Raw genomic sequence first — 227,500 nt, 5'->3', positions numbered from 1 at the left:
CCCTACCCCTACCCCTAACCCTAACCCTTAACCCTAACCATAACCCTAACCCTAACCCTAACCCTAACCCTAACCCTAACCCTAACCTAGTACATAGCACCAGCCATAACATTAGCTATGGATTCTCCTAAAGCAGCCAGCCCCTGGTGCTAACCCATAGCGGAAGAAGATTGTGCGTACGGGTTGTTAGCAACAAATCAAGTTAAATTAGACCTTCACACGTGGGTACTGATCAAGGTCGGATTTTCCTATAGGCTAACTAGGCTTCAGCCTAGGGCCTCAAGATCAAGAGGGGCCTACATTCAAATTGTTAGCAAAATTAAAATTAGACTATTCTAAAAAACAGTGAACACTAAAACACTGAAGCGAAATAAGGAGAAATTCTACGCATATGACTAATAAACAACATAAAAATGTATTGGTTAAGATCGTTCCAGCGCCGCAGCAGTTGGGGAGCCCGGCCACATTCCTGACACCAGCAGTCGGGCGAGAGGCGTCGGCCGCTCCCAGTAGCCGCCCCGTTGACGGGGAGCCCACCAGCGGCCAGGCAGGTGGGGCGAGGGGGCCGAGCCAGGCAGCTGAGCGCAGCAGGGAGGCGGCTGGCCTGCTGCCTTTGCCGCAGAGCAGAGCCGCCCTCCTGTCAGGAGGCCAGCTATATATATATATATGATATATTGATATATATCACAGTAATGATGTATTTTATTGTCTCTCGTGTAATTTACAAACTTAAAATGGAGGTGAAAGGGCCTCATAAGTGGAATAGCCTTGGGCCTCTTTTCATCTAAATCCAGCCCTGGTACCGATAGACACGAGAAATGTCATGTCCCAATTAAAACCATGCCCCTTATATTGTGTTCTCCGAAAAGATTCCTTTTTAAAAACTTCCTGTGAATTAATGTCCCCCAGTCAGCATCGGTTCCCAATTTACAAATGTTCCATTCTCGGTCACATTATTTAGCTGGGAGTTGAAATGCCACACAACAGAATCACTCCTATATAAGGAAGAATGCTGGAGGGCAATTGTGAAGCCTGAATGAGTTAACACCGCGGACGTGATGCAGAAGGAACCAGGCAACTGAAAAACTGCCCCAGGTATTAGCTAAATCAATGAAATATTGTTTGGGTTTTTTTTCCCCCCGAAAGCAGTTAAGGCACCAGGGTCCTCTCGTATAAATTTAGGAAGGCCAACAGAGTAGAGATCTCTGCCCAGATGCCCTCAACCCACAACCACAATTGTGGCTTTTCAGAACAGGGGAGAAAGATGAATATGATCAATGGTGTCCTCAGCTGAACTCTAAGAGAACTCGATAATCTAATGGTAGTTTCTTTAAAATAATAAAAAGGAAGGATAAAATAAATTAAAAACACACATCAAAAGCCACGCTGGTTATAGCATTCTCTCTGACTCAAACTGGAATTGAGGAGAAGCGTCTTCACAGTGAGGACAATTAGCCAGTGGGAACAGCTTGCCACCAGAAGTTGTGGGTGCTCCATCACTGGAGGTTTTAAAGAAAAGACTGGACAGTCTCTTGTCTGAAATGGTATACGATCGCCTGCTTGAGCAGGGGGCTGGACTAGAAGACCTCCAAGGTCCCTTCCAGCCTCGATTCTGATTCAAATCATTTACTAGTAGAGTAAAACAAGAACTGCTTCACAAGACCATGTTACTAAGTTACTGAATGGCTTATTAAGCTTTTAAATTAACTTTTAAACTTTTTACTAAATTTTCCACGTTCTGACTCCAACAGAGATTTCACGTGGAAGAAAATCCGCCAGATGTTGTGACCTCGGCAGCAAGAAGCCAACTCCTTATCCCGATAAACCCCTGTTATTTAATTTACAGTGAATTCCTCACTAAAAAGTCTTCCTCTCCCACAGTCTTTCAAGATAGTTCACAATTACCGACCTTGATCAGGCTTGGAGAGTGGCCAGGCCGATATCTTTCAGACGGCACAATACTTGGCAAGAATCCAAGAATGAACTATTGTCTCCTGCAAACTCCACTCCCCTTTCGCTCCTCTTTTATTTCCCCTAGGAGGTGCTATTCATTGTCCACCTGTAGCCTTACTCCTATGTCGACCCTGTTCCTTAGCTGTTCCCTTCGTTTGGCAGCTCTGTGCATGCGCACACTGGGAACAGGCTCCAGCTGTTCTTCTGCCTCACTGAAGTCTGACTCCGAAGGCAGCTGATAATTGGCATATGGCTCTGGCCCCCTCTCTGCCTCTGACGCAGAGCCCTCATCAGAGCCTTCCCCAGACTCCAGGACTGGCCCATGTTCCTCTTTACTGCCTGAATCTGCTCCCAACTCTGCTGGCTGCTAGTGGGCCACTACACAGGATTAAATAAGGATTAGCCCTAAATTGGTGTCCCTGGTGGTCTCTGGCTCGTACTTTTAAGAATAACTTCCAAGTAAAGTAACCATTTATCCATCAGATGCTGGTGAGTGATTGTTAAGGAAGTTTAACCTAGCTGAAATATAATTAATTTCTACCGAACTTCAGTCACTCAAAATATGAGCATTTAATTGGCCCGGTTGGTAGTTTAACAGATTGCTTCACTTTATGTATTTCTACAAGCTGTGCCAAGCTTTGCCAAAATTCAGCATCCATTTGAAATGTTTTTCATGTTTAGATGCCTTCCAAGTTAATATGCTGGCTGGAATTGATTTATTAACTTTTTTTTAAAAAAAACAAAAAAACCCAGATGTCTGAACTGCTGATATAGAGTCTAGGTGATTTACAAAATAAGAAAGAAAAAGAAAAACTGACATAAAATTAAAATAAACTATGAACCATCCCTTCTCTTTCCCCCTCCCCCAATTAAATGACAGCAAAATCACTTTCTTCGTGAGACAGGCAGCTATAAAAAACACGATGAATGAATACAATTTTTTAAACACAGAAGCCAGGTTCACTTAACAACCACATCACTAAGTCAACAATTGCAGTGATTTACTTAAGGATGTAAATTAGGGACATAAAATTAGGAATGTGATGGCTCAGTGGCTGAGACACTGAACTTGTCCAACGGAAAGGTCGGCAGTTCGATGGTTTGAATCCCTAGCGCTGTGTAACAGAGTGAACTCCCTTTGCTTATCTCAACATCTGCCAACCTAGCAGTTCAAAAGCACGTAAAAAATGCAAGTACACATAATCATCAAGAGCCAAGGTGGCGCAGTGGTTAAATGCAGCACTGCAGGCTACTTCAGCGGACTGCAGTTCAGCAGTTCGGCTGTTCAAATCCCACCAGGCTCAAGGTTGACTCAGCCTTCCATCCTTCCGAGGTGGGTAAAATGAGGAGCTGGATTGTTGTTGGGGGCAATATGCTGACTCTGTAAACCGCTTAGAGAGGGCTGAAAGCCCTATGAAGCGGTATATAAGTCTAACTGCTACTGCTAACTAATTTTGGATTGAGGGAAAAGTCCTATAAATCTTATTAATAAATCATTGTTTAAAGACGGTTATAAAGTTACAATATTGTGTGGGCCTGGAGAGGAGAGGTGAGATAAACAGTAATAACTTTTAGTTAACTACAATAATAACAATGAAATGTTAATGGACAATATTTAATGATACTCCAATAACATGTGTGTTACGGTGGTGGTGGTGGGGAAATGCTTAGATATCTTACTTAACCGAATTAATTTTAGAATATGTTATAAAGGTGCAATGTTATTGGAGATCTATTGAAATTGCAAATGAATGCCAGTAGGTGGTTGTGTCTTTTAATATAAATGATTCTAGATAAAAAACATGTTTAAACAATGGTAACCAAATGAGAATTATGGTACAGGGATAGTAAAATACATAACTTTTCTTTCTTGACTTAAAATGTACAACCTGATTTGAATGAAGCACATGTAAGGATTGTGGAAGAAACGCACGGAATATATTTGTAACCAATCGATACGCTTTCAACAAGATGTAACGAAAGATGGTTTTTTTTTGTCTTTTTGTTTAACTAAAGCAATAAAAAAATTTCTCAAAAAAATGCAAGTAGAAAAATAGGAACCACCTTTGGTGGGAAGGTAACAGTATTCCGTGTCCCTTCGGCATTTAGTCATGCCAGCCACATGACCATGGAGACGTCTCCGGACAGCGCTGGCTCTTCAGCTTTGAAATGGAGATGAGCACCGCCCCCTAGAGTTGAGAACGACTAGCACGTACGTTCGAGGGGAACCTTTACCTTACTTAAGAAAGGTGACAAGAAATGTCATAAAAGGTCCAAACTCACTTAACAGCTTACGGTCATAAGCAGTGGTGGGTTTCAAAAATTTTTCGAACCTACTCTGTGGGTGTGGCCTCCTTTGTGGGAGTGGCTTGCTGGCCATGTGACCTGGTGGGAGTGGCTTACCGGCCATGTGTTCTCTCTCTCTCTCTCTCTCTCTCTCTCTCTCTCTCTCTCTTTTCCCTTCCTTTTGTCTCTCTGTCCCTTTTTCCTTTTTTCTTTCATCTCTCTCTCACACTTTTCTTTCTTTTTTCTTTTTTCTTTCTTTCTTCCTTTCTTTCTCTTTCTCTCTCTCTCTGTGAGTCTGTGTGTGTGTGTGTGTGTGTGTGTGTATGTGTCAGTAGTGGGTTTCGAAATTTTTTGGAACCTCTTCTGTAGATGTGGCCTGCTTTCCGGGTCCACTGGTGGAACCTCTTCTAACCGGTTCGGTAGATTTGACGAACCGGTTCTACCGAATAGGTGCGAACTGGTAGGAACCCACCTCTGGTCATAAGTCAAAGAACTACCTGTAACTTCAAAGAGCACAGGAGGTCCTGAAAGAACAAAGAGGCAATATTTCATACGTTTTTTTCTTTTTCTTTAGAGAGTTACTGTGATGAAGTGCATCGAATTGCGCTGGTTCTCATCCTGTTTTTTTCCTCCCCAGCCTATCAGCAGACCTTGGCCTTCTCAAGGTATTATGGTTGAGCTGACACATTCGTTTCCCTGGGAAAATGTATCTGGAGAAGGGATAATTGCCAGCTTGACATTATTACTTTGTTTTCCTTGGGAAGATGCATTTGGGGGCTTTCTGAGTTGACCTCCACCCCAATGCTTCTGCAACGAGGGAGGCTGTCTTCTGGTCCATCCCTTTCTTTTTTTCAAGAGGACTAGTATTTTGTCTCTGGATAAGCTCGATAAACTGTCCGACCCATCACAACCCCATGGACCAGGTTCCTCCAGGCCTTCCGGGTCCTCTACCATCTGGAGCTTCTCCTAGTATTGCATATCCATCGCTGAGGAGGCATCCATATCAGAATGCCATCCCTACCCAGTGTCGGATATCAGTCATGCTCTACACAACGACATATTTCATAAGTGCTGGAAGTCACGCTATAACATTTCACCCGTCAGTGCAATTCTATCCCTGCTGAGTGTTGCTAATGGACTCAAACCTTCCTGGGAAGGGCAGATCTGATCACCCAGAAGGAGATCTTTCCCACATAGCCAAGGCTTTCAAAACGTTTGATTGGGAATTCATTAACCTTGGAGAGGTCAGCCCACTCACAACGCAAGTCCGCCTCTTTCGGGAGAGTCATAATGCCTTTTCAGGATAATTGCGCTCCAGGCGTACCATGGACAGCGACTGATCCTTAGCACTTCTATCCCAAAAAGTTTTCTGATAAAGAAATACATACAAGTCCATGCACTTTGGGGCCTGGATTCTCAGATTTATATCTTTTTGTGTGGTGTGTGTGTGTGTTGGATTTCTCCAGGGGATTCTTTATTTTAGTAGTCAAGGCTGACACTTAACACTTTTGAAGGAAAAATGTAGATGGCAGCAGAAATTTAGATGGACAGGGCCTTGTTAGGTGTGTCAACAAAGCTGGATTGAGTCTCTGTCTTCTTCCCTTCCCCTTGCTCTCTCCCCGTCTCTCTTCCCTCTCTCTCCCCACCTCTCCCTGTCTCTTCTCCTCCCCTTCTCTTCCCCCCTCTCTCCCTTCCTCTCTCCCTGTCTCTCTTCCCCTCTTCTCTCTCTCTTCCCTCTCTCTCCCCCTGTCACTCTTGCCCCTCTCTCTTCCCCCTCTCACTCACTCTTCCTCTCTCCCTGCGTCTTTCCCCCCTTCTCTCTCTCTTCTCTCTCTTTACTCTCTCCTCTCCTCTCTCCTTGTATCACTTCCCCCCCTTTCTCTCTCTCTCTTCCCTCTCTCTCTGTCTCTCTGATTGTGAGGATAATAGGATCTGGGGGATTGTTAGGATGGGCTTGTTTCAAAGCATTGGTTGCTGTTTTCATGGGACAAGATGCAAAGATCTTTCTTTTCAGCAATCGCAATCAGAAGAAAATGTGGGAGTGGCAAACTGGAGGCCGAAGGCTTTGTGGTTTTTTTGAGCAGTTCCCCTTCTCCACCCCTCCACCAAATAAAGTCATGGCATCTCCAGGGTGCCCTTCCTTGGTCTGAATGGGGAAACAGGAAGTCGTGTTTATCTGGGAAGGAAACAGGAAGTGGATGAGAACCAGAAGGCCATCCCAAAGGTGCTTTCCCAAAAGGCAACTGGCCTTCCTTTGTTTCTCCTTTGAAGAGGTTTCGCTTCTCCCCCAAGAAGCTTCAGAACTTCTTGGGAAGCGAGATCTCTTCAAAAGGAAACACGAAGGAAGTCCAGTCGCCTTTGGAAAAAGCACCTTCGGGACAACCCCAAGCTGGATGACTGAGAATCTCCGCAGACAACCAGAGGGCCACAATTCAGATCCCGAGGCAGCCAGATATTGGTCCTGCTGCCAAGCCAAACCAACAGAAATGAATCAATGCAAAATGGCCAGTGAAAATCCCTTCCCTTTAGAGATTCACTACCGTTATCCTTTTCCATTTTTTTTTGTCAGCATTGGGAAAAAAATAGAAATCTGTGTCAGTTCTAATTCCAGAGTAAATGTTTTGCCTGACTCATCAAAGGTTTATATAAATGGAAGTGCTACAACGTTTGATGTGATGTTTCTGGAGCAGAAAGGGCTTCATAATAGTACTCCGGCCTCTTTTAATGTCCAAGGTAACAAAAGACTTCTCCATTATGGCCTGGCAGCTCATACTTGCTGTTAATGGAATCATATTTTACAATAAGATTTCTTAGGCCTAAGCGAACTACAAGTGCTTGGAAACAAGGACAAATAGACACTTTGGGGATAAAACAATCCTCAACACAGAATGCAAATTATTCTAGCATTATTTGCTGCCATTTTGCTGCAAAGTGTATTATATATTTTACTAACAGTATCTACTCATCTTTCAGGATGGAAGAGGAATTCAGGTTGCGCAGGGGTAGATGAGACCTACTGAAATTCAAGTCTTGGACAATTCACCGTGGAGTAACTTACCACGGTCAACTAGCCGCAGGACCAGAGTGAACACTAATATCAAAGAAATGGCAGAATAGAATCATTAAAGAATAGGGGTCAACAGAGGGGCGGAATGAAATGGGAATGACAAATTGAGTCAGCAACTTGCCCCCACAGTCCGGGTCCTCATTTCACCCACCTCAGAAGGATGGAAGGCTGAGTCGACCTTGAGCCGGTGAGATTTGAACCACTGAACTGAAGATCACAGTCAGCTAAAGTGGCCTGCAGTACTGCACCCTAACCACTGCGCCACCTCGGCTCTTTGTATGAAGATACAAAAGATAATTGGATCCAGGTGGTTGTAATTAGGCTCCTCTCAAGATAGTATTTAAGGAGAGACTCTGGGAGGAGTCTGGTTTGCAGGATTCAACTTAATTATCAATGCTGGAGAAGCTGTTATCTGTATCTGTCGAAGTCTGGGTTGCTGCCAAGGTTCTTTATCTGTTCATTGTGTTTGGGCTTGCAGTCACCAAGATTTATGTTTCCTGCTAATAAAGAGTTGTGGCATTCCAGCTAAGCTTGTTTTGTCATTCATTACTGGATGGAGGAGAGGGTCAGAACACTAGTTATCCAGTGATGAGTTGGCAGTGGCAAGTTGGCTACAGTAAGTTATCCCATTTGGCTAAAATTCAGTGCCATGTATGCATAGGTGAGACCAACTGAAGTCAATAGAAAGTGTTGTGTCCCACCTGCTGCCAGTGGACCTGGCAGTAGAGTCAGACAGTGAGGAGACTGGGGAGGAGCATGGGCCAGCCCTGGAGGCTGGGGAAGGCTCAGATGAGGGCTGCATTGGAGGAATAGAGGGGGCCAAGGTCATCTAGTAGTTATGTGCTGCCTCCGGAGCCTTGGGAGCCTGACATCAGTGAGGCAGAAGAACAATGGGAGCCTGTTCCCAGTGTCCACATGCGCAGAGCTGCCAGAAGGCAAGAACAATTAAGAAAAAAAGGGCAACTCGGGAGTAAGGCTTGGAGATGATTGTCCCCCTCCCATCAGACATAAAAGAGGAGCAAACAGATGTGAGCCTTTGCAGGAAGCAATTAGTTCAACTAATTGATTCAAATTCTGAGAAGTCCTGTTTGATTGTGTGGTATGTTTGGCCTTGCAAAACTAATTGGCAATTAGGTCTGTGGCAGCATTTCAAGGGAGATAAAGGTGCCTATCAACATTACCCTGAAAGACTGTGGCAGACATCTGCAGGACTCTTCACAGGCTGTTTGCGAATCTTTACGGGTTGTGAATGACCATCGTTCACAGCCATCTAAATAAAAGAGGGTTTTGGGGACTAAGATTGTGATTTATACTTTCTCAGGAAGCCTAGGTTCGAACAATTGCACAATCTCCTAAAGACATTGCCTCACCATCAGAAACTTCAACCAAACCTCACTCAGACAACCTATAGAGCCAGCTGTGACCCCTACATAACCCCTACATGGGAGTCCCCATGGGGGTCTGGCAACAGCCAATAGAAGACATGTTCTTGCACAGGAACAGGAAGCTCACGTCCAAAGCTCAAGAGAATTTATTTATTTATTTATTTATTTATTTGTTTGTTTGTTTGTTTGTTTGTCTTGTATGCCGCCCACTCCCGGAGGACTCCGGGTGGCTCACAAAAGACAAGGGAAAGGGGGAAAATGAGACAAAGACAACATATTTGACAAAGACAAAGACAATGCGACAACCGCTTTGGTCGCATTGACCGATGATCTCTGGAGAGCCAGGGACGGAGGCCATGCCTCCATCTTGGTTCTCCTCGACCTCTCGGCGGCTTTCGATACCATCGACCATGGTATCCTTCTGCGACGACTGCGGGAGGTGGGGGTGGGAGGCACTGTTTTGCAGTGGTTCTCCTCCTACCTCTCGGACAGGTCGCAGTCGGTGTTGGTCGGGGGTCAGAGATCGACCACGAGGCCCCTATCATATGGGGTGCCGCAGGGGTCGGTCCTGTCCCCCGTACTATTTAACATCTACATGAAACCGCTGGGCGAGATCATTCGGAGGCACGGGATAAGATACCACCAATATGCGGACGATACGCAGCTGTATCTGTCCGCCCCGTGCCAACTCAATGAAGCGGTGGACGTGATGAGCCTGGGTCTTGAAGCCGTTAGGGACTGGATGAGGGCTAACAAGCTTGTACTCAACCCAGAAAAGACCGAGTGGCTGTTGTGTTTCCCTCCCAAAAATTTGGTTAGTGTTCCAACGCTCAGGCTGGGGGGCCAAAATTTACACCCCTCAGACAGGGTTCGCAACTTGGGAGTCCTCCTGGATCCACAGCTGACCTTTGATCACCACCTGTCGGCTGTGACCAGGGGGGCATTTGCCCAGGTTCGCCTGGTGCGCCAGTTGCGACCCTACCTGAATCGGGAGGCTCTCACAACAGTCACTCGGGCCCTCGTGACCTCTAGGCTGGAATACTGCAACGTGCTCTACATGGGGCTGCCCTTGAAGAGCATCCGGCAGCTTCAGCTAGTCCAGAATGCGGCCGCGCGAGTGATTGTGGGTGCACCTCGGTTCGCCCACATAACACCTATCCTCCGCGAGCTGCACTGGCTACCTGTTGATCTCCGTGTGCGCTTCAAGGTGCTTCTTACTACCTATAAAGCCCTTCATGGTAGTGGATCTGCGTACTTGGGAGACCGCCTCCTGCCAATTACCTCCTCTCGACCCATAAGATCCCACAGATTAGGCCTCCTCCGAGTGCCATCTGCCAGCCAGTGCCGGCTGGCAACTACGCGGAGGAGAGCCTTTTCTGTAGCAGCTCCGACCCTCTGGAACGATCTCCCCGTGGAGATTCGTACCCTCACCACCCTTCAGACCTTCCGCACAGCCCTCAAGATCTGGCTATCCCGCCAGGCCTGGGGGTAAAGACCATAGTTTGCCCCCGCCCGAATGTTGAATGAATGTTGTTTGATTTTAACTATATACTGTGTTTTTATGTTATTGTACGTCTTCCCCTCCCATAAGTTGTTAGCCGCCCTGAGTCCCCTCAGGGAAAAGGGCGGCCTATAAATAAACGCAACTGAACTGAACTGAACTGATATTAAAAACAAAACCAACATTCACAATTTCCGTGGAGGTAAATGCTTCTCAGCCCCCCCCCCCCCAGCCTGCTGGGACAGCCAGGACTTGGTGGCTTTGCAGAAGGCCGGGAGGGTAGTAAGGGTCCAGATCTCAACAGGGAGCTCGTTCCATAGGGCCGGAGCTGCAACAGAGAAGGCTCTCCCCCGGGGAGTCGCCAGCCGACATTGGCTGGCAGATGGAATCCGGAGGGGACCTAACCTGTGCGATCTAATTGGTCTGAGAGAGGTAATCGGCAGGAGGCGGAGGAGGAGAGTTGTAAAAAACCCTCACTCTCAACTCCATGTGGTCAACTGCACCAGAGAACCATGGGCTTGGTGGTTCTGCTTCATTGTTTTTCTCCTGGGTTGGAACTGAACCAGAGGGATATTTTTCCCGACAAAGTGGAAGGCCCTGTGTTGATTTTATGGCGGTTTTTGGAACTGTGTGGAAAGTCAAGGGAAAGCTTTCTTTCTAGTGCTCTACAACCAGACGCAACGGAAGATGACCCTATTCATGTCATTGGGAGCCATTCTTGTGACGGTTGAATCCTGAAACCCTTTGGCATAGCAATAGCAATAGCAGTTAGACTTCTATACCGCTTCATAGGGCTTTCAGCCCTCTCTAAGCGGTTTACAGAGTCAGCATATTGCCCCCAACAATCTGGGTCCTCCTTTTACCCACCTCGGAAGGATGGAAGGCTGAGTCAACCCTGAGCCGCTGAGATTTGAACAGGCGAACTGCAGAACTGCAGTCAGCGGAAGTAGCCTGCAGTACTGCACTCTAACCACTGCGCCACCTCGGCTCTTGACATCTTGGCAAGCCCCTGGATGGAATCCTTTTCCTACCCCAGCTTTCTAACTTTCTGACAAAAATATCCTTTTCATCATCTCCTGCCCTAAGCTGGATGCAACGGCAGGGTTCGGGCATGCTCAGAATTTGTGCTATCGCTTCGTGCATGCTCAGAATTGTTCTTATCCAACTATGCTCCCCCCACCCCAATTGTTATGAGGTGTTAATTGTTTGGCTGCCACCGTTGTTTAAAGCTTGAGATTGAGAGATGTTTAACTCCGCAAGACAGCAGCCGCAAAATTAAATTTGCTCCTCTCCGCATGTCAGGCTTGCTATCTGCTGCCAAACCATTTTAACCCAAAACTACGTTTTACAGTACGGCAAGCCAACGTTTGTCCTTAATAATGAAGGAACCGTCCCCCCCCCTCTCTCTCAAATTATAGACAATTTTTTGAACCGTGCTTCCGAACGAGGCCACACGTTCTCAAGAACGTTCCTAATTAACTCCATCAGATGGACGGGAAAAATGATTTCTTTTAAAAACAACAACAACAAGAAGAAGAACAAAACGCACTGCCTTTCTGGAACAATAACCTTTCTATCAACAAACAGACTACTTAATTTAAACAAAAGCCCAAACCTCCTGTGCTGTGTGTTTACTCAGTAGCTGAAATAAAGGTCAGAGAAGTAACAATTGTAAATGTGGCATTTCGCCTTTCATATTTTGGAAAGCATTAATTAAATCTACATGCAAACACACACACACACACACACAAACAGACACACACACCTGCTTTGATTTGATCAGGAAGCATTTTATATGAGAAAGTGTGGAAAGTTATCACCCAGCCCTCTCCCCAGAAAAATGAAATATCCTAGGAAATATTGAAAAGGCAGAATATTATATTTCCCTGGAGGTGAAAAGCAGAAATGTTTTAAAGAGAAACTTCCTGCAGCTTCCTGCCTCCCTGCCTTTTGTCAATGAGCCATTAAGAAGGCCAAGCTAGTCCCTTTACATAGTAAAGAGTTCTCCACTTCGGCTCCAGGGGGATGGGATTAAGGCATGATAATATTGGCCCTTAACCCAACTCACCACATGGCATCTGAGAACTCAACCAAACCTGGATTCAAAACGCAGCCTAGAGAGTTGCCCCTGCATGGCCCCATGGGAGTCTGACAACCAATCAGAATACAAGCTCAAGATCAAAGGCCAGAGAGGGCATAAAACCAGGGACTCAGCATCTCAGTCCTTCCCTTCTCTTCTTCTCCACCAACATTGAAGCATGTGATCCCCTTTTCTGTTCAGGGCTCAAGCCATGTGGTCCTGTCCACCATTAAAACCATCTTTCCAAGCAGCCTCCATGTCTCCAGTGTCTTTTTCCCCACTTGGAGCCGAACCCAGAAGGACATTTCTTCCAACAAAAGCAGCAAAAATAAAAATAAAAAGACCTTTGGATCAAACCAACAGCACGGTTGGCTGGAAAATTTTGGCCGTTGAAGTCTACAAGTCTTAAAGTTGCTAAGGTTGAACATCCCTGGTGGCATCCAGAATTTTGCAATAACTTCCAGGTTGTCAATGGAGATTCTTGGTCATCCAGGACCTGGTTATCCCAAAGGTGCTTTTTTTCCCCCAAGAGGCAACTGGACTTTCTTGTTTTTTTTCTTTGAAGATGTTTCTCTTCTCATCCAAGAAGCTTCTTCAGCTCTGACTGGTTGGTGGGGAAATGGAAGGATTGATACTCCTTGCAGACAGCTGGTCATTTGCATCCTTTTGGAGGGTCCTTGAAGCCCTTGGAGGTTTATCTCTGTCCTCAGGGTCACCTGAGTGGTGCAAATGGTTCCTGTAGTCTGCAATTTTTCTTCTGCAAATCCATTCCACACCATTCCAAAGGTCTTCATCCCAAATTGTATAGCTAAAAGTCTGTAGAGATTCCCATTTATCCAAGTCAGGGTTGTCTCAAAGGTGCTTTTTCAAGAGGCAACTGGATTTTCTTTGAAGATGTTTCCCTTCTCATCCAAGAAGCTTCTTCAGCTCTGACCAGATGGTGGGGAATGGAAGGATTGATACTCCTTGCAAACAGCTGGTCATTTGCATCCTTTTAGAGGGTCCTTGAAGCCCTTGGAGGTTTATCTCTGTCCTCAGGGTCACCTGAGTGGCGCTCCTGGTTCTTTTGCTTGCAATTTTCCCACTGGAAATCCATTCCTACTCCCACACCATTCCAAGGATGTCCATCCCAAATTGTATAGCTAAAAATCTGTAGAGATTATCCGTCTTCCAGGCCCTGGTTGACTCTCTGGAATGAGCTGCCCCCGGAGCTTCGTATAATCCTGGACCTCCGGTCCTTCTGATGCACCCTAAAAAGTTGGCTTTTCCAGCAAGCCAGCCTGGCCTGAACAAAACAAAATAAATTATTGATTATTGTTAATTTTAATCGATTTCTTTTAAAATAAATGTTATGGTTAATCTTAATTGGGTTTGTTTTTTGGATATTCTATCTAATTTTTTTAAAAAACTTTTGTAATATGTGTTTTTTTTTTAATGTTGTACGCCGCCCTGAGTCCTTGGGAGAAGGGCGGCATATAAATAGCAATAGCAGTTAGACTTATATAACACTTCATAGGGCTTTCAGCCCTCTCTAAGCGGTTTACAGAGTCAGCATATCGCCCCCAACAATCCAGGTCCTCCTTTTACCCACCTCGGAAGGATGGAAGGCTGAGTCAACCTTGAGCCGTTGAGATTTGAACCGCTGAACTGCAGATAGCAGTCAGCTGAAGTGGCCAGCAGTACTGCACCCTAACCACTGCGCCACCTCTCCAATAAACCAAACCATAAACCAAGTGCTTTTTCAAGAGGCAATTGGACTTCCTTGGTTTTTCTTGGAAGACATTTCACTTCTTACCCAAGAAGCTTTTTCGGCTCTTCAAACAAAAATCCAGAAAGTCCCATGGCCCCCAACGTTCACAAGTATCGGATAGTCGTCTCGCACTCTCCTGAGCATTAGCTCACTTGGCACATCTTGGCACTATCAGCTCTTTGCAAGATTTCGTTTAATGTCACATCTTTCCAAGGTCAGCGTTGTCTTTGGTGAGTCAGGTGGGGTATTGGATGGAGAGTCATTGTTGCCCAAACTATTTTGCAGCCCGGAATAAACAATAATTCAGCCAACAGCTCCTCCCGACCTCCCTCTCTGCAAGCAGCCAACCAAGCATGGCTTTAGAAGGACAAAAAAAATCCAATAAAAAGCTTAAGTTTTTGTCACCCCATGATAACATTTCAGAGCAGTTTTGGGGAAGCGAGTGAGCGAGAAAGAAAGCGATAGAAAGTGCTTAATAGAATTAGCTGGGGAATTGGGATGCCCGAATATTTCAGTCAGATTAATGTTAATCATAGCATGGTTTACAGCATAAAGGGAGCTTAGAGAATAAACACAGCTGACTTAATACATCCCTGGAGTAACTTCATTAACTCCAGTGAAGCTACTTTGGGCATAAATCAAGCTTGGCCTTCCAAAGGAACTTTGAACACAAGTAATTCGAAAGAGATTATCTTTCCTGTTGTTCCCCTCTCTGATTCTCTTCTCTTTTCTCTTTTCTCTTTTCTCTTTTCTCCTTTCTCTTTTCTCTTCTCCCTCTCTCTTCTTCCTTCTTCCTTCTCCCTTCTCCTTCCTACCGCCACCCTCTCACCTCTTCCTTCCACCTCTCCTCTCCCTTCCCTTCCCCTCTCTTTGTCTCCTCCCCCTTCCCTTTCCTTTGTCCTCTCCCCTCTCTCCTCTCCCTTCCCTTCCCCTCCCCTCTCTTTGTCTCCTCTCCCTTCCCTTCCCTTTGTCCTCTCCCCTCTCTCCTCTCCCTTCCCTTCCCCTCCCCTCTCTTTGTCTGCTCTCCCTTAACTTCCCTTCCCTTTATCCTCTCCCTTCCCTTCCCTTCCCCTCCCCTCTCTTTGTTTCCTCTCCCTTCCCTTCCCTTTGTCCTCTCTCCTCTCCCTTCCCTTCCCCTCCCCTCTCTTTGTTTCCTCTCCCTTCCCTTTGTCCTCTCTCCTCTCCCTTCCCTCCCTTTCCTTTCCTTGCCCTCTCTTTCTTTTGTCTCCTCTCCCTTTCCTTTTTCTCCTCTCCTCTCTCCTCTCCCTTCCTTTTGTCCCCTCTCCTCTCCTCTCCTGTCCCTTCCCCTCCCTCCCCTCCCTTCCCCTCCCTTCCCTTTTTATCCTCTCCTCTCCCTTCTCTTTGTCCCCTCTTATTTATTTATTTATTTATTTATTTATTTATTTATTTATTTATTTATTTATTTATTTATTTATTATTAAAATTTATATGCCGCCCAATCCCGAAGGACTCCGGGCGGCTTACAAAAGAAGAAAAAGAGAAAGAAAAAATAAGAAAAAGGACAGTTTAAAATCACAAAACCACATGCATTCATTCTAACCGGTGCTGGACCTCAACAATGAGGTCAACAGCCCCAGGCCTGCCGGAACAGCCAGGTTTTTACAGCTTTCCTGAAGGCTCTTCTCTCCCCTCCCTTCCCATCCCTTCCCCTCCCCTCCCTTTTCTTTTTCTCCTCTCTTCTCCCTTCCCTTTGTCCCCTCTCCTCTCCTCTTCTTTCCCCTTCACCCCTTTTCTTTGCAGAAGCTGTTTTTAGGAAGGGTCATCATCTACCAGGACTGATTCCAACCCAGACATCACCCAGAGAAAGGTTAATGGATTCTGAAGGAGCACAAAAGAGAAACGAAACTCCTTGTAGAACTTGATCTGGGATCTTCTGCTGCACCTTTCCATATATGGATCAGAGGTGGGTTCCTACCAGTTCGCACCTATTCGGTAGAACCGGTTCATCAAATCTACCGAACCGGTTAGAAAAGGTTCCACCAGTGGACCCGGAAAGCAGGCCACACCTACAGAAGAGGTTCCAAACATTTTTGAAACCCACCACTGGTCCTTGGCTATTGATTATTCTACACTATCATGCTCCTATTTATAAAACTCAGTGCCTCTGTGAAAGGTAAGGATGACTACTGCGTTTGTGGTGCAATCAGAACATTGCGTGTGTTGAAGTTGTTTTAACACAAACCAAAGATGTCTTTTATAAAACAAGTTTACATCCTATTCTTATGCATGCCAGTGCTGTGTGTGAGGTAATTTAAGGTGGTTCTGACAAGTGTCGTCGGCATCTTCATATCCGGTCACATGGGTGGCAAGCCACTCCCATCCGGTCACATGGGTGGCAAGCCACTCCCACAAAGGAGGCCACACCCACGGAGTAGGTTCGAATAATTTTTGAAACCCACCACTGATATGGATCCTGAAAAACATGTCCTGGGGAGTAGAGGTTTCCTCCAGAAGAAGGTCCCGAACAGAGGAAGAGACTCCCAAAGGCCATCCAATCTCTTTGGCTATCCGAGCCGACAAAGCCTCCAACCCTGCCACTCTTGCATATGAGGCAGCTTTTATTTTGGCAGCCTTCGGGCTTCCGAACTCCCTGATCTTGTACCGCTTGAAATTCTGGGGCAAACTGCGGAATAGAAAGCACGATTACCTTCGCGGGGAAAAAAAAGATCTATGAAGCTGCATTAAACATCACTCAAGATCTTGGAGAGCGAGCAACGTCCTTAATGCTCTGCTTGGAGCTTATGTGCAGTTCTCAGCCAGGGAAAGAACATTTCCTGTTGCAAATCCAAATTTTAGGCATTGTTGTTTCCTGGCCTCCTTTATGCACGTAAAAGAGGACTGAATCCTCATTCTCTTTCAATGTTCATTTTACCGTATTTTTGGGAGTATCAGACGCACCTTCCCCCACCCCAAAAAAGAGGGTGCAAATCTGGGTGCGTCTTATACACTAAATACAGCAATAGCAATAGCAATAGCAGTTAGACTTATATACCGCTTCATAGGGCTTTCAGCCCTCTCTAAGCGGTTTACAGAGTCAGCATATCGCCCCCACAGTGTGGGTCCTCATTTTACCCACCTCGGAAGGATGGAAGGCTGAGTCAACCCTGAGCCGGTGAGATTTGAACCGCCGAACTGCATATAGCAGTCAGCTGAAGTGGCTGCAGTACAGCACTCTAACCACTGCACCACCACTCTTGCAGCATTTTTTTGCCTCCCCAAAACCCACTCCCTTCACAAAAATGGATGTGCAGAAGGTTTGGGAGGCCTGCAAAGTGCTCCTGGGAGTTGAGGAGGGTAAAAACAACTGAAAAACCGGCCGGTTTTTTGCTCATTTTTGCCTCCCCCCCCCCCCCCGGAGCACCCTACAAGCCTCCTAAAGGCTACACATGCCCGGTTTTTCATGAAAAAACCCACCACTGCTTCAGACACTGACGGTGCTCCATCACTGGAGGTTTTTAAGAAGTGATTCAACAACCTTTTGTTTGGAATGGGATAAGGTCTTCTGCCTGAGCAGGAGGGGTTGGACTAGAAGACCTCCAAGGTCCCTTCCAGCTCTGTGACTCCGTAAGCAGACTCCGATGGCCTCCTCCATCACTTTCAGTAGCTGGGGGGAAGCTTTTGCCTATGTTTATTTTGCTAAAGGCCTCCAAAATTGTGCAAAAGAGAATGGTGTGTTTTCTTTTTGTGCCTGGATAAGAACAATTAAACTTCCTCTGCAGTGCAGTGTATCTTGCTGAAGCAAAGGAAAGCCGGCATGTCCGAATATTTATATGAAAGCTTAACGTTTGACCTCTAGATTAGGATTTGCTAACCTCCGTGGGTCTCTTTTTTTTTTGTTCACACCACAAAGGTTGGCGTGTCACTGCCCTTCCCTGGCCCTTTTGGGTGACCTTGATGAGTTAAAGATAGGTGTTCTAAGAAAGCTGGATTTTGAAAAAAAAAATTGCTGGAAATAAAGAAAGCCACGCAACTGGGCCACATTCTGATGAGCCACAGTGGCATAGTGGTTAGAGTGGAGTACTGCAGGCTACTTCTGCTGACTGCCATCTGCCTGCAATTTGGCAGTTCGAATCTCATCAGGCTCAAGGTTGACTCAGCCTTCCATCCTTCCGAGGTGGGTAAAATGAGGGCCCAGATTGTTTGGGGGCAAGAGGCTGACTCTGTAAACCGCTTGGAGAGGGAAGTAAAAGCACTGTGAAGTGGTATATAAGTCTAAGGGCTATTGCTAGCTTCCTCCCTTCCTCCCTTCCTTCCTTCCTTCCTTCCTTCCCTCCCTCCCTCCCTCCCTCCTTCCTTCCTTCCTTTCCTTCCCTCCCTCCCTTCCCAGTGGTTAGAATGCAGTATTACAGACTTACTTCCCATTGCTAGGAATTTCATCCTGACCTGTTCAAGGTTGACTCAGCCTTCCATCCTTCCGAGGTGGGTAAAATGAGGACCCAGATTGTTTGGGGTCAACAGGCTGACTCTGTCAATCGCTTAGAGAGGGCTGTAAAGCACTATGAAGTGGTATATAAGTCTAAGTGCTATTGCTATCTTCCTTCCTTCCTTCCTTCCTTCCTTCCTTCCTTCCTTCCTTCCTTCCCAGTTGTTAGAATGCAGTATTGCACACTAACTCTGCTCACTGACAGCAGTTCGATTCTCACTGGCTCAAGGCTGAGTCAGCCTTCCATCCTTCCGAGGTGGGTAAAATGAGGACCCAGACTATTGGGGTCAACAGGCTGACTCTGTAAACCGCTTAGAGATGAAGCACTGTAAAGGAAGATGTTGGATAGCCATTTGTCTGAAACGGTATAGGGTTTTCTGCCTAGGCAGGGGGTTGGACTAGAAGACCTCCAAGGTCCCTTCCAACTCTGCTATTGTATTGTGCAAGTCTATAGAAGAAATTTTTTTAAAAAAGCGAAGGAAGGCACAAAATAGCAGTCCTCTCTCTTTGCAATGGGAAGCGAAACGTTATTCCACTACCCCAGCGAAGCCCAGAAGAAAAACACAAATTCAATCCTAGCTGCCGTGAGAATTTTTTTTTTTTTTTTAGGATCCAGGATTAACATATGGTTTATCCATTCTCCGGATGGGCTGTTGAAGCTCACCGCCACTGCAGTAAACCGGTTCCCTCCGGCAATGTAGAATGTCCATCCTTCTACCGCTGCTTGGATTTTCCAACAAGGGGCAATTTTTAAAATTGTACTTCCGGCTTTAACGAAAGCTTTATTGCTGTAATCCAGAAGCGTGCCTAATGAACGATTGCAGCCTTTCCCTGTCATTCGTGGCACCCCTGCCACGAATGACAAAGCTGCCCATTGGCTAAGCCAGAGACTCTCTCCCCCAAATTTGCAGCACCAAAAAACCCCCCCAAAACCCTCATCTAGCAATCTCATTATTTTCGTCCCTTCATTCTTTCCCGTGGACACATCATTGTGCTTGGAACAAAGATAGTTCTGGGTTTTTTTTTTTTCCTTGTCTAATTTAATAGGCCCGATTGCTTTGCTAAAACACCGCAGCAGATCAAAGGGAGTTAATTATTCTACAAGATTAAACAGCCAAGAAGGACTGGAAGTCGAAGGAGCAGGAGACCACAGGGAAAGCGAATTCCCAGGGTGGACTAAAATTGTCCCATTGCAAACAAACAAACAAGGGGATGATTGTTTGATTCGATTATAGGAAACTGAGGCTAAGATGTCGTGTCTATCATTATGGTATGTGAGAAAGACCTTGGGAGACAGAGTGAAGATTAGATTAGATTAGATGAACAGAATTGGAAAGGACTTGAAGGTCTTCTAGTCCAGCCCCGTGCTCAAGCAGGAAAACCTATAATATTTCAGATAAGTGGCCGTCTAGTTTCTTCTTAAAAACCTCCAGTGATGGAGCACCCACGATTTCTGGAGGCAACTGGTTAATTGTCCTGACTGTTAGGAAGTTTCTCTTTAATTTCAGGTTGCTTCTCTCCTTGGTTAGCTTCCATCCATTGTTTCTTGTCCTGCCCTCAGGTGCTTTGTAGAATAATTTGACACCTTCTTCTTTGTGGCAGCCCCCCCACAAATACTGGAAGACTGCTATCATGTCTCCCCTAATTCTTCTTTTCTTTAGACTAGCCAGACCCAAATCCTGTAGTCCTTCTTCATATGGTTTAGTCTCCAGAGCTTTGATCCTCTCAGTTGCGCTCTACATGGGGCAGCCCTTGAAGAGTATTCGGAGACTTCAACTCGTCCAAAACGCAGCCGCGCGAGCAATTGTGGGTGCACCTCGGTACACCCACGTTACACCTATCCTCCGCGAGCTGCACTGGTTACCGATCAGTCTCCGGATACGCTTCAAGGTGCTAGTCGTAACTTATAAAGCCCTTCATGGTATTGGATCTGGGTACTTGAGAGACCGCCTGCTGCCAATTACCTCCCATAGACCCCTTAGATCTCACAGGGTTGGCCTCCTCCGGGTGCCATCTACCAGCCAATGCCACCTGGCTACTACCCGGGGGAGGGCTTTCTCTGTGGCAGCTCCGGCCCTCTGGAATGAACTCCCCACAGGGATTCGGACCCTCACCTCTCTCCAGGCCTTCCGAAAAGCCGTCAAAACCTGGCTTTGCCGGCAGGCCTGGGGGTGATGAGTTCCCTCCCCTCTCGACATGTATGGTTGTGCGACTGTTGTTTACTTTTATTATTTGTATTTTGTTTTTTATGTTCCCCTTTTTCCCCCTTGAATTGTTCGCTGCCCTGAGTCCTCCCGGAGAAGGGCGGCATACAAATAATAAAATTCTATTCTATTCTATTCTATTCTAGTTGCTCTTCTCTAAACTTTTTCCAACGTCTCAACATCTTTTTTATAGTATATTAAGAGTACATAGCGAAATCAGCTGTGAGTTTCATTATTGTAGCGTTTCCATAAACCGTCCAAGTCTTTTGTTCACCTTTTGCTTCGGTTTTCCCATTAAGGAAAGAGGTGGGAACTATTCTCTTCTTTATGAAAAATAAATAAATGTAACAAGTTTTCGAATTAGTATCCATAAAATGCCAATTAAATGGGAAGACAGGTTAGAATTAATGTCACAGTTAATTAGTTAATATATGTGATTATACTAGCTCTAATTAAAACCATAATTGACTTTTCATCACTTATCCTATGTTGGCAGTTTGAACAATTAAACTCATAAATTTATACCTCATTTCTATTTGGGGGATTTTCATGCTTAGCTTAACCCCCAATTCTTTTCAGCATGTACTAAAATTATATTCTACATTTTACATAAATGTATCACATTCGGTATAACCACTATATATATTTGCAAGAGGTTTGTAAGAAGTATGAGTTAGCCTTACAGGTAATATTATTGGTGGAAATACATGAAGGTTTGGGTGTGTAAGCGAGGATTGGGATGGGAACCGGGTTCCCCCACACTGAATGCTCTGCAGGAGTGCTGGGGGGATCTGGGCCCATTCCAATCTCAGGATGACTGATTCGAAGGGCCTGTCGGGAAATGCGGGGGCTTTGGGGGTGGGTGGAGGGACTACGGACATGGGAGTGGGCCGGAGCATTACGGTCTTAACAGGGAGGGGCAGATATGGCGGGGACTTTAGGGCTGGCCATTACTGGGGAAGGAGAGCTCGCTTGACTTACGACCACAATTGAGTCCAAAATTGCTGTTGCTCAATGAGACATTTGTGAAGTGAGCTTTGCCCCAATTTACCATCATTCTTACAACAGTTGTTAAGTGGATCGTTGCAGCTGTTAAGATACCAATACGGTTGTTAAGTGAATCTAATATCTCCATTGACTGTGCTTGTCAGAAAGTCGCAAAAGTGAATCGCAGGACACCAGCACACGACAACCGTCATAAGTACATGCCAGTTCCCAAGCCTCTGAATTTTGATCACATGGCCCACAGGAAGCTGCAACGGTTGTAAGTGTGAAAACCAGTCACTAAATGAATTGTGGTAAGTTGAGGACTATCTGTATTGCAAAGAGAGTAAAGGATATCTCTTAGATGCTCATTGCCTACTTGTTTTCATGCCAGGCTCCAAAACCTAAGAAAGGCACATTGAAGTTCTTCTGTGCGGTTTCCTCTATTCCTCCTTATCTGTTCTGACCACCCCCTCCGTACGGTGAGTCACGCCGACACAAGATTGCTGCTAGACAATTTATTCACAGTAAATTAACACACCGACAAGACTTTGGCAGCAACCCAGACTTCCACAGATAAGAAATACACACCAGAGCTTCTCCAGCTTTAGTATAATAGATGAATCCTGCAAAGAGCCTCCTCCCAAAGTCTCTCCTTATATACTCTCTTGGGAGGAGCCTAATCACAACCATCTGGGTTCAATTATCTCCTTTGTCTCCGTAATTGTTGCCGGCGCTTATGTTATAAAGATATAAAGGTATGGCAGATTGATTGAGACTGGGGGAAGAAAAAAAATTGCCAGCAGGTAGTTGTGTTTTTGAAATCTTAAGTAAATGAAAATGGTATGGTGATAGTAAAATATATAAATTTTTAACATCTATAATTTAAACTGAATGGAATATATGTGACTGTGGAAGGAACGCACGAAATGTACTTGTGACCAATGGATACGCTTTCTACAAGATGTAATGAAAGATGATTCTTTTTTGTGTGTGTGCTTTTTATGTAATAAAACTAATTAAAAAAATCAAAAAAAGAAAAGAAAGAAAGTTAACAACCGGTTCTCCTGGATAGGTGCGAACTGGCTGAATCCTACCACTGGCTTCCCCCCTTCAGCTCCAGGGTGATGGGATTAAGGCATGATAGTATTAGCCCTTTACCCATCTCACCACAGGGCACCTGGGAAGAAGCAATGCTCAACCAAACTTGGTCTCAAGAAAGACAGCCTAGAGAGTTGCCCCTGCATGCCCCCCATGGGAGTCTGACAACCAATCAGAATACATTTCTTACACAGGAACAGGAAACAAAGAGGTGGGGCTGAACAGAGTATAAAAAAACCCAGCAAGCCCCTTCTTCGCCCTTTTTCTTCTTCACCCAACATCTAGAAACATGTGATCCACCTTTTCTGTTCAGGACCTCAAGCCATGTGGTCCTGTCCACCATTAAAACCATCTTTCCAAGCAGCCTCCATGTCTCCAGTGTCTTTTTCCCCACTTGGGACTGAACCCAGGAGGACATTTCTACCAACACTATGATTTTACTTGTTACCCGATATCGCAGGATTCTTTCTCTGGCTGTTTCAGTGATGTGAAACTATTTGGAGGTCACATTTGTCCATAGGTGTGCGAAGGGCAGGGACGTGCGGTGAGGATTACAGTTGGTGAGGCAAGAGCGCGGCAGCGGTGAGAAGCAATGTCCCCGCCGCTGTGTCCGACAGGCATCTCACATTTATGTCCACCATAGACGTGAGACACCTGTCGGACACAGCGGCGCGGATGGAGGAGGTGGGGGGGTGAGGCGGCAGCCAGTGAAGAAAGGGGAGAGGAGGAGGAGGAAAGGGAGAGGGGAGCAGGATGGGGCTCCCAGTGGGGAGGAGAGGAGAAGGGAAGGGGGCACAGAGGCAAAAGAAAGAAAGCGCCAGCCCGCCAGCAGAGGTGGGTAAAAGACCCGCTTCTGCTGGCGGGCTGCCCCTCTCTTCTCAAACAAGGCTGCCCTCCCTGCCTCTGCCCCTTCCCTCTCTTCTCAAACAAACTCTCTCTCAAATTGAGAGAGAGTTTGTTTGAGTGAAGTGAAGAAAGAAACACACGCGTGCACACACACACACAAATTACTCGCAATCAAAAATTACTTACAAATTAAATTACAATAATTTTGAATTCCTCCCCGCTCCCTCCGTCCGACCCACATACCTTTTCCAGCTGTGTCACAGAGGATTTCAACTCTCCTGTTGTCCGCCATGATGAAAATGTAAAAAATGTACAAAGAAAAAGGCAAGAGCTGCTGCTGCCAGAGCAGGAGGCGAGAGAACCACGTGCCTCCTTTGCATAAGGAATTTTTCACCTTTTAACCCTTGCTTAACTCTGCTCAAGTGATCATAACGATAGTCTAAAGGAGGCACATGGTTCTCTCGCCTCCCCCTGCAGTTAAGCAGTAAGCAGAGTCATCCACTGTGACTCTGGCAGCAACTACCTCTGCCTTTTTCCTTTTAATTTTCTTTTCTTTTCATCATGACAGTGGTGAGGCCCTGCCTCCCTTGCCTCCCCTGCACGTCCCTGGCGAAGGGTCATGAAAAGTTTGGCTTGAAAACAGGGTCCTCTGGCTGACTTCCTCCTTTATCTCTGCTCTTTTGCCACACTGCCCTTCTGAGGCTCTGGGGAGAAAAAAACTTTCTTTTGACTTCCCAAATGTTCCCCTGGACTTAATTCCCAGAATTCTTCAGCCCACACCGCTATGACTGAGAATTCTGGGAGTTGGTTCCTAGTCAGCCATATGCCTACACAGAGAAAACTATTCTCGACAAAGTCAAAAGAGGATTAGTTTGTGGAGGGGGAGGGTTGTTTCTCCAGTTTGATGCCAGGGAAACACGTTAAGGAGACCCCGAAGAAGCAATTCACTTAATGTCTGAATCTCTGCCAGTGAGTCAGCTCCAGTGCCAGCCTCAAAAGAATAATGGAAAGAGAGAGAGAGAAAGAGAGAGAGAGAGAGAGAGAGAGAGAGAGAGAGAGAGAGAGAGAGAGAGAGAGAGAGAGAGAAAACCTTTTTCTCTCACGCAACTTCCATTTCCAGGACATTTTGTCTTATCCCCCTCCCCTTGGTGTGTGTCTCCCCCACCCCAAAACATACAAACATAAAAACATACACATACTAACACACACAATCACAATGGGGGGAAGGAGGAGAAAGAGAGAGAGACCGAGAGAAAGAGGAAAGAAGGAAGAAGACAGAAAGAGAGGGGGGGAGAGAGGGGAGAGAGAGAGAGAGAGAGAGAGAGAGAGAGAGAGACTATAGATCTGTATGTTTATATGCCTTGGAGGCTAAAAGCCCATTCTAAACATCTTCCTAAATTCCATTCTCCTCTACCTTTCATGAGTAGCTTATAGGAAAAATCCAGTTGGAAAGGTTACAAAATCAAACTGCTTTTCTAGAAACATCTTCCAAAACATATAAAGACACTTACACACAAAGAAACACAAACACAATGGGGGGGAAGGGGGAGAGACAGAGAGAGAGAGAGAGAGAGAGAGAAAGAGGCAGAGAAAGAGTCATACACAGAGAAAGACACACACACACACAGAGAGAGAGAGAATGAGACACGCACATACAGAGAGAGAGAGAGAGAGAAAGAGAGAAAGAGAGAAAGAGAGACACAGAGAAAGAGAGAGAGGGAAAGACATACACAGAGAAAGAGAGAATGAGACACGCAGAGAGAAAGCGAGAGAATGAGACACACACACAAAAAGAGAGGGAGACAGAGAGAGAGAGACAGAAAGAGAGAGAGAAAGAGAGAAAGACATAAACAGAGAAAGAGAGACACAGAGAAAGAGAGAGAGTGAGACACACAGAGAGAGACAGAGAGAGACACAGAGAAAGAGAGAGAGGGAAAGACATACACAGAAAAAGAGAGAATGAGACACACACACAAAAAGAGAGAGAGACAGAAAGAGAAAGAGAAAGAGAGAGAGAAAGAGAGGGGGTAGGGAGGAGTAGGGAGGGAGGGAGGGAGATTGTGATCAGTAGTATGTTCTAAGCTGAATCCCTAAGTCAGATGAATGTTCCTTCTTCCTGTTAACTAATTTCGCTCCCTCCGTTCATATTGTTCTTTTTCCTTAACTCCCTTTCATCTTGCTTATTATCATTGCTCCCATCATGCCTGCTGCAAAGCGTAGCCTTCCTTGGAATTAATCAAGTTCTGGCTAATCAAACGGCTGGCATTAGCATAAAGTTCAGTTAATTGTCTCCCTTCCACTTTACGAGGAAATAACCTCATAAAGCGCATTTCTGATTAGATGAAGGGCTCTTTCAAATAATAATAATAATAATTTTAAAAGGCAGTAAGTTACATCAGCTGGCTGCGGATGGTTTTTAAGGAGAAATAAAGGAAAATGATGACTGTTGGATTCGCTATTAGCCCATCTCTGCTCGGTATCTTTCTTCTTCTATTGTTTTTCCTCTTCTATTGGCGCTTAAGCTTTTTCCTTTTAGTCCTTCCTTTTACCCTCTGTCTTACTCTGTTTTAGTTAATTTCTACCCTTGTTTTTAAAACTTTTAATAGCATTATATATATATATATATATATATATATATATATATATATATATATATATATATATATATATATATATATATATATATATATATATTTAAAAAACCACTAAAGCAAGTCTCAACCCACTCAAGAAGCGAAATTAGGAGAGGATATGCTGGATTGTTGAAATGGAAATCGAGAGATTGCATTTTAGCCTAGTTAATGTACTGCGGTGGTGGGGTTCAAATATTTTTACTGCCGGTTCTGTGGGCGTGGCTTTGTCGCCGTGGTAGGGGAAGGATACTGCAAAATCCCCATTCCCTCCATACCCCACTGTTGTGGCCCGGCAGGAGCCGTTGGAGCTGCCACCAGACTCTGACAGCGAGGGGCCTTATGAGTCGGCCCTGGAGGATGTGGAGGACCCTGGACAGGGTTCCGACTCCGAGCATGGTGGCGAGAGACTGGTTGGTCACCAAGTGGCGCCTGAGCCTTGGATCAGTGGGGAGGAGACAAGAGAGAATGATCCAGAAACCACCTGTGAGTTGTTCCGGGATGCACGCCGTCGAAGGGCTACTCGGCGTCAAGAACAACTACGTAATTACAGGAGGTAATTACGCTCAGCTGATGCTCATTAAGATCCTCTCCCGATTATAAAAGAGACTGCTTGTGCCATGCCCTTCTTGCAGAAGTCAACGTTAGGGACTAACGAGAAACAAACTTGGCAGGCTGGATTGCTGCCAGAGTTTGTTTGCATTGCTGCCAAGGTTTGTAGGACTTGCTGCCAGAGTGCTTATCTCTTTGTTTATTTGGCTTTCAGCCAATGAGAGTCTGGACTGATTAAAAAACATTCTCATTTATGTTTATCTCGGCTTTTGTTCCTGGACAGAGAAGGGGGGTCAGAACACCCCACTAACCTGCTTTCTAGCTCCGTTCCCCTGTTCAGGGCAACAAAAGAAGATCAGCTGGGAGGCTGGGAGGAAGCAGGGGCGAGGCCAGCCTATTTGCCGGTTCTCCGAACTATTCAAAATTTCAGCTACTGGTTCTCCAGAACCTGTCAGAACTGGCTGAATACCATCTCTGGTGTACTGGGTGTATTTAACCCGGAGAGTTGAATTCATGGTTCAGCATGTCATTTGCAAAACCCAGCGATCAAACAAGTTGTAAAAACAGAAATGTAAAGGTAGCAGACACCTGATGCGGATTTCAAGTTTCTTTCTCTTTCTTTGGGTCCTTTCCTATAGTAAAGAGAGAACAGCCTTGGCCTAATGTTGATTGTGAGAACGGTATGATGATGACAATCTCCAATTTTTGTCCCTGAAATGCTAGCGAGGATGTAAACATGGAGCAGAGAGCAAAGTCAAATTTTCTTTTCCAGAGAAGGAAGGAAGGAAGAAAGGGTGGGTGGGAGGGAGGGAATGAAGGAAGGAAAGAAGGAAGGATGGATGGATGGAAGGAGGGATGGAGAAAGGAGGGAGGAAGGAAGGAAGAAAGGATGGAGGAAGGAAGGAAGGGGGGAAGGAAGAAAGGATGGATGGATGGAAGGAGGGAAGGAAGGAAGGAAGGAAGGAAGGAAGGAAGGAAGGAAGGAAGGCAGGCAGGAAGGCAGGCATCAGCTATTCAGTAAAAGGCATTCTTCTGGAAAAGCCATGTTATACATGGACCTTCTAGAATCTAGATGCTCTCAAAATTTCAAAGGTGACTTTCTTTGCAACCAATTCTTTTTAGTAGCACCAAGCAATCTTTTTCCAATTAAAAGACTGATTTTTTTTTTTTGCATAACCCAAAGGCTGAATTTAACACAGCTTTGGGATTTATATGCAGTCTATTGAATCCATAATTAAACCGACCGGTTGGGTTCGCAAGACATGGCTGGCTGGGGAATTCTGGGAGTTGAAATCCACTCGTCATCAAGTTGCTCAGGTTGAAAAACACTATCCTGGATCCCTGGGAATTAAAAAAAAAATGGGTTCCTCCATTGAAATGGGAGGTTTTTGTTTTGGAATGATAGACAAACAGTTGGGGGGGGGGGGAACACATTGAAGCTTTGCTTCTATGCACAATAACTGCAGACGGGTTATTATACGTCCAAAGATGGAAGCATTTGGTTATTATTATGGAAGAAGGATTGATGCAGAGGATGGAAGTTGCTGAGATCTGTTTTATTACTGATTGGGAACCCCTTGTAGGCTTTTTACACGAAATAGAAACAAAATGAACTTATGATTTATGGTTTCCACGATTAGAAAGAACAGATAATGGGGGGGAAATAGAGTTATGGTGTCACCATGGAGCAAGAAGTACATTTATAATTGTACTTAAAACTGCGGTAGAGAAGAACAGAAGCGACTTCTTGGTATCTTTTCTCTTGCTTGTATCTTTTCACTTTGCATTTTTAACTCTTTCGGGGGGGAGTGGATAGCAATGATATTTGGAAGATCCTGGACAAAAAATCCCATCGAAGACATAAAAAACCAATAAAGGAGAATATTTGTAGCTCAGGGTTGAGATGAGGGGGGGGGTCCTTGGTGCTCTCTGAGCTTTGCTAGTTTTCTGGCAGATGTTTCATTACCCCAACTAAGTAACATCATCAGGGCTAGTAAGGAATAGAGTTTGCTACTGATGATCTTACCTAATTGGGTAATGAAACATCTGCAAGGGAAGAACCAAGCTCAGAGAGCACCAAGGGCCCTTTCACATCCAAAGCCCTCAGGTGAAATACCTGTCTGACTTTCATTCCTCTCCCCCAGTTTCAAAACAATAATGTTAAGCTCGAGTTGTAAAACTCAATTCCGCAGTAGGTAAGTAGGTGGTATATTATTATTATTATTTTTAATTACCCTGTTTATCCTGAAAATAAGACCTGAGATAGAGATAGAGAAATGGAAGGATAGATGGAGATAGAGATAGATAGATAGATAGATAGATAGATAGATAGATAGATAGATAGATAGATAGATGATAGACAGACAGACAGACAGACAGACAGACAGACAGACAGACAGACAGACAGACATACATACATACATACATACATATATATATATATATATAGAGAGAGAGAGAGAGAGAGAGAGAGAGAGAGATACATACCATATTTTTGGAGTATAAGACGCACCAAGATTTTGAAGAGGCAATTTTAAAAAAAGGTTTTTGCACTCTGCAGGCCTCCCAAAAACGGCCCATTTTTTACTAAAATGGGCCCATTTTTTGTCAAAAAAAGAGAGGCACGCATAGCCTTTTGGAGGCTTGTAGAGTGCTCCTCGGGGTGGGGCAAAAACAAGCAAAAAAAAACCAGCCTGTTTTCACTCATTTCCGCCCTCCCCAGCCCCCAGGAGCACTCTGGAAGCCTCCTAAAGGCTATGCGCGATCATTTGGGTGAAGTGGGGCAGAGTTTTGGGAGGCCAAAAATGTTGTATTCAGTGTATAAGACACACCCAGATTTTCACCCTCTTTTTTGAGAGGAAAAGGGTGAGCCTTATACTTCGAAAAATACGGTCGATCTATTTCTCCCAAAATAAGACCTCCCTGGATAATAAGCCCAATTGGCCTTTTGAGTACATACGCGATAAGCCCTCCCCTGAAAATAAGCCCTCCCTGAAAATATTGCAACACAATAGCAGCCATGAGGTGACCATGCTCACCACCTCCTGCACCTCAAAAATGATAAGACCTCCCTGAAAATAAGGCCAAGGGCTTATTTCGGGGGTTAAAAGAAAATAAACCCCTGCCTTAGGCCCAGGATACCTGCAAGACCACCGGTAGCCTCCCACCGTCCAGTGCGATCCCACAGAGTTGGCCTCCTCAGGGTGCCGTCGGCCAGACAGTGTCGGCTAGCGACCCCCAGGGGGAGAGCCTTCTCTGTGGGAGCACCTTCCCTCTGGAATGAGCTGCCCCCGGAGCTTCGTATAATCCCTGACCTCCGGTCCTTCCGACGCGCCCTAAAAAGTTGGCTTTTCCAGCAAGCCAGCCTGGCCTGAACAAAACAAAACAAATTATTTATCATTGTTAATTTTAATTTGATTTTTTTTTTGAGAAATGTCATTGTCAATTCTAATTGGATTTGTTTGGGATATTCTATTTAATTTTTTTAAAACTTTTGTATTGTGTGTTTCTTTTAATGTTGTACGCCGCCCTGAGTCTTTGGGAGAAGGGCAGCCAGAGGTGGGTTCCTACCAGTTCGCACCAGTTCGGTAGAACCGGTTCGTCAAATCTACTGAACCGGTTAGAAGAGGTTCCACCAGTGGACCCGGAAAGCAGGCCACACCTACAGAAGAGGTTCCAAAATGTTTTGAATCCCACCACTGACACACACAAACACACACACAGAGACTCACACAGAGAGAGAAAGAGAAAGAAAGGAAGAAATAAATAAAGAAAAAAGAAGAAAGAAAGAAAAAGTGAGAGAGAGATGAAAGAAAAAAAGGAAAAAGGGACAGAGAGACAAAAGGAAGGAAAGAGAGAGAGAGAGAAAGAGAGAAAGAAAGAAAGAAAGAAAGAAAGAAAAAATGAGAGAGAGATGAAAGAAAAAAAGGAAAAAGGGACAGAGAGACAAAAGGAAGGAAGGAAAGAGAGAGAGAGAGAGAACACATGACCGGCAAGCCACTCCCACCAGGTCACATGGCTGGCAAGCCACTCCCACAAAGGAGGCCACACCCACAGAGTAGGTTCAAACAATTTTTGAAACCCACCACTGAGGGCGGCATATAAATCTAATAAACCAAACCAAACTAAACCCCTGTCTTATTTTCGAGGAAACATGGTACCACAATTTGAAATTGATTTTGCTCCCTGTTGCTTTGGAAGATGCTTTTCCACACGGCAATCTAGCCCACAGATTGTTCCTGATGGGCTCCCTCCAAAGACGAAGCCCTCCAGGATCCTGCTTAGCTTCCTGATGGCAGGTGAAGAACTCTAGGTATGGTTGCCATCTTCCTAGGCTGAAATGCCCCGAGCCAAAAGGAACCCTTTCCAGGAAGCCATCGTGACTGGTCAGTTCTTTGCCTCCATTGCTTTCTCCAAGATGTCTCTGGGGATTCTCAGTCTCCATCCAGGTCATGGTTGTCCCAAAGGCGGCTTTTTCAAGAGGCAACTGGACGTTCTGGGTTTTTCTCTTCTCACAGCTGAAGAAGCTTTGGGCACAAGAAGTGAAACCTCTTCAAAGAAAAACCAGGAAGTCCAGTTGTCTCTTGAAAAAAAAAAGCACCATTGGGTTTTCTCCCAAGATGGTTTTTCACATTGGGTTTGCTTGGAGCCGCAACCTTCTCTTGGTGGTCTTCCATCCCGGTGCTTGCCAACCCCACCCAAGGTTGCTCAACTTGATTGGGAGCAGAGAAAGTTGGATCAGTGCTGCCATCTGCTGAAGGTCCCTCCCTGGGTAAAGCACGCAGGGGCTCTGGTTCCCCCATGGACTAACCTGCTTGGAAAATAATGCTCCATGAAGGATAAGGGCTAGGATGGCACCCCGAAAGACTGGGAAGCATGTCCTTCCCTCCTCCCTTCCTCCTCCCTACCTTCCTGCCTGACTCTCTGCCTCTTTTCCTGCCTTCCTTCCCTCCCTCCCTCCTTCCTGCCTCCCTCCCTCTTTTCCTTCCTTCCCTTGCTTCCTCCCTCCTTTCCTTCCTTCCCTCCTTCCCTCCCTCTTTTCTTTCCCTCTTTCCTTCCTCCTCCCTCCCTCCTGCCTCCCTCTGTCCCTCTTTTCCTTCCTTCCTTCCCTTCCTGCCTCCCTCTTTTCCTTCCTTCCTTCCCCCCTCCTTCCTTTCCTTCCTTCCTTCCCTCCCTCTTTTTTCCCTCTTTCCTTCCTCCTCCCTACCTTCCTGCCTGCCTCTTTTCCTTCCCTCCCTCCCTCCTGCCTCCCTCCCTCTTTTCCTTCCTTCTTTCCTTCCCTCCCTCCCTCCTTTCCTTCCTTCCTTCCCTCCCTCCCTCTTTTCTTTCCCTCTTTCCTTCCTCCTCCCTACCTTCCTGCCGGCCTCTCTGCCTCTTTTCCTTCCTTCCCTCCCTCCCTCCTGCATCCCTCCCTCTTTTCCTTCCTTCCTTCCCTCCCCCCTCCTTCCCTCCCTACCTCCTTTCCTTCCTTCCCTCCTTCCCTCCCTCTTTTCCTTCCTTCTTTCCTTCCTCCCCTCCCTCCCCTCTGCAGGATACCCACTGGAAGAAGCGACCCCCCTCCTCCCTCCCTCCCTCTCCCCGGCCCTGCTCGGCTTCACACAACCCGTTCTGCAAAGAGGTTTCGTGTGTCGTGGGAACCCAACCCAGCCATCTAAGTAAAGCCCAGCCGAGGGCGACGCGGGAATCCATCCAACCCTCTCCGTGCCGCCCCCGCTCATTCCTCCTCCTCCTCCTCCTCCTCCTTTCCCCTAGCAGGCTTTTAGGCGGCGGTGGCGCTGGGTGCCAGAAGCCATCGTTGGCGACCGCAGCTTTAAAGCGCGATCCACGTGAGCCACGCGGCTGGCTGCCTGGCTGCTTGCCCCCCCCCCCATTGCAGCTCTCCGCTCGGCTGCCTCCTCCGCCGCGGCGCCCCCCCCCCCCACCCCAGCCCGAGCCAGCCCCGCGGCTCCGCGCTGCAGTTCTGCGCCAAGGAGCGAAGCGGCGGCGGCGACGAATAGAAGTTTCAGCCCGACCCGGAGCTCCCCGCGTGACCCGATCCGCGGGTGGGCAGGGAACCAGGCGGAGGGCGGGAAGGAGGGAGGGGGGCGGGGAAGAGAGGGGGGGCGGTCCAGCGCACCTCCTCCTTCCTCCCTGCCTTCTTTCCTTCCTCCCTTCCTTCTCTGCCTTGCCTTCCATCCATCCATCCACGCGGGGAGGGCGAGTACCAGAGCCACCCTCGGATCCCTCCCGGGCTGGGGGGTCTGGCGAGCGAAAGGCGAAGGAGGGGCGAAAAGAAACGCGGAGTGGCGGAGGGGGGGGGGAGAGATCCCGGAGGCGCCCCCCACCTTCTTTCCAACAGCAGCAGCAGCAGTAGCACCCGCCCCGCGGTTGCGCGCCGATGCCGGCCCGGCTCTTTGGGTGGTGGTAGCAGTCAACGGGACTCGCACACCGACCGACGCACCATGGAGCAACCCGCGGCTCCGACGGTCGTCGTCCTCCTGCTGCTGAGGCTTCTGGACCCCTCGCTGGCCGGCTTCCCCAACACCATCAGCATAGGTGAGAAGCGGCCCTTTCTTTCTCTCCTCCCCTTCCCCCGTTCCCCCCATCTTCATCTCCCCCATCCTCATCCTCAACTTAAGTGTTGGGTGTTGTGGCTGCCCCTTAAAACTCCTCTTCCCGCTGTCTGTCCTCCCCACGCCGCCCTACTTCCCCCCCCCCCTAACTCGGCTGTCATAAATGAGTTTACTTGCTCGCGACTAGAATGGAGACCAGTCCGAATTAAGACTACTCCGAATCGATCCCACGAGGGAATCTCAACTGAATGATCAAATGAACCCAAAGGGGAGAGGAGGGTAGTTGGGAAAGCAGGAATGAGCTGGAGTTTAATGCGGGTTGGGGCGCCTGCGGGATCCCCCCCCCCCGGCTGAAGTTGGGCACTCCGTAAGCAAAGCTCCTTAAAGCCCGCTAGAATAGGAAAAAAAAAATAAACAAATAGAATATAGCATATTTTATTGTCGCTTTGAACGTCTCGCTAAAGCGCCAGGCATTAAAAATGACACCGCGTTGCATCCAGTCATGCTCGATTGCAAAGAAGCGCAAGAGAATTCCAGAACAAAACTTCCCTGGGATATATATTTTTTTTTTCCACGAGGGGCACTTCTGTTTGCAAGCCCACCCTATCACCCACTCCCCTTTTCCCTTGGAAACTTTTGGGGAGGTTGAACCGAACCGACGGGCGTCGGTTTGGAAGCCGGGGAGCTGTCCAGCTCCTGCAAATCAATTCTGTTTTTGAAGCTTTTTTCCCTCCCCTCCCCTCCTGGCCTTTTTATTTTATTTTATTTATGGCTGGGAGGGGGGAAAAAACCAGCTTTGCTCTCCGGGAGAGGGAGGGGGGGTAAGAGAACCCGATGTGCCAGGCAAATAAGATGAAGCATTCATGGGGTGCCCTTCACCACCATCCCCCCCCCCCCTGCCGCCTGCTCCCAGCCCCAAGCTGACATGGGGTGCCCAGCCAAAACCTTGAGGGGGGATGCAGGTGGAGGATGAAAATAATCCGTGCCTTGTCTGGTCTGCATCGAATCTGTGCTGCTGCAGGAGCAGCAAAATGCGTGTGTGTTTAAAAAACTGTTCTGTGTGTAGGAGTGCAACAAATTTCCTGCCCACTTGGGTTCTTCTGGGGCACTGGAAAATGCCAAGCTGTACTTAAAAATAGCAGTTTGTTCCTGGAGCATTTACCTCTAAGGGTTCTTCTCCCCCCTCCCTTCCTTTCCAGATCTATCTTATTTATTTATTTTTCATTCCCTCTCCCCCCCCCCTTCTACATGCGCCGCAGAAAGAACACACTGTGTGTGTGTGTGTGTGTGTGTGTGTGTGTGTTTGTGCGTGTGGGCAGCCTGGTGTTGGTTGCTGTTGCTACCACTGAAAAAGAGTTTGGGTGGGTGGGCTGCAGAAGGAAAATAGAAAAAGAAGTGAACCGTTATTATTATTCCCCCCCCCCCCGTGGTTGTAATCCATGCCGCCCACCTAAAAATGATCAGAGATCTGGTGGCTAAATCATACTGGTGTCTGTTTAGTCGAACAAAAGAGAAGGACTGGTGTGTGTGTGTGTGTGTGTGTGTGTGTGTGTGTGTGTGTGTGAGTGACAGCTGTCTCCCGGCACTTGAAGGGCTGTCACGGAGGAGAAAGGCATTGACTTACTCTCCCAAGCACCAGTGGGCAGGAGGAGAAGTTACGGGGTTCGAAGCTCCTTAAAAGAGAGACACCCCCCCCCCAAATCTAGAACGAAGCAGAGAAAATTTCCTAACCGTGGGAATGATTCATCCCTGGTGGAACAGCTTGCCTCCTGGGGTGGTGGGTGCGCCATCCCGGAATGGTCTCCGGGAAAAGATCTGATCAGCCATTTTCATCTTGTGGTGCACGGAAGTTCTCCTGCGTGAATGGGGGGGTTGGGCTAGACGACCTCCCGAGGTCCCTTCTGGCCTGAGGATTCAACATTTCTGGGATCTAAACCTCTTTGGAGCCGCTGCTTCCTTCCTTCTCTGCCCCCTTCAAGGCAGCTGCAATCTGCATTGTGCTTAGTAGAAAAAAAACTAGAGCCATCTAAACTTTGCTTGGAAATTCTTTACCTTTGTCTTATTATTTGGGATGCTTTGCGTGAGGGGAGGGGAGGCGAGGGAAGCCCCCCCCCCCATGCGTAATTGCACCTTTAAATCTGGCTACCTTTCCAGGTTACACCTGGAGATCAGAGAGTTAAAGTTTCTCAGATCTGGGATTCAGCGCAGAGTTTTAAATGATTTTTTCCCCCTCCCTAATAAGTCCATTCCTTTAGGCTGAGTGAGGCTGGCCTTTGAACAGGTTGGGGATGGAAGCGGATGTCTTTTCTTATTCCTGGGCTCCAGCTGAGTATGTTTAGGCTGCAGGGTCTTCTAGCTATTGAGCTCGAAGGATGCCTGTCTGTCTGAAGGCAGGAGGATTTATTTCTGATTGCAGGGACGGAGAGAAGGTGAAATTCTTGAGTTTTCCCTGCTTTGAAAAAAAAAAACCTCCTGGCTTCTCCCAGCTCGATTTTCTATCCGTTTTACAACGCGTCCCTCTGTGGGGACTCAAACCCAGGGAATAAAATCTCCTGGACCACCAAACCACATGTAACAATGCTCAGATCGGATAGTGTTTTAGATTTGGGGGGGGGGGAGTCCTGCCTAACTTGTTTGGGCTGGTTCTGGAGGGGGTTGCTTGTGGTTTTGACCTTCTTGTATCAAATGGATTAGAAGCCTCCCGCACCCCTCAGCCCTGTGACTCAGAAGAAATCACTGCACACCACAGGGCTTGGTTGAGTGTAAACCTAGGTAGAATCCCCCCCCCCCCGCCAATGCCTCTGAAGACTCTCTGCTTTTTTCAATGGGGCTGTGTTTCAGATTAGTAAGAATTGGAGCCTTGCAGAATTCAAAAGCCTGTGGGGGGGAGGAGATTGACAGGGAGAGAGAGAGAGAGAGAGAAGGAGAGGGAGGGAGAGGCAAGGAGAGAGGGAGAGGGAGAGAAATGGACAGAGTGGGAGGGGGATGGAAAGAGAGGAAGGGAGGGGGAGAGAGGGAGAGTGAAAGGGCTGGAGAGAAGGGGGAAAGAGAGAGAGAGAAAGGGAGGGAGAAGGAGAAAGAGGGAGAGGGAAAGAGCGGGAGAGAGAGGGCGGGAGAGAGGGGGAAAGGGAGAAGGAAAGAAAAGGGGAGAGGGAGAGAGAGGGAGAGGCAAGGAGAGAGGGAGAGAGAGAAAGGGGGAGAAAGAGGGAGGAGAGAGGGAGAGAGAGAGAAATGGACAGTGGGGCAGAGAGGGAGGGGGATGGAAAGAGTGGGGGGAGGGGGGAGAGGGAGCGAGGGAGGGAGAGGGAGGGAGAGTGAAAGGGATGGAGAGAAGGGGAAAGAGAGAGAGAGAAAGGGAGGGAGGGAGAAGGAGAGAGAAAGGGGGAGAGGGAGAGGGAAAGAGGGGGAGAGAGAAAGGGCGGGAGAGTGGGGGAAAGCAAGGGAGGGAGGGAGAAAGGGCTGGAGAGAAGGGAGAGGGAGAGAAAAGGGGAGAGGGAGAGAGAGGTAGAGATAGAAAGGGGTAAGGGAGAGAGAGAGAAAGGGTGGGAGGGAGAGGGAGGGAGGGAGAAAGGGGAGAGGGAGAAAGGGGCAGAGGGAGAGGGAGAGAGAAAGGGGGAGAGGGAAATAGGGGACAGAGAAAGGGCGGGAGAGAGGGGGAAAGGGAGAGAGAGCAAGGGAGTGAGGGAGGGAGAAAGGGCTGGAGAGAAGAGGGAAAGGGAGAAGGAGAGAAAGGGGAAGGGAGAGAGAGAAAGGGTGGGAGGGAGAGGGAGAGAGAAATGGGAGAGGGAGAAAGGGCTAAAGGGAGAGGGAGAGAAAGGGGGAGAGGGAGAGGGAGAGAGAGAGAACATCCTTCCTGCATTGAAGCTGTGGACACAGATCTACAGTATGTCTCGTGCTCCCTTTTGACATGAAATATCCTAATGTTGGCTAATGATAAACCGCCTTCTCCAGCCATTGAAAATCCTTCTGTTCTCCCCCAAATCCCCAGCTTAAAAAAAATACACACTCATACAGACACACATCTACATAAACATCTCCTCTGTCTTCTCCCTTACAGGAGGACTTTTCATGAGAAACACTGTCCAGGAACACAGCGCATTCCGATTTGCGGTGCAGTTGTACAACACCAACCAGAATTTCACCGAAAAGCCCTTCCATTTGAACTACCATGTGGATCACCTGGATTCTTCCAACAGTTTTTCGGTGACCAACGCATGTAAGTAGCCGGCTGTATTTTTCTTCACAATTCCACCTCCCTGCTTAAGTTTCCCACCCTCTTCCTCTCCCTCCATCTGGTCTCCTTCCCCCTCTTTCTGCCCCCCATACCCAAGGCTGCGGCACGCTCAATCGGAGGCTGTGTTGTTGTTGTTGTTGTTGTTGCAACAACAGACCAACTTAAGGAGAAATTCATTTATTTTGCAGGGCCTTCCTGTGTGGCCTTTATGACAAAATGGGTTGATTCTCACAGGCTGAACGTGGACCGTTTTCTCTTCCTTCCCCAGAAGCCGTTGAAAGACCGAGACAAATAGCAATAATATAAAAAAAGGGGACACATATGTTCATTGTTGGGGTTTATATAAATGGATGTGCCGCGTTGGCAGGGGGCATTATTTTACAAATAATACGTTTGGAGAAACCAATGTAAAGGCTGTTGTTTGAAGTGACCTTGGGATGACACAGGGAGAATGGATGTTTGCCCCTTTTCTGCTTTAAAATAGCTTTTCTACTCGCAGAGAATGTGTGTTTGTGTGTGTGTGTTGTGTGTACATTTGCTTGTGTGTGTGTGTGTGTGTGTGTGTGTGTGTGTGTGAGAGGGAGAGAGAGAGAGAGGGAGAGAGAGAGAGAGAGAGAGAAACAGTGAGAAGGCTGTGTAAACTGATGGATGCCCTAGAGACTGGAGGGCAGGGAGAGAAATGGTGTAGAAAGCTTGATGGGGTGGAAAGGAAGAAAAAAATTAGCACCGCAGATGTATACTCAGTTCCCCCCCCCCTTCTTTTTTTATGTCTTCTGTTTTGCATTCTTTCTGAGCAATAAGAAAAAAGAAGGGATACAGCAGGATTAAGGAAAAATGAGACATTTTCTTACTTGCAATCCTAAATTGCATTAACAGAGGGATACAATCCAGATCAAGGGAAGTGCTAATACCACTCTATAAAGCCTTAGTAAAACTACACCTACAGTACTGCATCCAGTTTTGGTCACCACGCTATAAACAAAAGATGTGGAGACTCTGGAAAGAGTGCAGAGAAGAACAACCAGGATGATTAGCGGGCTGGAGGCTAAAACATACAATGAATGGTTGCAGGAACTGGGCATGGCTAGTCTAGTGAAGAGAAGGACCAGGGGAGACATGATAGCAGTGTTCCAATATTTGAGGGGCTGCCACAGAGAGGAAGGAGTCAAGCTATTTTCCAAATCACCTGAAGGCCATACAAGAAATAATGGATGGAAACTGAACAAGGAGAGATTCAACCTAAAAATAAGGAGAAAATTTCTGACAGTGAGAACAATCAACCCATGGAAAAGAAGTTGCCTTCGGAAGTTGTGGGAGCTTCATCCCTGGAGGCTTTCAAGAAGAGATTGGAAGGCCATTGGTCAGAAATGGTGTAGTGTCTCCTGCTTGGGCAGGGGGTTGGACTAGATGGCCTACAAGGTCCCTTCCGATTCTGTTAATCTAATCCAAATGTAATCTAAATCTAAAAACAGATCCATTGACATTTTATATATACTGCAACGGATACTTCAAATCTGATCAGGAATGTCCCATCAGTGTTAGGATATGTTTTTATTGGGGAGCAGGAATATTGATACTGATATGGCTTGTATCTTAGGGCCAAAGGCTGGGGTCTCTTAGATGGGGCCCAGTCAACTTGAGAATGAGAGATGATGGATAAGCAGTAAATGAAGTCAGTTTACTCTGGAAAGAGTTCGAAGAAGAGCAACAAAGATGATTAGGGGACTGAAGGCCAAAACATACGAAGAACGGTTGCTGGAACTGGCTATGTCTAGTTTGATGAAAAGAAAGACTAGGGGTGACATGATAGCAGTCTTCCAAAATCTCAGGGGCTGCCCCAAAGAAGAAGGGGGTCAACCTATTCTCCAAAGCCCTTGAGGGCAGGACAAGAAGCAATGGATGGAAATTAATCAAGGAGAGAAGCAAACTAAGGAGAAATGTCCCGACAGTGAAAAAATCAGCGGGGACCGCGGGCATTCAGAGGTTGTCGGTGCTCCATCACTGGAGGCTTTTTAACAAGAGATAGGACAGCCGTTTGTCTGGAATGGTACCGGATCTCCTCCTTGAGCGAGGGGTTGGACTAGAAGACCTCCAAGGTCCCTTCCAACTCAGCACTGGGCTAAGGTGTCTATGTGCACTCATGCTGGTCAATGCAGCATCGTTCCCTCCAGTCATGTGAATGAACAGACACCCATCTTAGCAGATGGATAGACCTTAGCCTAGAGATGGTTGCAAATCCCAGTTCTTTTTTTTTTTTAATAAGATTTTATTGGTAAAACGAAAATACACCATCCATAACTTGTAAAAAACAATACAACTACATTTCGAGATATTCCCATACTATCAAATCATATAAACATCAAAGGTTAGGTACCTTATTCCTTCCCTCCCTCTTCTCTTCCCTCATTTCTTCTTTTCCATATCCTTTTCTTCCCTCCTCCCCTTACTTCCTTCTCCCCTGCCTTCCCTCCTTTCTTTTCTCCTTTCCTCCTTTCCTTCCCCCTCCTTTCCCTCCCTCGATCCCCCCTCCTTCTCACATACCTTCCCTCCTTCCCTTCCTCTTTCCCTCCTCCTTTCTTTTCTCTTAATCTCCCTCCTTTCCTCCCTCCTTCCTTCCTTCCTTTCAACACTCCTTCTCTCTTTCTTTCCCTCCCTCTTTCCCTCTTTACTACCCTCTCCTCTTCCCTCCCTCCTTCCTCCCCCAGTTTCTTCTCTTTCTTCTCTCCTTCTTTCTTCCCACCTTCTTTCCCTTCTCTTCTTTCTCTTCCTCCTCTTTATCCTTCCCCCCTTCTTCTGCCTTTCCTATTCCTCTCCTTTCTCCTCTCCATCCTGACTTCCCTACTGTCCTCCTTCCCTCCCCTCTAACCTTTGTTACATTTACATATTTTCCTCTGCTGAGGACAACCTGGTTCTCTTTTCCTAGTTCTATTGAATTGCTTCGCTTGTAAGGATTTACAGGCATGCACATAGTATATAAACATACACCTTCTTGCAAGTTACACCACTGTGTGGTTGACCAGTAGATCAGGCCGGCCCGTTTTCACAGCCTTGCTCCAAACAGCCAAACTTTGCTTCGGAAGCCAAGAATAGAAGATTCCCCGAAATCTTTGCCCTCTTGAAATAAATTTTAAATTTAAATTAAACAGGATGACACTTATATTTTTTTCCCCTTCTTCCCAGTAGCAATTGGGTTGTCCCCATGACACCAGTGTCCCACTCCAAGATAGGCTAAGGTTTAATACGACTTGTCTGAATATTGCTCAATATTGGGAATTTGAAAGTCAATCTCCAATCTCTCGTGGCGCCTCTATTGACTAAAGGTAGCCCTCAATCATTCACTTAATGTCCAAAGTTATGACTGTGTTGAAAAAAAGCGGCTTACACTTTGTGGCATCCCTGAAATCACATGGTCAAAATTCAAGAGTGAGAGGGGGGAGGTAAAGAAGGAGATAGAGAGAGAGAGAGAGAGAAGGGAGGTAAAGAAGGAGAGAGAAAGAGAGTGGAAGAGAGCGATAGAGGGGGAGGGGGAGAGAGAGGGAGAGAGATGAAAGAGAGGGGGAGGGAAAGGGGGAGAGAGATGAAGAGAGAGGGGGAGAGGGAGGGAGAGGGGGAGAGGGAGAGAGGGAGAGGGGGTAGAGAGAGAGGGAGGGAGAGATGGGGTAGAGAGGGAGAGATAGGAGGAGAGAGGGAGAGGGAGGGAGAGGGGGGGAGAGAGAGTTGGAGAGATGGGATAGAGAGGCAGAGATAGGAGGAAGGAGAGGGAGGGAGGGAGGGAGGGAAGGAGACCATTAAGATATTCAACACAAATTATATCTATATTTGGAGTTTGATGAGACCAGGCAAAGATTCAATCCAGAGATCCTTTTTAAATGAGATTTGGTTGGACAGCCAACTCAAATAGAACTTCTGGATTGCATTGGCTCAGATGAGATGTGACCAAATCACATCTGAACTTCAAAGGCTTTTGTCTCTAGGGACAAAAACCTTCCCCCTCTGGAATTTCTTTATAAGATGGAATCAACCTAATTTGAAGCCTGCAGTCAATTCGTTTTTCCAAATGCCTGTGGATTTACATCGTCCGGGCTTGCTTGGGAGTAAAAACATAATGAATAAAACTTCTTACAATCTAATGCCTCCTAGATATACACCCCAAGAAGACCTTCCAGAAGATTCTGGACCTCCTAACCCATCAGCCACTCTTTTGAATGACCTTTCTGAGTCATATATATATAGAATTGTGTTTCTCAGTTTGGAGATATATATATATATATATATATAGCTAAGCTCTCTCCAAACTGAGAAACACAATTCTTGAAACTAGCAAGGTTATTTTGGCCCCTCGAATCAAAGCATCTCATGAATTGTAGGGCAGTGGAAATACGACAATAATCAATAACCATTTGCGGCCTTTCCTTGATATTCTAAATTAAATTCTCTGCCATCTAATCCCAATCCAATCCTGGCAAATTTGTTATTAGCCAATCTTAGGGAGAAGCAATACTCTGAAGCTGCAATACTTTCAACAGCTACTCAGTTTGAAACCGAGAGATATTTATACAGGGTCAATCAAGCTGAAATTGAGCTGTATTATATTTATATACTCAGCAGTGTTTGGTGACTTACTGGGACAATGATTTCGCCTTCCTTGCTCTGTGTGGCCTCAGTAAAAATAATAATAATAATAATAACACAGATACACGAAATTGAAACTTGAACCTTGCTTGGCTTACAATCCCTGTGTGTTACATCTAAAGCCACAGCGCATTTACTCAGAGTGACTTAGAAGAGTGATGAGAAAGTTTGGCAAGGGTGAACATGCGGTGGGAACCTAGCCCATCTGATTTATTCGTGGTTAAGTGGATTGTGGGAATCCAGAAAATGGGTTCATCCGATCCCATTTGTCTTAAACAGAAAAACACAAAACAAAACAAAAAATAGAATAAAGTTGGAAAGGGACCTTGGAGGTCTTCTAGTCCAACCCCTGCTTAGGAAGGAAACCTTACACCACTTCAGACAAATGGTCATCCAATCTCTTCTTAAAAATTTCCAGTGTTGGAGCATATAAAACATCTGGAGGCAAGCTGTTCCGCTGATTCATTGTTCTAACTGTCAGGGAATTTCTCCTTAGTTCTAGGTTGCTTCTCTTCGTGATTAGTTTCCACCCATTGCTTCTTGTCCTGCCTTCAGGTGCTTTGGAGAACAGCTTGACTCCCTCTTCTTTGCGGCAACCCCTGAGATATTGGAACATTGCTATCAGGTCTCCCCTGGTCCTTGTTTTCATCAGACTAGACATACCCAGTTGAATGTATGTTTTAGCCTCAGGTCCCCTCCTCATCTTCATTTCTCCTCTCTGCACTCTTTCTAGAGTCTCCACATCTTTTTTACATCGTGGTGACCAAATGTGTGCGTTGTGAACACAGCTATTGGGTTTGAATTCAGAATTGTGTTAGTGTATGTGGATTGCGTGTCTTGGTCTTATTGTTATTTTGTTCACCTGAATACGCAGGCTGGGAATGGTCCCTCACTTATTTCTCTTGGGCTGATGTTGCAATGGCCACATCTGGAAACCTTTGAAGGCCACCGTAGACCTTCTCCTCCACCAGTGGAGCCTCATCTACTCGGCTGAGGGTTCTGCATCTAAGATCCTAACCTTACTCTTAAGGAAGAAGGAGAGGAAGGATATTTGCTTCTGTCCTTCCCTAAAATATTGGTGGGAATCAGGGGTGGGTTTCAAATTTTTTTGGAACCTACTCTGTGGGTGTGGCCTCCTTTGTGGGAGTGGCTTGCTGGCCATGTGACCTGGTGGGAGTGGCTTGCCAGCCATGTGTTCTCTCTCTCTCTCTCTCTCTCTCTCTCTCTCTCTCTCTCTTTCCTTCCTTTTGTCTCTCTGTCCCTTTTTCTTTTTTTCTTTCATCTCTCTCACTCTTTTTCTTTCTTTTTTCTTTTATTTATTTCTTCCTTTCTTTCTCTTTCTCTCTCTCTCTGTGTCAGTCTCTGTGTGTGTGTGTGTGTGTGTGTGTGTGTGTGTGTGTGTGTCAGTGGTGGGTTTCAAAATTTTTTGGAACCTCTTCTGTAGGTGTGGCCTGCTTTCTGGGTCCACTGGTGGAACCTCTTCTAACCGGTTCAGGGATTTGACGAACCGGTTCTACCGAACTGGTGCGAACTGGTAGGAACCCACCTCTGGTGGGAATTCACCCCAAATTCTTAGTTAGCTTTGATACTTGCATTACTTTTCAAAGGTTTATTTCTCTTGTTTGCATCATAGACATCTGGGGTGCAGTTTACCTTAAACTACACCTTATTCTTATCTTTTAAGCACTTAGCACAACCTCTTTGAGATGCAGCTTGTCTGGACCTACCTACAGTTATGTATTTGAAACTCAACTTTTCTTTCTCTGATTTGAAGACAGCAGCATAAACCCTGTAGGACAAATAGCTTTGATTTGAATAGCGAGTGGCAAATGCAATTTAAATTGGTGCCTATTAAAATACAGCATTCTGGTTCATCTCTAGCTGTAGGCTATGCCTCTTCTCTACGTTCTACTGGGATAATCTCTCCTTGAAGAGCTACACAGCTACATTTCCTTAATCGGAGGAATCCATAGATTATTATAATTTGCCGATAATCCAGGGTCCCGGAAACAGCAGTAATCACCAACCTTTAATGTGGTGTTTAATCATGGTGATGTATTAAAATGGGCATCTATTGTTATTATTAAGGAACCCGTGTCTGACAAATGTGGAATACAACATCATCATCTATGACTGTCATGGCGAACCTGTGGCACACCAGGTGGCACACAAAGCCCTCTCTGTGGACACATGCACTATCACCAGCTGCCCTTCCAGTGTCCAGTGCATGAATGCATGATGGCCAGCTGGTCTTTGCGTGTGCTGGAGTGCCGAAAAGGTTTTCCATCACTGATATATGACCCTTGGCATGCTGATGAGAGTTAGGAACACTAATCAAGCCACCTAAAAATAAGGACAACAGAACAATTCATCGGTGGAATGACTTGCCTCCAGAAGTTGTGGGTGCTCCATCCCTGGAGGTTTTCAAGAAGAGAGTGGACAACCATTTGCCCACATAGATATGGTGTCTCCTGCTTGAGTAGGGTGGTTGGATTAGAAGACCTCCAAGGTCCCTTCCAAGTCTGTTGTTCTGTTATTTAGAAGGTCACTAGTAGAAGACTCGTAGAAGTCTTCTGCTGGACGAGATCAGAGAGAAGCTATCCTATTATCCTCTTTTTCAGGCTGGGGCCAGATGAATTTCCCCAAGAAGGCTTAGCTCCAAGGCTTACGCCTTGCGAAGTGGCCCTGTTGTTTTATTTAAATGTTCTTTGTATTTGTAGGTCCAATGCTTTGACTAGGCAACTGTCAGGATTCCAAGTAATACACCCATAATGAACAAAGCTCCAAAGAAGGTAGATTCCTCAAAGAACAGTTTATCTGGATAAATCATATTGGCACAAGCTGGTGAAAACAGACTCTGAATGTTCCTGTTGTTTTCATCTAATTAAAAGTAACAGTTTTCTCCCTTCCCCAAACTATCAGTCACACGGTCCAATCAGGTTCCGTCTGGTTGCCTGGTAACATCACTCCTCCTCTCTCTTGCCACCTGTGGGAATGTCCTTGGTTCCCAGGAGAAAGTATTTTGTTTTGGCTACAAAACAACCCAGCTATCTCTATTCGGCCCTCCCTATCCCTCAGCTCCAATGTGACCACACTTGGAGCCTCAAAATGGCCTCGGTCAGGTCAGCTTCAGGGTTGACAGCAACTCCTCCTAGATCAATGTGATTGTTAGAACTGCCACCTGTTTTCCATGCTCAAATTAGTCAGCCTTGTATGGCAGTGAATGCCCTAATTCTTTGGGAGGAAGTTGACATTTTTATCCATTTGGCAATAACTCCTCGTCTGATGAATGGATTTAAAGCAGATGGGGCCCAGTTCTAACTTTTTGGGAGCAAGTAGAAAACAGCCACGAATTATCTCTGCCCCAATCCTTTCCCACCCTACAGTACTTGATGCCCTACAGCATCTGTTGGCCAAGGGCATAAAAGGAAGGTTGAGAACGGTGATCTTCTTGGGGTACAAACTTGCATGATGATATATACCGTATTGTTCGGAGTATAAGACGTACCAAGATTTTGAAGAGGCAAATTTAAAAAAATGTTTTGCACTCTGCAGACCTCCCGAAAACGGCCCATTTTTCATGAAGACGGGTCCATTTTTGTTGAAAAAAGGGCACGCAGAGCCTTTAGGAGGCTTGTAGAGTGCTCCTGGGACCTGGGAAGACAAAAATGAGCAAAAAATGGGACATTTTTCATTCATTTTTGCCTTCCCCAGGCCCCATGAGCACTCTCCAAGCCTCCTAAAGGCTTTGCACAGCCATTGTTGCAAAGGGGGTTTCGTCAGGCCAAAAATGCTGTATTCAGTGTATAAGACGCACCCAGATTTCCATCCTCTTTTTTGAGGGAAAAGGGTGCATCTTATACTCCGGAAAATACGGTATATTATAGATCTATGATGGCAAACCTATGGCACGTGTGCCAGAGGTGGCACGCAGATCCCTCTCGGTGGGCATGCCTGCCATCGCCAACTGCTCTTCTGGTTTCTGGCCAGCTGGTCTTCACGGGTGCTGGAGCATGGAAAACGCCGCAAAATGCCCCCCAAAACAGGTATGTGCATCGGTGAGCGGGTCTTCAGGTTTCCAGCATTCTGGTGCACGCACATGCATGTCCATGCGTGAGCATTCTGGATTGGGCACTTGGTACCCAAAAGGTTCACCATCACTGTTATTGATGGTGAGTGATGGTAGACACGTTATTTGTGGGCCTGGATATGGAATATTTCAGATTGTGCAGCTGCAGTTAAATGATCCGAATGGAAGCTACTTGTGCCAAGCCTGGCAGCAATTTTGAACCTTTAGGAGATGTATTTATAGTCATATGCCAAGGTTGATGCCCTACCTTTCTGCAAATGAGCCAGCAGTTGCCAATTCTGATGGGTTAATTCAACTTATGATTTTATGTATTTATTTGTATCTCTCCTGCCTGCATTATTTTTACAAATAAGGTGGTGTATATGTTCAACACACCTTCTTCTCCATGTCCCCCATAGGACCAACCCTTGATGTGAGTTGGGCTAGTTTTCATGCTTAAGGCAGGACTAGAATTCACCATCTCCTGGTGACTGGCCCAAGATTACCCAAACAACTTTCATAGGTAAAGGGGGACTAGAACTCACAGTCTCCTGGTGATTGGCCCAAAATCACCCAGCTGGCTTTCATGCCTAAGGTGGGACTAGAACTTAAAGTCTCCCAGTGATTGGACCAAGGCCACCCAGCTAGTTTTCATCCTTAAGGCAGGACTAGAATTCACCATCTCCTGGTGACTGAACTCAAGCAACTTTCCTACCTAAATGGGGACTAGAACTCACAGTCTCCTGGCGATTGGCCCAAAATCACTCAGCAGGCTAAGGTGGGATCAGAATTCACCATCTCCTAGTGATTGGACTAAGGTCACCCATCTAGTTTTCACCCTTAAGGCAGGACTAGAATTCACCGTCTCTTGGTGATTGGGCCAAAGTCACCCATCTAGGCTTTCATGACTAAGATGGGATTTGAACTCACGGTCTCTTGCTTTCTAGCCTGGCGCCTTAACCCCTAGATTGAACTGGCTCTCTACCGATGTTTTTTCTTCTCATGGTCAAGTAGCTTCTTATCATTCCTCAAGGATTGTTTCCAATGTGCCTGAGATTTGCAACCAATAGATGATTTAATAGTCGTTGCTTGTTGATACATGTTGACCTTAAACTTTCCTAGGGAACTCTGGGGCTTGTGTGTCAGAGTTTAGAAGGCCAAGAATCTCCTGTTGAACCATCCATTAACATCTGAGATGAACTTGCGTATCTTGGCCTTTCCTACATGTTCTACTGGGATAATCCTTCCTTGGACAACTAGGCAGCTACAGTATGTTCCCTTAATCTGAGCAATCCATAAATTATTACAATTTGCCAACAATCCGTTAACATCTTACCCATTAACATCTCGAGATGGGAAATGGGTGAATTACAAAAGCTGCATAGAATGAACCCAAGTTTTTATCGTTGTGAACAATCTGATAAATTTGCTGCTTGAGGTGCAGGTAGGTGGACCCAGCCTGATCCCAGGTAGAAAAAACTCAATAGATGACAGTTGAATCTTTCTTCCGCTCCGATGGTGGGATAGCAAGCAACTTCTGCTGAATCTAAGGGAGAAATTAATGTATTTTTCTGCGCCTTACCAATCCTCCTACTGCATAAATCAGTCTCTATCAGTTGACTATCCTTCAATATGGAAAGGTGCATGTTGCTGGCACAATGGGGTTGACCTCTTGAAGTGACTTTTATTGGTGCTTCAGTGGTGCTTTTCTAGCTTTAATCCTTGTTCAGTTGACCCCAATTGCATTGGGGTTCTATTCTTGGTTACCACCCAGAATTCCTTTAGTTGATGGACATCCTTATACATTTGTCAAATAAAAAAAACAGTTTCAACCGAGATTCAAGAAACACAGATCAATTCTGGAATCCGGAAGACAGAAAATGAAGGAGGTGTTGGTTTCAGGAAGGTTAAGCTAAAAAAAAAACAAATTAAAATTTTATCTTAAGAATGTTTTCTAAGATTGAATTCACCCACGATGTCAGCTCAAGGAAGGATGTTGGTTTTAGCCATGGCTGCGATGGTGCAAATCCAGCTTTTGTTCAACCGTGCCCTATGGAACCCACAGTGGTGGTTTAGTCCCCAACATTTGGCTTTGGATTTCGGGCGAACTGATCCTTGTTGTCTCGGAAAGAAAACTTCCCTCCAGTCTGTTGTAACCTGGGACACTTCTGAAGTAGGACCATTTTGACAAAGGCAGAGTAAGAAAACTTTGGAGGCTGGGAAAAACAACAACAACCCAACAGTGGCGCAGTGGTTAGAGTGCGGTACTGCAGGCTACTTCGGCTGACTCCTTGCAATTAGGCAGTTCAAATCTCACCAGGCTCAAGGTTGACTCAGCCTTCCCTCCTTCTGAGATGGGTAAAATGAGGAACCAAATTGTTGGGACAATATGTTGATTCTGTAAACTGCTTAGAGAGGGCTGTAAAGCCCTGTGAAGCAGTATATAAGTGCTCTTGCTCCTTCCTTTTTTCCTTCCTTCCTTCCTTCCTTCCTTCCTTCCTTCCTTCCTTCCTTCCTTCCTTCCTTTCCAGTGGTTAGAATGCAGTAATGCAGACTAATTCTGCCCACTGCCAGCAGTTCAATCCTGACCAACTCAAGGTTGACTCAGCCTTCCTTCCTTCTGAGGTGGGTAAAATGAGGACCCAAATTGTTGGGGGCAATATGTTGATTCTGTAAACTGCTTAGAGAGGGCTGTAAAGCCCTGTAAAGCGGTATATAAGTCTGAGTGCTATTATTATTATTATACTTGATTCATTAAACATGAAACTCAGTCAACTTAACATTCAAAATGCATCACAAATACCATTGACTGGTGCTAATGATTGATAAAGGTTGCTGCCAGCGTCCTAGGTATCAACCAAGGACCCTCTTAAAATATAAGTGCTCTTCCTCCTTCCTTCCTTCCTTCCTTCCTTCCTTCCTTCCTTCCTTTCCAGTGGTTAGAATGCAGTATTGCAGACTAATTCTGCCCACTGCCAGCAGTTCAATCCTGACCGGCTCAAGGTTGACTCAGCCTTCCCTCCTTCTGAGGTGGGTAAAATGAGGACCCAAATTGTTGGGGGCAATATGTTGATTCTGTAAACAGCTTAGAGAGGGCTGTAAAGCCCTGTAAAGCAGTATATAAGTCTAAGTGCTATTATTATACTTGATTCATTAAACATGAAACTCGGTCAACTGAACATTCAAAAACGCATCACAAAAACCATTGACTGGTGCTAATGATTGATACGGGTTGCTGCCAGTGTCCTAGGTATCAACCAAGGACCCTCTTAAAATATAAGTGCTCTTCCTCCTTCCTTCCTTCCTTCCTTCCTTCCTTCCTTCCTTCCTTCCTTCCTTCCTTCCTTCCTTTCTTTCCAGTGATTAGAATGCAGTATTGCAGACTAATTCTGCCCACTGCCAGCAGTTCAATCCTGACCGGCTCAAGGTTGACTCAGCCTTCCCTCCTTCTGAGGTGGGTAAAATGAGGACCCAAATTGTTGGGGGCAATATGTTGATTCTGTAAACAGCTTAGAGAGGGCTGTAAAGCCCTGTAAAGCGGTATATAAGTCTGAGTGCTATTATTATACTTGATTCATTAAACATGAAACTCGGTCAACTGAACATTCAAAAACGCATCACAAAAACCATTGACTGGTGCTAATGATTGATACGGGTTGCTGCCAGCGTCCTAGGTATCAACCAAGGACCCTCTTAAAATATAAGTGCTCTTCCTCCTTCCTTCCTTCCTTCCTTCCTTCCTTCCTTCCTTCCTTCCTTCCTTCCTTCCTTTCTTTCCAGTGGTTAGAATGCAGTATTGCAGACTAATTCTGCCCACTGCCAGCAGTTCAATCCTGACCGGCTCAAGGTTGACTCAGCCTTCCCTCCTTCTGAGGTGGGTAAAATGAGGACCCAAATTGTTGGGGGCAATATGTTGATTCTGTAAACAGCTTAGAGAGGGCTGTAAAGCCCTGTAAAGCAGTATATAAGTCTAAGTGCTATTATTATACTTGATTCATTAAACATGAAACTCGGTCAACTGAACATTCAAAAACGCATCACAAAAACCATTGACTGGTGCTAATGATTGATACGGGTTGCTGCCAGCGTCCTAGGTATCAACCAAGGACCTTCTTAAAATATACAATGTTCTGAGTAGCGCAGTTTTTTGCAGTTCTGCTGGTGTTATTGCAGGAAGCTGCAATTTGTTGATGTATCTCATAAAATTCTTGGACATGGTACCAAGTGCCCCGATGACAATGGGTATCACAGTGACATGTTTCATCCATAATCAGGTAGTTTCAATGGCCAGGTTACAGTATTTCGTGATTCGTTGTTGTTGTTGTTGTTGTTATTATTATTGCGTGGTGAATCTTTGGTGAGATTCACAGCCTTTGGGGCTGGTTGGTAGCTCAACAGCTCGAGTCCTAACCAAGGACCTAGGAATGATGATGATGATGATGATGATGATGATGATGATGATAAAACACATTCTTTTCCTCAGTCTCTGCAATGCTCCATCCTATCTCAGCTGTTCATGCTCACGCTGATGTTTTCCCCTATTTTGGGAGACGTGACGGACAAGCAGAAATGATTTTTAAAAAAGACCCCTGGTTGGGTGTCTCCCCTCCCCCCCCATTTGTAGGTGATTTAGAAGTTAGTGTTCTCTGCAGACTCAAGCTTTTTTGTGGTCTTTTCGGGGACGTAAAGAGGAACCATCGATGAACACAAGGAGCTAACTTGCTTTATAAGCCCCCAACCTGTGTAACCGAAGGCTGAGCCAGCAGGTGGAGGGTGCTGAGACATTGCGGGGGTTTTTGGTCTCACGCAGCGGAGCGAGACCCCGTTTGCTTGGAATATGTTGCAACAGGGCAGCTTAAACGTCCAACTTTATCACTGGCGGGTTCTCCATCTAATTTCCCCTCTTCCTTTTTCCCCCCACGGATTTAAATGAACTCCTCCATCAGCCTCGGGTACCATGCAGGTTTGAATGGATGCTTTCAAGTTCTCGGTTGCCGCTGCTGATCTCTTTCTAGTTTGCGACTGGAGTCTACTCTCCCCTATTCCTGAAGCCACTGCAGTGTCAGCTCATTAGCAAACACATCACATATTTCTCTCTCTCTTTCTCTCCCCCCCTTCTGCACTGTCATTGCAAAAAAAAAAAGGGGGGGAAGCTGTTGTACACCTTTAAGGCCAAGAATCGGACAGTTAGATCACGTATTATTTACAGGGAATGTTTAGAAAAGCCGGTGTAAAGCTTGAGTGGCTAATTCCTCTCCCCCCCCTTAAGAATCGAACTGCAAAAGGGACGGTTCCTTTGAGCGAAATATACAAGCCACAAAGCTTGGGGAGGGGGGGGGTGGCAAAAGGAGAAGAAGGAGGCAGCCAATCTTCAGTATGGCTTGGAATAGTTTTTTTCTCCGACCCGTCCTTAGTCTGGGATGCTTGTGTGTGTGTTTCTTAACACTAGACTGGCCCAGCCTGCATTCTTTGCTGTGGTTTAGTCATCTTTGCTAAGCGAAGGGAGAAGTGCCTGGTGTGTGTGTGTGTGTCTGTGTGTGTGTGTGTGTGTGTGTGTGTTTTGGTTTGCTTTGGTTGACCTGTGTCTGTTTTGCTGTGATGGGTTCTCACTGTCCTCTTCATTGGGAAGAGCTTGCCAGCATTCCGTCCCTTCCTCCGTTCTCCTTGAGGATGATTTACAATCCATCTTGCTAGGGTAAAGATTGTAGGAAGGACGGACGTAGGAAAAACTCTGCAGCTCTCCGTGGCAGAGACGGGGTTTTAGGCACTCCATCCACGCTAGGCTGGTGAACCAAGAGAGCGATTTATCTCCTGGCACGCTTTGTCCCACGCATCTCCCGCACTGCTTGTTGCTGCAGTACGAATCTTTCTTCCTGGCAGTGGACAAACAGCTCCTTCCCGTACCTCTGGCTCCCCCCTGGCAAAAGGATGGCAGTGCTTAAATTGGCCGGTTTACTACTTTCAAAGGGATGCGGTGGCTCCGTGGCTAAGATGCTGAGCTTGTCGATCAGAAAGGTCAGCGGTTTGAATCCCTAGCGCCGCATAATGGAGGGAGCTCCCATTATTTATCCCAGCTTCTATCAACCTAGCAGTTCGAAAGCATATAAAAATGCAAGTAGAAAACTAGGGAACACCTTTGGTGGGAAGGGAACAGTGTTCCATGCGCCTTTGGCGTTTAGTCATGCCGGCCACATAACCACGGAGACGTCTTCGGACAGCGCTGGCTCTTCGGCTTTGAAACGGAGATGAGCAACGCCCCCTAGAGTTGGCATTGACTGGCACATATGTGTGAACCTTTATCTTTACTGCTTTCTCTTGTGGACAGCTTCGCATGGAATAAAAGGAGAGGGGAAGTAGGGTTAACAAGCCAAGAAGCAAATTGATTGGGAGCAGTTGCCTTCTTCGAATCCCTATGAGTTGTTCAAAGACTTTGTTGATATCCGTCTTGCCATATCTCTAAAGTTCTCCATAAGAGAATTTTCCATTTTTTTCCCTACCTTGTTCTCCAGATATTTGACAGATTCTTTCCAACTTCTTTCTGTGGTGTTTTGGGGACCTTTTGTTGTTGAAATATGCTGTTCCTTGTCTGGTTGTGTTGTGGCCCAGCAGGAGCCATTGGAGCTGCAATCAGACTCCGATATTGAGGGACCCTATGAGTTGGCTCTGGAAGATGTGGGGAATCCTGGACAGGGTTCAGACTCCAAGCAGGGACCAGAGAGGCTGGTTGGCCACCAGGAGGCACCTGAGGCATGGAGCAGTGGTGAAAGCCAAAGGATGTGTGTCCCTGACGTCAGGCCCTGGAGCAGTAGTGAAGACTTCAGGCCCTTGAGCAGTGAGGGTGCAGAGGGAATTGGTCCCAGACACCTGGCAGAGACTGGCGGATAAGCGCTGGCAGCAATTAAGGAGACAAAGGAGATAATTGGACCAGGTGGTTGTGATTAGGCTTCTCCCAAGAGAGTATATAAGAAGAGACTTTGGGAGGAGGCTCTTTGCAGGATTCAACTATTATACTAAAGCTGGTTAAGCTCTGGTGTGTATTTCTTATCTGGGAAGTCTGGGTTTCTGCCAAAGCCTTGTCGGTGCATTAATTTATGGTGAATAAATTGTCTAGCAGTAATCTTGTGTCGGCGTGACTCACCGTAGGGAGGGGGGGTCAGAACAGGTTGTCATCCCTATGGTCCCAAAAAATCAAGATGGCAGCTCCAATAGTAGGACCAAAGCCCTACTCAATTTTGTGTGCATTCATATAAACAGGTAGGGCTTTGCTTGTGTCTTCACAGTTACTATCTTGGTTTTTTATTTATTTAATCTAATCACATCCTGCAGTCAGCCTTGCATTTATTCTTCTGACCTAGGGTTCCCCAAAAAGCATGAAATAGATTCCTGGTCCCAACAAAACCCCTTTTATTAGACTCATGTGAATTCCTCTCATTCACATTCAGCAAAGGCCTAGTAAACAGTCTTTCAAAGGTGAATTAATGAGCTCAGACCTTATCTAGCTTGGAAAGCTGCCATGGAAATATTTTCCAACCGCAGTGCTGTGCAAGGGAAGACTGGGCACAGAGTCTCTGAGATTCACGGACAGATCTTCACACTCCTGAAACAAGTCTGACAACCAAATGAACAAATTGTTTCCTGCAAAAGCCCACTCCTCTTTTATTGCCTATGGAAATAAAAGGGAATGGAAGGATTGATATTCCTTGCAGGCAGCTGGTCATTTGCATCCTTTTAGCACTATTCGGGTGACCCTGAGAACACAGATAAACCTCCAAATCCTTCAACGGCCCTCTAAAAGGATGCAAAGGACCAGCTGTCTGCAAGGAATATCAATCCTTCCATTCCCCACCATCCAGTCAGAGCTGAAGAAGCTTCTTGGATGAGAAGAGAAACGTCCTCAAAACGGGAAAAAAAACCCCACAGAAAGTCCCTACGCTTCCTGAAAAAGCACCTTTGGGACAACCATGACCTGGATGATGGAGAATCTCTACAGACTCCATTGGTAGAATGGCAGAAATGCTTCTGGAAAGTCCAGGAAGTTCTGAATACCGACAATGACTTGGTTAGACATTGCAATGCTTCAAATAACCGCAGCAATGCTTTTCCTCAGCCCAATTTTTCTCTTGTCTTTGTGCTTTGCTTTTCATCAGCAGCCAAAGAAGCCACCTCAAAAAAGAGAGTGAAAATCTGGGTGCATCTTATACACTGAATACAGCATTTTTGGCCTGCCCAAACCCCACCCCCTTTGCAAAAATGGTTGTGCATAGCCTTTAGGAGGCTTCCAGAATGCTCCTGGGGGCTGGGGAGGGCAAAAATGAGCAAAACAATGGGCTGTGTTTTGCTCATTTTTGCCCCTTCAGCCCCCCAGGAACACTCTGGAAGCCTCCTAAAGGCTTTACATGCCCTTTTTTTGTCAAAAAAACAGGCCCATTTTTGCAAAAAGCGAGGTCTGCAGAGTGCAACCCCACCCTTTTTTTTTTAGATTTGCCTCTTCAAAATCTTGGTGCATCTTATACTCTGGTGCATCTTATACTCCCCAAAATACGGTATATATCTAGGTTTCTAATATCAAAAGAGCAGCACGGTGCCAGACTTTTTCATGCTTCAAAAACATCAAACGTAGTGTTAAACTGTGACTTCAACCAGTGAGATTTTGGTCGTAGCACAAATGAGGACACCCCTAAAGAAGGTTCCCGTGGAATTAATTAGTCAGCTGAGGAGGTCTCTCACGTCTGTTCACACTGCACATTCGCTGTGTGTGCAGATAAGTAAATTGCTCACCAAAAGGAGAAGAAATCTCAACGTGTTATTCCGTGAGAGGCAGTGCCCACAAAACAGGAGCTGGTGCGATCCAGGGGTTGACAGCGAATACGTTTAAAAATAAATGTGTTCTTATAATGTTCTGATGATGATCAGTCAGTCATCCAGATGTTTGAACTGTATTTGGCATGTTGGTCCATCTATTGAGTCCCTCCCCAAGGACCTGGGTTAGGCTGATATGGTTGCTTGATGATCTTCAAGGGATCATTGCAAGATGATCTTTTGAATGAAGTTGCCTTTTGCAATTGACTGATGGTGAATTTGTCAATGCCGATGGTATTCAAGTGGTGCTCCAGATCAGAGGTGGTAATCAGCCAGTTCGCACAGGTTCGTGAACAATTTAGCTCCATTTTGTTCTGGTGGTCACTGTCTGTTGAAGGATGGTGGCTCCAAGTACCCTTTAAGGACCACAAAAATAAGGGCCAACCAAGAATTCAAGAGAGAGAATGGGGAGATGTGATAGTAATTGATAATGTCAGATCTGAGTTGCAGATAGGATGATGATGATGATGATGATGATGATGATGATGATGATGATGATGATGAACAATCGCCAATTTCTGGAAAAAATAAAACATAAAGTGGACAGTGAACAAACTTGGTTATGGTTAACAACAGGTACATTAAAGAAAGAAACAGAGTCACTAATCCTGGCTGCGCAAGAACAAGCTATCTGCACAAATGCCATTAAGGCCAAAATCGAAAAATCCTCTGATGATGCCAAATGCAGACTTTGCAAAGAAGTTGATGAAACTGTTGATCACATACTCAGCTGCTGTAAAACAATCACGGAGACTGATTACAAATTGCGGCACAATTCAGTAGCACAAATGATCCATTGGAATTTGTGCAAAAATTATAATATTAAAACAGCAACAAACTGGTGGGAACATCAGCCTGAAAAAGTCACCGAAAATGAGATGGTCAAGATCTTGTGGGATTTTCGTATACAAACGGACAAAATACTGGCGCATAATACACCAGACATCACACTGGTTGAGAAAAATAAGGTCACAATCATAGACATCGCAATACCAGGTGATAGCAGTGTCGACAAGAAGGAATATGAAAAAATCGTGAAATACCAGGACTTAAAAATCGAAATTCAATGATTATGGCACAAACCAGCAGTGGTAATTCCAGTGGGTAATCTGCACACTGGGTGCTATACCAAAAGCACTGGAATTACATTTAAAACAGTTAAAAATTGACAAAATCACCATCAGTCAAATGCAAAAAGCCACACTGCTTGGATCTGCATGCATATTACGAAAATACGTTACAACGTCCTAGGCCCCTGGGTGAGGCCCGACTAGTAATCAATGCCAAATCCAGTTAAACAATTGGCCACTGTGATACAATTCTGTTGTTGCGAATAATAACAACAACAACAACAATAATAACAACAACAACAGCAACAAAACAATATAACTAGAGAAGATAGCAAGATACAAGGACCTGCAAATAGAAAGGGGAACACCATGGCAAAAGAAAGCAAAGATAGTATCAACAGTAATAGGCACCTTGAGTGTAATCCCAAAACATCTGGAGCAGTGGTGGCTGTGGATTGGTGGTGGTGGGGGTCACGTGACTGAGTGGACGTGTGCGTGAGTGATGTCAAGTTGGCCATGCTCACTCAGTCATATGCCTCCCCACCTAGCCATGCCCACCAAACCAGTGTCAAAAATGTTTGAAACCCACCACTGCTCCAGATGTTTTGGGATTACACTCAAGGTGCTTAATACTGTTGATACTATCTTTGCTTTCTTTTGCCATGGTGTTTCTCTTTCTATTTAATACAATACAATACAATAGCAGAGTTGGAAGGGACCTTGAAGGCAGGAAACCCTACACCACTCCAGACAAATGGCTATCCAACATCTTCTTCAAGACTTCCAGTGTTGAGCCATTCACAACTTCTGGAGGCAAGTTGTTCCACTGATTAATTGTTCTAACTGTTAGGAAATTTCTCCTCAGTTCTAAGTTGCTCTCTCCTTGATCAGTTTCCACCCATTGCTTCTTGTTCTACCCTCAGGTGCCTTGGAGAATATTTGACTCCCTCTTCTTTGTAGCAGCCCCTGAGATATTTCAAAGACTTCTATCATGTCACCCCTAGTCCTTTTTTTCATCAGATTAGACATACCCAGTTCCTGCAACCGTTCTTCATATGTTTTAGCCTCCAGTCCCCTAATCCTCTTTTTTGCTCTTCTCTGCACTCTTTCTAGAGTCTCCACATCTTTTCTACATCGTGGTGACCAAAACTGGATGCAGGATTCCAAGTGTGGCCTTACCAAGGCATTTGCCATTTGCAGGTCCTTGTCTCTTGCTATCTTCTCCAGTTCTTTTGCTTTTTGTTGCTGTTATTATTATTAGTAGTAGTATATCTGCAACTCAGCTCTGACATTATCAATTACTATCACATCTCCCCATTCTCTCCCTTGAATTCTTGGTTTGCCCTTATTTTTGTTGTCGTTAAACGGTACTTGTAGCCGCTGTCCTTCAACATGGATTTGAGACGGAGAAAACCAAAACAAAATGGAGCTAAATTAAAAAAAAAACATTGTTTGATCATTTGGGCCTGAATAGAGATGGCAACTCTCTGTCGCTTCCCACCATCAATTTGAGACCATGAAGCCAGTTGCCATCAATTACGGTTGTAACAAAAAGAAGAAGTCACTCGTGTTTATTTTTCACGCTTCCCTTTAATTGAACTGTCATATCCCGTCACTGCCGCTTAACTCCACCGCCTCTCTCCGTATATATCGCTGCTGCGGTTGAGAACACTGGCTTTGGGATCTGATGAGTTTAGATCAAGTCTAAAGATCAATTTTATAATTATTTCGGTTTGCAAACTCACAACTGTCCTGGCCCAGTCTGATGGGAGACCATTTAGTCTTGTTGAAGGCAGTCGCCAATGTCTTTGCGGTAAAGGAGAACAAAGAAAGTGTCTGAAGAAAATTAAATGGAAAGGTAAAGGTTCCCCTCGCACATATGTGCGAGTCGTTCCCCACTCTAGGGGGCAGTGCTCATCTCTGTTTCAAAGCAGAAGAGCCAGCACTGTCCGAAGACATCTCCGTGGTCATGTGGCTGGCATGACTGAAGGTGTATGGAACGTTGTTCCCTTCCCACCAAAGGTGGTTCCTATTTTTCTACTTGCATTTTTTACGTGCTTTCGAACTGCTAGATTGGCATAAACTGAGACAAGTAATGGGAGCTCACTCTGTCACACGGCACTAGGGACTCGAACCGCCGAACTGCTGAACTTTCGATCGACCTCAGCGTGTTAGTTACTGAGCCACCTTATGGTTTCCCACAATCTCCAGCCATGGTAGAGGCGAATGGGAGGTTGTCCCTTCTCAGTTGCCCCTTGCTACCTCCACTGCGTCTCACAACTTGTGTTTTTACACATCTCAATTGTGTTTGCCGCCTCCCATTTCTTTTTTTCTTTTTTTTGCTCCAGGTTTTAGACTTTCCTCATGAGGCAAAAAACTCCAGGGTGCTTTCCTTCAAGCGTCTGCTCCTCTTCCCTGTTTTCCCATAACCATCTCTTTAGCCTTGTCTCAGGAAGAAAGGTTCTAGCTGTAAAAGCTAAGAGGAGAGCAGCAAAAGAGTTTGGAGACCTGCCAACTGGTGCATTGAGCTAGAGAATCTGTCCTCCAGGTGTTGAGTTTCAATTTCCAGCATCCTCAATGGTTGGTGCTGCTGTTTGGAAGCCATGATCACTAAAAACCTAATAAAAACCAGAAGGGCCCAGAGTAGATTTTTTTACTTTGATTTTGTTTTATTTTTTTCATACTCTGCTAATAGTTTTAAAGGAGAGTTTTCAATCTACATACATACATACATACATACATACATACATACATACATACATGCATGCATGTTGCATTTGTGCTGATAAATAAATAAAGGGAGATTTATTTATCAGCACAAATGCAACGCAAATGTGACAAAGGCACCATAAAAAAATGGCTTTCTGCCTGGACGGTTCCTAGGGTGAGCCGAAAGCCAGAAAAAAGAAGCAGTATGGCAGTATGCTCCCTCCCATATATGGACATGCCAGGGGTTGTGACACAATACACATATACACACACACGTATATGTGTATGTGTATTGTGTCTCTCTCACACACACACATATATATGTTTTATTTGTGCTGATAATTTATTTGTGCTGATAATTTATCAGCACAAATAAAACACAAATATAACAAAGGCAACAGTAAAAATATTGGGTTTCTGTCGTGATGGACTCTTGTGACGAGCCGATTGACAGAGAATGGAAGCAGTTAGCTTCCTCCCATAATTGAGGCATACCAGGGGTTATATATATGGCTGTGTGTGTGTGTGTGTGTGTGTGTGTGTGTGTGTGTGTTCCAGCATAACTCTGGAATGCCTGGGCCACTGAAATGAAAAGGAATGAATTATATCTATAGTTTCAAATCACAGTACTATTGACAATAATTGTGTGCCTTTCTCGATTCAAGTTTGTGTGTGTGTGTGTGTGTGTGTGTGTGTGTGTGTTCCAGCAATTACTTAAACTAGACACTATAGATATAATTCATTCCTTTTCCTGTCTAATACAGGATTAGCATAAATAAATACCCAGGCAATGCCAGGTTATCAACTAGTATAATATATCTGCTAATAATTCAATTCAGTTTATTACAGACATAGACCAAATACCAGAACAAACAAAAACACTCAGTAACTATGCAATTAAAAATTCTACTATCAAATAATAAATAACAACTAAAACCTAACATAAAATCCAGTCTGTCAATTATACATGGTCCGACTATAGTACAATTGCAATCCATGAATTGTGTGGGCCCATAGTCAGTTTAATAGTAAAGGGAAAGGAATAAGAAGTGCAAAGGATTTGCACTTATTTATCTGCTAATAATTTTAAAAGAGATTTTTAATAATTTTAAAAACCAACACAGTTCTAGGCTGCATAAACAGAGGGATAGAATCAAGATCACATGAAGTGTTAATACCACTTTATAATGCCTTGGTGAGGCCACACTTGGAATACAGCATCCAATTTTGGTCACCACGATGTAAAAAAGATGTTGAGACTCTAAAAAAAAGTGCAGAGAAGAGCAACAAAGATGATTAGGGGACTGGAGGCTAACACATATGAAGAATGATTGCAGGAACTGGTTATGTGTAATTTAATGAAAAGAAGGACTAGGGGAGACATGATAGCAGTGTTCCTGTATCTCAAGGGCTGCTCCAAAGAAGAGGGAGTCAAGCTATTGTACCAAACACCTGAGGGTAGAACAGGAAGCAGTGGGTGGAAACTGATCAAGGAGAGAAGCAACTTAGAACTGAGGAGAAATTTCCCAACGGTAGAACAATTAATCAGTGGAACAACTTGACTCCAGAAATTGTGAATGCTCCAACACTGGAAGTTTTTAAGAAGACATTGGATAACCATTTGTCTGAAATGGTATAGGGTTTCCTGTCTAGGTAGGGGGTTGGACTAGAAGACCTCCAAGGTCCCTTCCAACTCAGTTATTCTATTCTATTCTAAAAAGAGAGGTTTGATTCAGGCATAGAGTCAACGTCACGTGACTAGGAAAGCTTTATAAAAAAGCTTAGTAAGACCACACCTGGAATACATCCTCCAGTTTTGTTCACCACATTGCAAAAAAAAAGATGTTGGGACTTTGGGAAAAGTGCCAAGAAGAGCAACTAAGATGATCAAAGGCCTGGAGACTAAAACATATGAAGAGCGGCTGCAGGATTTGGATTTGGCTAGTCTAGAGAAAAGAAGGATTAGGGGTGAAATGATAGTATTCCAGTATTTGAGGGGCTGCCACAAAGAAGACTGGGTCAACTTATTTTCTAAAGCACCAGAAGAAAAGACCAGAAAGAATGCATGGAAACTCATCAAGGAGAGAAGCAACATGGAATTAAGGAGAAACTTCTTAACAATGAGGACAATTAACCAGTGAAGCAGAAGTTGCCTCCAGAAGTTCTGGGTGCTCCATCACTGGAATTTTTAAATAAGAGAACTGGACAGCCACTTGTCTGAAATGGTGTAGGCTCTCCTGCTGAAGGGGGGACTGGACTGGAGGACCTCCAAGGTCCCTCCCAGTTGAATTGAATTGAGTTTGAAAGGGGAGTGATATCTGTCTTAAAAACCAGTTCTGGTTTAGCGTTTTCAGCCTCGGTTGCAATTCCCTTTCTGCCAGAGGAAAGTGCCATAATTGTGTCCACTTTTGTTGAAAGGGGCTTTTCGAAGTTCACGTATCCTTCACGCTGTCATTTAACTAATTGCGTGTGAATCAATTTCCAAGCTTCTTCACGCACCTTCTTCTCTTAATCTTGAATCCTCCGGGGAGACGCGGAGAGCAGATGGCAGAAGGCCTGCCACGTCTCTGCCTTCATCGTTTGCAATCTGTTTCCCTTAAATCAGATTTTTCAAGACATGTTTCCTCCTCCCCCACCTCCCCGTCAAGTCAGTCTCTCTAGAAAACTCCTGTGGAAGAAGCCAAGAGAGAAGGGGGAATCCAACAGGATCTCTAGAAGACAAAGGCCAAAGTGCACAGAAGGCTCCAAGACAGAAGTCCTCCCATTCTGCAATAGAGGGACTTGCTCTGACCCCCCTTCTTCGCTCGTTCACAGACGACAGTCAGACCAACTTAAAAGGAAATAACTTTATCAGACCTGGCTCACTCTGGCTGTGAGCGCAAAATAAACATAGATAAAGTCTCTTGCAAACAAGGGTTACGCAGCAGAATGCAGAAACAAAACTGTTACAGCACCAAGTTTTCAAGAAGCAAAATCACTTATCCAAGTGTCTCACAAACTCAAACAGGAACGGAACTGAATTCTCCATAAATGAACGACGAACCACGAACGGATGAATGAACGTTGACTTCTGCAACTAGGGCGTGACACCATCAGTCCTTTTATCTCCAGAAGACCGCACTAACGAGCCCCAGCTGCATTGTTATTCTTGCATCCCGACTCAACTCACAGCAAACGTCTGTTGAGTCACAGTATATTCCCCCTCTCCCCCGCCATGAATAAAATCAATAATTTCAACCGAGGATCTCCACACTTGGCAACTTTAAGACTTGTGGACTTCAACTCCCAGAATTCCCCAGCCATTCCTCCTGTCGGTTGAAGAACTCAACGTTCGAAATTGAAACTGAGATTCAGAGAATTCAAATTCAACATCAAATTTTCAAAACTTCAAAGGTAGTCATTGATGTACGACCATAATCAAGCCCAGAATTTATGTTGCTAAGTGAGACACGTGTTAAGCGAAGGATTCAAAGTTCAAAGTTCAAACTCAAACTTTGATAACTTTGAAAACTTGAAAAATTCAAAACTTAAAAACCTGAAAAATTCCAAAAATTCAAAACTTCCAAAAATTCGAACTGCAGGTAGTCCTCGACATGCAATCACAATTGAGCTCAACATTTCTGTTGCTAAGTGAGACATTTGTTAAGTGAGCTTTGCCCCATTTTACAACTTTCCTTGCCTCAGTTATTAAGTGAATCACTGCAGTTGGTAAGTCAGTAACCCGGTTGTTAAGTGAGTCTGGCTTCCCCATTTGAATCCTGTCCAAGGGTCACAAATAGGGGATCATATGACCCGGGGACACTGTAACCGTCATAAGTATGACCAATTGCGAAGCATCTGAATCTTGATCCCATGGTCATTGGGTTGCTGCATAGATTGTAATAATGGGGAAAAACAGTCGTGAGCCACATTTTTCAGTGCTGTTGTGACTTTGAACCGTCACTAAATTCACTGTTGTAAATCAAGGACTTCCTGTAACTTGGCCAGAGTAGAATTGTGGAAGAAAGCGCAGATTAAGGAACACAAAGAAAGGTCAGTATAAAAATTCTATGTTTCCACTCCAATTGGGGATGGCATTTTTTAAAAAAAATTCCATTTTATCCTGCTGGCCAAAATTACGGCAAGTAGCAGATGGACCCCATATTCAGTTTTCATAACTTCTGAGACTTGAACATCATGCTCTTAGGAAATGCCCCATATGTTCTTTTCGCCCAATCTAATCCTTGGATTGTAATCTTGTTAGTAGAATGACCTGAAAAGGGAAGGCATTGAAATCTGAAAACAAAGAATGAACTTTTCACACACCAAAAAGTCCAGGCAATAGTCCTTCGAAGAGTTAACTGCAGTAACAGACCTTATCAGTTCCTTGCGATAATCGCCATGTTCTGACCGAGAGCATGAAGCAGACTCCTTGTCCCGACAAAAACCCCTTTTATTAATTGACTGTGAATTCTGCTCATTCGCATCCACCAAAGTCTTTCAAGGGAGGATTTACAGTCACAGACCTTATCTGGCTTGGAGAGCTGCCAGGAGGATATCTGCAGAACATGGCAAGGAGTCTCGGAGAGTCACAAAGCAATGAAGCGAACTGATTGTCTCCTGCAAACTCCACTCCCCTTTCGCTCCTCTTTTATTTCCTCTGGGAGGGGCCATTCATCATCCCCCTTTGGCCTTACTCCCCCTGTTCTTTAGCTGTTCCCATCATCTGGCAATTCTGCCCATGAGCACACTGGGAACAGGATCCACCTGTTCATCTGCCACACTGATGTCTGACTCTGGAGGCAGCTGATAACTGGCATACGGCCCTGGCCCCCTCTCTGCCCCCGACACAGAGCCCTCATCAGAGCCTTCCCCAGACTCCAGGACTGACCCATGTCCTTCCTCAACCTCCTCCCTACCAGCTCTGCTGGCCACTGTTGGGCCACAACAGAATGACAACTCCTGATGGCGGCCTGAACTTCAGGGATTACTGAGAATCTTCCAAGAAGTACTGGAGATTTGATTTATTTGAAAGACTTTTTTCTTGGGTGCTAGTAGGTTTCACTAAAAATATATATATAGCAGAATATATTCGTGGATTCGATGTCTTTCAGCTGGTCAAAACAGAGGGACATGTCACTGGGAATGCAAATTAGGAGGAACAGATGCTTGCTATGGACATAGGAATCTCAATGCACATTGGTGTTTTTTTCTGTTCATTTTTATTCCATGGGTTACATAAATTAACTAATTTGAATTCATCATCTCATTATATCTTCTGTGTCTCTCACTCTGTCTTTCTGTCTCCCTCTTTCTTTCTCTCTCTCTTTCTCTCTCTCTCTTTCTCCCTTTCTCCCTGTCTCTTTCTCTCTTGCTTTCCCTTTCTCTGTCTCTCTCGCTCCCTCTCCCTTTCTCTCTGCTTCTAACTCTTTTCTCTCCTCCTCTTTCTCCCTTTTTCTTTCTCTCTGTCTCTTTCTTTCTTCCTCTCTCTCTCTGTTTCTCTCTCCCTCTTTATTTCTTTCTCTCTCTCTCTCTTTCTCCCTTTCTCTCTGTCTCTTTCTCTCTTCCTTTCCCTTTCTCTGTCTCTCTTGTTCCCTCTCCCTTTCTCTCTGCTTCTATCTCTTTTCTCTCCTCCTCTTTCTCCCTTTTTCTTTCTCTCTGTCTCTTTCTTTCTTCCTCTCTCTCTCTCTCTCTCTCTCTCTCTGTTTCTCTCTCCCTCTTTATTTCTTTCTCTCTCTCTTTCTTTCTCCCTTTCTCTCTGTCTCTTTCTCTCTTCCTTTCCCTTTCTCTGTCTCTCTCGCTCCCTCTCCCTTTCTCTCTGCTTCTATCTCTTTTCTCTCCTCCTCTTTCTCCCTTTTTCTTTCTCTCTGTCTCTTTCTTTCTTCCTCTCTGTTTCTCTCTCCCTCTTTATTTCTTTCTCTCTTTCTTTCTCCCTTTCTCTCTGTCTCTTTCTCTCTTCCTTTCCCTTTCTCTGTCTCTCTCGCTCCCTCTCCCTTTATCTGTTTCTATCTCTTTCTCTCCCTCTCTCTCTTTTTCTTTCTCTCTGTCTCTTTCTTTCTTCCTTTCTCTCTCTCTCTCTTTCTTTCTCCCTTTCTCTTTCTGTCTCCCTCCTTCTCCCTTTTTGTTTCTCTCTCTCTTTTTTCTTTCTCTCTGTCTCTTTCTTTCTCCCTTTCTTCTTTCCCTCTCTTTCTCCCTCTCTCCCCCCCTCTCTCTCACAAACAGTCACACACAGAAGGCTATATATAGATGGCATAAAATGCAGAAGTTCAAATATGCCTCAGCTACAGTTTATGATATTCATAAGCAGACATGAGGGTGTTGAGTGAGATGTCAAGAGCCTCCGGCCAGAGCTAACTATTGTGTAAACATGGGGGAAGTCTGTTAGCATGAAATGGAAGGAGAATGAGACCTAGGAATTAAGCACTGACCCAGGCATATAAATACTCCTCTTCCCCCAGACTGGATTCCTGATCTTCTGGCTTCTTCTGGTTTCCCATAAAACCTTTATTTCACCTTGAAGGGTGATAAGTCCCAGCTTTACTATCAGGCTCTGAATAATGGACCAAGTGCTTTTATGCATCTACGGCTCATGCTTGGCTTCCAACTATTCATTTAGGGACTGTGCGAAGTTACAACAACCCTAAAGAGAGTGACTTACGACCGATTTCTTTTGTGTCTTTCTTTTGCAATCGAAGCTGACGTTTGTTTCCATTCTGTTTCATGAGCTGTTGACTCTTTCGGCTGTTTTTGTGCAGTACAAAGCTAAGACGGAGTGATAACTGCGTTAGTTGACTGTTGGGGGCGGTTGGGCCGGGGGAAAGAATCCCCCTGTTTTGCTCACAAAGCTTAATGCACACTTAAACTAAAAACAGGCACTCAAAGCTCCTCCTCCTCTTTGGGGGATTGATGCCTCGGTAGGAAGCGAAGACTTCTGTTGCCGCTTGTTTGAAGAGACACTTCACTTAATCACTTCCTCTACTGGTAAAATTGCTCAATTCCAGTTTGTTAAATGAGGGAGTGTGAAGGACGCTGTTATCGAATGCACCTTGGATGTCGCCAAACGCCTCCTTGGATGGGAGGGAGCGCGGCAGAAATTGAAGAGAGGGAATATCATAGCTTCTTTGGAAGGATGTGATCTAAATAAGGAGAATAGGGCACGGACTGAGCCCCCCAGGAATTCTGGGACCCTAAGGCCTTGTATCGGAGTCTGGAATAAACCATGCCCTGATATTCTTCTCTCTGCTTGTAAGTATACTGATCCCAGCACTGAGACGCCACTGTGATACTAATAGCAATAGCACTTAGGTTTATATATCACTTTACAGTGCTTTACAGCTCTCTAAGCGGTTTACAGAGTCAGCTTCTTGCCCCCAACAATCTGAACCCTCATTTTGCCTACCATGGAATGATGGAAGGCTGAGTCAACCTGGAGCCTCGGAGAGATTCAAACTGCCAAATTGCGGGCAGTCGACAGACAGCAGAAGTAGCCTGCAGTACTGCACTCTAACCACTGTGCCACCACAGCTCCTGTAAACCATTTTGGTATAGGGATTAAGGCACGGGCCTAGAAAGTGGGAGCTGTGAGTTTTAGTTTCGCCTTAGGCATGAAAGTCAATGAGTGGCTTTGGGACACCCGCCAGAAGACAGGGAGTTCTAGTCCTGCCTTAGGCATGAAAACCAGCTGGATGTCTTTGGGCCAATCACCAGGAGATAGTGCTAGTCTCACTTTAGGTATGAATGACAGCTGTATGACTTTGGGCCAATCACCAAAGGCAGGATAGAGATAAATAAATAAATAAATAAATAAATAAATAGAAAGGCCCATCTCCTTTCTGTTTTAAAAGAACAGCTGACTCTTATGTGTACCGACATTAATGGCTTGAGTGGCCCCAAAAGATAACATTGTAAAATAGGACGGTCAGATTCAATTTCATTGAGGGCCGCATCAGGGTTGTGTTTGACCTTGGGGGAGGATGGGGTGGGGGTGGCCAGGGTGGGCGTGGCCAGCATGTCATCACTTGCATTGGGGGGGATGCTTGTGGTGGCCCAAGCGCTCTGCCAGCGAAAACAAGTTCCCGAGCTCTGTTTTTGGCTGCTATGGCCTCCTGCAACCCTCTGACAGTGAAAATGGAGCTAAGGGGGGGGGGCATGCGTGGCCTTCCCCAGCTCCATTTGCTATTTTCAGGGCAGCCCTGCAGGCCAGATCTAAGCACCCTGCAGGCTGGATCTGCCCCCTGGGCCTTCAGTTTGACACCCTTGTTCAGTGGGTTTCAGGCAGTATGTCCTAGTACAGGCGTACCAGTGCCTGCCAGGAGCACCGGATACCGTTCCGGTATGGTGCTCTGAGGGCCCACCCGCCCACCTACCCTCCTTACCTTATCCGAGCAGTTGGAGCGTCGCGGAGGTGTCGCAGGAGGTAAGGACACATGTATATGCTGCACGTGCTACACATGTGTGCACGCATGCTGCGCGCATTCATGTAGTGGACACCGGGCCCCGTTGCACCGTATCAGTTGCAATGGGATCCGGAACCCACCACTGGGCTGAACCAGCAGTGCTATGCTGGCCTGGGTCACAGAACTGGCAACAACCCAGGCTGGCCACGCCCTTGAACCAGTTCCCCAGTCTCCGCCGTCGCCATCTTTTTTGCATTTTTTTTGCATTTCCATTGAACTGTGCTTGTATGCAGAGCACGCATCCAGCACATGTGCGCACGAGTGAACCGGCAGTAACGCCTGCTAGAACCCACCCCTGCCCCTGTTGTAAAGTAAGCTTGTAGAGAGAAAGTGGGGGGTGGTCTGATCTCTTTGGTTGGGGGAGAGCTTAAATCTCATTCTGCTAGCACTTAAAGAAAATATATACAAAATGTTTTATTGTTGGCATTTATCACCAAGATTGGCTAAAATGTACCCAAACATGAAGCCAACCTGCTGGAAGTGTCAAAAAGTACAAGGGACCTATTATCACATATGGTGGACCTGCCATAAAAACACAAAAATATTGAACAAAAATTTGGAAATGGGTGCAAGAAATTACAGGAGAACAGATAAAATACAAACCCGAAATCTTTCTACTGGGAATAATCAAAGGGAAATATACAAAGAAAATTAAGTACATATTAACACATCTGCTAACTACAGCTAGAATAGCATTTGTCCAATGCTGGAAACAAAATAATACCCCCTCGGATGAATTAGTGATAAAAAAAAACTTTGGATTGTGCAGAGATGGACAAATTAACACTGAAATTAAAAGATAGAGAAGAGTCGGAATATTATGAAGTTTGGAACAATTGGTACCAATGGCTGCAAAACAAGAATAAAATTAATTAAGCCAAAAAACTATATATATATATATATATATATATATATTATGATGACATGACAATGTTGATGTAATGACTGTAAGGTGTTGCCGGAGGGAAAAATAATAATAAAAAATCTGCTAAATCTCGTTCTGCTAGACTTCAAATATACTTTTTATTTTCCATTTTCATAACATACAATCACATGTATACTATTACATAGCCAATATCCTATTGTATTAAGTAGTAATTACATCAGTTCCTCTTGTCATCAACACCCAGAAAGATAAAAACCCATTGTTAGCTCTTCTGCTCTCCATACACCTCTTTCTTCTACCTCTCTCCTACCTCCTTTCTTCCCTCCATCATCCTTTTCTACTCTACTTCCCCTTCCTTTCTCCTTCTCCTCTCTCTTCATTCCACTCCTCCTTATCCTCCTCATCTTCCCCCCTTACCCTCTCTCCTATCCCTCTCTTCCTATCTTTCTTCTCTCCTCTGTTTCCCACTCTTCCTCTCATTGGTGTATTTCAGCTTCTGAGCAAACTCCCTTCTATGTTGATGGTATTTATGCTTCCATATCAATATACTTCTGCTAGCATTCAGAACACCTTGCCTGGGCCCTCTCTCCTCCTTCCCCCCTTGGCAGATGCATCAATTGGTGCACTGTCTCTTCGGCTGAAGTGTGACATATTCAGGAAACCCAACGACTTCCTGTTTGTGCAATCAGTTGCTCATTGTCTGATTGCAATCCTTGTTGTTTGGCGTGCTCATTACGAATACACTACTTCAGACGTCTCTTTTGTGATGTGCCAATTAACCGAGCCTGATAAATACTGATTAGGCATAATTTGCATCGAGGAAACTTTATAATACTGTGGCTGGGTGCTTTTTTCCCCTCCTTTCATTTAGAGGAAAATAAATATGTAGGAAGGCATCCTTTTGGGCGCCGGTGCTGAATGCCACATCTGGAGCGTTCATCTCCAGCTGTTTTGCGTTGCAGTGGGTCCCAAGTATCGGGGAGTGAGCGGGATGCAGGACCAAAGATGGGGCTTAGAATACAATAGCAGAGTTGGAAGGCACCTTGGAGGTCTTCTAGTCCAACCCCCTACTTAGGCAGGAAACTCTACACCACATCAGACAAATGGTTATCCAACATCTTCTTCAAAACCTCCAGTGTTGGAGCATTCACAACTTCTGGAGGCAAGCTGTTCCACTGATTAATTGTTCTCACTGTCAGGGAATTTCTCCTTAATTCTAAGTTGCTTCTCTCCTTGATCAGTTTCCACCCACTGCTTCTTGTTCTACCCTCAAGTGTTTGGTAGGATAGTTTGACTCCCTCTTCTTTGTGGCAACCCCTGAGATCTTGGAAGACTGCTATCAGTCTCCCCTAGTCCTTCTTTTCATTAAACTAGACATACCCAGTTCTTGCAACCATTCTTCATATGTTAGCTTCCAGTCCCCTAATCATCTTTGCTGCTCTTCTCTGCACTCTTTCAAGAGTCTCCACACCGTTTTTACATTGTGGTGACCAAAACTGGAGGCAGTATTCCAAGTATGTCCTTACCAAGGCCTTATAAAGTGGTATTAACACTTCATCTGATCTTGATTTTATCCCTCTGTTTATGCAGCCTAGAACTGGGTTGGCTTTTTTGGCAGCTGCTGCACACAGCTGGCTCATATTTAAAAGGTTGTCCACTAGGACTCCAAGATCCCTCTCAAAGTTACTACTATTGAGCAAGGTACCACCTATACTGTACCTGTGCATTTCGGTTTTTCTTGCCTAAATGTAGAACCTTACCTTTTTTCACCATTGAATTTCATTTTGTGAGATAGCACCTAATGTTCAAGTCTGTCAAGATCCTTCTGTATCTTGAGCCTGTCTTCTGGAGTGTTGGAGTATTCCTGCCAGTTTGGTGTCATCTGCAAATTTGATGAGTTCCCCATCTATCCCCTCATCCAAGTCATTGATGAAGAGATTGAAGAGTACTGGGCTTAAAACAGAGCTTTGGGGCTCTTGAAAGATATGCATGGAGCCCCCTAAAACTGGCTGAGATGGTGCTCACCCAATTGTGAGGTTAATGCAACCACGAGAAGAACATTTACAAAGCAAAGAGAGGTCCTGTGTTGATCAATTTTATTTATTTTCAGAGAGGTCCATTTTTAATTTCTACCATTCTCCTGATCTCATTTACATTTTTGAGGGCAATTCTTGATAGATCTGTTTCATTCAGTGCTCCATTTAATTGTCCGGTAAGGCCCGTTGTCCATAAAAGATTATGTACCCTGACATCTCATGCCCACTGGAGTAGAAAAAAGCTTCTCTGGATCTTAGCTCCCTTGGAAAGATCCTTGGTAAACTCAAACAATCATCTGCCAGTGAGGAAAACATCATCTATTTTCTCTGGAGCTTCCTTTGACAAAAATCACACCCACACCCACACCCACACTTCAAATCCTTACTTCCTGGAACCGTTTGGAAAGATGAGGCACATTAAACTGGCATGCCCATTCATTCAAAATCATCAATTGCTCCCGTTACATCATTTGGGTTAGTTTACATTATTCCTTATCCTGACGCTGTTGCACAAATGATGTGTTTCGTTTTACGTTTCTTTTCGTTTTATTGAGCTTCCGAAGGACTCCGGGTGGCTTACAATAAAACAAGGGAAGGGGATAATACACAAGACAACTTACTAAAATATACAACAGTCACAATTTCCGAGAGGCTGAATATTACGAGAGCCCCCCGGCCTGCTGGAGCAGCCAGGACTTAACGGCTTTGCGGAAGGCCGGGAGGGTAGTGAGGGTCCGGATCTCCACGGGGAGATCATTCCAGAGGGCTGGAGCTGCGACAGAGAAGGCTCTCCGCCGGGGAGTCGCCAGCCGACACTGGCTGGCAGATGGGATCCGGAGAAGGCCTAACCTGTGTGATCTAATCGGTCTATGGGAGGTAATCGGCAGGAGGCGGTCTCTCAGGTACCCAGGTCAATGTGTTGGCATCCTTCAGTCTCAAAAGACCATGGTGTCGTGCTCTGGAAAGAGGTCAAAGCTGGAGTGTCCTCTCCAGCATGAGGAGGCCTGGGTAGATTAATAGGGAGGATAGACTGTTAGCCAAGTAGCAGATCCCCCTTCTCCATGTGGTTGAAATAGTCCAATGGAATGGCAGAACTGATACGATTGGTTCCAGCTGCATTGCAGGAGTCACCAGAACGTGGTTGTACACAGTCATGAAATGCTTCCGGGACTCCGGCTCCGGATTTGGCCTCCAGGTTGACTCCAGGAGTGGATGTAGTCACAAGGCATTAGAGGTTTGTAATCAGAGTTTCCCTTCCCCTAGAAGATGGTTCGGCTGCTTTATCTGCCGTTGGGGCGTAGAGCCCTCTTCCGCCTTCAAAACTGTTGACTCTCTTCTCCTGTAACCCTGGGAAGGGGCCCTTACGAGGTGCTACCAGCTGGGCCAGCTGGACCAAGGTTTTTTTAAGGAGGTATTACTCCTCCATCACTCACCCTTTGTCCTGGCTTGTGACAGGCAGAGCCTGGCTTCCCAAACCTTGGGCCCAGGATGGCGGGTTTATATATATATATATATATGATGTATATTCCACACCTAGAATACTGCATCCAGTTTTGGTCACCTCACTCTAAAAAATATGTTGAGACTCTAGAAAGAGTGCAGAGAAGAGCAACCAACAGGATTAAACATACCATGAATAGTTGCAAGAACTGGGCATGGGTAGTCTAGTGAAGAGAAGGACCAGGGGAGACATGATAGCAGTCTTCCAATATTTGAAGGGCTGCCACAGAGAGGAGGGAGTCAAGCTATTTTCCAAAGCACCTGAAGGCCAAGCAAGGAATAATGGATGGAAACTGGTCAAGGAGAGATTCAATCTAGAAATAAGGAGGGATTTTCTGACAGTGAGAACAATCAATCAATGGAACAGAAGTTGCCTTCAGAAGTTGTGGGAGCTTCATCACTGGAAGCTTTCAAGAAAAGACTGAACACTCTAAAAAAGTTGTTGAGACTCTAGAAAGAGTGAAGAGAAGAGCAATCAAGATGATTCGAGGACTGGAGGATGAAACATACAATGAATGGTTGCAGGAACTGGACATGGCTTGTCTAGTGAAGAGAAGGACCAGGGGAGACATGAGAGCAGTCTTCCAATATTTGAGGAGCTGCCACAGAGAAGAAGGAGTCAAGCTATTTTCCAAAGCACCTGAAGGCCAGACAAGGAATAATGGATGGAAACTGAACAAGGAGAAAGTCAACCTAGTAATAAGGAGGAATTTTGTGAGAGTGATCAACCGATGGAACAAAAGTTGTGGGAGCTTCATCACTGGAAGCTTTCAAGAAGAGACTGGACTACATATATATGAGTATAATATAAGGAAACTAGATGAAAATTGCCAACAGCAATTTGGAAAGGAGGATTAGAAAAGTCTGTTATTAAATATTATGGATGTTTAGCTAGAATAGGACATAAGGATTCAGTGTTATTGGAGGATTTTAGAAATATTAAATAAAATGCCAGTATGTAGTTATGTATTAAATTTCGGTATATTTTATGATGGACGTTTAAATAATTTTAGTCAAATATAAATGGAGGTATAAGGGTAACATGTATAAATATTTGAGTTAAAATACTTGAGTTAATATGAATTATGCTTGATGACTGTGGAAGAGATGCACGAAAACCTTTTGTAACCAACTGATACACTTTCTACAGTATGTAAAGAAGGAAGATTTTATGTGTTGTGTTTGTTTTGAAAAGAAAAAAAATAAATTCAAAAAAGAAGAAGAAGAGACTGGACTGCCATCTGTCAGAAATGGTGTAGGGTCTCCTGCTTGGGTGGGTGGGGGGTTGGTCTAGATGACCTCCATTGTCCCTCCCAACTCTGTTAATCTGTTCATCTATTAGATGGACGAGAACGACAGAACAGAAGGGACTCGCTGAGACTACTTTGACTATAATGAACGTTGTCCATTATTTCGGGATTATATTGGGAGGAATATGCATGCAGTCAGCTAATCTGGGGTCCATTAAATCTCAGGTGGTATGGAAATTCTCAGTCATCCAGGTCAGATTGTCCCGAAGGTGCTTTCCCAAAACAAGCAAGTAGACTTTCTTAGTTTTTTTAAACTTGAAAATGTTTTGCTTCTCGAAAGAGGTAAGGAGAGGTGGGTGGAAGGGAGAGAAAGAGAAGGAGAGGAGGGTGGAAGGGAGAGAAAGAGGTAAGGAGAGGCGGGTGGAAGGGAGAGAAAGAGGTGAGGAGAGGTGGGTGGAAGGGAGAGAAAGAGAAGGAGAGGAGGGTGGAAGGGAGAGAAAGAGAAAGAGAGGCGGGTGGAAGGGAGAGAAAGAGGTAAGGAGAGGTGGGTGGAAGGGAGAGAAAGAGAAGGAGAGGAGGGTGGAAGGGAGAGAAAGAGAAGGAGAGGAGGGTGGAAGGGAGAGAAAGAGAAAGAGAGGCGGGTGGAAGGGAGAGAAAGAGGTAAGGAGAGGTGGGTGGAAGGGAGAGAAAGAGAAGGAGAGAAGGGTGGAAGGGAGAGAAAGAGGTAAGGAGAGGAGGGTGGAAGGGAGAGAAAGAGGTAAGGAGAGGTAGGTGGAAGGGAGAGAAAGAGGTAAGGAGAGGTGGGTGGAAGGGAGAGAAAGAGAAGGAGAGGAGGGTGGAAGGGAGAGAAAGAGAAGGAGAGGAGGGTGGAAGGGAGAGAAAGAGAAAGAGAGGCGGGTGGAAGGGAGAGAAAGAGGTAAGGAGAGGTGGGTGGAAGGGAGAGAAAGAGAAGGAGAGAAGGGTGGAAGGGAGAGAAAGAGAAGGAGAGGAGGGTGGAAGGGAGAGAAAGAGAAAGAGAGGCGGGTGGAAGGGAGAGAAAGAGGTGAGAGGTGGGTGGAAGGGAGAGAAAGAGGTAAGGAGAGGTGGGTGGAAGGGAGAGAAAGAGGTAAGGAGAGGAGGGTGGAAGGGAGAGAAAGAGGTAAGGAGAGGAGGGTGGAAGGGAGAGAAAGAGAAGGAGAGGAGGGTGGAAGGGAGAGAAAGAGAAGGAGAGGAGGGTGGAAGGGAGAGAAAGAGGTAAGGAGAGATGGGTGGAAGGGAGAGAAAGAGGTAAGGAGAGATGGGTGGAAGGGAGAGAAAGAGAAGGAGAGGAGGGTGGAAGGGAGAGAAAGAGGTAAGGAGAGGTGGGTGGAAGGGAGAGAAAGAGAAGGAGAGGAGGGTGGAAGGGAGAGAAAGAGGTAAGGAGAGGTGGGTGGAAGGGAGAGAAAGAGAAGGAGAGGAGGGTGGAAGGGAGAGAAAGAGGTAAGGAGAGGTGGGTGGAAGGGAGAGAAAGAGGTAAGGAGAGGTGGGTGGAAGGGAGAGAAAGAGGTAAGGAGAGGTGGGTGGAAGGGAGAGAAAGAGGTAAGGAGAGGAGGGTGGAAGGGAGAGAAAGAGGTAAGGAGAGGTAGGTGGAAGGGAGAGAAAGAGGTAAGGAGAGGTGGGTGGAAGGGAGAGAAAGAGAAGGAGAGGAGGGTGGAAGGGAGAGAAAGAGGTAAGGAGAGGTGGGTGGAAGGGAGAGAAAGAGGTAAGGAGAGGTGGGTGGAAGGGAGAGAAAGAGGTAAGGAGAGGTGGGTGGAAGGGAGAGAAAGAGGTAAGGAGAGGAGGGTGGAAGGGAGAGAAAGAGGTAAGGAGAGGTGGGTGGAAGGGAGAGAAAGAGAAGGAGAGGAGGGTGGAAGGGAGAGAAAGAGGTAAGGAGAGGTGGGTGGAAGGGAGAGAAAGAGAAGGAGAGGTGGGTGGAAGGGAGAGAAAGAGGTAAGGAGAGGTGGGTGGAAGGGAGAGAAAGAGAAGGAGAGGAGGGTGGAAGGGAGAGAAAGAGGTAAGGAGAGGTGGGTGGAAGGGAGAGAAAGAGGTAAGGAGAGGTGGGTGGAAGGGAGAGAAAGAGGTAAGGAGAGGAGGGTGGAAGGGAGAGAAAGAGGTAAGGAGAGGTAGGTGGAAGGGAGAGAAAGAGGTAAGGAGAGGTGGGTGGAAGGGGAGAAAGAGAAGGAGAGGAGGGTGGAAGGGAGAGAAGAGGTAAGGAGAGGTGGGTGGGAAGGGAGAGAAAGAGGTAAGGAGAGGTGGGTGGAAGGGAGAGAAAGAGGTAAGGAGAGGTGGGTGGAAGGGAGAGAAAGAGAAGGAGAGGAGGGTGGAAGGGAGAGAAAGAGGTAAGGAGAGGTGGGTGGAAGGGAGAGAAAGAGAAGGAGAGGAGGGTGGAAGGGAGAGAAAGAGGTAAGGAGAGGTGGGTGGAAGGGAGAGAAAGAGAAGGAGAGGAGGGTGGAAGGGAGAGAAAGAGGTAAGGAGAGGTTGTGGGAAGGGAGAGAAAGAGGTAAGGAGAGGTGGGTGGAAGGGAGAGAAAGAGGTAAGGAGAGGAGGGTGGAAGGGAGAGAAAGAGGTAAGGAGAGGTAGGTGGAAGGGAGAGAAAGAGGTAAGGAGAGGTGGGTGGAAGGGAGAGAAAGAGAAGGAGAGGAGGGTGGAAGGGAGAGAAAGAGGTAAGGAGAGGTGGGTGGAAGGGAGAGAAAGAGGTAAGGAGAGGTGGGTGGAAGGGAGAGAAAGAGGTAAGGAGAGGTGGGTGGAAGGGAGAGAAAGAGAAGGAGAGGTGGGTGGAAGGGAGAGAAAGAGGTAAGGAGAGGTGGGTGGAAGGGAGAGAAAGAGAAGGAGAGGAGGGTGGAAGGGAGAGAAAGAGGTAAGGAGAGTGGGTGGAAGGGAGAGAAAGAGGTAAGGAGAGGTGGGTGGAAGGGAGAGAAAGAGAAGGAGAGGAGGGTGGAAGGGAGAGAAAGAGAAGGAGAGGAGGGTGGAAGGGAGAGAAAGAGGTAAGGAGAGGAGGGTGGAAGGGAGAGAAAGAGAAGGAGAGGAGGGTGGAAGGGAGAGAAAGAGGTAAGGAGAGGTGGGTGGAAGGGAGAGAAAGAGAAGGAGAGGAGGGTGGAAGGGAGAGAAAGAGGTAAGGAGAGGTGGGTGGAAGGGAGAGAAAGAGAAGGAGAGGAGGGTGGAAGGGAGAGAAAGAGGTAGGAGAGGTGGGTGGAAGGGAGAGAAAGAGGTAAGGAGAGGTGGGTGGAAGGGAGAGAAAGAGAAGGAGAGGTGGGTGGAAGGGAGAGAAAGAGAAGGAGAGGAGGGTGGAAGGGAGAGAAAGAGGTAAGGAGAGGTGGGTGGAAGGGAGAGAAAGAGAAGGAGAGGAGGGTGGAAGGGAGAGAAAGAGGTAAGGAGAGGTGGGTGGAAGGGAGAGAAAGAGAAGGAGAGAGGGCAGGAAGGGGAAGAGAGAGGGTAGGAGTAGGGGAGAGGTAAGGGAAGAAAGAAGGGGAAGGAGAGGAGGAAGGAAGGAGGTAGAGAAGGAAGGGAGGGAGAAAAGAAAGGGAAAATAAGGTGGTGTTACAACAGGCACTAGGGATGGTAAACAAAGCAACTCAAACTGTATATTATAACCTTTTAAATGGAAAAAGTATAAAAGTATAAGAATGGCAAAGAAAAAGAATAATCATGTGAATGTATACCTATAATTGTATGTAAGAGAATAAATGACAGTAAGAATATAAAACACAATATAGGTAACAATATTTTCTTATAAATAGCTAAGTATAAATAAACATAGAATTGTACATAAAAATGGATAACGAATAAGGGGACCATGAATGCAAGATAGAAATGTATAGAAGGGAAAACACTTAACTGTAAAGAAACCGATACGGAATTGCTGTATGCTATATGATGGAACTTCTTGTTCCTATGTTGTTTTAAGTCGTGTGTTTGTTTTTGTTGATGTGTTTATGTGTTTAAAATAAAAAAAATTAAAAAATGTTTTGCTTCTCATCCAAGAAGCTTCTTCAGTTCTGGACCGAAGAAGCTTTTTGGATGAGAAGTGAAACATCTTCAAGGAAAAAAAACACACAGAAATTCCAGTGAAAAAGCACCTTTGGGATTTAAACCCCTGGCATTCCTTCCTTTGTGTGTCAAGTGATTTCCCCTTGTGCTTTTTTGATGAAAAATTTTCTTCTTCGACAGTCTTCCAAATTAAACGATGGGCCATTCAACCTTGCAAAATTCATTTTTTTAAAAGAAAATAATAATTACAATGCCTGGAACAGCTTGATATTTAGGCAAGCTAATTGCGAGCCAAACCAGACATTCAGAAGCAAATTGATGGGGCTCCTAATCGGCTCTGCTTATAAGGGACACAATTCCTTTTTCATTTTTGTTTTATCGTCTCTCCAAATTCTACTTTTAGCACTTTCCTTAAGTTGAAATAACAGGGATAAGCGCATTTCTTATCCGGGAGCAGTGGAAGATCGGGGGCTTCAGGAAGCCCAAAAGCAAAATACTGATGCTCTTAGAATAACTACCAGGAATTCAGAATTGTCTCTGAAATACGGTTATCCTTAAGTTTCACAAAACAGAAATCTTTGTATTTAATCAACCTTGGGGGAGTTTGCAACCCGAACGGGAATTAAAAACTACAGTTAACCGATAACGGTGGGAACACAATCTTGACTTTTCCGCTTTAAAATATGAAGAGATCTGGGAGAAAAGAAAATAACCCCAAATTCTTGCTTTATTAAGACCAACCCACGGTTGCAAAAGCCAGTGGGAAAAGCGCAGTTAGCCTCCCAGATTAAAGCTCACGTCAGAAATGGCAATGTATTACTCACAAGCGGTGGCTCAGTGGCTAAAACGCTGAGCTTGTTGATCCAAAAGGTCGGCAGTTCGAATCCCTGGTGACGCTGTAACAAAGTGAGCTCCTGTTACATGTCCCAGCTTCTGCCAACTTAGCAGTTTGAAAGCGTGTAAAAATGCAAGTAGAAAAATAGGGACCACCTTTGGTGGGAAGGTAACAGCATTCCGTGCGTCTTTGGCGTTTAGTCATGCTGGCCACATGGCCATGGAGATGTCTTTGGATAGCGCTGGCTCTTCGGCTTTGAAACAGAGATGAGCACCTCCCCCTAGAGTTAGGAATGACTAGCACACATGTGCGAGGGGAATCTTTATCCTTATCTATATATTGTTAGTTGCAAAGCTGTGTCCAACCCATCGCGACCCCAGGAACAATGTTCCTCCAGGCCTTCTTGTCCTCTACCATCCTCTGGAGTCCATCCAGCCACCTCCTTCTCTGTCGTCCCCTTCTTCTTTTGCCCTGAATCATTCCCAGCATGAGGCTCTTCTCCAGTGAGTTCTTCCATCTCATTAGGTGGCCAAAGTCTTTGAGTTTCCTCTTCAGGATTTGGCCTTCTAAAGAGCAGTCAGGGTTGATCTCCACTAGGACTGACTGGTTGGATCACCTTGCAGTTCAAGGGACTCGCAGGAGTCTTCTCCAGCACCATAGTTCACAGGCCTCCATTCTTTGGTGCTCAGCCTCCCTCCTCCCTCTCTCCCTCCCTTTCCCTCTCCCCCCCTCTCTCCACACACACACACACACAAACACGGGACCCTGGGAAAGTGTAATAACTATATCCCTGCCAGGAAGGCTTTCAGCAAAGATGCTCTGGGAATTTAATGGAATCTTGCAGTATCATTTGAAAGTTCAACAAGAGCTCCCTATGGGTTTGCTTTCTTCTAAGAGATATCTTGAAATAGTTCAAAGTTTCCTGTTAATAGAGATAAACTAAAATTGCTACATTACATCCCTTGTCTACCAGGTATCTGACATTACCAAGTGATTTCCACTTTCTCTTCTCCCTCCTCTCTCTTGTTTAAGACTTGTTTAACAAGTCTTGTTTAATGGTTTGCTTGTTAGTTGAAGCACTGATTCAAGGTATGATAGCAATGGCACTTAGACTTATATACAACTTCTCAGTACTTTACAGCCCTCTCTAAGCGGTTTACAGAGTCAGCCTCTTGCCCCCAACAATCTGGGTCCTCATTTTACCCACCTCAAAAGGATGGAAGGCTGAGTCAACCTGAAGCTGGTCAGGATTGAACTCCTGGCAGTAGGCAGAGTAGGCTGCAATAGTAAACGATAGCAATAGCACTTAGACTTAGAGACCATCCCATAATGTTTTACGGTCCCGTATAAGCAGTTTATTAAGTCTGCCTATTGCCCCCAAACAATCTGGGTCCTCATTTTACATACCTTGGAAGGATGGAAGGATAAATCAACCTTCAGCTGGGTTGTATGGTTGTATGGATGGATGGATGGGGAGGGGAGGGGAGGGAGGGAGGGAGGGAGGGAAGGAAGGAAGGAAGGAAGCTATAGCACATAGACTTATATACCACATCACAGTGCTTTTACTGCCCTCTCCAAGAGAATTACAGAGTCAGCCTCTTGCCCCCAACAATCTGGGTCCTCATTTTACCCACCTCGTAAGGATGGAAGGCCGAGTCAACCTTGGGTCGGTGAGAATTGAATTGCCGAATTGCCGGCAGTCAGCAGAAGTAGCCTGCGGAGCTGCATTCTAACCCCTGCACCACCACGGCTCTTGGATCAGAATAGATCTGGAAGGCACCTTGGAGATCTTCTAGTCCAACTCCCTACTCAAGCAGGAGAACCTATATCATTTTCAGGCAGCTGGCTGTCCAGTCTTTTCTTTAAAAACCTCCAGTGATGTCAGACTCACATAACAACCGGGTTGCTAACTTTCCAACTGCAATGATTCACTTAACAACGGTGGCTTGGAATAAAGATCATAACATTAAAAATTGAACACCAACCAGACTAAATGTATCTGCCGCAACTATTATATTCTTGGTTGGGTGGGGGGGGGGGGGGTTGGTTCTTGATACTTTCATTGTAACAGCTTGGCCTAACTTCATGTTTTAGCAAAGCCATTCATCTGTGTTGTTGTTGTTGTTCTTGGTGTTAGTTGCAAAGTCATGTTTGACCCATCGCGACCCCATGGACGACCTTCCTCCAGGCCCTTCCTGTCCTCTACCATCCCCTGGAGTACATTGAAGCTCACACCGACTGCTTCGGTGACTCCATCCAGCCACTTCATTCTCTGTCGTCCCTTTCTTCTTTTGCCCTCCATCTTTCCCAGCATGAGGCTCTTCTCTAATAAAGAAGAGCATTAGGCTCTTCTCATTAGGTGGCCAAAGGATTTGAGTTTCCTCTTCAGGATCTGGCCTTCTAAAGAGAAGTCAGAGTTGATCTCCTCTAGGACTGACCGGTTTGATTGCCTTGCAGTCCAAGGGAATCGCAGGAGTCTTCTCCAGCACCACAGATCAAAGGCCACAATTCTTTGGCGCTCAGCCTTCCTTATGGTCCAACTTTCAGAGTTCATCTGTGTACAGTTCCCTATCCTTCTTTCTCCTTTCCACTTTTTTAATTGTCTGCCCATCCTTTTTCTGAGACTTTGGGAATCGATGAGAGATGCTTATTGGCTGATAACAAGGAAGTTTCACCTGCATAGAATGCAAGATTAGATAGAGATAGGCTGTTGGGGGGAAAAAAGCTTCACCGTGACCTAACATAAAACAGTTAAAATAGCTAAGCAGTTAAAAGCCTTATGCATTTGCTTAGATAGCATCAAATCACGCTAATCCTAATTTTGGGGGTCTTCTGGTTTATTTCCAGGAGACTAAAGCATGGCGGGCATGAAACACGGGACTTTTGGGTTGAAAGTGCAAGCTCCTATTCAAGGCACAAGAACAGCAAAGTTATCAATACTATTAGTAACATTAATACAATTTAAAAATTAGCCATGAAAGCGTGAGCCTGGAATAAAAGAAAAAGAGGGAGAAGGAGAGAGTGGAAGAGAGGGAGAGGGAGAGAGGCAAAGGGGAAGAGAGAAGGAAAAGGAGGGATAGGAGAAGAGAGGGGGAGAGGGAGGGAGAGAAGGAGGGTGAGAAGGAGAGGAGGGAGAAGGGAAGAGAGGGAGAGGGAATGAGATGGAGGGAGGGGGAGGGGGAGAACAGGAGGGAGAGAGGGAGGGAGAGAAAGGAAGAAGGGGAGAGAGGGAATGAGAGGGAGAGAGAGGGAGGGAGAAAAGGAGAGTGGGAGAGAGAAAGGGAGGGAAAGGGAGGGAAAGAGGGGGGAAGGAGAGAGAAAAAGGGAGAGAGAAGGAGAGGGAGAGAGAAGGAGAGAGAGAAACGGGGAGGGGAGGGAGACTACCCAATGTCTTTATTCACATTCAGCAAGTTGTAGGCCAAGCCATCAATTTCACTCCTTACTTTCTTCTTTCCACCAAATGTTTGCAGAAGCTTCAACATTCAGGCAATTGCCAAGGGGGAGGTGAGGTGGGGGGTGAGGAGGGAGGAAACAAGCAGATTCATGACTCAGAGTTGACATAAATTTTGGCTTTGGGAGCAGAGCTTCCGAATGGGGAGAGAGAGAGAGGGGGGGGGGAGGGAGGGAGAGAGAGAGAAGAAGAAGAAGAAGAAGAAGAAGAAGAAGAAGAAGAAGAGGAGGAGGAGGAGGAGGAGGAGGAGGAGGAGGAGGAGGAGGAGGAGGAGGAGGAGGAGGAGGAGGAGAGGGGGGAGGGAGGAAGGGAGACTATTTTTTTAATAGTGTTCCCAGATTTCTTTTGTTGGTCTGCTGCAGTGGTACTTAAGATGGCTTACCAGCTGCAAATGAAACCAACAACTAATCCCAAGGAAAAAATAAAATAAAATAAACAATGTGGGTCAAAGGAAGTCACGGTCTGCTGCCAGATTCCACTAATTCACTACTGACCCAGAGAAGCTGTTTTCATTTGTTTTTCAAGTTTGGAGAGAGAGGGGGGGAGAGGGAGAGAGAGAGAGGGAGAGAGAGAGGGAGAGAGAGAGGGAGGGAGGGAGGGAGAGAGAGGGTGGGGAGAGGGAGACACAGAGAGAGAGAGAGAGCTTGGAGCAAAATCCTGGAGCAGAGAAGCATTTGAGAAAGGACTGTTTCTGCAGCGTTACCTGCTCAGACAATGACTAAGTGTACTTCAATAAAACACAATATTGGACAAACGCCTAGATAACTGAGGAGGTTCATGCGGAAAGAGGGAATTCTAGAGTGGTTACCTTCTCTAAAGGACCACCTTTTAATATACTGAACTGGAAAAGCTAAAACAAACATGATTAGTATCTTGATTTTTTTAATTTTTTTTATTTTATCAATTTCATATATACATTCACAATTATATGATCTCATAACTGTTATTAATAATATGTATTTATAACAACTGTCAACAACTGTTGACAATATACTTGAAGATTGCTTTTTTATCATCCCATAGATCCATCTTATCTTACAACGGTCCTACTTCTTCTTCCCTCCCTCCCTCTTTCCTTCCCTCGTTTCTTCTCTCCTACTCCCCTTCCTTCCCACCCTCCTTCCCCTTCCCTCCTTCTCTCCTTCCCTCCTTCCTTCCCTCCTTCCTTCCTTCCCTCCTTCCTTTTCTCCTTCTCTCCTTCCTTTCCCCCTTCCTTTCCTCCTTCCTTCCCCCCTTCCTTCTCTCCTACATTCCCTCCTTCCTTCCCTCCTTTCTTCTCTCCTTCCTTCCCTCCTTCCTTCCCTCCTTTCTTCTCTCCTTCTCTCCTTCCCTCCCTCCTTCCTACCCCCTTTCTTCTCTTTCTTCTCTCCTTCCTTCCTTCCTCCTCTCCTTTCCCTTCCCTCCTTCCCCTTCCTCCCCTTTACCCTTCCCCTCTTCTTCCCATTCCTCCCCTCTTTCCTACTCTTACATTCCCTCCCATTCTTCCTCTGCCTTTCCCTTTCTCCTATTCCTTTCCTTTCTCCTCTCCTTCCTATCTTTTCTTCTACTCCTCCCTCCATCCACTCTAACCGTTGTTGTGTTTACATATTCTCCTTGTATCTTGATTTTATGTGGGTTTAAAAAAAGATATTAACTCACACCCCCCCTTCTGAAATAAATACCCAACGTAAGTGCGTAAAATTGGAAAGCGGTTCTAAGGAGCCCTAATTATTAAGGAGATAAGGTGGAGGGAGCTGGGGGTATCGTCTAAAAGAAATTTTTATGACTGCTTGCTTCATCTTGAGTTGCCAAAATTGCTTATTTAACAACCCGTTTATGAGCTGCTTATTCTGTCTGCAGCCTACTTTACATGGAGTCAAGGATCTATTAATGAAATCACAACTCTACTATCCGCACTTCTTCTGAACTCCACAAAGGCAGGCGAGAAAGATGCTTGGCCTGTAAGGGTGAAGAAGGTGTCTGGTTGGGTGTAATAAGCAAGACCAAATATTGTTGTGCCAAAAGCGTTTTCTCAAAAGGCAACCGGAGTTTGTTTTTCCTTGAGGACGATGTGCTTCTCATCTAAGAAGCTTCTCCAGTTGTCATCATCCAAGAAGGTTCTTCAGTTCTGCAGAACTCTTCTTGATTGAGAAGCAAAGTGTCTTCAAGGACAAACAAAGTCCAGTTGTCTTTTGGAAAAGAAGCTTCTTCTGTTCTCATCCAAGAAGGTTCTTCAGTTCTGCAGAACTCTTCTTGATTGAGAAGCAAAGTGTCTTCAAGGACAAACAAAGTCCAGTTGCCTTTTGGAAAAGAAGCTTCTTCTGTTCTCATCCAAGAAGGTTCTTCAGTTCTGCAGAATTCTTCTTGATTGAGGAGCAAAATGTCTTCAAGGACAAACAAAGTCCAGTTGCCTTTTGGAAAAGAAGCTTCTTCTGTTCTCATCCAAGAAGGTTCTTCAGTTCTGCAGAACTCTTCTTGATTGAGAAGCAAAGTGTCTTCAAGGACAAACAAAGTCCAGTTGCCTTTTGGAAAAGAAGCTTCTTCTGTTCTCATCCAAGAAGGTTCTTCAGTTCTGCAGAACTCTTCTTGATTGAGGAGCAAAATGTCTTCAAGGACAAACAAAGTCCAGTTACCTTGTGGAAAAGAAGCTTCTTCTGTTCTCATCCAAGAAGGTTCTTCAGTTCTGCAGAATTCTTCTTGATTGAGGAGCAAGATGTCTTCAAGGACAAACAAAGTCCAGTTGTCTTTTGGAAAAGAAGCTTCTTCTGTTCTCATCCAAGAAGGTTCTTCAGTTCTGCAGAACTCTTCTTGATTGAGGAGCAAGATGTCTTCAAGGACAAACAAAGTCCAGTTGTTTTTTGGAAAAGAAGCTTCTTCTGTTCTCATCCAAGAAGGTTCTTCAGTTCTGCAGAACTCTTCTTGATTGAGGAGCAAGATGTCTTCAGGGACAAACAAACTCCAGTTGCCTTTTGGAAAAGAAGCTTCTTCTGTTCTCATCCAAGAAGGTTCTTCAGTTCTGCAGAATTCTTCTTGATTGAGGAGCAAGATGTCTTCAAGGATAAACAAAGTCCAGTTGTCTTTTGGAAAAGAAGCTTCTTCTGTTCTCATCCAAGAAGGTTCTTCAGTTCTGCAGAATTCTTCTTGATTGAGGAGCAAGATGTCTTTAAGTCCAGTTGTTGTGTACACATGTGTGTGGGGAGGGCATGTGAGCACACGACCCCCTGCATTCCCCCCGCTTTTGGCAGGCGATGGCAAAAAGGTTAGCCATCACTGGGCTAGCTATATCTAGCTGCCTCAACTGTTCCCCATACACTTTTAAGTCATCAGAATGGCAACCTCTTGTTTCGACAAGCATTGTGGTGGCGAAGGGGTGAGACTGCAGTATTGCAGGCTAATTCTGCCCACTGCCAGGAGTTTGATCCTGACCGGCTCAAGGTTGACTCAGCCTTCCATCCTTCTGAGGTTGGTAAAATGAGGACCCAGATTGTTGAGACGAAGATGCTGATTCTGTAAATCGCTTAGAGAGGGCTGTAAAGTACTGTAAAGTGGTATATAAGTCTAAGTACTATTGCTATTGCTAACTCTGCCCGCTGCCAGGAGTTCGATCCTGACCGGCTCAAGGTTGACTCAGCCTTACATCCTTTCAAGGTCGATAAAATGAGGACCCAGATTGTTGGGGGGGGGGGCAATAGGCTGACTCTGTAAAGTGCTTAGAGAGGGCTGTGAAGCACTGTGAAGTAGTACATAATGTAAGTCTACGCGGTATTGTTATTTCCAAAGTGTTGGAATGCTTCCTACCGGATGTCCCTCCATGCTAATTACTTTGTTCTTCTGTTCTTCCCAGTCTGTTCCCAGTTCTCCAGAGGAGTCTATGCCATCTTTGGATTCTATGACCAGATGTCAATGAACACACTGACGTCCTTTTGTGGGGCACTGCATACATCTTTCATCACGCCCAGCTTTCCAACAGATGCTGAGGTTCAGTTTGTCATCCAGATGCGTCCAGCTCTGAAAGGGGCCATCTTAAGCCTTCTGACATACTATAACTGGGAAAAATTCGTATATCTCTATGATACCGAACGAGGTAAGAATGCATTTTGGTTTTTTCCAGATGGTTTCTTTCCAAACCCCGCTCCCTCCATGTCTCTTAATGCAAAAAGTGGCTTCATATAGATAGTTCTTGACTTACGACCATGATTGATAATCAATAGGAAGGCCCCTGAATGAAGTCAATGATTTGAACCATTCATTTGAACGTCATTTGTTTGTTTCGACGCAGAACGCCAATCGGATTGATCGGTTTGATTGAATTGCTTCGGGATTGAATTTCCAGATCAAAAGTTCTGCAGCATTCCTATGACAGGGTTCTGTCGGATGCCCTAATTAAATCATGAGCTTTGAGCCAAGCTTCAAAAGAAATCCTGTTATTTATTAGGAACAACATGTCGGCACATACCCAAGTGAAGTCAGCTCTGACCCCCACATTATTTACAGCCCAATTAGGACCCTGTTTCCCCCCGCCCTCCCCTCAGGGTGTGTCATAAATCACATTCCCCAACATCTCAGCCCCTCCGACTATTGCAAGTAACCTGGGATACAGCCTTAAGAAAGGTATGCGTGGAATGTGCTTCGGTTGTGGCTGCCATACTGCTCCATCAGTTTCCCCCCCTCTTGCCTATGGCAACTCAAGAGCAGGCCAGGGATGCTTTGCAAATTGACATCTTACTTATAAATGTACAATATCTGGTTGCAGTATTTGGGTGTCTCTAATGCCTGTAATACTATTGGGGGATGTTATGATGCCGCAGTGCCTTAAGCTGCACCCCTCAAACCCCAGATCTTTTCTTCTGAACTAGGGGTGAGCAACCATCAGGAATTCTGGGAGTTGAAGTCCACCATTTCTAAAAGGCCCATAGTTGCAAAATAAATTTTGGCCAGCATCTTGAAATATGTGGCAATTTGGGATAGATTCTCCTAATGCTAAAGAATGTTAAAGAATTTTCAACCTGTTTCCCAGAACCTCTTCAGTCACAGCAGACAGTGATAATTTCTTGAGTTAGATAATGGGAATTAAAGTTCTTGCATATGTTGCTGCCTTTGCAATGGGAAGGCTCCTGGAACTGTCATACTTTTTAATAATTTGCTCTGTCAATTATTATTTTTTTGTTGTTGCTTCGGGGCACAAGCGCTTCTGGAAGACAATCCGGAACAATTTTCTGTCAGTTCTGGAAATATATTATCGTTTAACTATCTCCTCTCTTTCTCTCTCCTCTCCGCGCGTGTAAACATTATTAGCTTACTAGGGTATTGTTGAAATTGGACAATCGGTGAGAAATTGCAGGGAGCCATTTCTTCCCAGCTTAAATATTGCATTAGTGAGGGAAATTGCATTTGCAAGCATTTTCATCGCAAGAGGCTGTGTTAGCATCTGTCAGAGCGAAGGGAAGCCTGGAGCTCAATCTTAGAATAAGGTGTCACTGAAGCTCTGAAGACGGAAATGATCTCTGTTTCAGATGATTAGGAGTCTGGAATATGCTTTGCCGGCTGTGGAAAGGCTCATGGCACATGGGCACCGTAATTCATTTCCTTACCTTGGTGTCGCATTTTAAGCTGGTTAAGCAGCAAACCTCAGAAAGCATTTGGTTTTATCTCGGTTTTATCTCGGTTTTATCTCGGCTCATGGTCGGGGAGTTTGAGGTTAGATTGTGTCCTGGAAGGTATTGCTTCATTTTTCTTCAGCTGTATAAAATATCACTTATCTCTTCTTATGAACTGGAGCATTAGGGCATTGGGGTTCGAAAGAGAAAGAAAGAAAGAAAGAAAGAAAGAAAGAAAGAAAGAAAGAAAGAAAGAAAGAGAGAGAGAGAGAGAGAGTTCATAAGAAGAGATAAATGACAGACAGACAGAAAAAGGAAAGAAAAAAAGAGAAAAAGAGAAAGGAAGGAAGGAGAAAAGAGGGAGGGAGAGGGGGAGGGGAGAGGAATGGAGAGGAGACGAGGGGAAGAAGAGTTTGAGGTTAGATTATGTCCTGGAAGGTATTTCTTAATTTTTCTTCAGCTGCATAAAATATCACTTATCTCTTCTTATGAACTGGAGCATTAGGGCATTGGGGTTCGAAAGAGAAAGAAAGAAAGAAAGAAAGAAAGAAAGAAAGAAAGAAAGAAAGAAAGAAAGAAAGAAAGAGAGAGAGAGAGAGAGAGTTCATAAGAAGAGATAAATGACAGACAGACAGAAAAAGGAAAGAAAAAAAGAGAAAAAAGAGAAAGGAAGGAAGGAGAAAAGAGGGAGGGAGAGGGGGGAGGGGAGAGGAATGGAGAGGAGACGAGGGGAAGAAGAGTTTGAGGTTAGATTATGTCCTGGAAGGTATTTCTTAATTTTTCTTCAGCTGCATAAAATATCACTTATCTCTTCTTATGAACTGGAGCATTAGGGCATTGGGGTTCGAAAGAGAAAGAAAGAAAGAAAGAAAGAAAGAAAGAAAGAAAGAAAGAAAGAAAGAAAGGGAGAGAGAGAGAGAGAGAGACAGTTCATAAGAAGAGATAAATGACAGACAGACAGAAAAAGGAAAGAAAAAAAGAGAAAAAGAGAAAGGAAGGAAGGAAGGAAGGAAAGAGAAAAGAGGGAGGGAGAGGGGGGGAGAGGAATGGAGAGGAGAGGAGGGGAAGAAGAGCTTGTGGTTAGATTGTGTCCTGGAAGGTATTGCTTAATTTTTCTTCAGCTGCATAAAATATCACTTATCTCTTCTTATGAATTGGAGCATTAGGGCATTGGGGTTCGAAAGAGAAAGAAAGAAAGAAAGAAAGAAAGAAAGAAAGAAAGAAAGAAAGAAAGAAAGAAAGAAAGAGAGAGAGAGAGAGAGACACAGACAGAAAAAGAAGGAAAGAAAAAAAGAGAAAGAGAAAAACAGAAAGGAAGGAAGGAGAAAGGAGGGAGGGAGAGGGGGAGGGGAGAGGAATGGAGAGGAGAGGAGAAGAGGGGAAGAAGAGGAGGGGAAAGGGAAAGGAAGAAAAGAAAAGAATAAGGCTTGTGTCATAGGATAACTGGTCTTTGAAGAAGCAGGATAGGAAGAGGAGTGATACTTTTCAACTATGGTATTGGAGAAGACTCCTGAGAAAATCATGGACAGCTAAGAAAATCAGCAAATGCATCACTGAATCAATCAACCCAAAGTTGTCAAGTAACCAGGTTTACAACAAGACTCAGCTCTTTGGAGAGGGCTCCAATGCTGGGAAAGATGGAAGGAAAGAGAATAGAATACAGAATAAGACAGCGGGAAGGAACCTAAGTGGCCTCCTTGTCAACCCCCCCTCCCTCCGCTCAAGCTGGAGATCCTATACTATTCCAAACAAATGGCTGTTCAATTTCTTCTTAAAAACCTCCAACGTTGGAGAACCCACAACTTCTGAACTTCTGGAGAAGAAGAGGATGGCCAGCAGAAAGGTGGCTGGAATTAGTTCCCATGGGAACGAATCTTGCATGTAAGGACCACATTATGGTCAGCTCATCATAGAGGAAATCTCTCCCTATGATCACTACCAGTCAACAAAGATTTGATCTCACATAGTAAATTTTAAAAGGCTAGGCTGAGGACCCATAAAGTCATTACTCTGTATACAGGAGAGTCATTCTGGAATTCCTTCTTACAAACTGGAATTCAGTTAATGGTTTAGTCTTCTGTCTTAACCACGTCCATTATAATCCCAACGGTTGTCTATGCAGTCCTGTGGTTGTCTCAGAGGTGCTTTTTTGTTCAAGAGGCAACTGGACTTTCTGGTTTTTTCTCAAAGACGTTTCGCTTCTCATCCAAGAAGCTTCTTCAGCTCAGAGCTGAGAGATGAAACGTCTTCAAAGAAAAAGCAGAAAGTCCTGTTGCCTCTTAATCAGTGGTGGGATTCAGCCAGTTCGCACCTATTCGGGAGAACCGGTTCGTAACTTTCTAAGCAGTTGGGAGAACCGGTTGTTGGAAGAAATCTCATTTTGTTTTTTCCCCACTTTACACGGCTCATCCTGTAAGGAAGGCAGGAAGGAAACATTCTGGTGTTTCTAGCCTCATCTTTGTTGCCCTGCTTACAGAAACTGCCTCTCTGGTTAACCCTTATTACATTGTGACAGTTAAGGCGAAGCTCCCATTGACTTGAGTGATGTCAAGTTGGCCATGCCTATCCAGTCACATGACCACCGAGTCAGGCCTACCCAGCTGGTCATTAGGTCAGAGAACCGGTTGTTAAATTATTTGAATCCCACCACTGCGCTCGATGAAGCACTTTTGGAACAGCCATGACCTGGATGATGGAAAATCTCCACGGACATGTTCCATTTTATATATATATATATGTGTGTGTGTGTGTGTGTGTGTGTGTGTGTGTGTGTGTGTGTGTGTATGTATATGTATATGTATATGTATATGTATATGTATATGTATATGTATATGTATGTATATATATGTATATATATGTATATATATGTATATATATGTATGTATGTATGTATGTATGTATACATATATATATATATATACACACACACACACACACACACACACATACATACATACACACATATATATATATTTAAAATTTTTTATTTCTCATATATACATTCACAATTATATGATCTCATAACTGTTATTAATAATATGTATTTGTAACAATTTTTCTCCCCTACAGTTGACAATATACTTGAAATTGCTTTCTTACCATCCCATAAACCCATCTTATCTTACAACAATCCTACTTCCTCTTCCTTCCTTCCCTCCTACCTTCCCTCCTTTCTTCTCTCCTTCCTTCCCTCCTTCCTTCCCTCCTTCCCCCTTCCCTCCCTCCTTTCTTCTCTCCTTCCCTCCTTCCTTCCCTCCTTCCTTCCCTCCTTTCTTCTCTCCTTCTCTCCTTCCTTTCCTCCTTCCTTCCCTCCTTTCTTCTCTCCTTCTCTCCTTCCTTCTCTCCTTCCTTCCCTCCTTCCTTCCCTCCTTTCTTCTCTCCTTCTCTCCTTGCTCCCTTCCCTCCTTCCTTCCCCCCTTTCTTCTCTTTCTTCTCTCCTTCCTTTCTTCCTCCTCTCCTTTCCCTTCTCTCCTTCCCCTTCCCCTCCTCTACCCATCCCCTCTTTTTCCCTCTCCTCCCCTCTCTCCTACTCTTACATTCCCTCCAATTCTTCCTCTACTTTTCCCTCTCTCCTATTCCTCTGACATGTTCCATTATAGTGGACTGCTTATGATAAGCCATGATAAACTAGTCACGGCTTATCATAGTTTTAAGCCCAGTTTAAATATCAAGTAAGTTCCAGAGTTTGTTTGAAGGGACCAGAAAGATTTCGAGAAGACATTAGCTAAGGCTTGAGGGTTGAAGTGGGGTATTCTTGGTGCTTTCTGATGATATGACATAGTTGGAGGAAAAAAAAATCTAAGTCTAAGGGAAAACAATCAAGCTCAGAGAGCATTAAAAACTCCACAGTAGGGCATGCGAGATGACAATAATCCTAGATTTAGGGAACCAAGCCCAGAACTTGTGAAAATATGGCTACTTGAGAATCTCAGCCACATGTTGTTGATAGGAAGGCTCCCATTTTAATAGATTCTCATTTAAATTTTAATGAGAGCATAAATATGCATGCTCGAGCTACTCTTTGCAGGGGTAAGATAAAGCATGTTTAATTTTCATAGAGTATATAAATCAATAAATAATTTAAGGAAAGGATACTTTGTTCACAATGCAAGTTGGATTGTAGCGCACAGGTCTGCTGTTGAAGGCAACTCCTCGCGCATCTAAAATGAGATGAAGGACTCATTTAATTTCTATCCCCATCACCTAGTCTGTCTGGCTGTTTCCTGGAATCAGAGTTGGGACTGGGTTAGGATCTTCTCGCTTCCCAACAGGGGTATTCACTTACGTTCCCTACTGGTTCATAAATGTAAGCATGCATGCATACACCTCCGCTCATGTGCACAATGTTGTGGCCCGCCAACAGCTAGTGGCCAGCAGAGCTGGCAGCAGAGTCGGACAGGGAGGAGGTTGGGGAGGAGCATGGGCCAGTCCTGGACGCTGGGGAAGGCTCGGATGAGGGCTCTGCGTCGGAGGCAAAGACGGGGCCAAGGCTGTCTGGCAGTGATCAGCTAGGCTGCAATGAGGCAGAGGAACAGCTGGAGCCTGTTCCCTGTGTGCGCAGAGCTACCAGAAGAAAAGAACAACTCAGAAATCAGGGTCGACTTGGGAGTAAAGTCACAGATGGAAGGTGATTGGCCCCTCCCATAGGACATAGAAAAAGGAGCGAAAGGGGAGTGGGCTTTTGTAGGAAACAATTTGTTCGTTCGGTTGTTAGATTCATTTCAGGAGTGTGAAGATCTGTCCATGAATCTCAGAGACTCTGTGCCCAGTCTTTCCTTGCACAGCACCTCATTTCGAAAATATTTACAATGGCAGCTTTCCAAGATAGATAAGGTCTGTGGTCATAAATATTCCTTTGAAAGACTGTTTGCCAGGCCTTGGATGAGTGTGAATGAGAGGAATTCACATTCGTTTAATAAAAGGGGTTTTGTCGGGACCAGGACTCTGCCTTGTGCTTTTTGGGGAAGCCTAGGTCAGAGCACACAGCCTTCCACACATGCGCTTTTGGTGAAAAAAAAGTTCCTAAATGGGATGTCATAGAACCTGGGCGGGTGGGTGGCACCACCCGCGATTTCCGCCACCAGTTCGGGCAAACCGGTCCGAACTGGTAAAACACCACCTCTGCTTCCCAATCTGTTGGCTTTGTTTAGGAGATCCAGAATTAGAAGATTGTTTTTTTGTACCGATGTCATCTGAAGTTTTATTTTTGTCTTCGGGAAGAAGCTACTCCAAGAACCAGAGGAATGTGTTAGGCAGTTGAGCCCAGCAGAAGCCATCAAAAGAAATAACTGGGATTCTACTCTTTTGATACAGACCATAATAACAGAACGTTGAAAGCTGGCAGCATTTTTCTATCTATCCCTCCTAGTTCCAAGGCTAAAAAAAAGATGTTTCAAATCTCTGTAAAATGATGACATGATTACAAGAAGAGCAACAACTACAGGGTCCTTGGTGCTGTCTGAGCTCGTGACCTGACAAATGCGCACACGGCAAAAGCTCGCCGACGAAACTGCGGCGAGAAAACCGCGACGTCATCAACGAGCCCACAATAACGCGCTGACAACAGCGCGCCGACAGAACCACAATTTAAGTTAAGGTAAGGGTTAGGTTCAGGGTTAGGTTCAGGGTTAGGTTTAGGTTTAGGGTTAAGTTTAGGATTAGGGTTAGGTTTAGGGTTAGGTTTAGAACTCACGGTTATTACTTGTTCGTTGTCGGTGCGCTTTTGCCGGCACGCTGTTGTCGGCGCGCTTCTGCGCTCATTCGTCGGCGCGATTTAGAACTCGCGGTTTTCTCGGCGCAGTTTCGGCGGTCGCGCTTTTGTCGAGCGCGCATTTGTCAGTGAACCGTCTGAGCTTGCTAGTTTTCTGGCAGACGTTTCATTACCAAACTAGATAACATCATCAGTTGAGTGGTTGACTAGCATTGATGATGTTACCTAGTGAGGGAGAAGAAGGAAGAGGAGAAGGAGGAGAAGGAGGAGGAAGAGGATGAGGTGGAGGAGAAGGTGGAGGAGGAGGAGGAGGAGAGGGAAGAAGAGGAGGAGGAGGAATATTGTTTTCAAATAGTCCGATCATGGATTATAAATGTCCTACTATACTGTAACTGGTTTTCTCATTCAGAGGCTGGGGCTGAGGTAAAAGCTATGCATCTTTCATAACTTGCCCCAAATTCCCTTACATAATGACAATATAATAGACGGAGGTACTCAGGAAACCCCTTCTGAGTTCATCCTATTTCTGGCCCATTAAGATAAATAAATAATGCAGTGGATTTTGAGAGCTGTCTTTGCCGTTCCTGTCATATATCAAGGCGACAGAGAGAAGATAACACTGCAGCTGCTTGATGAAATATTTTTGAGGAGAAGGACTCCGGTACAGTACAGATGGAATCGGCTGAGGTGGCTGAATTTCGCGTGACCCGTCAAAACCGCGGTCCACTAAAGCACGCCCGATTAAAGCGCGTACGTGACGTCATCAGCAGCGCGACAAATAAAAATAAATAAAATTAAAATTAAAATAAAATTAAAGCAAGCCGATTCACATAAAGGTAAGGGTTAGGTTTAGGGTTAGGGTTAGGGTTAGGGTTAGGGTTAGGGTTAGGGTTAGGTTAAGGGTTAGGGTTAGGTTTAGGGTTACGTTAAGCATTAGGGTTAGGTTTAGGGTTAGGTTAAGGGTTAGCGTTAGGTTTAGCATTAGGTTAAGGGTTAGGTTTAGGGTTAGGTTTAGGGTTAGGTTTAGGGTTAAGTTTAGGGTTAGGTTAAGGGTTAGGTTTAGGGTTAGGTTTAGGGTTAGGTTTGGGGGGGTTAGGGTAAGGTTTTCGCTTTAATTTTAAATTTACCGCTCACAGCACGATGTTTTCGTCATGCTGTGATGATGTCACGTACGCGCTTTCGTCGAGCGTGCTTTAGTCTACCGCGGTTTTGTGGTGGAACCGAATTTCCACCCTCTGGTCTCTTATGAAGATACCTCGAAATCATGGAATCTACCTGGATGGTTGATCGTGGCAGGGGTTCCCCCCCCCCCGATTCCAATCAAAACCCTGAGCTCCCAATGTGAGAAAATGACCGAGCATTTTATAAAAAGCTTTTTCAATCAAAGTAACTTTCTTCGGAGTTTATAATGTGATCCAGATTAGCTGCCGGATCCAAGCAAGCTCCCTTCGCTTTTCCAATCCTCCTTCCTAGAGTTCACTGAATGAAGGCTTTCGTGGGCTTTGGACATGGAAATATTGCTTGAAATTATCCTTAGAAAAGGAGCAATTTTGCAGGGAGATAATTAGTTAATTAGATTGGTTGGAAAAACGCTGCACAGTTCTGGATAAATTTGGGGAGGGGGGGAGGATCCAGACACATCTACAAGACAACGCTGCCGTTGACAAAATTATCTGCAGAAGGAGATCTTCTGGGAAGAAAAGGACGAGGTTTTATACAATAAAGTTGAGACAGCAGCTGAGCCAAATATATGAATGAGTCGTATGGTTAACGCCTAATAACTAAAGATTATGCTTTTTGTGACATTGATGCGATAAAGGGCAGGATATTAATGGCATCCAACTCATAAACAGTGAATGTGGAAGGAAGGCCTGACCCAAAAGAAGAAGTCTTAAAAATAGCCCCGGCTTATGAAACGTCTGAGGAAAAATGTTAATACTGCAGAATTAAATGCCAAGAAATGTGTGTAATTAAGGGACCAAAGCCAGGTTGCAAAGTAGCAGGAAAGTAGATCTTACCACTAGTAGTAGCAAGGAGGCTAAAAGAAATGTAGTGTTGTGGCCCACCAGCAGAGCTGGCAGCAAATTCAGACAGTGAGGAGGTTGGGGAGGGACATGGGCCAGTCCTGGAGTCTGGGGAAGGCTCTGATGAGGGCTCGGTGTCAGAAGCAGAGAGGGGGCCAGAGCCGTATGCCAGTTATCAGCTGCCTTCAGAGTCAGACATCAGCTGGAGCCTGTTCCCAGTGTGCTCATGCACAGAGTTTCCGGACGAAGAGAACAGCTAAAGAGCAGGGGTTGACTTGGGAGTAAGGCTGCAGATGGTTGATGAATGGCCCCTCTCAGAGGAAATAAAAGAGCAGCGAAAGGGGAGTGGAGTTTGCAGGAGACAATTAGTTCACTTAATTGGTTCGTGACTCTCCGAGACTCCTTGCCAAGTTTTTGCAAATATCAGCCTGGCAGCTTTCCAAGCCAGATAAGGTCTGTGACTATAAATCCTCCCTTGAAAGAGGGTTTCGTGGCTAAATCTTCAGTTTAAACAATCAAAACTGCTCTCACTTAGAGTATCGATCCTGATCAATTTTCTATTTGGGCACATGTTGGCATCTGAGAGTTCTCAGATTCTCTCCCCATTGTTTATTATCAAACAAGCTCAGCAACCCTTTGCCAAAGGACATATGATTTGAATAACCATATTTTTCGGAGTATAAGACGCACCTTTCCCCCCCTAAAAGTATGTGGAAATGTTGGTGCATCTTATACACCGAATACAGCCATTTTTGGCCTTTCGAAGCCAGAAGGCTTCAGCAGGGCTGGGGGAAGGCAAAAACACCTCCGTTTTTGTGAAAAAATGGCCCATTTTCCTCCCATTTTTTGCAAAAACGGGTTTATTCATCTTGGTTCCAATCATTCTGTCCTAAGCGGGGATAACACAACTCTTTATTAATAGAGTTTTTTATTTTTTTTCATTTTCATAACAAATAACCACCTGTATACTATTACATAACCAACATCATATTATATTGTTAAATGTTTACATCAATTCATCTTACCATCAACTCCCAAAAACGATTATTGGCTCTTCTGCTCTCCATACACCATATTTGTACCTTATCCATCACTTTCTTCTCCCTCTCTCCTTCTCCTCCCTACCTCCTTTCTTCCCTCTGACGTCTTTCTCTTCTCTACTTCCCCTTCCTCTCTCCTTCTCCTCCCTCCCCTTTCCACTCCTTCTTTCTCTCCTCCTCTTCCCTCCCCGGCCCTCTCTCCTATCCCTCTCTCATTCCCTTACCTCTATCCTCTACTTCCCACTCTGCATCTCATTTATTTGGTGTATTTCAGCCTCTGAACGAGCTCCATTTTATGTTGATGGTATTTATAATTCCATTTTAACATACATATTTAATTTTAACATATATCTTCCTCCTTTTTTAAAAGAAAAAGAAAGTATACATATATAGTAATTGTATTTTTAACACCCACCAACCTATTTTTGGCCGAAATATAGACCTGGTTATGATTCCCAGCTATTCTCATCATTATATTTGTATAGTTATGCATAGCAATAGCAATAGCAATAGCAGTTAGACTTATATACCGCTTCATAGGGCTCTCAGCCCTCTCTAAGTGGTTTACAGAGTCAGCATATCGCCCCCACAGTCTGGGCTGAGTCAACCCTGAGCCGGTGAGATTTGAACCGCTGAACTGCTGAACTAGCAGTCAGCTGAAGTGGCCTGCAGTACTGCACCCTAACCACTGCGCCACCTCGGCTCTATCATCCTTACATGCCCCAAATTTGTGGTGGGCGAACGCAACTCTTTTTGCGGAGTCTTTGAGCGTAGAAAAAGCAGAGGAAAGAATGAGGAAGCAGATGAATTCTGGGAATGTTCTTGCTGCCTTGCTTTAAAAGGGAAATAGCCTATAAACTGTCCTCATGGACCCATTCTCGGTGTTCCAGGCTGATGGACATTTGTTTTCCTGGCAGTTGAACTCCAAATGAGTTCAGGTTCTTGACCTGGTTGCATAAAATGTCCCTCTCCCATTTATCAAAGAAACGAAGAGAAAGAATGGCAGAGCCCGCCAGCTCTCCTGCTCATGCTTTTTATTTTTATTTTTCTGCACACGTCTTTTCTCTTGGAGAAGCTCCATCTGAATGGTCCTGGAGATAGGATCAGCAAGGGTTCTACACCATTGGTGGGGGCTCCTTATAGCAGTTAGCGAATGAGGGAGATGCTTGTGTCTGCCTCTGTTGTGATTGACCATCAGTTAACACTGGCAGATTTGGTCTCTGTGCATTTCTTTTTGTAACCTGTCCATTTGAGTTTGCAGTTTTGCATTGTGTGTACATATAGATATATACACATCTATCTATCTATCTATCTATCTATCTATCTATCTATCTATCTATCTATCTATCTATCTATCTATCTATCATCTATCTATCTATCTATCTATCTCTACCTACCTACCTACCTACCTACCTACCTACCTACCTACCTACCTACCTAAATATCATCTATCTGTCTGTCTCTTACTCTTCCGCTCTATCTAACCATCTATCATCTATCTGTCTCTTTCTCTTTCTCTCTCTCTCCATCATCTATCTATCTATCTATCTATCTATCTATCTATCTATCTATCTATCTATCTATCCACCTCCCTGCCTACCTACCTACCTATCATCTATCTGTCTTTTACTCTCTTGCTCTATCTATCTATCATCTATCTGTCTCTTTCTCTCTCTCTCCATCATCTATATCTATCTGTCTGTCTCTTTCTCTCTCACTCTCTCTGTCATCCATCCATCCATCCATCCATCCATCTATCTATCTGTCTATCTATCTATCTGCCCCCCTCTCTCACTCTGTCATCTATCTATCTATCTATCTATCTATCTATCTATCTATCTATCACCTATCTGTCTCTTTCTCTTTCACTCTCTGTCATCTATCTTCTATCTATCTATCTATCTATCTATCTATCTATCTATCTATCTATCTATCTATCTATCTATCTATCTACCTACCTACCTACCTACCTACCTACCTACCTATCCAACTAACTATCATCTATGTCTCTTTCTCTCTCACTCTCTCTGTCATCCATCTATCTATCTATCTATCTATCTATCTATCTATCTATCTATCTATCTATCTATCTATCTATCATCTATCTGTCCATTGCTCAGGAGAAATATGGTAGCCTATTGATGAAGACACTTGGAAGGCTAGGAGTTCAATCAAGAAGGTATCTGCCATGAACTCCACATAGGCATCAGGAAGGAGATCCAGCCAGTAAATGCTCAGCTCCATCCATCCAGTCACCTTGACTGTTCCCCAAAATAAAGGATTTTCTGGATAGTAAAAAGAAGAACATTGTATAGATTGGTCAGCAATTTTCACCCAATGCCCTTTCCACAAATGGATATATTTTTGTCTTCCTCATTCAACGTAGTGAGTGAGATTCGAAAAGGGGAAGGCAATTTAGGATCACCCCGAAATGCACACAAGGAGGACTTGTTGGGCAACTGCTTGAAATAAGTACGTGTTTTCCTCGGGTTGAAGTGAAGGAGTTTCAAGAATCCAGGAAAAACAAAACAAAACCGCTTCTCTAGTTGTTGAAGTTGTTCCGTGTTATATATGGCGCCTTCCGAATCATCTTTTCCCTACTAAGATCCCTGCAGTGGGTGTGTATGTCTGTTCCTAATCTAAAGGTTCATGTTTGACCCGCACCTATAAAATGAACACAAATCATGGGTTTGTATTTATCTATATTGTGCAAAAACGAGCTCTTGATTGTCATTCAAATGGAGAGCTTGGTGAATAGCTCATTTAAATTTCACAGCACCGTAATTGCAGGTTGATTAATACGGAATTCAGCCATACATGCTAGTTCAGAGAGAGGGAGGGAGGGAGGGACAGAGAGAGAGGGGAGAGGAGAGAGGAGAGGAGAAGAGGAGAGAGGAGGGAAGAGAGAGAGGAGAAAGAGAGAAGAGAGGAGAGAGAGGGAGAGAGGGGGAGGGAGGGAGAGAGGGAGGGGGAGAGAGAGGAGAGAGAGGAGAGAGAGAGAAAGGAGAGGAGAGGAGAGGAGAAGAGGAGAGAGGAGGGAAGAGAGAGAGGAGAGAGAGAAAAGAGAGGAGAGAGAGGGAGGGAGGGAGAGAGGGGGAGGGAGAGAGGGAGGGGGGAGAGAGAGGAGAGAGGAGAGAGAGGGGGAGGGAGGGAGAGAGAGGAGAGAGAGAGAAGAGAGGAGAGGGAAGAGAGGGGGGAGGGAGAGAGGGAGACAGAGGGAGGGAGGGGGAGCGAGAGGAGAGAGAGAAGAGAGGAGAGGAGAGGAAAGAGGGAGGGAGGGAGAGAGAGAGAGAGAGGAGAGGAGGGGAAGAGAATATGACATTGCCAGTACAAATAAGATGATCCCTGAGGAAAACTATTCATAGCTTGCTGTTTTTTTAAAAAAAAACTGGGTGCCTTTTTAAAAATAACTTATTTAAATGAAAATTCTCAGAAACAAAACATTTTTTATCTGCTTGGGGTAGTTTCTATATTATATTTATATGTATATATGTTTGTGTGTGTATGAGTGTATATACCACACACACATACACACACATTTATATTTACATTTATATTATTTATATTTATATTATTTACATTTACATTTACATTTACATTTACATTTACATTATTTATATTTATATTTATATTTATATTTATATTTATATTTATATTTATATTTATATTTATATTTATATTTATATTTATATTTATATTTATATTTATATTTATATTTATATTTATATTTATATTTATATTTATATTTATATTTATATTTATATTTATATTATTTACATTTACATTTACATTTACATTTACATTTACATTTACATTTACATTTACATTTACATTTACATTTACATTTGTATACATACGTATGTATATGCAGGTCTTGGGGTATTTGGGTCATTTCCCACGTAAGATTGACAGTATCTTAGTGACGTTTCAGGCTGGTGCCTTCGGCTTCGTGCTTGTGCGAGCAAAGCGTGATCTGAGTGCCGGCTTTGTTGCTGTAAGCGGGTTGGTTGGCTGTGTTGTCATATCTTGGTTGGTTGATGGAATTGATGTTTGGTGAGGGTGATTGGTGATGGTGTCCTGTGTTGTTGTGAGTCCTGTGTTGGTTTTTGTGGCTGGGATTCTTTTATTGACTAGGGCTAGTTTCCAGATGTCTGGTAGATGGGATTTATGTATGTATATGTATATATGTATATTTATATGTATGTGTGTATGTAAGTACACACACACAGACACACAGACACACAGACACAGACACAGAAAGACACAGACACACAGACATAGACACGCACACATGCATGCACACATACACACACACAGAGACACAGAGACAGACACATAGACACACACACAGACACCCAGACACCCAGACACCCAGACACAGACACATACACATACACATACACACACACACACAGACGCACATAGACATAGACACACAGACACAGACAGACACACAGACACACACAGACAAACACAGACACACAGACACACAGACACACAGACAGACACAGACACAGACACAGACACACACACACACACACACACACACACACACACAGGTGCAGCTTAGTAAGAGGAACAGGGTATATTTTTAAACCATTGCTGATGAAGGTTAAACATCAAGAGTCTTTTGATGACACAGGAAGACAATTCAGATAGCCCAATATTTGATTTTTCTAGGACATTTATCTAAGGCACAGTAAGTAACGCAGAAACTCATACTTTATGAATTCTATTCTAATTCTAATTCTATTCCTGGCTTGATTACCATAATCTGCTGTGATTGTTTCTTCAAAGGAATAATGTTTATCATTATTTAAACTCAGCAGTTGGGGGACTTAAATTTTTTAGAAGAGCCATCTAGCATTATGCAGGCAGAAGTATAAAAAAAATTAATTTGCTCGGTAAGTAATTTAAGATGATGTATGCTTTTGAAATTATTTTTATTTATTACACTTTCCTTGCATATTTTTGCCAGTAGGAAAGGCATGAATCTTTCTGTACCACCGTCAGTGTGAGGGAGATTCCACTGAGCATTTTAAGCAAACTAGTGTTTGAATCCAAGTGCTTGAACAAATATTACAACTGTTTAGACGATGTGATGGAAGGAAAGCTCATCGTAATGAAGATTTAGGATCGCTCCAGATTTTAGCTGGGCTGCTGGAAGTCGATCTGATGAAGAATAGAATAAAATGGGATGGGATGGGACAGGACAGGACAGAATAGGATAGAATATGAACAGAGCAGAGCAGAGAAGAAAAGAGAATAATATAATGTAGAATAGAACAGAAAATAGAATAGAGTAGAATAGAACAGAGAATAATATAATGTAGAATAGAACAGAAAATAGAATAGAGTAGAATAGAACAGAGAATAATATAATGTAGAACAGAACAGAATATAGAATAGAAAAGAACAGATAATAATATAATGTAGAATAGAACAGAAAATAGAATAGAATAGAGAATAATATAATGTAGAATAGATCAGAATATAGAATAGAATAGAACAGAGAATAATATAATGTAGAATAGAACAGAAAATAGAATAGAATAGAGAATAATATAATGTAGAATAGAACAGAAAATAGAATAGAATAGAGAATAATATAATGTAGAACAGAACAGAAAATATAATAGAGTAGTACAGAGAATAATATAATGTAGAACAGAATATAGAATAGAATAGAATAGAGAATAATATAATGTAGAATAGAACAGAATATAGCATAGAATAGAATAGAATAGAGAATAATATAATGTAGAATAGAACAGAATATAGAATAGAATAGAGAATAATATAATGTAGAATAGAACAGAAAATAGAATAGATAATAATATAACATAGAATAGAACAGAATAGAGAACAGAACCGAACAGAACATGGAATGGAATGGAATATAAAATAGAATAAGAAGGAAGGGAGGCACAGCAGGAGGAGAGGGAGGGAGGGGAGGGAGGGAGGAAGGAAGGAAAGAAGGAGAGAGGAACGGAGGGAGGGAGAGAGGAAGGAAGGAAGTCTTGCCCCTATAATTGCAAATATACCATTAAAATATTTTCAAAGTAGGGAATCTTTTTTAAAAAAAAAAAAACTATGAGAATTTTGATGAATAAGGAAAATGTTTTGTAACTCACTCAATCAACTTTTTTCGTGCCATTCCCTGGATGTATCTTTGGAGGGCCCTTGAACAGACTTCAGCTGTTTTCCTTTTAAGCAGCCGCTGTTCACCTCCTGCTGAAAACTACCTGATTATAGAACTGTGCAGTTCCTGACTTCAAGCCTTCAGCCTTCCCGGAACAGAGATCAACCGTCTCCCCAAGTGACCTGGGATTGTCCTCCAACCCACTAATTGCTAACTGCAGGATTCCTAATTAGATCCCTTTTCCTTGTATAAATACATCAACAGGAGCAGGCCGACAGTCATTTGCATCTCTCCACTTCGGCGCCAGCCAACACCAGTTGTTGTTGTTGATGTTATTGTTGTCTTTGCAAACCCCCCTTTGCGATTTTGCACTTGCCAAATTGTCAAGTGTATTGTGAGCTTTTCATGGCAGCTATCTAGCCAGCCACTTTCCCTCTTCAAATCTCAGCCATGTCATACATTTCCATGTTAAGGTTCCCCCACTTGCACATATGTGCTAGTCGTTCCTGACTCTAGGGGGCAGTGCTCATCTCGGTTTCAAAGCCGAAGAGCCAGCGCTGTCCAAAAACGCCTCATGTGGCCGGCATGTCTAAACTCCAAAGGGGCACGGAACACTATTACCTTCCCACCAAAGGTGGTTCCTATTTTTCTACTTGCATTTTACGTGCTTTCAAACTGTTTGGTAGGCAGAAGCTGGGACAAGTCACGGGAGCTCACTCCGTTATGCAGTGCTAGGGATTCGAACTGCCGAACTGCCGACCTTTCTGATGGACAAGCTCAGCGTCTTAGCCACTGAGCCATTTCCAGGAGGGAAAGCCATGCCAAGAGAGAGTGTCCTTGCAGAATGACCCAGGTTCTTTCTCCAAATCAGCCTAACATCCTTCCTGGATGATACGTAGCTACATCAGGAGAAATCAACCAACATGAGCAGTGGCATGACAGCAGTCTTCCAATATCTCAGGAACTGCCACAAAGAAGAGGGAGTCAAACTATTCTCCAGAGCACCAGAAAGCAGGCCGAGAAACGATGGATGGAAAACTCATCAAGGAGAGAAGTAACCTAGAACTAAGGAGAAATGTCCTGACGGTGAGAACAATTAATCAGTGGAAGAACTTGCTTCCAGAAGGTGTGAGTGCTCCAACACTGCAGGTTTTCAAGAAGAGGTTGGACAACCATTCGTCTGAAATGGGTTCCACCACAAAACCGCGGTAGACTAAAGCGCGCTCGACGAAAGCACGTACCTGACGTCATCACAGCGCGACAAAAACAGCACGCTGTGAGCGGTAAAGTTAAAATTAAAGCGTAAACCTAAACCTAACCCCCCCAAACCTAACCCTAAACCTAAACCTAAACCTAACCCTTAACCTAACCCTAAACCTAAACCTAAACCTAACCCTTAACCTAACGCTAAACCTAACGCTAACCCTTAACCTAACCCTAAACCTAACCCTAACGCTTAACGGAACCCTAAACCTAACCCTAACCCTAACCCTAACCCTAACCCTAACCCTTACCTTTACGTGAATCGGCTTGCTTTAAAAGCGCTTTTTAAAGCGCCCTTTTTTCTCCGCGGTCGTATTTGTCGCGCTGCTGATGACGTCAGGTACGCACTTTAATCGGGCGTGCTTTAGTGGACCGCGGTTTTGTCGTGCCATGCTGAAATGCATAGGGTGTCCTGCCTGAGCAGGGGGTTGGACTAGAAGGCCTCCAAAGTCCCTTCCAACTCTGTTATTCTGTAGGCCGCATGAAGGTCTTACCCATTTTTTAAAATCATTTGAGATGCCTCCAGAATCACAGTTCTGATATCTGGCTACAACACTGAGCTCAACATTGACCTTTTCTTCCCCTCCCTTTCCTCTCTCCTCCCTCTCCTTCGCTCTCAAATATAAATCAAACCTGGATCTTTACATCTCTACTTGAATTAATCCCCCTAAGCTCTCCGGCCTTCTCCAAATGGCAGCAAAAGTAAATCCTGCCCCTATGAGGTCACCACATCCCTGATATGTCCACTTTGGTCCTTGGAAGTTAAAAGAAGAGGAAATAAACAAATCCAAGTCCTGTTCTGAGGAAAGGCATCGAGTCTTGGCCAGCGCCTGACAGAATGAGATACATCATTATCTCAAGAAAACAGACAGTTCCTTCTATCTCGCTGACAAAGGGTGGAGGCGCATCAACTTGTGACGAAAAGCGGAATGGTCCTTCAACTTGGTTGCTCCTGAGCCAGTAGATGTTATTTAACCAAGAGCTGTATTTATATCTTCCCTGTCCAATTACTTCTTAAGGTCGTTTCTTCTTCCATAATTGTGTGGAGCTTCCGAATAACAGAGTAACAAAGATCATGGAAGGGATCTTGGAGGTCTTCTATGACGGCTCCCTGATCAAGCAGGAGACACTATAGCATCCGTGACCCAAGAGCCAAGAGCCGCGGTGGCACAGTGGTTAGAGTGCAGTACTGCAGGCTACTTCTGCTGACTGCCTGTTGCCAGCACTTCGACAGTTCAAATCTCACCAGGCTCAAGGTTGACTCAGCCTTCCATCCTTCCGAGGTGGGTAAAATGAGGACCCAGATTGTTGGGGGCAAGTTGCTGACTCTGTAACCCACTTGGAAAGGGCTGTAAAGCACTCTAAAGCGGTATATAAGTCTAAGTGATATTGCTGTCCTTGACAAAGGGCTGTACAATCTCTTCTTAAGAAGTGATGGGGCACTCACAACATCTGGAGGCAAGCCATTCCATTGATTAATTGTTCTCACTGTCAGGAAATTTCTCCTTGCATCTATGTTGGTCCTGTTCTTAATTACTTTCCATCCATTGCTTCTTGTCTTGCTGTCAGATGCTTTGGAGAAGAGGTTGACCCCCTCTTCCTTTTGGCACCCCCTGAGATATTAGAAGACTGCTATCACATCGTCCCTACTCATTTTTTTCCTGAAACTAGACCTACCCTAGTAGATATAATTTAACCAAAGAAGGTAGCTGTATTTATGTTTTCCCTGTCCAATTATGCCTCGAGGTCCCTTCTTCTTTGATAATTGTGTGGAGCTTCAAACAGGAGCAGCTTGGAAGCCCATCATCCACGTCTTTCTGTTTGGAACCCTTCCTTCTCTCTCTCTCTCTCTCTCTCTCCCTCGCTCCCTCCCTCCCTCCCTCCCTCCATTATGGGCAGCGGAAATATGTCAGAGGTGGAGGAATGTTAGGCACAAAAGGCCTAATCTACATGACTCGCCCTGGGAATAGACCCAGGGCCTGTCATAGAAATGTGCATCTTACTGAGGATATGTGTCACTGTAGCCATTCCATGGAAAGCTTTCACTGGCTCCCTCATTTGCTTCGTTGCTTTCAGTAGGCACCGCATCGCTCTGCGATGTTTAATCAAGCATGATTTGTGAGCTTATGTGCTTGTGTGAGTTTATTTGGCCTATCCCTGCCAGAAGGAGAATAAGAAGCTAAGAATCAAGAGTCTTAGAAGGTGTATTCTAGAACGTGTATTCTCTCTCTCTCTCTCTCTCTCTCTCTCTCTGTCTTTCTCTCTCTGTGTCTCTCTCTTTGTCTCTCTCTCTCTCTTTCTCTGTCTTTTTCTCTCTATCTGTCTCTCTTTGTCTTTCTCTCTGTGTCTTTCTCTCTGTGTCTTTCTCTCTGTGTGTGTCTCTCTTTCTCTGTCTTTCTCTCTGTCTCTCTCTGTCTTTCTCTCTCTCTGTGTGTGTCTTTCTCTGTGTGTCTCTTTCTCTGTCTTTCTCTCTGTCTATCTCTGTCTATCTCTCTGTGTGTGTCTCTTTCTCTGTCTTTCTCTCTATCTATCTCTGTCTATCTCTCTGTGTGTGTCTCTTTCTCTGTCTTTCTCTCTGTCTCTCTGTCGTTCTCTCTCTGTGTGTCTTTCTCTCTCTTTCTCTGTCTTTCTCTCTCTGTCTTTCTCTGTCTTTCTCTCTCTCTGTCTTTCTCTCTCTGTGTGTCTCTTTCTTTATCTTTCTCTCTCTGTCTCTCTCTGTCTTTCTCTCTTTCTCTGACTTTCTTTCTGTCTTTCTCTCTCTCTGTCTTTCTCTCTCTCTGTCTGTCTTTCTCTCTGTGTGTGTCTCTCTTTCTCTGTCTTTCTCTGTCTCTCTGTCTTTCTCTGTGTGTGTGTGTGTCTTTCTCGCTCTCTCTTTCTCTCTCTCTCTCTTTCTCTTTCTTTCTCTCTCTCTCTGTCTCTCTTTCTCTGTCTTTCTCTCTGTGTGTGTCTTTCTCTCTCTCTCTCCCTCCCTCTCTCTCTCCCCGCCCCAGCTTCTGAAAAAGACCAATGTTTACCCGCTTTGGGGATGTGACTAAACCAGGTGTGAAGCTCTTCTTTTTTTTTTTCATCTCAGCTAGTGATCTTCCTGGAGGACAAATCTGGTCTCAGAGGAAAGGGCTTGGAATAGTAGATCCGACGGGGTATTTGTTTCTGTTTAACGTATACCTAAGACAAGTCAAAGGCTTGCGGCACTGTGCATGATCCAACCTCTTAGGATGTGGTTTTTAATGCAGCTCTTCTTTTTCCCATGAAATGGGCAGTTTTATGTGTGATGGTTAACAACCATCACCATCTTCTTTTAATGATTCCCCATAATCCCTTGTGGGCTGGAGCAACTGAATGGAGCTGAGTATTGACTGGCCGGATGCTCTTCCTGTCACCAATGCAGAGTTCGTTTTCAGCAGATATATTCTCATTGTGCACAGAGTGAGGAATATCTGCCTCGACCTAGGATTCAACACACAGCCTCCTGATTGTGAGGCGAGGGCTACACCTCTAGGCCCCCGCAACACTCATGATGGTTAACAACCATTGCCACAACGAAATTCTGCTTTTCCATGCTAGTTGATGAGTGATTTCTTGATGTGCAGTAGACGAGGGCTTGAACAATTTGCTCTAGTGGTTAACGTGCCAAGCTCGTGAGTTCTAGTGCCACCTTGAAATGGTAGGAGATGGTGAGTTCTAGTCCCACCTTAGCCATGAAAGCCGGGTAGGTGATTCCCTCTGCGCTCAGCTTACCTCACCAGGTTGTTATTGTGAGGGGAATAGAAGCAAGGAATATTAGCTATATTCACCACCGTGAGTTATTTACAATACTATACAGTACAATAGCAGAGTTGGAAGGGACCTTGGAGGTCTTCTAGTCCAACCCCCTGCCTAGGCAGGAAACCCTATACCGTTTCAGACAATGGCTATCCAACATCTTCTTAAAGACTTGCAATGTTGGGGCATTCATAACTTCTGGAGGCAAGCTGTTCCAATGATTAATTGTTCTAACTGTTAGGAAATTTCTCCTCAGTTCTAAGTTGCTTCTCTCCTTGGTTAGTTTCCACCCATTGGTTCTTGTTCTGCCCTCAGGTGCTTTGGGGAATATCTTGGCTCCCTCTTCTTTGGAGCAGCCCCTGAGATATTGGAAGACTGCTATCATGTCCTTCTTTTCATTAAAGTAGACATACCCAGTTCCTGCAACCGTTCTTCATATGTTTTAGTCTCCAGTCCCCTAATCATCTTTGTGGCTCTTCTCTGCACTCTTTCTAGAGTCTCCACATCTTTTTTACATCATGGCAACCAAAACTGGATGCAGGATTCCAAGTGTGGCCTTACCAAGGCCTTATAAAGTGGTATTAACCCTTTCCGTGATCTTGATTCTCTCTCTCTGTTGATGCAGCCTAGAACTGTGTTGGCTTTTTTGGCAGCTGCTGCCCACGGCTGGCTCCTATTTAAATGGTTGCCCACTAGGACTCCAAGATCCCTCTCACAGTTACTACTATTGAGCGAGGTACCACCTATACTGTACCTATGCATTTCTTTGTTCATCGTATGTTTTAGTCTCCAGTCCCCTAATCCTCTTTGTTGCTCTTCTCTGCACTCTTTCTAGAGTCTCCACATCTTTTCTACATCGTGGCAACCGAAACTGGATGCAAGGGTGGCCTTACCCAGGCATTTATAAAAATAATAAAGGTGGGATAGCAATAAATAGATATTAGAAAAATATGTCGATCAAGTACAGGTAGTCCTCAAAGTACAACCAAAATGGAGCCCAAACTTTGCTAAGTGAGACATTTGTTAAATGAACATTGTCCCATTTTATGACCTTTCTTGCCACTGTTGTTAAGTGGCTCACGGCAGCTGTTACATTAGCGGTCTGGCTGTTAAATGAATTTAGCTTCTCCATTGACTTTATCTGAAGGCCACAAAAGATGATCACATGAGCACACACCCACACCCTCGGACATTGCAACCATCATAAATATGAATCAGTTGCCAAGACCTGAATGTTGGGATACTAGAAGGGTCGTAAGCGTGAAAAGCAGTCATAAGTCTGGTCTCTGGCCTATGACTGTAATAAACTGAATTAAAGTGTCATAAGTCATGGTTACTGCCATTGTAATTTGTAATTTTAATAGATTTGTATGCCGCCCAATCCTGGAGGACTCTGGGCGGCTTACATAAAACAGTTTAAAAATATTAAAAAGAGTTTAAAATACAAACAGAAACAGATTAAAAGAGACACAACATACACTTGATTATAATGGGGCTGAAGCTCAATCAAAGATCAGCAGCCCCAGGCCTACCGGAACAGCCAGGTCTTAACAGACTTTCGGAAGGCTGAGAGAGTGGGGAGGGTCCAGATCTCAGCGGGGAGATCGTTCCAGAGGGCCGGGGCAGCTACAGAGAAGTCCCTACCCCAAGGAGCCGCCAGACAACATTGTGTGGTCGACGGAACCCGGAGAAGGCCCGCCCTGTGGGATCTTTTGTCGTTAAAATGTTTTTATTTTCCATTTTTCATTTTCATACACTCACATATATACTGTGCATAGCCGGGGCCATACAACATTAAACAATAATCACAGCAATTCCTCTTGACAACAATACCCCCCAAAATAGAAACCCAATATACCTCTTCCACTCTCCGTACACCTCTTTCTTCCGCCCCCCTCCAACTTTCTATCTTCCCTCCATCATTCCCCTCTACCCTACTTCCCCTCCCCCTCTACCACTCCTCTCTCCCAGTACACTCCCTCCCTTCCTTCTCACCCTCCCTCCCATCCTCTCTCCCGCCCTCTCTACCCCTCTTTCTTCTATCCCACTCCTCCTCCCCTTGGTGTATTTCTACTATATGTCAATATATTCAGCTTGTCCTATTTTTACAGAGAAATTAAAGAGAAACAGTATACATGTGAAGTTGCATTACATTGAAATCTAACACATGGTATATATCCCCCCTCCCCCCACCCTTCCCCTCAACACCCCACCTCCCTCCCCCCCCCCCGACTTCCCAGAGCCCGTACACGGTATAGATTTTTAACAAACACAGTCTAAAATATATTGGAAAAAAAGGAAATAGAAAAAAAGGGGTTAATAACATCTCCACATTGATCTTAGCTTCTTCTTGCTACACTAACTTTGAACAGTTTAAATCATTCCTGATCTTAAGCATAGGCTATCTGGAATTTCCTGTGGGATCTTATTGGGCGCTTGGAGGTATGTTGCAGGAGGCGGTCACGGAGATATCCAGGTCATTGTAACTTTGAACCGTCACTAAGTGATCTGTTGTAAATTGAGGACTACTAGTGATTCCAGATTTCAGATTTTTTTTTTTTACGGAGGACTCTTGTTAAATCCAAAGCTGCCGAGAACATTTGCATAGACATTTAGAATTTTACATGTGCCTCTATGTTTAAGAATCATGATCCTTCAACTTCATTTGCAGATTGTCTTAAGAATAAGTCTCTTGAGAGACCGCCTGCTGCCAATTACCTCCCACAGACCCGTCAGATCGCACAGGGTCGGCCTCCTCCGGGTTCCGTCTACCAGCCAATGCCATCTGGCTACCACCCGGGGGAGGGCCTTCTCTGTAGCAGCTCCGGCCCTTTGGAATGAACTCCCCGCGGAGATCCGGACCCTCACCTCTCTCCAGGCCTCCCGGAAAGCCGTCAAAACCTGGCTGTGCCGGCAGGCCTGGGGTTGATGAGTTCCCCTCCCCTCTCGACTTGTATGGCTGTATGACTCTTGTGTATTTTAATTACATGTATTGTGTTTGTATCCCCTTTCCCCTTTTGAGTTGTTCACCGCCCTGAGTCTCTCCCGGAGAAGGGCGTCATACAAATAAACTAAATCTTAAATCTTAATAAGAAGCACAACGTTCAACACACGTAGTAAAGCAGGAATCGTTCCCCCCTTAGTTTTTTTTTTAAAGATGTAAATTTCTACTTTAATTGCACTTGGAGTTTTCAGCTATCAAATGAGTCATTTGTAAGCTGATGAGTAACCAAGCCTTGTAGCTACTCTTCTCTCTGACAAGTAGCGGAATTGTAATGTTGTCTCACTCGTCACAGCCATCCTTGTAAAATACGATGTTAAGGAAGGCTGGATTCATTGCATTATACATATGTAAATCTCCTTGTTTTACCAGACTCTGGGGAGGGTGGGGGGGTGGGGGGAAACAGACAGTATTCCCAAGCACAACATGTATTAATTGGGAGGTAATAAAGTGCAACTCGTGAAGATCTAAAAGATGCGAAAGTTAAGGGAGCCTGAAAACCTCGTTGAAAAGTTATAATTTAAAACAGGCTGTGCTTCAAAGAGCTGGGGATTGGCGCGCTTTTGCAAAGAGCGCAAAAGCACGCAAATAAGTCTATTAGCGCCTTTACGCATCGTGAGGGCGAAAATCCCACATCAGCCGTAAACTGTGGGAAAGTTGCCACCAGAAGGAAAGCTGAGCGCTAAAGAATCAAGGCCTTTGAATGACAGTGCTGGAGAAGACGCCCGCGAGTCCCCTTGGACTGCAAGGCGATCCAACCGGTAGTCCTAGAGGAGATCCACCCTGGCTGCTCTTTAGAAGGCCAGATCCTGAAGAGGAAACTCAAAGACTTTGGCCACCTAATGAGAAGGAAGGACTCCCTGGAGAAGAGCCTCATGCTGGGAACGATGGAGGGCAAAAGAAGAAGAAGAAGGGGAGTTCTTCTATCTATCTATCTGTCTGACTGAGTGCCTACCTATCTATCAACTTACCTATCTACCTACCTATATAATTATCTATCTATCTATCTATCTATCTATCTATCTATCTATCTATCTATCTATCTATCTATCTATCTCTCTCTCTCTCCTGCGAGTCCCTTGGACTGCAAGGCGATCCAACTGGTCAGTCCTAGAGGAGATCCACCCTGGCTGCTCTTTAGAAGGCCAGATCCTGAAGAGGAAACTCAAAGACTTTGGCCACCTAATGAGAAGGAAGGACTCCCTGGAGAAGAGCCTCATGCTGGGAACGATGGAGGGCAAAAGAAGAAGGGGACGACAGAGAAGGAGGTGGCTGGATGGAGTCACTGAAGCAGTAGGAGTGAGCTTAAATGGACTCCAGAGGATGGTAGAGGACAGGAAGTCCTGGAGGAACATTGTCCATGGGGTCGCGATGGATCGGATATGACTTCACAACTAACAACATTGATCGGGCAAGCTAGATTCCATGTAGTCAGCATGACTAAATATGTCCAGATGAAGCCTTCAAGTGAGTTTTTCTACTGTACTGTAGCTTCTCCATCATCTTCAAGGACAGGTCAACCCAAAGCTAATAATAGTAGTCTAGCTGAGATGTAACAAGCAGAGGTGGGTTCCTACCAGTTCGCACCTATTCGGTAGAACCGGTTCGTCAAATCTACTGAACCAGTTAGAAGAGGTTCCACCAGTGGACCCAGAAAGCAGGCCACACCTACAGAAGAGGTTCCAAATTTTTTTGAAACCCACCACTGGTCCTTGGATATGATTATTCTGCACTATCATGCTGATATTTATAAAACTCAGTGCCTCTGTGAAAGGTAAGGATGACTACTGCGTTTGTGGTGCAATCAGAACATTGCGTGTGTTGAAGTTGTTTTAACGCAAACCAAAGATGCCTTTTAAAAAACAAGTTTACATCATATTCTTATGCATGCCAGTGCTGTGTGTGAGGTAATTTAAAGTGGTTCTGACAAGTGTCGGCGGCATCTTCATATCTGGTCACATGGGCGGCAAACCACTCCCATCCAGTCACATGGGCGGCAAGTCACTCCCACAAAGGAGGCCACACCCACAGGGTAGGTTCGAACAATTTTTGAAACCCACCACTGGTATAACAGGGCGCGAGGCAGCTCCTTACATCTGCTGGATTCCATCGTCCTTCATCCCCAATGAATGGGAGTAGCAGTGACACAAATAGCTGGCCCACAAGTTCTCTATCCTTGTATGGAAGAAGAACCTCATGACAGCAGAGATGCTCTTGGTGTCAGCTGGCTATGGAGCTATCACTTTGAAGGTCCCGTAAAGGAGAGAATCATTCAATGCTCAGGACGTAATCCATTCCCTTACTCTAACATGTTTATCTCAGTCCTAGGAAGGAAAGAGGGAAGAAGGAGGAAGGGAAGGAAAGAAGAAGGGGGAAGGAAGGAAGGAAGGAAGGAAGGAAGGAAGGAAGGAAGGAAGGAAAGAAAGAAAGAAAGAAAGAAAGAAAGAAAGAAAGAAAGAAAGAAAGAAAGAAAGAAAGAAAGAAAGAAACTTCATGATAGCCCTCAAGGGAAATTACACTCTCCCAGTTGCTCTGCAGTCAGCTTTCTGGAGTTGCTTAAATCGCAGCCTCCATTGTTCATGGGAAGTGAATTGCCCACTTGCAAGCATAAACTTCCCACTGTGACTCGTTTTGTTCCTTCCCCGCTTCCTTTCTGCTCTGTTGAAACTACTAAATGAGTCGATATTACCTTAATGGGAGCTTTAGAAGTGTTATTTAATATGATTACTTTTTTTTTTAAACACACCACATGAATTATTTTTTTTAAAAAAATGAATCTGGGTAAAAGCACAGGCCCCTTATTTTGTGCCTTGGATATTCACCGTAATCACTTAATTGGCATTTTCCTCTATCGGGGAATGTAGTCTGTGCCATTTTAAACCCTTTTATTGGTTCTCATCCTGCTCTAGTTTTGGAAGTCGGGTAACCTAGAGGTCAGACCTGGGTTAACCAGACCTAGGTCTGAAAAAGAAATAGCATCCCTCTCAGAAAGTCAAGGACATCTTGCCCTGCATCTGGAGTGGCATGACTGAGAGTCATCTCCAGTTGGGATGGTGCCTGGTTGGGCCATGTGATGGACATGTGGGTGCTGGGCAGGGATGAGAGGTGGGTTCCTACCAGTTCGCACCTATTCGATAGAACCGGTTTGTCAAATCTACCGAACCGGTTAGAAGAGGTTCCACCAGTGGACCCAGAAAGCAGGCCACACCTACAGAAGAGGTTCCAAAGTTTTTTGAAACCCACCACTGGTCCTTGGATATGATTATTCTACACTATCATGCTCATATTTATAAAACTCAGTGTCTCTGTGAAAGGTAAGGATGACTACTGCGTTTGTGGCGCAATCAGAACATTGCGTGTGTTGAAGTTGTTTTAATGCAAACCAAAGATGCCTTTTAAAAAACAAGTTTACATCCTATTCTTATGCAGGCCAGTGCTGCGTGTGAGGTAATTTAAGGTGGTTCTGACAAGTGTCGTCGGCATCTTCATATCCGGTCACATGGGCGGCAAGCCACTCCCATCCAATCACATGGGCGGCAAGCCACTCCCACAAAGGAGGCCACACCCACAGAGTAGGTTCGAACAATTTTTGAAACCCACCTCTGGCAGGCGCTTAGATTTCCATTTGGGTGAGGAAAACCTGGAAGCTTTCAGATTTGGGTTTTCCCAGATGTGCCAATATGACATTTCTAATAGAACTTTGAGGAACCTCAAGCCTTGGAGTCTTCATTTGTTGGGGGTGGTAGTTTCAACCCTGGCATTAGGACGGTGATGGAAGCTTTGGGCTGGATAAATACCGAATTAAAGCATCTTTTGTTTCTTCCAGACATTTGCAATTTTAATTCCCACCAGCCCTAGACGGTGGGATTCAATGGTGAAGCTGGTGTCCACCACTGCTTGGTGGCGCAGTGGTTAGAATGCATTATTGCAGGCAAACTCTGCCCACTGCCAGGAGTTCGACCAAGGTTGACTCAGCCTTCCATCCTTCTGAGGTTGTTAAAATGAGGACCCAGATTGTTGAAGGGAATAGGCTGACTCTGTAAACCACTTAGAGAGAGCTGTAAAAGCACTGAGAAGTGGTATATAGGTCTAACTGCTATAGCTATTGTCCTTCCTTCCTTCCTTCCTTCCTTCCCTCCCTCCCTCCCTCCCTCCCTCCCTCCCTCCCAGTGGTTAGAATGCAGTATTGTAGACTAACTCTGCCAACTGCCAGGAGTTTGATTCTAAGCAGCTCTAGGTTGACTGAGCCTTCTGTCCTTCTAAGGTCAGTGAAAAATGAGGACCCAGATTATTGGGGGCAAGATGCTGACTCTGTAAACTGTTGAGAGAGTTCTGTAAAGCACTATGAAGCGATATATAAGTCTAAGTACTATTGCCATCTGGAGCACATGTGGTCACCTTCTTCTATGTTGTCCTGGGAGTTGCTATAAAAAATTAAGACTTGGATGCTTATCTGATCTGTTTTGCTCTGTGTGTTTTGCTTTACTAGTGTTTTACTACTCAGTTCTGCCTGCAACTGGAGGTGAAGCTTATTTTTAACTCCCCAGCCTAGGACTTTGTTTCGTGGCGATCAAACTTCTCAATAAGAGCTCCTTTTAAAACCAAAACTTGAGTTTTCGTGTCTTGCAACTCCTCTCTTCCTCTTTGTTTTCATTTGCCTTAGGTTTTTCCATCCTCCAAGCAATTATGGAAGCTGCTGTGCAAAATAATTGGCAAGTGACAGCCCGATCAGTGGGAAGCATCAAAGATGTCCAGGAGTTTAAGGCAATCATCGAAGAAATGGACAAACGGCAAGAGAAGAAATACTTGATTGATTGTGAAGTGGAAAGGATAAACGTCATTTTGGAACAGGTGAGCCCCAACTTCCTTCCTGCTGGGCATATTTCTTGCGCACACTCTTATGATGAATGTTGCCCGACTGTCTTAGGGAAGGTCATCTGGATGAGGGAAGGAATGTCCTGCGCCCTTTATTAGATGTTCTAGGTCTCTGGTTCTCAGTTCCAGTATCTCATCACCAATGGAGAGAAGAACTCCGATCCGATCTTGAGAAATCTGTTTCTCAAATCCCTATACTTCTGAAATCAATAGCAATAGCAATAGCAGTTAGACTTATATACCGCTTCATAGGGCTTTCAGCCCTCTCTAAGCGGTTTACAGAGTCAGCATATTGCCCCCAACAACAATCCGGGTCCTCATTTTACCCACCTCGGAAGGATAGAAGGCTGAGTCAACCCTGAGCCTGTGAGATTTGAACAGCCGAACTGCAGAACTGCAGTCAGCTGAAGTAGCCTGCAGTGCTGCATTTAACCACTGCGCCACCTCGGCTCTGCAAATCAGTTGCAGTTTTTAATATATGGTATCATCCAGTGGTGGATTCTGGATCCCGTCGCAACCGGGACACTGCTCGGCAGAGTGTCGCGCAGGCAGCATACGCTGAGTGTGTGTGCACAAATGGCCCGGTTGGGTCAAATACAGGTAAGGAACACGGGCAGGTGGGCCTCCAAAACACTGTACCGGAACGGTGCCTGCTGCTCCCAATAGGCACCGGTACGCCTGTACTGAGACGTACCAGCCAGAAACCATCAAATGGGATCATCATCAGTTAACGACCCCATCATTCCTTGTGGGGTGGAGTCTGGGCAACTGAATGGAGCTAGCAGAGCATTTAATGGCCGGATGCCTTTCCCTGTCGGGAATGTGAAGTTTTGTTTCAGCAGATATATTCTCATTGTGCCCAGAGAGAAAAATATCTGCCTCTACCTAGGCTCGAACTCACAGCCTTCTGATTGTGAGGCATGAGCTCCACCTCTAGACCACCGCATCACTTTAGTTTTTAATATATGGTATGCCAGCAAAAAAAAAAATTAAGAAAGCAGCACGACCACCCTACTTACCCTGTAGTAAGACAGGTAGCCAATAAATTGAATGAATGAATGAATGAATGAATGAATGAATGAATGAATGAATGAATGAATGATGAGGAAGGAAGGAAGGAAGGAAGGAAGGAAGGAAGGAAGGAAGGAAGGAAGGAAGGAAGGAAACCGTTCTTTGACGTTCCCTTCCATGGACACTTGATATTTATTTTATTACTTTATTATATTCATTAAATTCCTATGCTGTCCATCTCACTGTCTGAGGTGACTCTAGGCAGCTTCACGATATAATTTAAAAAAATAGAAATATAAAAAGCATTCTAAATATAAAACCAGCATAAAAACCACAAAAGATTAAAGAGTAAAAGGCCATGAGTTTAGAATGGAGCAGGGGTGATGTTTTGTCTGTCAGTACACCTACCACCTCCAGCTTCTCCACCAGGGTCTCAAACCAACCAATACTGTCAGGTTTTAAGGCTCTCCCCCAAGACCAAAAATCTGGAGACGGATCTCACCTCTGGTAGCAAGATGCCCCAAAGGCCAGAAAAAGGACCCCACCAGCCAGCAATTCCTTGACTGACGGGGGTCTTCAGAAGGCCCTTTCTCTGAGAATGACTAGAACGGGTCATTCCCATTGTGGCAAAATGGTTCCTCAGATATCCTGGCCATTTTACTCCTCTGAGGGTTTTACTCCGCTAGTCTTCACTGATTTTCATTTCAAGGACATTGAGCTTGCCCTGTCCAAACACATTTCAGCGATCCCGTGGCCAGCATGATGTCATGGAGCTCTTAACTTATCTTCAGACCCAAAGTGGTACCTATTTATCTACTCGCATTGGCATGATTTTGAACTGCTAGTTTGGCAGGAGCTGAGTCAAGGAGGGGAGCTCACCCTGTGGTGGGGTACTCAGGTCTTGAACTTGGGCTGCCAGCTTTCCAGCTGATAAGCTCAGCGTCTTAACTTCTGAGAATCTGTGCCACCCAGCAGATATCCTGGACTGATGCCATAAAGAGCTCGAAAGGTCATTTTATGCTGATTCTTCATTGGCTTTTGAAAGCAGCCGACGTGGCGCAGTGGTTAGGGTGCAGTACTGCAGGCCACTTCAGCTGACTGTTATCTGCAGTTCAGTGGTTCTAATCTCACCGGCTGAAGGTTGACTCAGCCTTCCATCCTTCCGAGGTGGGTGAAATGAGGACCCAGACTGTGGGGGCGATATGCTGACTCTATAAACCACTTAGAGAGGGCTGAAAGCCCTATGAAGCGGTATATAAGTCTAACTGCTATTGCTATTCCCCCACTGAAGACCTTTTCAAATCTTGCACACCAATGGAGGAAGAATTCAGGATCCACTCAAATTTCCTGACATTTCGTAAGAGTTGTGGTTGGATGGCACTTGATTCTCAGTATATAAATTTCCTACCAATGCATTTATCATCAGACAGAGTGGATGATTGTCTTAAGGTAGGAGAAACAACCTCATTATTTTTTTAAAAAAAATCAGCTCGCTGGCAAGCTCTGCTCTCAGCGGATGGAAATTATTTATAAAAAGTTTAAATATTCTAGGTTGCAAATGGGTTTAAACATTATTTATGGATAGCTTAAATATTTTATAAACCCACCGCATGGGGGGGGGGGCGTCCCTACTGTTTTGCAAGGCGTCAGGTATGCTGCAGTTATAAATAAACCAGCTTTACGGCTCGGAATTCTCTAGAAGAAAAAAATGCGGGCAGCCTAACCACATCCATTTTACTCAGCAAAACTTTCGTTCTGAGGAGCCGCAGCCTGGAACTTCGTCTAATATTAGAAAATTCATTTTTTTAAAGTCCGTGATATAATTGACTGGGGGCCATGATCAGCGCGTCTTCTCTGTTATAAATAAATTGGAAGGAATGATTCTGACAGCCTTCGGTTTCCAATTAAGCTTCAGGATTAATCTCCTTCGGTAAGAGGGCCAAGGTGGCGCAGTGGTTAAATGCAGCACTGCAGGCTACTGCTAGATCAGCAGGTCAGCGGTTCAAATCTCACCGGCTCAGGGTGACTCAGCCTTCCATCCTTCCGAGGTGGGTAAAATGAGGACCCAGATTGTTGGGGGCAATATGCTGACTCTCTGTAAACCGCTTAGAGAGGCCTGAAAGGCCTATGAAGCGGTATATAAGTCTACTGCTATTGCTATAACATGGATCCCTGGTTTACGTTTGGCAGTAAGCAATAAGGTTGCAAAAAGAAAATAAGGACTATTACCGGGTCCAAGATATTATTTCTTCTGGAGATGGACGGCTGAAAGTTAGCAGTTGTCAGCAATTGTGAATAATTGGTCTACCTTTGGTTTCTCGAACCTTTAAGATGGTGGATTTCTATTCCCAGAATTCCCCTGGGAGGATGGCTGGCTGGGGAATTCTGGGAGTTGAAGTCCCCACATCTTAAAATCCCCAAGGTTGAGAAACACCGAACTACATCATACAGAACGGATGGGGATCTAGTAGTCCACTCAAACCCTACTGAGATCTACATTTCTACATATCCTTCAGAATGTTGTTTCTTGCCTGCTGCCCAACAATCTGTTGCTAAGTGAGACATTTCTTAAGTGAATTTTGCTCCACGTCGTGACCTTTCTTGCCGCCGTTGTTAAGCGAATCACTGCATTTGATAAGTCAGTAACCTGGTTCTTGGGTGAATCTGGTTTCCCCCGTTGACTTTGCTTGTCAGAAGGCTGCAGGAGGGGATCCCTTGAGCTTGTGACACAGCAGCGGTCATAAATATGAATCCGTTGCCAAGTGTCTGAACTGTGATCACCTGATCGTGGGGATGCTACAAAGGTTGTAAATTGAAAAAACGGCCCTAAGTCGCTTTGTTTTCCAGTTGCTGTTGTAACTTGGAACAGTCTTTAAATGAATTGTTGTATGTTGAGGACTACCTGTAATACGGAGCACCAAAATATCTCTGGGCGATTTGAGTTATAAACTTGTATAAACTCATAAACTTTAGCTCATTTATGGTGTGCACATCGAAATCGAAATACTTGTGTTTGCAATTTGACAGTTCGAATCTCACCAGGCTCAAGGTTGACTCAGCCTTCCATCTTTATGAGGTTGGTAAAATGAGGAGCCAGATTGTTGGGGGCAAGAGGCTGACTCTGTAAACCACTTAGAGAGGGTTAGAAAGCACTGTGAAGCAGTATATAAGTCTAGGTGCGATTGCTATTTTCCTTCCTTCCTTCCTCTTTTCCCTCCCCATCCGTCCATCCATCCCAGCTCAAGGTTGACTCAGCCTTCCATCCTTCCGAGGTGGGTAAAATGAGAGCCCAGATTGTTGGGGGCAAGAGGCTGACCTGCAGCCATTCTTCATACAGTTTAGTCCCCAGGCCTTGGATCATCTTAGTGGCTCTTACCCTGCCTCAAAGATAAATAGATTGCAAAAGTGGAGACATTCAACCAAATTTTCATGCAATTGCTGGAACGTCTCTCTCGGTTTTCTCTGGGCTTACAAAAACGAGAACGTGCAAAGAGATGAAGCAACGCATGCATTCTGCTGTGTGCTTTGGTGCTGCAGGAAGACCTGATTAAATTATTATTAAATTCATTTGCTCCCGAAGGGCCTGATGCCACTGTGCTTGATTGGTTGTGATAAGCCTGCCTCTCCTTCTCTCCAGATCCTCCAAATATTTCTTGATGACTTACATGCCATTCGCCTTAAGCTAGAAGGACTGATTTTTTTAAAAGCACTATTTTTGGGTTCCATTAAGCTTGGAGTGCTGTTTGAAGAAACAAAATAAATTAAATTAAAAGACGGGTTGCACGCCTCCTGGAAATGCTACATTTTTCCACGTGGACGCCGTCTGGATTCATCCTGCGCGCAGCCCTTTGAATCTCTGCTGGAAATCTATTAGGTTTCGCAAAAGCTTTGCAAAGTGTTGGGAGCCTTGTGATGTGGATCAGCGAGGTGGGTTTGAATTGAGCCTATCTGCAGCAGGAAAGGTAGCCAATGGGATAGGGGTAGTCCTTGACTTACAATTGCGGCTGAAGCCCCCCACATTTCCGTTGCTAAGCCAAGATAACCCGTAGAGTTTAAGCCAGAGATGTTTTCATTGGGTATTCTAACAGAGAAACACAGTAAAGAAGATTCATATTTGATTAGTATTAGTATTCGTATTTAATAAATTTATAGGCCTCCCAATCCCGAAGGACTCCGGGCGGCTTACAGAAAATAAAATTTAAAAAATATAAAGAATTAAAACAGAGGAAAACAGATTAAAAACCACATCATGCACCAATCTGATCGGGGCTGGACCTCAGTTATGAGGTCAACAGCCCCCAGGCCTGCCGGAATAGCCAGGTTTTAATAGCCTTTTGGAAGGCCATGAGAGTGGGTAGGGTCCAGATCTCTGGGGTAGTTCATTCCAAAGGGTCGGAGCAGCCACAGAGAAGGCCCTCCCCCGGGGAGCCGCCAGCCGACATTGTCTGGTTGACGGCACCTGGAGAAGGCCCACCCTGTGCGATCTTATTGGCCGTGGGAGGTATATGGCAGAAGGCGGTCTTGCAGATATCCGGGTCTAGGCCATGTAGGGCTTTAAGGTAATAACCAGCACCTTGAATCGCGCTCGGAGACCGATAAGGAAGCCAGTGCAGCTCGCGGAGGATAGGTGTAACATGGGTGTATCTTGGTACACCCAGTATCGCGCACGCGATTGTACAAATAACAACAACTTCAAGAATTGTATTTGCACAACACTGGAAAGCAGACCAAATCCCATCGCCATGGGGAGTATAAAGAAGATGTTAGATTGTGCAGAAATGACAGGTTGATGTTGAGAATAAAAGACAAAGAGGAATCAGTGTACTACAGGACATGGGGGCAACTTTACGAGTGGTTTGAAGAAAAAGGTATACATAGAAAGAAAAAGGAACAAAACATGAAACAAGTATCTCACAACGATTAATATAGGGGGAGGGGAAATATGAAAATATTAAAATGTAAACATACAGGCGGAACAATGATATGAATTGACATTAGGATAAATAACAATTATAAGAATGTATACCTAAGAATGAATTTGAAAGGAAAAATAAATAAAATTACAAAAAAAGCAAAACGGCGGTGAGAGGAGTTGTGGCCCACTGTGCACCAGAGTTGACTGTTGCAATGCGCTCTACATGGAGCTGCCTTTGAAGAGCATCCGGAACAGTAGTGGGTTTCAAAAATTGTTATCACCTACTCTGTGGGTGTGGCCTCCTTTGTGGAGTGGCTTGCCGCCCATGTGACCGGATGGGAGTGGCTTGCTGCCCATGTGACCCGATATGAAGATGCCGACGACACTTGTCAGAACCACCTTAAATTACCTCACACACAGCACTGGCATGCATAAGAATATGATGCAAACTTGTTTTTTAAAAGGCATCTTTGGTTTGCGTTAAAACAACTTCAAAACACGCAATGTTCTGATTGCACCACAAACGCAGTAGTCATCCTTACCTTTCACAGAGGCACTGAGTTTTATAAATATGAGCATGATAGTGTAGAATAATCATATCCAAGGACCAGTGGTGGGTTTTCAAAAAATTTTGGAACCTCTTCTGTAGGTGTGGCCTGCTTTCCGGGTCCCCTGGTGGAATCTCTTCTAACCGGTTTGGTAGATTTACGAACCGGTTCTCCCGAATAGGTGCGAACTGGTAGGAACCACCTCTTGATCCGGAAGCTCCAGTTGGTACAAAATGCAGCATCCCAGGGTTACGTTATTATCCCCTTTTGTGACCTTCTGTCACGCAAAGTCAATGCAGAAGCTGGATTCACTTAACATCCGTGTTAAGTTAACTTAACAACTGATTCACTTAGCAATTGTGCCCCCCTCCCCCCAAATGCTACAAATAGAGCAAAATTCACAGCTGTCTTGCTTGCAGAGGAAATGTTGGGCTGAGTGGTGGTCATATATTGAGGACTAGCGATATAGTCTTTCTATCCAGGCCTTTAGCTTGGCCTTTGAGAAGTCTGAAGGAAGATCCCCACCCCTGCTAGAAGAATGAGATATTTAAGGAATATTATAAAGGCAGAATATTATATTTCCCTGCATTGAGAAATGCAGAGAGATGTTTTTTTTAGAGGGGAGGAAAGCAACCCCATTCTCCTTAATAGCCTTCAGCAGATGCCAGCACTTAAGACATAAAGAGCTGATTGAAAGAAGCCAAGCACCCTAGGAAGCTCTATTCATAAGTAAATACCCTCACCCAAGAGCCAAAAGAGGAAATCCATTAAGCCATGATAGGAATCGCCCAACATCCTTTCAAAACACAAGCCGTTCATTGCATCATCTCAGTTGCACACACAAACCCCAAGCAAACTTCAATCAAACCTGGGAGCTCAGACGATCTATAGAGCCAGCGATGAACCACTACTTAACTCCTAAAGTAAAGGTTCCCCTCACACATTTGTGCTAGTCGTTCCCAACTCTAGGGGGCGGTGCTAATCTCCATTTCAAAGCCGAAGAGCCGAAGAAGAGTCCGAAGAGGTCTCCGTGGTCATGTGACCAGTGTGACTAAACACGGAAGGCGCACGGAACGCTGTTACTTTCCCATCAAAGGTGGTTCCTATTTTTCTACTTGCATTTTTTACGTGCTTTTGAACTGCTAGGTTGGCAGAAGCTGGGACAAGGAACAGGAGCGCACTCTGTTACGTGGCACTAGGGATTCGAACCTCTGAACTGCCGACATTTTCTGATTGACAAGCTCAGCATCTTAGCCGCTGAGCCACCACGTCCAGCAGTGGAATTCACTTCCCTTCACTACCGGTTCGCAAAAGGAGCACCTTCTGCACCACCTTCGGCACATGCGCACTGTCTTCTGCGCATGCATAGAAGTTCGCACATTACGTCGGGGCAGGTGGGCAGAGCCTCCTGCAGCCACCACCAATAATGGTTGGCCCAAACCGAGAGGACCAGTTGAATACCACCTCTGACCATATCCCTCATAACCCCTACAACAGCCAATAGAATACATGTTCTTGAACAGGAACAGGAAGCTCAAGTGCAAAGCCCAAGAGAAGGTATAAAAACCCTCACTCTGAGCCCCATGGTTCAGCTACCCAGAACCCATGTGGTTTTGCTTCATCATTAAACAATCTTTCCCATCAGCCTCCATGTTTCCAGTGTCTTTCTCCTGACCTGGAACTGAACCGAATGGATATTTCTTCCAAAAGTACCATCCTTTCTGTTCCTTGAAGTCCACCTTGAAGTTGCCTGCCCTAAAGTTTTGGTTGGGGTTTTTTTTTTTTGGGGTGGGGGGCAGTGGAGAGCCAAGGTGGCACAGTGGTTAGAATGCAGCACTGCAGGCTACTTCAGCTGACTGCAGTTCTGCAGTTTGGCGGTTCAAATCTCACCGGCTCCAGGTTGACTCAGCCTTCCATCCTTCCGAGGTGGGTGAAATGAGGATCCAGACTGTGGGGGCGATATGCTTACTCTGTAAACCGCTTAGAGAGGGCTGAAAGCCCTATGAAGCGGTATATAAGTCTAACTGCTATTGCTATTGCTATTCTTCTGGCCCAAGTGAGCTGCTCTTTTTGACAGCAACTTTCAGATCTGCTGCAGATCCAGAAGTCTTTCCCATACCCCCCCCTAAAGACAGGCTGGCCAGAGAGAAGTAATTAATGGCCTGCTTCCATTCGCCCACAGGAGTGACTGAACTTTAGGGCAGGCAGGAAGGGGGAAGCGGCAAATCTGTGTGTGGGTAGCAAGCATTCAAAGACCAGCTGCAAAAAAAATTGCTCCCACTTAAACTCGGCAGGAGAATGACTACATGAAGGATAATTTCTGGAAATGCAGAAGCTCTGTTTTTTTTTTTTTTTTTTACCTCCCTTGGATGAAACCAGGTTTTGAGAAGCTTTTTCTCCCATTTATCAAACCCGATTTCTGATGTTCATTTCCTCATTCTGGATCACCTTCCTACCCCAGGTGTCATTTTTTTTGTTTTCTTGGAAAGGTTTTTTTTTATTTGAAATTTTAAAGACAGAGAGAAAGAGGAGAGAGGAGGAGAGAGAGAAGAAAGAGAAAAGAGAGAGAAGAGAGGGAGAAGAGGGGACATAGAGAGAGAGGAGAGAGGAGAAGAGAGATGAAAGAGAGAAAAGAAGAGAGAGGGAGACATAGAGAGAGAGAGAGAGAAGAGAGATGGAAGAGAGCGAGGAGAGAGGAGAAGAGAGAAGAAAGAGACAGAGGAGAAGAGCGGAGAAGAAAGAAGAGAGACAGAGAAGAGAAAGAGGAGAGAGAGGGAAGGTAGAGAAAGAGGGATAGAGAAGAAGAGGGTGAGAAAGAAAGAGAGAGAAAAGAGAGAGAGAGGAGGGGGGAAGATAGAGGAGTGAGGATAAGAGGAGGAGAAGAGAGAACAAAGAGAGTGAAAGAGGAGAGAAAAGAGAGAGAGACAGAGAGAGAGAAGAGAGAGGGAAGAGAGAGGAGAGATTTTCAGAGTAAGTTGCCATTGCTCCTTCCTAGGGCTGAGAAAGAGGGACTGGCCCAAGATCACACACACAGCTGGCTGTGTCCCTAAGGCAGGATTAGAAGTCATGGCCTACATTAGTTCTAACTTCGATACCTTAACAACTACATCAAAGGTGGGTTGCTCCCGTTCGATTGGGATAGGGCGTACCGGTTTCGACCTGGATAGGGCGAACTGATAGCGGCGACAGGAGGCTCCGCCCACCGCCCATCACGCACATGGGAGAGCATGCGAGTGAAACTGGTAGTAAAAAATTTGGAAACCCACCACTGCACTTCACCAACCTCTCCCCCAGGGGAAATGTAATCCAGTACCTCTAATGACTACCGAGTCGGCAAGGCTGAGGTTTAAAGCAAAAATTCAGTATAAACATCAACTCAATAAAATGTATGGTTTTAAACTTTTCTTTTTGGTCAAAATTTACCCGATTGATGGGACCAGGATGACAGCGCCTGTGCGCCAGAGGCACATTTCAGGGAAAAAAAAGTGAGCAGTTGTATTTAAAGTTCGTAACAACACATCTCATTCCTTAGCAACTCATAGAAATTTCTCCATGGATACCTCACACGTCTCATATCGTTGTGCTGTTTCATATTATCAGCCTCCAGCAATACTAGATGCATTTGAAGGCAATCTTCTAACATTTGCCTGATAATCCAAATACTGCACTGAATACCAATGTTGAGACGGGTTTGCACATGAGGGCCAATTAGCGTACACAATGCGACGACTTGTAGGCAGTGGATAATGGAAATCCATTTGTGAAGTTGCTCTCAGCCTGCGTACACACCAAAGCCTGTGATAAGACTTGCGCTCCTTAGAAGCACAACAAGAAATAGCTGGTGTGGTATAGACCGGGGGGGGGGGGGGGTCAAACTTGATTTTCGTTGAGGGGCGCCATCAGGGTTGTGTTTGACCTTGTGGGGATGGGTATGGGCATGGCCAGGATGCAGGGGTGGGCAGCTACAAGGTTTGCCTGGGTTCGGGAGAAGCCGTAGCTAACATTATGGCCAGTTTGGAGAGCCTCCAATCCCATCCCTGGTTGGCCCGCCCACCATGCCCAGCCCTGCCACCCCACTCCTCCTGGGAGTCTCCATGTGGCCCATTTTGGATGCAAGGTAAGGCAAGGCCTGCGGGAGGCTCGGGGTGGGAGAAAATGGACCTCCCGGAAGGCTTCCCGAAAGCCAGGGGAGGCAAGCTTTTGCCCTCTCAGAGACTCAAGGAAAGTCTCTGGGGCCAGGGGGAAGGTGAAAACACCCGCGTCACACCGTGGGTCAGGAGGATGATTAGGCCACGCCCACCATGGTCATGGCCACCCAGCAACCAACAGAGAACCCATTGGTGAAAGTTTTGAAGCCCACCCTGCCTGGGTGAGCATGGCCAGCTCGATGTCACTTGTATCAGGGGCACACTGTGGTGGCTCGAGCACTCGGCCAGAGAAAAACGGGTTCCCGAGCTCTGTTTCCTGCTGTGACATGCCTCCTGCAATCCTCTGCCAGTGAAAACAGAGCCAGGGAGGGCTGCACTCAGCCCTTGCAAGCTCCATTTTCAAGCAGTGATGGCTTCCATTTTCAGTGGGAGAGTCAACCACGGACCAGTCCTTCGCTGTTTCCAGTGCAGCCCCGTGGCCAGATTCTAAGCACCCAGTGGGCCAGATTTGACCCCTTTGAGTTTGACACCCCCTGGTACAGACTCCACCTTTCATGAGTGCAGAAGTTCATGTTATGGACAGAAAACCCTGCAAGAGTAAATAATGGGGTGCCTCTTGAGTAATCTGATGGATTGTCCTATAGATAGTACATCTAGTCCTTGACTTACAACCACAATTGATCCCAAAATTTCTGTGGCTAAGCAGGACAGTCATAAGTGTGAAAAATGCGTCACTAAATGAATTGTTGTAAGTTGAGGACTACCTTTAGAGCTAAAACTCACAAGAAGATCGTAGAATCCCAACTTTCCAATCACATTAGAGCAGCTGTGTTCCTTTACAAAAGACTTAATTTAAATGTGGAATATGTATGGAACTGCTCCTTGGCTAAGGGCATTTCCCAGTTTGGGGACTTTAGTAATAGAATCCATGCAAACAGCCAAATCAACATATTTTTTTTAAAATATATATTCCTTGAAATTGAAAGAGTTTTATTCCTGCTAGGTGTTCATCTTTTTCTCTTTCTCCTTGTACGCCAGGTTGCAGCCTCAGTAAAAATTCAGAAGTTACCACTATATGCTGCTAACCTGGTAAGTTCTCTATGCACGTACGTGCATTACCTGTACATGTCCAAAAGACATCCCAGTATTCTTATCTAATATATACCTGCCTAATTGCTTCCCCCCCCCCACAAATCTCACAAAACGAACCGTTAAAATGCATGATCCTTTGATAGTATCATGTTTCTCCAAATTTTTCACAGGATGCCCACATATACACATCTCAAAATGAGAACAAAATTAGACATATTGATGTGTATATTTATTAGGGGAAAGCATTAACTTAGAGAATGGGAATAGTGGTTAAAATAATTAGAAATATATAAGGGGATGTTGTTTGCAAAAATGCTTATAGAGATGCATGGGAATACTTCTGTTGTGTTGTGTTGTGTTCTATTCTGTTCTACTCTACTATACTCTACTCTACTCTACTCTATTCTACACCACTCCACTCCACTCTATTTCTGTTCTTCTTCTCTTCTCTTCTCTTCTCTTCTCTTTTCTTCTCTTCTCTCGTCTCATCTTCCCTTCCCTTCTCTTCCTAGTCCAGTCCAGTCCATATTTAATTAAAAACAAATATGAACCAAAGAAGTGATAGAATGAGAAACTTAATAAGGTCGAATCTCGAGTGTTCAGGCCCTCTGTCCATCAGAGAAAGGTGATAACATAAGAATTAGCCCTTTGTTGTTGTTTTAAAAGAAACTGAGTTATTTGGGGCTTTAATAATCAACACTGAAGAGTAATCCAGAAGGAAGATGTGGAGATTTAACCCATGACATTTAAAACAGAGATTCTGAAGCTCCCATTAGAATGTATCCAATGTACATGGTGAGAAAAACGATTTTTTCAGTTCGTGGCTTCTAAACCAGGCTGCGAACCAATCTCCAACATACTTAGTAAATTCATTGAAGGGAGCATACTTATTTTATCACTTAAACCAAACTGTATCATTTGTATTTGCTCTCAAATCATACAGTTTGATAATCCAATCTCTTTTTTTCATAATACAAAACTGACTCTTGGGGAAATACAGCGCAAAGCTTAGTTACTTATATTTTGTGATAAAAAGTCAGAGTTAATCCGTAATTCCATCTAGTCAAATTGCCAGGCTATTTAAACAAACTCACATCTTCATTTTGGCCATAGAGCTAAAGCTGATTGTGAAGAGGGAGAAGGGATGATGATAATAATAATAACAACTTATTTAAAAGCTCGCAACTGATGTCTATTTTTTTGAATGTTCATTTGCATTCCAATGTATTTACCTGCACTTTCAAAGACCTTCCTTGCTATACTCTGTGTGCCAAACCTTAACAAACTTTGTGGGTCTGTGCAGTGTTAGAATTTAGGTGGTGCATCTAAATAGGCTTCTGATAGACTTGAGAACCATTTTAGTGTTTAGTGGTTAAGGTATCAATCTAGAATCTGGGAGTCTGGGAGTTCTAGTCCCACTTAAGGCACAAAAGCAAATGCAAGATTTTGGGCCAGCCCCTCTTTCTCAGCCCTAGGAAGCAGGCAATGGCAAACAGCTTCTGAAATTTTGCCAAGAAGGCGGCAGGTAGTTGCCCCAGGGGCCTAGAATGATCGGTTCTGCTGAACCAGTAGTGGAATTCAGGCCTGGGTCGTAGAACCGGCAATGACCCAGGCCTGCCATGTCCCCGAACCGGTTCCTTCACTGCCCACGGGTCACCACCATTTTGGTTTTAGTGGCGCACATGCACAGTTTACTGTAAAAGGCTTTCCGCATGGGCGAAGAACGGTTTACATTGAACAATGCACGTCTGCGCATTGCGAATCGGTAGTAAATTTGCAGCAACCCACCTTAGCAATAGCAGTTAGACTTATATACCGCTTCATAGGGCTTTCAGCCCTCTCTAAGCGGTTTACAGAGTCAGCATATTGCCCCCAGTCTGGGTCCTCATTTTACCCACCCAGAAGGATGGAAGGCTGAGTCAACCCTGAGCCGGTGAGATTTGAACTGCCGAACTGCAGATAACAGTCAGCTAAAGTGGCTGCAGTACAGCACTCTAACCACTGCGCCACCTCGGCTCTCTACCTTGGAGTAGAGGGAAGGAGCAGGAGAAAGGGAAGGAGAGGGAAGTGGAGAAGAGGAGGGGAGAGAAGGAGAGGAAAAGGGAAGAGAGGAACGGAGAGAAGTAGGGAGGGAGGGAGATGGAGAGAGGGAAGGAAAGGAAGCAGAGGGGACAAGGGAAGGGAGGGGAGGAGAAGGAAGGAGGCAGAAAGAGATTGACTGTCTTAAAATTGAAAATGTGCTGCATTATAAAGGAAAATGTGTAATAAAGACATGTTTAAAAAAATAAATTATTTAAAAAGAACGAGAATGGGAACCCACCAACTGGACTCAGCCAATTAGCGGCCCATTTAAACCCGTGTTTCTTTTCTAAGGTCAGCGACCGTGTGTGTGTTTGAGTGCGTCTAAGCTGGCCTCAACCCCTCAAGTGTTTCCATTCTCTTTCAAGGGTTTTACAGATATCTCGGTGGAGAAAGTGATCCAGGCCGGGGCCATAACTGGATTTCAGATTATTAATAGATAACCCATTGGTCCAACAATTTATGCAGCGTTGGGTGAGACTCGATGAAAGGGAATTTCCCGAAGCCAAAAATTCTCCATTAAAGGTAAGTTTGCAGACTATTGGAAGAGGGTGGGGTGGAGGTGGGAGGGAAAAGACCACCATTTACAGAAGTTAGCTCACCTATGGATGCTGTGGGCTGAGTGATAAACTGTTTGTCAGGGTTCCAATAGCATCCAAAAGTAAATCAGAGTCCAAGGCAAAATATTGCTCGAAGTTCCAATTTATTAAGAGAGCCATGTTGGCACATCTGGGAAACCCAAATCTGAAAGCTTCCAGGTTTTCCACACCTAATTGAAAGTTCAAGATCTTGTCCCCACACCCCAAGTCCATCACATTGTCCAATCTCCCGCTGCCATGCTGGCAGTTCCACCCATCCAGTTCTGATCAGGTGCAGAGGTGTAGAGACAAAGGATGACCTTGGCTTTCTAGAAGGAATTTTGTTATGGCTACACAGCATCTAACTCCGTACAGTCCCTCACCTTCCATTTTCCCACAATAGAAAATGCATAGTAGATAGTAAAGTGGGCAGGCCAAAGATCGAAAACAAAAGATGGCTGACACTTATTTGCTTTGAACAAATAATCTAGTTCTAGTTGAAGACAAGACCTCTAGATCCATAACCTCCATAACTGCTAATAAGTCTTAAACTTTGGTTGACATACTGCAATGATTTGATTCAACCAAAACCTATTGTGATGTAGGGAATCAGTGGTCTACCTTGAAATCCTGGGAAGCCGCTCCCTACAGCTTTATTTCTTCAAGTTGCTGCTTCTCAGAGATGTTGACATCCAACTCTCCTACTGTCCATCTACAGTAGGGATGTACAATCTTGGCAACTGAAGACCTATGGACTTTGTCTCCCAGCATTCCTCAGTTGCTAAGGTTGGACACCTGTGATTTACAGTGTCCAGAAGTAAAATTTGATAATCTGGAAAGTTGGAATGACTGATGCAGATAATAAGATGATCTATATAGATCATCTATCCTACATTCCTCATGGCTGATCGCTTCAGTACGTCCAGCTATTTAGTACCCCCAGTGTGGGTTTCAAAAATTTTTGGAACCTCTTCTGTGGTGTGGCCTGCTTTCTGGGTCCACTGGTGGAACCTCTTCTAACCGGTTTGGTAGATTTGATGAACCGTTCTACCGAATAGGTGCGAACTGGTAGGAACCCACCTCTGAGTCCCCCACCCCTATTCTGTGGAATGAAGGAAGGTGGTGGGCAGGATTTTTTGCTATTCTATGAGTTACTCCAGTGATAACTTGCAAAGGTGTATTCTTGTGGGTCAGCTAGGAGAAAGTGGGGTGGAGTTGATGGACTGTTTGGGAATTCCCTTCCAAAGGCACAGAAAGGGGGACAACTGTGGATTGATTTTGAACTGCATTACGAGGTTGAGGAGCTGATATTATTCACTGAAGTAGGAAGATTATGGTATAATTTCTCCTTTCCTCCCTCCCTCCCTTTCTCCCTCCCTCCCTCCCTCCCTCCATGAATGGTGGCCCAAAGGTGCTTTTTCCATGGGCAACTGGACTTCTGTTGATTTCCTTGAAGGCATTTCACTTCGCATTCAAAAAGCTTCCTCAGTTCAAAACTGAAGAGCTTCTGGGATGAAAAGTGAAACATCTTCTAGGAAAAAAAAAAAGTCCAGCTGCCTTTGGGGAAAAAAGCACCTTGGGGGCCAACCATGGATGACCGAGATTCTCCATCGACATGGATGGTTGACCTTGCGTGCCAAAAACTAACGAAACAACACCCGTGTCAGGGAGGCCAAATGGACGAGAGAATCCGAATTATTCTTCTGAACAAGGAAGAACAGCATGGCATTCCCCTCTAGCACATCTGTCGTGCTGGGATGCCAGCAGGCAGCTTCATAACTACGGTAACCTGAAAAAGCGGTGATGCGTAAAATCCAACATGCATTAGACCAGGCCGCGTGAGCAATTCGTACATTTTATCAGCTGCTTTAACTGAGGATGGTGCGCTTTGCGTACTGCCGTGAGGTTTTGGGGGTCTGTGGACAGAACTCTCTGTTTCCTTGCTTATTTCTTTTATTTTTTATTGATTTTTTTTCATTAAATACATTTCTTAGTGCTTCATAAACATGTTTTATCCGGTACTTAATTTGCTTAACGATACAAATTTACATTCTTCATCTCCACCCCCCTTTTCTCCCAACCATTGGTCAAATAGATTCCACGTTTACATCTCCTTTCTTGGTTACAAAAGGTTTGCATCTCTTCCAAGTCATCAAGCATAATTCATATTAACTCAAGTATTTTAACTCAAATATTTATACATGTTGCCCTTATACCTCCATTTTTATTTGACTATAATTATTTAAACGTCCTTCATCATAAAATACTAGATTTAATACATAACCCACATACTGGCATTTCATTTCATATTTCTAAAATCCTCCAATAGCACTGAATCCTTATGTCCTATTCTAGCTAAACATCCATAATATTTAATAACAAACTTTTCTAATCCTCCTTTCCAAATCGCTGTTGGCAATTTTCATCTAGTTTCCTTATATTATACTCATACATATATATATGTTGTCATCATTATCCCTCCTTTATTTGACTATATCCTGTATCATAACATTTTCCCCTAATAATCAAAACTTAACTGTATCTAACTTAATTCTTTTTTATTAGCTTTTGTATATAATCCAAAAGGATTTCTAATCTTCCTTTCATGGGTACCATTAAATTTTCATATCCAATTATTACTTATCATAACACAACACATTGTATACATTATTATCATTATCAATTATTTCTTTAACTATATTATTATCACTAAATTTCACTAAGTTTAACTAGTTTTAAATCTTCTTTACATCTTTTTTGCTTCTTTCTTTCTTTTATTTGGGAGCTGAAGACTAGAACACAAATCACTGTCTACTTCTTTCTCCCCCAACAACAACATTGCAAAGTTGGTTGGGTTAGAGTGAGTGACTGGCTTAAGTCACCCACGAGCTTCTCTGGCTCAAGGTGGACTTCAGTCTGGTGCTTTTGGGTCTCCATCCAACACCGTAAGAAGTTACAGAAGGCACGAGAAAGTAGGGCCGGAGCTGATACGAACCAAGGTGTTGGGGCCTGCCAACAAAGTTGGCACCAGATTCGGATAGGAGGAGGTTGGGGAGGAACCTGGGCCAGTCCTGGAGTCTGGGGAAGGCTCTGTGTTGGAGGCAGAGAGGGGGCCAGGGCCATCTGACAGTTATCAGCTGCCTTCAGAGTCAGACATCAGTGAGGCAGATGAACAGCTGGAGCCTGTCCCCATGTGCGCATGCACAGAGTTGCCAGATGAAGGGAGCAGCTAAGGAACAAGGGTCGATTTGGGAGTAAGGCCAAGGTGGACGATGAGGCCCCTCCCACAGGGAATAAAAGAGGAGCAAAAGGGGAGTGGAGTTTGCAGGAGACAATTAGTTCATTTCTGCATTCTTGCGACATCTGAAAATCAGCCTGGCCACTCTCCAAGCCTGATAAAGTTTGGTAATTGTGAACTATTTTGAAAAACTCTGGGCTGGGATTTTGCTAAGAGAAATTCACTGTAAATTAAATAAAAGGGGTTTATTGAGACAAGGGCTCGGCTTCGTGCTGCTGAGGAAGTCTAGGTGAGAACACAAAGTTGATCGCACATCGTCCTAAAGAAGAGCTCTGAATCCTACTTAATCCTCGTTAACTAGAGCTAATTTGGGAAAGAGCTTTTTCTGCAGAACTAATCCTTCTGCTGTTGTCTTTCCTTATTTACTTATTACATATACTGTATCAATGAAAATGACTCCCAGCGGCTTACTCAGAAAACCAAAAGAACAATTTAAAACCTTTCCCCAGCTCATGTAAAGCCCACAGGAACTAATAAACGGCAGTGATAATAAATGACAGCAATCAATCAATCAATCACCAACCCCCTGAACAAAAAGCCACTCAAAGAGGGGGGGAGGAAGAAAATGATGGCCCCCACATATAAATGCTGGGGAAAGTCTTCCTCTTTAAATCCAGGCAGTGTTGACTTACAACAGTTGTTAATGACCATTCAAAGTTACAATGTCACTTCACATTATGACCATTGCGGCATTCCCATGTTCACATGATCAAAATTCAAATGTTTGGCAACTGATAGCGTAGCCGTTATTGTCATTGTACATCATGTATACAACAAATTGATTTTAGCCTCACTGGTGCAATCCATGACAAATATACCAACAACAGAAGGATCTTGGCAAACTTGAACATTGGGCACTCTCTAACCAATGAAATTCAAGGGTGAAAAGAGTAAGGTTCTACATTTAGGCAAGAAAAACCAAAATGCACAGGTACAGTATAGGTGGTACCTTGCTCAATAGTAGTAACTGTGAGAGGGATCTTGGAGTCCTAGTGGACAACCATTTAAATAGGAGCCCCGTGGGAAGCAGCTGCCAAAAAAGCCAACCCAGTTTTGGGCTACATCAACAGAGGGAGAGAATCAAGATCACGTGAAGGTTAATACCACTTTATAAGGCCTTGGTAAGGCCACACTTGGAATCCTGCATTCAGTTTTGGTCGCCACAATGTAGAAAAGATGTGGAGACTCTAGAAAGAGTGCAGAGAAGAGCAACAAAGATGATTAGGGGACTGGAGACTAAAACATATGAAGAACAGTTGCAGGAACAGGGTATGTCTAGTTTATAGAAAGATGGACTAGGGAGACATGATCAGCTTCCAATATTTCATGGGTTGCCCAAAGAAGAGGGAGTCAAACTATTCTCCAAAGCACCTGAGGGTCAGAAAGCAATGGGTGGAAACTAATGAAGGAGAAGCAACTCAGAACTGAGGAGGAATTTCCTAACAGTTAGAACAATGAATCAATGGAACAACTTGCCTCCAGAAGTTGTGAATGCCCCAACACTGGAAGTCTTTAAGAAGATTTGGATAGCCATTTGTCTGAAATGGTATAGCGTTTCCTGCCTAGGCAGGGGGTTGGACTAGAAGACCTCCAAGGTCCCTTCCAACTCTGCTATTGTATTGCATTGCATTGTTTTGTAAATAGTATAAGAATATGCCAGTAATTAGGAAAAGAAAAGAAAAAGAAAAAGAAAGAAGAAAAAAACTAGTCATACGCGTGTGCATGGAGTGATTGTGATTGTGTTTAAGAGTTTGACCCTGACTCATATTTGACGGTTGCTTTGTCCTGGGGTCATGTGATCCGCTTCCACAACCTTCTGACAAGCAAAGTCAGTGGGGGAAGACTGATTCACTTGAGGCTAACCAGACTGATTCACTTAAGACTGTGCAAGAAAGGTCATAACATGGGACAAAACTGGACTGGACAAATCTCTCACTTAGCAACAGAGGTTTTGGGCTCAATTATAGCCATAATCAGGACTACCTGTACTGTTAATGCTGGGAAGCACTGTCAATTTGTAGTACACGAACAAGTGTTTATTAAAGTGACAACCCCACCCTTCAGAGCAAAAAAAAATTAAAGTAAATTTGATTAGAAAATAAAATTGGCTAGAGATAAAAGCTTGGGTGTTTTAATTTATTCAATATTTCACCAGCTCTCTCTCTCGTTCCCACACCGGCTTCACATGTTCATGCATTTGTTAGCAGCATATGAAAAATAGAAAATTAGATCTGTCGCTCGGTGTGATGCGGAAAGATGGCAGGGCGGTTTCTGATAATTGAGGCCGCCTGATTGGAAAATGGGGGGGGGCATTGCAGAAAGACAATTGCAGGTTGATGTAATGCTTAATTGGACAGCTATTGGAGAACAACAGTTGAAATTCTTTGTGCGAAAACAGCGAGCGAAACTCTGGTGCGTCTCACAGCAAACGCTGTGACGGGGGATGACTTTCAGGTTTTGAAAACAAGGAACCGCCTTTGCTTAAAACCCCCAAAACTACATCGGGATAGGAGGTTATGAAGCAAAGTGGGAGAAGGATATCTTTTGGGTTAAGGAGGCAGGAATCTGTAGCTCAAGCTCTAAGTTGGACTGGTAAGAAGATCAACACATGTTGGTCAAGGTAGAAGGCATCTGCCAGCATCTTATCTTTTCAGACCAAAAAAACTTCCAAGTGCCTGAAATGTGGCCACATAACTGTGTTTGTGTGTGCGTAGGCTTGCACGCACATGTGCGCCTGGCCATCAGAACATTGGGACCAGATTGAAAGATTTGGGAGGGCCGTTGTAACTTCAAACGATTGTAAGGGACCTGTCGTATGTCAAGTGCTACCTGTAATTCTTGAAAATTAAGAATTGATTTCATTTCACAGAATAACAGAGTTGGAAGGGACCTTGGAGGTCTTCTAGTCCAACCCCTATTCAGGCAGAAACCCTATACTATTTCAGACAAATGGTTGTCCAGTCTGCTCTTAAAAACTTCCAGTGTTGGAGCATCCATAACTTCTGCATTTTTATAAACATATTTTTTTTCCATTTTCATAACATACAATCACATGTACTATACATAGCCAGTATCATATAGTATTAAATGATGATTACATCAGTTCCACTTGTCCTCAATGCCCCAAAAAGATTAACACCCATTATTAGCTCTTCTACTCTCCATACACCTCTTTCGTCTACCTCTCTCTTACTTCCTATCTTCCCTCATCTTCCTTTCCTACTCTACTTCCCCTTCCTTTCTCCTTCTCCTCTCTCTACATTCCACTCCTCCTTATCCTCATCCTCATCTCTCCCCTCCCTTACCCTCTCTCCTATTCCTCTCTTTCCACCTTTCTGAGCATCCATAACTTCTGGAGATCAGTTGTTCCACTGATTAATGTTCTTACTGTCAGGAAATTTCTCATCAGTTCTAGATTGCTTCTCTCCTTAATGAGTTTCCACCCATTGCTTCAGATGCCTTGGAGAATAGTTTGACTCCCTCTTCTTTGTGGCAACCCATGAGATATTGGAAGACTGCTATCATGTCTCCCCTAGTCCTTCTTTTCCTTAAACTAGTCATACCCAGTTCCTGCAACCGTTCTTCATATGTTTTAGCCTCCAGTCCCCTAATCCTCTTTGAGGACCCGGATTGTTGTTGGGGGCGATATGCTGACTCTGTAAACCGCTTAGAGAGGGCTGAAAGCCCTATGAAGCGGTATATAAGTCTACTGCTATTGCTATTGCTATTGTTGCTCTTCTCTTCACTCTTTCTAGAGTCTCCACATCTTTTTTACATTGTGGCGACCAAAACTGGATGCAGGATTCCAAGTGTGTAGCTACAGAATGTTGATCCCGAAAATACAATTTGTTCAGAAAAAGACAGATCTTTAATGTCAGAATGCTTCCTATCTTCTTATCTGAAGCAAATATGACGCATCGGGGGGGTTTTTTTTGGAAAAGAAAAAAAAACAATTTACAGATTTTTACCTTCCTACGAGTGGGAAGGTTTATCAGATTTATAAGTCGATGAGAACTGTAATTTTGAGCAGCGTGACAAAAACTGTGGAAGTATACTGTGATTAAAAAAAAACCCAACAGATTTATTGCTAACGCCGTATATCAGTTCATACAAAATGTAGCCTAGTATACTTCAGAATTGTTCGGGTTTCAAAATCAGACAAGCTAGGTTGGTTAATTCATTTTTTAAAGAACAAAAGGAGGATGCTACACCAGTTTGTCCCCATGCCCCACTGAGAGAGAAAATGGTGTCATACATTATTGGCTGTGTTAACATTTACAGATTATTAAAAATTAACAGAGTTGGAAGGGACCTTGTAGGTCATCGAGTCCAACCCCCTGCCCTAGCAGACCCTATACCCTTTCTGACAGATGGCAGTCTCTCTTCTTGAAAGCTTCCATTGATGAAGCTCCCACAACTTCTGAAGGCAACTTCTGTTCCATGGGTTGAATGTTCTCACTGTCAGAAAATATCTCATTTCCAATTTGAATCTCTCCTTGATTAGTTTCCAACCATTGCTTCTTGTTCTACACTCAGGTGCCTTGGAGAATAGTTTGACTCCCTCTTCTTTGTGGCAGCCCCTGAGATATTGGAACACTGTTATCATGTTTCCCCTGGTCTTTCTTTTCATCATACTAGACATACCGTTCTTGCAACAGTTCATCGTATGTTTAAGTCTCCAGGCCCCTAATCATCTTGGTTGCTCTTCTCTGCACTCTTTCTAGAGTCTCAACATCTTTTTATAGTGTGGTGACCAAAGCTGGATGCAGTGGTCTTACATTTGGTGAATGTTATTGTGATAGAACTAAAGGTAACGGTTAAGTCGTTCCTGACTCTAGTCGTTCCCAACTCTAGGGGGCGGTGCTCATCTCCGTTTCAAAGCCAAAGAGCCAGCGCTGTCTGAAGACGTCTCTGTGGTCATGTGGCCGCATGTCTAAACACCCTTCCCACTGAAGGTGGTTCCTATTTTTCTACTTGCATTTTTTACATGCTTTTGAACTGCTAGGTTGGCAGAAGCTGGGACAAGCAAAGGAAGCTCATTCCGTTACATGGCACTAGGGATTCGAACTGCTGAACTGCCGACCTTTCTGATTGACAAACTCAGTTAGCTACTGAGCCACCATGTCCCTTAATGGAGCTACTAGTAAGTTAAAGGAATGGTAACGCGTCTGAAGAATGATGTAAACAAAACATTGGATATCATTGAAAGATGCATCAGTGTTTGCATTCTGTGGTTCTTCGTAACTGTTCTTGTGGTCAGTTAGGATTTCTTGTAAATGTGAGGTAAGCTCCCCGTTGGGAGAGCGAGTACGTTCAGAGAAGCGTTGTTAGAGTTGTGTTGGAGAACACACAAAACCAGCATACAGAGACACTGCAGTTTAAATAGGCTTTTACTTTCGTGGAAATAGAGGTAGAGTCCATCAAACAGTCCAAGTCATACATGGATAAGACAGTCAGTCATCAATGTCTTTCAGTTAAGGGATAATCCAAATAACATAGTCCAGTAATGATACAAATAGTCTTGTACACAAAGTTTGCTAGCAGTTGCAAAACTTACAATAGCTCACGGCACTCAGATCAGATCAGCCCAGCATCTAACGAACAGAGAGCTAACAGTCATTCTGGCTCCCTCTTATGGCCGATTGAGGAAAACAGCACCAATCACATTTTACAGCACGATTTAAAGAAACAGGTACAACATTGTTACATGATTTATATATTGCCAACCCAACCGTTAGAATTATATTCCTAACAGTAAATAATCCTTAAAAAAAAAGAAATGGAATTTTATATTGTTGCCCATCTCAAGGGTTAATCTCTCTTCTGGCACACTCATGACACAGGTTTGAAGTCGCGGAGATGAAAAGCAAAAAAAAAGATATGACAATTTTTTCGTTACTGTCTTTCCTTTTTCAGCGATACTCTAATTTCAGAATGGTACTTAACTTCTCTGGGAATGTGGAGGGGTTATTATTATGCAATTTCTTACTGTGCGCACTTTAAAAAATGGTTCAGAAGGAGCACTTCTCAGCTCCAAGATGGCAAGCAGAAACCTTCCCTAGGACGGGTTAAAACAGCTGGATATTTTACTAAGATGTCTCGCAGGGGTGGGCTGCTGGAGGTCTGCAGGGGTTCGGGAGAACCTCCAGCTAAAATTCTGTGCAGTTCGGAGAATCCCAAAACTCCACTCCTGGCTGGCCCCGCCCACCCCTCCCCTCGACTCCTAGGAGTCCCCACACAGCCCATTTTGATGCAGGTAAGTATAGGGTGTGCGAGGAGGCTCAGGGAGGGTGAAGTTCAGGAAGGCTGGAAACGGGCCCAGAAATGGCCTCCAGAGGTCTCTGGAACTTGGGAGACCATTTTTGTCCTCCGGAGGCTTTCCTGGAGCCCGGGGAGCAAACACCCCCCCCCGTGCCATGGTGCAGGAGACTGACTAGGCCACGCCTGCCATGGCCACACCCACCCAGCAATTGGGCATAGAACCCTTTGCGAAGGGGTTTTTGAAGCCCACCCTGGATGTCTCATTAAAGCAACTGCGACTCTTAAGGCAGCCACGCTCTTTGGCTAAAAGCTGAAAAAAGGCAGACAAGGTCTTAAGAGTCTTCTGAATTTTTTTAATTAAAAAAATAAAATTAAACAGCTGCAGGGGGCATAGGGACTGGCCTTGAAGGACAGAAGGGAGAGGTGTTGCCAGGGCAATCGACGGATGAGAGGGGCTGTTATTTGGGAAATATCTTGGGCATGCCCTTCCCTAGTTCACACAAAGTCTAAGAAAGAGGGGGGGGAAACACCTTTAGACTTGCAAGATTCTGCTCCAATGAAAATTGTCCTGACTTAGATGGTTGTTCGTTTCTTAGTCTGGTCTACCTTATACGACTGACACAGGCATTGTGATATTAGCAATAGACTTATATACCGCTTCACAGTGCTTTATAGTACTCTCTAAGCGGTTTCAGTGTCAGCATCTTGCCCCCAACAATCTGGGTCCTCATTTTACCCACCTCGGAAGGATGGAAGGCTGAGTCAACCTTGACCCAGTCAGGATCGAACTCCTGGCAATGGGCAGAGTTAGCAATAGCACTTAGACTTATATACTACTTCATTGTGCTTTACATACTCTCAAAGCAATTTACAGTGTCATCATCTTGACCCTGGCAATCTGGGTCCTCATTTTACTGACCTTGGAAGGATAGAAGGCTGTATCAACTTTGAGCCGGTCAGGATCGAACTCCTGGCAATGGGCAGAATTAGCAATAGCAATAGCACTTAGACTTATAATACCACTTCACCATTCTTTACAGCACTCTCTAAGTGGTTTATAAGGTCAACATCTTGCCCCTCATTTTACCGACCTCAGAAGGATGAAAGGCTGAGTCCACCTTGAGCCTGTTAGGTTCGAACTCCTGACATTGAGCAGAGTTAGCCTGCAATATTGCATTCTAATCACTGTGCTACCACAATGCTGTTACTCAATGTTATTTAAGGAGGGATGATAAAAAAAAACTTGGAACATTTTCACTTACTTGTCTCTTTTACATCTCTTTTAGTATACATCTGCGTTGACCCACGATGCAATCCTTGTCATAGCGGAAGCGTTCCGGTACCTCCGAAGGCAGCGGGTAGATGTATCCCGGAGAGGAAGTGCTGGAGATTGTTTAGCAAACCCAGCCGTGCCTTGGAGCCAAGGGATTGATATTGAGAGAGCATTGAAGATGGTAAGGATATAAAGTGGCAGCATCTACTCTGTATTGGTTAAGTGGGAAAGGCCCTTGGGAAGGAAGACATTTCATTTATTTATCTTATTTGTTAATTTTAGATTGACCCATCTATCTAATATGCAATGTTTTTGTATATTTGCAAAGTTACTCGAACCATTAAAAATTTCTAAAAGAAATGTTCATTTTCTCTTGCCCTTCCCCCCAAAAAATCCCAACCGGAAGGTAATGGAAGTGATAAAATAGCATTAACAAATATATAAGACAGGAACACAGGCAAAAATGCAGAAAATAAACTGCACTGCAGAGGAGGCACTGAAAATCAAACGCACTTTAGCAGGCCCTGGAGAAACAAAAGGGAGAAGAGAAAAGCAATTTTGGTTTTGGAAAGATCTTAATGAAGATGCCCAACATATTTCTTTATTAAAGGCTTTCATAAATGCTCACCCCTCTAGCTGAGAAGAACACCCCTCCCCCTTACGAGGAGGAGGGGAAGAAGATATAGTTGGCAGAATTAGCCGCAAGTGGATAGGTCCCCCTTCTGTTTTCTGCCTTCCCTTGGTGACATGATTAAGGATAAGTCCACCTGCTCTTTGATTTTGATGGAATTGCTAAAAAAAAAAGACTTTTTGTGAAACCGTGGTTTTTGCATACTGGCCAATGCACGGAGGCTTCCTGTATCTTGTTATGTTGCAATTTTATCATTGTCAAGGTTCAGGTTCCAGGAATGACAGGAAATATCCAGTTTGACACCTATGGACGTAGAACCAATTACACAATTGATGTGTATGAAATGAGACCTGGCGGGCCACGGAAGGTATGCCACAGTTTGTTTGTTTGTTTGTTTGTTTCTCTGTCTGTCTTTCTTTCTCTCTCTCTTTCTCTTTCTTTCTCTTTTCTCTCTCTCTCTTTCTTTCTCATTCTCTATTTATTTATTTATTCCTCCTCCTCTTCCGCCTCTTCCTCCTCCTCTTCATTGCAATGGCCTTTTCTTCTGGTGCAAACTATTCTACAACTTCCAGTTCCTTGGCTAACCCAAAGCATCACCTGGTACCAAACAAGGACATTTCTTTCTTTCTTTCTTTCTTTCTTTCTTTTTCTTTCTTTCTTTTTCCTTTCTCTCTTTCTTTCTCTTTTTATTTCTCTCTCTTTCTTTCTTCATTCTCTATTTATTTATTTCCTCTCCTCTTCCTCCTCCTCCATTGCAATGGCCTTTTCTTTTGGTGCAAATTATTCTACAACTTCCAATTCCTTGGCTAACCCAAATCATCACCTGGTACCAAACAAAGACAACATTTCTTTCTTTCTTTCTTTCCTTCCTTCCTTCTTTCATTCCTTCCATCACATCTATCTATCTATCTATCTATCTATCTATCTATCTATCTATCTATCTATCTATCATCTACTATCTATCTATCTATCATCCTTCTAATCTACCTATCTATCTATATACCTATCTATCTATAAATACCAGTTACTCAAATTCACTATCTTAACTTGTCAATGCTCTCTTCAACCATAGGCTGGTTATTGGAATGAATATGAACGATTTGTGCCTGCAATTGATTCTACTGTGTCCAACGATACGTCCTCAGTTGAGAACAGAACCATTGTGGTGACTACCATCCTTGTAAGTTGTTACCTCTTTTCTAATCTTGATTCCTTTGAGTCACATTCAGCTTCTGATGCTTTCCTGGACACACAGATCTACGTAGTTTTCTGAAGAACGATATGGATTGGTTGCTCAGCACTTAATTTCCCCAAACTTTGATTGTTCTTCCTACTTTCTGAATTGACAGGCAGATCAGGTTTTCCTTAACATGTTGATGTTTGAACTTATAACTTAAAATGAGCCGTGGTGGCCCAGTGGTTAGAGTGCTGCATTGCAGGCTACTTCTGCTGACTGCTGGCTGGCTGCAGTTTGGCAGTTTAAATGTTACCAGGCCCAAGGTTGACTCAGCCTCCCGTCCTTCCAAGGTGGGTAAAATGAGGGCCCAGATTGTTGGGGGCAAGAGGCTGACTCTGTAAACCACTTAGAGAGGGCTGTGAAGCACTGTGAAGTGGTATAAGTCTAAGTGCTATTCAGTGGTGGGTTTCAAAAATTGTTCGAACCTACTCTGTGGGTGTGGCCTCCTTTGTGGGAGTGGCTTGCCACCCATGTGACCGGATGGGAGTGGCTTGCCGCCAATGTGATTGGATATGAAGATGCCGAAGATACTTGTCAGAACCACCTTAAATTACCTCACACACAGCCCTGGCATGCATAAGAATGGGATGTAAACTTGTTTTTTAAAAGGCATCTTTGGTTTGCGTTAAAACAACTTCAACACACGCAATGTTCTGATTGCACCACAAACGCAGTAGTCATCCTTACCTTTCACAGAGGCACGGAGTTTTATAAATAGGAGCATGATAATGTAGGATAATCATATCCAAGGACCAGTGGTGGGTTTCAAAAAAATTTGGAACCTCTTCTGTAGGTGGCCTGCTTTCCGGGTCCACTGGTGGAACCTCTTCTAACCGGTTCGGTAGATTTGACAAACCGCTTCTACTGAATAGTGCGAACTGGTAGGAACCCACCTCTGGTGCTATTGCTATTAAAATCAGAGGGTTGCAAGGGACATTGGAGGACTTTTAATTCAATCCCCTGATCGAGTATCTTATGTCATTCCGGACAAATGGCTGTCATGAAACCTCTAGCGATAGAACATGTACAATTTCAGGAGCCAAGCTGTTCCACTGATGAATTGTTCTCCTTGGCAGGAAATTTCTCCTGAGTTCTAGGTTCTTCCAGCTTCTTTGGTTGGGATTTCTCCCCGTTCACTCTAATGTTGATGCATTTGAAGGAATCCCTTCCTTCTAACTTATTTTCTCCTTGTGTCATTTTCTAGGAAGCACCCTATGTCATGCGCAAGCAGTCACCTGACCAGAAGGAAGGGAATGAGAAATACGAAGGGTATTGTGTTGACCTCGCTTACGAAATTGCAAAACATGTTGGGATTAAATATGTCCTGTCCATTGTTCCTGATGGGAAGTATGGAGCAAAGGACCCTGAGACTAAAATGTGGAATGGCATGGTGGGTGAGCTGGTCTATGGGGTAAGTCCTTATATGTTGTGGTTCTGCTACTCATTTGCCTTATGACCATATCACCAAAGTGAAGTGGATTACCTCTCCATCTGTCTTTCTTGGCAAAGCTGCTTAGATGTACAGTATCCTGCAAGAATATCCAGCAAAATCCAAGTAGATGAACTATGTTGGCTGTCCAAATATGGAGATGATACCTACCCTTATGGGTGTCCTTAGCTCTGTGATTTCAACTGTTCACCAGTTAATGGTGTCGACCAACTCAAACCAACAGGTTTGCTGAAAACCGTTTAATCATGCCCCAGAAGAGTTCAAACGCCTATCAGAATTCATTGCCCCAGGAAATAATGGGGATTCTAGCAAGAATTTCCTCTTCATGGCTGCCCTCAAGGAACTCTGAGAGTGAAAATTCTCTTTGCAGCAGCTCCCTTTATAATTCTGAGAATTAATGGTGAGAGCAGCAGATTTTGTGATCTGAAATCTCACTGTTTCATTGGCAAGGAAGGAATGGAATTGATCATCGGTAGGCAGCCCAAACGTGAAATGTAGAATTTTGAGAAGGCCGTATCTTACTCCCACCTTCTTATGTTGTTCTCTATTAATTGTGCTTCTTTTTCTCTTCTCTTTAAAAGCTCTTGGCATTGTTTAAGTGTGAGTGACAGAAGAATAACGTCTCTTTAGAATTTTTGTTCAGACTTTCCACAGCTTTGGCGTTTCTATTCATCTTTGGGTTGGTTTTGACTTCTAAGAGAAGGCTCAACCCTTCCCACAGAAATGCATTTGATAGCATAGCTTGAGGTTCCCCTCCTGGCATTTTCAGTGCTAAAATATAGGGTATTTGCATCAAGCAGAAAACTCTGTCATGAAAAAATTTCTTAGCATTGTTAAAACGGTTCTCACATGAAAGAAACAGATGCTTGTTCTAAAGGCAGAACACAAGCGATGCTTTAACATTACAAGGATGTTGGTGTTAGGTTAAACAAAATCGGGCGTGCTCCCTTGCCATCTGAGCTCTTGAGGAATTAGAATAATTGGAGGAGAAGTCAATTATGTATCCTAGGCTTCAGGTTAATGTGCCGAGTAATATTTGGCCCGATTTTTAACCGAGAAGAATGTGACATAGTAAATTGTGGATGAGTTATATGAGCTTGATCTCTCCCAGCAAGGATTTGTAAGACACCTGGTGTCTTTGTGATGTAAATGTTCTCGCTCAGTGTGAAAAAGCAATTCCTCTCCATACCGAATGTCACCATTCAGATTGTTTCGGTGTACACATCAGGAAGCTGTGTCTTCATGGGCTGTCGTTCAATCATCACAGCCTTTGAAAAAATCTGCAGAGTGCTTTAAAACAGGCATGCAATCAGATCTTGTCAAGGAATTGTGCAGCAGCTGTCCAAGTGGAGCCAAAGACACTGACGCCAACGTGGAGTTTAATATTGATAAACATATTTAACATTCATATTTGCAGCAGACGAGTTAGTCAAGAACACAGGGACGTTGTGAGGTAAATCAAACAGCATACAGAGCACACAGAAAAAAAGGCGGGAAACAAGGGGAACTCCCCCTTACACCCACAGCAGCCAATCATAGCATAGCTTGCCTCATGCATGAGTCAGCACTCTAACTCAGTGTTTTTCAACCTTTTTTGTGCAAAGGCACACTTTTTTCATGAAAAAAATCACGAGGCACACCACCATTAGAAAATGTTAAAAAATTTTAACTCTGTGCCTATATTGACTATATACAAAGTGTTTTTCCCACGGCACACCTTACACTATGTCACGGCACACTAGTGTGCCGCGGCACAGTGGTTGAAAAACACTGCTCTAACTAGCCAACTACAACTGTGTGTTCTTTATTGTTTCAATTACCAAATTCAATATCCTAACATTTCTGATGTACCATAGTTGCATTTCAGGCTCTTGGCTATTCCCCACTTAAAGAGCTTTGCCTTAAATTCTGTCCCGGTCTGTCTGGGTTCTATTCAGGTGACGTGATGCCATATTTTGGGGGGCACCTCCATATTTTTCGGGCATTCCTGGAAGTGGATTTGTTGGATTTGTGTCAGGCAACTGCGCAGCACTGTCCAAATGAAGTCAGAGATACTGTCACAAACTTGTAATTCAATATAAATCAATATATTTAACGTTCCTATTTGCAGCAGGACGAGATAGCCAGCAACACGGGAACATTGTGAGGTAAATCACAAACGGCATACAGAGCACCCTGAAGAAAAAAGGCGGGATAAAAAGGGGAAACTCTCCCCCTTTACACCCATAGCTACCAATCACAGCGCAGATTGCCTCACGCAGGAGCCAATACTCTCCAATCAATCAACTACAGCTGTGTCTTTTGTCCCATTGTACATTTTACGGTTCCAGCTACTAAATTTAATATCCTAACAGATCTTATATCTGTGTTGACTAAGAAAGAAGTCCCATTTTATCTAGTAGACTTTGCACTGCAAAGCACAGCTGATCCTCTGTATCTTTATTCATGTACAATCAACAAAGAGATGGTTGCTCAGTGAAAGTATTTAATAAAGCATCTTCTATGTTCATTCGTTCCTAACCACCCAGAATCACTGGCAGCATATAAATGCAATAAATTATGATTACGATTAGTGTTAGGCCTGCCAAGATAGGTATATTTATAGGATATTTAATTCTTTTTAGTGTTAGGTTAGGTCCCCTAAATGAAGTTCCTCTAATAATAAAATAGAGAGCTTTTTTCTTTAGCAGAAGCAAAAGATTTTCTATTCCCTTTCCCCCTTCCATGATAATTTGCATTACTTTGATATGCAATAGCTTGCAAAAAATATTCACGGCAAGAGGAAAGCTAAACTAAACTTCACAAGCTGATACTCTAACAAGCTAAATTCAGCAGAGAGGCTTCTGTTTAATTGGTTTTATTAACATTGCCTTTATCCAACAGGAAGGGTGTGATTCAAGTTCCATTGATGTATCCTTTAGCAAAGCTGTGTTGCAACCAAATACATTTCACTGTACCTAGGGATACAGCACAAGGGATGCAGTGGCTCAGTGGCTAAGATGCTGAGCTTGTCGATCAGAAGGTCGGCAGTTCAGCGGTTTGAATCCCTAGCGCCACGTAAATGGAGTGAGCTCCTGTTACTTGTCCCAGCTTCTGCCAACCTAGCAGTTCGAAAACATGTAAAAAGGCAAGTAGAAAAATAGGAGCCACCTTTGGTAGGAAGTAACAGCATTCCCTGTGCGTTTGGCACTTAGTCATGCTGACCATGGAGACGTCTTCGGATAGCGCTGGCTCTTCGGCTTTGAAACGGAGATGAGCACCACCCCTTAGAGTCGGGAATGACTAGCACATATGTGCAAGGGGAACCTTTACCTTTTAGGAATACAGCAAGATTTGATAGGCTACAGAGCCCGTCTGGTTCAGTTAAGGCACCAAGCTAGAAACCAGGAAGCAGTGAGTTCTAGTCCCACCTTAGGCATGAAAGCCAGCTTGGGGACTTTGGACTAATCATCAGGAAGTTGTGAGTTCTAGTCTCACCTTGGGCATGAAAATTGGTTGGATGACTTTAGGCCAATCACCAGGAGATGGTGAGTTCTAGTCTCACCTTAACCATGAAAGTCAGCTGGGTTTCTTCTCGGACCAGTCCCTCTAGTTTAGCTCTGGGAACAGAGGTGGGTTCCTACCAGTTCGCTAGAACCGGTTCGTCAAATCTACCGAACCAGTTAGAAGAGGTTCCACCAGTGGACCCGGAAAGCAGGCCCACCTACAGAAGAGGTTCCAATTTTTTTTGAAACTCACCACTGGCAAGGATCTTGTAACTTGACAGCTTTAAGACTTGCATGCTTCAATGCCAGAGTTTCTGAATAGCTACTTGGACCAACCTAAGTACTAATTCATAATTTCATATCCGGTCACATGGGCGGCAAGACACTCCCATCCGGTCACATGGGCCAAGCCACTCCCACAAAGGAGGCCACACCCACGAGTAGGTTCCAACAATTTTTGAAACCCACCACTGCCTGGGAAGTAGACATTTCTGAATTCTTGTCTAGAAAACTGCAAAGACTTATCCAATCCAAGACTGACTCAAATCCATCAAATAAATAAATAAATAAAATAAGGGAGGGGGAGTTAGTTATCTGTATATGATAGATAACCCTTTCCCCTCATCATAGGGACAGCAAAAAGCAACACCCTGGTTCTTGAACGTTATCTTTTCATCCACCTTCACTTAGTCTCCTTCCAGATTCAGTTGCCTACACAAGATGAACAGACACAAGATACAGGAGAGATGGCTGGCTTTGGTCTTGGTCTTCTGTGAGACCTCTTATGTCCTCCATCATTTTACTGTTTATACTCTTAGTTTACAACTATCTCCCGAGACTGCTTGCCTTCCTATGGTCATGACCCTGTAGCAGAAAATGAGACAAGACCAGCTCTTTGTCGGAGGGAGAGGTTTATTTGCGCAAAGGTTCAGTAGTGATTGGTCAAGCAAAATCTGAACCCCGAAGGGCAGTTGTTTACAGTCTTTTATACTTTTAGCCAACATACCGATCATCCCAAAGTACCTGGCCTTCCTGTGTCACGTAGACCTCATACACAATCTCCCAAAACAGAGACATGACATATGAGCCGAGATGGCGCAGTGGTTAGGTGCAGTACTGCAGGCCACTTCAGCTGACTGCTATCTGCAGTTCAGCGGTTCAAATCTTACCGGCTCAAGGTTGACTCAGCCTTCCATCCTTCCGAGGTGGGTAAAATGAGGACCCGGATTGTTGTTGGGGGCAATATGCTGACTCTGTAAACCGCTTAGAGAGGGCTGAAAGCCCTATGAAGCGGTATATAAGTCTAACTGCTATTGCTATTCATTACTCATTTACCTCCCCACAGGGGGTATTGGTACCAATATCTTGTTTCATTTGTTTTAGTTAGATAAAGCAAACAGGACAACTAATCTTAAGGGTAATCATTCCTTTTTCCCATTCCATATGGGAAAGAAACTTTAATACCCAAATAATCTGTCTAGTTATCAATTTCTCTTTTAATCCGGATTTGGGGAGAGGTTATACCACTTGCAGATGGGCAAGGATTCCAAGTGAGTCCTTCCGCTTGACCCCTCCTTCCAGCCTATCTGGCAATTCCCCAAACCAAAGCCTGTTATATTTGAAGCCGTCCGGATGATTGACCGCAATTATGTAAATGAAATAACTTGATGCAAATGAATTCAACTGGTGAGAATGGCTTCTATTGTGCCCATTTATTTATTTTTAATGCCCATTCAGTTCCAACTGGCACTCTTTCCAATTGCTACAGTTGTCCATTCAAGGAAAGGTCATAAAACACAAAGGTGTGTAGAACTTGAGGTGCCTCTGGGAACATGTGGCTCCCAGGGACTCTTCTCCCCAATTGCCACCAGCTTATAATTTCTGATTGCTAAATAAAGTGCTAAAATGCAAATACTCAGATAAGGAATTGTAGCTGCTGCTGACAATGTTACCCATTAATCCTATCCAACTCTTGGCTATTCTATGGGCCAGGTGTTCTCCACATCTTCTGATCTTGCACTACTTCTTCGAGTTCCTCCATGGTCTGGCTGGCATCAGTTGTAATGGTGGAATAATAGCTAATAGTTTTCAGTTAAACAGTTCAAATGAAGCTACGTTTTGTTCCTACAATGGCAGCATTCAAGTCTCCCCCCCCCCCCTAAGTTGTAGAGCATGTCATTCAAAAATTAGATGTGGCCAGATTTAAATCTCATTGTCAAGTTTTGAAAACTTCAATTGCCTGAAGGTATACCGGTCCCTTTTAATCTTCCTTGGAAGATATCGAAGCACATGCTACTCTTAGATCCAACTCGCGATATCGTCGGAGATATTTCGATGGCAGCAGATGCATCCTGTGAATGAAGAAGGCTTATCGCTAACTCAACTTTTGCACAAATGCCAACATTTCATAGAGTGATTTGGCTCCGGCCCAAACTCTCATGACTTCTTTTGAGATCAGTCCAACTCAGAAGGCTGATTCGGGAATGTCTGACTTGAAGCCCAAGCATGAGTGCCCTCCTCCATCTCGCTCTCTCTATGGGGACGACAAAATTGCCAAACGCTTATAAGTAGCCTTGCCAAGTTTTGCTGAGCCGAGCAGAAAACCGATGCTTTTAACTAAGCTAAGGATTTTTCATACGTTTCTTGAACTGGGGAATGGCCAAGGCAAGGAAAACGTAAATGAATGATGTTGGCTTGTACATGGCCATTTGCTTAAAAACAAAAGGCATTAAATAGGGAAGACCCAGTTTGCAAAGGCCAAGTGAGGCAGGTAAGTTGTCCGGAACACAAACTAGTTAAGTCCAATTGGTAAAAATAAATAAAATAAATGCCCCCCCCCCCGAGATAGTTTCAACTTCATCATCCCGTATTTTTACACCTGTTTAGCTGCTGCTGTAGAAAGTTGGGCTAATTACCTGTGGTGGATTTGGGGGAGCTAAGGCATCAGTAAGGGCTGTTGGTCCAGACTTTATTGATAGATAGGATCTTATGTTTAGTACAGCCCAGTTTATAAAGCGATCAAACAAGGTTCTTGATGCTTTTAATTCCAGACCATCAACTAATCCACTCAACTCTTCTTCCTGGTTCTTGAAAGGGAAAAAGGAAAGCAGCAAGGTGGATCCTCAAAATAATATTTGGTGACCCACCATCAAAACATCCTTCTCTTTCTTTTCTCAGATATGTTCATCTCTTATCTTCCCAGCCGTTGGGACTAGTAATGTTAGTTACTGAGCTAAATGGAAGCTGGATGCATCAGGAGTTTTACTCAGCATCAAATTCCAAACACACACACAATCTTTGCCTGAGAGTTGTCCATCACACCGCCACCCCAGCAGAAGACCAGAGAATGCCATGTGGAAATTCCCTGGAAAGAAAGAAGGCAATGCCTTCATAATAAGCTCACAATACACATTTTGAGGATTAAACATCTTGATCAGACTAATATACGGGTCATTGGCAATGCACTTGGGCTTCCTCTCCAGAACTTAGAAATGTATTACTAAAGTTAAAAGCAAGGATCAGGGTGTTTCTCCCCATACCTCCCCTCTGATAAGCATTGTATAAAAAAAATGATTGACAGTGGTTATGCTAGCAGGTATGAAGAAACTCAGTTTCTGTCAGGCTCAAAAAAATCAAGAAAGACATACCGAGATTCTTCTAAACAAGTTTCTTTATTGCTGCTCACCTGTAGACAGAATCTTGAAAGACTAAAGCAAAATACTTGTATCATTAAAGATGTGGGGCAGAAATTTTCTAGGGAGGAGCTGCCTTAACTCTCTTCCTGCAACCAAATTATTTAAACTTCATTGTCTCTTGGTCCACTGGAATGCAGCCCCTCCCTCCTGGGAACCAGACTACATTCTACCTCAGTTTCTGGCATAACATGCCCACCCAAGAACAGCCAAGTGGAATAGGTACCCTGTTCTGACCCCCTCCTCCATCCAGTAACGAATGCCGAAACAAGCTTAAATGGAATGTCCTTTAATAACAAGACACCAAAACCTCGGTGGCTGAAAGCCAAGCAAAACAACAGATAAGGACCTTGGCAGCAACTCAGACAAACTCAGGCAGCAATAAACACAGATAAGGCTTGGCAGCAATCCAGCCTGCCAAGCTCACAGTACTTGTCCTCCGACATTCAATCCTGCATTGACTTCTGCAAAGAGGGCCGTGTGCACAAGTAGCTTTTTATAGTCTGGAGAGGAGCCTAATGACCCCCAGCTGAGTACAATCATCTCCTGTAATTGCATAATTGTTCCTGACGCCTAGTAGCTCTTCGATGGTGTGCATCCAGGAACAACTCACTGCTGGCCCCCGGCTCACTCTTCCTTGTCTCCTCCCCACTGGTCCAAGGCTCAGGCACCTCCTGGTGGCCAACCAACCTCTCTGCGCCCTGCTCAGAGTCGGAACCCTGTCCAGGGTCCTCCACATCCTCCAGAGCCGACTAAGAGGGCCCCTCGCTGTCGGAGTCTGGTGGCAGCTCCAACGGCACCTGCTGGACCTCAACACTACTCAATCCATGTTTTCATCTCCTCTGTCACAGATTTGACAGCTCTGTAAAACAAGCTACAGCCAAGCCCCATAGCCAGCGGACATGAATTGAATCCATATTATTAATTCTCAGGTCCTGAGAGAAAAAGGTTTCTGCTTTGCTCACAGCCAGGATTAGAATTTCCCTAGATTTTGTCTGGGAGCCATTTTGGATATGTATGGATGTGTTTAAATTATGTTGGTTGCTTGGCTCTGTGTTTTTTTTTGTGTGCACCACCCAGAGTCACAAGCACGAGATGGGTGGCTATATAAATGTCATAAATAAATAAAATCAATTTATTGTTACTGCATGACAAAGGGAATTTGTGGAGCTGGCTTTCTCAGTTACACATCTCTCCAAGGTTATGCAGCCTGCATTGCTACTTCTACATCCTAAAACTCCTTATCTCTAGGCCTAGGTGATTTTAAGGCAAAGCCCTCCCCCATCCTCATTTTTCTGCAGTGCTAAGGACTCCAGCCCTCCAGAATTCCTGGTCCCTTAAAAAATGACCAACCCAGACATGTTTGGGAAGCATACAATGAGTTGCAAGAACATGGCTACCTCTTCATCTCCTACTTCTTAGATCCTTGGTCTGGCCAGTCTATCACTAGAGTAGAACATACTACCGGCAAATCTGTCAGAGACATGTTGAGTACTTGGGTCTCTTCCAAAAGCAGGAAGCATAAGGAACTGCAGATGGCCAACCAAGCCAGAGCAGCTTCCCGTTGTGAGGTAGAAGGTGCTAAGAGCTGAAGCATCCCATGTCAGAGTGGTGAGGACTGTTGTTGTGTTAAAACAAAGATGCCTTGCTGTAATATTCTCTTCTTTTTCTTTTTTTATGTCTGTGTCCTGTCTTTCCAGAGAGCAGATATAGCTGTGGCCCCATTGACTATAACCTTGGTCCGAGAAGAAGTCATAGATTTTTCCAAACCTTTTATGAGCTTGGGCATTTCTATCATGATCAAGAAGCCCCAGAAATCTAAACCGGGGGTCTTCTCCTTTCTGGATCCTTTGGCCTATGAAATTTGGATGTGTATAGTCTTTGCGTACATTGGCGTCAGCGTAGTTCTCTTTCTAGTCAGCCGATTCAGTCCTTACGAGTGGCATTTGGAAGATAACCAGGAAGAGCCTCGCGACCCTCAGAATCCACCTGATCCTCCCAATGAATTTGGAATATTTAACAGCCTTTGGTTTTCCCTGGGTGCCTTTATGCAGCAAGGATGTGATATTTCTCCAAGGTTGGTTTTTGGTTTCTTTCGTATTCTTCTTCTACACCCATCACCCTTTGTGCATTTTATGGTTGGTGGGGAGAGAGAGAACCATGGTGCATATACGTATCTTCGAGATGTCGTCCGATCCGCTTGCCAAAGTTGTTCTTCCTGATGCACGTAGTCCTCGACTTACGGTGGGCCGTTGGCTGGCCGTTCGAAGTTAGAATTCCCGTGTCTTCCCTTTTCACGTTTCCGTATGGCCGTTTTTTTCACACGGACACCCGGTGCAGCATTCCCACAGTCACATGATCAAACTTCAGATGCTGGGCAATGGGCTCCTACTGATGATAGTTGCAGTGTCCCAGGGACACGTGGAGGGGTGGGCTTCACAAATTTCAGCAATGGGTTCTCTGCTCGGTTGCTGGGTGGGCGTAGCCTAGTCGGCCTCCTGCACCACGGGAGGAAGCGCTTTTGCCTTCCCCATGCTCCGGAGACTTTCCTTGAGCCTCCGGGAAGGCAAAAACTGCCTTCCCCAGGCTCCAAAGGTCCTCCGAAGGCTGGAAATGGCCCCGTTTCCAACTTTCCAGAAGTTCTGGGAGGCCCGTTTCCCCTCCCCTCCCTTCCGCATAGGCCCTGCACTTACCTCGCATCCAAACAGGCCACATGGAGACTCCTGGAGGGGAGGGGCAGGGTTGGAAGGGCAGGGTGTGATGGGCGGGCCAGCCAGGCTTGGGATTTTAACCAGCCATAATGTTAACTACAGGTTCTCCAGAACCTGGGCGAACCCGTAGCAAGCCCATCCCTGATCCCCTTTCGTGACCTTCTGATGAGCCAACTCAACGGAGAAAGCGGATAAACCTAACAATCATGTCACTAACTTAGTAACGGTGGCAGGAAAGGATATAATGTGGAGCAAAACTCCCCAAACTCCCAGTCTCGCTCAGCAGCAGAGATTTGGGGCTTCGTTGTTAAGTCGTAAGTCGGACTACCCGTATATCCTTCACTGACAGAAGCATCCTCTGTCAGGCCCGTCACCAAGGATATGGCTAATCGATGCCTTTTTTTCTCGCGCATTGCAACCAGAACGTATATCCACCATGTCGAGACTATAAAATGCATCGGGTTTTCTTTTTCTACATTCTCTTGGCGATGCTTGGAGAGCTACCGTGTTTTTGCTGCATAGCTCATTTTTTACGGTGCATGTCACACTTTGATTTCTGCTTGGCAAGACGGTGGCTAATGCTTGGTGGAGCTCACATGTTGTAACAGCGTTTAAAATACGAGACATTCCCGTGCTTTGCTGTTCGTCGCTGCCCGTGCTAACCTTTCCGGTCCCTTCTCTGTGGATTTTCGTTTGCTTGCTTTAATTTTGTCAAATGCTTTTTTGTCGTGACCCTTTTGTCTTTGATTTGTATCATCCCTGACACTGAGGGCACGTTGGTTCCCCCATAGATCTCCTTTCAGAGAATTGCAATGTATTGAATTCTGTGCCTCTCTCCTCCTTCCCTCCTTCCCTCTCTTTCTCCCCTGTCTCTTTCTCTTTCATACACATGCTCTTTCTGTCTCTCTCACACATACACACCCACACATTTCTCTTTCCCTCTCTCTCTTTCTCTCTCATACAGACACTCTTTCCATCTCTCTGTGTGTGAGAGTGAGAGAGAGAGAGAGAGAGAGAGAGAGAGAGAGACCCTCTCTGTGTTTCTCTCTCTCTCTCTCTCTCTCTCTTTTGTCTCTTTCTCTCATGCTCACAGACTTCTCTCTTTCTCTTTCTCTCCCCCTCTCTCACTCTCTCTCTCTCTTGACTCTTTCTCACACCCACACATTTCTCCCTTTCTCTCTCCCTCTTTCTTTCTCTCTCTCTCTTTCTCTCTCTCTCTCGTCTCTTCTCTCATACCCACATTTATCTCTTTCTCTCTCCCTCTCTCTTCTTGTCTCTTTCTCTCACACCCACACATTTCTCTCTTCTCTCTCACTCTCTCTTTCTTGTCTCTTTCTCTCTCATACCCACACATTTCTCTCTTTCTCTCTCTCTCTCTTTCTTGTCTCTTTCTCTCACACCCACACATTTCTCTCTTTCTCTCTCACTCTCTCTCTCTCTCTCTCTCTCGTCTCTTTCTCTCATACCCACACATTTCTCTCTTTCTCTCTCTGCCTCTCTCTTTCTCTCGCTCTCGCTCTCACTCTCTTGTCTCTTTCTTGCTCATACACACATACACACCACTTTCCATCTCTCTATCTATCTATCTATCTTCTCTGTCTCCTTCTCTTTCTCACACACACACTCTCTCTTTCTCTCTCCCTGTCCCTCCCTCCCTGTCCCTCCCTCTCTTCCTCTCTCTCTCTCTCTCCCTCCCTCCCTCCCTCTCTCTCCCTCCCTCCCTCCCTCTCTTTCTCTCTCTCTCTGTGTGTTTGTGATTTTGGCAATTATCCCAGCAAAGATCAGGGAGCCAGAAATACAATAGTATTGGGGAAGGGCCAGCAAATAACCCAAGTCTAGCATATTGAAAGAAACACCATATAATTAATTATCAGTCCTTTTTTTTTTCATGAGAGGACAGAGCTTAGCCTCTAGAGGGATAATTTAGCAGGTCCCAAAAAAAGGCAACCTGGAATGAGGTTAAAAATGGATTCTCGTTCTAAATGATAGGTTTTTTTGGAGCTCTGAAATCCACTGATTTTCTTTTTTGTACATGGAACTGTGCATGCCTCATCTTGTTGGCTCGGGAACTTATAGCAAGCCTATTGTTTTGACAGACAACTGTCAAAGGGCAATGCAGTAGGACAATGTGGCCAGTTTAAGATGCGTGAACTTCCAGAATTCCCCTTCAAGGGGGCCGTGGAATTCTGGGAGTTGAAGTCCACGCATCTTATAACAGCCATAGTTGGAAAATTCTGCTGCAGGAGATAAAGGAATAGTTCAAAAGCAGGCTATCTCTGGCCACTTCCACTTGAAATCTGTCCATCTGTTCAAAATCAGCTTGTTGTCTATCAAATCACATGATGTCATCTGGGAACTGAGTTAATTACTGGCTAATGCAGACTATTTTGCATGGCAGCAAAGTTTTGCACTTTGTGGACTCCAATCCTTTGTCCTGTGAGACCCAAGGGAGGTCTGGCCTCCATCCTAGCCCCTTCCTTCCTTCCTTCCTCCCTCCCTTCCTTCCTTCCTTCCTAGATGTTCAGTTGCTTCTCAAAGTTTAGAAGAAGGAACATGAAGATGGTTATGGGCTGCTTTCAAACTGCTTTAGAAGACTGGGGGAGGATAGAAATTATGGCAGTAGTATGGAAATATATTGGTAGTTGTGGAGAAGACAAAAGGAGAAGCTCGTTGTTCCAAGAAGTCCTCATTTTGGTTTAGAAGTATCTGTGTTGTGGCCTCTTGGCCACCGGCTCCTCCAGCAGCTGAATCAGAGAAGGAAGAGGTGTGAGAGTCAGGGTCAGCATCAAGGCAACCTGACAGCTCCAAGGGGAAAGAGGGAATGGAGCTGTCAGAGAGAGAGACAGAGGCAGAGCCTGGGCAGTCCATCAGTCTTCAGATGGAGAGTCAACAGACCCTAGGTTTGGAGATGGCTGATGAGGAAGAGGAGGAACAGCTGGGCCCAGTGCCTGATGCATAAGTACACAGAATGTAGAGGAGAGGAGAGCAGTGGAAATCTATGGGCTGATCCTCAGGACTGAAAAGACACCACTGCTAGCGGAACCCCACCCTAGCTCTGGGGATAAAAGGTAGGGGCGGAGATGAATAGAAGTAGCAGACAACTATCTTCCAGACAGACAGAAGGTGAGAGAGACACTTTTTCCTGGGGCTGCTGGTGCTCGTAATAAAGGAATCATTGGTTCAGCTACAGAGGGTTTGGTGTTTTTGGCACGCTGGGTCCGAACAATCTGATTGTCCATTTGTGGGAAGTCAGAAACTGGATCAGTAGATGTCATTTCAGTCAGGAGACGCCATTACAATTACTCTGGGATTAGTTGCATAACGATTGCATGGATACTACCACAATTCTTTGCGGCCCATTACAACTTAGTGGAGGGGATGTTTGCAGAAATAAGTGGCTTTACTCCCACCCACCTGCCCCCCCCTCATAGCACAATAAGCAAAGGCAAACTTTTGTGGAGAACTTTAAAGTTGAACCTGCACTGAATCGTTCCTTTGATCCATTTCAACTCGGATCTTATATTCTTTTTTTTTTCTTTCTCGTCCTCCGTAAGTGCAATGTTTTACAGTCTCTTCTCCATGCTGAGACTTTTCTTAAAACCCGGATTTAATTTGGAATCCCAGGCAGCAGGAAATATCTTCCACGGCACTAAGCAGTAGGCCGTTCTATAATTGTTCCTCCAGTTTTCCGTCTTTATGAGCAAAATTGACGGAATTGGGATTATCCTCTTCTCCTGTCATGGGTCTAGCTTAATCCACTTTGTCCTTGGATAAACACTGCCGTATTCGGAATAGTCTTTTTGTTATTCACAAAAGAGCTCGGCGTATATGTGTGAGGTTTATCCAGGCCTAACATGTCTGCTTAGAAATGCAGTGCCAGTAGCTTTCCTTTCCTTTCCTTTTTCTTTCTTTCTTTTTTCCTCTTCAACCATTTAGAAACATTTGTTTTTCAAACGAATGCTTTATTATATTCAATTAGACTGGAGTCTGCCAAGCCTGCAATCTTTCTTTCTCTCTCTCTCTGAACAGTTCACATTTATTTAGTTAGTTACAGAGCAAATGAAGGGACACTGAGCTTGTCGATCAGAAAGGTCGGCAGTTCCACAGTTCGAATCCCCAGCGCCGCGTAGCGGAGTGAGCTCCCGTGACTTGTCTCAGCTTCTGCCAACCTAGCAGTTCAAAAAAAAAATTCAAGAAGGAAAATAGGAGCCACCTTTGGTGGGAAGGGAACAGCGTTCTGTGCGCCTTCGGCGTTTAGTCATGCCGGCCACGTGACCACAGAGACGTCTTCGGATAGTGCTGGCTCTTCGGCTTTGAAACAAAGAGGAGCAATGGCCCCTAGAGTCAGGAATGACTAGCACATAGTGTGATGAGAACCTTTACCTTAGAGCAAATTAAACGGCTATCCGTTTCATACGAAGTGACTTTGGGCAGTGTGCAACCATTCAAACAAAGCAATAAACATAGATATAAAATTATTTTAAAAAGAGCCATTCAAAATACAACCGTCCTTCACAGGAGAGTCAATATTAGCCACAATGGTGGAGCCGTCTCAATGTGTCACGCTCAGAGGCCTGATGAATGTAGCCAGGTTTGGAGGACTTCTGGAACATCTGGAACTAAATTCTCAGTTTGTGGCAGAGGAAAATGTTCCATAAGGTGGGCGCCACAGCAAAGAAGGTCCATCTCTTAGAACCCACCAAGTAGAGGTTCCTAGTTGATGGGACCCAAACCATACCTTCACTACCTGATGCAATTGGGGATAACCCAACCCATGATATGAAGAGCTTCAAAGGTTAAAACCAGCCTCTTGAATGACTCCAGAAGCAAGCTGACATCCAACACAGCTTGTGGACCAGAAATGTGACATGCGCTGTTCTGGAAGCACCTAGAACCGTGATGGCGAAACTATGACACATGTGCCCGAAGTGTTGCCTGGTATGTGCAGCATCATCCGTTCGTCTTCTGGGTTTCTGGCGTGCATGCACACGCAACAATCAGCTGGCCTTCGTGTGTGTGTGGCGGTGCCGGAAACTGGAAGACCGTGTCTTCCGTTTTCCTGCGTGAGCATGGGAGCCGGCCAGCTGATTGTCATGCACACGTGCATGCCAGAAACCCAGAAACCTAGCTGGACGGTGCACATGTGTGTACTGGAAACTGGAAGTTCATTTTGGGCATGCACAGGCACTCTTAACCCTAACCCTAACTCTAACCCTAACCCTGGGCAGCTCCTCTTCCAGGTTGCGGCCCAGACGAGTGTGCATGCTCTCTTTTCAGCACTTGGTTCCAAAAAGGTTTGCTATCACTGACCTAGGACTTCCTACATCGTTGCTTCTCACACCATTTGAAGCTTCTGAATACTCTTCAAGGGCAGCCCCATGTACAACACATTATAATGATCCAATCTGAGGTGCCTAGGACATGAGTGACTGAGCAGAACCTTCTAAACTTGGAGCCGATTTAGCTGGTGCATTCTGTTCAAAGGTCCTCCAAATCATGTTTGCCATCTTCTCCTTGTGCAGTCGTGAGTCCAGGAAGACTCCCAAATTGCACACTGGATCTGTCGGGCCACCCCATCCAAGACCAAAGATGACATCACCCTAGAACTGGTAGTCCCCCAAGCCCAAGACACTCAGTCATGCCAGGGTTCGGCTGAAGTTCAACACTACATTGTTGTGATGAGATCCAGCAGAAGCCATGAACGTTCTTCAAGTGATTCTTGTGGCCTCCAGTGTAACATTGGGATCCTCCAAGCCCGGATTCTTGCCTAGGATTCTTGGCCAACCTGTTTGGGCATCCAGTCCAAAACTGGTGAATCTTACTGGAAGTCTAGGCACTTGCAAAATGTATGGTCCATGCATGATTTTTCTCTTGGCTTCTGGTAATTATGGACTTTTGGGGGGAGGGATATCCAGTGGTAGCTATCTTATTCCATCCAATCATTAGTAGAGGCTCCAAAACTACCTTGCCTCTATAATGAAGATAAACAATATACATTTCAACCAGTATTTTTAGGACTTGACATATAGACTGAAAGGCCCATTGATGTTCATTGTAGATCAATGTTTTTCAACCTTAGCAACTTTAAGATGTGTGGGTTTCAATTCCCATTTGCTAGCTGGGGAATTCTGGGGGTCGACGTCCACACCTCTTTACAGTTACGAAACACTGATTTAAATAATGTGCAGAGCGAATTAACCTGAGAGACTTAAGCCAGCTTCCCCCAGGCTCCAAGAAGTTTGTTTGTGTGCTATCAAGCTTTGTTCTTTTCCAACCAAAGTTTTTTCCATTGTTCCCTCCTGTTTGAGCTCAACTTCTAACTTTCTCCTTGTGCATGGATGCTTTGCAGTTGAATCCCAGAACCACAAATGCAATTTTGCTGTTTGCTTGCTCTAGAGGTAATGTGTACCGCTAGCATTTTAAATTGCTGTTGACCATGTACTTAGCCATTAATGGACCGGGAAAATAAGCATAGGACATCATGTGGAAAGCTGTGGGCGCTCAATTGGTTGGCTGGTTCCATTTGACTTGTTCTTCTTCAGTGATAGAATCTCATTGCTAATCTTTGTTAGTGTCTTAAGATAAGCCTTTAGTGCGTTGTATGGCACTTTGGGTTTCAAAGGCAGGAAGCTGCTGCAGAGACTAAGGCAGGGGTCAACAACCCGTGGCTCTGGAGCTGCATGTGGCTCTTTCATCCCTCTGCTGTGGCTCCCTGTCACCGGTCGGCTCCACAATTGATAGGACTTTCAGTTAGGACAGATAGAGGAAAAAGGGACACTGTTCTAGGAGGAGACTCTATGGTGGGGAAATTGGACTTCCAGTCAGAGGAAAAAGGATGCTGTGCTAGGAGACTCTATGGTGGGGAAATTGGACTTCCAGTCAGCAGAGGAAAAAGTATGCCGTGCTAGGAGGAGACTCTGTGATGGGGGAACCGGACTTCCAGTCAGCTCCAGAAGTGAATAGGGGGCTTCTGATTAGGACCTGTGCGGCTCTTTGAGTGTTTAAGGTTGCCAACCCCTGGTCTAAGGGATACACAGACACACAGACCACCCCAGCTCACCTAGCATCTGTCTGCAGCTTTGCAAGGCAACGCCACTTGGCATGGTCTCCAGAAAAGATACATTCCCTTTATGGGATAGCAGACATGTGTTTTCTTCCTGGCCCCATGAAGCCTCATTTGGCCTTTGGAACTGAAATACCACACAGCTTTCATTTTTTACTTATTTAGGGAACTCAGGTTTTTATACTAGATGGGACATTTTCTGCCACCCCTTTGGGCGAGGTGGTGCAGTGGTTAGAGTGCAGTACTGCAGGTCACTTCAGCTGACTGCTATCTGCAGTTCAGTGGTTCAAATCTCACCGGCTCAAGGTTGACTCAGCCTATCCTTCCGAGGTGAGTGAAATGAGGACCCAGACTGTGGGGGCAATATGCTGACTCTGTAAACCGCTGAAAGCCCTATGAAGTGGTATATAAGTCTAACTGCTATTCCTATTGCTATTTGGGAGGTTTGAGAAGAAAGTCCACACTCTCATATGATCTTGGGAAGAATGGATGTCCTTGAAGTCGGTGGCCAACCCTAGCTCTTTCCCATTGGCTGGAAGTTGTATATTGGCAAGAATATCTCTATAGTCTGCTTCTGGGTGGGTGCAAAATGCATCTCTTAATCTGGCCCGTGAGTCCATTGAAGTGCATGTATTTAATCACAAATAATGCACAACTAGATAGATAGATAGGTAGGTAGGTAGGCAGGCAGGCAGGCAGGCAGGCAGACAATAGACATGTATGTATGTATGTATGATGTATGTAGTTGTATGTATGTGTAGGTGAATGAATGGATGGATGATAAAGGATAAATAGATGATAGATAGATGATAGATAGATAGATAGATAGATAGATAGATAGATAGATAGATAGATAAATAGATAGATGATAGATAGATAGATAGATAGATAGATAGTATAGATAGATAGATAGATGGACGGACAGATGATAGACTGACAGACATAGATGATAGAGAGAGAGAGAGACAGCAGGCAGACAGAGACATGATAGATGGATAGATAGAAAGAAGGAGAAGGAAGGAAGGAAGGAAGGAAGGAAGGAAGGAAGGAGGAAGGAAGGAAGGAAGGAAGGAAGGAAAGACAGAGTCCTGAGCAATAGGCTGGAAGAGATGGATTATCTCCAAGCAAAAAAGTAAGAAAATCTCTTATTTATTGATACAACCAAACTAAACCACGGTGTTTCCAAAACTATAAAATCTGGTTCAAAGACATTAGGCATTAATTCTGTTCAATGCGTCATGAGATCATACTGATAATTGTTTTCACTTCGGCCTATTATCTGGGTGTCTCAGCTGGTTGCGCTGATCCTTGCCTGGATCCAGAGTCTAAATAGAGGCAGGAGCGCTTAACAGTTGAAGGAGAGAGTAGGCAGTTCTAGGGCTGTGGCCAGATGGAGAAATCAACAAAGCAGCCCTCCTAGCTAAGTATTATATGGAGCAATGATCATTATTGAATTAATAATTATAGGAATAATTTTGGCCAGTACTTAATTGAAACTGGGTGAAAAATCCATCCACAGATGACTCCGCAGCGTAATGATTGGGGCTTTTGGGGATGAAATTCACACTGAATGCTCAATTAAAGGGAAAAAACAAAGATCCAGAAAGTTATCTTTATGACTGACTACCGAGTTGCATAAAGCTTTGGTTGCCTTGAGCAATAGATGTATTTTTTTACATTTTTCATCATTGCAGAGTTGTGTGTTCTGCAAATTACTGTCAATGCGGGCCAGTTGCCAAGTGCCCAAAATGTGATCCTGGGATCACGGGTGTGTGGGGTGTGGGGGGGTGGACTGACCTCAGAAATCAAGTCCTACATCCCTTTAGGGGAGGGGAAGGGATCCGTCCTAACTTTGAACAGTCCCTGAGTAATCGTAGAAGGCTACCTGTACTCTAACCCAAAGATGTTCTACACTTAGGTGTCTGACCCCCCTCGTCCTACACTAACACGCCGTGGCAAAGATACTTCAAGGATTTATTAACAAACAGACAGGACCTTGGCAGCAAGCCAGCACAGACAAGACAAGATTTTGGCAGCAAGCCAGCCTCCCACGAGAGTTCTCCAGCTCTAGTGAATATGTTGACTCCTGCAACGAGCGTGTGCACAATCATTCTTTTTATAGTCTTGAGAGGAGCCTAATTACCACCAGCTGAGTGCAATTATCCCCTGTAACTGCGCAACTGCTATTAGCTCTATGGTGCTGGGCATCCAGGAACAACTCCCTTGTCTCCTCCCCACTGCTCCAATGCATGACGTCTCAATCATACTCCCTTGTCTCCTCCACACTGGTCCAAGGCTCAGGTGCCTCCTGGTGGCCAACCAGCCTCTCTGTGCCCTGCTCAGAGTCGGAACCCTGTCCAGGGTCCTCCACATCCTCCGAGCTGACTCATAGGGCCCCTCGCTGTCGGAGTCTGGTGGCAGCTCCAACGGCTCCTGCTGGGCCACACACTTAGGCAAGAAAACTCAAATGCACAGGTACAGTATAGGTGGTACCTTGCTTATAGTATTAAGAATTACTATAACATCCGATGGTTTTGCCCTCATCGATAGCATCTTAATACTTTAACTCCACACAACAGCTGAAATCTTTCTCTCGAGATATCTCTTTGATTGGGCATAATCTTTGCAATCCCCTTATTGATCCTTTAATTGCTATTGATGTTTAGAGCTTGCTTCTTTTTATATTTTTTTTTTTGTTTTACCCAACTGGTATCCAACAGGAAGTCACAGACGCTGCAAGTAAGGAGTTTGTGTAAACTCCTTATGGGTGATTCCTAAAATTGCTTTTTTGGCCAAAAGCAGAGGTCGGCAAACTTAAACACCCAAAGAGCCATTTGGACCCGTTTCCCACAGAAAAGAACAACCGGGAGCCACAAAGGTCCTAACCGGAAGCCCCCTGTTCAATTCTGGAGTTGACGGGAAGTTCAGTTCCCCCCATAGAATCTCTCCTAGCGCGGCATCCTTTTTTCCTCTACCTGTCATAACCGAAAGCCCTATCAATTGTGGAGACAACTGGAAAACCCTCCCCTTGCCATAGAGTCTTCTCCTGGCACACTGTGATTCTCTCCCCCCCCCACCCCACCGGAAGCTCCTCTCAAATTGTGGTGCTGACCGGTGACGGAGCTGCAGCAGAGGGAGGAAAGCCACATGTGGCTCCAGAGCCGCAGTTTGCTGACCCCTGGCCTAAAGAGATCTGTCTTTTCCGATCATAAGGGATACGATTCATACATTGGAGTTGTAATAATGACCATTTCAGGGGTGGCCTTCAAAATTTTAGCAAGGGATTCTCTGCACGGTTGGTGGTGGGTGTGGCCATGGTGGGCGTGGCCTAGTCGCCTCCTTCCCATGACGGGGGGGGGGAAAAGACTCTGGAGTCTTTTCTTGAGTCTCCGGAGAGCAAAAACAACCTCTCCAGCTCTGGAGGCCCTTCGGAGGCCTTTCCAAACTTTCAATAGGCCTGTTTTTCACCTTCACCAAGCCTCCCCGCGCGCCCTGCACTTACCTTCATCCAAGGTAAGGGGGACTCTTGGGAGGGACAGGGTGGGCGGGGCCAGCCAGGAGTGCGATTTGGGTTTTTTTTTATCTCAAACCCTTGCGAACCCCCAGCAGCCCGGAACAACTGAGTTTCCTCGGTTCGATATTGTGAATGCGGAATAAACTGAATATTTCCATATGTGATTGACGATGAGACAACACTGAGGCCGCTCACTGGCGTTAATCAACTGGGGAGGATTTCGTCAAAACAACCCTGTAAGACTTTTGCTGATTACCAAAGGGGGAGAAGACTTAGAAGTAAGTGGATAGAAAATGGGGTGAATTAGAAAGAAAAAAATGTTTAGCTGTATTTTAATAGAGAGTGATAAGTTGTTAATGTTGGGAATGAAGCAGGGAGCCCTATCATTTTTCCTTTCTCCTGTGTTGTGTTTGTGTGTGTGTGTGTTGTGTTTCCCATCTGAACTATTTCCGGCATTGCAGAAGTTCCGGAAGGCCCATTTCCCCCCCTCCCTAGGCCTCCGTGTGGGCCCTGCACTTACCCTGCATCCAAAATGGGCTGCATGTAGACTCCTGGGAGGAGTGGGCCAGGGGTGGGATTTGGAGGTTCGCAGAACCGGCCTTAACATTAGCTACACCGATAAGATCACACAGGGTGGGCCTTCTCCAGGTGCCGTTGACCAGACAATGGCTGGCGGCTCCCCGGAGGAGGGCCTTCTCTGTAGCCGCTCCGACCCTATGGAATGATCTACCCCCATAGATCCAGACCCTTCCCACTCTCACGGCCTTCCAAAAGGCTACCAAAACCTGGCTATTCCGGCAGCCTGGGGCTGTTGACCTCATGAATGAGGTCCAGTCCTGCTTAGACTGAGTGCATGAATGATCTTTTAATCTGTTTTTCTCTGTTTTTTTTTAATTCTTTTTCTTTTAAAAATGTATTTCTGTAAGCCGCCCGGAGTCCTTCAGGATTGGGCGGCCTATAAATTTATTAAATAATAAATTTATAAATTAGGTATTAAATACCTAATACACGTCTCCTGAACTCGTAACAGCCTGGTTACAAACAGCTGCTCTCGTGTTTGGGTCAGAACGGATAACCAGAGTTCATCATCACCTACATTTCCTAGACCGCAATTTCCCTCTCTTGCCTACCCCCCCCCAACCCCCTGATTCTTGCATGGAATTCCTCACCGCCTGAATCCATCGCAGCAAAACAGCCGAAAAGTGGCCCATCTTTAGTTTTTCCTTTTTAAAAAAAATGCAGTTACTGTACTGTGGGAGAAAAAATAAAGATGTTTGCACATCTCTCCTGTGAGAGCTGCCAGCTGAAAGGGAAATCTGGAGCTGAGGTCACTTACCTCGTAAATCACGTTTATAAATTATAAATGTTTGTGCTTTGCAATCTTGACTTCCAGACGGGCGCGCTCTAATTAACGTCAAACGGCGCTGGCATCTCTCCCCTGCAAGAGAATGCAGAATTCTGATAAATGGGACAGAAACTTGAGTGGCAGACCATCTTGGCTTTCTTTCTTTGTTTTTTTCTTTTAAAACGCATAAAACGGCAAAGGGAATTTCCGTTTTCACCGATAAGGCGGACAGGAGGACAGGAAGTACTGTTGCAGCCAATAGGATTGGAGTCCACAGAGAATCCGCTCAGAATTAAAAGCAGGATGCCGGAATTTGGCAGAAATAAGAGCAAACCTGAGATATCCTGTTAAATATGGTACAATAATGTTGCTCAACTGTTTAGGCCATGGTTAGCTGACTCTTAGCTGGTTTATTCAGTTTTCCTCTGTTTCTGGTTTTTCACGATGCATTAAAGCTTCACTTTGGAGACTAAAACATAATGATGACCGTTTGTAGGAACTGGGCCTGGCTTGTCTAGTGAAGAGAAGGACCAGGGGACAGGATAGCAGTCTTCCAATATTTGAGGAGCTGCTACAGAGAGGAAGGAGTCAAGCTATTTTCCAAAGCACCCAAAGGCCAGGCAAGGAATAATGGATGGAAACTGATCAAGGAGAGATTCAATCTAGTAATAAGGAGGAATTTTCTGACAGTGAGAACAATCAACGCATGGAACAGAAGTTGCCTTCGGAAGTTGTGGGAGCTTCATCCCTGGAGGCTTTCAAGGGAGATTGGACTGCCATCTGTCAGAAATGGTGTAGGGTCTCCTGCTTGGATTGGAGGGGGGCTGGACTAGATGACCTGCAAAATCCCTTCCAACTCTGTTAATCTGTATCTGTAAATCCTAGGTAAAGGACCTGGGTTTGGCCATACTTCACACTGGATAAAAAGCCATTAGCGATGCGGTAGCAAGCATTTCCTTCTCACTAGACTTAAGTTACAGGTAGTAATTTCAATTCATTCAGCACCTGTTTGAAGTTACAATGGCACTGGAAAAAAGTGACTGATGACCGTTTTCCACAATTACAATGGTCGCAGCATCCCCCTGGTCACATGACCAAGTTTCAGACGCTTGGCAGTGGACTCATCCTTGTGACAGTTGCCTTGTCCCTGGGTCACGTGATCCCCTTTTGATACCTTCCGACAAGCCAGGTCGGAATAAGGAAGCCAGATTCACTTAACGACTGCATTGCTGACTTAACAGCTGTAGTCATTCACTGAACAACTGTGGCAAGAATGGTCGTAAAATGGGACAGAGCTCGCTTAACAATGGTCTCGCTTAGCAACAGAAGTCTCGGGCTTGATTGTGGTCGTAGGCAGAGGACTACCTAGGCAGTGTTGTGACATTTCCACGCCAGGAATGTAATGCTCGGTGAATTTCTAGACTCCGTTAATGCCAATATTGGTTCTCTTTCTTTTATTCCCCGTCTGTTTGGATCGTTTGGGATTTCTCTTCCTGCGGAAGACCGAAGACCACCGTATAGCAAAGTAACCACCTCTCCAATTTCTTAGGTCTCTCTCAGGGCGAATTGGGCGGAGTTTGGTGGTTCTTCACCCTCATCATCATCTCGTCCTACACCGCCAACCTGGCTGCCTTCCTCACGGTGGAAAGGATGGTGTCACCCATTGAAAGCGCGGAAGATCTGGCTAAGCAGACCGAGATTGCCTACGGGACATTGGATTCCGGCTCAACCAAAGAATTCTTTAGAGTAAGTGTCTTGTGTCCTTCAAGGGGTATGAAGTCCTGGTTGGGGTGGGCAGGTGAGCCCGTTGTGGGTGTCCAGACAAAACCTTTTAAATGAAATGAATTCCTCTCATTCACATTCAGCAAAGGCCTGGTAAACAGTCTTTCAAAGGTGAATTTATGACCACAGACCTATCTAGCTTGGAAAGCTGCATGTACCATATTTTTGGAGTATAAGACACACCTTTTTCCCTCAAAAAAGAGGCTGAAAATCTGGGTGCGTCTTATACACTGAATAGCATTTTTTGCCTCCAAAACCCCGCCCCTTTCACCAAAATGGCCGTGCATAGCTTTTAGGAGGCTTTCATAGCCCCTGGGGGCTGGGGAGGGCAGAAATGAACAAAAACCAGGCCATTTTTTTGCTCAATTTTGCCCCCACCCCAGTCCCCAGGAGCACTCTGAAAGCCTCCTAAAGGCTATCCATGCCCTTTTTTTGACAAAAAACGGTCCGTTTTTGCAAAAAATGTGCTGTTTTTTGCTTGTTTTTGCCCCCCCATCCCCCAGGAGCACTCTATAAGCCTCCTAAAGGCTATTCATGCCCTTTTTTTGGAAAAACAAATGGGCCTGTTTTCACGCAAAAAACGGGCCCTTTTTGGGAGGTTTGCAGAGTGCAAAACTTTTTTTTTTAAAAATTGCCTCTTCAAAACCTTGGTGCGTCTTATACTCTGAAAAAAATGGCAAATACTTTCCAAACGCAGTGCTATGCAAGGAATGACTGGGCACAGAGTCTTTGAGATTCATGGACAGATCTTCACACTCCTGAAACCAATTGTTACCTGCAAAAGCCCCTCCCCTTCCGCTCCTCTTTTGTTTCCACTTGATAGGAAAGAAAATTTGTTAAAGCAAGCCAGCTCAGTTCCAGGTTGTGGGAAGAGTATTCTTTAGTCCCTGACTCTCTTGTCTTGATCAGCAGAGTCGCTTTCCGTGATCCTTCAGCTATTTTCCAATTTGTATTTAAGAGGAAGGGAGGAGAACAACTGCTGGCTAAGGAGGTGTCCTGAATGAACACGGACACGCCATTCCCTCCCAGGATCCAAACAGAAACCCTCTTAGAGGAAGAGATGAACGTGCAGGGTTCCATTTTGGGGACAAAGCAGACTTATATTTTAAACCTATCTGCGTTCTCCATTAAAGGGGGTTAACCATTCCGAGGCAGTTTTCCTTCGAGCAAGGAGAATCTGGCATTCACATGACGGGTGAAGGGAAATAGAGTGGAATCCAGCCTGGAGTTGCTGTTGGGAGAGTGGAAATTAATTTGCTCTGACAGCAGAGCTAAAATAAGTCTCTGTGTGTCTGACAGCAGAGGGTCAGGCCAAGTTTGGGTGCCCCAAATTCCATTGCGGTTACATCAAGAATTTCCTGGGGATGGATGGAGACTCAGTTTAAACCGCATGTATGTGTGTGTGTGTGTGTGTGTGTGTGTGTGTGGGTGTGTGTGTGTAAGGGTTTAACTTTTAGTGCACTTGACTCCATAGGTACAGAAAGTCAGGCTGTGATTTGCCCACCTAGATACATAGTCTTTAAGGAGCGATGCGCCACGCTGTTGTTGACCTATTTTGCACAGCATATAGAGACGACTTTAGGAAGCTCATAAACTCAAAATGCATGTTGTTGTTGTTAGTTTGAAGTCGTGTCCGACCCATTCACGACCCATGGACAACGTTCCTCCAGGCCTCCTGTCCTCTACCATCCTCTGGAGTCCATTTAGCTCACGCCTGCTGCTTTGGTGACTCCATCCAGCCACCTCCTTCTCTGCCGTTCCCTTCTTCTTTTGCTCTCTCTTTCCCAGCATGAGGCTCTTCTCCAGGGAGTCCTTCCTTCTCATTAGGTGGCCAAAGTCTTGAGTTTCATCTTCAGGATCTGGCCTTCTAAAGAGCAGTCAGGGTTGATCTCCTCCAGGACTACCTTTGATCACCTTGCAGTCCAAGAGACTCGCAGGCGTCTTCTCCAGCACCAGAGTTCAAAGGCCTCCATTCTTTGGCGCTCAGCCTTTCTTATGGTCCAACTTTCACAGCCATCCATTGCAACTGGGAAAACCACAGCCTTGACGATACACACTTTTGTTGGCAGGGCGATGTCTCTGCTTTTTTAGTATGCTGTCTAGATTTGCCACAGCTTTGCATGGGGACTTATAAATGTATTATGAAATGCTGAGACTCCATAGCAACTCTGAACATGAGAACTTTTGCTATCATTATCTGTGGCACACATTTCGTCCGTCCCTTTTCAAATCAGGTTTATAGGGTGGCCTGCATCACAGGGGATAGCAATCAGTTCAGAGATAAATTATGCACTTTAAAATTAGTGCTTCCTTGGTGGTGGTAATTTGCCTTGCCAGTCACTTCAATTACAAGTAAACTCTTCGTTTAATTGACAAATGAGATGAAAAGAGAACGGTTAAAGGAGAATGCCTGTTAAAACTGAATGGAGGCTTGCCGATGTGTCAAACAGCAAATGAGATTTTACCCATGCATATTTTATATATTTTGTGAACCCTTAAAATAATGACTAGGAATTGTACAGGCATAGGAAGATAAAGTATAGAGACGTGTTTCCCCTCTTGCATCCAGAGTCCAGGAAATAGACATCTGTTAAACTGAGAATTTACTGAATTGGAGAGGGAAGAGAAGTGACCATGTTTTTCCACGCAACATTCCCTTCACTGTGTAAATCTACCTTTATCGCCACCTTCACTTCAAACAGCAATCCATCCTGAAACCCTTAACAGTTTTTTTTTCCCTTAGATGAAAAATTAGTAATTAATTAGTAATTTAATAAATTTATATGCCGCCCATCCCGTAGGACTCCGGGCAGCTTACAAATACAAGAGTAAAATAAAATAAAATATAGGGGAAAACAAAAACAGATTTAAAACAACACACCAGCACTCAAACCTAGATGGGGCTGGACCCATTCAAGAGTCAACAGCCCCAGGCCTGCCAGAGCAGCCAGGTTTTAGTGGCTTTTCGGAAGGCCGAGAGAGTGGGAAGGGTCTGGATCTCTGCGGGCAGATCGTTCCACAGGGCCGGAGCAGCTACAGAGGCCCTCCCCCGAGGGGTTGCCAGCTGGCATTGTCCGGTCGACGGCACCCGAGGAGGCCCAGCCTGTAAGATCTTATCGGCCGTTGGGAGGTATGTGGCAGGAGGCAGTCTCGCAGATAACCAGGTCCTAGGCTATGTAGGGCTTTAAAGGTAATAACCAGCACCTTGAAGCGCGTCCGGAGACCGATGGGAAGCCAGTGCAGCTCGCGGAGGATAGGTGTAACGTGGGTGTATCTAGGTACACCCGATATCGCTCGTGCGGCTGCATTCCGGACCAACTGTAGTCTCCGAACACTCTTCAGGGGCAGCCCCATGTAGAGCGCATTGCAGTAGTCAAGCCTTGAGGTGACGAGGGCATGAGTGACCATTCGAAGTGCCTCCAGTCCAGATAGGGCGCAACTGGTGCACCAGGCGAACCTGGGCAAAAGCCCCCTGGTTACAGCCGACAGATGGTGTTCTAATGTCAGCTGCGAATCCAAGGACACCCAAGGATTTTAAAAACATTTTCATTATTTTTTTTAATTTAAATTTTTATTTTTATTACACAGACAACACACACAACAATTTTAAAAAAAGCATCATCACATACAGCGTGTCATTTGGTTACAGGTGTTTTAACATCATATTCTCAAATAATTTACCATCACAGATTTTTCATCTAGTATAACTAAATACCTCACTTTCATTGTACAGTATGTTTCAATTACAATTAGTATTATTTTTTTCCCCAATAAATCATAATTCCCTTACATTCTTGATTGTTATTTGATAACAGTATACCTTTATATAATCCCCATGTGAAAGAAAAAAAATTTTTTTACCAACCATTATATTTATATATCACTATTTTTCAATTATGCATAATTCCACCAATCAACTATCAGGTATGCTTATGTTCATTGTTATCCTTGTACCTCATACCTTCAAACAGAAATCTTATTCCTTCATTTTTCAACAAAATCTAACAGTCGCTACATATATACCAATTTTTAATTATTCCCTTATTAAATTATTTATCAACAAGATATCATTGCAATATGTTCTTAAGGTTATACATTATATCACCAGTCCTCTATCAAGTATACGTAAAGTCATAGTTATCATTGTTATTTTCATTATTTTCAATGTTGGTGATATCCAGACAACATGCTTAATGACAGTTAATCCCATTTTGCGTAGGGCAGACTCAACCAGAAGCTAAAGAGAAAACTTGGGTTTCCGAATACACTTGACTGAATTGTGGCTGGCTAATTGGTGAACATAATCATGTCAACGGGAACCCACTGAGTAGCTATTTTCTACTCCATTAAGAAAGGATCTGTGTGGAAACACAGGGCCAAAGCTCTGAGCCAAATTCTACACCTGAAGCATGAAGATCAATATCCCAGTATCCTGGTATTTGAAGGGCTGTCACAAAGAAGAGCGGGGTCAAATTATTCTCCAAAGCACCACAAGGCAGGACAAGAAACAATGGATGGGAACTAATCAAGGAGAGAAGCACACCTGGAATTAAGGAGAAGTTTTTCTGACAATGAGGACAATTGACTAATGGAACAGAAGTTGCCTTCAGAAGTTGTACGGGGCTCCATAGCTGAAGGCTTTTAAGAAGAGACTGGACAGTCACTTGTCTGAAATGGTATAGGGTCTCCTGCTTGAGCAGGGGTGGACTAGAAGACCTCTAAGGTTCTTCCAGCTGTATTCTAGTCTAACTTTATCAGGAGCACCATCAGGGCTATGGGTTGGCCATGGTGCATTGGCTGTGGTGAATTGTCCATGGCAAAGCCACTGTGGAAAGTTGGCTGTGGCGAATTGTCCCATTCCAACCAATAGATGACCTTCAACACTGATGGTCACTATGTATTTGCCAGATTCCTGTCTCTCTTCTGCCCCTTTCCTCCAGTAACAGACAGCAACTTTTCTGGCCTGGTTGAGAACGTCAGTGAAGATAGATAGCTAAGCATTTATATCCATCAGTGTGTTTGCACAACTCTCTTATGCTTAGCGAGATTACTCTAGAAGTGACATACAAACAGGAAAACTGGGTCAAATGTCCTTGGCAATTAACCTAGCTCCAAATTGACCCAACCATTTTGTGTGTGCAGTTACATTAACATGTCTGGCATGCTCTATCTTCTAAATAATGGACGACAGAGTTAATTAATTCTGTGATTGGGAAAATGTCCTAAAGACGCCTCTAGGCATTCTATCTCTGGGTGATTTCTGCCCTCCTGGTCTCTGTCTCTTACACCACCCCATAGCTGTACAGTGACTCAAGCAAGATGAGTTGGTTACGACTCCATAATGTCACAGTAGACTTTTTTCTTTTCATTCTGGGTCAGTCCTCGACACATTTTTCTCAGCCTTGGCTACTGGAAGACACGTGGACTTCAACTCCCAGAATTCTTCAGCCAGCGCAGGAATCCTGGGAGCCGAAGTCCAACACCTCTTCAAGTTGTCATAGTTTAAAACCCAGCTCTACCTTCTGGAGAGATGGGGATTCAACTAGGAAATACCATATTTTTCAGAGTATAAGACACACTGGAGATAAGACGCACCAAGATTTTGAAGAGGCAAATAAAAAAAGTTTTTGCACACTGCAGACCTCCCAAAATGGCCCATTTTCCACAAAAATGGGCACATTTTTGTCAAAAAAAGAGCATGCATAGCCTTTAGGAGGCTTGTAGAGTGCTCCTGCAGGCTGGGGGGGGACAAGCAAAAACGCCCATTTGTTTCTAATTTCTGCTGCCCTCCCCAGCCCCCAGGAGCATTCTGGAAGCTTCTTAAAGGCAATTCAGGCCATTTTTGCAAAGGGGGCAGGGTTTCGGGAGGCCAAAAAATGCTGTATTCAGTGTATAAGACGCACTCAGATTTTCACCCTCTTTTTTGAGGGAAAAAGGTGCGTGTTATACTCCGAAAAATACGGTAGGTGCCTCCAGCATCTGTTGTAAAAAGACTGTAAACTTGGCCATGGATTGATTGATCAGGACATCTCGGTGCAGGGAGTTGAGGCAGCAACCTGAGAGAACAGATGTTTCTGTCAGTATATGCCAATGTGTCCAAAGTGAACGGAAGAAATAACCATCTGGATTCCAGCGACTCAGGGCATGTTCAGGACCTTGGAGAGCTCTACACATAGAGTTACAAACTGAAATAGCTGCTAATGGAAGAGGTGTTTTTTCACGTCTCTTTGTGAACTATTAAAGCTTTATGGTTGGCTAAGCTGCAACATTTTTAGCTCCATTCAGCCTGCTGCTGCTTCTAAATTTACAAGTCTCTGGTCCCTTCAGGAGTCTCACAGCTTGGCGCAGCTAAGACAACGCAGAGGCTACAAGGAAGGTCATCTTCTGAGTCTTAACTATGGAAGGTCTCTCGTGGAGATCCTGGCTAGCGCATGATCACAGATGTTGATGGCTTTCTTTCCATTTTGAGAGACTTCATGATGGTCAAAGACTTTATCACAACTCTGTTGAGTTCTTGACCCCGAAGCCACAAAAACATTTGAGCAAGAATAAGCATGGGGTCAATGACTAAAACAAGAAAGCCAGAACAAGTCTTCCATTTTAGGCATAGAAGCCAGCTGGGTAATTTTGGACCAATCGCCAGAAGCTGGTGAGTTTTAGTCCTGCTTTAGGCATGAAAGACAGCTGATTGGGCCAATCACCATTGACTCAGAGTTCTAATCCCACTTTAGGCTGGAAGCCCAGCTAGGTGACTCTGAACCCATCACCAGGACAGTGAGTTCTAGTCCTGCCATAAAAGCTGGCTCGGTGACTTTGAGCCAGCCCCATCCCACCTTACAGGATTGTTGTGGGGAAAACAAGAGGAGGAAGGAGCATTATTATGTTCGCTACTTATGAAGTAACAGAGGTGGACTAAAACCAGGGGTGAGATTCAGCCAGTTCGACCAGTTTGGGCGAACCGGTAGCTCCGACATCGGTGTGGCCTGCTGACTCACCCCTGTGCTTTACTTACCTATATCCTCTCAGCTGATAGTAGATTGCCATGCCTCAGCTATGTTACTCCCCAGAAGGAAGGTACCATATTTTCGGACTATAAGCACCATAGTATAAGATGCACCATGATTTTGAAGAGGTAATTTTTTTTAAAAAAAGTTTTTGCACTCTGCAGATCTCCCAAACCCTCTGCACACCTCGTTTTTTTGCAAAAAAAAGGGGGTGGGCGTGTAGAGCTTTGGGAGGTTTGTAGAGTGCTCCTGGGGGCTGGGGTCCAAAAATGAGTAACAATGGCCCATTTTGCTTGATTTTGCCCTCCTCTGCCCCCAGGAGCACTTGGCAAGCCTCCCAAACCTTCTGCACATCCATTTTTGCAAAGGGGGCAAAAATGCTGCATGCAGTGTATAAGACGCACCCAGATTTTCACCCTCTTTTTTTGGGGTGGGGGGGTGCATCTTATACTCCGAAAAATACGGTAGTTTTGTTAAACCTTTGTAAGTTACATGTAAGTTTTGTTAAAACTGGAATACACATCAGGTGTGGGCACACACGGAGTGCACACAGCACAGCACATAATGAGTGAACCAGTTGTTAAACCGGCAAGATCCCGCCACTGACTAAAACTCTATTAACAACTAATAAATCTTCTCCAGCATTGGCAGAAGCATAATCCAACCCTGCCTTCTTAGAGAGACCAAAAGTGACGTTCTCCATTGCTTGTCAATTTTGGGGGGGTGGGTTTTGGAAGGAGAAGAAATAAAGACAGCGGAGACGAGACTTCCCCCAGCAATTTATTTTGAACAGACAGATGGTGATGAATTTTATTCACCCCAGTCCTGGGCCACGATCCAGATAGCAAATGGCTTTCCGTGACTGGCACCGTCCCCATCATTCTAAGGTGACGACAGCCATGAGAATCGAAATGCTGTAGGTCAGGCTTTCCACCTGCTTCATACGTGCGCCCTGAATTCTCCCCATTCAATTTTCCCTGGTAAAATGTAGACGTGGCGAATAACTCCCGTTTTCGTGTCACTTTCAAAGCAAAGGACCCGCAGCCTTCCATTTTGATCCTCGCGGTTTAACGCTGACAAATTACCCTTGTTCCTTTTGGGCCACGTTAATATTTACGAAGGAGGTGTGCTATTAATTGCGATCAATAGGTAAAGGTAAAGGTTCCCCTCGCACACATGTGCTAGTCATTCCCGACTCTAGGGGGTGGTGCTCATCGCTGTTTCAAAGCAGAAGAGCCAGCGCTGTCTGAAGACGTCTCCGTGGTCATGTGGCCATGACTAAACGCCGAAGCCGCACGTAACGCTGTTACTTTCCCACCAAAGGTGGTTCCTATTTTCTACTTGCATTTTTTACGTGCTTTCGAACTGCTAGGTTGGCAGAAGCTGGGACAAGCAAAGGAAGCTCGCTCCGTTATGCGGCGCTAAGGATTTGAACCGCTGAACTGCTGACTTTTCTCATCGACAAGCTCAGCCACTGAACCACCGCATCTCTAATATGCTATCAATAGCGGATGTCACTATTCAGCCTGATTTCGCCACTCGTTTTGTCCTGACATAATGGAAGACGGAGACATTTGCATCTCTTTGAAAATGGGATCAAGTTTGTAATCTGGGCCTCACAAGGAAATCTCTCTCTTTTTTCCCCTCTCTAAGCTCCTTTTCTCTAATGAGCTTCGGAGGGTTAGTCCTCATGGCTCTGCCTACATTGGTTTTGTAATTGACCAATTATGCCTGGCCTGATCAAATTAGGCCTGGTCCTTAAGCCTGACCGATGTGCTTTTCTGTGAAATTGGCTTCCCTCAGGAGGAGAAAGCTGTGGGTTCGAGATTGGTTGCTAGTTTGTGCTGAGAAACATGCCAGTCACAGTCTTGAGAGTCAAGCAAGTATCAGCGTTTCAAGTATCATGTAGAATTAAATCAGAGTCCAAGGCAAAACAATCCTTAAAGTTCCAATTTATAAAGCAGACATCTTAGGCCATCTGTGTTAATCCCAATTCTGGAAATGACATCAGAATCCCACCCAGTTAAAAGTTCATGATCTTGCCCCACACCCACAATCCATCACGTGGTCCAATCTTCTTCTTCCAGCTGGCGTCTCCACCCAGCTGCTTCCGGTCAGGTGTAAAAGTGCGGAGAACAAAAGATGACCTTGGCTTCTAGAAAAGAATGACACATACATTCCACAATCCTAACTCTTGTCTATTCCCCCCTCCCATCACCTATACTATGAAACGCATAATGAATAATAGAAAGTGTGGCAGGGCCAAAATTCATAAAAGGATATATTGCAGTCCTGACAGCAGCGTCTTTGCCTCAAGCAGTTGCCATTTTGTGAGGTAAATTGTGACATTTTCCCTCAGCTTTACAAATGGAGAAAATGTTTCATCCTAGCAGAGGTAGCACACACACACACCCTCCAAAAAAGATCATTTTCATTGAGAACACAACCTTGAGGAATAAAAAAAGGGATAGAGCAATTCACAGCTCCTGTCATAATTTCAAAGTTCACTACAAGTGATGGCCTTCTAGCAACCTTCTATCCACCTATCCCAAGAATATTCCTTATATACTTCGTTTCTGTGAAAAAAAACCTCCCCAGATAATAAGTCTAATTGGGCTTTTGAGCGCATGCGCTAAATAAGCCCTCCCACAAAATAAGCCCTCCCTGAAATATTGCACCACAGAAGCAGCCATGAGGTGACCACGCTCGCCCCCTCCTGCGCCTCAAAATAATGACCTCCCCAAAAAAGGCCAAGTGTTTTTTGGCAAGAAAATAAGACCCTGTCTAATTTTCAGGGAAACAAGGTATATTCCTTCACTCCAATATCTCAGGATGATTTTTCAAGGGGTCAGCATCGGGTATGCACTTGACCTTCTCCATAATTAGTAGAATGATTGATCCAGTCATCAACTCTTGAAAACCTTCAGCAGCTTCTTGCATGACAGTTGACTCTCTTGAATAGTCTTGGCCTCTGTGTCCTCATCATAATTTGGCAACTTCACCCAATTAAGATTCACCTGGGTTTTTGAGAATGCTGAGATGTTTGGGACATCCGCATTCTTTCTCAAGGTGCCTGGCCTTGGTGCAGGCGCAAATGGGTTCTCAGCTTCCCTGTTCTCCATCAAGCTGTCATTCCCCCCCAGAGGTGGTTTCTGCTGGTTCGCACCAGTTCGGTAGAACGGGTTTCGTCAAATCTACCACTGGTTAGAAGAGGTTCCACCAGTGGACCCGGAAAGCAGGCCACATCTACAGAAGTTCCAAATTTTTTGAAACCCACCACTGATTCCCCCTCTCCCATTTTCCCATCAAGGTTTATCACTCACTGGCTCCCCTATATCATCCACCCCACTAGCCTTTGACGGCAGGAGGCCAGTGAGGTGCCGGGCTGAAGATGGAAGACCTGACAATATCCATAACATGGCAACATCCACCCGATCAGGTTTGGGAAGCAGAAATCAAGTAGAGGGTCAGCTAATGGGTTAAGTAGAGGATCAGCTAATGGTTTAAGTTGGAAGCAATCGCAGTAGCAAACATTCAGTCGATGCCCACAGGAAAGCCACTCACAGTGCTTTTCAGTGTTCTACTTTTGGACAGCAATCATGAGATAATGAAATGGACATTGCCCGAACAACTAAGCTTTCATATCTTCTTCTTCTTTTTTTTCCTGCCCCTCAAACGTACTGTACTCTTTATATAACTGGGCTGAATTAAGGTCACATGAATAAGGTACTCGTTAGAAGATAATATATCCGCTTTTAATTAGGGCACAGTGTGCAGCCAGCAAAGTACATTAGCTGATTAAAACCCCTTTTTGGTCAGTTCAAAACGAACAGCAATTAAAGGCCATCGGATGACTTTTAAAAAGGTAAAGGAGATTCGGAGAGGAATTCTGGCTCAACTACAGGTGATGCGACCGTTTTTTGATGACACACATTTCCCCATCCCCCCCCCCCCCCGCTTGGTCGGATTGTTAGTTATTAAAAGTGTGTTCGTTTAGGTTTTTATTGAGGTTTTTTGAAAAATAGTAAAGGCAGAATATATATAAATAAATGACTTGTCTCTTTCTCTCCTCTCCTTCCTTCTCCCTCCCTGCCCCTTCGCCCTCTCTCCTCCCTCCCTTCTCCCCTCTCCCTCCCTCCCTCCCTTCCCCGTCTCTTTCCTCCCTCCCTCTCCCCGCTCTCTCTCTCCCTTCCACCCTTTCTCTCTCTCTCCTTCTCCCTCTGTCCCCCTGCCTCTATCCCCCTCGCCCTCCCTTCCTCTCTCCTCTCCTTCTCCCTCCTCTCCTCCCCCCCTCTCCTCTCCCCTTTCACCCTTTCTCTCCTTCCTTCCCACTCTCTCCCCCCCTCCCTCCCTCTCCCTCCTCCCTCCCTCCTTCTCCCACTTCCCCCTCCCCCTCTCTCCCTCCCTCCCTTTCTCTCGTCCTTCCTCCCCCTCCCCCTCCCTCTCTCCCTCCCTCCCTTTCTCTCTCCTTCTCCCACTCCCCCTCCCTCTCTCCCCTCCCTCCTCTTTCTCTCTCCTTCTCCCTCCCCTCTCCCCCTCTCTCTCCCTTCCACCCGTTCTCCTCTCCTTTTCCCTCTCGTCCACTCCTCTCCTCCCTCTCCTTCTCCCCTTCCCTCTCTCCCCCTCTCCGTCCCTTCCTCTCTCTCTCCTTCTCCCTCCCTCCCTCCCCTTCTCCCTCCCACTCCCCCTCTCTCTCTCCCCTCTTTCTCTGTCTCCTCAGAGATCCAAAATTGCTGTCTATGAGAAAATGTGGTCATACATGAAGTCGGCAGAGCCCTCGGTGTTTGCCAAGACCACGGCCGACGGGGTGGCCCGCGTGAGGAAATCAAAGGGAAAGTTTGCATTCCTCCTCGAATCCACCATGAATGAGTACATTGAACAGCGAAAGCCCTGTGACACAATGAAAGTTGGTGGGAACCTGGATTCCAAAGGCTATGGTGTAGCAACTCCTAAAGGCTCAGCATTAAGGTGGGTGGAATAATATAACAATTTCCATGTTGTTATAGTATTCCACCTACCCTGATGTATTGTGTTGTCTTTTTTTTTCTTTTTTCTTTCTTGTGGATTTGAGGTAAACATAAACAGTTTTTTTTTAAAAAAAAAACAAAAACGAAAAACAAAATCTTTTTTTTAAAAAATCCACAGTATTCCGTGGAGTTAAATACGATGGTAAATTACGGTTTTGTTGACCTGAATGCATCCATATATATTATATTTTTCCCCCTAAATGTTCTCTCCGTGTTGTCCCTCCGGATGGTTGCTGTTTGTTTGTTTGTTTGTTTGTTTAACTTGATCGTCCAGTGGCTTTTTTCCCCCCCTCTCAATTTTAAATGTTCAAAGCCCGAGTTTAAAAACCACCCTATGTGATGAATCTTAAATTGCATGCGGTGGTGTCCTCGTTGTGTTTTTCCTTTCCCCCACCCTTCCTTTTTTCCCCTTCCTTCCTTCCTTCCTTCCTTCCTTCCTTCCTTCCTTCCTTCCTTCCTTCCTTCCTTCCCTCCTTCCTTCCTTCCTTCCTTTCTCTCTCTCTCTCTCAAGGAAGTCTCCCTCATCCTGCACACCTCAAGAGTTTTCAGCAAATGTTTAAATATCCTTCCAATTTCATCCCGCCATTTGCTGTAACCAATCCACGCTCTCTAGCGCCACCTCCCTGTGGGAAAAGAAAATGACACTCCGCTTATTTTTTTAAAAAAAAATAATCCCAAACCAAAGCACTTTAAAACCAGAACCCCAAAAAATAATAATCCGCATTTTTTATAACAAAAAAAAAAAGATATATATTTTTTTTATCCTTCTTCTTCTTCTTTCTGGCACAATTTGTCCTCCTGCTCCTTTCCTTTCTGCGTTTGAAACACCTTTTAACCGAGCGTCGCTGCATTATTCTTACGAGTTATGTTTTATCGTTTCAAGAAATGCTGTAAACCTGGCAGTATTAAAACTGAATGAGCAAGGCCTGTTGGACAAATTGAAAAACAAATGGTGGTACGACAAAGGAGAGTGCGGCAGCGGGGGCGGTGACTCCAAGGTCAGCCTCAATGTCACCACAATCGGGTACCTTAGTCAAGAGTAATCGGCAAAGCTGTTATTTGACGCATCGGGGTGGGGACACAAAGAACTTTGGTGACGGAGACCTTGTCCTGAACCCGTCAAAGTCGGGTCCCTCACTTGCCTTGTAGCTTCTTCCAATCGGACACTCTCCTCTTCTTCCTCCTCTCTTTTATTGAACTAACAGGGAGAACTTTGGCCCTACTGGGTTGGCCTTGACTGGATGGGACCCGCAATATGGACTGGAATGACAATAGCAATAGCACTTAGACTTATAGGCCGCTTCATAGTGTTTGACAGCCGTCTCTAAGCGGTTTACAGAGTCAGCATATTGTCCCCCGACAATCTGGGTTCTCTTTTTACCCACCTCGGAAGGACAGAAAGCTGAGTCAACCTTGAGTCGGTCAGGATCGAACTCCTGACAGTGGGCAGAGTTAGCAATAGCAGTAGCCTATAGACTTATATACGGCTTCACAGTGCTTTTACAGCCCTCTCTAAGTGGTTTACAGAGTCAGCATATTGTCCCCCGACAATCTGGGTTCTCTTTTTACCCACCTCGGAAGGACAGAAAGCTGAGTCAACCTTGAGTCGGTCAGGATCGAACTCCTGACAGTGGGCAGAGTTAGCAATAGCAGTAGCCTATAGACTTATATACGGCTTCACAGTGCTTTTACAGCCCTCTCTAAGTGGTTTACAGAGTCAGCATATTGTCCCCCGACAATCTGGGTTCTCTTTTTACCCACCTCGGAAGGACAGAAAGCTGAGTCAACCTTAAGCCAGTCAGGATCAAACTCCTGACTGTGGGCAGAGTTAGCCTGTAATGCTGCATTCTAATTATTGTGCCACCCAGCCCTTAAAATGTTCAGCAACCTCAGCAAAAGGGCTGATAGGTATCTATTTACCTCAAAAAAGAGGCTGAATATCTGGGTGCGTCTTATACACAGAATACAGCATTTTTTTAAATCTCCCGAAACCTCGCCCCTTCACCAAAATGGCCGTGCATAGCTTGTACGAAGCTTTCAGACAGCTCCTGGGGGCTGGGGAGAGCAGAAATGAGCAGAAAAGGCCTGTTTTTGCTCAATTTTACCCCCCCACACACACACACACACACCTCCAGCCCCCAGGAGCACTCTATAAGCTTTCTAAAGGCTATCATGCCCCCTTTTTTTTTACGAAAAACAGGTCCGTTTTTGCAAAAAACTGGTCGTTTTTAGCTTGTTTTTGGCTCCTTCACCCCCCAGGAATACTCTGCAAGCTCCCTAAAGGCTATTCATGCCTTTTTTGGAGGGGGGAATGGGCCCATTTTCACGGAAAACGGGCCATTTTTGGAAGGATTGCAGAGTGCAAACACTTTTTTAAATTTTCCTCTTCAAAACCTTGCTGCGTCTTATACTCCGGTGCATCTTATATGCTGAAAAAGATGGTAATTCTTCTCTGCCTCACAGGTGGGCCAAACAACAGCACACCCAGGAGCCCCAAAGTTTGGGTCTGTAGTTCACCGACATGTAACTTTCCCCATTTCTTGTCCAATCTGAACACCCCGCTGGCATAAAAAGACCCTTAATAGAATTAATACCACCCGTTGAAAGTTAATGCCACAAAAGACCCCGTTAATTTTTTTGAAGATTGCAACGGGGGAGGGGGGAGAAAGAAAAAAGAAATAAGAACCAACTTCCCTTTTTTTCCCCCACCTGCTAAGAAAAAAAAAAGTGTAAGCACTTTCTATAGTTAAGTACCCTACTTACGGCAAAATTATTGATAGCAATAAAACTGCGCGAGGAAGTTAACTTGGTCCCCGCGTGGGTCTCCTCATAAAGAGACTTTCATCAGCAAGCTGGGTAATCGTTTCCTTTAATCATATTTGGATAACTACAAAAAGTGTAACGTGATTAAAACCAAGGAAGATGCATGTAATTTCCTTCTTCTGTTTGCTAGGACGGAAACCCAAGTGGGAGAAAAAGGGAATATCGGTATCCATTGGCACTCAAAGAAATCGTCTTTCTAGCTTAATCTTTGAGGTAGTGGATCCTATGCAGCTAAGCAAAACTTACTTCCAGCTGGCTTGTCCCTTCCTCTATGCCAGTAGTCCTTGACTTACGAAGACAGCTGGGGCCTAATTTCCATCGCTAAGCAAAGCGATTATGAAGGGAGTCACACCTGATTTTACAATCTTTGCCTGGATGATTTCGGTGGCAAGCAGAAGTGCTCCGGAACCATTGAAAGTAGGCCTTTTTTCCTTGCTCCTTCAGTGAAAATAAGAAAATTAAATTCATTCGATGTATGGGGGGAGGGGGTGTCGCGTTTTAGGGACACGGCGGCTCAGTGGCTAAGACGCTGAGCTTGTCGATCAGAAAGGTCAGCGGTTCAGTGGTTCGAATCCCTAGTGCCGCGTAACGGAGTGAGCTCCCGTGACTTGTCCCAGCTTCTGCCACCCTAGCAGTTCGAAAGCACGTCAAAAGGCAAGTAGAAAAATAGGAACCACCTTTGGTGGGAAGGGAACAGCGTTCCGTGCGCCTTCGGCATTTAGTCATGCGGGCCATATGGCCATATGACCATGGAGACGTCTTTGGATAGCGCTGCCTCTTCAGCTTTGAAACGGAGATGAGCACCGCCCCCTAGAGTCGGGAACGACTAGCACATATGTTCAAGGGGAATCTTTGCCTTGTAAGGGGTCCCTTGGTGCTCTCTGGTCTTCCTTGTTTTCTTGCAGATGTTGCATTAGCCAAACTAGGTAACATCATCAGCGCTAGTAAGGAGTGCAGTTTGCTATCAGTTTATGTGCTTCTGCCTTGCCTGTCAGTGATGGTGTGTGTGTGTGTGTGTGTACGGGGGCAGTCTTAAGAGATTCTTTGGTTGGGCTGTTGGCTTCATTGGCAGTTTCTTGTTTGGGGTATTCTTTACTTGTGTTGGAAGAAATGTCCTTCTGGTTCAGTGGTGGGTTTCAAAAAAATTTGGAACCTATTCTGTGGGTGTGGCCTCCTTTGTGGGAGTGGCTTGCTGGCTATGTGACCTGGTGGGAGTGGCTTGCTGGCCACGTGTTCTCTCTCTCTCTCTCTTTCCTTCCTTTTGTCTCTCTGTCCCTTTTTTCTTTTTTTCTTTCATCTCTCTCTCACTCTTTTTCTTTCTTTTTTCTTTATTTATTTCTTCCTTTCTTTCTCTTTCTCTCTCTCTCTCTCTGTCAGTCTGTCTGTCTGTGTGTGTGTGTGTGTGTGTGTGTGTGTGTGTGTGTCAGTGGTGGGTTTCAAAAAATGTTTGGAACCTCTTCTGTAGGTGTGGCCTGCTTTCCGGGTCCACTGGTGGAACTTCTTCTAACCGGTTCGGTAGGTTTGACGAACCGGTTCTACTGAATAGGTGTGAACTGGTAAGAACCCACCTCTGTTCTGTTTTCATTTCCAAGTGGGGAAAAAGTCACTGGATTCCTGGAAGTTGCTTGGAAAGAAGGTTTATTGATGCTGGACAGGACCACATGGTTTGAGGTCCTGGGGAAAAAGGGGAAGAGTTGCGGAGAGTGCTCTGGTTTTATGCCCTCTCTAGGATTTTGAATTTGAGCTTGCATTCTGATTGGTTGCCAGACTCCCATGGGGCCGTGCAGGGGCAACTCTGTAGGCTGTCCTGAGCCCCAGGCTTGGTTGAGCCTTGCTGGGTGATGTCATCTTCTCAGGTGCCATGTGGTGGGATTGTGGTAGAGGGTTAATTCTACCTTTGTTGGATCTTGGGTGAGGGCATTTGCCTATGAATAGACCTAGCTATCTCTTTATCTCTTCAGTGCATCTGCTGTGGGCTATTGAGGAGGGTGGGGGCTATTAACAATGAATCTGCTTCCTGCCTTAAAAACATGTTTCTCCATTTCTCATCCAGGGAAATATAACATTCTGTCTTTTTAATATTTCCTAGAAGGGGTTAAGACGGTGAGTTTGTCGATCAGAAAGGTCGGCAGTTGGGCGGTTCAAATCCCTAGCGCCGCGTAATGGAGTGAGCTCCCGTTACTTGTCCCAGCTTTTTGCCAACCTAGCAGTTCAAAAGTACGTAAAAATGCAAGTAGAAAAGTAGAAACCACCTTTGGTGGGAAGGTAACAGCGTTCCATGCGTCTTTGGTGTTTAGTCATGCCGGCCACATGATCCCGGAGACGTCCTCGGAGAGCGCTGGCTCTTCGGCTTTGAAACGGAGATGTGCATTGCCCCCTAGAGTTGGGAACGACTAGCACATATGGGTGAAAGGAACCTTTACCTAATATTTCATAGAATATTTCATTCTTCTAGAAGAGGGGAGGTGCTAACTTCCTACACTTGATTGCTGTCTGATGATAACCTTGGAGTTAATCTATGCTGATCTGGGTGCTGATTGCTGGTGGAGAGGTCTTTTTATTCTTTTGGGGGGGGGCAGGTGATTTTTTTCCCGTGGTCTACAGACGTCGTTCATGCCTAATCCGATGTCTGTTGGCAAACAGATATCATTTGCCCACCGCGATAAAGTGAAAAGGGAAATAAGGACTTTTCTCTCCTGATTCCATCACTCCAGATTGCTCTTCCTGGCTTTGCTTTTTTTGTTGTTGTTGTTCTGGCCACGCAAAGCTGCTTTTAAGAATGGACAGCCTCATTTCCAGTCTTAAAGCTCAAATCATCCACACTGTCTCCCCTGGGAATGCAATATGGGTCAGGCCATTTCTAGTCTCATCAAAAGCTTCGGAGCGGCACATTACAGTTGTGTAGGGAGGTGGATGGCATCTCTTCTTTCCTTTGTATTTACTGTCTCCTGTAAATCATTTAAAAAAAAACAGGGTCCCATCTCTTCTGCTCTCTCAATGGATCGCAAAGCATTCATGTTCCTCTTTGAATGGTGCCTGTAGCTTTTGCTCAAGGTAGCTTCAGTTAGCTAGGTGTGACTTGGTATCGTTTCCTTTGCTATCATGTCTTCATATCCCTGACTTCTAAAGCATTCATTCCCAATCTTTAAGTAACACAGGGATAAAGTGGTTCAGGGGCTAATAGCAATAGCAATAGCAGTTAGACATATACCGCTTCATAGGGGCTTCATAGGGCTTTCAGCCCTCTCTAAGCGGTTTACAGAGTCAGCATATTGCCCCCAACAACAATCCGGGTCCTCATTTTACCCACCTCGGAAGGATGGAAGGCTGAGTCAACCCTGAGCCGGTGAGATCTGAACAGCCGAACTGCAGAACTGCAGTCAGCTGAAGTAGCCTGCAGTGCTGCATTTAACCACTGCGCCACCTTGGTTCTTATCGTTGAGCTTATCAATCAGAAAGATTGGCAGCTCGGCGGTTCGAATCCCTAGCACCGCATAACGGAGTGAGCTCCCGTGCCTTGTCCCAGCTTCTGCCAACCTAGCAGTTCAAAAGCAGGTAAAAAATGCAAGTAGAAAAATAGGAACCACCTTTGGTGGGAAGGGAACAGCGCTCCGTGTGCCATCGGCGTTTAGTCCTGCCGGCCACATGACCCCGGAAATGTCTTTGGACAGCGCTGGCTCTTTGTCTTTGAAACAGAGATCAGCACCGCCCCCTAGAGTCAGGAACGACTAGCACATATGGGCAAGGGGAATCTTTACCTTTAATATCTTCACATCCCTGACATCAAAAGCATTAATTCCCAATCCTTAGTTTGGGAGCTCAGAGCTCCGTTGCAAATATTCAAGAGAGATATTTTTTTAGGCGAGGAAGGTTAGATTTTTCTTTCTTTTTTATTCTTTTTCTCAGTGAAAACTGTTCATCCTAGGAGGAATAACTCTCGGACAGAGAGACAGTAACTTAGCCAGCCATTTCAAGTCTTTTTTTTTCTGGAGGAACAATGCAAGATTACATAGAAATTCTCATGTGCATAATAATCTTGCAGGCATACATGCCGTGGGATCTTCCAGCTATTTTGGAGCTAGAGCTCTTGCAAGCGGTTCCCACCGGCCAAGATGACTCAGTCAAATGCAAATTGAAGGCCATAATACCTGGATCGTAGGATGCTGAGCTATTTATGTCTCTGCTTTTACTTAACTGGTTTCGTGCTGTCCTTCTGTTTGTGGTATTTTGAGCTGGTGTCCACAGTCTGATGCGAAAGTTCAGTTAAAAAGTAGATTTAAAAAAAAAAAACACGTCACTTGCCCTACACTGATGATGCCACCTAGCTTGGTGATGAAATGTCTACAAGATGACAAACACCAAGAACCCAATAACTCAATTCTGAGCTATGTGTGTTCTGACCCAGCTCCCCAAACATAACAAACCCTCTGAAGTTAACTCAAAAATTCCTTTATTGGGAACGTCGGCAGCCTCGGCAAAAAGTTCCCCTCTCAGGCTAAACAAGTCCATCTGAATGGAATATAAATAGTTGTCTGCCACATCTATTCATCTCCACCTCTTGCCTTTGATCCCCAGAGCTAGGGTGGGGCTTCGCTAGCAGTAGAGGCTCTTCCGTCCCCAGGACCAGCCCATGGATTTCCACTGCTCTCCTCTCCTCCTTCTGTGCATCCGTGTGTCAGACACTGGGCCCAGCTGTTCCTCCTCTTCCTCATCAGCCACCTCCAGACCTGGGGGCTGCTGACTCTTTAGCTGAAGACTGATGGACGGCCCAGGCTCTGTCTCTCTCTCCGACAGCTCCATTCCCTCTTCCCCCTCGGAGCTGCCTTGATGCTGACCCTGACCTCCCACACCTCCTCCTCCTCCTACGATTCGGCTGCTGGAAGGGCCGGTGGCCGACACAGCCACAACCATGTGTCTTCTCCATGATGATAGCAACGTACAGCAGCGAAACCCTGATGAAAAGGACATCCTTATCCTTTTATGGGCAGCCCTCAGTTGGCAACCACAATCGAGCCCCTGATTTCTGTTTGTCGAGGAAGACGAGTTGTTTCAGTGAGATTCGCCCCGTTTCACCACTTGTGTCTCCACAGTTGTTAAGTGAGTCCATTGACTTCCCCATTGACTTTGCTTGTCAGACGGTCGCAAGAGGTGACTGCGAACCGTCATAAAATATAAGCCGGTTGCCAAGATTTTGATCACTTGGCCACAGGGACTCGGCAACGGTCATAAGCGTGAAAATAATTCACTCCCCCCCCCCCCAAATGCTGTTGTTACCTTTGAACGGATGGTTGTAAGTCAAGTTCTACCTGTATAGCCGCATCCTAATTTTCCTCCATCCTTCCCCGCGACAGGCGGTAAATAGGGCTGAATGTATGTGGGGTATTTTCATCCATCCTGTCCATAGAAGGAATTCCGTATCTTGGTGTTTGGTTTTATCCTCCCCGATCTTTCTCGCTTGGCATTTTGTAACGTCGCACCTACCTACACAAACCCTTTATGTCAAGTTCTTCTTGTGACCTTAAATAAGCAATTCATAACCCACATATTTCCACCCACTCTGCATCGTTGTGGAGTATTGGCAATAATAAAGTGACGGGCTGGTGAGCTGCAAGGTTTGAGGATTCTGATGGGGAGAAGAATCCCGAAGCTTCTACGTGTGGAAGAAGAATTATTTGTGCTGTTGTCTCCTTGGGCTTCTGAGGGGCCAGGTTCTCACTCCCCATTTGGGGGGGGGGAGTGTGCCGACCATAACAGTGTCATACAACCCCTCCTTGCATGGAGAAGGTCTGAGCTTCAGCTATTCGGATTTTATTTATTGCCGCAGAGTTTTGTATGTAGGAAAGTTTCCTTCCAGTTCAGTGGTGGATTTCCTTCCAGTTCAGTGGTGGATTCCTACTGGTTCGGACTGGTTTGGCCGAACCAGTCGTGGTTTGGCAGCCTGGGTCTCTGGAACCGGAAGCGACCCAGGCCTGCTATGCCCCCAAACCAGTTCTCTTACAGCACTGCCATCTTGATTTTAGATTCGGCACATGCGCAGAACAATTTCCATTTATTTTTGTGTGCACCAAACCAGCAGTAATGCCGGCAGAAACCCAGCCCTGTTCCAGATGTGTTGAATGTGCTAGGTCCATGATGGCAAACCTATGGCAGGTATGCCAGAGGTGGCAGGCAGAGCCCTCTCTGTGGGCACATGTGCCATCGCCAGCTGCTCTTCTGGTTTCCGGAGCACTCATGCGTGCTGGCCAGCTGATCTTCACAGGGAAATGGCCTGGAAACATCCCCAAAAAACAGCCCCAAATGCCCAAAAACAAGGCTGGTTTTGGCACCGTTTTCAGGCCATTTTAGGGTCATTTTGGAGGCATTTTCTGGGTCATTTTTCAGGCCATTTTTCAGGATGTTTTAAGACCTTTTGGGGATGTTTTCAGGCCATTCGGGGGCATTTTCAGGCTGTTTTCAGGCTATTTGGGGGGTAAAAAAATGGCCCCGAAATGGCCTGAAAACATCCCCAAAATTGGCCTCAAAAAACCAGCAAAAAACGGCCCAAAATGGCCAAAAACAGGCATGCGTGGGCCGGTCAGCTGCTCTTTGGGCTTCCAGCACTCTGGTGGGCATGTATGCTCATTCTGGTTTAGGCACTTGTTGCCAAAAAGGTTCGCATCACTGTGCTAAGCAAGTCATTCCACTGATCAATTGGTTGATTAATTTTTCAATTAATCAACCAATTGATCAGTGGAATGACTTGCTTCCAGACGTTGTGGTTCAACACTCCAACATTGGAGGTTTTAAAGAAGAGATTGGATGTCCATTGGGTTCAACTAGAAGGCCACCAAGGGTCCCTTCCAACTCTGTTATTCTGTTAAAAGTGTTGGCTTTGCATGAATTGGGCACTTGAGAACGAAAAATGAGTAACAATTTTACCAAGTGGCAACTTCGTCTAAGTTCTCTGAGTTGGTTAAACTCCCCCTGGGGAGAATTTAATCATTCATATTAACCTTGCTGCGGTGAAGCTGGAGTTTATTGAGATGAATCATGTGTGTGTGTGAGTGTGTGTGTGTGTGTTGCATTTGTGCTGATAAATAAATAAAGGGAGACTTATTTATCAGCACAAATACAACACAAATGTAATAAAGGCACATAAAAAATTGGCTTTCTGCCAGTATGGCTCCTAGGGTGAGCCGAAAGACAGAAAAGAGAAGGAGTATGCTCCCTCCCATATTTGGGCATACCAGGGGTTGTGACACAATACATACATACATACATACATACATACATACATACATACACACACACACACACATACACATACATACATACATACATACATACATACATACATACATGCTGGTCTTGTTGTATTCGGGTCTTTTCCCGTGTAAAGATTGAGATTGTCTTGGCAATGTTTCGGCGAGGTCTCACTTGCCATCTTCAGGCTGGTGTTTTCGGCTTGGTGTTTGTGTAAGTAAAGTGTGGTCGGAGCTGCCATATTTCTATAAATCTTGGTGTGTGTGTGTGGAGTGCTGGCTTTGTTTCAGTAAGTGGATTGATTGGCTGTGTGGTTGTATCATGATTGGTAGATTTGGTGCTGATTGGTGCTGGCTGTGTGTCCGTTGTTGTTTTATGTTGTAATGGCCTGGGTGGTGGGTGGGGCTCATTTGTTGACTAGGGCTTGTTTTCAGATTCTGGTAGGCGGGAGGTATTGTCACGTTTATTCATGTTGTGGGGGTGTTTCTCTATTTCAATGGCTTCCATAATTATTCTCTTGTTGAAGTGTTCAGTTTTGGAGATTAATTTGGTTCCTTCAAAATTAATTTCATGTCCTGTAGCTTTAAGGTGCTGTAAAAGGGAGGAAGTTTTTTTTCTTTTTTTTCTTACTGCGTTCTTGTGTTCTGTGATGTGTGCATTTATTCTCCTGTTACTTTGTCCTATGTATGTTGCAGGGCAGATTTTCCATGGTATTTCCTAGACTCCTTGGTTTTCTAGCTGGATTTTGTCTTTGGGGTTTCTTAAGATGTTGGCTATTTTTTGGTCAGTGTTGAAGGCTATCTTGCTATTGTGTTTGTGGAGAATTTTGCTGATTTTATCTGTGGTGCCTTTGATGTAAGGGTGATGTATGCCCTTACCTCAAAGGCACCACAGATAAAATCAGCAAAAATAAATAGCTTGAAATAGATCTATACTAGTCTCCCTTTATTTATTTGTTAGCACAAATGCAACACAAATGTAACAAAGGCAGTGTGTGTGTGAGAGAGAGAGAGAGGGAGGGAGGGAAAGAGAGAGAGAGAGAGAGAGAGAGAGAGAGAGAGAGAGAGAGAGAGATTGAGATTTAAAATAGTTGTCTGCCTGTATCTAAAAAATATTCACTCATTCAGGCAGATTAAAGAACATTCTCCCTGGAGCATATTAGGCACCGGAGGAGAGATTGAAATAAAAAAATAATTAAAAAATTGCTTGGCCAAATCAAATGTCACTTATGCAAAAGGATAAACTGGGACACAAGAGGAACCTTTTAGGAGTAATCAGGTCATCTGTATGATTCAGAGAGCCAGGAAAGTGTGTTTAGAAAACACCTTGGTACAAAAAAGGCATAATACGGCTAGTGGCTTTTGACTTAAAAGTGCTTGCCTGTATGCAAAGCAAGATATACATTCCATAATAAGTGGATAAATTAGGAGTTGGTACTCTCTGAATGTTGGTTGTTCTCTTGCAGACCCAATGGTGCTGCTTTCGAGAGGGAACTGGACTTTCTGGTTTTTCTTCAAAGACATTTCGTTTCTCATCCAGGAAGCTCAAAGCTGAAGAAGCTTCTTGGATGAAGAGCAAAAAGTCTTCAAAGAAAGTCCAGTTGCTTCTTGAAAACAAAGCACCTTGGTGCTCTCTGAAGCTTGTTTGTTCTTGTTGTGGCCCGCCAGTGGCCAGTAGAGCTGGCAGCAGATTCAGACAGTGAGGAGGTTGGGGAGGAACATGGGCCAGTCCTGGAGTCTGGGGAAGGCTCGGAGGAGGGCTCTGCATCGGAGGCAGCCTGGGAACTCCGAGGGGGAAGAGGAAATGCAGCTGGCCGACCTCAGATGGAGAGTCAGCAGCCCCCAGGTCTGGAGGTGGCTGGTGAGGAAGAGGAGGAAGAGCTGGGGCCGGTGCCTGATTCGCTGATGCACAGAAGGCAGAGGAGAGGAGAGCAGTGGAAATCTATGGGCCGATCCATGGGACAGATGAGCCACCGCTGCTAGCAAAGCCCCACCCTAGCTCTGGGGATCAAAGGCATGGGGCAGAGATGAATAGATGTGGCAGACAACTATTCATCTTCTGGCCAGACAGACTTGTAAGCCTACGAGAGAAACTTTTTACTGAGGCTGCTGGCACTCCTAATAAAGGAATCTTCAGAAGATTTGTCGTGTTTGGGGAGCTGGGTCAGAACATCTACAGAAGTTCCTCACCATCTGGCAAACTGTCATTCCTAAGAGGAGTTAACCTTTTCTTCTATTCCAGGAAAAAAAGCTTTTTCTGAGCAATCATGAATAATGGATGCACACCTGGTCGTATGCACCTGGCCAATAGTTTTTCTTTTTCCACGTCAGTGTTTCCTCCTTTTCTCTCGGGCAGTTGAAAAAGTTCTTACCTGCAAGATTTTTTTTTTTTTTGCTGTACAGTAGAGAGTCCAAAGTCAGAAATTTTACAGTATCAAAAGAGGCTGAAGAATCATTGTCTATCTGCCAGCTTATAGCCCTCTTTACCTTAATTGCACAGAAAGCAATTGAGTGCAATCGTAATTCTGTCTTTTCCTTTGTATCAACACCAGTCAAATTGTACGAGGGATTTTTGTGTTCTTTTGATAAAGGTGTTTTTTTTCCCCCTGAGAGAGGGAGATTATGGAATGCCGCAGACGAAGGTCAATTGGTAGATGGAATGTTTAAATGGTTTAACGTCCCTTTTCTTGACTGAAATAACACACATCCACACAAACAACAAAAGAAAACCTGCTATATTACAGCCTTCAAACAAACCTTGTTGGATCTCATCAAAGGCAATATTGTTTGCTCAAGAGCAAGGTCTGTGAAGTTCCCTCTTTGCGCCATAAGTAAATTCGACTGAGAAAAGTGAAACTCAGATTTCCTGATAAGACATGTGTGGGTTTACTGAAACCTTTAAGCGGGGTGGATGGGTGGGCGAAAGATTTATAAAACCTTGAAACTCTGTAGAGATTCTCCATCATCCAGGTCATGGTTGTCCCCAAAGGTGTTTTTTCAGGAGACAACTGGAGTTTCTGGTTTTTTTTTCTTTGAAGAGGTTTCACTTGTCATTCAAGAAGCTTCTTCAGCTCTGAGAGGATAGTGGGAAATGGAAGGATATATATTCCTTGCAGGCAGCTGGTCATTGGCGCTCTAGGGGGTGGTACTCATCTCCGTTTCAAATCTGGAGAGCCAGTGCTGTCCGAAGACGTCTCCCTAGTCATGGTCGAAGGTGCACGGAACACTGTTACCTTCCCACCAAAGGTGGTTCCTATTTTTCCTACTTGCATTTTTTACGTGCTTTCCAACTGCTAGGTTGGCAGAAGCTGAGACAAGTCACGGGAGCTCACTCCGTTATGCGGCGCTAGGGATTCGAACCGCCAAACTGCTGACCGTTTTGTCTCATGGATCGGCCCATAGATTTCTACTGCTCTCCTCTCCTCTGCCTTCTGTGCATCAGCGCATCAGGCACTGGGCCCAGCTGTTCCTCCTCTTCCTCACCAGCCACCTCCAGCATCTTAGCGCTGAGCCACCGCATCCCTAAGAATTTAAATGTATGCACCCCCCCAAAAAAAAATCCCTAGTCCATTGACACTCCATTTGCCATGACTAGGAGAACATCAAAGGCTTTATGGACCAGGAGAAATTCAAAAGCTAAATTTACACCTGGGAAAGAAAACAAAAGAAAAAATGCATTCCATCGCAAAGAAGGAATCTCATTGCTGGAACAAATAACTGGATGCAAAATGGAACAGAACTATTTAGAAAGATGCTGCCGTTCGTAACTCATCAAGGAAATGAAACTCTTCAATGGTTCATTTTTCTTACATTAAGAAAAACACCAACGAGAAATCTCGCAGATACGAAGCTCTACGCCCTTCGACTGAAAAGTCAGCAGACAGATTGAGATTTCGTCTTTCGGGGATGGGGTTGGGGGTTGAATGGCTGGTGAATGACTGCATTCAGCTTCTGACTTTGAAAACCTCCGCTGGTGAAAAGGAAGAGAATAAGGCATCAGCAGCCCATGTTTGCCTTCAGAATCCTCCCCTCCTATCCCAGAAAGGATGGGAAGACAAAACAACATCTGTTTCATAAAGACGCAGGGCATCCGAGTGTCATCCAATGTTAGCACCTCGATGCAACTTCAGATCATCTCCTCAAGGTTGCTGCTCCCCACCACTCAGGAAGAATGCGGGGGGGGGGGAATAGGGTTGTTTTTTCCTTGTGCTTGATTGAGAGCAAAACGAAAGGAAGAAGGTGTTCTGACCCAGCTCCCTAACCACTACGAACCCTCTGTAGTTGAAGCAATGATTTCTTTACTGGAGCGCCGACAGCCCCGGCAAAAAGTTTCTCTCTCACTGCAGGCTAACAAGTCTGTCTGGCAGGGAGCTAAATAGTTGTGCCACACCTATTCATCTCTGCCCCCTGCCTTTTATCCCCAGAGCTAGGGTGGGGCTTTGCTAGCAGTGGTGGCTCTTCCGTCCCAAGGATCGGCCCATAGATTTCCACTGCTCTCCTCTCCTCTGCCTTCTGCGCATCCACACATCAGGCACTGGATGAAGCTGTTCCTCCTTCTCCTCACCACCCACTGGTGCTGTTGACTCTCCATCTGAGGGCTGACGGACAGCCCAGACTCTGCCTCTGTCTCTGTCTCGGTCTCTCTCTCTCTCTCTCTGTCTCTGACAGCTCCATTCCCTCTTTCCCCTCGGAGTTCTCAGGTTGCCTTGATGCTGATCCTGATTCCCACGCCTCCTCCTCTGATTCGGCTGCTGGAGGGGCCACAACAGAAGGTAAGAACAGCCAGGCGCACCCAGAAAGTTCACAAGCCTAGACCAGAGGGGGCGAAAAGCCCTTTCGGAGGCTCTCCTGCCGGTACAAAGTCTTTCATGAAATAATGTTTTGAAGTTGGTTCAGCAATGCCATAGCAAATGGAGAAGAAACAGACTGCAAAAGGCTGCATTGGAACCTGGCTCTGATATAACTGTCAAAGATGGAGAGGATTTTTTTTTAAAAAAAAGGAAGAAAAAAGAAAAAATATATATAACAAAATTCAGCATGTTTCAACCCTGGAAGCAAAAGGCACCTTAGGATGTTACTTGAGAACTTTTCTGAATCAATCGTTTCTGTTTTCCTTAACTTTCTACTTCTTAAAACAACGAGATCAAAGCAAGGATGGTCTAAGCCCATTATCAACTCTCTTCAATAGCAATAGCAATAGCAGTTAGACTTATATACTGCTTCATAGGGCTTTCAGCCCTTTCTAAGCGGTTTACAAAGGCAGCATATCGCCCCCACAGTCTGGGTCCTCATTTCACCCACCTCGGAAGGATGGAAGGCTGAGTCAACCTTGAGCCGGTGAGATTTGAACCGCCGAACTACAGCCTAGTTGGAGAATATAAGTTATGATGCAGGACAGAAGGGAGGGGATACAGGGGTAAGGTTCAAACGCAATTAAGCGAAAGCAGTTTTGGCTCCAGAGGAGTCCACACCAGAACGTTGATTCTAATACACGATTGGATTTCTTTTGAACTTTGTCTCGAGGCTCATAAATTAATTAGGTCATCTTCTGGGAACTTCACAATCAGACCTTCCAGTTTCTGGCACTGCCGCATGCACAAAGGCCCGCTGATCATCATGTGTCCATACGTGCCAGAAACCCAGAAGAGGATCGGGCGACACCGTACGTGCCAGGCGACAGGGCTCCTCGTGGCACTTCGGGCACACGTGCCATAGATTTGCCATCACAGATCTAGTCCGTAGGTTTTCTTCGTATCTACAAGGTCATTCCCACATGCCACTACATCGGGACCCTGCAATGTCTTTCTTTTTTAAAGCAAAGTGTTAATTACTTGCAGACAGTTGATGTCGCCTCTAGATTTGAATTATACTGAAACTACCCTGTGGGATGCTTTGTGCTTTCTGAGCTCGGTGGTTTTCTTTCAGCGGTACTGAAGATGCTCCCTAGTTTGGTGGTGTAAGGTCTGCAAGGAAACCACCGAGCTCAGAGAGCATCAGAGGGGGTTGCCCTTGAAGAGCACCCAGAAGCTTCAACTGGTCCAAAATGCGGCTGCGTGGGTTATCATGGGGGCACCTAGGTGCTCCCATGTTACACCCCCCCCCCTTTTAGGCAGCCTGCACTGGTTGCCGGTCGTCTTCCGGGTGCGATTCAAGGTACTAATTATGACCTTTAAGGCACTCCATGGCTTAGGCCCAGGGTACCTGCGAGACCACCTACTGCCACCGGTAGCCTCCCATCATCCAGTGTGATCCCACAGAGTTGGCCTCCTCAGGGTGCCGTCGGCCAGACAGTGTCGGCTAGCGACCCCCAGGGGGAGAGCCTTCTCTGCGGGAGCACCTTCCCTCTGGAATGAGCTGCCCCGGAGCTTCGTATAATCCCTGACCTCCGGTCCTTCCGATGCGCCCTAAAAAGTTGGCTTTTCCAGCAAGCCATCCTGGCCTGAACAAAACAAAATAAATTATTGATCACTGTTAATTTTAATTTGAATTTTTTTAAAAAAATGTCATTGTCAATTTTAATTGGGTTTGGGATATTCTATTTTTTTTTAACTTTTGTATTATGTGTTTCTTTTAATGTTGTACGCCGCCCTGAGTCCTTGGGAGAAGGGCGGCATATAAATCTAATAAACCTAAACCTAAACCAGAGACCCCCTCCATTCAACCCTTGAACCACAAATATTCTGTTCTATCCAAAACTATTCCTAAAAGCTACAAGCTGGGATTGTTTTCCAGTTCTGCAATGGAAGAGTCTGTAGAGATTCTCAGTCATCCAGGTCGTGGTTGTCCCGAAGGGACTTTTTCAGGAAGCAACTGGACTTTCTTGTTTTTTTTCCTCTTTTGAAGATGTTTCGCTTCTCATCCAAGAAGCTTCTTCAGCTCTGGCAGGATAATGGGGAATGGAAGGATAGATACTCCTTGCAGACAGCTGGTCCTTTGCATCCTTTTAGAAGGTCCTTGAAGCCCTTGGAGGTTTCTCTGTTTTCCTCGGGGTCACCTGAGTGGCACTCCTGGTTCCTGTAGTCTGCAATTGTTTCTCTCTGGAAATCCATTCCTACTCCCACACCATTCCAAGGGTGTCCATCCTAATGGTTCTTGGATGAGAAGCAAAACGTCTTCAAGAGAAGGTCCAGTTGCCTCCTGAAAAAAGCACCTTTGTAACACTCAGATAGTAAGTTATAAAAGGCAACCTCAAGACGGGCGAAGAGAACAGCCCTTCTCTATTTCAATTCCTAATTCCATATTAGTTTTCAGCGGGGAGAGGGAGATGTTTCTTCGCTAGCAAGAATCATCCTCTTCTTGACTAGCCTCAAATGCTGTGTATTTAATATTGTTGGGGGAGGCCTCATTTACTGTTTCAGTTTGGATAGCAAAGCATATCAGATCGGCCTGAAGGAAAAGGAGGGTGCACCTCATTTCATTTCACGCAAGGCTGCTGCTGAATATTTTCCAAGTGATGGTAGCATATGGTAGGCAGCTGGGCTGCTCAAGGAGATGGTTAGACAAGATAGGCAGCCTTGTCTCTGGATTTCTAATCTCGGGGTTGAGATTCCTTGAGCAGAATAAGTAAACATAGCTTATTGTTGGTCGAAGTAAAACAGCCGGTTTGGTTTGTTATTGATCTGCCTCTGCATTTTTCCATATTTCTCCCAATTCGGTTCAGCGTAGGAAGTTGGAAACCATATCGGCCTATCAATTGGTGCTTGCTAAGCGAACTGTGGTTGAGTAATAACAAACTGCATGAAGCTTCAAAAGGGAATTGACACCACTGGACTGCTGCGGGTTCAAACAGTGTACTGCAGATTCTTGGATTCTTTTAGATGTTCAGAAAACCCCGTGACTTAGAGCAGATCCAAAAGTTTCCAGCTTTGCTTCAGGGGAGGATTCTGTGACCTAAAGTGACAGAATTGATAGAGTGGATTCAGGTGTCAGGGTTTATTGGATATATTGTGTTGGCACAGACTGTTGAGAACCGACTCTGAATGTTTCCGCAGTTTCCACCTAATGAAAAGTTTTCTCCCTTCCCCAAACAATCCGTCGCATGGTCCAATCAGGTTCAGTCCAGTTGCTTGGTAACTTCACTCCTCCTCTTTTTCACCACCTGTGGGAATATCCTTGGTTCCCAGGAGAAAGTATTTTGTTTTGGCTACCATCTCTATCTCTATTCCTTCCACTCCCCTTAACCCTCAGCTCGAGTGTGGCAACACTGACGCTTCAAAATGGCCCTGGTCAGGTCAGCTTCAGGGTTGACATCAGGGAGGCAATCGTTTCCAGGATTTGTGGTTACACTTTTTGAAAGATTCAAGTCCCTTGTCCTCAGTACTTCTTTAAACCCCTTCTCAGTGGGAGCAGGATATCATAGCAATAGCAATAGCAGTTAGACTTATATACCGCTTCTTGGGCTTTCAGCCCTCTCTAAGCGGTTTACAGAGTCAGCATATCGCCCCCAACAATCCTGGTCCTCATTTTACCCACCTCGGAAGGATGGAAGGCTGAGTCAACCCTGAGCCGGTGAGATTTGAACCGCTGAACTGCAGATAGCAGTCAGCTGAAGTGGCCTGCAGTACTGCACTCTACCTACTGCGCCACCTCGACTCTATCATGACATTGTGACTATGATTGGGAATATTTGCACAGTTCTAGTGCGGTACATCTATATCTATTCAGGGTATATTGCCCCTAAACCTGAGAATAAACAAGCCTGCAAAACTGTCAGCTAATTTCTTTGTGCGTTGGGAGAAAAAATGTTTTCCAGTGCAGTCTTCTGGTTACTGCCATGTATGCACACGCCCCGATCAGCTGTCTGGCACTCATGCTTACACCGGAACATGGAAGACTAGGTCTTCCGGTTTCTGGCACTGCCGCATGGACAAAGGGCAGCTGATCAGGCATGTCCATGCCAAGTTCCCTCTTTGCGCCATAACGCTATGGAAATACTTCTTCAAAAGCAAGAGCTCTGAAGGGATTGTTACATGGCTGGTATTTCTACCAAGCAAGTCAATGGAAATTTACCTTGATGTCTCAACATTGGCAGCAGTGCCAGGAAGCAGAATGACACAACAGAATAACGTAATTATAGAGTTGGAATCAAACCCACCGCTCAAGCAGGAGACCCCGTAGCATTCCAGAAAAATGGCTGACCAATCTCCCCTTAGAAACCTCCAGTGATGTTGTTGTTAGTTGCAAAGTCTTGTCCGACCCATTGCAACCCCCTGGACAATGTTCCTCCAGGTCTTCCTTCCCTCTACTATCCCCCTGAGGAGTCCATTGAAGATCACGCCGACTGCTTCGGTGACTCCATCCAGCCACCTCATTCTCTGTCGTCCCCTTCTTCTCTTGCCCTCCATCTTTCCCAGCATTAGGCTCTTCTCCAGTGATGAAGCACCTACAACCTTTGAAGGCAAGCCTTTCCACTGATTGATTGTTCTCATTTTCAGGAATTTTCTCCTTAGTTCTAAGCTGGTCTTCTCCTTGATGAGTTTCCATCCACTGCTTCTTGTCCTGACCTCAGGTGCTTTGGAGAATAGCTTGACCCCCTCTTCTTTGTGGCAGCCTCTCAGACATTGGAAGACTGCTATCATGTCACCCCTAGTCCTTCTTTTCATCAGACTAGACATTCCCGGTTCCTGCCCATTGTTCATCATATGTTTTAGCTTCCAGCCCACTAATCATCTTTGTTGTTCTTCTCTAATTTCTTTGTGCATTGGGAGAGAAAAAGTTTTCCAGTGCAGTCTTCCAGTTACTGCCATGCCCGATCAGCTGGCTGGCATTCATACTTACGCCGGAAAATGGAAGACTAGGTCTTCTGGTTTCTGGCACTGCTGCATTCACAAAGGCCAGCTGATTGGCACATGTCCACACATGCCAGAACCTCGGAAGGGGAATGGGCGACACCATACGTGCAAAGTGACATGGCTCCTTGTGCTACTCCAGGCACGTGTGCCAGAGGTTCACCATCACAGGTCTAATCTGTGGCTCTTCTTCTTGCCTACAAGGTCATTCCCACATGCCATTACATCAGGACCTTGTGGGGTCTTTTTTTTTTAACCAAAGTGTTAACTACTTGCAGACAGTTGATGTTGCCTATAGATTTGAGAAAATGTTTGATCTTTTCTTTTCACCTTGGGTAGAGAAACCTGGTTATTCTTGAATTTCTCACCCAATAGCTGGGTGGCAGGAGAAAGGATGGCAGAACCTAGAGGTGGAGTTAAAAGAGGAATCAGCCTAGAATCCCCACGTAGTCACAAGCGAGCGAAGTCCACCCCTCCTTGAACTCCATGGGTCCTTCTCCTCCAGCCCCAAACAGGTGCTAACCGTTAGTTGAGAAGATTCTTCTACACAGTACTTTTATCACGAAATGGTTGAACAGGATTTTGACACGAGGACACGACATGGTGGTTGTAAAGGTTATTTGAACCAGCTGGCTCCTTTTGTCCTTTCTGTTAGCTCAGTAAGAGAGCCTTTGAGGAGAAAAAGTCCGTCTCAAAGCTACCGTAGGCTGACAAACGGTGGCAAGCCAACCTACCAAACGGGGAAATCAGATCCCACGCTTTCCACGGAATGGATTTAACAGCATGTGCCGATTACTCAAAGCGATATGGGCAGGACCTGGTGTTCGAGTGGTGCTCTAGAAGTTTAAACTTTCTTGATAAAGGGGTTTGATCCAGTTTGCCTGCAGTATGAGCTAAATATTCCTATATATATATGTATATATATGTATATATATGTGTGTATATATATGTATGTATATATATATATATATGTATATATATATATATATGTATATGTATATATGTATATCTCTATTTACACGCAGCTAGTGTTACTAGAGCGATATCTTTTGACGTTTGCAGCCAGGAACCCTGCTTTATCGCTTTGTATAGTTTGAAAGTAGTTTAAAGCTTGAATAACATAAAATAACATAATATAATGTTATTTATGTTATTTCCCACGTAAAGAACTCCTGTAAACCTTGCAGTATTGAAACTCAGTGAACAAGGCATCTTAGACAAGCTGAAAAACAAATGGTGGTACGATAAAGGTGAATGTGGTGCCAAGGATTCCGGAAGCAAGGTTAGTTTTGCAGTTTGCTGAAGGATTTTCTCTGATCCCCTCCTCCTTTTTTTTTTCCTTTTTCCATTATTCCTTTTTTGAGCCCTCGTTTGATTTCTTCCCCCCACAAAGTTATTGCTTTTATCTTCTGAAGGTTAAGCAGTGAGCTTTTTGACCCTCTCAAAGGATCACCCTCTCAATAGAGAGTTAGCTAAAGGGATAGCCCGACTTCCTTTATTTCAATTTTTTCTTTTGCAATATTAAATATTTTGGAGGGGTTTTTTTTTTTTTTTTGCATTCGGTGCAACTTCGTTCTTGCTTTCTTCTCTCTCTCTCTCTCTCTTGCTCTCTCTGTGTCTCTTTTTTTTAAGTTGAGGGATTTTTTTTTTACGTTTTAATTTTTCTTGGAATGGACCAAAGTCACTCCATATTAAATTAACTATCCAGTGGCTTTTACATCTCACGCATGTTTTTTTTTTAAAAAAAATGCCCCAAGTTTGCCTTTGATTGAAATCTTTATCCGCTCACAATTTGCAAAAGCCCCTTAAAATGTATTTATTTATTTGGTAACTTCCTTCTGAATACAGTAATGGGGCAAATACAAACAAATCAAGAGACTCACCAAGGCTAACGCTGATCGTTTTCGAGCGGATAGTTGGAAAAGCATAAAACATCCCCTCCCCCCCAGAAAAACCTGGAACATTTAAAAAAAATCAATAGTGGATTGTTTTATTGCAAATCCATTCCATTAAGTGTAAGTCTTTATCTTCAGAAGGTTAAGCAGAGAATTATTTTTATATACCAAAGGAAACTTTCATTGAAGACTTAGCCAAAAGGATAGTCTGACTTTATTTTTCTTTACAAAAACACATCCCTACAATATTATTAATAATTATTATTAATTATTATTATTATTATTTTTGCATATGGTGCAACTCTGTTCTTTCTCTCCTCTGTCTTTCAATCTTTTTTTAAAACCGAGGGGTTTTTGCTTTTTTGTTTCTGCTTCTTCAAATTGGCCCAAGTCACTCAATATTTATTAAATAGTCCCCTCATGGTTTCTCCCTTTTGCCCAGATAAATACGCAACACCAACAAAAGACACAGATTTTCGCCTAGAAATTTTGTCGCTTCTTTCTCTATACAGTAAAAGGGAGGGGGAAAAAACACCCCAGAACATTCCTGAGTACTAAAAACGAGCATTTTTGAAGAGGATAAAGTATTTAATAAGCATAAAGCATCCTCTTATTTCTTCTTTTTTAAAAAAAAAAAAATCTAACATTGTGTTGTTTTATTGCAAATTCATTCCATTAATGTTAGCCGTTCGGTTGCTTTAAAAAAAAACAAAAAACACCACGATTATTCATCAAACCATTTTGCTACTGTATTGCTACATTCCGTATCAACAACTTTTTTTTTTCCAAACTCAGACTTTGATTTTCTTTCTTTCTTTCTTTTCCCCCCTCTTTCTTTTTTTCTTTTTAAACGGTATGGCTTTCGGCTTAATAGACACACCAATTATATTGCTGGGGTGTTGATGATGTTGTTGATGATGATGATGATGATGATGATGATGATGATGGGAGAAGCCATCCTACGGCTGGCTGCTCCGGCTGGACATTAAAACAACAACCACAGGGCTCGGATTCCCAGTTTTTATTTTTTGATTTTGGAAGAAAGCACTTTCTGCCCCCTTGGGATCACAACATCGGAGAATGAATTTTAATGAGACCATTGGAAAACCCTCTTCCCTTCCCCCGTCCCAACTATTCAAATCACTTTTTTTTTTTTTTTGGATGCACTTTTCGAGGCATAGCGGGATGTCCGGTTCCTGTTGTAAATAAACAGAAATGGAATATTTCTTATTTGTGCCTTTTTTCCCCCCTTTTAAACAACAACCAAAAAAAAAAAAAAAAAGGACGATAGGTCATTTTCCTAATCAGCATTCTCAGATTTTTCTTTTTCCAGAAGGCTCCATCCCCTGGCCCTGCTGAAGTCACGAGATATGTATTGGTTTCAGGAGGGCTAGGATATAGCCTTTTCAATTTCAGTTGACTCGTGGGCCGATGGACGTTTAAATGCACCACTGCAGGGTTAGCCTCATCGTAACTCCAAATTTGAAATGGAATCAAGCGGAACTTAAAATTCAATGAAGACCCGCGGGGCTTCTCAATATGCCCTTGACTTTCTCTTGGTTTATATTTGGGGGGAAGGTGCTTGAAGGGATTCCATATGAGAAGCCGATTTGAGAGACCGCTTGTAAAAACAATAAAAATAAAAAATAAAAACAACCTGGCTACTTACGGTTACTCTTACTCTTATGGTAAGCGGAGGCTCAACCTGCAAACTATTGCTAAAGCATCAGTTTTCTGTAATGTCTGCCAGATTGGTCTGGAATCCAGATTGACATCAACCGCTCAGGCCTTGCCTACATGAGAGAGTTGTGCTGGTTTTAAAATGAGTCCGTTGTGAAGCTGGATCACACCCTTTGTGCGTACAGGGCTTAAGGGGGGTGTAGATTTTTCGTTCAACACGGAGGAACTCAGCATTCCATCTCTTCGTTGCTGATTTCTAGACCCTCGCGCGGATTTTTTTATTTTTTGGCAGGCCACCCCCCCGTTAACTGTTTTTGCTGGACCGTGTCCCACAACATTAAAGTTGTTGGGTGTTTTTATGTTTGCTGACCAAGTTAGGCTTCCCAAAATATTCCCTTCTTTGGAAGTCCGAAACAGGGCTCGGTCCACACTGGGGACCTGAATCAGCTTGACTGCGGTTCTGATTCACACTCAGTGGTACCAGCACAACTTCCTCATGTTGGCAAGCCATCTGATTTTCTTTGTGTCACAGCTCAAAGTAGGAGGATTCACCATAACTGAGAATCGAGGGATTTGGTAAACCAATCCAGCAGCAAAATGGTTACAATGACGTATCAGACAAAATAGAAACCCCAGGAGTTATTTCCCGCCACCTCCCTTTCTGACTTAAGGATTCACAAGCTCAGGGAGTGCAGAAATCCATCTTATTTTTGGGCTAGAGTTATTGTTTTCTTTCTTCGTTCAGCCCTGATGTTCAGAACGAAATTTGCGTTAGCCAGCTCAGCCTGAAAACTAACTGACCAGCATCTTACGACATGGCTATTAGGATGCCAGGGAAAAACAGTCGTCAAATTTGGATGATCGATCTATAGACTTCCATTGAAAACCGTTTTCAAAGGCCTTTTTCTCCTCCCTCTTTTTTCCCCCCCTTTTTCTTCTTCTTCTTCTTTTTCTTTTTTGGAAATTCTTTAAATTCACCCTGCTTTCTTCAGCCCCACTCCAGTGGGAATACCTGACACATTCCAAGGGATGATTAGATGATACACAGTCATACTCACCATAAAAACTGTGAAACGTGGTTAATAGCACAGAGATGACGTTGTGCGTAATTAGCACTCGAGAAATGGATGAGGGTTGGGGGTGGAATGAAACTGTCTTTTCTGGGTGTGTTCCTCTTATAAAGCCTTTTTAATTTATTTTTTTTAATTTTTCTTTTCTTTTTCTGGGGCATGATTTGTAACTTTAATCTATCAAAAATGTTGATGATTGTATTTTGAAAGATTTGGGTGAAGAAGAGCTTTACGCTCAAACGCAGGAAAAGCCTTAGGGTCTCGTAGCAAATCCCTCTCGTTCTTTTGCCTAAGTAGCACAATGTCCATCTGTCTGTTGATTTTACTACTCTGAAGCTAACCGTCTGGTTCCTTTTTCTTAGGACAAGACCAGTGCACTCAGCTTGAGCAATGTGGCAGGGGTGTTTTACATCCTGGTTGGAGGCCTCGGGCTTGCCATGACGGTGGCCTTGATAGAGTTTTGTTACAAGTCTCGGGCAGAGTCCAAACGAATGAAACTCACAAAGAACACACAAAACTTTAAGCCAGCTCCTGCACCCAATACCCAGAATTATGCCACGTACAGAGAAGGATACAACGTGTATGGAACAGAAAGTGTAAAGATCTAGTGGTATGGCTAAAGGTTGAGTAAGCAAACCCACTGGTTTTTTTTTTTTACGTGTTTTGGTGTTTTGTCTTCTCCCTCTGCATCTGGAGTAACGTTTTAGTACTTAGGAACATCTGGGACGTTGGACTGCAAGACGCCTAGAAATGCCCTTTTCTTGATTTGCAAAGTTGATTCTTAAATCGTTTGTCAATCAACAATTGGTAGAGTCCATCAATGGAAGGGGCTCATTCATTGATACATCTTGGGGGGGGGTCCCTTGAAATTAGCTGTTTTATTGCAGACGTTTCATTACCAAACTGGAAAACAGTATTAATGCATTGATAATGTTACCTAGTTTGGTATTGAGACATCTGGCATAGGTTTGGTTTGGTTACCAAGCTCAGAGAGCACCACACCCAAGCTACAAATATTTCCGTCTATCAACACACCCCTGTTTCTGTCAGAAGGACTTGCTGTGATAAAGCACAGTATTTAATATTAAAGCAAGATATCTAAATGATCTGATCTCCCCAAAACAAAGAATAGCTTTCTTCAGAGCCAGATTTAACATTCTTCCTTCAGCACTCCTCCAGGGCAGGTATAAGAGTACACCTATAGCCGAACGGGTTTGTATATGTGGTAAAGGAGAAGTGGAAGTTAATTCACATGTTCTATTACACTGCGAGCTGTACAGAGCTTGTAGGTCTGCACATATTCTCCCCTTATTAGAGAGATTGCCAGGGAGGGCAGACCATTTTTATCTAGGCTTTCTCCTCCAGGACACTAACCCGGTTACTACGTATGCAGTGGCAAAGTTCTGTGCTGCTGCAATGTCCATAAGAAAAAAATTGGCTACAGAAGTATAGTACCATCTTGTACCAATTATCTGGACATACCTCTAACAATCTTTGGACCATTACGTTATTATCCACTTTTAATGTCAATGCTTTTTAATTATATTTTAATGTTAGTATTTTTTAATATAGTGTAAAAACTAATGTGTATTGCTGGTCTTTGACCGTAATAAAGATTTTACTTACTTACAAAGAAAAGAAAAAGAAAGAATATTAAAGCCATATTTTTACATAGATTAAGTACTATCTGGAGATGGGATGATATCCATCTTTTCCCTGGCGTGACACCTTTTCCTCAGGAAATGGACATTGGTGATTATTTATTTCTCAAACATGATAAATCACTTCTCCCTCTCGGTTCAGAATTCCAATAAATTGCAGGAAAGAGCAGGAAAGTCCAGCTACTTGATTCAGCTTTGGAGAGCCATACATTAAAGGGAGACTTATTATCAAGGCTGAAATCCCATCCAATCATTTCGACAGAAAAGCAGTTATCTAAGAGTAGCATCAAGGAATGTTAATGCAACGTCTACTTCACTCGAATTGGGATTGTTCACCCATCAACTTGACACAGTTACATTGAGCTGTATAAACTCCTTAGTTCATTTGTTGCATTCAAGGAAGTGGGATTCGGGAGTGGGATTCAGCCGTTTCGGACCGGTTTGGACGAACTAGATGTTAATTTTAATCTGGTTCGCTGAACTGGTAGTTACAAGGACCGGCTGAGCCCACCCAGGAGTCTCCATGAGGCCTGTTCATCATGCCAGGTAAGTGCAGGGCCTGTGTAGAGCAGTGGTGGGATTCAGCCGGTTCGCACCTATTCAGGAGAACCGGTTCTTAACTTTCTAAGAGATTCAGAGTACTGGTTGTTGGAAGAAATCTTCTTTTGGTTTTTTTCTGCTCTACAGGGCTAATCCTGTAAGGAAGGCAGGAAGGAAACATTCTGGTGTTGTTTCTAGCTTAATCTTTATTGCCCTGCTTACAGAAACTGCCTCTCCGGTTAATCCTTATTCCATTGTCGCAGCTAAGGCAAAGTGCCCATCGACCTGAGTAATGTTGAGTTGGCCACGCCCACACAGTCACGTGACCACTAAGCCCTGCCTACTCACCTGGTTGTTAGGACAGAGAACTGGTTGTTAAATTATTTGAATCCCACCACTGGCGCAGAGGCTCTGGGAGGGCGAAAAACAGGCCTTCCGGAAGTACCGGAAATCCAGAAACAGATTTGTTTCCAGACTCCGGGGGGATTCTGGAGCTCGGGGAAGGCCGTTTTTGCCCTTCCAGAGGCTCGAGAAAAGCCCCTGGAGCCTGGGGAGGGCAAAAATGCCAGCCCTGCCACTGTGTGGCCACTGTGGCCACACCCACCTAGCAACCGGGCTAAATTTTTTCAATCCCACCCTTGGTTACCTCCCCCCTCCCCCGCACGCCACCAAAGATTCTGAATAGCAATTTAAATCCAAAATTACAGTTAATTCTTAAATAATATGAATCCATTGCTCCTTTGCAGAGTCTTTAAATCTGGGTTTGAAGTCAGCATCTCATTTCTTTTTCTCATTAGTTCTGCAGCCCTACATTCAATCCGGTTGAAACTAATGACCCATCCAGGAGCACACATATAAAATGATGCTGTTGATATTTTCTCCATTTTTTTTTATAAAAACCTTCTATATGTGATATTCACTTGTATGTTATTAAGGGGAACTGTGGAGCAATGGTAAGTACTTTTTAGAGGTCTTTCTCCTGTTGTCCAATCGAAGAGAAATTTTGAGGAGAGAAGTTCTAAGTCTCTTTGTTCTTGTGGTGGAACTTATAAAAGCAGACAGCTGACAAAATAAATAGTCACATATCTCCTTTCCATGGAGGGCACTAATTCTACTTAACCGGACCAAAAGAGCAGCTTTGAATCTTGGTTTCTATCAACCAAGTCAGATGTATGGTGAGGTCTCCTCTACGGTCATTGCTACTACATGGGGATTCTTAATCATCCAGACCATGGTTGTCCCAAAAATGCTTTTATGAAAGTCAACTGGACTTTCTTTATTGTTTTTTCTGAAGAAGAACTGAAGAAGCTTCTTGGTCGAGAAGCAAAACGTTTTCAGTTCTTCTTCAGAATGGAAGAAGCTTCTTGGGTTGAGAAGCGAAACGTTTTCAGTTCTTCTTCAGAATGAAAGAAGCTTCTTGGGTTGAGAAGCGAAATGTTTTCAGTTCTTCTTCAGAAAACTAAGAAAGTCCACTTTGCCTTTTGGAGAAAGCACCTTTGGGGCAGGAAATGAATATCTTGAACAATCTTCTCAGGCCAATGATTTGGTTTCTACTCAGGTCCGTCGCTTGCTCCAAAATCTTAAGGGCGCAGCGCCAAAAATGAGAAGGGTGGACTGTTTTGAGTTATATCACTGAACCGTAGAAAATAAGGGGGAGGAGAAGAAAATTTAGTAAGGGGATGATCCAGTGGTGGGAGTCAACTGGCGTAACAACCAGTTCATTGAGCGCGCATGCACGCCAAACTCATGCTCCGCTTGCGCGCAGTGCGTTTGAAAGCAGCGCTAAAACTTACCTTTTCCAGAACCCCGGGTGAGTAACCAGTCTGAACCAGCTGAATCCCACCCCTGAGGTGATTTCCCCCTCCTTCCTCTGGTGTTTGTTTCCTGGTCCCTGCGTATGATTTTGCTTCTGCAGCTCAGCTTTTTTGTCATCTCGTTACAGATCCTGCATTTATCATGGCTTGCAAAGGGAGGAACAACCGAGATTCCCAGTTACTTCAGTGATCCTGGTCACCTGAGCCAATTTTACTCTCTCTCCCGGGTGTCGGTTTTCGACACGATACTGATGATGGTGCCAAGAACTTTTCACAGGATTCTCTTTTTTGTTTTTGTTTTGTTTTGTTTTGTTTTCCTTCAGTGCCTTAACAGGAGATTCTTAAGACTTTAGAAACAATGCAAAAACCATCAGAAAAAATAAATAAATAATATTTTTGCTTTGCTTGAAAAATGAACAAAAACGTGGCAAGAGACCAGTCCGCTCAGCAGACAATATTCATAAAGGCAGAGACAGAGAGAGACAAAACAAAAGACGTGGAAAGCATTCTTGTAAAAACGAAAGAAGAAAGAAAAAAGAAAGAAAGAAAGAAAAAGAAAGAAAGAAAGAAAGAAAGAAAGAAAGAAAGAAAGAAAAAGAAAATTTAAACGTTCAACAGAAGCCATTCTTTGATACCGCTGCACAGAAAACATGAACGATCTTTGGGGGGGGAGGAAGGATTTTCATGCCCCCTCTTTCTCTGCTTATTAAAATGTTACGCTGTTCCTAATACACCTCAGAAATCCACTGCTTCTCTTCCTGGAACTGTCTGTTCATTGAAATTTGGGATATTTTCATGCTATTTTCCTGCCATTTTATTCTTTCCAGAATTTTCTGTCTACCATCACTCTTGTAGACTTCATATATATATATATGTATTTTATATATGAGGTCTACGCATACACACACACACACACACACACACATCATCATCATCACCTGTGATCCCTTGCGGGGTGGAGTTGGGACAACTGAATGGAGCTGAGCCCTTACTGGCCCGATGCCTTTCCCTGTCGCCAATGCGGAGTTTTAATCGGCAGATAGATTCTCATCATGCCCAGAGAGAGAAATATCTGCCTCTACTTAGGATTGAACTCACAGCCTCCTGATTGGGAGGGGAGAGCTCCACCTTTATACCACCGCACCACGCACACACACACACAAACACACACTTCATTTCAACTGTTCTCTTAAAAATCACTTTGGAGAGAGAAATCAGGCCGGTAGGCAGGTGTCCCAGCCATTTCAATGATCACCTCCAAGTGCTTCCTTGAGTAATAATAACGATAATCATAGAATGATCCGGTAGAGCTTTGAGAAGTAACTTACCCCAATGTTGTTCTCTGCTATGTTGTCCCCTTAGAAACATACTTATATCTCTTCAGAACAAAACTGATTTATCACTGAATATTGAAATGACCAGCGGGCTTGTCCATCCTTTTTCATCTTTGCGTTGTCATTTAAACAGGTAACTTTAGCACTGTGCTCAGGTGAAGCAGTTGTGGTTTTCAACCTCGCGTCACAAAGAGAGAGAGAGAGAGAGAGAGAGAGAGAGAGAGAGAGGGAGGGGAAAAAAAGACAGAATGGTATATTAAAGGGGACCAGTTTCTGTAACTTACTGTAGTTATTCTCAGCTGTTTCCCACGGCTACTTTTCCTTTAAATAATAATTTTAAAAAAAATCATCTTGAGTTTTGTAAAGAGTATATAATGCATTCCAGAATTCGACACTCAAGATGGGGAGTTAAGCGTTACTGCCTTACAGTTTTTCAGACATAAACAAGGGTGTGAATCCATCCAAAGTCCACTTACGTCGGAGAGCTCAGCGGTAGGGTTGAGAGGATTAAAAATAATAATAATAATTCAGGTTTAATCACCGATGATTCTAATTAAATAGGCTTGCAGGTTTTCAGAGTTGGGGGTGGGAAGATGAAGGTCTTGGAATAATGGGATGGCGAAGAAACTTAGGCAGAGCTATGCGAAATGAATCAGGCTGGTTTCGAATGGCCAAAGGAAACACACCTCCTTCATCCATCCAGCATGAAAAGATAAACCACAATTAAGTTTCAAAAAGAAAAGAGGGGGAGAAAAATCTGCCTACTAATTACCTCTAATATAAAACGTGACAGCTCTGTGACATTTCATTCCATTAACGACATACTGGACATATTAATTCAATTTAAGAATGTCAATAAGACATAGAGATAGATAGATATATATTTTTCCTTTAAAATAATAATAATAATAATTAAAAAAAAAAGAGAAGACAATGTTTGAAATAAGTCACTGGAAATATATTTGATAGCTTATTCAAAGGAAGACAAAAGATCTTTGATGATATATTTGATAGTTCATTATAAGACGAAGATCCTGTAGAAATAAAATGGGGGAAGTGCTCATTTCATTGTCACAAAAAAAATATATATGGAACATTAAAACAACAAGAAGAAAATTCACGCGGGAAACATTTTCTCCCGAAGAACAAGCTGGCATTCGCGCGCGCGTGAGGGTTTTTTCTTTTTTTTTTTTACAGAGATGTTAAGCAAAAAGAAATTGCTCTTTTTCCTGAAACTGTGATTTTAAATTCCTGAATGCTATAATGTTCCAGCAAAAGGAAATGCAAAATGCTGTGCAAAAACATGTTGTATTTAAGTAAAAAAAAAAAGAGAAAAGAACAAAAAATATAAAAAAAAACAGGGGGGAGGGAGACATTTTCATAGAAGCTGTATAAAAAGAAATGTATGTTTATCAAATGAGAATAACTTTTTCAGAGTGAAGGCTTTATGCCAGTGATAAGTTTGGTCAATGGGTTGTAAGTTTTTTTTTAAAAAAACGTGCATGTTAATTTAAAAATGGGGGAGGGGAGTATCAATTGCTTAAAAAAAATATCTCTGCTACTAATTTGAAGCTGCGCAGATGAAGCCACAGCACCTTCAAAGGCATTTTTTAAAAAAAAAATGTTTTGGTTTCCTCTTTTCTTTGCCTTTTTTTTGGGGGGGAGGGTTTTCGAAAAGTAATTTTAGGTTGTTTCTTGATGGTTGTTAGAAATTGCACTTCATGAACAGAAGGAAAAAAAAAACAGAAGAAGAAGAGAAATCCTTGCCAAATGAACTTCTGGCTAACTGCATGTGTGAGCATCAATTCCCGAGCCTCATTTGAATGGGGCATTGTACAAAGAGTTTTAATACATTTGTAAATAAAACTGTAAAGGAAAGATTTTTTTTTCTTTTAAAAAAAAATCAGAAAAAAACCTCGACCCCCAAATACAAAAAAAAAAAGCAGCTCATTTTTGCATTTTCTTTTTTCTAAAAAAAAAAACAAAAATAACCAACCACAAAATTTAAGCAGATATCTTGGTTGAATGGTTGTGTGTGGGAAGGTTGTTCGCCAATTTTTATCCGTGCGAGAGTGTGGTTCCTTAGGAAAACTGCTTTTTAAAAAGATCTCCTGGCCCTAAATGGTATCAGGTGGGTATGTGGGAATGCAGAGTAACAAGTGTCGTTTTGATTTGATGGGTAGGTTGCTATGGATAGTGGGAACATGGGGGGGAAAAAAGCTTAAATCAAGCAAATTCAAACCAAATGACTAAATAGTCATGCCTACTGTAGAAGAAGTGGGGACGCGGTGGCTCAGTGGCTAAGACGTTGAGCTGTCGATCAGAAAGATCGGCAGTTCGGCAGTTCGAATCCCTAGCACCACATAACGGAGTGAGCTCCCGTTAAGAGCCGAGGTGGTGCAGTGGTTAGGGTGCAGTACTGCAGGCCACTTCAGCTGACTGTTATCTGCAGTTCAGCGGTCAAATCTCACCGGCTCAGGTTGACTCAGCTTTCCATCCTTCCGAGGTGGGTGAAATGAGAACCCCAGACTGTGGGGGCGATATGCTGACTCTGTAAACCGCTTAGAGAGGGCTGAAAGCCTATGAAGCGGTATATAAGTCTAATGCTATTTGCTATTGCTATTACTTGTCCTGGCTTCTGCCAACATAGCCGTTCGAAAGCATGTAAAAATGCAAGTAAAAAAATAAGACCACTTTTGGTGGGGAAGAGAACAGCGTTTCTATGCGCCTTTGGCGTTGAGTCATGCCGGCCACATGATCACGGAGATGTCTTTGGACGCGCTGGCTCTTCGGCTTTGAAACGGAGATGAGCACCACCCCCTAGAGTCGGGTTATGACAAGCACATATGTGCAAGAGGAACCTTTACCTTACCCGTAGAAGAAGATGGAATCGGAACTCCATCGGATATAGGACAGGTTTGGTCATTCTTTGCGTTCTGCAAAGAGAAATACCTCGGCAAACGGTGGAATCTGCAGAAACGAATTCTGTTGCAGAAAGCAAGCGGGATTATTTTTTATAATTTAGCGTGTGGCATTGTTACAGTAGCCGCAATGCTATTGCAGAATAGTAGTTCTGCTTGCCAAGGTACTAGCCCTGTTGTGGGACACGCCGGGGGCTTCCCAAGGGTATCAAAGTAGTGCCTGCAAGAACCCACTCCTGGAGTCAAACTATTCCCCAAAGCCCCTGAAGGTAGGACAAGAAGCAATGGGTGGAAACTATTTCAAGCAGAGAAGCAACCTAGAACTAAGGAGAAATTTCGTGAAAGTTAGAACAATTAATCAGTGGAACAGTGGAACAGAAGTTGCCTCCAGAAGTTGTGAATGCCCCAACGCTGGAAGTCTTTAAGGAGATGTTAGATAACCATTTGTCTGAAGTGATGTAGGGTTTCCTGCCTAAGCAGGGGGTTGGACTAGAGGACCTCCAAGGTCCCTTCCAACTCTGTTTCTTCCAAATATTGGAAGACTGCTATCATGTCTCCCCTGGTCCTTCTCTTCACTAGATTCGCCATGCCGTTCCTGCAACCCTTCATCGTGTGTTTTAGCCTAAAGTCCCTGAACATCTTGGTTGCTCTTCTCTTCACTTTTTTTAGAGTCTCAATATCTTCTTTTTTTTTAATAGCAGGGCCATCATCCCATCACATCCGTTCCACAGAGAACTTTTGCGGACCTTCCATCCCTCATTCCCTTATTGTATTGTATTTTAATTGTATTGTATTTTATTATTTGTATGCTGCCCTTCTCCGGGAGGACTCAGGGCGGCGAACAATTCAAGGGGGAAAAGGGGGGGAACATAAAAAGACAAAATTCAAATAATAAAAGTAGACAACAGTCGCACAACCATACATGTTCGAGAGGGGAGGGAACTCATCACCCCCAGGCCTGCCGGCAAAGCCAGGTTTTGACGGCTTTTCGGAAGGCCTGGAGAGAGGGTGAGGGTCCGAATCCCTTATGCAATGCTCCTTCTCCTTATCTCCATCTTCTTGACCTGGGGAGGGCACTCCAGGATTGTTGATGTGAGCTGACTAGCTCCTTTTGTTCTTCAAGAATAGAGAATGACTGAATGACATCTGGGTAGAGACAATCAAATTGGATGGAAATGTTTCGACTGTCACGTACAATTCATCCAGGGAAGAGGTCAAGGCTGCAGGGAATAGATAGGGTCAGGGGTGGGTTTCTCGCCCGTTCCAACCAATTCGGTTGGAACGGGGCCGGCGGCGTCCTTGTGCATGCGCGCGGTGCCACCATGCGTACTAGCGTCTGTGCGACGCTCCAGCTGCTCCTGGATGATCGCGCAGGCGCTGTATGCATCCTGCGCATGCGTGGAAGCGCAGAACTCGTCAAAACCAGGTAAGGACCGCGGGCGCGCCCTTTGCCGTTCCCGGAAGTTACTTACTTCCGGTTTCGGCGACCAACCGGTTCGCAGGGACCGCCACGAACCGGTTGAAACCCACCCCTGGATAGGGTGGTGGGTGCACCTGGGCTGCTTTCTCCTGGATTTTGAGGATGCTTGGAGATAGAGAGGAGATCTCTCTGTTTTCTCCTCTTTAATTCCATTGATGATGTTGTATATTTTGGTCCATTGAGTAGCTGTTTTACGGTACAATGACCACTTCCCTTCGAGTATTCAGGAACACAAAAGCTACCCACGGTATAGTTTGCTTGAGATAAAGTAAGCCTAGGGTTAAGATGCAGAATTCACAAAAACATGGGTGTTTTGGGGTGGACCTACAACCTCATCTCTCTTCTTCTTCCTAACTTTATTCACTCATTATGGCAGGATCCATTTATTAGGAGTATCCGCAACGCCAGCGAACAGTTTTCGCTTGCTGTAGGCTAATAAGTCTGTCCATCCGGAAGATGAATAGTTTGTCTGCCACATCTATTCATCTCTGCCCCCTGCCTTTGATCCCCAGAGCTAGGGTGGGGTTTCGCTAGCAGCGGTGGCTCTTCTGTCCAAGGACCTGCCATAGATTTTCACTGCTCTCCTCTCCACTGCCTTCTGCACATCCATGCGTCAGGAACTGGACCCAGCTCTTCCTCCTCTTTATCATCAGCCACCTCCAGACCTGGGGGGCTGTTTGACTCTCCATCTGAGAGATGATGGAAGGCCCAGGCTCTGCCTTGGTCTCTCTCTGTCTCTGCCAGCTCCATTCCCTCTTCCTCCTCTCAGGTTGCCTTGATGCTGACCCTGATTCACACTCTCCTCCTCCTCCTCCTCCCTCACTCCTCCTCCTTCCCTCCTCCTCCTCCTCTGATCTCGACTGCTGCTGCAGGGGCTGGAAGCCAACAAGCCACAATGCCAACTTGTCAGCAACACCATCTACATTTGGCAAGATCCAGGGTTGACACCCAGGTGTTTCATGTCCTCCTTGATGCGATCCATCTACCTTTTCTTGGGTTTGCCATGAGTCATCACAATCAGGGTTCAGACACATAGCTGTCCTCACCACTGCGTCTTCCTTACCGCGTTCAATGTGTCCATGCATTTTTGCCTATGACTGGCATGACTCCTCAGCTGACATCATTCAAAATTTGACCAGGCATTACCATGCTATGACTGAAGTCCTCCAACCAATGTGATACTCCATCTGTCATTGAAGGCAGTTTATACCTCCTGCAGGTATAAAGGCAGAGTGAAATCCAGCAGGTTCTGACAGATTCTGGAGAACCAGTAGAAGCAGAAATTTTGAGTCGTTGGGAGAACCAGCAAATCCCCCCTCTGGCTGGCCCCAGAGTGGGTGGTGGCAATGAGTTTTTACAATATTCTTCCCCCAGGAGTGGGGAGGGAATGGAGATTTTGCCTATCCTTCCCCGGGACTGCCTACCAAGCCCTGCCCACAGAACCACTAGTAAAAAATAATAATTTGAATTTCACCACTGGTCCAAGGCGGCTCCTCTGAAGCACAGATATCTTTTCACAGCTACTTCACTGAAGTACAGACTGCTGCTAAGCGGAAACAATCCCTCTGCTTTATCTGCCATTAGGCTCCTCTTTATCGTCAAAACCGTCAACCTTCTTCTCCTGTAACCCTGGAAAGGGGCCCTTACGAGGTGCCACCAGCCGGGCCAGCTGGACCAATGTTTTTTAAGGAGGTGTTACTCCTCCATCACTCACCCTTTGTCCTGGCTTGTGACAGGCAGAGCCTGGCTTCCCAAACCTTGGGCCCAGGATGGCGGGTTTCCGTGACCTCATATCTACTATATCATGGTCTTCTAATGAACACGCCATGAATCATGACGTTTGGATCAGTCATGTGATGGAATCAGGGTGCATTTGACATATTGTGCCTTCCACAAGAGGCCTGTGCCCAGGAATTAGCAGAGCTATTGTAGCCAAGAGGCTGAAATCTTCATAAGTAGCTCCCTGCTTTGCCTTCTTGAAAAAATATAATAATAAAGCCATTTAAATTTTGTTTAAACATTTCTCTGCCTACTTTTTCCCTGGTTCAGTGATGGATCCTGTTTTACAACCCAGCAAGAACAGGAGGAGATATAATCTACAGGAGTGGCATAAAACAGGACAAGGGGTTTTAAAGCTAGGGTTTTCTAGGCATTTTGGACTGTAATCAGTGTGGTGGGATTCAAACTTTTTTACTACCAGTTTTGTGGGCGTGGCTTGGTGGGTGTGGCATGGCGTGGTGGCCGTGGCCTGGTGGGCATGGCAGGGGAAGGATACTGCAAAATCCCCATTACCTCCCCACCTCCACTAACCTGCTTTCCAGTTCCGTTCTCCTGTTCAGGGCAACATAAGAAGATCAGCTGGGAGGCAACGGAGGGCATGGCCAACCAATTTGCCAGTTCTCCGAACTACTCAAAATTTCCGCTACCGGTTCTCCAGAACCTGTCAGAACTACCACTTCTGACTGTAATCCTATTAATAATATGAGCCGTGGTGGCGCAGTGGTTAGATTGCGGTACTGCAGGCTAGCTCTGCCGACTGCCAGAAGTTTGGTCCTCACCCAAAACTGACTCAGCCTTCTATCCTTCCGAGGTCGGTAAAATGAGGACTCAGATTGTTGGGGGCAGGTTACTGACATTGTAAACTACCCAGAGAGGGCTATAAAGCACTACGGGGAAGTGTATAAATCTAAGTGCTATGCTAGTGTTTATCCTTCTTTAATGGTGGTACTGGTTGGGGCTGATAGTACTTACAAGCCAAAAGTTCTGAGCTTAATGAACCAATGGACTCTAGGGTGGCCCAGGACAGCTTCTCAAGTCAGGTCATAATCCAAGATCAATGGCAAAGAACTAAGACCTCAATTTTAAACTTAGAATTGGCCAAGTAGAGTTGGGGACCTAGAGATATTCTCCCAGCCATGAGTAAGAATGATCAACCAGGAAAAGGCAATTTCCTAAATTCCCATGAGCCAGATCAAGATGCTCTCAGCCACTTATAGGTTGCCCTTGAATAGCTTAAGGGAAGGGTTCTTGTTGTGGCCCAGCAGGAGCTGTTGGAGCTGCCACCAGACTCCGACAGCGAGGGGCCCTATGAGTCGGCTCTGGAGGATGTGGAGGACCCTGGACAGGGTTTCGACTCCAAGCAGGGTGCAGAGAGGCTGGTTGGCCACCAGGAGGTGTCTGAGCCTTGGACCAGTGGGGAGGAGACAAGGGAGTGTGATCATGACCATCATGCATTGGAGCAGTGGGGAGGAGACAAGGGAGTTGGTCCTGGATGCCCGGCAACAGAGAGCTAATAGGAGTAAGGAACAGTTTACGCAGTTACAGGAGATAATTGCACTCAGCTGGGTGGTAATTAGGCTCCTCTCAAGACTATAAAAGGAATGATTGCCGCACACGCTCGTTGCAGGAGTCAACATATTCACTAGAGCTGGAGAACTCTCGTGGCTAGCTTGGCAGGCTGGTATTGCTGCCAAGGTTAGTCTGTGCTGGATTGCTGCCAACGTCTGGACTGTGCTGGATTGCTGCCAAGGTCTTGTCTGTGTGTTAATAAATCCTTGAACTATCTTTGTCTCGGCGATGCTTTGGTGTAGGACGAGGGGTGGTCAGAACAGGTCCTTTATTAGGAAGGCCCAGGCTAATACAATCCTTGAGACATGGATATCAAAATCACGTGTAGTATTAGTACCACTTTACAAATCCTTAGTAGACCACGCCTGGAATCTGCATCCAGTTTTTGGTCACCACATGCAAAAAAGATGCTGAGACTTTGGGAAAAGTGCAGAGAAAGACAAAATTAAGAAGATTAAAGGCCCGGAGACCTAAAATAGATCAAGAATGCTTGCGGGATTTGGTTTGGCTAAAAGAAGGACTAGGGGAGACATGATAGCAGGATTCCGGTATTTGAGGTCAACTTATTTCCAAAGCTCCAGAAGGCAAGAAACTATGAATGGAAACCACTCAAGGAGAGAAGCAACTTGGAATAAAGGAGAAACTACTAACAATGATGATATTAACTAATGGAATGGCTTGCCTTCAGAAGTTGTGGGTGCGCCATTATTGGAGGTTTTTAAGGGAAGACTGGGCAACCACCTGTCTGACAATGGTATAGGGAAAGGATGTCGAATATGCATCATCACAGCAGCATCACAAGATTTATTGTGACTCCCCCCCCCCTTCGTTAAATTGGGCATAGGAATGGCCAGGCGTGTGATACATCAGGACCGCGAATTTGACAGCCCTTGTGTAGGGTCTCCTGCTTAGTCTGTGGACTAGAAGACCTCCAACAGGGGTGGGTTCCTACCAGTTCTAACCTCTGTCTATAGAAGAGGTTCCACAAATCTACAGTGCCGTTTAGAACCGGTCTCCAGCTACCCTCCCCCCGCCCATCCGCACATCATCAAGATGAAGAGCGAGAGGAGGAATTCTGGGAGTTGAAGTCCACAAGTCTTAAAGCTGTCAAGTTTGAACACCCCTGGGTTTTTTTTTTTTTTCCTAAAGGGTTAGGGGTGCAAGGGTCTTGTAACTTGACAGCTTTAAGACTTACGTGCTTCAAATTCCAGAGTTCTGAGCCAACATGACTGGAGGAGGAATTCTGGGAGTTGAAGTCCACAAGTTTTAAAGCTGTCACAGTTTGAACACCCCTGGGTTTTTTTTTTCCTAAAGGGTTAGGGGTGCAAGGGTCTTGTAACTTGACAGCTTTAAGACTTGCGTGCTTCAAATTCCAGAGTTTCTGAGCCAACATTTTTGGTTGCTGAGCAAGAGCGGTTGTTAAGTGAGTTTCACCACATTTTACAAGTTGGGCCATGCTCACCAGTCACATGGCTGGCAAACCACTCCCACCCAGTCACCATGGCTGGCAAGCCACTCCCACAAATCAGGCCGCACCTACAGAAGAGGTTCTAAAAAATTTTGAAACCCACTACTGACCTCCAAGGTACCTTCCAGCTCTGTTCTGATTGATTAAGAGCCGAGGTGGCGCAGGGGTTAGGGTTGCAGTACTGCAGGCCACTTCAGCTGACTGCTATCTGCAGTTCAGCGGTTCAAATCTCACCGTCTCAGGTTGACTCAGCCTCCATCCTTCCGAGGTGGGTGGAAATGAGGACCCGTATTGTTGTTGGGGGCAAATATGCTGACTCTGTAAACCGCTTAGAGAGGACTGAAAGCCCTATGAAGCGGTATATAAGTCAACTGCTATTGCTATTGATTGATTTCTAGGTGGTTTTGAAAAATTCTACTCTTAAGGTTGGGAGAGTCCCAGCCTTCTGGATGGCTCCTGGATTACGTAATTATTTTTTTTTAGAAGTATAAACTTTTAGAGAACTCTTCAGGTGTTTATCAGCAAATCCTGAGTTTTGGTTTTGGGGAAAAAAAAAAAACCTTGCAGAATAATTTTGCAGCAGATGCGATGGGGCTTCTAGGTGGGCAGAGAGCGCGGAGAACAGTTCTCCAAAGGTAGACATTCCTATACCCCGCTGGAAGATAAAAAAAACTGAGTAATGTGCATTTTTGACATTTGCAGCTAGCTACAGTAAGCTCTGCACAACATGATGAATCTATTTTCGTTCTCAACTCTCCCACACAAAAATATATGGCATGCAGTAATTCCTGTTCGGGGGACAGAATTATGTTCCTTGTTAAGCAACTTCATTTCGGGCTTCAAATTAAGTTGGGCTGAAGTGGGCGGAATTGGCTATTTTCCCATTGCTCTGAACCTAATTTCCCTTTTTTAAATATATATATATATATATATATATATATACTATATATATATATATAGATAGATAGATAGATAGATAGATAGATAGATAGATAGATAGATAGATAGATAGATAGATAGAGATAGAGATAGATAGATATAGATATAGATATAGATATAGATATAGATATAGATATAGACTTAGATATAGATATAGATATAGATATAGCTATAGATATAGATATAGATATAGATATAGAGATAGATATAGAGATATAGATATTGATGATGTAGATGATGTAGATATAGATATAGATATAGATATAGATATAGATATAGATATAGAGATAGAGATAGAGATAGAGATAGAGATAGAGATAGAGATAGAGAAGAGATAGAGATAGAGATAGATGAGAGAGAGAGAGAGAGGATGGAGAGAGAAGAGGAGAGAGAGAAGAGAGAGAGAGAGAGATAGATAGATAGATAGATAGATAGATAGATAGATAGATTTTTTCTCCGGAACCAATGCAAAAACACGTGAGAAAAACAGCAAACAGAACTGAGTAGGTATCTGTTGCATCTGTGCAATATAGTCTAATCACCTGAATCTGGAGTGTCAATATTTCGGCATGCTACCGAGAAGGAGATTCTTAATTTGTGGACGATTTACACGATGCAGCAGTAGCTGTGTGAAAAGAACTGTGAGGACAGATGAATAAATAAACTCTTGGTGGCACAAGATTATCTCTGATGGCAGAGATTCCACATGCTGCCCTCGAGAAAATAAGAAAAAAAGAGGCTTGAAAGAAAATTCAGGTGACCACAAAGAGTCATTTGGGTCTTTCCCAAAAAAGAAATTTCCTAAGCTTTTGAATAAAGAACAGCCACCACTAGGTGCCCAATTCTGGAGAAATCCAAACCCATTTTACTGTTTCCATTTAGTAAATTCCAGTTATTTCTGGCCTTAGAAATAATCACAATTTGCAGCTGAAAATTTGAGAATTGAGAAGAGAAAGCTTCTCTCTTTATGGATTTGCTTTGCTCTCGTTGAGGTTTCCATTAAAAACGAGGGTTGTCTTCAAAATCATCATCATCATCATCATCACCACCACCACCACCACCACCACCACCACCACCACCACCACCACCATAATAAACTGAACTTCTGGAAAAAAAACATAAAGGTTGACTCAGCCTTCCATTCTTCCGAGGTGGGTGCTATTGCTATTGCCCTTCTTTCCTTCCTTCCTTCCTTCCTTCCTTCCTTCCTTCCTTCCTTCCTTCCTTCCTTCTTCCTTCCTCCTCCCTCCCTCCTCCCTCCTCCCTCCCTCCCTCCCTCCCTCCCTCCCTTCCCACCCAGTGGTTAGAATTCAGTATTACAGGATAATTCTGTCAAATACTAGAAGTTCGATCCTGACCAGCTCAAGGTTGACTCAGCCTTCCATTCTTCCGAGGTGGGTGCTATTGCCCTTCCTTCCTTCCTTCCTTCCTTCCTTCCTTCCTTCCTTCCTTCCTTCCTTCCTTCCCTTCCTCCCTCCTCCCTCCCTCCCTCCCTCCCTCCCTCCCTCCCTCCCATCCCTTCCCACCCAGTGGTTAGAATCAGTATACAGGATAATTCTGCCAAATAGTAGAAGTTCAATCATGACCAGCTCAAGGTTGACTCAGCCTTCCATTCTTCCGAGGGTGGGTAAAATGAGGACCCTAATTGTTTGAGGGCAAGAGGCTGACTCTGTCAATGCTTAGAGAGGGCCTGTAAAGCACTGTGAAGCGGTATATAAGTTTAAGGCCTATTGCTATTACTGAAATTGGAGTCTAGCACGAGATCTGACTTTAGTCGTGGCTTATGATTTCCATGGGCTATCCAGACCTACCCAAATTGGGCTCATGAGTAAACCCCACCTACTAAGGGGAGGTTATGCTACGGGAATTTTTCCATTGTTTGCAATGGATTGGCTGCGATCCCCGGCAATTATCATTCTTTCGCTGAACCAACAATCTTTGCTGATTTGCGTTGCCCTTTGGTTATACCTGCCAGTGATCTGGAGGGAGAGAGCAATTGCCAAAAAGCTGTGATTGCATTGCTTTTGCACTGTGCAATTGTGCAGGCTGACATTCAAGCCCTCCTCTGAACTGGAAATCTTTCTGCTATAAATCATTTTTTTTTTATATAATATATAACAAAGATGCTACCTATCTGTTCCTATCCCCATCCATAAAGTTTAGGGCTGACATCCCTTGCTGACGTCACTTCTATTTAATGCCATAATTCTGCTTAGGTAAGCTGGAAGCTTCTCTTCATATTCTGCCAGAGAAGTGGGAAAACTCACTCTGTAGCGATTGCAGACGGAGTGGAATTCCAAATCACAATAACTCCAGATTTCTTATTACAGCTGCTTTTTGAAAACTACTGGAAATCCGTAGCAGTTCTCAGTCGTCCAGTCCTGGTTGGCCCAAGGTGTTTTTTTCCAGGAGGCAACTGGACTTCTTGTTTTTTTTTTTCTTCGAAGACATTTCACTTCTCACCCAAGAAGGTTCTTCAGCTTTGACTGGATGGTGGGGAATGGAAGGATTGATACTCATGGAGCATCAATGCTGGAGAGTAAGAGCCGAGGTGGCGCAGTGGTTAGGGTGCAGTACTGCAAGCCACTTTCAACTGACTGTTATCTGCAGTTCAGCGGTTCTAATCTTACCGGCTCAAGGTTGACTCAGCCTTCCATCCTTCCGAGGTTGGGTGAATGAGGACCCAGACTGTGGGGGCGATATGCTGACTCTGTAAACCGCTTTAGAGAGGGCTGAAAGCCCTATGAAGCGGTATATAAATCTAACTGCTATTGCTATTTGCATTCTTTTGGAAGGTCTTTGAAGCCCTTGGAGGTTTATCTCTGTCCTCAGGGTCACCTGAGTGGTGCAAATGGTTCCTGTAGTCTGCAATATTTTCCTCTGGAAATCCACTCCTACTCCCACACCATTCCAAGGGTGTCCATCCCAAATTGTATAGCTAAACATCCATAGAGATTCTCACTCATCCAGGTCATGGTTGTCCCAAAGGTGTTTTTTTTCCAGGAGGCAACTGGACTTTCTTATATTTTCTTTTGAAGACGTTTCGCTTCGCACCCAAGAAGCTTCTTCAGCTCTGAAAGTCATTATGCAAAACGATCCTCTCTCCAAATTCTGTTAAGGGTCTCCCAACTTGGACATGTTAAAAGACTTGTGGACTTGCATCTGAGGCCTTTCTCGAGCCTCCGCAGGGCGAAAATGGCCTCCGGAGGACCTCCAGCAAACAGGCCTACCGGAAGTACTGGAAGTACGGAAATGGGTTCATTTCCAGACTAGGCCCATTTTTTTGCCCTCCCAAAGTTTCTGCACTGGCCCTGCACTTATCTGACATGATAAACGGGCCTCATGGGGACTCCTGGGAAGGGAGGGGCGCAGGCAGTGGTGGGTTTCAATTTTTTTTTAACCTACTCTGTGGGTGTGGCCTCCTTTGTGGGAGTGGCTTGCCAGCCATGTGACCTGGTGGGAGTGGCTTGCCAGCCATGTGTTTTCTCTCTCTCTCTCTCTCTCTCTCTCTCTCTCTCCTTCCTTTTGTCTCTCTGTCCCTTTTTCCCTTTTTTCTTTCATTTCTCTCTCTCACTTTTTCTCTTTTTTTCTTTATTTATTTATTTCTTCCTTTCTTTCTCTTCTCTCTCTGTGGAGTCTGTGTCTGTGTGTGTGTGTGTGTGTGTGAGTGGTGGGTTTCAAAAAGTTTTGGAACCTCTTCTGTAGGTGTGGCCTGCTTTCCGGGTCCACTGGTGGAACCTCTTCTAACCGGTTCGGTAGATTTGATGAACCGGTTCTACTGAATAGGTGTGAACTGGTAGGAACCCACCTCTGAGCGCAGGGCACAGTGGGCAGGGCACAGCCAGTCCTTCCAACTATTGGTTCAGCGAACCAGATTTAAATTAACATCCAGTTTGCCCAAAACCGGTCTGAATTGGCTGAACCCCACCCCCTGATAACGTGACCCATCTTTCAGGTGATAGGGAGCAAAAGAAATGCACTGGAAAACTCTCTTCTTCCCTTATTCGGGTTGTTCACCATGCAGCGTGGAGAAGACTGCAGCGGACAGAAACAATGTTTGTTTATCGAGGAAATGATTTTCACGTTTTGGCATGGAAAAAAACTGTTGGGGCTCATGCCCCGCAGGGGGACAATTTGATTTTTAATGGGGGCAATTTGAACCTTTTTTTAAAACCAAGTTAATGGCCCTTTAGGCTTCCTCTGCGTGAGTGGAGTTTACTTTTTGAGTAAAGTAAGAATTATGTGTCATGGCAAAGAGAGGCGGGGGAGCTTCAGGATTTTAGAGATGCTTAGATGGGGCATGACCAAAACAAAAGGCTGGGAACCACTTGTTTAAAAGAAGAAAAAATCACTGGTGTTACGTGTTGTGGCCCAGCAGGAGCCGTTGGAGCTGCCACCAGACTCTGACAGCGAGGGCCCCTCTGAGTCGGCTCTGGAGGATGTGGAGGACCCAGGACAGGGTTCTGACTCCGAGTAGGGCGCAGAGAGGCTGGTTGGCAACCAGGAGGTGCCTGAGCCTTGGACCAGTGGGGAGGAGACAAGGGAGGGTGAGCCGGACGCCAGTAGTGAGTTGTTCCTGGATGCACAGCACCGAAGAGCTAATAGGCATCAGAAACAGTTGCACAAGTACAGGAGGTAATTGTGCTCAGTTGGTGGTCATTAGGCTCCTCTCCAGACTATAAAAAGACGACTTGTGCACACGCCCCTCTTGTAGAAGTCAACACAGGAACATTGTTAGAAGCTTGGCAGGCTAGATTGCTGCCAAGCCTTATCTGTGTTTATTGCTGCCCAAGTTTGTCTGTGCCGGTTTGCTGCCAAGGACCTGTCTGTCTGTTAATTAAATGCCGTAACTTATCTTTGGCTCGGAGTGTGCTTGGGTGTGGAACAAGAGGGGTCAGAACAGTTACAGGTACCGGTTTACTTCACAAGATGATGGAAGTTGAAGGAACAGCATCCTAATCAAAGAACTTCACGGTTTTATTGGCTCCCGGTCGCCTCTAAGCCTTTCTGGAACATTTGTTTTACAAAGCCGTTTCCTACCTTTTTTCCTTTGTATAATTTAGAGCAATGCTGACATGCAGTGGCCAGTTCAGTCTGCCACTAAATATTGATTTTTTTCTTCCCTTGGTCTCTTTTTAACAGTAGGAGCCTCAGAACGGTAATATCCGAATAACAAGAGTTGGAAGGGACCTTGGAGGTCTTCTAGTCCAACCCTCTGCTCAGGCAGGAAGCCCTATATTACCATTTCAGAAAACGGTTGTCCATCTCTTCTTAAAAACCTCCAGTGATGGAGAACATACACTGGCCATTCCACTGGCTAATTGTCCTCACTGTTAGGAGGTTTTTCCTTATTCCATTCCAAGTTGCTTCTCTCCTTGATTGGTTTCCTTCCATTGCTTCTTGCCTTGCCTTCTTCTGGTGCTTTGGATAAATAAGTTGATCCCCCCCTTTTTTTTGTCACAGCCCCCCCCCCCAATACTGGATTACTACTATCATGACCCCCTAATCCTTTCCTCTAGACCAGAGGTGGGTTCCTACCAGTTCGCACCTATTTGGTAGAACCGGTTCGTCAAATCTACCGAACCGGTTAGAAGAGATATTCCACCAGTGGACCCGGAAAGCAGGCCACACCTACAGAAGAGCTTCCAAAATTTTTTGAAACTCACCACTGGTCCTTGGATATGATTATTCTACACTATCATGCTCATATTTATTAAACTCAGTGCCTCTGTGAAAGGTAAGGATGACTACTGTGTTTGTGGTGCAATCAGAACATTGCGTGTGTTGAAGTTGTTTTAACGCAAACCAAAGACGCCTTTTAAAAAACAAGTTTACATCATATTCTTATGCCTGCCAGTGCTGTGTGTGGGGTAATTTAAGGTGGTTCTGACAAGTGTCATCGGCATCTTTACATCCGGTCACATGGGCGGCAAGCCACTCCCATCCGGTCACATGGGCAGCAAGCCACTCCCACAAAGGAGGCCACACCCACAGAGTAGGTTCGAACAATTTTGGAAACCCACCACTGCTCTAGATTAACGAAACCCAATTCTTGCAACTGTTCTTTGCATGTTTTTGCGTACCTCTGCTTTGTGTTTGATTTTTTAAAAATTCTTTTTCTGGAAGTACAAGCATTCGTGATGACTGTAATAAATAAACAGATTAGGTAGGTAGATTTCCTCCCTCCCTTCCCGGGACTACATCTCCCATCATTTTTGGGCCATTCTTGGCAAGAATGTTTGAGAATCAAAGCCCCACCTTTCAAACTTTAAATCCATTCTCTCCTTGTTTTTAAACGCCTCCTTTTATCAAGGCATCAAACGTTTAGGGTTATGCTTTTAATCTCCTGGAAAAACTTTTAAAGCGAGGACGGGCTGTATCTAAACTTGATAAACCAATTGTACAATTTTTAGGAGTCCTTATTCAAGGACACTCATTATCCCTCGCTTTAAAAAAAAACAAAAACCCTCCTGTAAATGAAGTTAAACGTTGAACTTACCATGTAAACTTTTCTCAGCAGGGCAAATCGTTACAAAATTGATTTCAAAGCCTCAATGGCCTTTTAAGCGATTAAAAAAAAAAAAATCATTCGGACAAACAATGAAGGCTGAATTGTTATCTTCACTTTAGGAAAAGAAAGCCTGCCAATTCATTGTAAAATCAATGTTTTCCTTCCTGAATTGCTGACGGCCGAAATAGCGGAAGAGACGGTGAGATTTTCCAGCCTTCATTCTATCCATTTAAAACAAAAAAAAAGAAAAAGAAAGAAAAATACACCCACATTCTCTTACCCTTTGTATAAAAATAGGTAGCTGTAAAAAAAAAAGCTTATTTTTCATTCTTTGAGAAAGATAATTACTTCAATCGTCCAGACTGCTACAAAGCCTTCCGCAGCAAGTTGGTTATATTGACAGGTTACGTATTCAATATTTTTTTTAAAATTGTTGACGCTCTGAAATCAGATATTTCCTTGTGGTTACTATTTCAATGCTTTTTTTTTTTTTTAATGAAAAGCCAAAATGGATTTTCCCCAAAGAGGAGGAAGAAATTTTTTTTTGGGTAAATTAGCTCTGCTTTTGATAAAGTTTATAGGTAGAGCTCAGGCATTATACAATTTCAGCTCATTTTTTCGATCCGCCAACGTATTTGTTATTAGGGACATCGTTCTAAAAGTCTTTTCAGACATTGCAAACAAAAAAAAAAAAAAGAAAATATCGGGGAAAACGACGAGGCCAGGAAATGCAACCATCACCTTTGGGATGCTTGCAACAACCTGCAAAATTTACTATAGCCTTTATTGTCATTGTACATCACGCAGAGGTGGGTTCCTACCAGTTCGCTAGAACTGGTTCGTCAAATCTACCGAACCGGTTAGAAGAGGTTCCATCATTGGACCCGGAAAGCAGGCCACACCTACAGAAGAGGTTCCAAAATTTTTTGAAACCCACCACTGACACACACACAAACACACAGAGAGACTCACACAGAGAAAGAGAAAGAAAGAAATAAAAAAAGAAAAAAGAAAAAAAGTGAGAGAGAAAAGAAAAAAAGGAAAAAGGACAGAGACAAAAGGAAGGAAGAGAAGAGAGAGAGAAAGAGAAAGAAAACACATGGCTGGCAAGCCACTCCCACCAGGTCACACGGCCAGCAAGCCACTCCCACAAAGGAGGCCACCCACAGAGTAGGTTCGAAAATTTTTGAAACCCACCACTGACATCAAGTATACAAGAAACTGGTTAATTTTAAATTTTTAAAAAGTTAAAAAAAAAAAAAGACAAAAGTCGAAACACAGCCCCGCCTGGATTTCATCCAGCCCGCGAAAATCCCAGAATAAAAAGCAACGCACACAAGGATGTACGACCCATTGAGAAAAACTATTTTTTTTTATTTAGAAAAAAGATTACACTGGTAGAATTTCAGATAAAAAATTGTTTTGTTGGTTTGTGTTTTTTTTTTAAAAAGGTCACTGTGAAACTTTTTTTTTTTATTTTATTATATTATTTTTTTTGGGGTGGACTAAAAGTCCCACCGATATAAAGTTCCTGTAGCTGTTAATATTGAAACCTAATTGGTCTGAATTTTACGTTCGGAAGAAAGCAGCTCCCCAATTTATTTTAAAAACTTATGACAAACGTTAAGGAGCATCGTACGGAAGAACAGAACATGGGGCTATCCTGTTGTCTCCTTTATTCTTTCTCTCTCTCTCTTTTTAAAACAAGCTTCCTGTGGTGCACATAATATACAAATATTTTCCTTAGCATTGCTTGGAAACAGTGCCCCATTCCCCCCCGCCCCCACAGTTGTAGTTATCAAATTAAAAAAATAAATAAAAACTGGATTTTTTTTTTCTTTAAACGAGGTAAAAAAAATCCAAACGTTCAATAACGGTTTTATTTGTTGTTGGGGTTATTTTTTTTTTTCTTTTTCGTTTTCCAAACACCTAAAATAACGCATTTCCAATTGAAATAAAAAAATTAATAAAATGTCTAAACGCAGGAAGCATTTTGGATAACCTAAAATAAAGAACTCTGTACATGTGGGGGGGGAAAAATCCAAACCCCTCATTTGCAACGATGGCAACTGTTGGCAGCACATTGTGCTAAAAAATATGGAACAGGTAAACACTTCCAGCCAGTACTGAAAATAAATGTTTTTAAGAAACTTAAGCGACGGTTTA

At 44.6% G+C, this 227,500-nt stretch overlaps 1 protein-coding gene across 1 annotated transcript; it reads left to right on the top strand.

Annotated features, from left to right (window-relative positions):
• Positions 1-37,391: 37,391 nt before the first annotated feature.
• Positions 37,392-207,845, top strand: GRIA3 (glutamate ionotropic receptor AMPA type subunit 3). Its single transcript, XM_032228546.1, is given in 17 exon segments — positions 37,392-37,550; positions 85,108-85,347; positions 114,466-114,653; positions 126,338-126,388; positions 128,839-128,906; positions 128,908-128,995; positions 139,894-140,061; positions 140,774-140,878; positions 141,584-141,691; positions 142,953-143,159; positions 152,076-152,452; positions 166,558-166,575; positions 166,577-166,754; positions 178,515-178,762; positions 199,841-199,955; positions 203,681-203,928; positions 207,462-207,845. Coding segments are annotated over 16 exon segments (2,553 nt in total). The 5' UTR covers positions 37,392-37,402; the 3' UTR covers positions 203,927-203,928; positions 207,462-207,845.
• The last annotated feature ends 19,655 nt before the right edge of the window (positions 207,846-227,500 follow it).

This window comes from Thamnophis elegans, chromosome 12 (assembly GCF_009769535.1).
Source record: "Thamnophis elegans isolate rThaEle1 chromosome 12, rThaEle1.pri, whole genome shotgun sequence".
NCBI classification, from domain to species: Eukaryota; Metazoa; Chordata; class Lepidosauria; order Squamata; family Colubridae; genus Thamnophis; species Thamnophis elegans.
This window is presented reverse-complemented; position numbering and strand designations above follow the sequence as displayed.